This window comes from Pseudorca crassidens, chromosome 2 (assembly GCF_039906515.1).
Source record: "Pseudorca crassidens isolate mPseCra1 chromosome 2, mPseCra1.hap1, whole genome shotgun sequence".
NCBI classification, from domain to species: Eukaryota; Metazoa; Chordata; class Mammalia; order Artiodactyla; family Delphinidae; genus Pseudorca; species Pseudorca crassidens.
In genome coordinates this window covers 16,622,848-16,867,751 of record NC_090297.1, presented here as the reverse complement: position 1 = coordinate 16,867,751, position 244,904 = coordinate 16,622,848, and the positions used below count along the sequence as shown (strand labels likewise).

The 244,904-nt window shown below is 49.7% G+C and overlaps 3 protein-coding genes, 1 long non-coding RNA gene, 1 other non-coding gene and 1 pseudogene across 21 annotated transcripts; 5 read left to right on the top strand and 1 right to left on the bottom strand.

Annotated features, from left to right (window-relative positions):
* The first annotated feature begins 1,330 nt into the window (after positions 1–1,330).
* LOC137210084 (uncharacterized) lies at positions 1,331–2,696 on the top strand. Its single transcript, XR_010936260.1, has 2 exons — positions 1,331–1,584; positions 2,379–2,696. It is a non-coding gene; the product is annotated as an uncharacterized lncRNA (long non-coding RNA).
* A 15,923-nt stretch (positions 2,697–18,619) lies between these two features.
* On the top strand, positions 18,620–19,470 carry LOC137220242 (uncharacterized; annotated as a pseudogene).
* Positions 19,471–30,703: 11,233 nt separating this feature from the next.
* Positions 30,704–132,566, top strand: HSPG2 (heparan sulfate proteoglycan 2). 11 transcript variants are annotated; one of them, XM_067723160.1, is made up of 98 exons: positions 30,705–30,861; positions 65,909–66,044; positions 67,267–67,311; positions 73,107–73,216; positions 73,318–73,376; positions 73,681–73,841; positions 74,997–75,047; positions 75,476–75,604; positions 75,801–76,055; positions 76,133–76,252; positions 78,253–78,384; positions 78,536–78,680; positions 78,775–78,926; positions 79,022–79,168; positions 80,659–80,822; positions 81,342–81,521; positions 81,617–81,813; positions 81,922–82,069; positions 82,789–82,916; positions 83,263–83,349; positions 83,437–83,495; positions 83,663–83,730; positions 84,640–84,780; positions 84,899–85,075; positions 85,214–85,393; positions 85,510–85,628; positions 86,283–86,394; positions 86,565–86,678; positions 86,775–86,902; positions 87,286–87,372; positions 87,861–87,910; positions 88,227–88,321; positions 88,636–88,776; positions 89,146–89,337; positions 94,956–95,048; positions 95,374–95,454; positions 95,679–95,909; positions 97,586–97,699; positions 99,120–99,247; positions 99,386–99,472; positions 100,489–100,547; positions 100,738–100,905; positions 101,059–101,169; positions 103,145–103,245; positions 103,344–103,524; positions 104,413–104,538; positions 104,684–104,836; positions 104,917–105,059; positions 105,394–105,529; positions 105,610–105,764; positions 105,983–106,133; positions 106,869–107,056; positions 107,141–107,282; positions 107,711–107,862; positions 108,043–108,178; positions 108,276–108,427; positions 109,573–109,708; positions 109,845–109,996; positions 110,368–110,506; positions 110,598–110,749; positions 111,341–111,476; positions 111,594–111,745; positions 111,946–112,084; positions 112,699–112,850; positions 113,065–113,212; positions 114,248–114,399; positions 114,821–114,962; positions 115,292–115,443; positions 115,830–115,971; positions 116,098–116,238; positions 116,568–116,702; positions 116,955–117,136; positions 117,645–117,840; positions 118,091–118,270; positions 118,580–118,840; positions 120,233–120,437; positions 120,979–121,076; positions 121,494–121,760; positions 122,501–122,610; positions 122,813–122,960; positions 123,043–123,159; positions 123,816–123,927; positions 124,700–124,844; positions 124,928–125,027; positions 125,171–125,280; positions 125,405–125,513; positions 126,080–126,178; positions 126,567–126,788; positions 127,079–127,323; positions 127,669–127,840; positions 127,935–128,057; positions 128,144–128,200; positions 129,961–130,036; positions 130,119–130,197; positions 130,323–130,393; positions 130,593–130,676; positions 131,090–131,193; positions 131,349–132,566. In XM_067723160.1, the coding sequence occupies exons 1-98, from the start codon at positions 30,799–30,801 to the stop codon at positions 131,519–131,521; spliced, it is 13,275 nt and encodes a 4,424-aa protein (XP_067579261.1). In that variant the 5' UTR covers positions 30,705–30,798; the 3' UTR covers positions 131,522–132,566. The 11 variants fall into 11 exon arrangements, with proteins under 11 accessions (XP_067579306.1, XP_067579261.1, XP_067579246.1 ...); XM_067723145.1 differs by having other exon boundaries at positions 84,619–84,780; positions 100,741–100,905; XM_067723152.1 differs by having other exon boundaries at positions 84,619–84,780; positions 106,887–107,056.
* Positions 132,567–132,832: 266 nt separating this feature from the next.
* On the bottom strand, positions 132,833–143,026 carry LDLRAD2 (low density lipoprotein receptor class A domain containing 2). The gene is given in 7 exon segments (XM_067729998.1): positions 132,833–132,861; positions 132,945–133,034; positions 133,222–133,404; positions 136,590–136,652; positions 136,655–136,720; positions 139,875–140,300; positions 142,738–143,026. Coding segments are annotated over 7 exon segments (939 nt in total). The 5' UTR covers positions 142,820–143,026.
* A 32,373-nt stretch (positions 143,027–175,399) lies between these two features.
* Positions 175,400–242,819, top strand: USP48 (ubiquitin specific peptidase 48). 7 transcript variants are annotated; one of them, XM_067723134.1, is made up of 28 exons: positions 175,400–175,691; positions 188,237–188,357; positions 189,532–189,688; positions 192,321–192,448; positions 192,788–192,912; positions 193,399–193,507; positions 197,306–197,439; positions 198,048–198,130; positions 200,354–200,473; positions 206,006–206,185; positions 209,104–209,232; positions 209,922–210,071; positions 213,548–213,745; positions 214,669–214,783; positions 215,704–215,834; positions 218,532–218,603; positions 224,980–225,104; positions 225,267–225,389; positions 225,686–225,747; positions 226,013–226,123; positions 226,688–226,818; positions 227,155–227,261; positions 229,498–229,602; positions 233,206–233,361; positions 236,992–237,117; positions 238,712–238,760; positions 241,188–241,214; positions 242,277–242,819. In XM_067723134.1, the coding sequence occupies exons 3-28, from the start codon at positions 189,658–189,660 to the stop codon at positions 242,297–242,299; spliced, it is 2,850 nt and encodes a 949-aa protein (XP_067579235.1). In that variant the 5' UTR covers positions 175,400–175,691; positions 188,237–188,357; positions 189,532–189,657; the 3' UTR covers positions 242,300–242,819. The 7 variants fall into 7 exon arrangements, with proteins under 7 accessions (XP_067579235.1, XP_067579193.1, XP_067579200.1 ...); XM_067723092.1 differs by lacking the exon at positions 175,400–175,691 and adding an exon at positions 175,802–176,187; XM_067723099.1 differs by lacking the exons at positions 175,400–175,691; positions 200,354–200,473 and adding exons at positions 175,802–176,187; positions 183,825–183,932.
* Positions 195,587–195,721, top strand: LOC137220355 (small nucleolar RNA SNORA18). The gene has a single exon (XR_010941656.1). It is a non-coding gene; the product is annotated as a small nucleolar RNA SNORA18 (small nucleolar RNA).
* Positions 242,820–244,904: the final 2,085 nt, after the last annotated feature.

Here is a 244,904-nt window from a genome sequence, read left to right as displayed (position 1 = left end):
GTGGTCCATGAGCAGACTCATGATATTTGATTAATCCAATTCTGTTACCTGAAATCCAGATTTAGAGAGAGAGAGAGAGAATAAGAAAGAGAGAGAAAGAGGTGGGTGAAGGCCAGACTCTATAGGGTCTCTTTGCAGGTCAGGCTGAGAAGGAGTTTGGTCTTTATTCTAAGCATAAGGAGAAAGCTATGGTGGGTGGGGGTGGTGATTAAGTAAGGGAAGGACCTGGGATCTCGCTTTTGCTTTCAAAAAATCTCTTTCCTGGGTACTGTGGGAAGGATTGTGGGATGAGAGTGAGGGGGACCGGCTGGAACTACTTCAGGCGCTTGGGCAAAGCAGGGCTATGAGGGGTGGGCATGGGGCTTGGCCTGGGATGGCGGAGATGGAAATGGAGAGATGTGGGTGTGGTCAGGGTATATTTTAGAGGTAGAGCGATACCTGAGATCACCTCAGTGAAGTGTGAAGCACAGAGCCTGGCTCTAAATCAGTGAACTCAACTCACATGAATTTGTAGAAAAGACTTAGCACACCTTCGCTAGCTGTTGGGAAACAACCTCCCAGCCCCGGGACTGACATTTTGTAGGGGCTCAATGAATGTTTGCTGAATAAGGCAAACGGGCTCTGCAGACTCTCCTGAGCAACGCTTGTCTCTCCTCAACACCCAGCGCTCTAAGGATCACCAGACTCCTTCCTGCTGGCGTCACTGATTGTATAGAGCCATCCTTTGGGGGCTCCTACGTTGCAGAAGCATGGGAGGAAGGCAATGCTTAGTTGCTTTAAACGGATCCCTCGTGATGGCTGTCAGGCATCAGCTGGGCAGGGTTTCTTTTAGGGGTGCAGCCCCTCCGAGAACTCCCACAGTGATGTCTGTGACTCTGATAGCCTGAGCCTGTGATGAGTGTGTCGACACGACAGAAGCAGCTGTGAAGTCCTTCAAAGCGTGATAAAAATAGCTGTGCCCTCCCTTACACCCTGTTCCCTATGGGCCTGGACATGTTTGTTTGTTCAGCTTTGAAGCTCGGAGCCATTTCCCAGACCCTGAGCAGAGGAGGAAAGGGGGAGAGGCCGAGGACATGGCTGGGGAGCCGGAGGGGCGGGTCAGACCCTCCTGGATCCCACTGTAGAATGTCTGAAACAGACAGAGCCTGAAAGATGATCTAATCCATCTCTTCTGACAGACAGGAAATTAAGGACCAGAGAACGGTGAGGACTGGCCCAGGGCCCCCCCGATTTGTCACTGCCTGCCCCCCGCTCCAACGTCACACAATAAGACTCTCCAGCCTTTAACCAGGTGGCCTTGAGCAGGTCCCAGCCTCTCTGCAGACAGGCACGCAGCCACCCTGGCCCTCTGCTCTGTCCCAAGGGAGATGAACCCTCCAGGATTCTCTCTTACCACAACGCCTGTCAGGTCATCTTATCCTCAAGGCCTGGTGGACACACTGTCACGTGTGCTGCTGATTAAGCCTCTGGGGTTTTCTGGCCTAGGAGCAGCTGGAGCTTTCCCCTGGGAAGAGGGAGCTGGCAGGGAAGCTGACGGATCCACAGTAGGCCTCAGCCTAACGCAGGCCACATCCTGAACTGGAGGTAGAGGTCCGGGGGTGCGGGAGAGTATGGGCAGTTGGGAGGTTGGTCTGGAGGGTAAGGGGGCTGAGGCAGCTGAGGAGCCCTTTCTTAGGGAGGAGCGTTTTCATTGTTTCTAGTTCCCACCTGGTGGGAAACTTCATGAGGGCCAAACTTTCCTATCTATCTTTGAATTCCCAGTGCCAGAAGAGGCCTGGCACATGGTGTGCACTCAGCCATATACACATTACATTAAAAGAGGCTGTTTACAGTAGCCAGGACACGGAAGCAGCCTAAGTGTCCATCAACAGATGAATGGATGAAGAAGATGTGGCACATATATACAATGGAATACTACTCAGCCATAAAAAGGAATGAAATTGAGCTATTTGTAGTGAGGTGGATGGACCTAGAGACTGTCATACAGAGTGAAGTAAGTCAGAAAGAGAAAAACAAATACCGTATGCTAACACATATATATGGAATCTAGAAAAATGGTACCGATGAACCTAGTGGTAGGGAAGGAATAAAGATGCAGACGTTGAGAACGGACTTGAGGACACGGAGGGGAAGGGGAGCCTGGGATGAAGTGAGAGAGTGGCATGGACATATATACACTACCAAATGTAAAATTGATGGCTAGTGGGAAGCAGCCGCATAGCACAGGGAGATCAGCTATGTGCTTTGTGACCGCCTAGTGGGGTGGGGTAGGGAGGGTGGGAGGGAGACACAAGAGGGAGGAGATGTGGGGGTATATGTATACATGTGACTGATTCACTTTGTTGTACGGCAGAAACTAACACAATATTGTAAAACAGTTATACTCCAGTAAAGATGTGAAAAAAACAAAGAGGCAACGAATGAATGAATGAAGCTAAAGATGCTTCAATGCCCGACTCTTCCTCCCCTGACTCTCATAAAGGGCACATCTGGAAGCCCACCCCTCTGCGCGTCCCGGAGAAGCCAGCCAAGCGGCAGCGTTTGGATGGTGGTTCTGAAGAGCAGCGTTCGGAGGATGTTAATCCGTGTTCTGTGACAAATAAGCCACGAAAATGGAGCCCCTGCTGTGTTCCCTGCTGGGGGCTCAGCTCCCACCCAGAACCCAGTGGGCACTCAATAAAGAATCAAAGATCCAATGGGCTTGGGAAATACGAGATTAAAGAAAGTTCAAATGGATCTTTCCTGTAGGACTTCTCAGAGTCTGCAAGGTGCCAATGTTCACCTTGAGTCACCTACAGTGATCTTAAGTCCCAGATTCTCTGGTGCCTCACTGCCCTGTAGCACCCCAGCTACCAGCCCCATCCCTCTCAGACGGGACAGCTCAGCCGCAGAGATCAGGCAGGTGCCCCCCTGGCCCTGCAATGGCACCAAGAAGCCACTGAGGGGACCCAGGGCTGGGACGACATGCAGGTGGCTCCTGCCCCGAGGAAGACACTGCCTCCGCTGGGACCCGAGGTGATGCTGGACAGTGGCATTGGGGAGGGATACGGGCCAGTGTCCTGTCTTCCTGGGGCTGAGCAGGTGGGTGGGAGAAGCACCCCCCCCCCCGCACCTCCACTGCTCTGGGAGATGGTGGTGACAAAGGGGCTGGAGGTGTGAAGCCCCCTCCTTCCCCTGCTCTCATTCCACAGCCCTCGTGGCACGTACACATTCAACAAATGTTTGTCGAACACCTACTAGATTCCAGGCACTGACTTGTCACCAGGGATCCTCTTGCGAAAAAGACAAAGCTTCCTGAGCCCACAGCCAGCAGGGGGCGTGTGGCAGCAGGAACCGGGCTGGACGCTCTCCATCCGCCCCTCGCCGGGCTCCACCCACCCTGCGCCGCGGACTGACCTGATGGAAGCATCCATGGGCTCCATGGTCCTCTGGGTTTTGTTCAGTCAGTGGAAGGTGCCAGCAGGAGACTGGAGGACAGGAAGATGGGGCATCTATCCCAACGCCTGCATCCCTCCATCAAAGGCCCTGGCTCCTATCAGGGGACCTTCACCTTTCCCCACAGCTCCTACCTCAGGGCTCCATTCACTGCTTCCTCCCTCTGCCCTTTCAGGCCCTGGGGTGATATCGGCTCCCCGCTGTTGCTAGCCTTGAGATGCCTCACCATTCCTTGTTAGTTTCTCCAACCCCATCCGCACTTTTATTTATTTATTTATTTTTTAAAGATTTATTATTTATTTATTTTGTTTATTTGTGGCTGTGTCGTGTCTTAGTTGGCATGTGGGATCTTCGTTGTGGTGCACGGGCTTCTCTCTACTTGTGGCGTGAGGGTTTTTCTCTTCTCTCGTTGTGACGAGCAGGCTCCAGGGCGCCTGGGCTCTGTAGTTTGCGGCACACAGTCTCTCTAGTTGAGGCACACAGGCTCTCTAGTTGAGGCTCGCGGGCTCACTAGTTGTGGCACGCAGGCTTAGCTGCCCCGAGACATGTGGGATCTTAGTTCCCTGAGCAGGGATCAAACCCGCATCCCCTGCATTGAAAGGCGGATTCTTTACCACTGGACAACCAGGGAAGTCCCCGCACGTTTATTAAATATTCCTCAGTTACCCCTTGGGCTTGGCATCCGTTCCCTTCCCAGACCCTGACCTATGACACACGTTTGTTTGAATGTAACTGAGACCCTAAATAATGGTGCATGAATAAGAGAGAAATTTATTCTCCTCTAACCTCAAAGTCCCGGCTGGCATGGCAGCTTTTCTCTGTGAAGTCATCTGCTCATTCTATTTCTCAGTTCCTCCGACTCTAGGGTGTGCCCTCACCCGCAAGGCATGGGTTCAATTGTGTTCCCCTCTCCAAATTCCCCCGTACCTCCGAATGTAACCTTATTTGGACATAGGGTCATTGCAGATGTAATTAGTTAAGATGAGGTCATTAGGGTGGGCCCTAATCCAGTATGACTTGTATCTTTATAAAAAGCTGAAATTTCAACACAGAGAAACATGCATAGAAGGAAGGCAGCCACCTACTAGCTAAGGAGAAGGGCCTGGAACAGATCCTCCCCTCACAGCCCTCAGAAGGAACCAACGCTGCTGACCCCTAGATTTCAGACTTCTAGCCTCTAGACCTGGGAGAGAATACATTTCTGTTGTTTAAGTGACTCAGCTCGTGGCCCCAGGAAACTAATACAGCCTGCAATGGCTCCTACACCACACCCACATTCCAGACGGAGAAAGGAAAGGGGCAAGCTTGCCTTTATCTTTAAGCACCCAACCTGGAATTTGCATACATCTCTTCTGACCATGCTCAGAAATCAACTTGTGGTTTCCCCACCACCACCCCCGACCCCGGCTGCCTGGGAGACCAGGAAATGTCCTGAGCACAAGGAAAATGCCTCTTATCGTGGAAGAAAGGGAGAATAGATATTGGGGGCATTTGCAGATTCCTGGCACCGAATAGTACAAATATTTTCAGATGCCAGTAGCAGGAAACCCTGCCTAAGGTAAACAGTTAGGAAATTCACCATCTCACAGGACTTGACTTCAAGTCCAGAGGCAGGGGGAGCGCAGGGGAGGTGCCCCAAGATTCGGTTCCGTCCTCTGCTGTTTCCGTGGCTCTGCCCTATGTAGGCTGCTGGCTTCCTCCTCAGGCTGGAAAGTCAGATGGCTGGTGGTATCAGTCAGGGTCAAACCAGAAAACAGGAATCTCAAGTATTTGACATGGAGGGAATTGGTTACCCAGGTGAGGGAAGTGCTAAGAAGATAACAGGGCTTAGAGCTTAGCCATGGTTCCTCCCAGGATTGGGGACGGAGGGATGAGATGAGCTGGGGTCGCTCAGCAGAAGCTGGGCCCTATCCAGGCCAGTTCCGTGGGAGCCATGGAGGAGGTGCAGGGGAGAGATACCCTGGTTTCTCTCTTCCTCCTGCACTCCCATCTCCACCAGTGCCTCCCATTGGCTGAACCCAGCTGGAAACCAGCTGTAATGGGTGCCTGGGAAACCCAGCCTGCAGGAGTCAGTCCCCCCATTCCTGGGCCCAACGGGGATGCAGTGAGGAATTATCCTAAGGCTGGAGCTTCCCTGGGAGGGGAAGAGAGGGCAGAGATGAGACCCGTGACCTCTGCGGAGCAGGTGCCCCAGAGTGACAGGGGCCTTTGAAGGGTTTGTAACAAGAGAACAACACGGGAATTCCCTGGCATCCAGTGGTTAGGACTTGGCACTTTCACTGTCAGGGTCCGGGTTTGATCCCTGGTCGGGGATCAAAGTCTGCGAGCCAGGGCAGCCTCGCCCTGCGTCACATTGGAACCCTCCAGCCCAGGAGGTAATCTCTCAAGTTACCAGCAGGGGGTGCCAGAGAGCCATGACGGTCTCTTCAGGTTTTTTCCTAGTAGGTTGCCTGGTTTGTGTAAGGGTGTGTTTGTCTCTGGCTGTGTTTGAGGGAGAGGACAGGTCTCAGAGTTTCCTCAGGGAAGTTTAGCTGAGTGTGATGAATGCAGTCACCACCAATTCTAGGCACAGCCTCACTCAGGCTCCAATGTCCAGACACAGCATCGGTGCTCAGTTCACGTCAGATGAATGGATAAGTAAACGGATGCGTGCACGCACGGATGCATGGATGGATGTGTGCATGGATGGATTATTGGGGGAATGAAGAGAGATAAGATGACCCAAGAGAAAAATGGTAAAAAGAGAAGAATTGGAAAGAAGGGTGGACAGCAGACAGACCAGTGTAGAATCGGGGGCGGGGGGGGGGGGGGGAGAGAAATGCAAGGAAGGTGTGTGGCAGGGAGGGGCCAACGGGAGGTGAGTGAAGGGGGCAGTGCTAAATCTACCAGCCTCGAGGCCTGGGCCTGATGTGTCTCTTTTTCCAGATGCTGCCCATTGCTGCCACTGCAATGCTCCGCATCTTTCTAGGCCAGTTGGGACTGGCGCCTTCCTAAGGAAGGCCTCCCTGAGCCCACGGTTGGCAAGTCCCTCTTGCCTCTACGCTGCCGCGTCTGGGGGCTTCTGCTGGGACCCCTCCGGTCTGTCTGGCTAACATATGTGTAGCAGAGTCGGATGGACCCAGGTTTGGTTTGAATTCAAGCTCAACCACTGTTGTGTGACCTTGACCAAGATATCTGACCCCTCTGCACCTGGGTTTCCTCAGCTGGGGTAATACCAGTAGCTCCCTCACAGGGATTTTTTTTGATAATTTGAGCAGGTAGGACACTTAGCATGGGGCTTGGCCCTTAGGGAGCACTGAAGAGAAGGTGACAATTATTGCCTTTGCATTCCAGAGAGTCCCAACCTCAAATGGTCTGTTCTGTCATCAAGTTGTTGACCTTGATTTGGGGTTCAGGAGACGGTGTCATCAAAATGAATAGCGAACACCACTGGCCAATGTGCGTAAGCTCCCTGAAAACACTTATCTCTACGTAAATCATTTTTTGACACGTAAAAGAATATTTATTTCAGTGTTGCTTGAAATAACCAAACATAATTGGAAACAAGCTAAATGTATATCGAGAGGAGAGCAGATGAATCGTGGCGTATTTGTAGAAAGCAGCACTAAAGATTGAAAATTATGGAACTCGAGTTCCATGTATCCATATGGCTAGATCTCAGAAGCATTTCATTGAGTAAAAAGGCAAATTACAGGCTTCCCTGGTGGTGCAGTGGTTGAGAGTCCGCCTGCTGATGCAGGGGACACGGGTTCGTGCCCCGGTCCTGGAAGATCCCACATGCCGCAGAGCGGCTGGGCCTGTGAGCCATGGCCGCTGAGCCTGCGCGTCCGCAGCCTGTGCTCCGCAACGGGAGAGGCCACAACAGTGAGAGGCCCGTGTACTGGAAAAAAAAAAAGGCAAATTACAGAATAATGTATTCAGTATAATACCATAATATACATAGCATTTGAAAACAGGCAAATCAGTAATATTCGGGATAGCAACGTGTGGGAACGGGATAAACATGATAGCAAAGATCATCAGGGATCTGGACAGTGACACCCTCCAAGCAGGGAGGGAGTAGGGTTGGCCAGGGCTTCAGGTGACTTCGACTGTATCTGTAAGCTAGACTTAACTTTTAGTTCCTTGAATATGGTTTGAGACCAAGACCATCTATCTCTGCTTTGATCTCCACAACAAATACATTGAAGAAACTGAGCTCATGGAGGTGGGTAAAGTGCCCCCCACTTACCCAGCCTCTGAGAGGCAGAGCTGGGGACTGAACCCAGGTCTCCTGACCCCAGCTGTCCTCCCTGCACATGCAGGCTGCTCCATGTTTACTGAACAGCTGGCAGTGGTCTCAGGGACAAAGGAGGTGCTGAGGAGCTGGGGCAGAGCCGCTGAGCTCTGCAGGCTGGGCAAGCAAAGTGGGCTCTGGCCCACTGGACTCAGGACTCAGCCTAGGCCTGGTAGTGGCCTGGGCCCAGGCCAAGCCTAGGGGAGGTTTCCTGCCTTCCGGCCTGTTTCCTGGTGCTCTCCCAGTGGGTCAGAGGTTAGGGCTGGAGACAGTCTTGGGCAGGGTCTGTAGCAGGGAGTGGAGGCCTATAAGCCTCCAAGCTGGCTCTTCTCCTGTTCCCACAGCCGTGCTCACCTCCCACCCCAGTGCAGGCACCCCAGGGGTACAGGCAAGAGGATGGACACCCAGTGAGCTCCAGTACTGAGGAGACCCCAGGCTTCCCCACAGTGGACCCCAACCACAGACTCCAAATCCTTCAGGGGCCTGGTGGTCATTCATTCTGTCCTTCCTTCCTTCATTCAGACAACTCACTAAATACAGGGGCCTGTGCTGGGCGCCGGGGAGACAGGGGTGAGGAGACAGCTCCTACCCTCCAGGGGTTCAGTGTCCGCTCGGAAGGTCAGACATGTAAATAGATAAGCACCTAACAGACATTCAATACGTATTTGGACTGAAGTAAATGAAAACCGTCTAAGAAAATATCAGCACGGGAAGGGCTGCTAGAGTCTGGCCCCTGTGGCCTGGAGGAAGGCTGTAACTTGCTCAAGTCACAGGGTGGTCCAATGGCGTAACTGAAGCCAAAACCTAGGACTCCAGTTTCCATCCAGGGCCCTTTCTGCGACATCCCATCCCTGCTTTTTTTTTTTTTAAGTTGATAATTGCGAAATATTTCAAGCATACAGAAAAGTTTAAAGAATAGTACTATGCCCCTTGGGAACCCACCACCAAGCTTTGCCGCATCTTCCCAGTGGTCCCTGGCAACTCCCATCCCAGCCTGAACCAGATCCTCTCCTTGACTCCTGGGACATGTTTCTTTTGTGGGCTCCATGTAAGAGCTTTTTTCAAAAAGGGGCTGTGAGTTGTTTTCTGATACCAACCAATGGTCCAATTCTCTGACACCCACTGGTTACTCAATAATTCAATTCGTTTCTAGCACTATCTGCCCGGTATGAGCACCAGATCCCACAAGTAACAGGGCTCAGTTCCACTTCAGACACCAGTGGCTGGTGGCCAGGGGCTACCCCTGTACTTTTTTTTTTTTTTGGCCACACCGTGCTGCTTGCAGGATCTTAGTCCCCTGACCAGGGATCCAACCCGGGCCCCTGGCAGTGAAAGCGCTGAGTCCTAACCACTGGACCGCCAGGGAATTCCCTACCCTTATACTTCTGAGCTAACCATCCATAAGTTGGGGGTTCCCCCCACCCCCTCCTCAGGTGTAATTTGCTAGAATGGCCTGCGGAACTCAAGACCTTACTCATGTGTACCAGTTTATTAGAAAGGAGTCCAATGAACATGGAGATGAAGACATACATAAGGCAAGGTCTGGAAGGGTCCTGAGAACACGCGGTAAAGACTCATGGATGCCATTAATGAGAACGACAGGCCTGGAACGGGCTTCAGAGACCATTCAGTCCCACTGTCTCCTTTCCATTTGGGCAAACTGAGGCCCAGGTCATTCGGCACATTAAGAACACAGCTGAGGGACTTCCCTGGTGGCACAGTGGTTAAGAATCCGCCTGCCAATGCAGGGGACACGAGTTCGAGCCCTGGTCCGGGAAGATCCCACATGCCGCGGAGCAACTAAGCCCGTGTGCCACAACTACTGAGCCTGCACTCTAGAGCCCGTGCGCCGCAACTACTGAGCCTATGTGCCGCGACTCCTGAAGCCCACGGGCCTACAGCCCGTGCTCCACAACAAGAGAAGCCACCGCAATGAGAAACCCGCGCACTGCAACGAAGAGTAACCCCCGCTCTCCACAACTAGAGAAAGCCTGCACGCAGCAACGAAGACCCAATGCAGCCCAAAATAAATATATTTATTAAAAAAAAGAACACAGCTGGGCCTAGAACCCAATTTCCTCATCTGTCAAATATCGAACAGCCACGATTTATTGAGAGTTTACAACACACCGAGGGATCAACCCTGTGGGGCAGGTATTCTCACTATCCCAGCTTGCAGATGAGGCAGTTGAGGCTCAGACAAGGGAGGCAACTTCCCCAAAGGTCCTATGTCTGGTAGAACGTGCGCAAAGCAGAGTCTCAGTGCTGAGTTCCTCTCTGGGAAGACAAAGGCTCTACCTCACAATGTTATTGAAAGGATCTAGTCACCCAAAGCATATTTACAGGAAGGGAAACATTGTCATCCGCTGCTCCACGCTTAGTGGGGGTGGCAGGAGGAAAGCACCCTCACGTGGCCTCCCCCACCCCACGCCAGGTGAGATTCAAAGGAGCAACTTTGTACGGTCAACCAAGAACCGGAAATGTCGGTTTTGACGTCAGCAGTCCGAGGAGGGGGAGCCCTGCGGGGGCGAGTGCCTCAGAAGAGGACGGCGGGGAGAGGAGCTGAGATGGAGAAGGGCTTCCCGAGAGCTCCATGGTGGGCGGCCCGGGCCCGAGGACAAAGGAGGAGAGGAGACATGAAGAGCTGAGCGGTGGCCGTTTATTCTATGTCGGGCTGTTTTCTGTCCTATGCTGAGTGTTGTCAACCTCTGGCAGCCTGCGCCTCTGTCAAGTCTGTCATAGGTGGTTTGGGGCGCAGGTGAGGAGGGAGTCGTGATCACTGTGGCGGAGGAGGGGTGCAGCTTTGCTGAGAGATGATGGCAGTCACAGAAGAGGGGGCTGAGAATTGGTCCAGAAGCAGAGATTCAGAGTGAAGGGTGACAAGAGACCATAACAGCCCCCTGGGGGCCTCAGAAAGAGTGAGGAAGGCTCTGAACTTCCCATGGTACATGGAATGGACCTTTGAGCTATTTTATGTGATTATTAAAGGAAAAGGTAACCCCAGAAACCTGGAGGGCTGTGGGGTCCACCTGTTATATGCGGAAAACCCTTAGCGCAGTGTCTCCACTCAGGAATTGCTTAATAAATGGCAACCGCAGTGATGGCCCTGGAGGCAGCAGGTGCAATGTTTAGTGGGCAGACCTGAGCCAGATTGCTTGGGTTCACGTCTTGACCATGTCCTTTTAGGTGAGTTAGTTCACCTCTGCCCTTCAGTTTCTTATCTAAAAAATGGAGATGCTATTAACATCTACCTTGTAAGGTTGTAATGGGAAGTAAATGAGCGAATACATATAAAGCACTCAGCACAGTGTAGTAGTCAGGGTTCTCCAGAGAAACAGAATCAATAGGAAATATACGGAGATATATATATATATATACATGTATTTCTTATGTGTGTGTGTGTGTGTGTCTTTGTATTTGGGCTGCTATTACAAAAATACCATAGACTGGGTGGCTTAAATAACATTTATTTTTCACCGTTATAGAGGCTGGGAAGTCCAAGATCAAGGCACCAGCAGACTCAGTGTCTAGTGAGAGCTCACTTCATGGGTCAGAGATGGCTGTCTTTTCACTGCATTCCCAAATGGCACAGGGGCAAGGATGCTCTCTGGGGTCTCTTTTATAAGGGCACTAATCCCATGTATGAAGGCTTTCCCCTCAGTGGCCTAATCACCTCCCAAAGGCCCCCACCTCTAAATCCCATCACGTTGGGGATTAGGTTTCAACATACGAATTTGAGGGGGGGACACAAACTTTTATATATACACATACACACACATACGTATAGCAACATATATAGTACAATGTTATGTAATACTATATACTATAGTATATGTTGTATATATATGTACATACGCTATATTTTTTTGTATTTATATATACATACATATATTTATTTATTATTAGGTATTGGCTCACGCAGTTATGCAAGGCTGGGAAGTCACATGATCCCCTGTCTGCAAGCTGGAAACCCAGAAATCTGGTGGTATAGTTCAAAGGCCTAAGAACTAGATAGCTAATGGTGTAGATTCCAGCCTAAGTCTGACGGTCTGAGGACCAGGAGGACTGAGGCCAGAAGATGGATGTCCCAGTTCAACTAGTCAGTCAGAGAATGAATTCAACCTTCCTCTGCCTTTTTGTTCTATTCAGGCCCTCAACAGATTAGATGGTGCCCATCCACAAGCAGAGGCCGGTCTGCTTTACTCAGTCCACCAACCCACATGCTAATATCGTCCAGAAACACCCTCACAGACACACCCAAGAGGTAATGTTTAACCAGGTATCTGGGCATCCCATGGCCCAGTCTAGTCAATGCATAAAATTACACACAGCAGCTGGGACCCAGGAAGCATTCGTTACATGTGGATCATTATTATTGTGGTTTTATGGGTAAGGAAACAGAGGTTCAAAAAGTTAAATCTGGATAAACAACAAGGTCCTACTGTATAGCACAGGGAACTATATTCAGTACCCTGTAATAAACCATAATGGAAAAGAATATAGAAGAAAGATAATGTATATATGTATAACTAAATCACTTTGCTGTACAGCAGAAATTAACACAACATTGTAAATCACCTATACTTCAATTTCTTAAAAAAAGATTAAGTCATTTGGCCGTAGTGACATGGCTTCAGCGGTGTGCTGGTGACCTAGGGGCTCAAAAAAGAAAGAACCCAACCCAAAAAACCCCTGATTTGTTGCATTTGCCAATTCCTGTGGTATAAATGTTCCTGCCATGGTTGATTTCAAGCTACCGATGGTTTAACAAGGAGTTCACCAGATTCTAGAATATTTCAGAATTGGCTTTTGTGAGCCAGTATGAGCTGAATCCCATGTACCACTATAGCACACTGTGCCTGCAACATGGGGGCATTTAGCTATTATTAGCTAATAACATTAGCTATTTTTTTTCATGTATTTTATTATTTATTTATTGGCTGTGTTGGGTCTTTGTTGCTATGCGCGGGCTTTCTCTAGTTGCAGCGAGCAGGGGCTACTCTTTGTTGCGGTGCGCGGGCTTCTCATTGCACTGGCTTCTCTTGTTGCAGAGCATGGGCTCTAGGCACGCGGGCTTCAGTAGTTGTGGCTCATGGGCTCTAGAGCACAGGCTCAGTAGTTGTGGCGCACGGGCCTAGCTGCTCCATGGCATATGGGATTTTCCCAGACCAGAGCTCGAACCCGTGTGCCCTGCACTGGCAGGCGGATTCTCAACCACTGAGCCACCAGGGAAGCCCCAACATTAGCTATTATTGTAAGTCTGTTGAGCCAGCAATGTTCGCTGGGCACCTTCCTTACCCCCATCTTACAGAAAGGGAGATTGAGGTTCGGACAAGTTCAATACTTACCCGAGGTCACAGCACAGACCAGGTACTTGCTGTCCTGCTTCCCAAGTCCTCTCTCAGCAAGGGTGCGTATAAGGCTGTATATAAGTCTACACATGACCTTCATCCCCAGCCCCCTTAGAGGGAATTTCCCAGGCCGCATAACGATGAGAGTCCTGTCCCCTCCCAGGTTGGCTGCTCTACCTCAAAAGCGCCGAGGCGCCTTGGCGAGAGGGCAGTTCTTGCTGGCTGGGGCTCCTGCCAAGCCACACCTGCCCCAGCGCTCCTGAACTCAGACGTGTCCTGGCTTGCTCCTGCCATACAGGGGTTTAGGGAAGTGCTGCTTTGGCAGCTGGCGAGCAGAGAGCCCATATCCTTGAGGGCGTTAGGGGATGAGTGTGTGTGACTCACCGTGCTTGGGTGGATGGAAGGCTGTAGCCGGGGGAGGGCCAGAACCCAGCCCAGGAGAGACTTTCAGCCCTGCAGGCAGGCTGGACCCAAGCCAGATAAGGGCTCCGGTGAGTCACATTGCCAAGAGGCTGGGACAGATGTCCTCCAGGCGGGGTGGGACAATGACAATAGAGTCCCGGCTCTTGGCTCTAGCTGTCTCCCCAGACTGCGATGGACTCACAAGTATGGCTGCTGAGTTGCTGGGTTTGCTCCTGGTCTGTGATGCTTCCAAGTGCCACGTGGCTGAAAGAATAGGGGAACACTCCTCCCGCCATCTCAAGGCCAGAGGCAAGGGGTGGGGGGCAATTGCTGTGCGGCAGGAGAGGATTTAATGAGCAGCCTATGCACTAATGGGGCAGGTCCTATGGTCTCTGGAGAAGGGGGCTGTTCCCTCCATTCTTGGGGAGCCCAGGGGAATGAGATGCCCTTGAACTCTTTAAACCTGGGGTGGGGAAAGGACCCCTGTTGGTCTTGGTGGGGCACAGGAGGAGAGAGGGTTGTGGGTAGGACTGCAGGGAGGGGCAGTCAGGTGAGGGGGGACAGAGCGGGAGGGGCGAGGGCTGATGGAAAGCCCATGATTTGCAATTGGTTTGTCAGTGCAGCTAAGGAACCGAGATTGGAGGCGGCCCAGATGGGGCAAGTGTGGGGGCCGCTGTGCTGGAGACGGTGTGGAGAGGGGCACCCCACCGACAAGGACATCCGTCCTGCAGTGCTAGGGAGGGAGAGGCAGCTGGCCTTGGCTGGGGGATGGAGGAAGGGGGATGGAGGAAGGGGGCTGGACCCCTCCCCAAACCTCTCAGTTCATAGGGTCACTTACTGAGTCCTCACTGAGTGAGTGGGTGACCCACCCTCTTCCTCGCTTAGTGCTTAAGCCCGTAGGCTCTGGGGCCAAAACATCGGGTTTTAATTCTGGCTGCTGGATGAGCTTGGGTAAGTCTCTTGCTCTCTGAGAGCCTCAGTGACTTCATCTTGAAAGCAAAATACCTACCTCCTAGGGGTGCTGCGAGGATTAAATGAGAGGGTGAATGTGGGGCCCTGGCACTGGCAATGTCAGGGGCTTTGGCACATAATAGGTGCTCTACCAGGTCAGTCTCTCAGGGGTGGTTCTGGGCAGGAGGTGGGGTAGGCAGCTCCCCATCACCCTCCCTCCTGTGTCCCTGGGCTTGGAGTCAGCTGGACCCCTGCCGGCAGGCCTGACTCCAGGCTGGGCCCTGAGAGCCCAGGACCTAAGGCCAGAACCACACCTCCCCTCACGGGAGAAGGGGGCTTTTAGTCTCCTTGACCCCATTCTGGCCTCCCAGACTCTCCTGGCTCGGAAGGCCTCTGTGGCCCCCAGAGGACCTCAGGATCCCCTGGAGTTGGGGAGGCCGGAGAGAGACATTCCTGATCTTATGGGACACAGCCTGGCTTTCTGGGAAGATGGAGGAATAGCACATTCCTCCTGAAATAATTGTCCTGGAGCTATTTCCAGAGGCTCTTAATGCCCAGGCCAGAAATGGCCAGTGATCTCGGCCCCTGGGTACCTTCAGGACAAACGGCGTAGAGGTCCAGCCCTCTTGCTGGCCGCCTGCCTGCCTGCCCGGCCCCCGGCCCAGAACAGAAGCAGGCCTGGCTGAGGCCCCACAAGGGAACGGTTGCCACTGCTTCCCTGGCCCACTGAGTTTCCCTACACCCCTCTTCCTCCTTCTCCGGAGTCCCTCTGAGCCCTCCTCTTGGCTCCCTGTTTCAGTGGCTGTAACCACCCCACCCCAGGGCAAAAGGCCCTTTGCGGCTGGGGAATGTCCAGTGGAGGCTTCTGTGTATATGTGCTTTGTGATCTTGTATCTGATCATTAGGAAACATCAGATAAACCCAAATTGGAGAACATTCTCCAAAACAATTTGCCTGTGCTCTTCAAAGCTATCGATGTCATAAGAGACAAAGACTGAGGAACTTCCAGGTTGAAGGAGACCAAAGAGACCTGAAAACTAAAGGCAAGCCTGATTGTGAATTGGCTCCTGGATTGGAGATACAACTGCCATGGAGAACGTCGGAGGGAATAATCATCGGTAAATTGTGGACAGTGTATTAGCTAACAGTGCTGTATCACTGTTAACTATCCTGTATTTGATAACTGGATATGTAAGAAAATGTCCTTGTTCTCCCAGCTTGTAGGAGATACATGCTGAAGTAAAGGTGTATTCAAGAGTAAAGGCTGCAGTTCTTCTGGGAACATGGCGGAAGAGTAAGACTCGGAGATCACCTTCCTCCCCACAGATACACCAGAAATACATCTACGCGTGGAACAACTCCTACGGAGCACCTACTGAACGCTGGCAGAAGACCTCAGACCTCCCAAAAGGTGTCAAGCACACTTTCAGAAGCATCCCACACACTGCTCTCTCTGTTCAAGTTTGCTACCCAGGGGACCCAGCCTGTGTCACTCACGTCTTCATTGATTTGAACCTCTGGGCCTTATTGGGGTACAAACATTTCTTCTTCAGAGGTGCTCTAATTGTAATAGCTTGATCTAAGTAACAAGAAATCTCCTTTGTTAAAAAAAAAAAAAAGAGTAAAGGCTGCCATTATCTGCAACTTACTCTCAAAATAATAATAATGTGTGTGTGTGTGGTGATAAATGTGGCAAAATATTAATAATTAGTAGATTCGAATGAAGAGTGTTTGGGAGTTCATTATCTTGTAAGTTTTCAGTAAGTTTGAAAATTTTTGAAAAAGTTTGAAATTTTCAAAGTGTATTTTCAATACTTGCGGGAAGGAAATGATGGAGGGCAAATACCATGAAATCTCAAAGGGGGATCTTGTTCATTCATTCAACGGATATGTCCAAGATGCTCCTTATGGACCAGGACCCAGTGGGGTGGGGGGCACAGGAGCTCTGAAAGGAATCCTCAGGCTCTAGCCCACCACCCAGTAGGGACCCAACACGGGGTTGCTGACTGCGTGAGGACCAGGCAAGAAGGGAGGAAAGACAGTGCTGTTACGTTATGGGTCACTCAAAGGGACAGCACTTTAGGGAGACTTGATAAATGACCCAACGAGAAAAGAAAATTGATGCTGACCACAGCCAACGAGAGTTATATCAGGCCCGGCTCGGAACTTCCTGACTCTCAGCATAATTAAACACTAGAAAAACAACAGGGAACACTGGAAAAAGTCCACCCTAGCCTCACTTTAAAAATAGGGCCCATCTGTCACGGAGAGCTTAACGTGGTACTTGCCCTGAGGCAGGGGCCTGACCAGGATGACCCCTGGAGGCCTCTCCCAGCTCCAGGATTCCATGATTGTATGACATGGCCAGCAGTCTGGAGTAGCGGCCTGAGGGTGTTCCCCAGCAGAGGGCTAAGTCGGGCTAAGTCGTCTACCCCCTGAAGGTAGAGTGAGAGTGGGAGAGGGCGCTTAGGGCAGGTGGGACCAGGCAGCCAGGAACGGAAGGGAAGGGGGGCCTTGGAGACCAGCCCTCAGCCACCTCCCATATTTCTGGAGGAGGAGATGGGGCGGGGGGGACCGGGGATGGAAGAGGCGAGAGTCTGGACATTCCACGCGATTCAGACCCAATGGACAAGGGCAGCTGAAGGGCCCTGGGCTGGGAGAGGGGCAGGCAGCTGTTTTCCGGGTGGGACAGGCTCAAATACTGCTCCGTTCTCACTAGGCAGAAGTGGAAAATTAGCATCAAGCCGGCGGTAGTGGGGGAGAGAATTCAGAACCTTCCTTCTGGTAAGGGGGACTACTGGGGACCTGAAGGACAATGGGAATGGGGGTGGGGCTCCACTGCCCAGGCAGGCCCAGGGACAGGAGGCGGGGTTAAATGGACTGGAGCCTGGGCAGGCCCTAGTCCTTGTGAGGTGCCCACTTTTAGACCAGGAGGAGTAGGAATCCCAAAGCCCACTTCTCTTGTGGGTGGATGAGGAGCTCCCTACTGTCAGAGAGGATGAAGACCAAATATCCTGGAAGGTTCTGTCTCACAAGCCCAGCCCCATTAGTAGACTTACAGCACCACCTTGCCCCCGCTCCCTCAACTTGGGGTTCATAGAGTCAAGATGATCTCAGGTACAGGGTTAACAAGCATTCCTCTCCATCTGGTTCTCCCCATCAGTGCCCCCATCCAGGCAGACAGGACAACAGGTATGGTGAGAATTCTTCCTCAGTAGACTGAGATGTGGGAGGGGCAAAGTCACCCCGACAATGTGGCATTGTCTCTCAAGGGTCATCAGACACGCTCAAGATAGTATCTTGGCCCCCACCACTTACAAGCTGTGTTATCTGAGGCAAGTCACGTCATCTCTCTGAGCCTCAGTTTCCCCACCTGTCAAATAGGAATAGAATAGTAACTACCTCCTAGATTTGTAGTGAGACTTACAATGTAAGGCACAAGCAAAGGGCTGGGCAAAGAGAGAGGGCATGTATCATATCACTTCCAAGATATATTTTTTAGTATGAGGGTGCATTGAGTAGTGGATGGTTAGCTATTTGATATTACCTCCAAAGAATGTGTGTCTCAGTACCTGGAATTTCACCATTAGAGATTCAGTCCTTTGCTTTTGTGGTCTCCTAGTGTCCCTGCTTAAAAGGTAAATGGGGGCTTCCTGGGTGGCGCAGTGGTTGAGAGTCCCTCTGCTGATGCAGGGGACACGGGTTCGTGCCCCAGTCCGGGAAGATTCCACATGCTGCGGAGCGGCTGGGCCCATGAGCCATGGCTGCTGAGCCTGCGCGTCCGGAGTCTGTGCTCCGCAACGGGAGAGGCCACAGCAGTGAGAGGCCCACGTATCGCAAAAAAAAAAAAAAAAAAAAAAAAAAAAAAGGTAAATGGGAGTTTCAGAATATGGGCTAGAGTTAAAGGAAAACAGAGACTGCCCCACTTTTCCTAGGGGTCCTCTGGCCTCAGTTGTTCTCAGGGTCTTGCCTTCTTCCCCATCTCTTGTCCTCTGTGCTTTCTGAAGAATAGGGTGGCCGTTTTCCAGCTTGAAAATCCCTGGGCCGGGGAGGAGGATGGGAAGAGGAACACCCGGCAAGAAAGCCCAGGGGAGGTGGCAAGGAGAGGTGACCCAGCTCTCTCCTCGCCAGGCCCGGGGGACCAGCTTCCAGGTGAATTCTCAGCAGTTCCGCACCACGAAGCCTTGTCTGCCCGACTGGGATGATGCCTGGACGCCAAGCGAGCCGTTCTAACACCTGCAGCCGCTTGAACCATCCCACCAATGTGTCCTTTCTGGCCCGGGCTGGGACTCCAGGCTGGTTCCACAGCCCCAGCGTGACCTGGGCTAACAACCTCAAGTGCTCTCGTACCTGAGTGGCTCAGAGGCAAGCAGCAGCCCTTCAGAGCAGTCTGACAACCCCGGCTCCCCCAGACTTCCAGTGAGGAGAATTTGCATGGGCCGGCCCTACAACTCCAGGTGTGTGGAGACAAGCCACTTGCTGAAGTGCCCCAAGGTGGCCAGAAAGCCTGCTTGTCGTGGCAGTCCCCACTGCCTGCTCTGTACAGATCGTCCCTCGGGTCCCTCCGGCCCCACCTCCCTGGACCAACTCATCAGAGGCATCAACTACCTTGACAGATCCACCAATGCCTTCTACACCAACCGCCCTAAGTCATCCCTGAGCCTGCCGAGGCTTGCAGCCAGCTACCGGGCATGCGCCGCCAACTCCATCCACCTGGACCACCTGGACCACTCCTTCCCCCGCAGGTACTCCAACCCCAGCACCAGACTGGCCGCCTCTGACAACTCCTGCGCCAGCACCTGCATGGTGCCGTCTTCCAGGGCTGTCCATGCTTTGCAGTACGTGGATGACTCCACCAACCCGAGCTGCCCTCATGGGCCTCCTAGCCGGAACCTCACTCCCATGCTGCCGCAGAAGCCGGGGATAAAGTTGCCTGAGCTCCCTCTCTTCGGCAACGGGATCTTTTCCTTAGGTCATCTGCCCAAGTTCTGGGAAGCAATCCTCTTGGGTTGGAGAGCCCCCGAGCCCATCTCTAAGCCCTGTAGCTGGTGGTGACATCAACACCAGCCGTGAAGTGGGCACACATCCATCAGGCTGCAGTTGTGGAAAGTAAATTGTCTGTGGCAAAATGTACCTTCCAAGCCTCCATTGGGAGTGGTGGTAGGGACAGCCATTTAGATGGGGGGTTAGACACTTGAGGACCTACAGGGCCGGGCGGGTAAAAGTGAATGGGTGAAGGGGGCTGGATGGTAGTAGGGAGTGGTGGAGACTGTGACTGAGTGGAGAGGGGATACCTCGTCTAAACCCAGCTCTCAAATGGGCGGTTGCCTTTTCAAGAGAAGCCAGGAATCTGATTTTCTATGTGTTAGCAACAAATTTAAAAATATCATGGTGTTTGAGGGCTGAACAAAAGTACTTGCAAGCTGAATGTGAGGCCCACAGATCTGAGTTTGGAATCTCTGATTTACACCTTGAATGAATCACTGGGGAGCTTCTCAGCCTCCCTTAGCCTCTGCTGAGGCTGTTCATTCTCAATCCCTATTCATATTCTTCTTCTTCTTTTTTTTTTTTTTTTAAGAATTGTTATTGGGCTTCCCTGGTGGCGCAGTGGTTGAGAGTCCGCCTGCCGATGCCGGGGACACGGGTTCGTGCCCCGGTCCAGGAGGATCCCACATGCCACAGAGCGGCTGGGCCCGTGAGCCATGACCGCTTAGCCTGCGCGTCCGGAGCCTGTGCTCCACAACAACGGGAGAGGCCACAACAGTGAGAGGCCCGCGTACAGCAAAAAAAAAAAAAAAAAAAAAAAAGAATTGTTATTGATTTTAGCACAGTCCCATGTAAGAAGAAAGGTAGAAGTAATAATGATGAGGATGACAGTGATGATAGGAAAGCCTCACAGAACACTTAATATGTGGCAAGTACTGTGCTAAGTACTTTATGTATATCTGTTCTTTTGAAGATGTGGTTTTAATGACCAGGGCCCAGGGTAGATGCAGAGCAAACCTTGATGGCTAGTGTGACACGCGTTGGAACAGGCAACCAGGGATGGGTAGAGGTTGGGGGACAGCCTTTCCTGGGAAATCTCTGAGGAGAGTGGTCTGTCCAGGCCAGGTGAGAGCTGGAAGGGTCAGAATGAGGTGGGAATATCTGGGAAAATGTTCCCTGGGCCACCGAGGGCTCCAAACCTTCAGAGACTCAACTGATTTGGGTGCTGAGGAATCAGGCCCCACAAGGCACCCAGTTATTCACCATCCTTCTGCCTAAGGGACTCTGGAGACCAGATTCCAGATGAGTTTTGCCACCAGCCTGCCCTGAGACCTTGGGGACATCACTTCCCCTCTCCAGGCCTCTGTTTCCCTTTCTGTAACATGAGTGGGGTCCTTTTGATGGTCTCTAAAGGCCCTCGGACTAGAATATTTCTGAGTCTCTCCTCCAAGTCCAAAGCCAGGCCTGGAGATTCCTGAGCTGAGAACTGAGAGTGCCTCCACCCAAGAATTCAGGCTTCCAGAGTCCTGAGCCATCTTTCCAGGCTGCCCAGGGGCCATTTCAGGCCTCAGGGCCCATTTCTCTGTGGTTCTGAATTTCGGGCCCAGTCCCTTCTTGCTGGAGTTTTCCTTTCTCCTTGGAAATATGAGGGCCAATAGCAACTCAGAATGTGGAATGGGGCTGACCTTGAAATAACACAGAACCTGGAGGTCTACAAATTTCCATGGCTTTTGGAGGTCGCCTGCCATGGCCTAGCCCTGTGACCAGGCAGAGAAGGCAGCAAGCCTGCAATATCCATGCGATTGACACGGTGGCCCCAAGGCAGGAGGAAGGAAGGAAGCACTGAACCCCTGGCCCATTGAATTCACCTCCACTTTTTTTTTTTTTTTTTTGGCGGTACGCGGGCCTCTCACTGTCGCGGCCTCTCCCATTGCGGAGCACAGGCTCCGGACGCGCAGGCTCAGCGGCCATGGCTCACGGGCCCAGCCGCTCCGTGGCATGTGGGATCTCCCCGGACAGGGCCACGAACCCGTGTCCCCTGCATCGGCAGGCGGACTCTCAACCACTGCGCCACCAGGGAAGCCCTCACCTCCACTTTTATTCCATCTCTGAGGACTGGGGAGATCCTCCCTGGGTCCAAAGCTCAGCAGTGCAGCACACTCTTTATTCTGTCTCTTGCACCCCTTCCCTCCCCAGGGAGAAGACTTTGGCCTTTGTCTGGTGGGTGCTCAGGCCCCTAGTGACCCATTGCCCAGGCGAACATTCACAGGAACACAGCTTGTTGGCGTCCATTTTGGCCCAGCTCAAGAGATAGTTCAAGAGTGTCCTGTTTCCTAAACACTCTCTCTGGCCACTCAAGCCATCCCCTTCTTGCTCTAGGCACATACTTGCATTCGAGTCCACCTTGACTCTGCTGGAGAGGCCTACTTTCAAAACAGTCCAATTTCCCCTAATCAGAGAATCAGACCCTTGACCAGGACACTGCTCTCGGGGTCTCCAGTATCTAGCCCAGTTCTGGCTCACGAGAGGAGCTCAGTTATTACACTGATGTTGATTACAAGCTCTCGTGCCCAATAGGTGCTCAGTAACCTTAACTATTATTACCTTAAGAATAATCACAGGGTTTCCCTGGTGGTGCAGTGGTTAGGAATCCGCCTGCCAATTCAGGGGACACAGGTTCGAGCCCTGGCCCAGGAAGATCCCACATGCCGCGGAGCAACTAAGCCCGTGCACCACAACTACTGAGCCTGCGCTATAGAGCCCGCGAGCCATAACTACTGAGCCCACGTGCTACAATTACTGAAGCCCACGCGCCTAGAGTCCGTGCTCTGAAATAAGAGAAGCCACCTCAATGAGAAGCCCGCGCACTGCAACTAAAAGTAGCCTCCACTCGCCGCAACTAAAGAAAGCCCACGCACAGCAACAAAGACCCAACGCAGCCAAAAATAAATACATAAATAAATTTATTTAAAAAAAAAGAAGAATCACAGTGTCTCACACACAATGAATATTCAATAACTAATAATATTAATCATGACAGCCAACATTTATTAAGCTCTTAAATATACTCCAGGCATTGTTTTAAGTGCTTTGTGTGTATTAACTCAATCATCTCATCAATCCTTTAAGAAAGGATTGTCCCTATTGTATAGATGAGGAAACTGAGGCACAGAGTGGTCAGGAACAAATGATTATGAAGAAGATGGTTACAGTTATAGAACACAGTGGCTCTCCAGAAAAACGGTTTGAGGGAATTCCCTGGTGGTCCAGTGGTTAGGACTCGGCACTCTTACAGCCGGGGCCCGAGTTCAATCCCTGGTCAGGGAACTAAGATCCCTCAACCCCCTCGCAGCATAGCCAAAAAAAAGAGGTTGACATTTTCATTATAGAGTACTATGTGCAGAGCAGGCACTCAGTGATAATAATTATCTTCATGATTACAACATCTTGCACGTAGTAGGTGCTCAGTGAATGATAGATGTCAGTGCAGAGCTCTGTACATAGCGAGTGCTCAAGTTTGAAGACTGAGGATTAGATTGTACCCAAAAGGGACAGGATCCCTGCGCTGCCCTAACTCTTACTCAGGGTAGAAACTCACTACTCATGATTCTCTCCCACCAGTCACTCAGCCCAAGTCCAGAGAAGGTTCTTAGTTAGAGAAGGCCCTCTGCTCTGTGTGGCCATGCAGAGGTCACAGGAAGTCCCCCATGTCCACTGTTCAAGCCATGCATCTGCAGGGTCCATGTAAACAGGAAGCAGCACACCGGCTGCAAAACAATGCCAGAGGCTTCTGTGATGTCCATCTTGTGTTACAGAAGCAGCTTACGTGTCCCTGCAGCTGAGGGTGGCCGGGGAAAGTCCTTCACGCCTGCAGACGTATGTCACTGTTATTGAGCACCCACACTGTGTGTCAGGCATGCTGCCAAGGCCTGAAACATAGGCTCACAGCCCTCTTCTCCCTGCGAGGCTAGGTTTTAGTACCCATTTTACAGAGGGGTAAACTGAGGCAGCTGGTAAATAGCAGAGCTGGGATTCTACCCCAGGGCTCTGCCCCTCAACCAGTGCCCTTTCTATCCAAAGTGCAGTTTCTTTCTCAGTATTTATTGAACAGATTCCAAGAGAAAGAGGGGTAAACCTTGGCCTCAAAATATGCAGAAATTTAGACAAAGCAAGGATGGTATTTAAACCTGGAGGTTTGGGCTGCCCCCAACACCAGTGTTCTGATCAGGGCAGCATTAACCTCAAATACATTCTTCCCAGGAAATAATAAACAAAAGGAGAAATTCCCTCAAAGCCCACCTGTGGTCTCAATTACCCAATCCACTGGTCCCTGTGGCCTTTGGTAACACTGAGTATAGGTGCATGACATTAGAATTCCTTTTGTGTATTTAAAACAATCTAGGGGACTTCCCTGGTGGCTCAGTGGTTAAGAATCTGTCTGCCAATGCAGGGGACATGGGTTTGAGCCCTGGTCCGGGAAGATCCCACATGCCACGGAGCAACTAAGCCCGTGCGCCACAACTACTGAGCCTGCGCTCTAGAGCCCAAGAGCCACAACTACTGAAGCCGCATGCCTAGAGTCCGTGCTCTGCAACAAGAGAAGCCACCACAATGAGAAGTCCATGCACTGCAACAAATAGTAGCCCCTGCTTGCAGCAACTAGAGAAAGCCCGCGCACAGCAACAAAGACCCAACGCGGCCAAAAATAAATAAATAAATTTATAAAAAAAACCAGTCTAATATGGCCCTTTTCAAACAGTTAATCTGATATCATGATTCTAGGATTCTAGGAAATATACACAGCTTTTTGTGTTACCCACGTGTGTGTTGCCGAGACACACTCATCCTGTTCCTGACCTTCACCATACCCTAAACTTTCCTCATCTCTGGACCTAACCCCCTCAGCCTTCGCCCACCTCACCCCCCTTCCTGAGACCCACTTTATCTCTTCTGCCAGCACGCGACTGGTACTGTTTGCTCTACAGAGGAAACAGAAAACTGGGGGTGTGTGACACCCTCCCCACTAGTTGCATCCACACGGCCCCCTTTTAAGCAGAAATCTCAAGAGAGGCAGAGCCTCAGACGCGTGCTCTGCCCGAGTGGGTACCACCATTTTTGGCAAACTCTTTTCACAGCCTCCTGAGCCCCTCCCAACAGGGCAGGAATTTCTCATGAACAATTGAACAAAGCCGGGAACTCGAGGGAGAAGGCACAGGACATTCCAGAAGGATTTCTCTCGAGCTCCAAAAGACAACATGTGGGAACACTGCAGAAGGCTCATAGCCTAGCAAAGAAAAGCATGAAAGGGACGGAAAGTCTGCCCAGTAGGAAGGGCAGTGCAGGCTGGAGGAAGGAACAAGGGGCTGGGGGTCAGGAGGTCTGAGTGGGAGGCCTACCTCTGTCACTCGTGACCCTGCGGAAGCCACTCCACCTCTCTGGCCTCAGGTTTGTGGTCCTGAAAAACTGAGGGAACTATAAAAATAAACCCACGGATGCATACATATCAGCTCAGAGCAATGCTTTATGAATCACAGAGACCTGGAGGCAGCCCAAATACCCAAAGACAGGATAGGGCTAATGAATAACGGTGTGGTGATGAGACCTGACACCAAATAATTATTAGAAATATTGGGACTTCCCTGGTGACGCAGTGGATAAGACTCCATGCTCCCAATGCAGGGGGCCCAGGTTCGATCCTTGGTCAGGGAACTAGATCCCACATGCATGCCGCAACTAAGAGTTCTCACGCCATAACTGAGGAACCCGCCTGCTGCAACTACAACCAAATAAATAAATAAATTTTTTTTAAAGAAATATTACGTGCAAAGTCAACACGACTGCTATTCAGAGTCGCTGGCCCACAAACTGTTAACGATTACCAAGTGCAATGAAGAGCTCGTACCAGAATGTAAATCCATGAGCTTCTTCCAAAACGGACCAAGTATTCCAAGAAAAAAATAGTGTCAGCTGAGCTAAACAGAGTGCTTACTGACACAGTTGATTTACGCTCTGAGCAAACTTCTTATCTCATCTCGGACTGGTACTACACAGTTTGGGCACTGGTCCACAGAGCCATTTTTAAGTAGCCCTGGTCTTGACTGACACATAGAACTGTGTTTATGAAAATGTTAAGTGAGAAAAACAAGACAGGAAATTGTCAGCATGTGCTGATCACAGGAGGTAAAATGCCCATGTGTGCAGTGACAAAGGAAGGAAACTGAGTATTTATGGAGCTCCAACTACGGCCCCCACGCAGACGTCTTCTAGAGCTGAAGCAGGGGTGTGTGGGCCGGAATGTGAGGGGCTGTATGGAGGCCATGAGTACTCCAGCCTGGATGGAGGGGAGTGGTGGCGGTGTGAGGGGCTCGAGTGACAAATTCCAATTACAGAGACCATTTATGGTCAGCTCCAGGAGTCAGGGGCAGTATTTGCCAAGTGTGTTATGAGAAACACCAGTCTTGTGAGATGTTAAAAGGTTTTTCCAAAAAACAACTGGGTTCCATTCTTGAATATGTTGAGGAATGCTGGGTTAAGCAGAGTTGGACAGGCGACTTTACTGGAGGCCTGCTCAGAAACTTTCCTGTGCTGGTGTCCCTCGAGATGGCCAAAGTGTGGGAAAGAGTACAGAGTTCCCAAACTTCTTGACCAGGGAACCCCCTTTCCAAGGAGCATCTCAGAGGGCAGGTGATCTGTGAGGCCCCAAGGTGGAAGCTCAGCAAGAAAGCACTTGATAATGACGAGGGGTGTTGGAGAAATACTAGGAGGGGTTGAGAATGTGGGTTCTAGAGTCAGACAGACATGGACATGAATCCTGGCTCCATCACGGCTCCTGGCACTGACTGTGTGATGTAGGCAAGCCACTTCATCCCCTGGGCCTCAGTTTCCTTGTCTGAAAAGGGTGGTAATAAAATACACTCACTTGCCTTCTGCCTAGGACTGTGATCGAGTGAGATTCAATGTTGATCAGACTGTGAGGGGAGTTTATCTTTGCCCCAAGTACAAACCAGAAAGGGGGTATTTATGCCTTATGCTTTGCTTGAACCAACTTGTTCTTTCATTCAGGTAAAATAATTCAAATGCCAACTTTGCCGGGCACTGTGCCCTTCACAGGGGATACAGTTGGGAACAAGTCAGAAAGCAGGTAGTCACGCTCTCTGCCTTCATTATGCCTCTTCATATTAAATGGTCTTCCAAATTATTGCAATTGTCAAAAATGTTAAGAGGGAGAAGCATGGGGGAGGGAGGTTGTGGGAAAGCATAGTGAGGGACATGATCTAACCTGGGAGGTTGGGGAGGCTTCTATGGTGACATGAGGTTTGAGCTGAATCCTAAAAGAGAGCAGTAGGGTGAAGTGGGGTGGGTGTTGGGTGAGAATAGCCCTTAAGGAGAAGGAACCGCATGTGCAAAGACCAGGGTGGGGGAGGCGTGTGGCTGGAGAGTTGGCCAGGATTGCATCTCCCTGCCTTGCATGCTTCCCTCCCTGTCCATGAATTTTCACTGCCTGCTTAGAACTGTGTCCTCCCTCCTCTTCTTCCTCTTCTCCACATCATCTCCTTGTTCCCTCTCCTCCAACCCACTCCCTTTCACACCAATTTCCTGTTCCATTTTCTTACCCAAGTACATATCCTTGCCCTGCCGGCATCTGTTTTCCCACACAGGCATTGCATCCCTTGTGCATAATAGATGTTTACCTTCATTGTTGAATGAATGCAGGGCCACAGCTAACCTTTGCTCATATTACAAAAGGTACCCCCTCTGGGCAGATGTAACACCACAACAGGATCCCCTTGGCTGCATACCCTTGTTCAGTGAACAACCTGCCCAACCGTCCACTGCAGCCCTGAATGAATAAAGGAATGTGAGATGAGTGAGAAGCTCCAAGGCAAAGAAAAGGTTTGGAGTAGGAGTGGAAGCCAGTAGAAGTTGAGTCTTGTCAATTTTGTAGTGGCAGACAGGTGACCCACAAACTCTGGCAGACAGGTGACTCAAAAGTCTGTACTCCCCCATCAGACTAGATCAGACTCCTGTTTCTCAGAAGCCAAATTGTTTGGCCGCTCTTGCCTATCCAAACTCTCGTAGTTTCCCCTTATCTAAGGAACCTTGTGTGAGGCTTGAGTTGTTTCTCTCCCAAAGAGTGTGACCAGCACCCAGAGTTATGAGTACATACGCTGCAATTATAGATGCCTCCTGGGTTCAGCAAGCGCCTGGAAGGCCTTGCCTCTGCTCCCCTTCTAAGCCATATGAGGAGATAGCCAGGCCCTGGACAAAGCAACTTGAGAACATTTACTAAAGATATCAAGGACAGCAAAATAAAACAGAGCCAGCCAAATCCCTTAGTGGGAAGGAGAGGATGCAGAATAAACAAGGGGATGACCAATCCTCAGGGTAGGTGGAGTTACTCTGGAACTTTCTCGACAGGCCATATATCCTGCCCTCCACGTCAGCCCAGTTCCTTCCAGTCCAGTAAGCTTTACCATGTCTTTCCTCAACCTCTTTTAGGAAGCAAGACTTATAGCTCAGACTTAGTCTTGACCAAACATCTACAAAGAGTTGCTTGTTCTCCTTTTCCTTTGCTTATGAACAAATCATCCAAGAAGCCAAGGCTCTGGGACTTAAAGGGCCCGAGGTAGGGAACATTGAGGCAGCTCACAAAATGCGATTTGTCAAGGATGCTGACCCTCCACAGACAGGCAAGGCCTTGGAAAAATCCTACCACCAAGGCTGGCCACCTGTCAACTCTGAAGTCAGTGGAGTTTTGTAGTTTTCCTCATCAGGGAAGTTTGATGAATGCAAGGCTGTACTCCCCCATCAGACTAGAGGTCATTGGGGTTGGGGGCTGCATCTGGCCTTCAGACTGAGAGTGACACTGGGTGCAGGGACTGCTCCTCCATCAGACTGGAGTCCCCTGAGGGAAGAGTTGTGTCTCCCTCTCTAGATTGGGAGCTCACCCAGAAACAGTAATAAGAGAAATGGCTGGAACTTCCGTGGCGGTCCAGTGGTTAAGACTCTGCACTCCCAATGCAGGGGCATGGGTTCCATCCCTGGGCGGGGAACTAAGATCTCGAATGCCGCAGCGCGCACCACCCCTGCCCTGCCACAAAAAAAGAGAGAAAGAAATGGCTATCGCTTACTTAGGGCTTACCATGTGCCCAAAACTGTTCTTTTTAAAAAATAAATATATTAATTCATTTAAATCCTCATAACAACACTGTGATGGAGGTCTTAACATTATTCTCCTTGTCTAAATGATGAAATGGAGTCATGGAAAGATTGAAAAATCTGTTCAAGATTGCACAGCAAGATGATGGAGGCAGGATCCTCCAGCAGACTGAGAACAACATGAGGACAGGGATTATAGCCTCCCTTTTCCCTCCACCATATTAGGGGTTCACCAAGGGCCAAGATCAGGCATCCCTCCTCTGTCCACCCTACCTCCCTGTCTGGAGCAGAAACAGATCTTATTCAGTGCTGTGTCTGGCATCTGGGCTGGGGCCGGGGAGTTGGCCAAACCACTGTGAATGTAGTTTCTGCCCCTTACAGCTCTGAGCTGGTCCCCTAGATACACCCCACAGGGTGGAGAAGACCCCAGCTTTTGGAGATGGGGCATTTATCTGGGAAGGGAGTCAGGATGCCAGTATTTTCTTAATCCCCCAGGTGCCAGTCAGGATGCCAGTGGTTTCCCATCTCCCAGATGGGAGGCTTCAGAGTGCTTGGGAGACTGCAGGCTGGCCCTTATCACAGGGAACATGCCTTCCGGAGCCAGGCCTGGTGCCGCCCAGTGAGCTGGGCATTTCCTTCTGTCCACAGCTCACCTCACTCCTGGCTGCAAACCCTGGTTGTGAGTCTCTGGAACCTAGCAAATCTCACAGGAAACAATGGAAACTTCAGTTTTTATTCTCCTCCATCGTTACTCAGAAAAGGTTTTCCTCTAAGTGACACACACACACCTACACACCCCAGTTTTCTCTCCACCCATCAGCCTGGGCTGCCCTAGAAATTTTCAGGCAGCAAGGAGACCATGGCCTGGGGAGGCCTGGTGGCATGGCTGTGTGTGTTGTCTGTGGGTCTGTGTCATCAGGGACTGGGATTTACCTCCCAAGCATCTGTGATTGGGCTTTGGCAGTGTCTGTGTCTGGGCCTGGGTGTGTGAGATGGTGCATCTCTGGCAGTGGGGCTGTGATTTATGTGAATCAAAGTTGGTCTGTGAGTGATTTATGTGGAGAATGGTGTGTATCAGGGGTAATTCAGGTTCGTATTGAGTGCCCACTGTGAGGTACTGAGAAAATGTAAAAAAATGCAGGTGCTGTGCGTGTAAGAAATTATGTTCGGGGCTTCCCTGGTGGCGCAGTGGTTGAGAGTCCGCCTGCCGATGCAGGGGACACGGGTTCATGCCCCAGTCCGGGAAGATCCCACATGCCACGGAGCAGCTAGGCCCGTGAGCCATGGCCGCTGAGCCTGCGCGTCCGGAGCCTGTGCTCCGCAACGGGAGAGGCCACAACAGTGAGAGGCCCGCGTACCGCAAGAAAAAAAATAAGAAATAAAAAAGAAATTATATTGGCCTGTGTGTGAACTGTGGGGAATCTGAGTATGAAAACGTCCTTCCGCTTCCTGTCCTGGGATTCATATATGTGTGTGAAAATGTGACTATGAACGTGGGCAGCTGAGTGTGTGTGTGTATAAGCTGTGTCCACTGTGTCACCTGTAGAGGTGAAGGTTTTCAAGGGATAGAGTGATCTTTTGAGTCGGGGAGGACTGTTACTATATGAAAGTTGGGTGAAGGGAGTGAGCGTGTGCAAGCGTTCACGGGCAGTGGACAAGCACGTTAGCGTGTGAACAGTGTGCAGGTAATCTCGTGAGCCCAAGTTGTAGTGAGCGCGTGTACCAAACGCGCCCGTGTGAGCGCGTGCTATTCTGGAGGGTCCTGGAGAGCGGCCCGCGTGGAGTCACGTCTGCGGAGTATGAAAGGGTGTGAGAGCAGATGGATTTAGGGGTCCGGGGGTCGGTGGGGAGGTGCGGGAGAGGCGTGCACGTGGAGGGAGGGTGGTCCAGCGCTCAGGGCCCCGGCCCCAGTCCCATCCCAGACTCCAGGCCGGGTTTGGCGGGAGCCGGGTTGGGCCGCGGCCCGCCCGGAGGGGGCTGGGGGCCCAGACAAAGGCTCAGTTGGCTGCGCAGCGGGCCGGGGAGAGCGCAGCCCTCAGCCCCGGGGCGGTCCAGGGGGCGGGGCCTGGTGCCCGGGGCGGGGAGACCCGGGGGCGGGGCCTCGCCCGGGGGCGGGGCGGCCGCGGGAAGGGTGGGGGTGGCTGGAGCGGGCCGCCCTGTCCCGAGGACTCGGCAGCCAGGCGAGCGGGCGGCTGCGGGCGGGCGCCGAGCGAGCGAGTGAGCGGAGCGGGCCGGGCCATGGGGCGGCAGGCGGCGGGCGCGCTGCTGCTGGCGCTGGTGCTGCACGGGCGGCTGCTCGGGGTGAGTGTGCGGGGCGGAGAGGTGGGAGGCGCCCCGGGCCCCGCTCGCCGCCCCCGCCAACTTGGCTGGGGCGCGGAGGCTGCGCGGCTGGGACTCTGGCCCGGGACGGCGGCGCCCGCCAGGGACCCCGGGCCGGTACAGGCCGGCGCCACCCTCCTCCGTGGGGCTGTGCCGAAGGGCACCCAGGGGACCCCGCGATGGGCCGGGGGCGGGGCCGGCCCTCGTGGGAGCCCTTGGGTCGCCAGGCCACGTTGCTGAGTCTCAGACTCGCGCTAGGCATGGTCCGGCCTGCCATTCCTGGGGGCCAGGCTGAGAAACTTCGAGCAGGGTGGGAACTCGGCAGGGCGAGGACACGCCTTTCTTTGCCAGCTTGAAACAGGGGCACTCAGTGGTGATGGGGACCATATCCATCCTCACTGGAACTTTACCACGACGTCTCTCCCCTTGGGGAGCTGGTCACCAGGCAGGCACAAGTAAAGAACCGCTCTGGACACAACTGATTCTTGCGTGGAACACCCACGGGCCCTGGAGTCCCACAGCCCAGGAATTGAATCAATCTCTGCTCTTCACTGAGCAACTGTGTGACCTCCAGCACGTTGTTAACCTCTCTGAGACCAGCCCACATGCCCAGGGGGAACTCAGAATACACGGCCTTAAAGTGCCTGTTGCTGAGCCGGTTTGCGGTGGACAGTGAGTGGATCTGTTTCCCCAGCTCTCTCCTCCCCAGGTCTTCAAGGTGCAGGCGGAGGCCTGCCCTTGCAGTCCAGCCCCCTACTCTGAGCTTGGATGGGTCCATGCTGAGAGAAAGAGGGCACTTGGCCCGGAGAGGCTCTGAGGACCCAGTGAACCTGAGAAGGGCAGGGTGGGGTCAGTGGGCAGGGAGCTGGTGGCAGATGTGGATGGGGCACATCTGGGGATCTGGGCCTGCGTGGCGAACCACAGAGCCAACCCACCCTCTTTCAGGTGGTGCTGGGCCATCCCTGTCCCCTGTTCTCAGAGCCAAGAGAGGGACTCATCTAAGCTGGCCAGTGTTTACCAGTGACTGACTCCCTTTCCCCTTGCCGGCACCCTCTCACCTCTGCCCTCCTGAGTCACTCGTTAACCCCCACCCCAGACCTGACCCCTCACCTCTCCTGCCCCACCCACCCAGCACCTCTCCTCCCCCATCCGCATCAGGGCAGCTTCCTTAATCCTCTGTCAGCCTCTCACTTCAACACATCCAGCAGGGCCCATCCATCCAGTTGCTCCCCAGTCTTGACCTGAACTTGCACCTCCCAACACTGATCTTTACTTTTCCAAAAAGTAGACACCAACCTAGCACATGAAATGTTCCTTTTCTGACCCTACCCCAGCTCTGCCCCCTGATCAGGGGTTCTGCCGTGGCAGGAGGGAAGGAGATGTTTGCTGTGTGGGGGAGGAATTCCCAGATTGCAGCTAATCCTCATTCACTTGTTCGTTCACCACATCTTTGGGCAGCATTCCATGACAGTGAGTAGGAGTTCAGGGTTCATTCATTCAGTAGATACTTGCTAAGCACCTACTGTGCACCAGTGCATCCAGCAATGGGGGCTTATGGGTGAACAGCAACAGGCCCTGGCTGCACTCTCCCAGAACTGAGATGGGTGAACAGGCAGCTCTGATCCTGTGGGATTACAGTCTCCTCAGCAACCACACTGAGGTCTTCATGGTCCCAGCCTAGGCTGAGGGTAGAAGGGTTGGAAAGAGCTTGGCCTCTGGAGTCTTACAGACCCATGTTCGAATCCCAGCTCTTGCCACTTCCTAGCTGTGTGATCTGGGACAAGTTCCTCTCTCTGAGCCTCAGTTTCCACATCTGTGAAATGGGGATGAGAAGTTTGTTGTAAGTTTTAAACGCCAGCAGGCTTCTAGCCCTGTGCCCTAGCCAGCCTTGGGCTCCTCCTCGTCTGCTGCCCTTTAGCTCCCGTGCCTTTCCGTTCATGTCTGCAAGCCCACAGTGAGTGTGTGAGGGTAGGACACAAGGGGAGGGTAAGGTGGTCCTTAGGGAGCTCAAGACCTCACTGGGGGCAGGAGACAGAGGCAGTAGTGGTCTGTGATTAAGTGTGGGAGTAATTTCAGTTCAGAGGAGGTGGGGAGGCTTGCTGGGGGAGGGGGCCAGGCCTGAGTGACTCAGGTCCTGCCTTGGCCTGCTGGGGCCTTAGCCCTTCCTTTCTTGGGGCCGGCGCCGCCAAGAGACAGGGTTCTTGAGGGTGATAGTGGTGTTTTCCAGCGCTGAGAGGGGAAGTCACTGAGATACCTGTTTCCTGCCCCCCCTGGGTTTTCTTGCTGGGGAGGCTGTGGGCAGGCGGGAAATGGAGGAGCCTCCCCTTCCCTCAGGGGCAGTGTTACCTCAGCCCTCCCCTTGACATAACTGGCCGGGCTGTCTTTCCCCCTTGCTCCAGATCTGCCGCCCGGAGGGGGTTGTGAGTGTGCGCTGGAGATTTCCAGAGGGAGGGTGCAGGTCTGTCCACAGAGGGAGGCAGAGGCTGGCGGGGGGTAGAGATGGACGCCCCACCCCCACCCCGCCACGCCCCAGCCGAGCTCCTTGTGTCCGGGGAGTCCTGGACCCCGACCGGCTCGGCCGGGGCCTGTTCTCAGGCTGAGTGCAGGCAAGTTGGGATCTGCGGGCCTGAGGCCCAGCCCGGGAGATGGGTGGAAGGAAGGCGGCAGAAGGTGACTGGGTTTAGGGCTTGCAGTAGTGGGGAGGGCAGTCTTGGGGTACCAGGCCAGATGCTGACAAAATAATATGGATAGTTCACCTTTATCCAGTGCCCACTCTCTGCCACGCGTGAAGTTTCTCAGCAGATCCTCACACGTTGTTGCCTCGCTCACAGCCTCCCTGCCCTCCCCGTGTTGCTTACGTCAGACCCCAGCCCTTGACTTAATTTAGCCCCCAAGGCCCTACAGATCTGGCCTCCCCCCTCCCTCTCAACTCTCTCCTCCTGCCCACTTGCCCCTTGCTTGCGCACTCCAGACATGCCGGTCTTTGTTTCTGGACCGTGCCAGACACGCTCCCGCCTTAGGGCCTTGCATCTGCTGTTCCTTTTGCCTAGAATGCTTGTCCGCCAGATATCTGCGTGACCCTCTGCCTCACTTCCCTCGTGTCCCCTACTACTCTGCGACGTTCGCTGTCCCCTTACACGGCTTTGTTTTCTTCTTGTCACTATTTGATGCGTATTTCTTTACTTGTTTATCACCACCCCACCCCCAATTTAAGCTTCATGCGAGCAGGACCTTACGTGCTTTCGTTCACTGCTGCTGTCTCCTTAACACCTGGCAGGTAGTAAGCGCTCAGTAAATATGTCTGTTGACTGAATTAAGCTATAGCTACTAGTGCAGTCCCCATTTTCTAAGCAGAGGAGACTGAGGCACAGAGGGATCGTGTAACTTGCCCAACAACTCAACTCTAACTTGCCCAGTACACTGTGCTTGGAGGCCCCACGAGCCAGGCTTTGAAGCCACACGAGGCTCCTCACCACCCTACCGGCATCCCGCTCACTCGTAGCCAGCAGGCGGTGGGTGTTGATAAAACTGTCCCACTGATGTTGATAAAAGGACTCAGGTCCTAGGTGGTGCAAGGGCTTCCTCGGGCGAGGAAGATTGGGGTCTGGCTTTGGGGACAGAGGCACTCAGGATGGGTGTGCCCGAGTGTCCACGGGGCCTCCTGGGGATACCTGCCCTGACGGGAGCCTAGAAAAACTTAACTCTAGGGCAGTCATTTCTGGGATTGCCTGTTCGTTTGTAGGTTTGTTAATTAATTTCCTCACCAATATTCCCCGAGACCCTTGAGACAGTTGAATTAATCCAGGGGCCTTAAGGCCTAAGTGCGCCAGGCCAGGCCCTACCCTGTGTGGGAAGTGAAGGGGAGAATGGCTAGCCGCCTGGCCCTAGTCCTCACTGGATTCCCCTGGCTGTTCCCTGGGGGCTGAAGGTTTAGGATGAATCTGCAGAGGCTTCAGGGCTGCCTGGCCTTGGGGCATGTCTCAGGAGGGAGGGTGAGGTGGCCGCCCAGGATGTGGAAAGATCTGGAACGATGATTCAGAAGCCACTTGGAGGCCAGACGTGTGGGTTCTGGACCCTCAGACCACTCGGGACATGCGGGAAGGACTCCCAGCCCTGGCCTGTTGCCCCCTGCCCCAGTCCACTCCCAGCTGTGAGGACTCAGGCTGGAGGAGGAGGGGCAGAACGTGGCCGCGTTCCCCCCCCCCCCCGCAGCTTCCCAAGGATCTGCGGAGCCCCCTGCCCTTCCTCCCAGGGCCCACGCCGGCCTTCCCTTCATCTCTCTCCCGCCAGGAAGCAGGAGGGTAGGCTGAGGGTCCTGGCCCTGCTGGAATGTTGCCCCAGCTCCGGCCTTGGCCTCTTTGGCCCTGCTGCCCCCTCCTGCTTCCAGGGCCTGGCCGGGGCCTGCTGGCCGCCCCAGCGCCCAGAGCTGGCTGACTGAAACCCAGAAGAATGTGTGGAACTCGCTTCGCGGGGCGCCGCCAGCTTCACTGCCCAGCCTGGTGGCGTCGGGTGCATGTCAATAGTGGCCGTGAGAAGGGAGTGGCTCATGGCTGCTGGGATGGCTGGGCCAGGGGCACCGTCATGAAGGTCCTGGGAACAAGGCGGCTCTTTGAGGCCTGGGAATGCGGGGCCTTCAAGTGTCAGCCGCCCCCAGAACCCACCCTCCCCTCCTTTCCTTGATGCCCATGTGTGCCAGGGCTGCAGGGACCTCAGAGCATCCCAGGGTAGGGGGTACTCGTGACATCTGTGAGATGTCCTGAGGACCAGCTCCCGGCTGCCTACCAGAGGCCTGTCCCTGAGCCACAGAGGAGGGCGCCCTGTTTCTCTGTTGCTCTGGATTTCAGGGTGGTGTCTGGCACACAGAGGCTTGCGGTCTGTGTTGAATGAATGAGTGGACAATGATGTATGCAATTAAATATTCTGTAAAGTAAAGTCCCTGAAGTGTTAGACTCAAAATTCATTTCACAGATATTTATTGAGCATCTTCTAAGTACCCGACCCTGTTCTAGGTGCCGAGGTTGCGGCAGAGAACATAAAAGTCCAATTCCCTTCCCTCAGGTAACTTGCATTATAGCGTGTGCAGGGAGACACACAATAAATATAATATGGCAGGTGGCGATAAGTGTTTGGAAGAGAAAATAAAGCAGGGAAGAGGATAGAGAGTGATCTGAAGGGGGTGAGGGTGTGAGCCCTACAGGTATCTAGGGAAAGGGCTCTCCAGGCAGGGGTAACAGCTGACACAAAGGCCCAGAGGTGTGCTTGGTGTGTCTGCGCAAAGCAGGGGGGCCCACGTGGCTGCAGCAGCACGGGTGAGGGTTGGTGGATGCGGCCAGGGGCTTGGCAAGGGAAGGTGGGGCAGAGCCTCAGCCACAGGAAAGAGTTTGGATTTGCTTCTGAGTGAGATGAGAGATCACTCTAGTTATTGTGTGGAGAAGACAACGTGGGACATCAAGGTCAAAAGCAAGGAGGCCGTGACCCAGCCCCAAGACTATGGGAGCTCGTACCAGGGCAGTGGAGGCACGAAGAAAGGGTTGAATCCTGAGTATATTTTGAAAGTAGGACCAACAGGATTTGCTGATGGACTGGTTATGGGGGTGAGGGGACAGAAAGGGAGGCGTCAGGGACGTCTCCATATGCTTTGGCTTGGGCATTGGAAAGGTGGGGCTGCCACTAACTGAGGTAGGAGAGCTCCAGAGGAGCAGAGTTGGGAGGAGGGTGGAGAACGGCAGGTGATGGAGGGGATGGCATGGGGGAGGGGACAGTGTTGGACTGACTCTCAGCTAGGGCAGCCCCACTCCCCGACCCCAAGTTGGAGCCTCTGCATTGGCCTGGAGGGGGTTCTTGCTGAGAATACATTTGTGCAGCTGCAGACACCGATCCCTTGGAACCCCCCAGCCTAAGCTCACAGCTTGTATGTTTATGTGTTTTATTGAAATTCACTGCCTTCCCCGCCTAGAGGGCGGGCATTCAGTTTTGTTTGTTACAGTTTGCCCGGTGCTGGGCTGCCGGGCAATAGTAGGTGAACACTTATTGAGTGAATAAATTAATGGCCTTGAAGGACTTCCCTGGTGGCTCAGTGTTTACGAGTCTGCCTGCCAATTCAGGGGACACGGGTTCGATCCCTGGTCCGGGAAGATCCCACATGCCGTGGAGCAGCTAAGCCCCTGCGCCACAACTACTGAGCCCTCACGCCACAACTACTGAAGGCCGCGCGCCTAGAGCCCGTGCTCCGCAACAAAGAGAAGCCACTGCAATGAGAAGCATGCCCACCGCAACAAAGAGTAGCCCCTGCTCGCCGCAACTAGAGAAAGCCCGTGCACAGCAACAAAGACCCAATGCAGCCAAAAATAAATTAATTAATAAAAAAAAAAACTAATGGCCTTGAAGAAGCCAGCTGGCCAAGAAGGCCCAGGCTCCTTGCTGAGGCTGGACGCAGGGGAGCTCTTCTTCCCAGCCACTGTTCTCTGCTGGGATCTGGAGCATGTGAGACAAGCCAGGGTGCCCACCGTGCCGTGTTCCACTTTTCTGTGCCCCGACTGGACTTGGAGCCCTTTTTTCTGGGCGCTGAGGACAAGGGAAAGGTGTGGGCTCAGAGGGTCATGCCTTGGCTCAGCCCCAACTGGCTGTGTGACCTTGGGGAAGTTGCTTCATTTCTCTGAGCCTCAGGACAGAAATGGGGATCATGATGCCTGTTTCCCAGGTGAATATGAGACCAGGTGGATGCACCTCACGCAGTACCTGGGATGTGAGAGTGTTTGACAGTCAGTGGCTGCTCTATTAGGCTGGTTCCTGCTGAGGGCACAGCCAGAGTGGTATTTGACTCGGGGTTCCCAGTGCCCAGCATGACACGCCTTCTCCTGATCGCAATTGCTGCCACCTACTGACCCAGGCCCTGCTCTGGGCTTGTTTTTTTTTTTGGTTGTTTTTTGTTTGCTTGTTTGTTTTTTGCGGTACGCGGGCCTCTCACTGTTGTGGCCTCTCCCGTTGCGGAGCACAGGCTCCGGACACGAAGGCTCAGTGGCCATGGCTCACGGGCCCAGCCGCTCTGCGGCATGTGGGATCTTCCCAGACTGGGGCACGAACCCGCGTCCCCTGCGTCGGCAGGCGGACTCTCAACCACTGTGCCACCAGGGAAGCCCTGGGCTTGTTGAATGAATGACCGAGTTAAGGGATCCTCCCTGCTCCCTCTGCCTCTCTTTCTCAGTCTGTGAGCCCCGGATGTAACTGTATCTGATCTGTCACTGGCTCCCCTTCCCCCACTGAGGCTGCAGCTGCAAGAAAAAGTCCACCCTTCCACCCTGATTGCTCCTTCCTGTAGGGGGAGAAGGAGTGGGGGCACACCGCAGGGTGTGGCCTGGGAAAGGCTGGAGCCTGTGGACGCATTGTCCCCTTCCCAGATGTGTGCAGTTGGTGGGCTCTGAGCAACAGAGGGTGTGGCCAAGTGGCTCCCATGGGTACAGAAAGGATGTTCATGCATCTTAAGGGGAATGGTGGAGGGGGGCTTCCTGGGACTCCATCCCAGCCCCACCCTCCCTCAGGCCCACTGCAGGAGACAGGACCTTGCCCGGGGAGCCCTGGGCAAACCTGTAGCAGGTCCATTGCCAGGGAAGCTGGAGTTGCACAGCTTTAAATCTGACTCCCATGGGCTCTTAGAGAAATAGCAGGGCTAAAAGGAAAGAGACGCACTTGTGCTTGGTAACCGCTCCCTGTACCCTGGGACTTGGCCTTGGCCTTGGGCTGCTGGGTAGAGACATGCCCCTTCCCCAGTAGGATGGGTCACGTCCAGGTGTTTCATTTTTTAACATTTGGCATCTTTTCCCCAATCCCGGGCTGTGGGGATGGGGAGGCAGCCCGGGGCTGGCAGGGGGAGGACTTTAGAGGTGGCCTGAGGTGACCCCACAGATGCTTCTCCTGGTGTGGGGCTGGGAATTCCCAGCTGCCTCTGGCCCCTTCCCAGCCCACCTCCAGGTGCCTGCCTCCACCTCTGTCTCCCCCGCCTCCCCAAACTCACCCCCAAAGAGCCAGTTCTGCCCCCCTCCTTCTGGTCCTGGCCTCCCCTCACCCCAGCTGACTCATCCCTCTCCTTGTTTGGCGTTCCCAGTTTTCAAATACTTGGGAACTGGGATCATGCCTCTTCTTGCATCTCTCGCTGGACTGGATGCTCTGAAATTCTGGCCTCAGAAATCTTAGCCCCGGTGGCCTCTATCACTTAACAGCTCTTCTCCCCCTCCTGCCACTTGCCTTCCTGTGACCCTTTGGCCAGAGGAACAGAGACCTAGGAGTTTCCTGAGGACAGACCAGTCTCTGTGCCCTGGGACTTCCAGGGTCTCCTCCCCAGTGACCTCAGTCACCCAGGTTGCCACCCTTTCTTAGCCAAGCCCCACGCAGAGCTCTCTCCAGGCATTATCACATATAATCCTCACAGCGGTCTTTGGCTGTTGGCATTATCTCCATTGTGCATCTGGGGAAAATGAGGCACCGGGGGGGGCGGGGGCATGGCTGGCCCAAGTCATCCGTTCAGTACCTGGCACAGCTGGGAATAGAGCCCAGGTTGTCTGACTCCAGACTTGCCATCCCTTCCTGAGTGGGTCTGGCCTGTTGCAGGGAGAGAGAGGACGATCTGGGAGGACTGGCATAGTCACGACAGGCTGCCTGGAGGAGGTGGACTGGGCCAGCCTTGGCGGAGGGTACAGCAAGCTGTGTATCTGCCATGTGGGCTTATCCGGCTCCTGCTTCTCAGACTTGGGTGCCTTTTGCCTCTTGGCATCCAGCTCAGTTTAGTGATAACATTCCCCAGGGAGGTGGATTTGGCTTTCCCTGAGATCGAGACCCTTGGAAACCTGGATCCTTCTCAGTCAGGTCCCAAGCTCCCTTTGGGGCCTGTAGGTTTTGCCTTGTTTGGAGTTCAATGGATTTTTGCTGAGTGGGGCCTGCTCTGAGGCAGCCCTGTGCTCACCTCAATAGTGGCACAGCTGGGAGCAGAATCTATATACAAGTCCCAAACTGTGTAATTTGTTTTTTGTTTCTTTGTTTTGGCTGCGTTGGGTCTTTGTTGCTGCACGGGGGGGGGGGGGGGGGGGGGGGGTTCTAGTTGCGGTGAGCGGGCCTACTCTTCGTTGTGGTGCGCGGGCTTCTTATGGCAGTGTCTTCTTGTTGCAGAGCATGGGCTCTAGGCACGTGGGCTTCAGTAGTTGCAGCATGCGGGCTCAGTAGTTGCAGCACGCGGGCCCTAGAGTGCAGGCTCAGTAGTTGTGGCTCACTCACAGGCTTAGTTGCTCTGCGGCATGTGGGATCTTCTCAGACCAGGGCTCGAAGCCATGTCCCCTACATTGGCAGGCAGATTCTTAACCACCGCACCACCAGGGAAGTCCCCGAAACTGTCATTTGAACATCTTTGTGCAGCAGAGGAGTCAAGTCTTCATCCATCCATTTATTTATTCACTCATTCATTGCCTGAGGACCTGCTGTGTGCCAGACATTGTGCCAGTGTTTTGTCTGCATTTTCAACTTTCCTACATAATTGGGATTATGCCTCCATTTCCCAGATGAGAGAAAGCTCAGAGGAGAGAGGTGACTTGCCCAAGATCACACAGCCAGGTGCAGAGGAAGGTGGGAGCTGAATCCAGCTCTGTCAGTCCTCCTGTAAGAAATGAGAATGGTGGTCCCTACTCTCCAGAAGCTCTGGGTCTTGTTGGAGAGGTAGGGCTCATGGACCATGGTTACCCAGCACAACTCCAGTCTAGACAATAGCAGATTGTCAGGGAAGGAAAAGGTCAGTTGGGCATGAATTCTCTGGAAAGACTTTCTGGAGGAAGTGGGGCTTCAAGAGCAAGGAGGATTTGGCTGGTGGAGGAGGAAGGCATCCAGGGCAGGGTTCCAGAAGTTGTCCCTGTCTTCCCTGGATTCGATTCGCATTGTTGTCAAGCGTGTGAGCAGGAGGGCTGTAGCCTGCAGCTGGAGTCATTAACACTGGAAAAGAATGAGAGGAAGTCACCAAGATAGCTGAGGTGACAAGCATTCCAGTCCCCTGCGCTGTAACTGCTCAGACCAGGAGGCAAGAAGTCAAGGCCTGGGCCTCCACTGGTTGCCAGCCAACTACTGACCGTCTTCCCCGGACCTCGCTTTTCCTACCCACAAAATGGGCTCCTTGTTTTTTGGCCACTTGCCAGTTCAGAGGAAGGGGACGTTGAATTCTTGGAGAAAACTGTTAGCTTGTCCTCAAGACTTGGTGGTAGCTACCAGGTGAAGCCCACCATCTTACCAATCTCATGTCGTCCTTCACTGACTACCTGCCGACGAGTGCCAGACCCTGGGCCAGGGAAACAGATGAAGGAGAAGACCCCCTGCTCCTTTAGACCTTCCTGAAGCCTCGCCTGTCCTCCCGTGTGGACCTGGAGTCACTCCTGCAGTGGTCCGCCCACATCAGATCACCTGCTGCTGAGCTAAGATCCAGAGGCCTTGTAAATGTCTTTTGAGCAAGTGAGCACTAGACTAGGAGTCACAGGATTCCTGTACTCCTTGCCCTGTCAGTGGGATCCAGGGCAAGTCATTTAACTTCTCTGAGCATAATTTTCCCCAGATGCAAAATGGGACCGTTCATTCATTCATACAGCAAACACTTATGGAGTGCCAGCTCTATGCCCAGCCTTGTGCTAGGTTTAAACACCTAGCATGGATTGAAGGAGCTTCTAGTCTGACAGGGGAGACTAGTCAATAAAAGGGGGAGGGTGATTCAATAAAAGGAGGCTGCATTCACGCAAGAGTCTTCGAAGAGCTTGGGAGCAGCTTTTCAGGGCCACACGACCTCTGGGAGATAGCTGGGGTCTTGTGACGTTGTCTCAGCCCCTGTTTGTTATTCTAGTTACTATCTGTTTCCCTCCAGTTAGCTTGTGGGAAGAGGGGTCTTGGGGAGAAGACCCACAGGGCAGAGAGGAGAGCAGTCTGGTTTTGCCATGAGTCTCAGGTGAGCTCGTGGATGTGGAAAACAGCGAGGCTTATTTATACTGAGTCTGGTTATTTTAATTTAAGAGAAATGGAAGCTGCCCATGGAGCTCGGGTTTGGGGCTCTGTGATGTTGAGTGAGTTAAACAAGGAGAGTAGGGCTGAAACTCCTGCTTTCCACTTTACTTCCTCTCGTCTCTCTCCCCACTCTTCTGGGGGATCTGGAGGGAGGCAGAGGTCAGCTCAAGCCTGGATTTGATTTGAAGAAATGGGAGGAAAGGGTTAAGTCTGCCTGGTTTCCCACCTCCTGGATGGGAGGAGGTGGGGAGGGGACAAGGACTGGGATGGCTGGGGCAGGAATGTGCGATAAGATCAAAGCTTCCAGCCTGCCTGGGCCTCACCTAGGTTTCACCTGAGCAGTTGAAGGGAATTCTCTAAGTGACCTCCTGGGGGAGGGGGTGCAGGTCCCACCCGCCACCCTTCAACACTCCAGGAGGCCCCACCCACCTCACGCAGGCCTCAGGTGCTGGAAGCCCTAGGGGCCACCTTTACTTGACACATCCAGTTATGGGGGACACCCTGCATACCACCCCCACCCCTACCCGCTCTTTCACCTGGGGTTTCTGGCCGGGACTCAGAGGCTCCTTTATGTGGCCTGTTAGCCCCCCATCTGTTAATTCTGCAGGTTATACTTTGGGACAGTGTCATGGGCAGGAGGCACAGCCCTGAGTCCTGTCCTAGCTCCATTACTTATTGCTGTGTGACCCTGAGCCGGTGACTTAACCTCTCTAAGCTTTAGCTATCAGCTGGGAATGGTAATACCGTCTTTGCAGGGTTTTAGTGAAGATTAGACATCATTTAAATCACCGCCAGCCAGAACGGGCAGTTGATGTATGACAGGAACTATTATTTTGTGATTTTCCTTTTTCCCCTTCAAGACTGCCCTTGGTACTTCGTCCTGGGTAAACCTTGGGGCTTGGTTTCGTTCTGCCTCCACCTGACCCTTGAGGAGGCTGCAAACCCCAGGGTCCATCCTCTTGTCCAACCCTCTTCACTTATGGATCTTCATAATTTTGAGAGGAGAGCAGGGCAGGAAGGGTTGTGAGTGAAGAGGGCCCAGATGCTCCTAAGTGCCTTCCAGGCACCTTCTGGGCCACCTGCATAGTGATATCAGATTAGGCCTTCCTGGTCCAGTCACCCCTCCCTTGTACCAGGGACCTCAGTATCCCAGTGGTGTGGCTGGGAAAGTGGCCCCAGAATTCCTCAGGTGGGAAGGGTCTGGAGCGTCTGGCCTTGGCCCTGGGGGTGCGATGCTCTGCCCTGGTTAATGATTACTCTGTATGTTAAGAGAGCAGGGCAGGGGGAGGCCCCGCCCTCCCAGCTCCTTAACCACTGGTTGCGCCTGAGGTATGTCAGCACTTGGGTGCTCCCTGCTTTTTTTTTTTTTTTTTTGTTCCCTGCTTTAATGTGGCAGCCTTGCTCTGGGGCACATGGGATGGGGGGAGCAGGGAGTAGGGGCTTGGAGTCACAGATTGACAGGCAGCCTGTGCCCTTGGAGTCCTAGGGACAGACTTAGGACTCACAAAACCTGGGTGAAATGTAAGCTAGGGTATAACAGGCCCCTGTGGTTTGGCACCGGCCATGTGAGCAGACCCTACAGTGATACATCAGGTGAGCAGGCCCTTTCTAGCCCCCCAAACCCCCTTCGCTCCTCCTCTCCTGGGCTCAGACCCTGCAGAGGCGTCCCAGCTAGAAGGTAGTACATGGTTAGGGCTTTGGGGCAGCTGGGCTCGGGTTCCAATCCCACCTCTGCCACCTCCAGGCTACGTGACCCTGGGCAAGTCACTGCACCTTTCTGAGCACCCATTTCCTCATCTGAAACGAGAGAATACTAAATCTCTACCTTGCAGGTGTCAGTGAGCCAAGGTGTGGGAAGTATTTAGCTCATAATGAATACCTGGGGGATGGTAGCAATTATCACTACTGTAGTTTTTGTTATTAGGAGAAAGTGAAAGTTGAATCTTGGTTTTGGGCAACATTGGCTCACGGGATGAACTGGAGGATTTGGGCCTGGGGAAGGCCTGGGGAGATCCCAGGAACACGTACGAGCGAGTGTCCCAGGAACATATACGAGAGAGTGTCCCAGGAACATGTATGAGAGGGCTGGAAGGATGGTGAGAACAGGGCTTTGGCGGGATCTCTTTCTACCCCAGGCCCACCTTGGTCCTCCCAGCTTTCACTCCTCCCTGGGCTGGGTCTTGAGGCTGGTGCTGGCCAAGAATGGAGGAGGAGGGAGAATTGTTTATTTTGATAACATTAGGGCATTTTCCCCCACCAGCAGCTGCTATTTTGAGAGCCCTGGAGAGCAGGGGCTATGGTTAAATTAGGTAATGTTGCTCCAGAAGGAATGTGTGAAGCAGGGCGAGGCTGCAGGGAAAGGACAGTTGGCTCACTCCATGTAAAATTAAACTGCAGCTTGGAAAAGAGCAGATCGGGGCTGCTTTATAAGGCGATGGAGGGGGAGACTGCTGGAAGCTGCCGCTGGGGGAGTGGAAGTGATGGTGCAAGGCCTTTCTTGGGGGAGCTTGGGCTTTTGCCTGGAGGCCTGTCTGGCCCAGCAGGGGCCTGCGATGGGGCTGAGGGGCAGGGCTGGTGTATCCTCAGCTCCAGGCCCCTGGCTGCCACTGAGGCTGGTGGGGCTTGGGATGGTGTGATGCATGGGAAGGATGGATCTGCAGACATGGCCTCGAATCCTGCTTTTGCCTTGATTTTTTTTTTTTTTTTTAAAGTTTTGGCCACACCTCATAGCACGCGGGATCTTAGTTCCCCGGCAGGGATCAAATCCGTGTCCCCTGCAGTGGAAGCGCAGAGTCTTAACCACTGGACCGCCAGGGAAGTCCCCTGCTTCTGCCTTGAGTCCTAGCCTTCTGTGCTTGGGCAACCCACTCAGCCTCGCAGGACCTCAGTATTATTGGGGTGATATAACGGTTCTGTTCCCCTAGGGATGATTCTTAGTGATTAAATCTCTAGCAGAAGAAGTATAGCTAACTTTTACTGAGGGCTGCTGTGTGCAAGGTGCTGTTCTAGTCCCTTTTTGTTCTCATAACCTAAAGGGTGGTCCACGCACCAGCAGCTGGGGCCTCACCTGGGAGCTTGTTAGAAATGCAGTCTCAGGCCCCACCCAAACCTATGGAATCCGAATCTGTACACTAACAAGATCCCAAGATCCCATGCTGATTCCTGTGCATGTTAAAGATGGAGAAGCTCTGGTTTACATACATTGTCATTTTATCTTTTTTTTTGGTTTTGTTGGGTCTTCGTTGCTGCGCGCGGGCTTTCTGTAGTTGTGGTGAGAGGGGGCTACTCTTCATTGCGGTGCACGGACTTCTCATTGCGGTGGCTTCTCTTTGCTGCGGAGCAGGGGCTCTAGGCACGGGCTTCAGTAGTTGTGGCACGTGGGCTCAGTAGCTGTGGCACGTGGGCTCAGTAGTTGTGGCTCACGGGCTCTGGAGAGCAGGCTCAGTAGTTGCAGCACACGGGCTTAGTTGCCCCGCGGCATGTGGGATATTCCTGGACCAGAGCTCGAGCCCGCGTCGCCTGCAATGGCAGGCGGATTCTTAACCACTGCGCCACCAGGGAAGTCCTGTCTCATTTTATCTTGAAAACCACCCCCATGATGTAGGAATTATCATTTGACAGTTGTGAAAACTGGGGCCTGGAGAGATGGCCAACATAGAAACGCCATCAGTGTTGATTTTCTTCACTCTTCTCCTCCTCCTTCCCCTCTTTTGGTCTGAGCTGGGGTTGAGGAGAAGAGTGGGGTGTCCAAGCTCCTAGCAGGACTGGAGAAGGACAAGAATATCCCTTGTCTCTGAGACTTAATCAGACTCTCTTTTCTCCATTTGCCCATGGGATCAGCACAGCTGGACCTGAGTCATCTCCCCAAAGGCATTCCACACTTCCTGTCCTTGGAGAAAGGTGGGGCAAGAAAAGGGTTCTCTACTGTGCTTGTGGCCACTGCTTGGCAGATTGGGGAGTGGGGCGGCGGGGAGTCAGAGCAGGAGCTTCCCGGGGCTCAGTGAGGGTCACCCCTTCTATCACTGGTACTCTTGGGACTGAGTCAATCTAGCAGCAAATATTTTAAGGAACATCTACTATATACCCAGCCCTGGGAAAGTATCCTAAATTTCTCCCAATTCTGTAGACTCTTCATTATACAGAAAAGAGAAAAAGAAAAGAAAAAAGTGTTGCTATAGTTTCTTTAGCACTTACCATGTGCCACATGCTGTGCTAAGCCCCTGACTTGCATTATCTCTGTTATCTGTTTAATTTCACTGTCAGTTTCCTCTATAAAATGGGGTTGTTAAGAAGATAATATTTGTCGAGTGCCTGGCGCATAGTGTTTGTCAAATAAATGTAAGAAGTATAAATAATCTCCCAACAAGGTGGGCACTATCATTGCCCCCATTTTACAGATGTACAAGTTGAGGTCCAGGGCAGGGAAGGGACTGGCCTGTCAGGATCACAGGAGATTAGGGCAGAATCGTAAGACACTGAGTCCCCAAACTTCTAAGCCACTATTAAAATTCAGTTCAATTTAGTAAATATTGTTTATTATCCACTAGCTGTTGCTTGGCATCGGGCAGTGTCTAAAGGTTAAAAAATAAATATATATATAGTATATCATATATAAATATGATGAAAAGAACTCAAGCTGATGTTTGTTCCCAAGGAGCTTTGGTTCCAGCAAGAGAGTAGAGACATTTACTCAAGTGTCTGTATTTAAGACCAAATCTCTAGCCCTCTAAGAGGTAGAAATTAAGTCCTACGGATGTATGGGGGAGAAAGATGTCTTTGTGGGGGGTCCAGGAAGACTTCAGAGTGGAGGTGGTAATTAAGCCAGGCCTTGAAGGGTGGATGAGTAGATTAGATTGGGAGGCAGAGCAATAGCATTCTGGGAGGAGGGAACAGCATACATAAAGGCTCAGAGGCAGGAAAATGTGCCATGTGAGAGTGTCGTGCAGATCTCAGGAGCCTTGGGGGGCTGCGTGTGGTCTGGGGTGATGAGGTGGGGAAGGCCAAGCCCAGCTGTCTCGTCCCTGAAGATTCCCAGCATTCTCAAAGACTTGGTTCCTCAACCAGCTGCGATTAGTACGTCATCATTCTGCCTTTTCTTCATGTCAAGAAATCAAAGACTTTTATAAATGGCCCGTCTGGTCAGCGTGTGATAAACACCGACAGAATTCGCGCCAAATGCAAGAGACTTGATGCCTTGATCAACCGGGCAGCCTTATCGCCCACTCATGTACAAGTTCCGTTAGTCTCTGCCAGGGTTGATATTGACCCTGGGTCGGGGCACAGCAGAGGGGCCAGGCCTGGGTTCTGATTTCTTCTGTGTGGCTTGCCTGCTGTGTGGCTTTGGGCAAGCCTCAATTTCCTCCTTTGTCAAATGGAGATAGCACTCCCTCCAGGATTGGTGTAAGGACTGGTGATGGTGTAAATCTGCACTGTCCAGTATGGTGACTGCCAGCCCACACGTGGCTGTTTAAGATTTAATGAAAGGAAGTTCAAGTTTCTCAGTTGTACCAGCCGCATTTCAAGTGCTCGAGAACCTTATTGGACAATGTAGATAGAGAACATTTCCGTCACTGCAGCAAGTTCTGGTGGATGGCACCAGTGCATATGAAGTGCTACGTGCACTCAATAAGGAATCACTGTTGGCATTTTTACTAGATCCCTGTCCCGCTCTGGATCCCCGGTCTGTGGAGGCCTGCGAGACCCCTGGGCCCTGATGGAGGCAGACAGGATGGCCCCCCTTGCCACACTGTGTCAGACCCACTTCCTCCTTGGCGCTGGGGAGGTCTCACTCTCCCCTTGCCTAACTCCATACGTAATGTTGGAAAGTCCGTGACTCGGCTCCATCCAGCCCACCCTTCCCCCCTGAATTTACCACCCACTCCCCTCAGCCTGTCTCTGCTTAGTTCCCCGTTCAGCTGCTGGCATCTGGACTCTCCACGTCCAGCCTCGGAGATTCCCACTGCCCATTCTCGGGGTGGGGGTGGGGCCTCCCGTGGCAGTCCCCAGCTCCCAGCAGAGGTGCTGGCTGCCTGGGCTGCCTGGGCCCCTTTCGGCAGGGCAGAGATGATAGTTTGTTGTGATGGGGGCAGTGGGCAGCCTGCCTGCTCTAACGCGCCTGTATCTGGGAGCCAAGCATGCTGTTTGCACTTGGCTGGGCCTCGGGGTCTGGCCTGGTGCCCATGAGGGCTGGCCTGCTTTGGCACCCCTGGTTACAAAGGCCGGTCATGGGCCGCCAGGAGCTGTTCACGGGCTGAGTCCTGGGTGCTGGGGGGAGAGGCATGGCTGGCACCTGGAGCTGGAGTGCAGGACAGATTCCTGGCTGTGGCTGGGCCCTGGGTGCTGAGCGGGGACAAGGCCCAGGCAGGCGTAGGCAGGGTGCAAACTCTTTGCGGGGGGAGGGGCAGGCAAGAAGTCGTGCTGGGTGGTTCAGGTTGGTCTGGCCTGTATGTGGTGGCATTCACACCTGTGGGGAGGAGCTCTGGGTCTGAGGTGCCAGAAAAGCTCCAGGTCACCTCCCGGCATCATACTCTCCCCTCCCCCTTCTTTTGACCCCTCCCTCATCAGCTGGGAGGTGGAGGAACAGGCATGGCTGGTCCATGAGGCTGAAGCCATGGAGGCCCAGCAGGAGATGTAACCTGTCTGAGATCACGCAGCCAGTCTGGAGGAATCAGGTCCTTGACTGAACACCTTGCATACTTTTCTCCCGCCCGCTCCCTCCCCATGGGAGTTCTGATGGACTCAGTAGCCCCTGGACTCTGCTGAGAAGGAGGGTTGGAATTCTAGCTCTGCCACTTACTCCTTCTGTGATCTTGGCCAGCCTCTCTGAGCCTCATGTTCCTCATGTGGGGAATGGGGATAATTATAACTCACTCCCAGGGCAATTATGGGTATTAGATAACTGGCCTCCTGGATGTTTCCAGAACATTCAAAGGATGCTCCTGCCTTGGGGCCTTTACCGCTGCTGTTCCCTGTGCTCAGACAGCTCTTTGTGCACAGATGGCCTGCGTAGTAGCCGCCCCCACCCAGCCGCTCCGTGGCCCCCTCACCTGCCGTATTTTCCCTCTCAGCACTTTCAGCATTTAACAGGTACTGGTTTATGATCCAGCTGCTCCATGATGGCAGAGAACATGCATGGCTCACATACCTACTCACGCGACAATTCTTGGTTATCTTCCCTTCTCCTTCCCGACACTTCCCAATACCTAATGGCCACTGTGTATTGGGCCCTTGCTGTGTGCCAGACCCTCCCTGTGCTAAGCGACTCACAGCTGAGCTCTGTGAATGTCACAGGGTGCCCCTCACGGCCGTGTCGCTTCCATATCAGAGATGAGGGGTGGGAGGTGCTGAAGTGACTTGCCAAAAGCCTCCGACTGGCAAGTTGCAGAGCTGGGCCTCCAACCGGGTTAATCCTAGCCCAGAGCTTACCCTGTGCCACCTCCTACCTTGGGTTAACAAGGTCGGAGCCTTCATCCAAACCTGGGGCTCAGAATGCATGTTTGACAGGGTTGAATGAATCGGGTTTAGGGGTGGCTTTCAATATTTTGGGGGTCCCCCTTCCAGCCCTCTCTTCTCCTCCTGTGATTGGTTATTGACAACCGTTCCAACCTTCCCAGAATGACAGGTGCCCTTTGGCTGCGGAGCCCCAGAGACCAAGCCAAGGCCCCAGGGGCAGGGCAGGGAGCAGGGGGTGGGCGAGGTCCTGGCTGTCCCTGGGCTGTCCTGGGGCAGGTGGACAGGATGTTCCCCCAGGCAGCCGACATTCCAAGCAGCCGACATTCCTGGTCGAAGGTGGCAGGCAGTGGGAGATTTATCGTTTCCGGTAACCCAAGTCCCTGGGAGGTGAATTCTCCCTGCCAAGGACATGCACCCCTTGCTTGCCAACCCTTCCTGCCATTTCCTCTGCTGGGCCTGTCTGACTGGGTCCTGGGGCGGGCCAGAGGAACCAGTTCTCAATCCCAGAGGTTGAGACTGGGGTCTCAGGCCTCGATCAGCCCACCGCAAAGACCCAGCCTAATGCCACCTTCCCAGAGTCCTCATTGGTGTGGCCTGGACCCCAGCCTTGGGGAAGGATGGGAAGAAGGGGGCATCGTGGAAAGTGAAGGGCCCTGTGTTAAGAGCCAGGACACCTGGGCCCTGAGTCTACCTCTGCCATCAACTTGCAGGGAGACTTCTTCCTCTCTTCCTTGAGCTGCTACGTCCTCTCCGAGTACCCAGCACTGCTGTAAGAACTCTGCGTACATAATCCAACTTCTCCTTGTGACAATACTCCAGTGGGGAGGGACACTAAAAGGAAGCTCCAAGAGGTCACGCACGTCACCCAGAGGCAGTTAGGCAGAGATGGGTGTGAATTCAGCCCCTTCAACACTTGCTGGGCCTCCTTAATGTCCTTACTTGCCCTCTCTGGGCCTCGGTTTCCCTTTCTGATAAGTGAGGGTGTTGGGCTAGGTGATCCCTTCCTGCCCTGACAGTCCAGGACCCAGGAATCCATCGGAGCCTTTTGTAGGTAGGTTCCTCTTGAGGCCTGTCTAGCCTGTAAGGGGGCAGAACAGGGACTGTTCTCCCCAGGGGTTTCTGAGGAGCTCACTCTCTTGGCGTGTAAGGTCTTGGTGGGGTAGGAGTGGGAGGAGAGGAAAGGCAAGAAGTGACACTTGAACCTAGTAAGCGTCAGACACTGGGTTAAGCTCTTGGGTTGTCCTGCTGACTCTTCACAACAGCCTTGTGAGGGGGCAGTTTTATTTTATTTTTTTTGTACTCTCTTGTTTTCCTTTTTATTCTCTTGATAATTTTTTTTAACATCTTTATTGGGGTATAATTGCTTTACAGTGGTGTGTTAGTTTCTGCTTTATAACAAAGTGAATCAGTTGTACATATACATATGTTCCCATATCTCTTCCCTCTTGCGTCTCCCTCCCTCCCCCCCTCCCTGAGGTGGCTATTTTGATTCCTGCTTTACAGATGAGGCATCAGAGGCTCAGAGAGGTCAAGTGATTTGCTCAGGGCTGCACAGCTAGGAAGTTGCCAGGCTGGGGTGTCCAGTCAGCTCTAACTGGTGTGAGGTGGCATGTGGCCAACACACGTTTCCTAGGATGGCTTTGATTTATGAATAAAATAATATAAAAATAGTCTTTCCAGGCACTTCCCTGGTAGTCCAGTGGTTAAGACTCTGCGCTTCCACCTCACGGGGCGTGGGTTGGATCGCTGGTCGAGGAACTAAGATCCCACGTGCCACGCGGTGTGGCCAAAAAAAAAAAAAGTCCTTCCAAAACACTGTGAACATGTCCTAGAGTTTGAAATCCAGATTACGTCTCCCAGGCTGCCTCTGACACCCGGAAGTGGCCCAAGAATCCTTTGTTAAACTGTTCTTCATGTTCGCTTTGGAAAATATGGTCAGTGGTAATTATGGGTAGGCAGGAGTTCAGAGGAGCAAGAGGCGCGTGGGCTGCAGCAGACTGGAAAGGCTCGGCAGTGAGCTGGGAGTGGAGCTATGGGGGCTGAGAGGGGTCTGGGGTGGGGCCAGGCCAGGCTGAGTTCACAGGCTCCAAGAAGGGTCCCTGCAGGGCTTGCAACCCCGGCCATTTGCCAGGAAAACCACAAGGCCCCTCCTAGAACCCCGTTCCTACCCAGACCTGCCCAGCCACCTCCCCTCAGGGGGTCTGGGGCAGCCCAGTCTCCAAGCAAGGCATGTTCAACCTGCAGACCTTTGCTCCAGCCCCTCCACCCTCACCCCAGACTTCCCAGGGAACTGGGGAAAGGGCTACGGGGTGGGGCAGTGAGGCCTGCGTCCTGGCCAGTGAGCCCGGCAGGGCCAGGCACCCTGGGATTTGAGCAGTTGGCAGCATGAGGACTGAGATGACGCCAGCCAGCCGGCTCCCACCCCCTCCTGCTGCGGGGCCCTTGGCCCTGAGGCCCCAGCAGCTGTCAGCAAGGAAGGGTGACAGAGGAGGACCAGAGGTGACCTCTCAGCCCACCCCTCTCCCCCTACTTGGGCCCAGAACTCATACCAGCTGTTGTCAGCCACTGCCAAGCCTTGTTCCAGAGCCAGCAGTGGGCACCCCCATCCTCTCCAGGGCATCTTCCCACCGTCCTTCATAGCTGCTGACCCTGGGGAGGGGTTGGGGCTAACATGGGGGACATGGTCACATCCCTAAATCCCTCTGATTTTACTAATGACACAAAGGAACAAGAATAAATGCTCCTGTTTTTATGGAAGAGAAAACAGTTCCAGAGAGGCCAAGTGACTTGCTTGAAGTCACACAGCTACTGAATGGCTGAATTCAGGCTCTTGGCTCCCAGCTCAGTGCTCACCCCACTGCCTTTCTTGGGGGTGTTTTTGTGTAGGATTATAGAGACTTCAGCGTTCCTGGGTTTGATTCCCGCTTGTAGTTTTAGGCCGCTTTGTAGCTTTAGGACCCCAGGCAAGCTCCTTAACCACTTGGAGTGGAACTCGCATTTTCTTGCTTATAAAATAATAATAGTACCGACCTCTTGGGATTGCTGAGCAAATTAAATGAGATAATCAATGTATAGTACTTAGCATAAGGCCTGGCATGGTCCAAGTGCCCAAAATGAGATCTGGCAATATTATCACCAAAGAGTATTAACCACCTGTGTACTCAGCACTGTGGGTGGTTCTGTGGGGATTACAGACACATTCCACAAATATTTATATCAGTCAATAGATATTTATTTGGCACCTACTGTGTGCCAGGTGCTAGAAAAAGAGCAGTGACAAAACAGACAAGATTTCCACCCTGCTTACCTTCTCCCCCACATGGTAGCTGGGGAGACACAGCTTCATTTTAACCACAGAAGCCTCCAAGTACTTTTACACATACTGGTGGTATTATCCAGATTTTGCAGATGAGAAAACTGCAAATGCAGAAAGTGTGGGCTGAGAAGATCAGTGGCTGAGCAGGGGCCAGGACCCAGCTCCTCCAAGGGTCTTAGGTAGCGGCCCTGAGGGCTTCCTGGAGGAGGAGGCGCTTGTGCGGCATCCCTCGGGGTCTTAAGGCCTGGCAGGAGAGGTTGGGACACGTCCACCACAATATGAGCAGCAACAATTTCAGGAAGGCCTTGCAGAGGTCAGGGCCTCTTGTTCCCCAGGAATGAGGCCCAGCCAGAGCTTTAAATACCCCATGCAGCCCAAAATAGCCCCCATTGTCTTGGCCTACAGCTGGGGAGATCCAGGAGAATCCTGAGGGAGGCAGACCTTGGAGGTGGGGAGCAGGAGGAGGTCTCCAAGCACTTCCCTCTAGGATGCGGGTGGTGTTTTTGTGAAGACTCTTCCATTTGGCTCCTGCAGGAAGGCCCGCCTTGTGGAAAGGGTGGAGCAGCTGCCTAGACTCTGCGTGAGCAACGTGCAGCCACGGGGGGAGCCTGGTGGGTGGGGGACTCCCAGAGAGGGCCGTGTGCCCAAGTGAAGGTGCTGCTTTGTACCGCAGGGATGTGTGTGCTTTGGCCCACTGGGCCCTCCTCTGTGGGCAGGCCTAGCCGGGTCCCCTGCCCCGGGCCTCCTGGCACCCTCTCCTGCTCTGGCTATTTTGGGCACTGGCTGTGTTCAGGCATGGGGAGGGATGGGTAATCCTGCCCAGACCGAGGATGCTGGGGGCGCTCCCTGGACCACCATTCCAGCCTCTTGGATCTTTGAACACTGTGGCCTCTGCCCCTGACCTCATTGTCAAAGGGTCATGGTCAGTGGACTCCAGTGGGATGCCGCCGCCCCCCCCCCCCCCCCCCCCCCCGGCAAGGGTAAAGAAGGGTGCCAGATAAATCTTTACCCTCAGGGCATTCATGCTGTCAGTATCAGGAATAGTTGTGCTGCTGCTTCTTTTTTTTTTTTTAATTAATTTACTGTATTTTTGGCTGTGTTGGGTCTTTGTTGCTGCGCGCGGGCTCTCTCCAGCTGCGGCGAACGGGGCCCACTCTTCGTTGCGGTGCGCGGGCTTCTCATTGTGGTGGCTTCTTTTGCTGCAGAGGATGGGCTGTAGGTGCACGGGCCTCAATAGTTGTGGCACGTAGGCTCAGCAGCTGTGGCGCACAGGCCTAGCTGCTCCGCGGCATGTGGCATCCTCCTGGACCAGGGCTCGAACCCGTGTCCCCTGCATTGACAGGTGGATTCCTAACCATTGCGCCACCAGGGAAGCCCAGTTGTGCTTCTTCTAAGCAACGGGTTTGTTTTTACCTACTGGGACACAGAATCCAGGGACCGGTCAGGTTTCCTTCTTCCCACTGGCCACTGGAAAACTTAGAACCTAATGCATTGTCACTTTCCCAGACCCCCAGAATTGAGCACATGCTTCCCGCCTACTCGTCTCACTCCAGTCCAGGCCTGTCTGCTGTAATACAGTTTTGCTTATGCATCTTTAGTTGGTTTTCTCTTGCTGTTACGTGTATATCTTTGTTAGCTGCTTTGAGTCTTTCTGGAACAGGGTAGTGGGGGAGGTGTAAACAGGTAAATGACAATGATGAAGATGGTAACCCTTCGCTGGTCAGTTTCCTGAAGTCTGTTCCGTATGGCTTGGTCCTCACTTTGTAATTCCCTCCCCGAGCCCCGCTCTCTCTGCTGGTGGGAGTCACAGCCTAGGATTTGAGAATTCTAACATTTCAGGGTTTCAGAGTCATAAAATGGCAAAGCCAGAAGAAACCTTTGGGGTCGTCTAAGCTGAAAACTTTTAAACTTCTTATTAAGCAGTGCAACCCTTGTTTACATCAAAGTAATGGCATTTTGGTTAAATACTATTATATTTTGATGAGTAGCAGCAAACACCTATAGAGCCTCCGCCGCGTGGTAGCGTTTTACAACAACCCTACGAGGCAGACACTGTTACTATAAATTATCACGCCCATTTTACAGCTGAGGAGCCGGAGGCCCAGAGAGGGGAAGGGACTTGCCCAAGACATTGGGGTGAGCTGGAAGCCCATTCTCCATCCCTCATGGCCCGCCTGCTGCCTGGAGGACCACCAACCCCTCCCACCTCCCCTCGCCCCCAGCAATCCCCGTCCCCATCTCTGCACTCAGCAGCTGAGCCATCACTCCGCTCCCTTTGTCTTTGGGCGTGGATACCCTGGGACCTTCTCCTTGATCCTAGGGCACTGGGAGTGACCAGGTGCTGGGCTACCCTCCTTGTCCTCTCTGAGGGACTCATCTTCTGAGAGGGCAGCTGATGGCCAGGGAGGGAAGGAGCAGCTCCTGTCTGGGTTTTCTCACCCCAGGAGAGAGCATATCCTCCTGCCACCAGCTAGCTGTCACCTGGCCCACTTTTCCTTTGTCAGCACTTCTCATGTGGCCTTGGGGCTTTTCTGTCTTCAAAACCTCTGTGGTGGTGGCTCATAGCTTACGTCTAAAGCCTTCCTTTGGGAGAGCCAGTGGGCATCTAGCTGAGGGAAAGGTGAATGTTTGGGTAGGTGTTCCCAAAGTATGTTCTGTGGAACCCTAGTCCCATGAGGTCTGCATGAAGAAAGGGTTCCAAATCAAGCACATTTGGGAAACACTAAATAGTTGTCCCCATTCCCTCATCATGGTATTTGGGACATTTAGGACTTAGGGAACCAGCTCAGCTTTGTGCAGCCAGCCTTCCCCAGAAGTGTTTGTCTGCATGACCTTCCCTCATACCTATTCCTGTCCAGAGTTACTGTGCCCTGGAATGGACATTAGTCATGAGGAAAGGGGACGGGGGGGGGGGTGCTTCAAAAGGAAGGGGCCCTTCCTCTTATTTCCAGCTCTGTTGCCCACAGGCCTATCTTCAACCATGGGCTCGGCCCTGCCTGCCCCTCCTCCCCCTCCAGGAAGCAGATGAGGAAAGCCCCGGGGGCAGGGGGAGCTGGCCCTTCAGGCTGCAGCTGTTGGGCTGCCATTCCAGCCTGTTTTTTCCTGTTGCCGATGCCCACGGGAGCAAGCAGGAATGGAGTCACCGAGGCCTGGCTGTCTGGCTGCCTTGCGCAAGGCCCTGGAGCCAGAGCTGTGGGCCTGCTTGCCTCTGAGATCCCCGCCCGTTCCCTGGGATGCTGGTCTGGGCAGCGGGCAGGTCTCTCCTCAGTGACCGTGGACAGCTTCTTGTGCCCCCAGAGATGGGCCTCCTGGCTGCAAAGCTCCAGGTGTCAGAGATGGCAGGAGGAGGGCTCAGGTAGAACAGAGTTCCCTGTTTGGAACCAGGGGTCTGGCTTCAGCGTCTCTGTGGCCATGGGCAAGTCACCTTTCTAAGACTGTCTCTTGATTTGTAAACCCCATTCATTCATTAATTTAACAAATATTATTGAGCATCTCCTGTGTGCCAGACACTTGTAGGGGCTGGGGATTCAGCAGTGAACAAAATGGACAAAGTCCCTGGCTTCACGGAGCTGATGATAAACATGTAAAATGCAGGGTGGAATTTAAGTGGTGAGGTCGTCTGAGGCAAAGTAAGGGAAGCGACAGAGAGCCAACTCTAATGGATTCTGGACCTGGGATATAGTCGGGGTGGGTCTCGCTAAAGGTGACATTTGAGCAAAAACCAGAGGAAGAGGAATGTGTACACCTGGGGGCGGTGTCCCAGGCAGGGGACACAGCAAGTGCAAAGGCCCTGAGGTGGGCGGGGGCTTGGTGTGTTTGAGAACTGTTGAGACAAATGTGGCAGGGAGTAGGGAGGGCACAGTAGGAGAGGAAGTGCAGAGGTCTGTATAAGTATATACACGTGTGTGTAGGTAGATCACACGGGACCTGGTTGGCCATAATAAGGGCTTTTTTCCTAATTCTCTGGTGAGTCGAGAGCAGTTGGAAAGGCCTAACCTAGTCTGTTCAGGCTCGTTGTTAGTGGTGTCTCGTTTCATTGAAAATGTGTGGAACACTCCCCGCATCCTCCCGTAGGACTGGCACTGTGCTAGGGACTTCATTCATGAAATCTGTGGGTCGTGACCCCAGAAGGCATGGGCACACCCGACCAGGTTGCTGTGGCCTCGAAGGCCCACAGGCACACCAGTGTTCCATGGCCAGAGAATCTGAGGACCGAACCGGGCTGTGGGCAGGAGGCAGGCACGTGAACACCACAGGCGCCGTTGGCACCAACAGTACTTGGTGGATAACGTTCAACCCCTGGGGACCTTCTTGCTGGGCGGCCCAGCCCGGAAGCTGCCACTCGGCCACTCCCACCACAGTGGCCCCACCTGGCACATGGGTGGGGCAGAGACATTTCCCAGTAGCTTCCTGCTTCCTCCCTGTAAGCGGCAGGCAGCGCACTCAGCACCAGGGGAGACCCATACTTGGGGTGTAAGAGCAGGAAGAGAGTGTGGGGACTCCGGGGACACTGGGAGAATTGAGCTCTGTGACCAGCACCATGACAACAGCACAAAAAGGGGCACTGCTCTTTAGTGGAAAAGCCCATTCAGGGCTGGTTTCCTTTGATCCTCTGCCACCTGGCACACCATGTCCCACTACACCAAACTTCCTCCCGTCCCTCAGCCCACCTTCCTTCTGCCTGGTGCATACTCTGTCTCCCTTCTCCATCCTGCTTAGGCAAAATCATCTTCAAACCCAGCTGAATTGTCATTTCCTCTGGGAAACCCTCCCCAACCTCCGCCCAGCCTCGCTAAGTGGGGCGGACCCTCCTCTGGGCTCTCCCAGCCTCTGTCCTTCCTCTGCAGAGTTCTCTGCACACTGTGTTGTCATCACTCGGTTTCGTGGTCTGTCTCCACTAGGCACACGGAGCTCCGTGACCATCTACTTCCTCATTTTATCCTCAGGGCCAACACCTATTAGATGCCCAAAAAGTAGAGGTCAGAGTGACTGGAATTGAACCTTATGGGGTAGGTCTGATTGATAACCCTTTTTTAACAGATGAGGAAGCTGAGCCCACCCAGCTAGAAAGAGGCCGAGGTGGCCTAGGTTCGGGGCTGTGCACCCTCTCTGCCCCACCGGTCGCATCTCTCTGAGACGCAGGGATAAATTGCTCTTGCTTGGCCATGGCTGTAGCAGACCCATTCGGGCGCCCGCCCCAGCTACATTAGAGCGGCCTTCAAGGCAGAGCCCGGGTCAGGTCTACTTGCGAAAGAGCCAGACAAATTCAGGGTCTTTGGCCGCACTTCCCAAAGCAGCTCACCCCTCATTCTGCTTGTCTCTCTCAGCAGCCCCAGGAAGGAAGCAAACAAAGCAGGGTTCTTTGCTTTGGGAAATGTGGCCAAGACCATCTTTATCACCAAGAGAACTGAGACCTGGCAGGATTGTAATGCAAGGGCAAGGTGTCCAGGATGGATTTCAGGGAGTGTGTGACTCAGTCCCCTGCTTCTCTTGGGATGAGGTGTTATGGCCTCGATTTTACCAATGGGGAAATGAAGCCCGGAGATAATTCTGGTATATGCTAGCTGTGTGATCTTGGGCAAGTCCTTACTTTCTGTTTCTGAACTTTGCTTTCTTTTGTCAAATGGGCTCATTCCTACCTCAGGGTTGTTGGGCAAGTTCATTTGTTCATTCATTCATTCTTTCACCATGCCACCTAATCAACAGATTTTTAAAAAATATTTGTTTATTTATTTATTTACTTTGGTCGCTCCGGGTTTTAGTGGCCGCACGCGGGATGCTTTAGTTGCAGCATGCGGACTTCTTAGTTGCAGCATGCATGCGGGATCTAGTTCTCCAACCAGGGATCGAACCTGGGCCCCCTGCATTGGGAGCATGGAGTCTTACCCACTGGACCACTAGGGAAGTCCCTCAATCGGCAGATATTAATTGAGCACCTACTATGTGTTGTCTGTTCTGAAGATGCAGCAGTGATCAAAACATAAAAATCACTGTCCTGTCCTCCTGGTGCTCTGGCTCACATTGACTGAGATGGCTGCAGTTTGCTAAAAGGGAAGGGTGTCGAGGAGCTTGTCCAGGGTCACATGGTGAGTTTGGGGCAGAGCTGGGATGAGAAGCCCCAGGCCCCAGCTTCCCACTCCCTTGGGCAGGGTTGAAGACCCTGACTGGGCCTCAGCGCTCCCTCGGGATGCTGGCTGGAATGCTGCCTTTCCAAGTTCCAGGCCATGGTACAGAGGGCAGGGGTCAGAAGGAGGGGCCTGCTGGCAGCTGTGCCTCTGAGCTAGCACAGGGGCCCCACTTTCAAACTGGATTTCTGTTGCCTTAGCTGTGTGTACTTGGGCAGGTGACTTGCCTTCTCTGAGCCTCTTTCCTTATCTGAAAAGTGGGGGAGCCGCCAGTGTCTGCCTTGTGAGGTTGCGGGTTTGCGTGAGATAAGCCTCGTATAGACCTTATCTCAGCGTCTGCACGTGGTGAGCACTTGGTGAGCCTCGGCCGTTCTCCTTATTCGGGGGATCTGTGTCCTTCCCGGCCACCTGGCTGGCGAAGATCCTGCCGCCTTGGGAGCCCAAGTGTGGGAAGCTGGCAGGGCTCCCGAGTGGCACGGGCAGTGCAGGCATCCAGAGGAGGCTGCGGCCGCCTCCTTTCCGGCCCGGCGCCCCTCTCAGCCTGCCAGGGGATTAAAGGCCTTTTGGCCTTTGTGTTGGGCCCTCCCGCCCCTGGCAGTTTGCACAACAAAGTGCTGCTCCGACAGATTCCTTCCCCTTTGCCGTCTGCTGCCCGTGGACAAGGTACCCAGCAGCCTGGGGGTGGGGCATGGCACCTTGACCCCGTATCTGGGGCCTGGGTTGTAGCAGAGTGTGGGGAGCACTTGTGGAGTTATCTGGGAGCCTGCGTCACAGCAGAGTGGGAGGAGGAACTTGTCTGAGTTTGGGTCCCTCCCTGGAGATTCGGGGGCCTCAGGTCACGCTTTTGCTGGTCCCTCCGCCTTGGGTGGGGGAGGGGGCAGAGTCTGTGCTGGCAGAAGGCAGGTGGGCAGGCAGCGGCTCGTTTGTCCCCCACGCGCACGCTGTCTCTGGATTTTGATGGAGTGAGCTCACTCCAGGCAGCTGCAGCCACCCTGGGGACTGCGGTACTCAGGCCTTCCTGCCCAGCTGCGGGGTGGTGGAGGGCTCAGCCCCAGGCCTGGACCATGGGGAGGTGGGGGGAGGGCATGGGCTGGCTGCCCAAGACATGGGAAGAATGTCTCTGGAGAAGCCCGAAGTCCTCCAGTCCTCCCAGAATCAACCTCAGAGCAGGCAGACAATTTGAGCCTTGAAACCACGCTTCACCCCCAGCCAGGGCCCCACCCAGCCAGCCCGCCCAGGGCCTGGGCAGCAGAGCCAGACCCCTCCCTTCATCCCAGACCGGAAGGTGACCCTAGGCCCGAGCCCAAATCCCAAGGCTCCGTGCATCACTTCATCACCTCTCAGCCCTTCACCCCTACCCTGTACCCCTGCCCGGTACTAACTCTAATGCTTATGGAGCACTAACTGTATACAAGGTACCAGGCTGATGACTTACGTGCTTACTCCCATTTACACAGATGACCCTCTCCGAGCCTGCAACATGGAAATAACAGTTATAAGTTCACAATCCCTTAATTGAGACCCTTGGAGTCAGCCGTGTTTTGGAATTCAGAAGTTTCCAAACTTGAGAAAGGTGACATAGAGCATATGCCAGCTGTGATGTGACATCCTCGGTAGAGTCTGGGGCAACACCCCATAATCAAACTCATTAATATTGCTGCAGCAAAATGTATGACTGTTGACCCTAAGTGGAGTGGGTAAGCTATTAATAGCTTCATGTCAGTTTAGGTCAGGACTTGACACCAAATGAGCTTGCTATAAACTTACTAAAAACAAAGCAAAAAAACCCCTCTTGGTTTTCGGAGCTCCTTGGATTTCCCTTATTGCAGATGAGGGATAGTGGCCCTGTAGTGCCAGCCCTCCCGGGTTGCTGTGAGGATTAGTTGAGTATGTTGAGGACAGGGCCTGGCACGGGGAAAGCCCTCCGCGGACAGTGACCATTTTTATGGTCGTCTCTTCACTTGCCGCTGTGTCTCTTCCTACAGCTTTGATTTTAGCAGCGCCGGAAACTCTTGTCTATACACGTAACCTCCACAAGACTCACAATCCTCACTTAAAAACTCCTTTTTACCTTTTTTTTTTTTTTCTGTTTTTGCGGTACGCGGGCCTCTCACTGTTGTGGCCTCTCCCGTTGCGGAGCACAGGCTCCGGACGCTCAGGCTCAGCGGCCATGGCTCACGGACCCAGCCGCTCCGCGGCATCTGGGATCTTCCCGGACCGGAGCATGAACCCATGTCCCCTGCATCGGCAGACGGGCTCTCAACCACTGCGCCACCAGGGAAGCCCCTAAAAACTCCTTTTGAAAACCCCACACCCCATATCCACTATCTGTATCTGTACCTACCCCTGTACCCCAAAACCTCTGCCTTCTATACCCCTCGCTCATGGCTTGACCTTTCACCCCCACACTCTTCCCAGACATCCTTGGCTCCTTCTGCATCCTCACCCAGGCCAGGAGAGGAAGGCGTGGCCGATGTCCCCGGTCCCCAAGGAGCCTTTGCAGGACTTGGACCTGGAGCTCCATGTGCGACCTCATCCTCACTGGAGGGCCTGGATCCAACCCAACCTCTGAGAATGGGTGCCTCCCAGAAGTCCCCCGTCTGTTTGATATCCTGCCTGTCTGGTCCCCCCACTGCCTCACCCTGCCTGTGTTCAGGGAGCGCCTGGCCATTGTGTGTATGGGGGCACTCTGCCCACACCTCCACCGCACGCAATTGTTCCTAGCAGTCTAGAACAGTCCTTGGCCTGTGTGAGTCAGCTGCCCCCTCCTTTCCTTCACCAGGAACCTGCAGGGTCTGGAAAATCCCCTTCTCTGTTTGACTCCTTCCTCTCTGACCCAGGCCTGCCCTCTGGACCCTTCCTGTCTGGCCCCGCCATCCGGCTCCAACGCCTGCCTGAAGCACTGGGTTCCTCTGGAAGGAAGCAGGGCTCCCTCACAGCCGGAGACAGGCTGCAGCGCAGGAAACCTGGGTTCTATTTGTGCCTTTGACCTTGGAGCTACTGACGGCCCTCCTTGGGACCTTAAACACCCACTGTATGGGTCCAGGACGTTGCCAGCTCAGGCATCCTATGAGCCATCCTGGGAGCTGGTCCGGTTGGGGATGGAGACTGGTCAGCCCTGGGCCTCCTGGCCCTGCCCACTGCTTGGGCCTTATGGCCAGCCCAGAGGCCCAGCTCCAGCCCCATGTCCTTTCCTGGGGAGCAGGGGCTTGGGGTAGGGAGCTCAGAGGTCCTGGGACAGTCCTGACTCTGCCAGCCAGTGGGGGCCATCCGCACCAGCTCATCCATCTCAGGGGGTCATTGTCAGGGTCAGATGACACTGAGGCTGCGGAAATGCCCGCTAAACTGGGAATTGCAGTTGAGAGGCTACGTGGGGGCGACTCTCAGTGCCCTCAGTTGGTTCGTCTCTTCCACAGCCTTCGTTACAGAGGTGGTGTGGCACAGTGGTAAGGACTTAGCTGTTGGGGCCAGACCACCAGGGTTCAAATCCCAGCTCTACCCTGTGCTAGCTCTTCAAGCAGGTTCCTGACTCTGCTCCATTTCCCCGTCTTTACAGTGGGGTTACCTAACACCTGACCTGGGTTAACACCTACAAAATCCTTAAAGGAGTGCCTGCTGCATAGTAAGTGCTCAATAAATGTTAGTCCAAGTAGACCCTGGACTTTCCAGCTCTGAATCCAAATTCCCTTCTATGGTCAAGTCCTAAGACGTTTTTGTGCTAAGCAAAAGTCCTAAGCTCTTCTGTGCTCTTTCTGGAAGCTTCTTTCCAGCCTGGCTTCATCTCCCTTCCTAGATGTAAAATACAGCTGTTAAAACCTTTTGATCTTCAGTTTTCCACAAGTGAAGTCTCTGCTCTTGCTGGCTTGTGCCTTGCTGCAGGCCCTTATCTGACCCCAAAGCCTCAGGTCCTGGGGTGGGGACTGCGAGCAAGGGCAGGCTGGCATGCACAGAGACCATTTCCTGGGGTCCCTGGGGTGGAGGGGCTTCGGTCCAGGACCCGCCATGCTCTGGATTCTCTCCTCTCACTGCAGATGTGTGTTCCTAGCATTTTTTCCAAGTTGAATCTTTGCTATTTCCTGTCCATTCCCAAGCCCCGGTGGCCTCTCCCTCCCTGGGAGAAGCTCTAGACCTTGCTTACCACCAGGATTTTCCTTTCCAGACAGCAGTCTGGTGTCTAGGGGGTGCCAGGAATCTCTGTGCACCATGCATGCCCTCCACAGCCTTGCTTCCATGGGGAGGGAGAGGGGGTGGCAATGACACAAAGAGAGCCCTCCCCAAGTGGGGAGGGTCCTGCCCCTCTAACCTCCTCTGCCCAGTGTCAGTGCCCCTGCACCAGCCCTAGCCTCACTCCCCTTAGGTCAATCAGGGCCTTCTCAGGACCACCCCCGCCCCCAACCCAGTGGGAACATTGCCCTCTACCCCTACCCAGGGGAGGAAGGAGAAACCCTGGTAGGGGGCTAGTCTTGTGGTTCGTAACCCGTGAGTGTCAGAATCCCCTGAGCATGCACGACTTTAACCCTCCCAGCTGGGGTGGGGAGAGTCTGACTCAGCGGCTCTGAGAAGGAGCCCAGGAATCTACTTCGCACCAGCTCCTTGAGGTTCTAAGGCTTATTCCTGGATGCAGACCTCATGGGCATGGCCCAGAGGTCTACTGGCCGCCCAGGGCTGGAATGGGCACTTGTCCAGAGGGAGAGGGAGGGGAGAGAAGGAACAGGAGGGACTTCCCTGGTGGTCCAGTAGTTGAGACTCTGCGATTCCAATGCAGGGGACGCGGGTTCAATTCCTGGTCGAGGAACTAAGATTCCACATGCCGCGCGGTGTGGCCAAAAAATAATGAAATAAAATACATGCGAATTCAAAAATATATATATTAAAAAAAAAAAAGGAACAGGAGGAGGGATATGCCCGTGGATTGTGCGGGGAAGGGCTTTAGGGGATAAGACATGGGCAGTGCAGACATTACGCAAGGCTTGGTCGCACTGCAAACACAAAGATGACCAATTGGCACCCAGCCCCTCCCCCCAGGGAGCTCCCAGCCTGGGAGGGAGATGCATATAGACTGCTTGAGGGTGGGTGGTACCTTCAGAACAAGTCATGTTCAGGAAGCAGCTAGAATTAATAGGTGATGACACTTTTGTCCATTCGTTTATTCAAGCATTTATTGAACATGGAGTGCTGAGAAGGTAGAGATGAGCTCATCACAGGCCATGCCTTCAAGGTGCTGTCATTCCAGTGGAGGTACAGGTCATTACAGTGTGAGCCCTGGAGGGCCCAGAACCCAGCCTAGGGGCAGAGGTGGCTGGAAAGGCCAAGGAGTCATGACAAAGCCTCCCAGAGGAGATTTTCTTTTGAGTCATATTTATTGAGGTGTAAATTACATACAATAAAACATACCCACTTTAAGTGTACAATTCAATAATGAGAATGAGTTGTATATAACCAGGGGACCGTTACTCCAAAAGGTTTCCTGTGACCCTTCCCGGACAGCCGCACCCGACCCCTGGTCCCAGGCAACTACAGATCTTTCTGTCATTATAGATTAGACTTTTCCCCCGTGGGTTTCATATAAGTGAAATCATATGCTATGGAGTCTTCTGTGTCTGGCTTCTTTCACTCAGCATAATGTGTTTGAGATTCCTCCATGTTTCCAGGCCTATATGGAATTTGTTCCATTTTGTTACTGAGTAGTTAGAGGAGGTGATGTTTAGGTGAGTTTCGGAGGATGAACTGGAGTTAGCCCGGTAAACAAAAGGAGGAAGGGCATTCCAAAAGAGGCACCAGCTGAGAAAAGGCCAGAGGCTCCAAGACATGCGCTGTGTGAAGTTGGGGAAGCAGGGAGGGAGAAGGATTGGCTGTTTCTCTGTTTTTCTTGTTCTCTTTGGCCCTCTCTGCTGCTGCCACCACCTTGTCTAGCCAGTGAGGGCCGGGTTTGGTTTTCACAAGTGAGACTATTTCCTTCTGGTCAGGCTGGGCTCCCCAGATAGGGCTGAGGCCAGGGCAGGCCTGAGACACTCGCGCCAGGCCATCTGGGGCTGGGTGTGTGAATCCATGCACTCTTGTGCTTGGGGGCTCTGGGGTTCCCCTGGGGGCTCTGCTGGGTTTGTTTTCCTCTAAGTTATTTTGTAAAACTCCTTTGGAAACACCTCAATCTTGTCTAAGTGGAAAGAGGCCTTCGTTGTCCGCACCCATCCCCAAGAAAGGCAGGGGTCATGGCTGCGGGGGCCCTTCTGCGCCGGCCTGCAAGGTGCGGGGTCCGAGCCGCCCCTCTGTGGAACGGGAGCCCGAGGTGGAGCTTGTGCTGGGCTCAGCTGCAGCCCGAGGTCGCATGAGTTGACACCACGCCTGACCTGCCCCGTTCAGCCCAGCAGCTGGGCTCCACCCCCGCTTCTGGGTGTGCAGATGATCCTGTCAGTGTGCCCACAAGTGCCAGAGCTGATCTCCAGCGTGGCTGGAATGTGTTCCCTGTGGCCTGGAGGTTTGGAGGCCACACCAAGGCAGAAAGAGGTGGCCAAGACGGCTGGGGCGGGGGCGCAGGGGGCTGCTGTCGGCGGCAGCAGCTTCAGTTGACCTCCCCTCCATTTCTGCTTCTGTCCCCCATCCATGCTGCCCCTGGCCACCCTGTCACCTGCCCACATCCCCCCTCTTTGCTGGCCCCGGTCACGCTTTACCTGCCTGTGTGTCCCTGTCCACTAACTCATGTCCTGGATATCACTTGCCTTCTCCAAAGGAAGAAGAGTCGTCACTTACCAAAGGGATTTTAAGTTTGTTGTCGGGACTTCCCTGGCGGTCCAGTGGTTAGGACTCCGCGCTTCCACTGCAGGGGGCACGGGTTCAATCCCTGGTCGGAGAACTAAGATCCCACAAGACGTGCAGTGTGGCCCAAAACAAACTTATAAGTTTATCTGAGGATTCATGCAGGGGCTAATGAGATTTGGGGAAACTGAGTCAAAAACAATGGTACAGCCCCAGCCTCACTGTCTTCGCCAAACCGTGTCTGATTTAACTGCCGGAGGGCCTTGGGGTGGGACTCTGACCCCCCCCTTGAAGTGAGAAGAGGGGTCCTGGGCTTGGCAGGAGTTGGAGAGTTTGACACAATTGCTCGTGTGGTGTCCCACAGGTAACCTGCGGGCTGAGGGCATATGATGGCTTGTCCCTGCCCGAGGATGCAGAGACAGTCACAGTGGGCCGTGCTGGCTGGAGCTATTCAGACCTTTCTGATGATGAGGACTTCCTGGCTGATGAGGCCTCCGGAGGTGAGCAGAGGGTTCTGGTGGCTGGGAGTGGAAGGGGTAAGGACGGAATTGGGGTTCTTCCCACCGGTCCTTAAAGAGGCTCCAGGATGCTTGCCCAAGGTGGCACCTCAGGAGATGGACTAAGAAAGATATGGAAGCAACCTAAGTGTCCATCAGCAGATGACTGGATAAAGATGTGGTATATACATATACAATGAGGTACTACTCAGCCCTAAAAAAGAATGAAATGTTGCCATTTGCAGCAACATGGATGGACTTGGAGGGCATTATGCTAAGTGAAATAAGTCAGACAGAGAAAGACAAAATACCGTATGATATCACTTATATGTGGAATCGAAAAAATACAACAAACTAATGAATATAACAGAAAAGAAGCAGATTCACAGATGTAGAGAACAAACTAGTGGGTTACCAGTGGGTACAGGGGAGGGGAGAAGGGCAATATAGCGGTAGAGGAGTAAAAGGTACAAACTATTAGGTGTAAAATAAGCTACAAGGATATGTTGTACATCATGAGGAACATAGCCAGTATTTTATAATAACTATAAGTGGAGTATAACCTTCAAAAATCGTGAATCACGGGAATTCCCTGGCAGTCCAGTGATTAGGACTTGGTGCTTTCACTGCCGGGGGCCTGGGTTCGATCCCTGGTCAGGGAACTAAGATCCCACAAGCCACGTGGCACAGCCAAAAACAAAAAAAAATTGAGAATCGCTATATTGTATGCCTGTAACCTGTATAATGTTGTACAGCAACTATACTTCAATTTTTTTTTAGTTCAGAAAAAAAAGAGGTGGGTTAAAAGCTGCGTGCATCCTGAGCCCTGGTCCCAGTGACCGCAGGATCCTCCACTTAAAACTGTGTGACCCGGGACTGGTGGCTGCTTCTCCTTACAGCCCAGATTGAGCAGGACCTAAGGGGAGGGTGGTGGGCAGTGCACAGTGGAGGATGATTACGGCCCCCTACTCCACTTCCTCCCATTCTCACCTAGAGGCCAGTCTGACCTGGCGCCACCCACCCCATCCCTCCTGGTCCACACCCTCTCTGATGGAGGCTTCCAAGCTGGTTACAGGCCGGCCCTCCCTAAGTGTGGAGAGGAGGCAACAGCTGTGTTTTCAAGACCTTCCCCACCGTGTGCCAGGTGCCCAGAACAGTGCCTGACACCCAGTAGGTGCTCAACAAAGATTAATTGTTGCTGAATAAGTCTCTCTTTTACTTGTAGATGGTGTGGGCAGCGGGGACCTGGGCAGCGGGGACTTCCAGATGGGTAAGTATCTGGGGGCATCGCACAGGCCCCCATCCTGCCCCCGGGGAAGCCCCAGAGTAGGTCTTTCCAGCCACAGAGGCGGCATCTCCTGGACTGAGGGCCTTGAGGGCTCCTTGTGCCTGCCATGGGGATGGTCTCATCCCCGCTGAGTGACAGTTGTGTGCCTTGGTTGGCCAGTCCCTGCAAGGTTGGGTATGGACAGGTTCTGTGCCTGCCTGTGCTGGGAAATGCCCAGTTCTGATAGGGACTGAAAGTCAGCCACTCAGCATTCAAAGCCAGATTCTCACCTCCCTGGGCGGCTCAGCTTGGAGTCCTTCCCCAGAGCCCTCCTTGGGGGTGAATGCTGCAGAGTGGGGGACCCCAGGCAGGGGTGGGCAGAGAGAGGGGACTCTGTGGCACAGGCATTCGGGTAAGCCAAGAGCTGGACCTGGGAGGGAACCTGCCTTAGGTCGGGTCACCTGCTGGGAAGCCGAAGTTCCTGGGTTGGGGAAAGAGGGTTGGGCTTCCTGGAGGGAAAGGAATCAGGCCTCCGTCAGCTGCCCACTCTGCCAGCACTCCAAGTGCACAGCCAGAGCAGGAGCTGGCCCAGCGCTGGGACCGGGGCTTCACAGTCTCTGTTTCCTCCCACCCTGGGATTCTGGCGAGAGAAGGAACTACTCGGGACAAAGCCATGCGGTTCCTGCTGCCTTCTCTGGGAGCCAGTGCCTGGGCACAACGTGATCAGGGCCAAGGATGGAGCTCAGCTCAGAGTCACCACTGGGCGGCCCCGCTGCATCCCTGTGCTGCCCACCCCAGCAGGCCTGGGGCGAGTCTGGCCTGGGTCCCTCCAGGGACGGGGTTGCCTCCCTACGGCTGGAGTATCAGAAGCATCCCAATGCCAGAGGGTGGCATCCTAACCGGGCCAGTATGGATAGGAGGGTTGACCCCTGGGTGGCACAGTCCTGACTGTGACCTCCCAGCACCTGGGACGCAGACAGTGCCTGAAGCTTTTCCATGTGTAGGTCTCTGCAGGGCTGCAGATGCCTGGGAGCTGGGTGGGGCCTGTGTGCCGGTGTCAGGTGGGCCCCATGCACACAATGCTCACCCCAGAGTGGCCTCTGCTGATGCGTCTCTGGGAGCTGCCTCTTGCCAAGCCAAGTCTGCCTGCTGCGGCCCTGGGCCAGTCCACCCTGTCCCTTCAGAAATATCTAGAGCCCCTCCCAGGGGGCTGCTCACAGCAGCTCCACCTGCTTTGAGTGGTCCTTGCTAGCCCACCTCGTCCCATGAGAAGCAGCTATGAGGGCGAGAGAAGCCAGAGGTGGGGGAAGGATGGGGATGGGGGGCAGCAGCTGGGGAGGGCCCAAGGGCAGGGCAGGAGCCTTTCCTTGTAGGTGGGGCTGATCTGTGGGAAGATGTGGGGCCTTAGGCCCTCCAGACCCAAACGCTGGCACCAGCCCCGCTGCCCCTGGGGCAGGTCCAGGCAGCTGGGTTGCATCTCAGCCCAGGGGGCATCAGATAAGTCTCCCTGATTCCCAGGGTCAGGGTGCCTGCTTCAGCCTTGCCCAAGGGCAGGTCCCTCCTAACTCTGGTGAGCAAGGGCCGTCCTGACCATGATGGGGCCGTGCCTGGCCACCCCTTGACTGACCCAACCCCCGACCCTGGAATGTCTGAGACGGCTCCTCCCTCACCCCTTCCCTCGGGCAGGGTTGCGGCTCCCCTTGGCTCTGTCCCAGCCCTGACTGCCACCCCCAGGCCAGGACCCCTCCTGGACAGCTCCTGGCTCTGCCTCCCCACCTTGGGAACCCTGCCCACCTCCCCTCACCCAATCTTTCCACCTTCTGACTGTCTCTTTGTCTGTCCTGCTGACAAACTGTCTACATGTCTCCCCTGTTCCCTCCCTCCCCTGCCTTGGGCCATCTCTTTCCTACTCTGTGTGTCTCTGTCTCACGCTGCCTCTCTCCCTCCACCTCTTGGACTTGCATGTCTGCTTCCATGTCCCTCTGTCTTTCCCTCTTTTCAATCTGCCTTTGTCTCGTCTTTTCTCTCTCTCATTCTCCCCACCACTTTCTCTCTGTGTCTCTGCCTGTATCTATCTCTCTGTGTCTCTGTCTCCTTCTCTCTGTGTGCTTCATCTCTTTCTGTTTTCTGTCTCCATCAGTCTCTGTGTCTCTCTGTCATTTCCCCCCTCTGTCTCTCCCTTTGGTCTCGCCACCTCCCTGCTGTCTCTGCCCCTCCTCACCTCCCTCTCTGCAGGCCCTGGGCCCCACCCCGGGCCACCCTCCCGTGGCTGGTGTGATGGTCTTGGAGCCCTAGGAGGAGTCGCCTTTCCCTCTCTCCCTCCCCCTCCTCTCTCCCAGCTCTTCCTCTCACTCCTTTGTCTTCTTTTCCTCCCCAGCCTGCACTTGGTCACACTTGAAGGTCAGAGGCACCTCTCTGCAGGGTCTGGGGCCAGGCCTGCCTCTGTCCCCACCCAGCTGGCCTCACCTTCTCCCCTGCCCCTGCCCAGGAGGCAGCCAGGCCCCAGCCGGGCACACAATCTAAGCACAGTGGGCCGGACCCCTGGTGTAGGCAGGATGGGTGCGGCAACCCCTCGGGGAAAAGGCTAGGGCCTCGGGCCTCGCTGATCCTGGGGACCCAGAGGGACTGGGCTGGGGTTCGGGGGCCCAGGTGTGTGGGGGACGAGTTCTGTTGAGCAGGGACTGGGTATCGAGCGCAGGTGGGGTAGTTGGCTCCGGGGCTGGGGGTGGTCAGGTGTGCGTCCCCCACCCCACTCAGGGTGCCGGGCAGCTCTGGGCCTCCCGTCCCTCCAGCCATTGGCTCCAACTGAGCTGTCCAGATGGGGTCAGATGAGGGCCAACGTGGAGCTGGTCAGCCAGGCAGGCGCCCAGAGAGCACTCCCACCCCAGTCTGCATCATTCCCACCAGCACCCTCAGCTCTGGGGGCTGGTTCCTGAAACTCACCTTCTGCCCCAGCCCTCGGATACCTGCCACAGGGAGGCCGCTCAGGGTGGAAAAGGGGGTGTGCTCATCCTGACCTGCCCCTGATCTGGGAGAAGGCAGGGGGTGGGGTCAGGTTGGAGGGTCCGTGCCCTTCCCAGGCCCTAGTAGAAAGGGGCTTTGTGGAGCCTCAGCCCCTTCCCCCAGCAGCGGGCACATTCCTGGGCAGAGGCCTGGCCTCCTCGCCCGCGTTGGGCCGCAGGGCTGAGGCCAGGGGCCAGGGTGGGGGACTTTCAATGGGCCTCTGTGCCAGCTCACAAGAGGCCTCTGTGGCCAAGCTCGCGGCCCTCACGCTCCAGCCCACGGGGCCCCGCCCGCCCGGCACCCAGGAGCCCAGCCCAGCATGGTCCCCGTGATTCAGCGCAGGCAGCGCTGCCCTCACAAGCACCTTCTCTTGGTGCCGGAGTTCCCTCCGGCTGCTTGCTAGGCTGCCGTCCTGATGTGCCCAGGACTTGCTCCGTGAGCCGCAGAGGGGGAGGGTCCAGGCGCAGAGGGCGTGTGCACCTGTGGACCTGCCGGACAGAGTAAAGGGGAAAGAGGACAGGCCCAGCCAGTGCCACTCCCTGCTCTGCTGCCCACACGCTGATTGTCACTTCTCAGAGCCCACTTCTGCCTCAGGCACAGCTGCTGTCCCCTCTGCCTGGAGTGCGCTTCTCTCAGGGGCCTCCCAGTACCTTACTCTCTGCCTTCAAGCATCCCCTTTGCGGAGAGGCCTTCCTGGCTGCCCTGGGGAAGTAGCGAGCTACCCCCACGCCAGCACGCCCGCTCCCCCAGCCCTTGTTTTTTTCTCCCTCATAGTCCATATATTTCTTGCCCATTTGTTCTATTTCCTTTCTCCTCCCCCTAGAAAGTGATCTTTATGAAGTTCGCTGCTATATCCCTTGCCCCTAGAACACTGCCAAGCATATGAAAGACCTTCAGTATAGATTCAATAAAGCAATGAATGAATGCCTCTCTCAGATGGGAAGAAATAAAACCAAATCCATTCCTTCAGTTTGTCTTAAAGACCAGAGATAGGGGCTTCCCAGGTGGTGCAGTGGTTGAGAGTCCGCCTGCCGATGCAGGGGATACCGGTTCGTGCCCCGGTCCGGGAGGATCCCACATGCCGCGGAGCGGCTGGGCCCGTGAGCCATGGCCGCTGAGCCTGCGCGTCCAGAGCCTGTGCTCCGCAACGGGAGAGGGCACAACAGTGAGAGGCCCGCGTACCAAAAAAAAAAAAAAAGAAAAGACCAGAGATAATACAGCTAATGCATGCAGCCCCTAGTGTGAGCCAGGTACTGCCATAAGCATTTTACATTCATTATCTTATTTCATCCTCCCAACAGCCCTCTGGGGTGGGCACTACTATCGGCCCTGTTTTATAGATGAGGAAACTGAGGCACAGGGAGATTAAGTAACTTGCTTAAGGTCACAGGGCAATTTTAAGTTATTTTAATTGTAAGTGGAAATTTTGCTCCAGAGGCTGAGCTTTTAACCACTAAGCTATACTGCCTCTCATATAGTAATAGCTCATATTATATTGCCCCTACTATGTGCCAGGCTCTGATCTAAGCACTGTGTGTGCGTGTGTGTGTGTGTGTATGTGTACATATATATGATTCATTTGCAACTCATATTTATAACTTCTATTATGAACTCTTCTATTATGAACATTATGAGATTTAATGTGCGTAAAGTGTTTATAGTAGGTGCTTAATAAACAATAGTTGTAAGTGTATGCTCACCCCAGTCTGCTATGAATTTATTCAGCAATCACTTATTAGGCATCTCCTCTGTGCCAGGCTCTATGCAAGCACTGGGGTACAGGGTGAATGAGATCCGAGGTTTCCCCCCCATCAAGTTTATAGTCTAGCAGTAGAGAGAAAGATGACAGCAGCTCCTGATTCCCTAGCACTTGCTCTATGCCAGGCGCTGCATCTTCGTGCACAGGGAGATGGCCTTGTAAGCATGATATCGTTTATTCCCCACAGCAACCAGTGTGGTAAATGTAATTAATATGCACATTTGACCAAAAGGGAAACAAGTTCAGAGAGGTAAGGTCCATGCCTGATGTGTGGCTGACCTCAGAACCCACGATCTTTATGACGATGCTCTGGCAGGATCTGTGCCACGTGGGGTAGCAGGTGCTCTGATGGGAGAAGACAAGGGGCTGGGGGACCCCCAGAGGAGAGGCCTCTACCCAGCCAGGGTTGGGAAAGGAGGGCAGCTCAGGCAGTATTCTTGGAGGAGGTGATGACTGAGCTGAGAGCCCTGAGGGCGATGACTGGCATGAATGGGGGGGGGTGGGGAAGCATGTCATGGTCACTCTCGAGTAATTTCTGTGCCAAAAAAAAAGGGGGACTTCCCTGGCGATACAGTGGTTAGGACTCAGTGCTTTCACCGCGGGGGGCCCGAGTTTGATCCCTGGTCGGGGAACTAAGATCCCACAAGCGGTGCGGCGTGGCCAAAAAAAAAATTCTGTGCCAGGTCCTCCTCCTCTGGAAGCCACCCCTTCTTACCCAGCCTTCCTCTGAGCCAGTGGAGGTCTTCTCTTCTGCACTATCACTTGGTATCTGGATCGGGCCATTTTCCCTGTTAGTTGAAGCCATTCACTCAAGGGTGAGGCCTCGGCTTTGATCCCTGGGCGGCCTGCCAGGGTCACTGCAGCACGTGCTCCTACAGGTAGTGCTGGGCACAGCTGTGGGCACACAGGTGTCAGCCTCAGCGAGAGGCCTCTGGGGACCATCCCCCCGGTTCCACCCACTGGCGCAGCTGCCTGAGGCCACTACCTGCCGGGCTGGGCCCCTCATAGTGACCCCCGCCCCCACTCCTTCCTGCAGTTTATTTCCGAGCCCTGGTAAATTTCACTCGCTCCATCGACTACAGCCCTCAGCTGGAGGATGCAGGCTCCGAGGAGTTCCGAGAGGTGTCCGAGGCTGTGGTAGACACGGTGAGGTGAAGGGGCTTTGGGGAGCTCCCCGAGTAGGGCAGGGCGGGACTGAAGGTGGGGTGAAGGGATCTGGAGGCTGATGGTGCTGTGTCCCTCTCCAGCTGGAGTCAGAGTACTTGAAGATTCCCGGAGACCAGGTTGTCAGTGTGGTGTTCATCAAGTGAGAAGGGTCCCCTGGGGTGGGGGGTGGGGGCTGGTGAGGGACTGACAAAGATGGGGAGGGGCCGGGCGCCAGGAGGGGAGGCAAGAGAGGCCTAATGGGCTGAACCTCTATTGGTAGAAATTCGGGAATCGGTAGGGGTACAATTTGGACTTTAAGTTGCCTTGCATGGGGTACAGGCTATCCAGAAGCAGGGGGAGAGTCAAGAGATCAGGTCTGAGCGTCAGGCAGGGGGCCAAGGGAGGAGCTGAGACCCCAGGCGTCTTCCTCACCCTGCTGCCCTGCCCCCCACACCCGTCCCTAGGGAGCTGGACGGCTGGGTCTTTGTGGAGCTGGATGTGGGCTCCGAAGGGAATGCAGACGGGGCTCAGATTCAGGAGGTGCTCCACACTGTCATCTCCAGTGGCTCCATCGCCTCCTACATCACCTCTCCCCAGGGATTCCAGTTCCGACGCCTGGGCACAGGTGAGCCCGCCCTGGAACTGAGGGTCACCTCCTCCAGTTTCTCAGACTCATGTGGGCCCCCTTTCAGTGTCACTACCGTGGGCTCTCCTAGCTTGGCCTTGCACACCACTAGGGACAGGGAGCTCACTACCTTATGAGTCTGCCCCATCCATCTTTATGCAGTCTTGGCTTGGGTTGAGCAACCTGTGTTTCCTCTAACATGTACTCAGTAGACCCAACTTCCACTCTCTATTAACCTCTCTATGTCGACAATAGGTAATAATAATTCCTTTCTTCATACAGTGCTTTCAGGTCCAAAAACACTTTTGTGTTTAATAATAACCAACAATTCTTCACTGACCGTTCAGTCTTCATAAGAACTCCTATGAAGCAGATATTATTTCTCCTGTTTTAGAGATGAGGGCACTGAGGCCCAGCGAGGAAAAATGATTTATCCAAATCCACATACACAGATAGTGCAAAAGCCAGAATGTAAACCAAACCCTGTGTCTCTGCTGGTCTTGCCAGAACCTGTGATAAGACGAGCTGAGAAACGCAGCTCAGAAAGAACAGGAAACTGGCCCCAGGCCACACAGCTGTTAGATGCGCAGGCCCGGCCTTCGTACCCTCAGTCAGCCCAGCTTTCTCTTTTTCTTTTCTTTTTTCTTTTATTTCTTTTATACAGCAGGTTCTTATTAGTTATTCATTTTATACAGGCCCAGCTTTCTTTCCACTGCACCCTCTGTCTCCTGTTTCAACTCCCTGAGTGTTTTCTTCTCCAGGCCAAGCAGTCCCAGTTCATTCCTCACAAGCTACAGTTCCCATCCCATCCCAGTCTCCATCTCAGTCCTCCCTCTGGGAAATGTCACCATCCCGGACTAAGCGGAACCCAGAACTGAACAAACTTCATCCCTACCATAGTGTCGCCCAATGAGAAAAAAAGGGTGAAATCATTTGTTCTGCACGTAAAACCTCAGTCAATGTGCCCGAAGATCAAGCTTGTTCTTGGGCATCCCCAGGCCCAGGTCTGAAGATTGCCGAGGCTCCAGTCCTCTTATCCCCACTTTCCAATGAGTCCTCCTGGCTAGGGATGCTAGGATGGGCTTGGTTCAGCCCTGCAGCCCATAGCCCCCAGGTCCCAGGTGGGCCGGCTGCTGATCACACCTTCCTTTCCAGCACAGACACCCCCGCCCCCCCTGGCCGCTGTGGTGGCCGCAGTGACACCAGGTGAGAGTGTAAGCCAGACCCAGGCTGAGCCGGGTAACTAGACAAGCTAATGGATGGAGGGGAAGGAAGGATGAGGGCAAGATGGCTGGGCGCAGCCCACAGGCCGCCCCTCCTCCCCTTCCTCTGCATCCTCTCTAGGCCTGGTTGTGCCCCGCACGTGTGTGCTGTGGTCATTGCATGGTGTGGTGTGTTAACTGTGTGTGGGGTTTGTGTAAGGGATGGGTGAGGCCACTGCCACATAGCCCACATCCCACATGTGCTGTGGATGTGTTCACCACGTGCTCTGTGCCCTCGCTGAGTCTGCCAGAAACCACGTGGCCTGACACGGAGCCCCAAAGCCCCCTCCCAGCTCTGCAGCGCCTGTGTCACCCGTGACATTTTCTGCCAACCTCCTGCCTGCCTCTCTGACTGTCCCACACCCCCCGCAGTGCCCCAGTTCCCAAGGGTCTGCACCGAGGCGGAGTTTGCCTGCCACCGCTACAATGAGTGTGTGGCCCTGGAGTATCGCTGTGACCGGAGGCCTGACTGCAGGGACATGTCTGATGAACTCGATTGTGGTGAGGGGCGGTCTGGGGACACGGTGGCCTCCAAGTCAGTCCGGGGCTGCGAGGGTTTGCTGCAGGCAAAGGGGTCTGTGGGAGGTGGGCAGGGACACAGGAGGGGTGATAACAGGGTCAGGGCCTGGGGAGTGGCAGGGGGCGAGGAGTGAGGAGCCACCCCTTCATGCCAACGCTAAGCGGGCTCTGTCCACAGAGGAGCCGGTCCCCAAGCTCAGCTCGCAGCCACCACCTCTGGCGGAGGCACCACCTGTACCGTCCCAGCCGGAGGCAACCATCCCATGGCAGCTCCCAGCCACCCCTGCTCCCCAGGTTGTGTTCCCCAGTCCAGGCAGGCCCGTGCCTTGTGGGCCCCACGAGGCCACATGCCGCAGTGGGCACTGCATCCCCAAAGACTACGTGTGTGATGGGCAGGAGGACTGCAGGGACGGCAGTGACGAGCTGGACTGCGGTGAGGGCCGGGCAGGGGCGTGGGTGGGGATGCAGGGGGTGGGGAAATGGCCACTGAACCTTGCCTGGTCCCCCCAGGCCCCACCCCACCCTGTGAACCCAACGAGTTCCCCTGTGGAAACGGGCACTGTGCCCTCAAGCTGTGGCGCTGTGATGGCGACTTTGACTGTGAGGACCGCACCGATGAAGCCGACTGCCGTGAGTGTCCCGGTGTCCTTCCGGCGTCTCCGGCCCATTGGCGTAGCTCCCTGAGCCCCAACCCTTCGAGGGCAGGTCTGTGTGCTGTCCCTGGCTGAGTGGTAGAGGCCCTGGGGACAAACTTTAAGGTTTATCTCTCTTTGACTCTGAGCTGGCCTTTGTAGCAAGCGGTAGACTACCCGTGGTTAACGTCTCTTTATTTATTTTGTTACCATTCATCTTCTCTTTGTCATATATGCTTGTGTGGGGGTCAGACGAGTAGGCTTGATACACGAGCGTCCCTTGATGAAGGGGTGGGGTCCTTGATGTATGTGTGAGTCAAAGCCTTCCTCTTACGGGTCTAGAGTTTTTTCATCTAGAGCTGGTTCTGAGTTATTTGTTCCTCCATCTGCCCAGCTTTTTATCCATGTGACCATTCAACTGTCCACTATCTGTCCGTCTGTCTGTCCAGCATCTTTCCTCTCTTGCATCCATTTATCCACCCACCCACTCATCCAACTATCCATCCATCCATTATTTATCTGCAAAGTTCTTCATCAGTCTGTCTACCTATCTACGTATCCAGCATCCTTCCTTCTGTCCATTTCATCATCCGTTCTATCATCCATCAATCTGTTGTCTATCCATCCGTCCATTTGTCCAACATCCTTCCTGCCACCCATGTGTTCATCCGTCCATCTATCATCCATCCATGCATTATCCGTCTTGCCAGCTCTCCAGGCAGCCAGCCATTCATATAGCCAACATCTTTCCTTCCTCCTCTTCATCTGTTCAGCCATCTATCCATTGCTCGTCCATCCATCTAGTCAATGTTATAAACATTATGACAGTCAAATGGGTGAGACTGGAGACTCAGAGACCATATCAGGTAGCATCTTGTGATTTCTGTCCTATAGGTGAACCCTGGGGCTTATTAGTCCAAGATTGAGGATAATCTTCTAACCATTGCTCTGTGATCCTGGGTCACGTGTTTGAGTGCGTGTTGACATTCCTAGTGTCTGCTGGTCCGGCTTCTCCTCCTTGCCTCCCTTCACCTTCCCTGCTTTGCAGCAAACCCTGGAAAGAAGCAGCATCGTGCTGCAGACTGGCAGAGTTTTATGATGCCCTTCTGTGGCTCTGAGCTTGCCTGACAACATGGCCCTTTGGGACAGAGAAGTAATTGAGGGTTTTAGTTGAAAAGCCCTTCTCAGAGGCCTCTGCGGGGGAACAGTCTAAGGAAGACCAAGTCCTTGTTGACAGAGCGCAGAACAGAGAGCATGAAAGCCAGATGACTTCGGGGGCTCGTGGGGTGTTGGGACAGAAGCCCCCGAGGGAGTGGGAGTAGGTGGCTGCCTCCCGGTCTCCTCTCTGTGCCTTCTCTGTGGACGGGTGACCTCTGCTCCTGCACCACTCTGCCCTTTCTGTCCCTGCCTGTGTGTCTGTATCACGCTCAATCTTCCAGAAATAGAATGTCAGTTACCATCTACTAGAGATGTCTAGCTGGGGCCCAGCCCTGGGGCCAGGCCAGCTCCAGGCCTCTGGCCAGTCCCTAGATGGCCTCAGGTCAGGCTACTTAGAGGGGTACAGAGCAGCGAGGTCCAGGCTGCGGCAGGCCCTCACAAAACCCTTCCAGTAGCCAGAACTGCCCAGGTGTTCCCGGCGTCCAGACATCCTGGCCACTGGGGCTGTGCCTTTGACCAGCGGTCTTGTGCTTCTCTGGTGGCTGGCTGTGGGAGGAGCTGAGTGACTGTGGCGTGCCAGGTAGAACTGCCTTGGGGAACGCAGTTAGAGTGTGCTTCATTGCTGACCGGTGACCATGACGTTGCGGACGGCGTCGTGGCAGCAGAGTCTGGGTCTGGGCCTGGTCAGGGCAGCTGTGTTGTCATGTGGGCGAGATGAGACCGTGATCCTGGGGACACCTGGGGAAGGTGGGCAGGGTGGGCTGTTGGGCATGGGTAGGTAATGGGGGGTCCTCCCTGAGGGCAGTGCCCACTGCCCACACCACCTGGCTCTGTCCCCAGCCGCCAAGCACCCCGAGGACGTATGCGGGCCCACGCAGTTCCGCTGTGTCTCCACAAGCACGTGCATCCCGGCCAGCTTCCACTGTGACGACGAGAGTGACTGTCCCGACCGCAGCGACGAGTTTGGCTGCAGTGAGCAGGGAGCTGGGCGGCGAGCTCTGGGCCCTGGGCCCCTCCCCACCGTCTCTTCTCCGGCCTGGCTCCTCTGAGCCATTGCCCCACCCCCACCCCGCTCCCCCTCCCTTTGCCCCTCCCACCCCTCACTTCTGCTCCCATCTCCCAGTGCCTCCCCAGGTGGTGACCCCTCCCCAAGAGTCGGTCCAGGCTTCCCGGGGCCAGACAGTGACCCTCACCTGTGTGGCCATCGGCGTCCCCACCCCCATCATCAACTGGAGACTCAACTGGGGCCACATCCCCTCTCATCCCAGGTACAGCTCTGGGCCCCGGCAGGAGCTGGGGACGTGGCGGAGGTGCGGCCAGTGGTCCAGGCCTGACCCCCACCTCTGTCTCGGGGCCCATCAGGGTGACAATGACGAGTGAGGGAGGCCGTGGCACGCTGACCATTCGTGATGTGAAGGAGGGAGACCAGGGCGCCTACACCTGTGAGGCCATGAACACCCGAGGCATGGTGTTCGGCATCCCTGACGGTGTCCTGGAGCTTATCCCACAGCGAGGTACGGCCCATGGGCAGGTGGGCACCGGGCGTGGGGCTGGAGCCGGGGCTGCCTGCCTGGGACCGGCCGTAGCCTGCTCCCTTGCCACCCCACAGGACCCTGCCCCGACGGGCACTTCTACCTGGAGCACAGCGCCTCCTGCCTGCCCTGCTTCTGCTTTGGCATCACCACCGTGTGCCAGAGCAGCAGCCGCTTCCGAGACCAGATCCGGCTGCGCTTTGACCGGCCCAGTGACTTCAAGGGTGCGTTGGTGGATGGGAGGCAAGCGGCAGGCTCCAGCGGGCTCAGAGTGCAGACGTGGGAGAGCAGCATGCCCTGGACACGTGGGGCCAGTTCAGGGAGGGACACGGCATTGCTGAAGAAATGCTGAGCCCTGTAAGAAGAGCATTTCAGGGGAAAACAAACATTTTTAGGAAAAGCCAAACCCACAGTTGATATTCGCCTGCGTTAGGTGACGATGAGGATGGGCTCTGGAGCCGGAGTCCGTGTTCAAATCCTGACCCTGACCCTTACTGCCTGTGTGCCCTTAGCCAAGTTACTATCTTGTGTCTCAGTTTTCTCATCTACAAAATGGGGATAAAATATTAACTACCCAGGTTGTTACAAGGACTTAATGGATTAATATGCATAAGCCACTGAGAACAGTGCTTGGTCCCTGGTAGGTGCCCAGTAAGTATTCCTGCTGTCATCCTCACTGTCCTCATCATCCTCACCCTGCAGAATGCGGAGGCACCAGTGACCCCACAGCATTAAGAGCCAAGGCTTTGGCATCTTCCTAGCCCGGGGCTGACCTCCAGATGCACTAGTTACTGCCTGTGTGACTTTGAGACTCTTGGCTTCTTTGGGCCTGTTTTCCCAAACGTAAAGGCAGGGAGTTGGACTCAGTTCTCTCTGGCTCTGAGAGACAGAATGGCGTGGGCCCAGGCGTCAAACGGACCTGGGTTCAGGAACGTTGCCATTATCACAGAAGTGCCATCTCTTGGATGGTTGGTGCTTCCCTCGAGATCTGGGAGGCGCTGTAGAGAGAATCCCCGTGTGTGTGTGTGTGTGTGTGTGTGTGTCTGTGTGTGTGTGTGTGTGTGTGTGTGTGTGTGTGTGTGTGTGTGTGTAGGAGAGGGCTGGACTAGATGACCCGTCATAATAACAGCAACAGTAACAGCTAACCGGTTTTTGAGCACCTCCTTTGTGCCGCATTCTGTTTTAAGCATTTTATATCAGTTTGTTCATTTTAGCTTCCTAATAACCCTGTGAAGCAAGCCACTCTTACCCCCATTTTACAGACAGAGAAACTGAGGCCTTTGCTCAGATCACACATCTGGAGGGTGGTGGAACCAGGACTTGGGTGCCCATTCTTCAGCCCTGTGTAGCTCTGTACTGCCTCCTGAGGGCTGTTCCAACCCTGACAGTCCATGGATCTGTTGGCAAGCAAAGGCTCTGAAAAGTCCTGCTGCAAAAAATCCCCTTGATCTTTCCTTGACCCTGGGGTTCCCAGATGGTTCCCAGCCATCATTCTGAAGCATTGGCTTTGCCCAGAGCATGCTTTGGGAGACGCTTCAGAACTTCAGGAGGAAAAAAAAAACTTTGCTTTTATTTGACTTTGGGAGAGAGACTAACGTTCTCTCTAAATCACACTTCTCCCAAAACTTTCCCATCTCTCTGGGTTACAGCCCCTCAAGGGGGCTATCTCAGGCCAGAACATGCATGGCCCTCACCCCTCCCCTTTGCCACCCAGGCGTGAATGTGACGACGCCCACGCAGCCTGGCATGCCGCCCCTCTCCTCCACCCAGCTGCAGATCGACACCGCTCTGCAGGAGTTCCAGCTGGTCGACTTGTCCCGACGCTTCCTGGTCCATGACTCTTTCTGGGCTCTGCCTGAGCAGTTCCTGGGCAACAAGGTGACAGGCTGGGCTGCTGCCCTGGATGGGGAGGTGGCCGAGCCCTGCTGCACATGCCCAGAACCTGCCTGGGCTCCGCTCCCTCTGAAGCTGGGGGGCAGCAGGGCAGTCTTTGCTCTGGGAGACATGTTGTCTTGCCCCAGCGCAGCCCCCCGTGGGCAGCGGCTCATTCATTCAGGGCAGGGTCAGGCCTGCCGTTGTCAGGTTGGAAGGAATGCTGACTCAGCTGTTGGAAAGCCCTCTCGGATCACTCGCCACGTCTGAGCTGGGCCCAGTGCCCTCCTCCGGCCTCCCTGGGCACCTTTTACACAGTATTATCAGACTCCTCCCCCAAATTGGACTGAGCATCCCCAAGGCAGAACCCAAGTCGCACCCATCTCTGCTTCCCTGTGCCCAGCTCCATGCTGGACACGCAGTACCGGCTATGCAGAGTGAGGGAGGAGGGGAACGAGTGGACACACAGTGGGAATCAAGCGTGCCCATGACTGGCCCAGCCCTGATCTGCCCTATCTCGGCCAGGTGGACTCCTACGGTGGCTCCCTGCGCTACAAGGTGCGCTATGAGCTGGCACGTGGCATGCTGGAGCCAGTGCAGCGGCCAGACGTGGTCCTGGTGGGCGCCGGACATCGCCTGCTGTCCCGAGGCCACACACCCACCCAGCCCGGTTCTGTGAACCTGCGCCAAGTCCACTTCTCTGAGGTGTGTGGGGCCTGATCCCTCAGGGCTGGCGGTGAAGGAGGTACAGGCTGGGCAGGTGCTGATGCATGACCCCTCCCACCTTTGTCCACACCCAGGAGCACTGGGTCCATGAGTCTGGCCGGCCAGTGCAGCGAGCGGAGATGTTGCAGGTGCTGCAGAGCCTGGAAGCTGTGCTCATCCAGACAGTGTACAACGCCAAGATGGCCAGCGTGGGGCTGAGTGACATCTCCATGGATACAACTGTCACCCACGCTACCAGCCATGGCCGCGCCCACAGCGTAGAGGAGTGCAGGTGCCTGACCCGGCAGGGCCGGGGACCACAGGGACCCTGGCAAAGATAGGGGAGAAACAGCAAGGCCTCATGGTTCTTGCAGCCACTGTCTTGGTCCTGTCCCCACAGATGCCCCATTGGCTATTCCGGCTTGTCCTGTGAGAGCTGTGATGCCCACTTCACCCGGGTGCCTGGTGGGCCCTACCTGGGCACCTGCTCTGGCTGCAACTGCAATGGCCATGCCAGCTCCTGTGACCCTGTGTATGGCCACTGCCTGGTGAGTCATGCCAGCTGGCACTTGGATCCTGGCTAGGGGCAAGGGTTCAGTGGGAGGTTCAGGCTGAGGCTTCCTTGTACCCAGAGCTTAGCACAAGCCTCCAGAGTGACTGCCATGGCTGCCACCCAAGCCATCATGACCTGTGGATACGTTAACAGAGATATTGTGTCCAGATAGGAGAGGTGAAAGAGCTACTCTCTTCCACCTTGGTCAGACCGATCCTGGAGAGTACTGTGTAAAGCATGGCCCTCAGCAGGGCATTCCTAAGAGGAAGGAGCCTATAAATCATACATTATGTCTTAGGAATGGTGGAGGGAGCTGGGATTGTAGAGCTGACAGAAAGAAGCCTCAAGCAGGGAAAAACTGTTCTCTCCAAATCCCTGAAGAGCTGTCAGGGGTAGAAGGAACGGCCTACAGAAGGCAAAACTAGCCAGTGGGTGCAGACTGGAAGAAGAATGTGGGTTTAGGTCAGTACAAAGCAGGCGTTTGGAACCTTCTGTGGGACAGGCTGCCACGTGAGGTGGTGAGCTCCCCGTCAGGATGGAGCCGGGTGCTCCCCTGTCTGCAAAGCTGTGGGGTAGTTCCAGCATGATGGGAGGGGCTGATCCAGCTAGCCTCAAAGGCCCCCCTCAAGGAGCCCATCTGTTCCAACGTGGCCTCACGCTGGGGTCAGAGGGCTGCTCTGTAGAACCTGAACCACCGCCTCCCCTTCCTCCCAGAACTGCCAGCACAGCACAGAGGGGCCACAGTGCGACAAATGCAAGGCCGGCTTCTTTGGTGACGCCACCAAGGCCACAGCCACTGCCTGCCGGCCCTGCCCTTGCCCATACATCGACGCCTCCCGCAGGTCAGACCCAGCTCGAGAGGGGGCACATAGGGCTGAGGGAGTGGGGAGTGCTGCAGGCTAGGGGCATCCTCTGGGCAGGGAGATGGGAGACCTGCCTGGGTGCAAATCTTCACCTGGTCGCTAAATTATACTAGGTCCCTTGACCTCTCCAGGCCTGCTTCCTTTTCCATACAATGGGCCCATCTGTCTTCCTAGTGTTGCTATGAGGCTGCAGACCAAGAGCAGGTGGGCTTCATAGCCTGCTGTGTCCCTGTGGACAGCAGTCATTCCCAGAGTGGGACTGTAAGCCCTCGCCTGGCCCATCATCGCAGCCCTGCCCCATGTCCTGTCTGCTTGGTACCCACAGGTTCTCAGATACCTGCTTCCTGGACACGGATGGCCAAGCCACGTGTGATGCGTGTGCCCCAGGCTACACGGGCCGCCGCTGTGAGAGGTGAGGGAGAGCCGGTGGGGGCGGGAGAAACAGGCCATCGTGGGTGGGGGCATGGGAGTGCCGTTGACAACCCTCTCTCTCCCCCAGCTGTGCCCCCGGATATGAGGGCAACCCCATCCAGCCCGGCGGGAAGTGCAGGCCCACCAGTGAGTACCGCAGCCACCATCCCCTGGCACCTCCCCGGGCTGCCCACCAGGCCCCAGTCCCCGAGTCCAGCACGAACCCCATGATCCTTGGAGAGCCGCCCCACTCTGTCCAGATTATGTCCATCCCACTCCCATCTTGCCCGCCCATACCTACTTTGTGTCTCCAGACCAGCAGATCGTGCGCTGTGATGAGCGAGGCAGCACGGGGACCTCTGGGGAGGCCTGCCTCTGTAAGGTACGCGTGCCCTGCCCTCCCCCACCCCAGGGGCCTTGGGTCCCAGCACACAGCTGGGCGAGGGAGGAAGGAGGCTCCATGCTCTCCGTCGCTCCTTGGCCAGTGGGTGGTCACCTAGCTGCAGGCGGATGGGCCTGGTGGGCTCGTCTTCCCCTTCACGAGAGGTGACCCGGCATCAGGAAGGAGCACTGGTTTGGGGTGGCAGGTGACCTGGGTTCAAGTCTCAGGTCCTTTGCTAGTCATTCTTTGTGTGACCGTTACAGCTGTACTGTACCTTTGCTTTAACCGTGCTTTCATTCCACATTGACACAATGGTGTAGCTAGTAGCATCACCCATTCACAGATGAGGAGATGGGGGCTCAGAGGAGGGAAATGGTTTGCATTGAGGGTGGGAGCATCAAGTGTCTGCAGAAAAAAGAACTGGGCAGATTTTGGAATCAGGCATTCCTGATGTTACATCCCAGAGTGGATTAGCAAGCTGAGGAACCCTGTGTAAATCATTTCCCATTCCTGAGCCTCAGTTTCCTCGTGTGAAGCATGGAGATGTCACATCCCTCTCAAGGGACTTAGAGGAGTTAAATGAGGTGCTGGTTGAATAGAAACTAGCACAGTTCATGAAACACTCCATTCATAGTAGCAGTAATTATTCTGACCACGTTGCTATATTTCAAGTCGAAAATTTATTCGTGAGCCCCCTAGCAACCAAAGAGAAAAGAGAAAAACGATTGGTTGTATAAGCTCCCGTTAATGAGGAATTATTGTTCACATGGTGGCCACCCTCATACGTGTGCTCTTTTCACGGCTCCCTCTGGCCTTGGGTTCCCATCTAGAATATGGGTGGATTGGACCGGAAGCTCCAGGCAGCCCCTCCTGTGGGCCACCCTGCAGCTCCCAGCTCTGTGCCTGCAGAGCAACGTGGTGGGGCGCCTGTGCAACGAGTGTGTCGCTGGCTCTTTCCACCTGAGCACCCGCAACCCTGACGGCTGCCTCAAGTGCTTCTGCATGGGCGTCAGTCGCCAGTGCACCAGCTCCTCCTGGAGCCGCGCACAGGTACCTACACGAGGCGGGTGGTTTGGCAGACTGGCGGGACCGCCAAGCCCAGGGCTGGGTGGACCAAGGGCCAGTCACAGGCCACGGCCCCATCCCGGCCTCTTCTCCCCCCCCCCAGGTGCTGGGGGCCTCTGAGGAGCCCACTCCGTTCAGCCTGACCAACGCCGCGGGCACCCACAACACCAGCGAGGGCATCTCATCACCCATGCCCGGGGAACTGGTCTTCTCCTCCTTCCACAGCCTCCCGTCTGGGCCCTACTTCTGGAGCCTCCCTTCACGCTTCCTGGGGGACAAGGTGGGTGGGGGGTGGGAAGAGAAAGGGAATTCCAGGCAGCATGGTACCTTTGGAGAAGAGGCGGAGGAGGTGGCCGGAGCAGTGGCAGGGCCCGACGGTGGGGGCCCCAGCTGAGCACCTGTCTGCCTTGTGTCCCAGGTGACCTCCTATGGCGGAGAGCTGCGCTTTACAGTGACCCAGCGGCCCCAGCCTGGCTCCGCGGCGCTGCACAGGCAGCCGCTGGTGGTCCTGCAGGGCAATAACATTATCTTGGAGCACCACACTTCCCAGGAGCCTAGCCCCGGCCAGCCCAGCACCTTCACCGTGCCCTTCCGAGAAGTGAGCAACGCCATCCCAGGAGACCCCCGGGGGGGGGGGGCGGGCAGGCCCCCTGCCCCTCTCACTCAGGTGTCAGGCTGTCAGGGGTTGCAGCCCATAAGCTCTTTCCTCGGCAGCAAGCATGGCAGCGGCCTGACGGGCAGCCGGCCACGCGGGAGCACCTGCTGATGGCACTGGCGGGCATCGACACCCTCCTGATCCAGGCATCCTACACCCAGCGGCCAGCGGAGAGCAGGTGTCTGGGGCCCGGGGCGGGAGGACCGGAGGGGACTTGGGGGTGGCGCCAGGCTAAGCGGTGCGACGTGGTGCACCCAGACTGCCAGCTCTGCTGCTTTCTGGCTCTGTGGGCTTCTTGTGCCTCATCTTCCCCATCTGTAAAATGGAGATGATAACAGTACCTCCCTCAGAAGGCTTGTCTTAGATCGGGTCCCCAAGAAGCAAAGGCTGAGATGGGGATTTGGGTGCCCGTGATTGACAAGGAGAACCTGGGAGGGAGGGACACAGGAGGGAGAAGTGGCCAGGCAAGGAAGCGGTGTCAGGTGAAGACCAGCCTCGGTCTCATCCCCATGGAGCCCTGCAGAGTCATCCTGCCTTGAGGCAGAGGGACTTTGGACCCTGGGTCAGTCTGTCATTGGTCACCCCAAGGGAGTGGGACAGTGTGACCTCTCCTGGCAAGGAATGCTCATTCCCTGGAGGAAGTTACAGGTATAAGCCTTTCACCACAGCCCTTGCAGCTGCTGGGGCATGGACGCCCAGTCAGGGAGCTGGACGGGGCCCCAGGAGCATCACAGCAGGGCTGCTGGGAGGATTAACGAGGTGATGGTGTGTAGGGCTCCAGGGGTGCCAGGCCCAGCGTGCGCTCATTCACAGTGGGTCTTGCCACACCCAGGGTCTCTGGCATCAGCATGGATGTGGCTGTGCCTGAGGACACCGGCCAGGACCCTGCACTGGAAGTGGAGCAGTGTACCTGCCCACCTGGGTACCGTGGCCCATCCTGCCAGGTGAGCCCTGGGCCCCACCCACCTGTCCAGCCAGCTCCCTCCACGGTGCTTGCTGGCTCCTCCTCCTTTAGCTCTCCCACCTCCCCAAGCCCACCCCAGCCATCCAGTGGTCCCTTCCCAGAATGGCCCCTGCTGAGGAAGTCCCTCCACCATCATCTTCCTGCCCCCAGGACTGTGACACAGGCTATACACGCATGCCCAGCGGCCTCTACCTGGGCACCTGTGAACGTTGCAGCTGCCATGGCCACACAGAGGTCTGTGAGCCCGAAACAGGTTCCTGCCAGGTGAGTCCCACCCTCCTTCTTTCCTACCCCAGGGATCTGTGGCCTCCAGGGGCTCAGCCTCAACCCACGTTCTACCCCCCCCCCCCCCCACCGCAGGGCTGCCAGCACCACACAGAAGGCCCCCGGTGTGAGCAGTGCCAGCCCGGATATTATGGGGATGCCCAGCATGGGACACCACAAGACTGCCAGCCATGCCCCTGTCATGGAGCCCCCGCTGCTGGCCAGTGCGTCCAGTCCCTGCCTGTACCTGCCCTTTCCTGAAACGTCCATTGCCCTGTCCCAGATTCCCTTCTTCCCAGACCCTTCTGAGAGGCAGTGGTTAAATCGTGGCCTCACCACTTCCTCAAGGTGTCACTTTGTATAAGATACACTTCTCTCTCTGGGCCTCAATTTCTTCATCTGTGAAATGGCGATAATGACGTACCTCCACCTTGGCCCCTGGTGTGAGCATGAGATGATGCCATGGAACTCTTAGCACGGAGCCTGGCATGTAGCTGGCACTCAGGACACGTTAACTCACATGCCCGCTCCTCCTCTCCCTCCTGCCCTGGTCCTAAAAGAAGAGCTGCTGACCTTCTAACTGGAAATTTGCCCCCCACACCCACAGAGCCACCCACACTTGCTTTCTGGACACAGATGGCCACCCCACCTGTGATGCGTGTTCCCCAGGCCACAGCGGGCGTCATTGTGAGAGGTGAGGCAGGTGCGGGCAGGGTGGGGAGCATGCAGGAGGGCCTGCCCCTGGAGTCAGGTTAGGCCCAGCCCTCCTGACCAGAAGGAACCAGAATCCGCCCACTCTGCCTCACAAAGGCCCCCAGAAGACAATCACCTCCTTTACCCAAAAGCCTAAACCTTTAGCCTGGCATTCGAGGCCCTCAGAGATCTGGGCCTGCAGTTTACCCCCAACTCCCAACACCCCCTGCTCCCCTGCCCCAACCAGGCCAGAATCTTCCCAGAAAACCCCTCAATCTTGCTGAAAGTCCTGGGTTTGAGGACTGACCATGCTGGGCATGTCCCTGCCCTTCTTCTCCCACCTATTTCCCCATCTGTGAAATGGGTGAGTTAGGCTAACAGTTTCCTTCCAGCACTCTGAGGTCATTGAGTCCAATACGGGGGCCCCCAGCACAGTCCCGGATTCTCTGGTTCTTCCCTCCATTCACCCAGTGCTTTCTCTCACCACAGGTGTGCCCCAGGTTACTATGGCAACCCCAGCCAGGGCCAGCCTTGTCGAAGTGAGTCCGGTTGGGGAGGCTTTTGGGATCGGGCTACCCTAGGGGTGGAGCTAGGACAGAGCCTTTGTTCTCCTTCAACCTGTGGCAAGTGACTTACCTTTCTGAGCCTCTGCTTCTTTATCTGTAAAGCGGGGGCAGTAAAAGGCCCACGTACCCCAGAGAGCTGCTGTGAATGTGTATGATGCCTGGGCGTGGTAGGTGTTCAGAAGCAAACACTTCCTCTCTCAGGTGGCGAGTTAGATGCCCAGAGGGTGGTGAAAATGGGGATGCTCGGTGGCAGGTTTGGGGTTCCAGCTGTGCCTTCCCTCTACCTCAGGAGATGGCCAGTTGCCAGAGCCGACCGGCTGTGGCTGTGACCCCCAGGGCAGCGTCAGCGACCAGTGTGACTCTGCTGGACAATGCCAGTGCAAGGTTAGTACAAACCCCTGCCCTCCACGAGGCCCTGAACCGCAGCCACAGCGGTTGCCAGGCCTTCCCTGTCACCATACCCTCAGGGCTGTCCCTACGCCCCCGCCACCCTTCCTCGCAGGACGCATCTCTGCCCTACTGCTCGGGGCCTCGTGGGAAGTCAGGCAGCATCTGATGGGAGCTGGGGCCTAGGCATGGGGGCAGCAGGGGCTCCCCAGAACTGCTGGAAGTGGCTGGGAAGCCTGGCCTCAAAGGCTGCTGAAGGTGCAAGAGAGCCATCCAAGCTCCCCGCTCCCACCTTTCTACCCATCCTCCAGGCCCAGGTGGAAGGCCTCACCTGCAGCTATTGCCGGCCCCACCACTTTCACCTGAGCGCCAGCAACCCTGTTGGCTGCCTGCCCTGCTTCTGCATGGGCGTCACCCAGCAGTGCACCAGCTCTTCCTACACACGCCACCTGGTAAGAGCCCCTACACTGCCCCGGCACCGGGGCCTGCTGCCGGCCTCTCCTGGCTCATCACTAGGGCAGGGCAGGTGAGAAGCCTAGCCCAGTGACATCCCCATGCCTCCGTCACTGCCCGTGTAAGCACAGATCCCAGCAACCCTCGCCCCCGCCCCTAATGCCCTCCCCATGACCCCATTATTGCTTATGTCATCACTGACCCCAACCCCCTCCTTCCCCCAAATGTCCTCTCCATTTCCCCATTATTTCTGTCCTAGCCCTGGTCTCACCATCCCCCCGTTCCCCACTCTAATGCCCATCCCCGCCCCTCCCTGACCAAGGTGCCTGCCCCAGTGCCCAGGCTGACCCTTGTCCTTCTGCTGCTAGATCTCCACCCACTTTGCCCCTGGGGACTTCCAAGGCTTCACCCTGGTGAACCCACAGCGGAACAGCCACCTGACAGGAGGCTTCACCGTGGAACCGGTGCCCGAGGGTGCCCAGCTTACTTTTGGCAACTTCGCTAACCTTGGCCACGAGTCCTTCTACTGGCAGCTGCCGGAGACATACCAGGGAGACAAGGTGTGACATGCAGCAGGGCCTGGCAGACCCTGCCTGATCGCCAGCTCTGAGCCAGGCCCCTGCCAAGCCCTGGGGCCAGCAGGGACTCAGACACGAGTTGACCTCAGAGCAGTTTGGGCTGGCAGGGAGGCATCAGCCATGTCATGGTTAAGCGTGCAGCCTTTGGGGTCATATAGGCCTCGGTCTAAACCCAGCCCTGCCGCTTCCCAGCTGGCTGCCTTTTGATAAACCTCAGCTCCGAAGCAGTTCGGAGGATTAGAGCTCATGCCTGGCGCATAATAAGTGCTCGCCTGTTAATGATTATTAGCTTTCGCGCAGTTAGTCAACAAACAGGTCCTGAGCGAGGCCCTGGAAACACAAGGACAAGTGAGACACAGTTTCAGTTTCATTCATTTGCTCACACATGGAATTCCCTCTGTGCTGTCAACCCTGTGCTTGGTGTTGGGTAATTCTTATTAGAGGTCATATTTACTGATCTCTTACTCTGTGCTGGGCACTGTTGCAAGCACTTTTACATGTCATAAATCACAACTGTATGAGCTAAGTACAACTACTGCCTTGTTGCGTAAGTGAGAAGACTGAGGTGAGAGAGGTTAGGTGACTTGCCTGGGCTCCCACAGCCTGAAGGTGGCAATGCTGGGATTCCAGCCAGGTCAGAGGCCACCCTTAAATACTACACTAGTCAGAGTCTTTGCTCCTCCAGTGTCATGGTCTAGCGCGGAGGTGATGGGGCGATGGTGTTAGTGGCACGGTGGGACGCAGGGTCTTGGGCTGGACTCCAGGACGGCCGCCCAAATGGGTTCTGTGAGTGGTCAGAGCCACCTGGGGGCACCCAGCGAAAGTGGGTCTTGGTACAGGCATCGCCTGCTGGCTGAGGCCGGCGTTCAAGCAGATGTGTCCCCACGCCCAGGGCCCCAGGAGGGTCAGGGACACTTAGGAGGGGGTGTTCAAGGCTGCCCTGTCCCTGTTCCTTGGACAGACCCACGTATCCCAGCCTCCTCCCAGGGCTGGCTGCCTTTTCTCCTCCTCTCCTGGCCTCCGTGTCTTCCTCCCTACTGCCCTGCAGCTCCAGACCTTTCTCTCTGTCTCTCTGACTCCCTCTCCTGGCATTTCCCTGTGCCCCACAGAGGGAGGCATATTTTGCGCGGACGCGACAGGCTCACCAGGTAGGCCCGCAATCTGAGTGGTGTGAAACTGATGTGACGTGGGCATGGTGTGTTCTTGGATGCCCACAGCCCTGCGTGGGGAGATGCCCAGCGCCCCGGGCAATATGGGTCCACGTGGACCCAGGTCGTGACCGATGGCGCACGGTCAGGGCACTGCTGTGCCCAAGCCCTGTGATAGCAGGACTTAGAACCAGGAGGGGTGTGTGCCTCATCTGCTGTGTGGTCTGGTCCTGGTGCCAACTGTCTGTGGCCAGAGTGGTGGCTGAGTTAGCCAGGAAGCTAACTTGATGCTAAACCACATGACTATACCTGGCCCACCAGGTTACCCCTGCGCTGTCTCCCAAGCAGCCTCCATTAACCATCTGTGTGTGTATGGCCCTCCACGGCCTGGAGTTAACCCTGTGTGCCAGCCTGGAGAGGGGAGCATGCGTCTTTCTCCCCAGTCCGCGTGGGCCTTTCTGGCCACCATATCCACGGGGAGAGGACACCCAGGGCTCCAGCTCTGGGGCTCTGGGAGGGTCTGAGCTGGCCTGTGCCCTCTACCTATCAGAACTGCACGTCCCTCTCAGAGGAGCAGGTGCAGGCAGCTGTGGCTGCTGGGAGGATCATGGGGCCCCCACAGGGCAAGGGCCGGACACAGTGGCTGTCACAGGGGACAGCCAAGGCCTGGCTGGGGACAGCCTGTGTCTAAGGGCCCCAGGGAAGCAACCAGAGAGCACAGTCCAAGTAGGAGCTTGGGGCTGAGGCCCTGGCCTTCCTGGGTTATTTTCCCCCAGGCCAGGCCAGGCCCCAACCTGATGCCCGGACCACTCCAGTGTTGCCCTTGGGAAGCATTACAGAGCTGTGAGTGGCTTGGGCTGGTACCATGGGCATGCACGGAATGTGAGGCCCAAGGAGCCGTCTCAGCACCATATATGCCCCTGGGGCTGCCTCCAGCCCCTCTAGCCTGAGCTTGGGCGGAACTGTCTGCCCCTCTCTTACCAGGGGCACCCACTCTATGAGCTTCTCCCCGTAGTCCGGGCCCATTCCAGGGAGCTCCACCAGTCTCACGGGGAGCAAAAGGGCAGCAGGTGCAAAGGCCAGAGCGTCAGGCATCGGCACTTGTGAACAGATAGCACAGGCGTGGGCGGCTGGTTGGGCCTGGCACGACCTGGGGGCAGGCAGAGCCTCATGGTGTCCTTTCTGTCCTTCTGCTCCTTTCCTCTGTCCTCCCTCTCTCGGTCCCCCAGGTGGATGAGGCCCAGAGGCGGATGGATGCTGAGATCTGGCAGCTCCTTTCCAGCTTTGCTGCCCACCCCCAGGCCCCTCCCCAGGGGCTCTCGCCCCATCCCCAGCCGGCAGCTGCTCTGCAAGCAGCTCTGCTCTCCCCCTCCCCCTCCCCCTCCTCCTCTGCTTCTCTGTCTTCCTCAGCAGGCTCTCAGGTATGTGCCAAAGCACCCACCAAGGGACACCCCCCCACACCCATCGTGTTTTCTAGACTTCAGTTTTTTCTGAACCAATTTCACAAATTCTGCCATTTCTGCACACCACTTGGACAGTTATTTACTCCAGTTTTTTCTTTCAGCCAATCATATACCAACTCAATTATGCTGGTTTTACATTTTTAAATACACATTAAAATAGCCACTAAATTTCATTTATTTATTTGTTAATTTATTTATGGCTGCGTTGGGTCTTTGTTGCTGCACGCGGGCTTTCTCTAGTTGCGATGAGCGGGGGGGGACTCTTCATTGCCGTGCGCAGGCTTCTCATGACAGTGGCTTCTCTTGCAGAGCACGGGCTCTAGGCGCGTGGGCTTCAGTAGTTGTGGCACACGGGCTCAGGAGTTGTGGCTCTTGGACCCTAGAGCACGGGCTCAGTAGTTGTGGCGCACAGCCTTAGTTGCTCCGCGGCATGTGGGATCTTCCCCGACCAGGGACTGAACCCGTGTCCCCTGCATTGACAGGTGGATTCTTAACCACTGTGCCACCAGGGTAGTCCCAAAATAGCCACTAAATTTTAAAATGTTCTCTGGTGTGCCCCGTAAATCATCGTGGGATCCACAAGGGGCATAGCACCAGATGTGAGGAGACACCGACCCAAACCACGGCCAGCGAGAGCAGTTGGGGTGTCTGGGTCTAGACAGGGGAGCAAGTTGTCCAAAGAGCTGGGCCAGGACCTGAGCTGTGGGGCTGGGGGTGGGGTTTCTATCCCTCTGCCCTCCTGGGTCTCCCTCTGGGGTCTGTTCTCACCCGCGTCGGGACCATCTCTGACCTTTTGGCCCCTGACCTGTTCGATCCACTCTCACCACCTGTCCTTCTGTCCTAGTTCTCTCTCTCCTACAAAGGCTTCTCTCTGCTTCCTGAAAGCCTCTATTATTGGCAGCTGCCCAAAGCCTTCCTGGGGAACAAGGTAACAAGGATTTGGGGGGGGTGGGGGAATAGGGGTGTCATCAAATCCTAAAATATCAGAGGGCCCTTTGTCAAAACCTTTTATGACACAAATGGGTAGACCAAGGCCCAGAGAGCGGTCCCACGTTCAGGTCAAAGTAGGGCTGAGATCAAACCCAGCTCAGCCCTTACCCTTCAGCGAGCCACAGTCCCCTGGCAGAAAGACTGTCTTAACTGGGAGGTAAGGCACCTCTTCTTTGGTTTCCCTTTACCCTGTATCCAGATCACTGACCTAGCTCTTGGGACTGCATTCATTCATTCAAGAAGCATTAAGTACTTACTGTTTGCTGTACTGTATATGGGCAGAATAAGACCCTGGCCTCCCAGAGTTCAATGTTACTCTGATTATCATTCCTGTCATGTCAGAATCACCATCATCATCATTGTCATTATTAGTATTAGTATTGCATTTGTACTAGTATTGTTCCAGAAATGATGTAGAGTGCCTCTTAAGAATACACACAATATGCAATAAAATAACATTCAGAGAAGCAGACAAGACAGTCTTGTTCAGGGGGAAATGAAGGTAGGAAGCTTGCTGGAGCCAACGTGGAGCTGGGCGCATTGAGGGGAGTTAGCAAGCATTGAGGCTGTGTGCTCAGCAGGCCCTGTGCTGAGTGCAGGGTTTTACGTGGCCTGCATTACTTAATCCTCATACTACCTTTCAAGGTAGGTATTATTTTTATTCCCATTTCCATAGGAGGAAAGTTGGGCTCAGAGAAGTTAAGTGACTTGCTCAAGGCTGTCCAGCCAATAGAGCTGGACTTGAACCCCAGTCTTAGACTGCAGGGTCTGCTCCCGTAGCCACCCTGCTGTACACACCTGCAGCTTGGTCCTAGACATGGCGATGAACTTGCTGGCATCCAAAGAAAACGGGAAACCAGCTGTTTCTTGGTTATCTGGTTATGCCCCTAAATTCCTTACCTCGCCCTGAGCTTGTGGAGAACATCCTCAGGGCCTGTGTAGCCCAGAGCCTGGCATGTCATCAGTAGGTGTTTAATAAATGCTCACCAACTGAATGATCACAAATGAGCAAATGGGCTAGGCCTGACGCAGTGTGGTATTGACCTGAACAACTGCCCTAGCGGCAGAGAGAAAGGAGAGTCCTGTGGGGCAGAGCTGGGGCCTTGGCTGCCCAGGTGGAAGCCCCCAGCAGCAAACATAAGGCTCTTCCAGTTGTGAGCAATAGGAAACCCGAGTCCAGCTGGCTTGCCCGCAACGAAGAATCTATTGGCTCATGAAAGTACAAAGCCCAAAGATAGCTGGTATCAGGCATGGCTCGATCCAGGAGCTCATTAGGACTTTATCTCAGCTGGCATCATTCTCCAGCTTCCAATCTGACTAGTAAAGGGGGTTTTTCTGTTGCGGTAGAAAGGGCAGAAGTACCAGGTTCACATGTTCATCCCTGCTGGAGCAGAGACGGGGAGTGGTGGAATGTGCAGACTGGCCAGACCTGGCTCACGTCTCCACTTTAGAGGAGGAGGGGCCGGGCCCCTCAAACCACACAGGCTGCCTGTAGAACATAGTTTCCTTTAAAGGAAACCAGGACTACAGTTTTCAAAACAACGGGGAAAATGGACTCTGAGCAAACAAACAAAAACCCCCTCCCCAGGAGGCAAGAGTTCTGAGGGGCAACTTGCAGCATCCCCTTGCCCCCGCCGTGGCTGAGAACTTTTGAACCTTCTGCAACCTCCCTGTGGTGGTCACGGTCATTACCCCTGTCTGCTTTATGGGAAATTCCTTTAACGGAAGGGACTTGGAGCTTGTTTGCTGGGATCGTGAGACAATGGGGAACCCCATAAAGCAGAATAGAGGCTTCTCAGGGTCACTGCCACCAGGTCTGAGACTGTGAAGGAACTGATAGATGTCCTGTCACTTAGGCAACCACCGGCCTCCGGTTGGGTGGGGAGGACAGCACGGGTGCAGAAAGGCCTCCAGAGACTCCGCCCCCTCACCTCTCTGGTCGCACACACCCCAGAGGAGGGCAGAGTCAGGTTGTGACTGCAGGGCTTGCCTCTTGCAGGTGGCAGCCTATGGCGGAAAGCTGCGGTACACCCTCTCCTACACAGCGGGGGCCCAGGGCAGCCCGCTGTCTGACCCTGATGTCCAGGTCACGGTGAGCACGTGGATTCCACACCGAGTGGGCAAAAGGGGAAGGTGGAGGCTGGGGGTACCCTCAGTGTTTCTTTCCTTTCCGTCCAGCACTCAGCTGGCCTGGCACCCACCCACTAGTTAGGCCCATGCCCCCGCCCCACCATCTGTTTGGACACTATGTAGGCAGAGGCCCAGCTGCTGGAAGATGGGGTAGTGGGCATGTACCTGACTCCTTTGGGTACGTGAGCTTGGGAGATTGGAGAGGTAGGAGACTGGGATTGGGAGAGGAGCCCACTATCCCCGAGAGCCCCTCAGTTCCCCTCCCAAGCCCACTCGTGTCTCCCCAGGGCAACAACATCATGCTGGTGGCCTCCCAGCCGGCACTGCAGGGCCCGGAGAGGAAGAGCTACGAGATCATTTTCCGAGAGGTGAGAGGCACTCGGCCACACCATGTCTGACCCTCTGCACCCTCCACCCTGCTTTGGAGCCTGGCTTTGACGCCAGCTACACTGCCTCTCACTCCCCCCATCCTCAGCTAACAGTCCTTGGCCAGTGCCTGGAAGGCAGGTGTTGGGGCTGGGGGCACTGCAGAAACAGCACACAAAGCCCAACGCCCCTCACCCTCATCTGCTGTCTTCCCCCACCAACCCAGGAATTCTGGCGCCGGCCTGATGGGCAGCCAGCCACCCGGGAGCACCTCCTGATGGCACTGGCTGACCTGGACGAGCTCCTGGTCCGGGCCACGTTCTCCTCGATGCCGCTAGCAGCCAGCATCAGCGCGGTCAGCCTGGAGGTCGCCCAGCCTGGGCCCTCGGAGGGACCCCGGGCCCTTGAGGTGGAGGAATGCCGCTGCCCCCCGGGCTATGTCGGCTCATCCTGCCAGGTGAGTGTGACCGGCCCAGATGCCTCTGCGCTAACACAGCTGGATCAGCAGGCGGTCAGCTGGGATTTCCATGGCCACCTGGGATTACTGTCATAACTTTAGTATACTCAGCAACATCTCATTTATTCTCCCCAACAGCACTGAGGGATGTGTAATTGTCCCCTTTTAACAGATTTTTTTTTAAAACGAGGCGCCGAAGGGTGCACAACTTACCCAAGGGCACATAGCTACACTCTGCAGAGGTTAAGATCCAGCTCATGTTCCTAGGATGCCCGCCGGAGACAGAGACACAGTTAGCCCAACGCAGAGCATGGAAATGCCTCAGCGTGGTGAACGGCGTGGACTGGAGTAGCGTTCTAGGCAGGGAGGGCGGAAGAAGCAGAAGCCCAGAAGGAGGAATGTGTGGGGACGTAGCCTGCGATGCCGAAGGGTCACCCCTGGAAAGCTGAGTGGGGGGTGCTTCCTCAGGCCTGGAGCAAGGCTCCCTCCAGCAGGGACTGCCAAGCTGCTGAGGGAGTGCTGGGGTCGGAACTGAACCCCAGGAAAATTCCTCTGCCCCCAGTGAATGAGATGGATGGGGCGGGGGAGAGACAGTGAGTCCTGTCGGGAGGGAAGGGCGGTAGGGGGTGGAAGAGAGGGCAGGCAGATGGAGGGACTCCAAGAACATTTGCAGTGTTCAGCTGGAGACTGAACACGAGGGCAGGGCCGGAGCTGACTGTTCACCGCTGAATCCCTAGGCACGGAGCAGGCAACCAGTGAACATTGGATGAATGAATGTGGAACTGGGGAAGGGGGATCGCACGAGGGAAGGGGGCAGGGCTGCAGTGCCAAGTGGGTGGCAGGGAGGTCAAGTGTGGAAACAGCTAGCCCCCCACCCAACCGAGGAAGTCCCAGTGGGAAGTCCACATCTCTGCCGCTTTACATCTGCGCCCCTTTGCTGTGTCCACAAGAACTTTCAAATCCAAATAGATGAACTTCACGTTCCTTGAGGTTATAAAATTTAACACGTTTTGAAGGAGAACCCCTGGGGAGAGCAGAATCCTTGGTGCACGTTTTCCACAGTGAAGCAAAACAGCTTTATAAACATCCCTTTGAAATGGTTGGGGAGCGAGGGCCTGGAGAGATTTCAAAGAAGGGGCAACAAATAGAAATTCATTATTGTCAGAACCCATGATTACTCACTTAGGATGTGTAAAAACGTCCTCGGTTATATGGGTGCCGCCTCTTTCACTTTACTGAGCAAATGTAAACATAGTCATAAAGGTCTTCGAGGACTCATTCCAAATCCAGGTCTCCTGAACTCCCTTTTTCCATCTCAGGGTTACGTTTTTCAATAAAGACCCTGCCAGAAGAATTTTCAGGGCTGAAGTCCTGGGGCTGGAGAAGGGTTCTCCATTAAGAATGAACTGTTATTTCAGTATATCCAGAGCGACTGGAGATGCCAGGCAGGATGGGGGCGACACTGTCCCAGCTCTGGAGTGTTGGAAAAGTGACGATGGGGGAGGAGAGCTACCAAGAGGGAATGCTGGGGTGGAGAGCTGGGCCTGGAATTTCCCTGCCAAGAGCCAATGGGAGTCTAGATGGTGGAGGGGGGATGGAGGAGACGGGTTCTAGGTCTGCTGTCTCTGGGTGGGACCACAATGGAGACGGAGACCAACTCTCCCCTCTACCCCCAGGACTGTGCCCCGGGCTACACGCGCACTGGGAGTGGACTCTACCTTGGCCACTGTGAGCTCTGCGAATGCAATGGCCACTCAGACCTGTGCCACCCAGAGACCGGGGCCTGCTCGGTAAGATGCAAGCGGGGCCAGGGCAGGGGTCAGCTTGGCTGGGCCTGGGTGGGGTGTCAGGGCTGGCTGTGGGATAGGGAGGGGTTTGGTTTGGATAGACCCAGATCCAGGGCAAGGTCGTGGGGCACATCCTATGGGGAAAAGCGCCTGGCCCAGCAGGTCTGGGCATCGAGGGGTTGCAGGCATGGTGGGGTGGCCAGAACTACGGAGTAACATCCTTCCTTATAAAGACAACTTTGGGGGAATTCCCTGGCGGTCCAGTGGTTAGGACTCCACGCTTCCACTGCAGCGGGCATGGGTTCAGTCCCCGGTCGGGGAACTAAGATCCCTCAAGCCGCATGACATGGCCTAAAAGAAAAGAAACGAAAACTTTGGTTCCTGCTATTTCTTATCACCAAAGTGACACATGTTTTCTGTAGAAGAATCAGACTGTAGAGATAACTTAAAAAGAAAGTAAAAATTCCCTGAAATCCTACCATCTGGAGGTAATTACTGTCGATGTTAGGCTGTGGAGCTCTTTTGCTCTTTTTCTAGGCAAATATTTATGCAGATTAGTATATCTTTTGTTTTACAAATAACCATAGGATCACTGTGTTTTATGATCAACTTTTTTCACTTACAAGTTCATGACGTCTTTGAATATTTCAGTAGTATTTTTTTTTGTTTTTTGTTTTGTTTTTTTGCCGTACGCGGGCCTCTCACTGTTGTGGCCTCTCCCGTTGCGGAGCACAGGCTCCGGACACGCAGCCTCAGTGGCCATGGCTCACGGGCCCAGCCGCTCCGCGGCATGTGGGATCCTCCCGGACCGGGGCACGAACCCGTGTCCCCTGCATCGGCAGGCGGACTCTCAACCACTGCGCCACCAGGGAAGCCCTTTCAGTAGTTTTTTATACCTGAACTTTTCGGAGTGGTGTATGTATAGCTGTCCAGGGTATGTGGTCAAGGACCAGGGGTTGACAGAGCCACAAGCTGAATATGGAATGAGGAATATGCTACGTTAATAAAAGAAACATGGATCTCTTTGGAGGAAAACATAAAACCCACACACGTTTTTACGATGAAGCACTTATTCCCAAAACCCTGCCCCCACATACTCACGTGGGGACTTTCCTCTGATATTACAGGTATTTAGGTAGAAAAATGTGAGAAATGGAATCAGTGTCATCCTTTTTGATAGCTATTTGGATGCGTGCTCTTTTTAATTTTCTCAGTTCTTTTTTCATGGTTTGTTTCCAGCATTTTGCTTTTATAAACACCACTGAGATGAACATCCTGTAGTGAAATCATTGTGCCCCTCTATGACTATCTCTTTAAGATAAGCTCACAAACATGGAATTTCGAGGTCAAGAGATTCCAAAACTGTACAGTTTTTGGTAAATTTTGCCAAATAGCAAGTAGCTGACATCCTTGTGCCTCGCAGCAATGCCAGCACAACGCCGCCGGGGAGTTCTGCGAGCTGTGTGCACCTGGCTACTATGGGGACCCCACGGCTGGAACACCTGAGGACTGCCAGCCCTGTGCCTGCCCACTGACCAACCCAGAGAACATGTGGGTGCCCTTGCTCAAGGCTCAAGGAAGAACTCCCACTGGGGAGTGGAGGGCATTGAACTGACTTTTGGGGGAGAAGTGGAGGGAACAGGGTGGGGAGTGAGCGTCCCATGGCCTGACCTTTGCCTCTTATCCCAGGTTCTCCCGCACCTGTGAAAGCCTGGGAGCTGGCGGATACCGCTGCACAGCCTGTGAACCTGGCTACACTGGCCAGTACTGTGAGCAGTAAGTTTGCAAATAGGAGGGATGAAGGGAAGGGGCATATGGTAGACTCCTAGGTGAGAGTCCTGGATGATGTTGCTCAGAAAGGTCCCTACCAGGATCATGTGCCTCCCCTGCTCAAAACCCTTCCAAGATTCCCCATTGCCCTTGGGACCAGCCCAAGCTCCTTAGGTAGCTTTATCACTCTTCAGTCTCATCCCACTTCTGACACCCAACTCTATACTCTAGCTGGGCTTCATTTCTTGACTTCTTCATGTTCATTTCTTTGCATGTGCTATTTCCTCTTCATGGAACATTCTTCATCCTCAAACCGCCTGTTCCTGGCTAACTCCTGTTTAGCCTTCAAGGCTCAGCTTTATTCCCTCATTCAGCACATTTTTATTGAGCATCTACTGTGTGCCATGCAGTGTGCCAAGGTGTTGGAAATAAAGTAATGAGCAAAACAGATTCAGTCCCAGCCCTTATAGAGTTTCCCAACTATAATGGGAGACAAGATGGTAAGTAATCATACAAATACATAGTTAAAACAGTGATAAGTTCGCTGCAGAGTAGTCTGCTCCAAGGGAATGTAGCAGCTCAGCAGTCCCATCCTCTGGGAAGCCTCCTGATTTTCAGGGCTAGATTAGTGCCTCCCTACCATGCCCTCTCAACCCCCATAGATGTCCATCACTCTCATTTACTTAGTTTCCATGTTAGTTTCCCAACAAGTCAGTTCCATAAGAGCAAGGACTTTATCATGTTTACTGTTATGTTTCAATAACCTTGCATCGTAGTCGCTTAATAAACATTTGTTGAATGAATGTTTCCCTGAATCCAGCCTACTGACATTTCCACACACTCCCCTTTCTCAGCTCCCAGAGGCCCTGTGGTGGGGCTTTTTTGGTCTCTGAAGTCCTTCCAGAGCTCAGAGCTTCTTCACCCCATATGGGCAGAGAGCTGAGCTTCTGGCTCCCCAAGTCCACTGTGAGGCACTGGGTCCCCTGGGGTCTGACACAGCTGGTCCTTGTTCCACCTTACAGGTGTGCCACAGGATACGTGGGTAACCCCAATGTGCGAGGGGGTCAGTGCCTGCCACAGGGTAAGTGGGACCATGGTCTTGGGTCGAGGTGATGGGCAAGGCAGGGGACCCAGGGAATTTTAGAGATACTAGGTCTGGGGAACAGGGTGAAGGGTTGGGCACGCGAGTCTTTGGGAGGGCAGAGATATCTGAGACAATGGTACATGCTGGGGGCCTCCTGCCTGAATGGCCTCTCCTTTCCCTCCCCCAGCAGACCAAGCCCCGCTGGTGGTCCAGGTCCAGCCAACTCGGAGCATAGTACCCCAAGGTGGTCCCCACTCCCTGCGGTGCCAGGTCAGTGGGAGCCCACCCCACTACTTTTACTGGTCTCGTGAAGATGGGCGGCCCTTGCCCAGCAGCACCCAGCAGCGACATCAAGGTACACATGGCCCCAGGCCCTTCGGCCATTCCAATGGAAAGGGAGGCACAGGTCTGTCCCTGCCCTGCTGAGATCCTGTAGGGACCCACACGCAGGACTAGGTGGGAAAAGGGGTGCATCTGTACTGATGAGCTCCCATCTCCTTGCCACCAGGCTCCGAGCTCCACTTCCCCAGCGTCCAGCCTTCAGATGCTGGAGTCTACATTTGTACCTGTCGTAATCTCCATCATGCCAACACCAGCCGGGCAGAGCTGCTGGTCACTGGTGAGTTTCCAGTCCTCTGTCCACCAGACTGCCTGTCTTGGGATGGGCTGCAAACTGCAGACCATCTACCAGAGGGGATGGTGGACGAGGACGCTGGCCAGGAAGATGGAAAGAGGTGATGGGTCAAGGCTGATGTTAGAGGCAGAACTGGCAGGACTTGAGTCTGGTCGTTGAGGGAGAGAGAAAAGCCTAGGGGTCTGGATTCCAGCAGCTGGGCAGAGTGCCATTTACTGAGATGAGAGAGGATCCCACAGGAGGGCACCTTCATTTGGGCTCCGCCAAAAGTAGAGGCTGAGGCAAGGGTTTGTGTGTACATAGTTTATTTGGAAAATGAAATGAAACAGGGAAGAGAAGGCATCCAATTAACGGTGTGTCATTGAGCACATTACCACCTAGAGCAGTTGTTACTGAACGCAGCCGAGGCAGCCCCGGGAAACTCCAGAGTAAAACATGCTCCTTGGAGTCCCCCTGCCCTCCACCCTGGGGTCCAGGGAGCTGGGGTATGTGCACACCAGCTCGTATCAGTCACTGACTGGGGCCTGTTCCAGTAGCATCGATTCCCCTGCATACTGTCCCACCCCATGGGCACACACAATGGTCACCAGTGGCCTGAGAAAACCCTCATGCAAAGAAATGCAGCGGCTGCAGAAGCCAGGCAGGTTGGTTCTGAAGTGACGAGGGGACATGGGTGGGGCCCCAGCAACACCTGCCACCAACAGGTCCGAGGGAACCACAAGTTTGGTTTTGGACTTGTTAACGTTTGAGAAGCTTGGGGAAACATTGAAGTAGGTACATCAGGTGGGCATTTGCATATGTGAATCTGGAACTCAGGAAAGAGGCCCTGGCCAGAGAAGTGAATTTGGGAGCTGTTGGCATAAGGATGGGGCAGGATGAAATTACCCAGGAGAGTGTAGCTCGAGGACAGGGCCCAGAGCAGAGCCCCAAGGAGCTCCAACTGGAACAAATGGAGGAGGGAGGACAGCAAGAGAGTGAGCAGGGGCAGCCAGTAGACAGGAGGAGGCCGGGGGACGTGGTGAGTTGGAAGTCAAGAGGGGAAACGACTTCCCGGAGAGAGTGGCCGGCCTCACCGGATGCCCCGGGAAGGTCAGCTACAGACAGAGAAATAACCCTTGGAGGTCATGCCTTGACAAGAGCGGTTTGCAGTGGAGAGATGGGGTAGAGACCGGATGGGAGTGAGGCAAAGAAGGGATGGGAAGGCAGCCAGTGTAGACAACTCTTTCAAGACTCCTGGCTCTGAAGGGAGGCCAAGAAATGGGGCAGTAACTGAGGGGTGTATAGGGTCAGGGGGGCATTTTCAGAGATGGGAAACTCTAGAACACATTTGTCTGTGGAGCAGAATGATCCCATGGGGAAGGAAAGGAGGGGGCACAGCAGGGAGAGGGGGTCCTTGGGAGGGGCTCCAGCACTCAGGAAGGGGAGTTGAGGTGGGGTGGGAGGTGGGGAGAGGTCTCATCCTTCAGGGACCAGGAAGGAGGGAGGTGGGTAGATTTGGGAACGTGGAAAATTCCTGACTAATTGTTTCAATTCTCTCAAGAAGCGTGAGTTGAAGCCATGGAAGTGGAAGGGGGTTTCAGGAGGGTGGAAAAGTTGGGAGCAGGTGTGAAATGGTTGTTTGGGAGGATAGAAACTCAAACCAGACAGAGAAGCCCAGTTGGAGTGAAGTGCGAAGTGTTAAGAGCTCATTTGTGGTCTGTGATCCTGAATTGGAGCCAAGGGGATCATGGTGTGATGTTCTCTGGTCACAGCCTGCTGGGTGCTCAGTGCCAGCAGGAGGAAAGTAGATGATGGGTTTCGGCCAGGATGAGGGAGGGCGGTGCCAGGGAGTGGAATGGAATCTAAGCCAGACTGGGAAGGAAGTGACCTCCGGATGGGGTGATGAAGAGGGAGAGAAAGTGGCCACAGGACAGCGGCCTAGCCAGCACCCAGCTCACTGGGCGACCTCCTGTCCCGGCAGAGGCTCCCAGCAAGCCCATCACAGTGACAGTGGAAGAGCAGCGGAGCCAGAGCGTGCGTCCCGGAACCGACGTCACCTTCATCTGCACAGCCAAGAGCAAGGTGGGCGGGGCAGGGAGTGGGCATCAGTGAGGATCTGTCTTCTGGGGTCCCCAAGCCCCACCCGGACCCCCACCCCATCTCCCTTGTCCTGCCTGCAGTCTCCGGCTTACACCCTGGTGTGGACTCGCCTGCATAATGGGAAACTGCCAGCCCGAGCCATGGATTTCAACGGTATCCTGACCATTCGCAGCGTACAGCCGAGTGACGCGGGCACCTACGTGTGCACCGGCTCCAACATGTTCGCCATGGACCAGGGCACAGCCACGCTGCACGTGCAAGGTACACTGTTCATGTCCATGCCTGACCCACCCAGTCCTGACCTTCCTTCACACCCACCAAGACCAGTGACCATTTCTTCCTTCAGCTGACAGTTTCTGAACTACAGTATGGCAGGTCCTGGCCTAGACTCTGAAGAAACAGGGGTGGGAGGGGACAAACAGGGGCTCTGCCCTCCTGCCCTCCATGTTCCGTAGGGAACAAGTGGACAAACAACATAATTACACGGGTGACCAGTGCTGGGACAGGAGTAAACAGAGTGATTGGAAAGTGAGAAATGAGGTGGGAGAAGGGTGAGCTATTCTCCGTGGGGTGGTTGGGGAGGGCCTCTCTGAGGAGGTGACATCTCAGCTGAGACCTGAAGGGAAGAGAAGGTGTTCAGCCACATGAGAGCTGGCGGACGAAGCAGCGTGTGCAAAGGCCCTGAAGCACGAGCATGTTGATGTGTTTGAGGGACGCAAGGCCAGCGTGGCTGGAGCCATGGAGGGGAGGTGGGGTGAGGGACTTGAAGATGTGGGCAGAGGTGAGTACACGCAGTGGGTCACAGCAGGGAATTCAGATTTTGTTCTAAGAGCCACGGACAGGTCTTAAGTGGAGAAGTAAGAAGACCCCATTGACTTTTTTTTTTTTTTTTTTGGCCACGCCATGTGGCATGCGGGATCTTAGTTCCCCGACCAGGGATCGAACCCACGCCCTCAGCAGTGAAAGAGCAGAGTCTTAACCCCTGGACCACCGGGGGATTCCCCCATTGACATTTTAAAGGCTCCCTCTGGCTGTTCTATGGACACATGGCCACGAGGGGCTAGAGTGGAAGCAAAGAGAGCGGCAAGGAGGCTGTTGCCACAGGTCCCTCCCCACCGTGACCACATATGCTTTCTCCTCCCTCGTCAGCCTCGGCCACCCCGTCCTCCCCCGTGGTCTCCATCCACCCACCACAGCTCACAGTGCAGCCTGGGCAGCTGGCTGAGTTCCGCTGCAGTGCCACAGGGAACCCCACGCCCACCCTCGAGTGGACAGGTGAGGCCGTGGCGGGTATGACAGTCAGGGCCTGGCTCTCCTGCACATGGGGGCCAGCGGCAGGACTCTAGGCTGTGGACTTCAACCCCTGGGGGGCCTGGCAATGCCAATCCTAGTGGGTGCTGACCCCACCTCTCCACGTCAGGGGGCCCTGGTGGCCAGCTCCCTCAGAAGGCCCAAATCCATGGCGGTATCCTGCGCCTGCCAGCCGTCGAGCCCTCGGATCAAGCCCAGTACCTGTGTCGCGCCCACAGCAGCGCTGGGCAGCACGTGGCCAGGGCCGTGCTCCACGTGCACGGTGAGAGGACGGGGCTGAGGGTGGGCAGTTGGGAGCTCATGGCGGCCCAGAGAGGTGTTCTCACAGAGCTCTGTCTGCAGGGGGCAGCGGGCCTAGGGTCCAGGTGAGTCCAGAGAGGACCCAGGTACATGAAGGCCGCAGCATCAGGCTGTACTGCAGGGCTGCGGGTGTGCCCAGCGCCACCATCACCTGGAGGAAGGAGGGGGGCAGCCTCCCCCCACAGGTGAGGATATCCGTCCGGGCCAGGCCCACGGGCTCAGCAGAGTCCTAGCACTTGCCACCTGCCCCTCCCATCTCCTCTTCTGGTTCCCTTCACTTCCAAGATGGTGCCCTGCTCAGACCTCCCGCTCCGTGCGCTCCGTGCGTCCCGGCGGGTGGCAGCCGTCAGCCTCCTGCTCTGCTGCCTGGCTCCGCCCTCCTTGGTGCCCAACTGGGGCCCTCATATTGGCTCGGAGCTTGCCTCTACTCTTTATGCCCCCTCCTCCTGCCCTCCCTCACTAGCCCTTGCCAGGCTGCCTGGGCCCGTCGGGCGGCTGACCCTTCTCGCCGTGTGGCAGGCCCGGTCTGAGCGCACAGACATCGCCACGCTGCTCATCCCAGCCATCACTGCCGCCGACGCCGGCTTCTACCTCTGCGTGGCCACCAGCCCCGCGGGCACCGCACAGGCCCGGATCCAAGTGGTCGTCCTTCCAGGTGCGGGGCCTTGGGGCTGAAGGAGTGGGAAGGCAAGCCAGGGTCCCCCTGAGGCCTACTCACTCCCTCTCTGCTCCCAGCCTCAGGTGCCAGCATCCCGCCAGTGAGGATTGAGTCCTCATCACCTTCCGTGACTGAAGGGCAGACGCTGGACCTCAACTGCATGGTGACAGGGCTGGCCCACAGCCAGATCACGTGGTACAAGCGAGGGGGCAGCCTGCCTCCCCACGCCCAGGTACGAGGGTCCCTGAGCCCGTGGCAGGGGACCTGGGGGTGGTCCTTCACACAGCCTGGCACTCTGCACTCTGCACGAGCAGGGTCCGCCCTTATTTCCCTCCCTCTTCAGCTTCCCATGTGGGGTGGCTCCGAGCAGAGGCAGGCACTGAGGCACAGAGGGAGTGCTGACCGCGGCCTCTCCCCATCCTCACGTGCCTCTGTCCTTACCCGGCCCAGGTGCATGGCTCCCGGCTGCGGCTGCCCCACGTCTCACCAGCTGATTCTGGAGAATACGTGTGCCGAGTGGAGAATGAGTCAGGCCCCAAGGAGGCCTCCATCATCGTCTCTGTCCTCCACGGCAGCCATTCGGGCCCTAGCTACACCCCAGGTGAGGAGCCAGTGGGGCTGGGTGGGGGCCAAGCCCTCCGACCTCCCCTCTGTTCCCAAGGCTGGTGTCTGTGGTCTCTTCGATGCCATCAGGACAAGAAGAGGCGCTCCAGGCAGGCTGCAAGCCTCCACTCCCTGCAAGGAGAGATGAGGGGACTGAGGGTGGGGACAGGTTGACCTGACTTACCTGGGACCCCATGGGGAGAGTGCTGTTTTCAGAATTCATCAAAAAGCAGCAGAGTCAGGGTTGGGCACTGAGTTGGGAGTCAGGCTGACCTGGGTTCAAATGCTGGCTCTGCCCTTTATCAGCCTTGAACTGGTTACTTTACCTCTGGGGCCTCAGTTTCCTCACGTGTAAAATGGGGACAGCAGCACTACCATGTAGTGTGAGTACGCGGCGTGCGCTCTAAAGAAGGGAGCTGTGGCCTTATTGTCTGCATCCTTCGGCCCCGCCTGGGCGCTAAAAGACTCTGGTTCCCTGCAAGCCAGAGCAGCTCATCACAGGTCAAGGAGTCATGCATAGGCAAATGGGCCTTGAACTCCAAGTTGAAGGTCAGAGAGGGAAAGAGGGGTCTGGCTGGCCCTGCTGAGGCAGAAAAGCATGGTCCCAGCCCTAGAAGGCCTCCCATCTGCCCTCCCAAGCTAGGGCCTCGTCAAATCCCAGGGCCCTCTGCTTCAGGGCTGCAGGGCTGGGGCTCAGGAGCCCAGGCCTCTGACCAGCTCCTTTGCGCCCCAGCTCCTGGTGGCGCCCCAGCTCCTGGTGGAGCCCCAGCTCCAGGCAGTAGTCAGCCCATCCGCATCGAGTCGTCCTCCTCTCATGTGGCCGAAGGGCAGACGCTGGATCTGAACTGTGTGGTGCCGGGGCAGGCCCACGCCCAGGTCACATGGTACAAACGTGGAGGCAGCCTCCCCGCCCGGCACCAGGTACAGCAGCCCCCCAGGGCCAGCCCGCTGGAGGGGTTGGACGGAGCCGCTCAGGCCCTCCTGACCCTCCCTGTTTGCACTCAGACCCACGGCTCACTGCTGCGGCTGAACCAGGTGTCCCCAGCAGACTCAGGCGAGTACGTGTGCCGCGTAGTCCTCGGCTCTGGGCCCCTCGAGACCTCCGTCCTAGTCACCATCGAGGCCGCCGGCACTGGCTCCATCCCCGGTGAGTGACTGCCAGTGACAGGGCAAGCTGGGGTGCGGGGTGCTGAGAGCCTTCCCAGGTGCTGAGGCCCTAGTGACTCCCGTTGCTGACGCGGGGAAGGGGGTGGCAGGAAGCCACACTGCGGCAGGAAGCCCACCTTGGGGCTGGCCACAGGGCCGGCCCGGGAGGACTCCACTTCTCTGAGTAATCTGCTGTCTTCCCATCACTGTTCTCTCTGGCCACATCACTCATGTTTTTGCTCCTCCCTCAATCATCCTCATCTCTCCCACTTCCTCGCTCCCTCTGCAAGGCTTGGCTCCCCTCAGGGTTGCTGAGCCGAGGACCTCAAGCCCAGGCCACTGAACCCACAGGCTGAGCTGGCTCCGGGGTGAACAGTTCTTTCCTTCCCTTCTGGGGAGCGTCTGCTACCCTCGCCCCTTTCCCCACAGCCCCAGGATCCGTCCCGCCTGTCAGGATCGAATCCTCATCCCCCACGGTGGCCGAGGGGCAGACCCTGGATCTGAGCTGTGTGGTTCCCGGGCAGGCCCATGCCCCGGTCACGTGGTACAAACGTGGAGGCAGCCTCCCCGCCCGGCACCAGGTACACAGTGGCAGAAAGGCAGGAGGGGGCCAGCCAGGCCAAGCTGTGGACCGTGGGTCGGCGGGGGCAGCCTCTGAGCTGAGGGGCTGTCAGTTCCCAGCTCAGAGGAACAGGGTGGGGGTACCCACCTGCTGAGCTCTGAGAAGCCCCCCTCTCACACCCCTGCCCATGGCTGTCCAGGTCCGCGGCTCCCGCCTGTACATCTTCCAGGCCTCACCAGCTGACGCAGGCGAGTATGTTTGCCGGGCCAGCAGTGGTGTGGAGGCCTCCATCACAGTCACGGTAACCAGGACCCAGGGAGCCAACTTCGCCTACCGTGAGTGGGACTTGCAGGCTGCGCTTGGACAGAGAAAGGGGTAAGGCGGGGGAAGCTGCAGAGAACTGGACTGACCAGTGACCGTCTTCTCCCCCAGCTCCTGGTGGCACCCAGTCCATCCGCATTGAACCCTCCTCCTCTCATGTGGCCGAAGGGCAGACCCTGGATCTGAACTGCGTGGTGCCCAGGCAGGCCCACGCCCAGGTCACATGGCACAAGCGCGGGGGCAGCCTTCCCGCCCGGCACCAGGTACAGGACCGGAGGATGGACAGGCCAAGAAGGGAACAGGAGGGAGGCCACTGGGGAGTGGAGGTCAAGGGTAGGGTGGGTTGGAGGCTCCTCTGAGACGGGGAGGCCTAGGACCCCATTGCACAGGTGTGCGGGGCAATGGTCCCAGCCTCTAGGACCAGCCAGCCTAGGTGTGACTGCTGCTTCCACCACTTCCTCACTTGTGACCTTCAGCAAATTTCTTAATCTCCCTGTACCATACTTTCAGCATCTGTAAAATGGTAATAATAGTACCTCCCTTACAGAATTATCTTAAGGATGAAATGAATTAATTTATATGCAAAGTGCTCAGAGCTCTGGCTCATAGAAAGTGCTATGAGCCGTTACTACTGTCATATCATTAGCTATTTTTTAAAATATTTATTTATTTATTTATTCATTTGGCTGCGCTGGGTCTTAGTTGCGGTGTGCAGGATCTTTAGTTGCGGCATGCGGGATCTTAGTTGTGGCATGCAGGATCTAGTTCCCTGACCAGGGATCAAACCCGGGCTCCCTGCATTGGGAGCACAGAGTCTTAACCACTGGACCACCAGGGAAGTCCCATCGTTAGCTGTTATTATTGATATATTTTATAGAATTTAGGATGCCACTGATTGCAGGATGCACCATGATTTTATGTGCCTCTAAGGAGAAACAAAAAAACTGCCATTTGTAATTGTAATTCACTGCGAGATGCATCTTGATTTCAGAGACTTTAAAAAGTATGTCTAGGGAATTCCCTGGCAGTCCAGTGGTTAGGACTCCATGCTTTCACTGCCAAGGGCCCGGGTTCGGTCCCTGGCTGGGTAGCTGGGATCCCGCAGGCCACACAGTGTGGCCAAAATAATAATAATAAAAAATAAAATAAAAATAATATGCAGGTTATCTTCTCCATCCTTTTTTTTTTTTTAAGTGTGTAAGAATGGATGGAGTGTGGTATTAGTGTTTGCCCAGTTCCCCATGGCTCCTCTGGGCCACCCCTCACTCCTGGGACAAGACACCCGCTTCACCCCTGAGCAAGACAGAACTAAGAGCCAGTTCTCAGGCTCAGAGTGAGGCAGGGCTGCAGGTTATAGGTGCAGGGGTCCTAAGAGGGCCCCTTCTGACCTCACCTTCATTCTGGCCAGACCCATGGCTCACTGCTGAGACTCCACCAGGTGTCCCCAGCCGACTCAGGCGAGTATGTGTGCCGCGTGGTAGGTGGCTCAGTGCCCCTGGAAGCCTCCGTCCTGGTCACCATTGAGTCTGCAGACTCTGTGCCTGGTGAGTGGTGCTGGGGGGAGGCTTCCCACTCCAGCAGTGGCAGGACCCCAGAGACCAGCAGTCCCTACCTTCACTCACACCCTCCCCTCCCCCTCTCCTCCCAGCTGGGGATTGACCCTCTGCCCTCTGTCCCCAGCGCTGGGGGTCACCCCTCCAGTCCGGATCGAGTCATCCTCCTCACACGTGGCTGAAGGGCAGACCTTGGATCTGAACTGCCTGGTTTCTGGGCAGGCCCACGCCCAGGTCACATGGCACAAGCGCGGGAGCAGCCTCCCTGCCCGGCACCAGGTAGGAGGTGGGGTGCTAAGGGGGGCCTGAAGGACCCTCGAGACTGCGGAGTAAGGAGCTTTGAGTTTGGACACTGCTTTGCCCCTTGCCTGGCCAGTCCTTTGACTTCCCTGATCCTCAGTGTCCTCATCTGCCAGATGGGCTCACACTGTCCACCTCACCTGCCCCATAGGTGGCAAGTGCCGGTCCCCCACTTCTTCCCACTGGACCCAATCCCAACCCTCGGGCAAGGGAATTGAAGGGTCGTGAATGGTGGTTCTCCCTGGAAGAGCTTCTGCCCCAGCCCTAAAGCTCCATCTGGCCGGGTCTAGCTGGGATGGGTACCAGGGAAGGGGGTGGGAGCCTGGCTGTGAACCTGCCTACCCTCCCAGGTACATGGCTCGAGGCTGCGGCTGCCCCAGGTGACTCCAGCTGACTCCGGGGAGTACGTGTGCCGCGTGGTCAGCAGCTCGGGCACCCAGGAAGCCTCCGTCCTCGTCACCATCCAGCAGCGCCTCGGCCCCTCCCGCTGTGAGTGTCTCAGGGGTCATAACAAATGGGCTGGGAGGGCCCCTCCACCGTCAGTGGCTCCCACACCCTGCCTTCCATCTCACCCTCCCAGCCCAGAGTGTGGTGTACCCCGTCCGCATTGAGTCATCCTCAGCCTCCCTGGCCAACGGACATACGCTGGACCTCAACTGCCTGGTGGCCAGTCAAGCCCCCCACACCATCACCTGGTATAAGCGTGGAGGCAGCCTACCCAGCCGGCACCAGGTATGGAACCAGCAGGCAGGGAGGGCAAAAACTGGGGTCACCGGCCCTGACGGGAATCAGGAAGAGCTGTCAACAGCCCGTCTGTGCTCATTCAGTCATTCAACAAACATTGAGTGTTCTTGCTGGACAGGCCCTGGACCAGTGCTGAGGATATGGAGATAAGTCCCACTGACCTCAGCTGGATCCTGTACTTCACTCACTCACTACATTTCCCTGAGAACCTGCTCCAGGCCAAGTCCTGGTCCTGGCACTAAGGATTCAAATGGAATGAGACCAGTGCCTGCCCTCAGGGAGCTCACAGGCTAAAGGGCTAGGCAGAGATGCCATGTGACAGCGCTGTAATAGGCGTCACCGGGGAGGGCCTCAATGGGCTTTCTGCAGGGATGACGGGTGAGAATAGTCCAAAGGCTGGAGACACTGTCCACCCAGCCCAGAGCCTCGGGAAGGCCACCAAGGGAGTTCTGAAGGAGGCCAGGGTGGAGGCTACCCCAGACAAGGCAGTGAGGCTCCCGGAGTCCGGAGGAAGCAACAGCGGCAGCACCTGAGACATGGAGGTGCTGCCCGCACCCCCTGACACCTGCTCCCCCTCAGATCGTGGGCTCCCGGCTGCGGATCCCCCAGGTGACGCCCGCGGACTCGGGCGAGTACGTGTGTCATGTCAGCAACGGTGCCGGCTCCCAGGAGACCTCGCTCATCGTCACCATCCAGGGCAGCGGCTCCTCCCACAGTGAGAACTCCTAGGGCAGGGGGTCTAGGCAAGCGGGTGCGGGGGAGGCAGCGAGGTGCCCGGCACCGTCACTCTCGTCTGACTCCGGCCATGTGGTGCATTCCTCTCTGTCCCCAGTGCCCAGTGTCTCCCCACCAATCAGGATCGAGTCCTCGTCCCCCACGGTGGTTGAAGGGCAGACCTTGGATCTGAACTGCGTGGTCACCGGGCAGCCCCAGGCCACCATCACGTGGTACAAGCGTGGGGGCAGCCTTCCCACTCGACACCAGGTACAGAGTAGAGCCTGGCAGTGGGGTGGGCAGTTCAGGGACAGCCCCCCATGGGCAAAGAACCTGAAGCATTAGCTGGCAGTCCTCCCTCCTGCCCTGGGTGGACAGAGGGTAGCCTCAGCCGGTCTGATGGAGGAGGCCTGAGCCAGCCGGTGACCCCTCAACCCCTTGACTCCCTTCTTCCTTATCCACACCCCTAGGCTCACGGCTCCCGTCTGCGGCTGCACCAGATGTCCGTGGCGGATTCAGGCGAGTATGTGTGCCGGGCTAACAACAACATCGACGCCCAGGAGGCCTCCATCGTGGTCTCAGTCTCCCCCAGCACCGGCAGCCCCTCTGGTGAGTCCGATGAAGACCCAGGAAGGGCCTGGGAGACGCAGGTACCAGTGTTTCCCAGGGAGCAAAGGCCCTGTAATCAGAGCCCCAGACGAGGGTGGTGGTGCAGGACGAGGGCTCAGCAGAAGGATGCCAGGGTTCACATCCTGCCTGCACCACTAGGGACCTTGAGGGGGTGACTCTCCCCTCTCAGCTTCCGTACCCTCATCAGTGAAGTGGGGATGTCGATCATTCCATCCTCAGAGAGCTGTCCGATACGGTGGCCACTAGCCATGCATGGTCATTAAAATTAGTTAAAATCCTAAATTCACATCCTCACACTTCAAAAACAAAGTGCTCAGTAACCGCACATGGCTGGTTGCCACTGCATTGAACAGTGCGGATGATAGAACATTTCCATCAAGGCAGAAAGTATGTGAATTTTGTGAGGACTAAGTGAGTTAACGCACGCAAAGTACTGAGAACAGTGCCTGGCATACTGTAAGTGCTTAATAAGTGTTAGCTATTCTTACTACCTTGGGAGGGTGGAGGCTTCTCCAGTTGAGGCTCCCACCAACCCAGGTGTTCCCAAATCTGACCATGACCAAAGCCCCGACTTGCTCTTTCTGTGCGCCCAGTCCCCGGCGGGGCCACGCCCATCAGAATCGAGTCGTCATCTTCACACGTGGCCGAAGGGCAGACCCTGGATCTGAACTGCGTGGTCCCTGGACAGGCGCATGCCCAGATCACGTGGTACAAGCGCGGGGGCAGCCTCCCCACTCACCACCAGGTATGGGAGTTGGGGGCAGGACATAGTGGGAGGGCTGCTGGATGTGCGGGCCCTGACTAGGGGCCTGTCCCCCAAGCTCTGCCCGGGAAGGAGGGCCTGGGATCCCCTGTGGGGTGCAGTGCCTGCCTGCGTCAGAGGTGGGACCCTGGCCCCAGCCTTCAAGGATTCCAAGTGCCATCTCCTTCTGCTCCTCTCCTGTCCTGTCCCTGCTCAGGCCCACGGCTCACGGCTGCGGCTGCACCAGGTATCCCCGGCTGACTCGGGTGAGTACGTGTGCCGCGTGGTGAGCAGCTCTGGCCCCCTGGAGACCTCAGTCCTGGTCACCATCGAGGCTTCTGGCTCTGGCGCTGTTCTCGTCCCTGGTGAGGATCCCTACAGTGGGGCTGGGAAGCAGGAGGAGGGAAGAAAGGAGGGCTCGAGAGCCAGGTCAAGTGGGCTTCATCCCTAGGGCCCGAGAGCACGGGCTGTGGAGTCCGGCTCGTGTGGGCGTGAGTCCCGGCTCCTCTGTCCACACTCTGAAATGTTACACGAGGGATTCCTCTCGGTGTGTCACTTTCCTCATCTGTAAAGTGGGGCTAGTAGAGCTCTTGCAGCAATTACACGAGTTCCTTAAAGGCTGGAATTGCACCTCTGGGATCTGAGAGGGTGATTTTAGGTGGTGCCCTGATTAAATATTTTTTTATATTAATAGTGATAATGTTAGGGAAAAAACATCAACACGTCAAACCTGTCATGATTGCATGGAAATCATTGCCTATGATGGGGCTGTGTGTTTAAGGGTTTTCTTAAGTGAATCAGTTGAAAGTGTAAAGGAATTAATAGCACAGGGAGCACGTGGCCGTAGCAGACGTCATGATAATAGTACCTGAATCGCTAAGTAATGAACGTGATGTGCACTTACCAGGTGCTGGGCCCTGGTAATTTTACACATATTAACTCATTTCACTGTCACAATAACCCTTTGAAGTAGGTATGATTGTTCTGTTTTACAGTTGGGGAAACTGAGGCATGGAGAGGTGAAGTAGCTTTCCCAGGGTCACACAACTAATAAATGGCAGGGTTGGGTTTTGAACCCAGGCAGTCTGGCCCCAGAGTCTGGGTTCTTAGCCCCGTACTACTCAAGTCTGGGAAACGTTAGTGATCTGTGTGGAGCTGCCTGGCCCTGAGCCCTGGCCGCCAGTGGTGCCGGGAGCACAGAGGATGGTGGGACCATTGTCTGGGGCTGGGCTGGGAGAATGAGGCGCCAGGCTAGCCCAGCTGCTCCAGGCTTCAGGGGAATGGGAAGGGGGGTATCAAGGCCGTCTGCCTGTGGCCTCTGGCCTGACCATCTGGGCACCCAGGGGCAGGGGCTGAGGACACAGGGAGTCCCAGCTCACTGACTTCTTCCTGTGCCCCAGCCCCGGGCGGAGCCCCACCCATCCTCATCGAGACGTCCTCCTCCCACGTGGCCGAAGGGCAGACCCTGGATCTGAAATGCGTGGTGCCTGGCCAGGCCCACGCCCAGGTCACATGGCACAGGCGCGGGGGCAGCCTTCCCGCCCGGCACCAGGTATGGAGGCTGGAGAAAGCAGGATGTGGGCATTCCCACCCCACCCCGTCCCCTGCCCCGGAGGGAAGGTGGCCCCAACGTCTGGGGCTTCAGGAAAGTGGCAACAGGAGATCACTGGGACTCAGGAGTTCAAGAACAGGCTGGGCATGGTAGGGCCGTCACTGGCTGCCCAGTACCTTGGTGCAAATTAGAAAAGGACACCTCTTACTCAAGACACTGGGCTTTCTCCTGCCAGGAAAAGCATAATAGTAAACATACCCCACAACGTCCAGTGTCAAAGGGGGTCACCTTTGGCAGGAGGCAGCGCCCACAATGGTGCATGACAGTCCTGGGGTACAGGTATGAGAGGGCTGGGGCATCTGACGGCCTTGGCCACCAGCCCCCTGGCTCACTCTCCCCACTCTCGCCCCACCCTGGCCAGGTCCACGGCCCCCTGCTGAGGCTGAACCAGGTGTCCCCTGCCGACTCTGGTGAATACTCCTGTCGAGTGGCCAGCAGCTCAGGCACTCTGGAGGCTTCTGTCCTGGTCACAATCGAGGCCTCCAGCCCAGGCCCCATTCCTGGTGAGTGACAGGAGCGGCGGGCGGTTCTGGGCACAGGCTTGGGGGCCCCTGCCTGGCCTTGCTCCCCCTGCTATCCAGCAGGGCTCTAGCCCTCGGCTCCAAGAAGGTCCTCCAGCCCCTCCCCCAACCACTGGGAACCAAGGTCTCACCAGGGCATCTCAGCCCCCAGGGGACAGAGACCCTTCTTAGGTCAATGGTGCTCAGCCAGCTCAGTCCCTCTCAAGCCACTGCACCTCCAGGAGGGCCAGCTGGCACTCGGTGCCACCGCCTCGGGTCTCTGCCTGCACCCCCGGGGCCGCCCCTTTCTCACCCACCCATTGTGCCCACAGCCCCAGGACTGGCCCAGCCCATCTACATCGAGGCCTCCTCCTCCCATGTGGCCGAAGGACAAACCCTGGACCTGAACTGCGTGGTACCCGGGCAGGCACATGCCCAGGTCACGTGGTATAAGCGTGGGGGCAGCCTCCCCGCCCGGCACCAGGTACAGGGGCCAGGGGTGGGGAGAATTCAGGGCAGGCAAGTTTTGACCTGCAGTTGCCGTCTGCATCCCAAACCTTCTTCACACAAACCCTGGCATGCTTGGGGACCCCAGGGGATAAAATACTTGGCGGGGAGGAGTTCAGCAGCCTGGGAATTGAGAGACCTGGGTCTTTCTCCTGGCTTTGCTGCTGAATCATTTCCTGCAGCAGTTACCTCTGAAAAGGGGATGGAGTGGACTTGTAGGATTCTGTGAATGAAGCTTCCTCATCTCCACCAGCTGGAGCCCTGAGCTCCTGAGAACTCTTGGGCACTGGCACAGCCGGGCTCGGGGACTTGCCCTGTCCCGAGTGCTCTGGCACGATGGCCACCCTCTCCTCACTCCGACAGACCCACGGCTCCCGGCTGCGGCTCCACCACGTCTCCCAGGCCGACTCCGGAGAATACGTGTGCCGTGTGGTTGGCAGCTCGGGCCCTGAGCACGAGGCCTCCTTCACGGTCACTGTCCCGCCCAGTGCAGGGTCCTCCTACCGTGAGTGAGGGAGACGCCACGGGCAGGGGGAGGCGGGGAGACACTGGGGCCGAGGAGTGGGGAGGGGAGGCGGGGGAGCCCACCCAGCCCTGCTGAGCGCAGCCCTCTGCCTCCGTCCTCCCCCAGGCCTTAGGAGCCCTGTCATCTCTATCGACCCGCCCAGCAGCACCGTGCGGCAGGGCCAAGACGCCAGCTTCAAGTGCCTCATCCATGATGGGGCAGCCCCCATCAGCCTTGAGTGGAAGACTCGGAACCAGGAGCTGGAGGGTGAGCCGGGGGGGTGGGGGGCTGGAGGCGGGTGTGAATGCGCGAGGCTCACCACTGGCGGCTGGGCGGAGCCGACCATGGCACCAAACTTTCTGTGTGACCCCGGGTAAAGCCCTTCCCCTCTGGGGACTTGGTGTCCCTGTCTGGATGGTGAGAGGGCTGGACACAGGAGTCTCCAAGGACTTGTTTATCAACCATCTGTGACCCTGTGAGCTGGATACACCCAGACTGGAGGGGTCGGGGCCATGGGGCACTGGTGTGCCTACTGGCAGCGCCAAGGCAGGAGGACACCCTCACTGACCACACCCTCCTTGATGCCAACCCCGCAGACAATGTCCACATCAGCCCCAACGGCTCCATCATCACCATCGTGGGCACCCGGCCCAGCAACCACGGTGCCTACCGCTGCGTGGCCTCCAATGCCTATGGTGTGGCCCAGAGTGTCGTGAACCTCAGCGTGCACGGTGAGGGCCTTCAACCCCGTGGGCTCTGACTTCGTGTTTCCAGCTCTGATTCCGAGCTCAGAACCTCCAGGCTTAAATCCATCCTCTGCCACTGCCTCCCTCTTGGGCATTCTCCCTCTCTGAGCCTCGGTCTCTACATAGGTGCAGTGGGGAGACTAGTGCCCACTGGCAGTTACTGGTAAGGGGGCTGTGACAGTGCACATGACCAGCAGAGCCCTGCATGTGTATCAGTGGTGTCATTCCTCTGCGCAGGGCCCCCTACAGTCTCTGTGCTCCCCGAGAGCCCCGTGCGGGTGAAAGCGGGAAAGGCCATCACCCTGGAGTGTGTCAGTGCTGGGGAGCCCCGCCCTTCTGCTCGCTGGACCCGGATCGGTGCCCCCACCAACTTGGAGCAGCGGGCACCTGGGCTCGTGGACAGCCACACCATGCTGCAGGTGATGTCAGGGGGGTCTCATCTCTGGATCTGAGGCCCAGTCACTGCCCGTTCTCGAGCAGTTACCTGGAGGAGAGAGTGGTGGATGGACAGATGGGTGATGAATTGGTGAAGAAAGGGAGGGATAGGATAGGTGGATGATGGCTAGATTGGAAGACGGTCAGGAAGAAAGAAGGAAGGTGGAAGGAGGAATGGGTAGAAGTATGGGTGGTTGGGTGGGTAGGTGGATGGATGGGTGGATGGGTGGGTAGATGGATGGATGGATGGATGGATGGGTGGATGGATGGGTGGATGGATGGATGATGGATGGATGGACGGGTAGATGGGGGGGTGGATGTGTGGATGGATAGACTAATGGGATATCTTGAGTGTGAGCCCTCAAGCAGCCAGTCAAATAGGAAAGCTAAAAACAAAGGGATGGGTAGAAGAAAGAGGTGAAACCAAGCCAGAGGGCTGATGCCAAGGTCCCCCCTCAGTGGCCTGATGACCAACTTCCTTGCTTCTTCCAGATTTCGTCAGCTAAACCATCAGATGCAGGCATCTACGTCTGCCTAGCTCAGAATGCACTGGGCACAGCGCAGAAGCGAGTGGAAGTAATTGTAGACACGGGCACTGTGGCCCCAGGGGCCCCCCAGGTCCAGGTAGAAGAAGCCGAGCTGACTGTGGAAGCTGGACACACGGCCACCCTGCACTGCTCAGCCACAGGTGTGGACGGGGGCTGGCACACAGGGCAGGCAGAGCAGCGGGCCCTGGGGCCTGAATTTAGACACAAGAGACCTGAAGAGGATGTCATGCTCAGGAAGGGGGCTTTGCTGCAGGCAATCTCCCAGTGATGGCTGAGGTGCCCACTTTGTGCCCCCCATGAAGGAGCAAGCTGACCCAGGTCCCTTCCTGGCCATCCCACCCCCAGCCAGTCCTGGGGCAGCCCACCAACCTCTGCTGCTCCACTCCACAGGCAGCCCCACGCCCACCATCCACTGGTCCAAACTGCGCTCCCCGCTGCCGTGGCAGCACCAGCTGGAAGGTGACACGCTAATCATCCCACGGGTAGCCCAGCAGGACTCGGGCCAGTACATCTGCAACGCCACTAGCCCTGCCGGGCATGCTGAGGCCACCATCGCCCTGCATGTAGAGAGTAAGGCCCTCGTCCACCCTCCTCGCGCTACCCTCTCCGCACTGCATGGAGGTCTGAGCCCCCCAACCAGGCCACACCCTGGACAGAACTCCAGGAAACCTACCTGGAGGGTCACATGCACCTCAGGCCCCGGAGCCTGCCCTAACCTAAAACCCACGTCCCCTCCTGGGACCTTGGCTTCCCTCATCCCCAGTCCTCTGGGCTCCCCGTTCAGCTCCCTAGTCCTTTGGCAAGTCGCCAGGGCCCAGCACCTGCTGCCATCCTGACCTCTGCTCTCCGCCGCCCTGACCTCTGTGTCTCCAACCCCAGGCCCGCCGTATGCCACCACAGTCCCGGAGCACGCGTCGGTGCAGGCAGGGGAGACGGTGCAGCTCCAGTGCCTGGCTCATGGGACGCCCCCACTCACCTTCCAGTGGAGCCGTGTGGGCGGCAGCCTCCCTGGGAGGGCGACCACCAGGAATGAGATGCTGCTCCTTGAGCCTGCGGCCCCCGCGGACTCAGGCCGCTACCGCTGCCGGGTCACCAACAAGGTGGGCTCAGCTGAGGCCTTCGCCCAGGTGCTGGTCCGAGGTGAGCAGCCCCAGCTCAGACTGGGTAGAATGGGGTCAGCTTTCCTCCAGGCGCTTGTCCGAGCCTTTCACTTACCCCTCAGCTGGTGCCGGGGGACCCCCACCTGGGGCATGAAGACCCCCCTCCACTACCCTAGCTGGAATGCCTTCTTTTCCCCCAGGAAGACCCCGGTCACTGTGTTCTCAGCAACTAGCTCTCACTGCTGCATCCCTCCCTTGGCATTGACCTCATACTGCCAGAGGCTATGTTTACATGAGTACCCCAGCCTGCCTCGCCTGCCAGACAGAGGATGAGGGCAGGGCCTGGACCCAGTCATCTCAGCAGCCCCGGGCTTGTCCACCACAGCACCCAGAATGGGCTGCATAAATGCTGGACGGTGACAACAATGAATGTGTGATAGGGCAGCACCCACCCCCGGATGCCCAGGGTTTCAGTGGATCTCCAGAGAATCCCACATCTCCGTGGTCTTCTCAAGAGCCTGGACTGAAGTGAGCCCAGGTCCTGGGTTCAGTGCACAGCCCGATCACTTGATACTTGTGTGAACCTGGCCAAGTCAGCGAACCTCAAGCCTCACTGTCTTCATCCTGCAAAGTAGAGAGGACAATGCCAGCACATAGGCTGACTTAGAAACGGACACATATGTAGAGCCCGTGGCACCTAGTAGGCACTTGGTAAATGGTGATAGTATGCATTTGACCCACCCTCCCATATGTCCCCTGCACCCGGACATTAGGTGCCTTCACCTGGGATCCTCCTATTTTAAATTTATTTATTTATTTATTTTGGCTGCGTTGGGTCTTCATTGCTGCACACAGGCTTTCTCTAGTTGCGGCGAGTCGGGGCTACTCTTCATTACGGTGCACGGACTTCTCTTTGCGGCGGCCTCTCTTGTTACAGAGCACGGGCTTCAGTAGTTGTGGCGCACGGGCTTAGTTGCTCCGCAGCATGTGCGATCTTCCAGGACCAGGGCCTGAACCCGTGTCCCCTGCTTTGGCAGGCGGATTCTTAACCACTGCACCACCAGGGAAGCCCCTCTCCTATTTTAGACTAGAGCCAGAATAGTCTTTGCTCTCCTTCCTTCAGGTGTCTGAATCTTTCCAAGGCCGACCCCTCCCGCTCTCGCCTTGGGCTGCCCTCCCCTCCCAAAGGCCAGGAGCTTCTGGAAGCACAGCCCAGCGCTCCACAGGCTCTTATTTGTGTTGATTGAATGACTGCACGAGTGAGCAGATGAATGAATCTGCCAATGAAAGGTCTTTTTTCCCTGGTCAGAGAGGCAAACAGGGGAACGTCCCCTGAATGTTAGGATGGGGGTCTCCTGGGTCCTGGAGGGGCATCGGGGATATCACACACATACACACACGCACACGCACAACCTCTTACCTGTCCCCGCAGGCCCCTCCGGCTCTCTCCCCGCCACCCCCATCCCAGCAGGATCCGCGCCCACCGTTCAGGTCACGCCTCAGCTGGAGACCAAGAGCATAGGGGCCAGCGTCGAGTTCCACTGTGTCGTGCCCAGCGACCTGGGCACTCAACTCCGCTGGATCAAAGAAGGGGGTCAGCTGCCTCCCGGCCACAGCATACATGATGGGGTGCTCCGGTGAGTGGGGGCAGGGGCAGGACTGAACTTGGGCATCCCAGCCCAAGGCACCCAGTGGGGCTGTTAGAATACCTATCCTACTGGGCTTAGCATAAAACAATGGCCTTGGGCAAGTCACTTCACCTCCCTGAGCCTCAGTGTTCTCAGCTGTACAGTGGGTTATATGAGACCAGAATGAGATAACCTAGAGCACTTAACACAGGGCTTAGCATGTGGAAGGCCTTCAGTAATCAGTGGCCCATGTTTGTATTATTGTTAAAGGGAAGAGAACAAGCTCTGAGGCCAGATATATACATGTGACCCAGATCTCAGCTCTGCTACTTGATAACCGTGTGATCTGGAACTCTAGACCACAAGGTCTTGGTCTAAAATGGGTGTGGTGATACTCACCCTGACTTCCTACCTACCTCCCATGGTTTTGGGGAGACTAGAAGTTTACATCGTGTGCTGATACTTGACGACTTTTAACTCCCACACAACTGCAAAGTATTCTCACCAATTGTTTTTATTCACTGATGTCTTATTATTTTTTTCTTTACAGAATCCAGAACTTGGACCAGAGCTGCCAAGGGACGTATGTTTGCCAGGCCCATGGACCATGGGGACAGGCCCAGGCCAGTGCCCAGCTTGTTGTCCAAGGTAGGACGGTGGCTTCAGGCTTCTGCTAAGAGCAGGGGACAGAGGTGAAGTGCACAGGGACCATATTCCCCAAGAAACCCCTTAAATGTGTACAAATAAAGAGAATTATTCGATTGTATCTTGCTTTCGTCTAGCACAGAGTGAGGGGGCTTGACAAATATTGCAAGGGGGGGGAAGAAGGGAGATGGGCGGAGCTCTCAGACAAACCAATGAAAATGACTGCGATGCACAAGTGAGTGAAACGAATGAACAAAGAGCAAACAAGTGAGCGTGCTAATGAGTGGACGCACGAAAAAGTGAATGAAATGCTGCGTGCCTTGGGCTCCAGTGCTCACCTTTTCTGGGGCAGCCTGCAGCCTCTCTGAGCCCAGGCCTGCAGCAGGCTGCCTCACTCTGTTCTGCCCCATCCTCCCGCAGCTCTGCCCTCTGTGCTCATCAACATCCGGACCTCCGTGCAGACCGTGGTGGTCGGCCATGCCGTGGAGTTCGAGTGCCTGGCCCTGGGTGACCCCAAGCCTCAGGTGACGTGGAGCAAAGTTGGAGGGCGCCTGCGGCCTGGCATCGTGCAGAGCGGAGGCATCGTCAGGATCGCCCACGTGGAGCTGGCTGACGCAGGACAGTACCGCTGCACCGCCACCAGCGCCGCAGGCACCGCCCAGTCCCACGTGCTGCTACTCGTGCAAGGTGAAGGCTGGCAGGGAGCTCTGCAGGGCCGGGGAGCGTGCAGGGGCTGCTCTCACGCCATCTCCTGCCTTACCTGCGCTACTCCTCCTTCCTGCTCTCTTGGGGATTTTCAATTTGGTGTATTTAGGGAGCAGGTTTCATAACAAGCAGGTGCAGCAGGGGATAGCAGTGAGTGTTCCTCTGGGGCAGCTGGAACTTGCAGGGAAAAGCTATGCCGTGGGGCATCAAGAGGAAATCAGATAAGTAGTCTTCACCTGCTGGAGCTCCCGCTCTGACGTGGAAGACCTACAGCTCAGTCTGCTGGCAGAGACAGCGCAAACACAAAACAGACGTGAAAGACAGTAAAACGTGGACAGTGGATGTTGCCAGGCAGACACAATCTGTGTGTTCTTCAGAGGCTATTCTTTTTCACCCCAAGCCCTATCACTTGCCCCAAACTTACCCACACTGCCCTAGTACCCCCTCTTCAGGTTCCCAGAGGGCGGCACAATTTTCCACCCAGGTGTGTTGAAGAGGCTCGGTCTGTGGAGTCAGTTGAACCTGTCCCTGAGCCCTGGCTCTGCCTGGTTCCACCTGTGCAACCAGGAGTGAACGGCCACAGTTTCCTCATCTGTGAAATGGGGACACAGTGCCTCCCTTCCAGGGATGGCATGAGGATTAAATGAGTCAGGACACAGGCTGGGCTCACAAACGGTTGGTGTCATCAGGTTGATGGCCTGTGTCTCCTCCTCCCCTCTCAGCCTTGCCGCAGATCTCAACGCCCCCAGAGGTCCGTGTGCCCACTGGTTCTTCAGCTGTCTTCCCCTGCATGGCCTCTGGCTACCCCACTCCTGACATCACCTGGAGCAAGGTAAATGCTAGGCAGGAAACCAGCGGGCGTGCCTGAGGGGCAGGGACCAGGTCTTCACCATCTCGGTGCCCCCAGGAGCTGGCCCAGGCTTGGCCCAGAGCATGCGCTCCATGTCTGAGGGTGGGCCCCAGGCAGGGATGGGAGACGGGCCCCGTGGAGGTGTGGGCCAAGGCCAGGGTTCAAAGTGCCAGTGTGTTTGCAGCTGGATGGGAACCTGCCGCCCGACAGCCGCCTGGAGAACAACATGCTGCTGCTGCCCTCGGTCCAGCCCCAGGACGCGGGCACCTATGTCTGCACCGCCACCAACCGCCAGGGCAAGGTCAAGGCCTTTGCCCATCTGCAGGTGCCAGGTGAGACCACACACCCCGGGATAGGCGGCACCCTGCCCGCCACCTTGTGGGTGGCGTCTTGAACTGTGCTTTCTGCCCTCAGAGCGGGTGGTGCCCTACTTCACGCAGACCCCTCACTCTTTCCTGCCGCTGCCCACCATCAAGGATGCCTACAGGAAGTTTGAGATCAAGATCACCTTCCGGCCCGACTCAGCCGATGGTGAGCAGGGGAGGAGCTGACTGGGGGGCCCGGGGCTGGGGATCTCCAAAGTCACTGCCATCAGGGTATGAGCCCTGGCAGCCCCCGGTCCTCAGCCTTCCCTGCCCCGGGGGCTCCAGGCCGGCCGGGCCTCCCCCTCTGGCTCATGCCTCCTCTTCTCCATTCCCTCCTGTGTGATACCTGCACCCAAGCCTCCCCCGGTCCCTCTGCCACTGGTGCAGCAACCCCCGGTCCTTCTGTCCCGTCTCCCTACTCCTGTCTCTGCTCCTTCCTCCTTTTCCCCATCTCTCACCCTTCCCTCCTCTCTCTCTCTCTCTTTCTCATCTGTCTCCTCCCACCTCTTACGGGTCTCTGACTTTTACTGTCCAGGCCTCCTCCTCTACTCGGGTGAGTCTCCGCCTCCCTCTCCTCCTTCAGGTAGACCCTACAGTGTAAGTGAAGCAAATTCAGCTCCTTTCTAGGAGCTCTCAGCAAGGCCCTTCTATTTAGGGCCCCATCCTGAGAGGGAGACGCCCTGGCTGTGTGGGGTGTGCTGGAGGGAGGGACAGCAGTTAGCGAGGGGAAAGGCTCACAAGCTTGGGCCATTCATTCCGGGGCTGGGCAGACAGGGAGCCCGTGGCTGGACGGGAGGCCCTAACACAGCTCTGCCCTCCCAGGGATGCTGCTGTACAACGGGCAGAAGCGGATCCCAGGGAGCCCCACCAACCTGGCCAACAGGCAGCCCGACTTCATCTCCTTCGGCCTTGTGGGCGGGAGGCCCGAGTTCCGGTGAGACCCTCACCCTCCCGGGTTACAGGGGAAGGGGGGCTGGGGGACTAGATTGCAGGACTTCCGTCAGGCACACACCACCCTGGGCTGAGTTGTACGACGGAGGTTCTGAAAGAAGGAGGAGATGTGACCGTTACCCTCGGTGACCCCCCGTGCTGCCGGGGTCAGCACAGTGCGCCAGCCGGGTGGCGGAGGAAGCAGCCTCAGACTTGCACACAGTTGCGGCAGAAATACTCAGCAATGCTAGAGTGTGTCCTTCCAGGGTGGGACCGCTGCAGGCCAGAATTCGTTCATTCATTTATTCATTCAACAGTTTTGTGCTGAATACCTACTATGTACCAGGCACGGATACAAACAAAACAAATCAAGTTCTGGCCCTTGTGGGAATGTATATCCTAGTTGGGGAAGACCAGCCACAAACAAAGAAGGAAAGAGACAAGGTCATCTCAGAGGGAGGAGTGTGCAGACGAACAGTGAGGCCAGGTGCCAGGCTGTAGGGCCTAGAGCCAGGGGCACTTGGAGCCCCGGGGGCTGCTCTGAATAAGCTCCCAGGGAGAGTGTAGGAGAAGAAGAACCCCTGGGGAGGGGCAGGGATAGGGTGAGCTGGGGGTGGGGGTGGGGCGAGAGCACAAGGCAGGGACAGGAACCGGAGCAGGATGACAGGGAATGGCGTCGACCCCTTTGCCCAGCCTCGGCCCCCTGCCCAGCCCTTCCTACAAACCCCATATCCGCTCTCTCCTGCCCCGGCCCTCCCTCCCACCCCATGGAGCAGGTTTGATGCAGGCTCGGGCATGGCCACCATCCGTCACCCCACACCGCTAGCACTGGGCCAGTTCCACACCGTGACCCTGCTGCGCAGCCTCACCCAGGGCTCCCTGATCGTGGGCAGCCTGGCCCCGGTCAACGGCACCTCCCAGGTGAGACCCAGCCCCGTTCCTCTATCCCTAGCCCCTCCCCACCTCCACTCAGCCTCTGCCATTCCTGACTTACCCCTGTCCAGGGCAAGTTCCAGGGTCTGGACCTGAATGAGGAGCTCTACCTGGGTGGCTACCCCGACTATGGCGCTATCCCCAAGGCAGGGCTGAGCAGCGGCTTCATAGGTGAACCCCCTCCCCACCTTCAGCCCTGGCCAGACCTCACCTGGCTGGCAGAGCACCTGGGAGGGCACTGCAGGGCGTGGGTCGGAGCTGGGCAGGCCTCCCAGCACCCCTGACTTGGCTCATCCTGCCTGCCCACCCCCCAGGCTGTGTCCGGGAGCTGCGCATCCAGGGTGAGGAGATCGTCTTCCATGACCTCAACCTTACAGCGCACGGCATCTCCCACTGCCCCACCTGTCGGGACCGGCCCTGCCAGGTAACCCCACACCGCACACTCCTCCCGGCCTCCCAGGCCGCTGTCCTCAGCCATGGCCGGCCCTGGTGGAGAGTGGGGAAGTGCCAGAGTGTTCTCGGTCTGACTTCCGGGGGCTGCTTTGCAGAACGGGGGCCAGTGCCAGGACTCGGAGAGCAGCAGCTATGTATGTGTGTGCCCGGCTGGCTTCACCGGGAGCCGCTGTGAGCACTCGCAGGCCCTGCACTGCCACCCAGGTGTGTAACCCACCCTCTCCATCACTGCCACTCTGGCCTCTTCCCTCTGCCCGTTGCTGCCCCGTCATATCCACCCCAACTGCTAACCGTACTCACCACACTCTCTCCATCTTTCCCGAGTACTTAACCACTCTTCCTGGATTCTGACTTCCATCACTGCCATCCTGATATCCACCATGCCTCCCGTCTCTGCCACCCAAGCACTCATCCCCCGTCACTGTACCCGGACACTCCCCCCAGCCCCAATCACTGCTTCCTGGTACCTACCACCTTCCCATCTGTTACCAAGGCACTCACCCCACTACCCACCACCCAGGTACAGTCTTTCAAGAACAAAAGAGTCACTCGTTCACTCCCCGCCTTGCTCTCTCCCTGCCCAGCCCCTTCTGGCCCCACCCTTGCCCGAATCCATTCCCCCTCCCCGGTCACCCGATGCAGCCCTCCCAGGGGTCCCGGCCCTAAGGAGCCAAGGCCCCCGGGGGGCCGTAGTTAGAGTTCTGGCATCAGGACCCCACCACCTCCCAGGCCACCTCAGTGCCCTCCTAATTGGCCTGTGTGTCCCCCAGAGGCCTGTGGGCCCGACGCCACCTGTGTGAACCGGCCCGACGGCCAAGGCTACACCTGCCGCTGCCACCTGGGCCGCTCGGGCGTGAGGTGTGAGGAAGGTAAGTGGAGCTGGGCCTGAGACCCCCAGGGGTCCCAGTAAGGACAGGAGAAGCCGGGCAGGGCATTCTGGGGCCATGACGGGCCCTATGGATGATAAAATTATTCCAGAGCCAGAGGGCCTCAAAGTCACCTGGCCAAGCTTCATGCCCAGCCTGAATCCCGTACACAAGGGCCCCAAAGGGGAAGCCCATCTAATTGGAGATCCAGCCTGGTCTGTAGTGCTGGGGGCAGGGTGCTTCTAGGCTGTTGCAGCCATTGCCCAGCTGATCCCGAGCCTCTAGGACTGGAGAGTGGGGTGGGCAGGGGTCCCAGAGGAAGGCTGCATAGTTGGAGCCCTCCCAGGACTCTGGCATCCCCACTGCCCTGGCTGAGCTGTGACTGCTGCAGGTGTGACTGTGACCACCCCTTCCCTGTCGGGCGCGGGCTCCTACCTGGCGCTGCCTGCTCTCACCAACACGCACCACGAGCTACGCCTGGATGTTGAGTTTAAGCCGCTGGCACCTGACGGGGTCCTGCTGTTCAGCGGGGGAAAGAGCGGGCCGGTGGAGGATTTCGTGTCCCTGGCGATGGTTGGCGGCCATCTGGAGTTCCGCTACGAGTTGGGGTCAGGTGAGCACTGACACCAAATGCAGTTGAGCCGTAGGCACCAAGCTCCATGCCCCCCTTGGCCCTCCACACCCCCAGGAGGCGGGAGGAATAAATTCTGAAGTCAGACCAACCGGAGTCCCCTGTTCTTCGCGTTCCTCTCTCCGTGTGACCTGAAGCAAGTCTCTAGACCTCTCGGGTTCCTCTGGGACACTGGGAGGCTGAAGGAGGTTCCCTGTCTGCTCAAGTTCCTGTAGGGGGTGGGACGGGGCAGAGGGCCATCCATGTGCCAACCCTGCCGGCATCCTCCCCAGGGCTGGCCGTTCTGCGGAGCTCTGAGCCCCTGGCCCTGGGCCGCTGGCATCGCATATCCGCAGAGCGTCTCAACAAGGACGGCAGCCTGCGGGTGAACGGCGGGCGCCCTGTGCTGCGCTCCTCACCCGGCAAGAGCCAGGGCCTCAACCTGCACACCCTGCTCTACCTGGGTGGTGTGGAGCCGTCCTTGCAGCTGCCCCTGGCCACCAACATGAGCGCTCACTTCCGCGGCTGCGTGGGCGAGGTGAGCGACTTCCAGACGGCAAGCGGGGAGGGCGGGGTGATTTCCCTCCGCCTGCAGCCAGCCCAAGGCGCTTGGGATCAGAGCCTCAGTTTCCTCCTCTGTAAAATGGGGATAATTACACCTGCTTTGAAGGTTGTAGTGAGGAGGGACTACACTCATGGATGCTCCTGGCACACAGTAGACCCTCGACTTTGGTCCTCCCCCCCCGACCCCAGAAGCCCACGTTACTGCTCAAGTTCCAGCCTGGGTTCCCAGCTCCCCTCTGCTGCAGTCTTCTCTCTGCTGGTACACCCATGCTTCAGCCTCCTGCCTTCTTCAAGTCCCTTGGTGTCCCTATGCCCACAGGTGTCAGTGAATGGAAAGCGTCTGGACCTCACCTACAGCTTCCTGGGCAGCCGGGGCGTTGGGCAGTGCTACGACAGCTCCCCGTGTGAGCGCCAGCCTTGCCGCAGTGGCGCCACGTGCATGCCCACCGGCGAATATGAGTTCCAGTGCCTGTGTCGAGACGGCTTCAAAGGCGAGGGAGCCCGGCCAGGCACTGGGAGGGAGGGGTGGGGGGTGGTCAGTGGCCGCTCCAGCCCATGCCCACTCGCCTCTTCCCTGGCCCACAGGAGACCTCTGTGAGCACGAGGAGAACCCCTGCCAGCTCCGTGAGCCCTGTCTGCATGGGGGTACCTGCCAGGGCACCCGCTGCCTCTGTCCCCCCGGCTTCTCTGGCCCTCGCTGCCAACAAGGTAACTGCCCCAGCTTCTCTCCAGCTCCCCCTTGGGGCACTGGGGCCTGACACAGCCCGCCGACTGGACCCTGCGTCTCCCCACAGGCTCTGCACATGGCATAGCGGAGTCCGACTGGCATCTTGAAGGCAGTGGGGGCAACGGTACGTACTTGCCGTGACCAGCCAGAGGAGCTGAGCAGGCTTGTCCCTCCCAGGCCTTGGGTCTCTCAGCCCCTCTTCCAATGACCCCACCCCTCCATCCTGGCCTCTGAACAAAACAAGCCCAGGTGAGAGGCTCCTTGGGCGCAGAGAGACAGAATAAGAAGAGCACAGCCGCACAGAGCTGGGTCCTGCCCTATGCTCACTGCCTAGTGGCTTTGGGCAGGCCTTTGAACCACTTGCACTTCTGTACCCTCCTCTGTATTCGTGCATTCCAGCAACAGACATGTATGTGTGCCCATCCTTGCCCTGGGAGCAGTAGATACAAGATGCGTAAGGCAGGACCCTCATTCTCAAGGATTCCACAATCTATTTAAAAGCAATGATAATGATTTGTAAAAATGAATACTTATTGAACATTTACAGGCCCTGTGCTAACTGCGTTATAGATACATACCTTATCTATCGCTAATATAACAGGAGAGGTAGTGGCATAGTGGATAAGAGCCTGGATTCAAATCCTAGCTCTACCACTTACTAGCTGTGTGACTTGGGTGACTCACTTAACCTCTCTGTGCCTCAGTTTCCTCACGTATAAAATAGAAAGAAGTAACATCCTTCCACAAGGCTTTGGATAAAATTTTGTGTGAGAGTAAAATTCTTTAATGTATTTTAAATGCTTAGAACAATGTCTGGTCCAGAGTGGGCACAGAATGTTAGCTTTTGTTAATATTATAGCAAAGACATAGGGTTGTCACAAGGATCCAGTTAAAAATTATGTTTGTAGCTGGATGTGAAACTTCCTGCATGGTGACCGGCAGATAGTAGGTGCTTGGTAACTGTTAGCTGCTAACTTCATCAGTTGGTGGAGGGTGGCGAAGTGTCGCCTACCCTGGTAGCTGCCAGGCCCCAGGGCCAGCACTGGTGTGGGATGTCTTTGAGCAGGTAGGGTTGGGGATGTTATAGCCACACACACAGTGTGGACGATGCAGCCGAAAGGTCTGGTTTGCCATCCAGGCTTCCCACTTCCTAGGCAAGTCACTCATCCCTGAACCTGTCTTCCCGTCTGTAAGATGGAGGGATTACAAAGGTTCAGAACCGTTTATGTGCCACTGACCTAGATGACCAGCTGCCCCAGTTTGCTCAGGACTGAGGAGCTTCTGGGGATGTGGGACTTTCAGAGCTAAAACCAGGACAGGACCCGGCAAATAGAGATGGTTGATCACCCGACCTGGACCCTACTGACTGCATAGAATGAAATACATAGGATTTCAAAGGGAATCAATTGTTCTGAAAGAAGGTTATCAAAATATTAGAAGTTGTTTGCATCTCTAGTAACGCATTAAATACAAGATCTAGCGTTGGTTAGGGTTAGGGTCGTTAGTCCCAACAGCTACCACAATTGCAATAAGCATAAGCAATGTTTTGAAATATTTGCAGCAACTGTAATGCAATAGGGAATCTTCCACTGGTGACTGAGTCACAGGCCCTGCTCCTCCTCAGTGTGTTGCCTACCTGCGTAACTAAAGGAACTGCTAACCTTCAGGGAGAGGAGAGCAAGGCTAGGACTGTAATGTTTTCCAAGCCAAGTTCACAGGCCTCTGAATTCTGCCCCCAGCCCCCTTGGGTCTCCAGGGACTGCAGGTTCAGAGCCCTGCAGTAGTACAGGTCGGGGTGGAGGTGGGGGTCAAGGGCACCGATGCGGGATCGATACTCTGTGTGGGTGAGCAGGTGTCCCAGCATCGCCCCCATTCCCCCGACAGATGCCCCCGGGCAGTACGGAGCCTACTTCTACGATGACGGCTTCCTCGCCCTCCCTGGCCGCATCTTCTCCAGGAGGTGAGAAGAGAGTCTGTGGGCCCAGGGTGGGGGACGGGAATCTGGGGCTTCTGCCCTCTCACCCACTTCCCCCGCACCGCAGTCACCCTGAGGTGCCCGAGACCATCGAGCTGGAGGTTCAGACCAGCACGGCCAGCGGCCTCCTGCTCTGGCAGGGCGTGGTAAGTGTGGACGTCCCGCCCAGGATCTCAGGGTTCCCAGCCCCCTGGTGGCCACAGGAGTGGGAGAGAGGAAGGAGGAGGCCACAGCTGTCGGTAGCCCCTGGAACCCTGTGCTTCTCTGGCAGGAGGTGGGAGAGTCCGGCCGAGGCAAGGACTTCATCAGTCTTGGGCTTCAGGATGGGCACCTTGTCTTCAGGTGGGTCCTGGCACCCGACCCTTCCTCTCCCTTCCCTCAGCCCCCTTACCCTTCAGTGGCTTCCCCTCCGGTCAGCCCCATGGCCCCCCCAGCAAGAAGCTGCAGCGCCCAGTGCCCCAGCTGCACACCACCACCACCGTCCCACATCCCCTCCAGTCCTGCCCCCTGCTCACACCCTCTTGGGCCTGTGTGACTGCAGCTACCAGCTGGGCAGTGGGGAGGCCCGCCTTGTCTCTGAGGACCCCATCAACGATGGCGAGTGGCATCGGGTGATGGCGCTGCGGTAAGGGAGCCCCCCGGGCACTAGGGCGAAGGGCCCGGAGTCCTGGACTGGGACAGGACGCCCCCCATCATGCGCAGGGAGGCAGGCATTGAGCTCTGGGGAGACAGAACGTGAAGCCAGGGTCAGGGGAGAGCCCGCCAGCCAGAGCGCAGACTTCCAGGGCAGGACAGAACTCCATGGGGTGGGCGCACAAGCACCCTAGGGGATGGATGAAGCCTGGGTGGGGTGCTAGGAAGTTGTGTTTGTGGGACCAGATCTCTCATCCAGTGGAGGGAGGGGGCAAGAAAGAACTCAGGGAGCGGGGTCACGCTGCTCTGACTGGATGGAGTCTCTGTAGCAAAGGGAGGGGGCTCTCACTGGGTTGCGAAGGACGGGGGATCGGTGGTGAGGGGCCTGACCCCGTTCCACTGCAGAGAGGGCCGGAGAGGCTCCATCCAGGTGGACGGAGAGGAGCTGGTCAGCGGCCAGTCCCCAGGCCCTAACGTGGCAGTCAACACCAAGGGCAGCATCTACGTCGGTAAGTCTTGAGCTCGGGGCCTCGTGCAGGCCTGGGGCCGCTCCTCCAGGTCGGGGAGGGCCAGCAGGGGAGGGGCTCCGGCAGAGGTAGAGCACGGGGCCTTCCTCCCCCCACCTCCTAGAGCTGACAGGCTCCGCCCTCTCCCTTCCCTGCAGGTGGAGCCCCCGACGTGGCGGTGCTGACCGGGGGCAGGTTCTCCTCGGGCATCACGGGCTGTATCAAGAACCTGGTGCTGCACTCTGCCCGGCCTGGCACCCCGCCTCCACAGCCACTGGACCTGCAGCACCGCGCCCAGGCGGGGGCCAACACGCGCCCCTGCCCCTCGTAGGCACTGCCTGCCCCACACGGACTCCCGGGCAGCGCCCCAGCCCCGCAGCGTCGACTATATTATTATTAATATTATTATTATGAATATTTTGTAAGAAACGGAGGCGATGCCACGCTTTGCTGCTACTGCCCTGGGCTGGACTGGAGGGTGGGCACGCCACCCCACACAGACACACCTGGGCAAAGCCACAGGCTGCTGGGCAGGGCGGGTTGCATGGGAGCAGGTGCCTCAAAGGGTCACCAGACTTGGAGTCAGGCACGGTGGCTGAGCAGGCTCAGAACTGCCCCCACCAACAGAGTCCCCCGAGGTAGCGCTGGGCTGCCCGTTTCTTCAGCCCTTGGGCAGCCCTCATTTCTACAGGAGCCAAACTCGGCTTCCAGCCTGGAGCCTCACCAGCTACCCGGAGCAGAGGGCATCGCAGTGGCCTTCGCCACCCTCCTCTGGGTTGGGAAAGCTCTTTAGTGCTAACTGTGGCACAAAAGGCAGCTCACCCCTGGGCAGGCAGCCCCCAGCCCTGCCAGCCCATGTCCCAGCGCCCCTCCACCTCCGCCTAGCCAGCCAGGCCACCGGCCCCTGGCAGCCTCCCCCTCCCACCAAGCCCTCCTGGCCTGCATCCCTCCCACCCCACACCTAGCCCAGGGCCCCTGCCCTGAGGGGCTGCAAGGGAAAGCCCACCTCAACTCTTACCAGGAGCTGCTACAGGCAGAGCCCAGCACTGAGAGTGTCTCCCTGCCTGCACCAGGCCACGTCCCCCCGCTGATCTGGAAGTGAAGGCCCCGGGCACATGGGGGGAGGAGAGCATTGGTGGTCAGAAAGAGTTAATGCCTTGGGTAGGGGAGCCGGGACTCATGACTGGGAGGGACAGGAAGGGGGCGTGACAGCCCTGCCCCCTCTGTGGGAGCCCCAGGGCCCAACTGGGGGCAAGCGCCCTCCCCACCAGCAACCCCCAGAGGTGGGTCCGGGACGCCTGGCCTCTGTGTCCTAGAAGGGACCCTCCTGTGGTCTTTATCCTGATCTTTCTTAATAAACGGTGCTATCCCCGCCAGGGCTGTCTCCTGTGTCTTTGGCTACGACTGGACTCGTGGTACCTGAGGGTGGGCCAGGATGGGGCAAAGCAGGGCAAGTGAGGTCTGGGCATGAAGCAAGGCAGCTTCAGGGGAGCGAGGCCCCTACTCCCTGCCCTTCACTGATCCAGCCGAGTGCCAGTCGCCATGCAAGTTGCAGGGTCAGCTGCCTCCTGTGGCCTTCACCATGACCCTGTGAGGCAGGAATCATCCCATTTTCCAGAGGGGCAGACTGAGTCTCGGAGGGTTATATGATCTGCCCAAGGTTAGACAGCCCTGTGGGGGGTGGGGGCAGAACCCGGGGACTGTCTGACCCCAGAGCCCACTCTCCTTCCTCTGATGCCCACAGCCCCCCTGACCTGGCTCACTCAGCCGCAGGCCCCCAGGGGCCACCTGGCCAGGACGTGTGTAACAGATGGTGCACACCACCAGCGCCCCAAGCCAGCCGGCTGGAGGAGCAGCAGCTCCAGAGGAGGCCCACGAGGAGGCCAGCGCCACCCCCGCGGCTGGAGGCCTGTAGAAAGAAAGAGCACTCAGGCCTCAGCCTGGGCCAGCTGCCCCCACCCATCACTGGAGAGGGACAAGTGTGATCTCGGCGGAAGGAGCGGCAGCAGGTGATAACCAAGAGCCATCTACCTTCCGGAGCGGCATCCTGTCGTGCAGGGTCACGGCGTGCTGGGGGGCTCCTCTCAGCTGCCATCCCCAGGGGGCCCGCAGACCCGAGAGCTGGGGGAAGAGTCAGGGGCCCGGAGGTACCATCATCCGTACTCCCTTCCTGGCTGGGCACTGGAGAGGGACCGGCAGTGGCAAATAACAGCTCTAACACACTGAGATCTGCCCCTTGCAGGGTATGATTATGTCTCGTTTAATCCTCCCCAAATCTCTTAGTGTTAGTATTTTTATTTCACAGATAAGAGAAGTGAGGCACAGAGAGGTTAAGTCACTTGCCCAGATCACACAGCTGGAAGTGACAGGGGTGGACTTGAACTCACAGTCTAGCTCCAGGGGCTGGGGTGGATGAACGGAGCTACTTCTCAAGGAGTAACGCTGCACTGAGCATTTTCTCTGCACCGAGAACCATGCTCTGCGCTGGGCCCTTCACCCACAGGCTTTCACTTAAAGTTCATGACAAATCTGAGAGGTTAGGTTTATCATCCCCAGTTTACAGATAAGGAAACAGAGACACAGAGAGGTTCATTCTTCCACTCAGCTGATGAGTATTTTTCAATCACCTGCTACTGTACCCCAGGCATTGCTCTAGGGACTGGGGGATATGACAGTGAGCAAAACAGACAAAAAGGCCCCCATGGAGCTGGCGTTTTAGTGCGAGGCAACACAAAACACAAATTCCACCACGTGTCAAATGGAGACAGGAGCTACGAGGGAAAGTCAAGCAGGGCAGGAGGGACAGGGCGCGCTGGCGAGGGGCAAGGTTGCTAGTTTTCTTTCAATTGTGGTAAACTCTACAAAACAAAATGTACCATTTTAACCGTTTTTAAGGACAGTTCCGTAGTATTAAGTCCATTCATATTGTTGAGCAGCCATCAACACCATCCGTTCTCAGGACTGTTTTCCTCTCATAAAACTGGAACTCTGTACCCATCGTGAATAACTCCCCATTTCCCCCACAGCCCCTGGCAACCATCATTCTGCTTTCCGTCTCTCTGAGTTCTCTGGGTGTCTCATATAGGTAGAATCACATAGTATTCGTCCTTCTGTGACTGGTTCATTGCAGTCAGCATAATGTCCTCAAGGTTCATCCATGTTGTAGCATGTGTCGGCAGTTCCTTCCTTTGTAGGGCTGAACGATATTCCATTGTGTGGACATACCACGTTTTGTTTACCTGTTTTGCTTTCAATGGACACAGGGCTGCTTTTCGTGTTTTTTTTTTTTTTTTTTTTTTTTGCCCGCACAGCTTGTGGGATCTTAGTTCCCCGACCAGGGAACCCGTGGCCCCTGCAGTGGAAGCGCAGAGTCCTAACCACTGGACTGCCCAGGGAAATCCCAGGGTTGCTATTTTTAAACAAAGGGGTAAGGAAAGAGCTCATGGAGAGGGTGAGGGTTAAGTCAAGACCTGCAGAAGGCAAAGGAATGAGCATGTGAACCTCTGGGCAAAGCCTTCCAGGTAGAGGAAAGAGCTAGTGAGAGACCAGAGGCGGGACAAGACTGGAGCGTGGAAGGAGCTGCCAGGGGCCAGAGTGGAGGAGCTGTTGGAGCAAGCGAGCAGGTGGGAGGTGACGGGCCAGGTCACTCAGGACCTGGGGGCCCCTGCGAGGCTTGTGTGGGCTGAGTGAGGAGTGAGGAGGGTCCTGCGCACGGGAGTGATGCGATCTGACTTAGTGTTTTAAAAGGCTCCTCTGGGGAATTCCCTGGTGGTCCAGCGGTTAAGACACCACACTTCCACTGCTGGGGGCCCAGGTTCAATCCCTGGTCCGGGAACTAAGATCCCGCAAGCCGAGGGGGTGTGGCCAATAAAAAAGAATAAGGGCTTTCCTGGTGGCGCAGTGGTTGAGAGTCTGCCTGCCAATGCAGGGGACATGGGTTTGTGCCCCGGTCCGGGAAGATCCCACATGCCGCGGAGCGGCTGGGCCCGTGAGCCATGGCCGCTGAGCCTGCGTGTCCGGAGCCTGTGCTCCGCAACGGGAGAGGCCACAACAGTGAGAGGCCAGCGTACCGCAAAAAAAAAAAAAAAAAAAAAAAAAAAAAGAATAAAATGCTCCCCTGGCAGGAGAGCTTAACTCCCTGCTAGTGTGTGGGCTGCGCGTGATGACTTCCTCCCAAAGAGGGCAGTGTGGAGAGAGGAGACAGAGTAACAGCGGAGAAGCGGACAAACACAGCCTCAACCTGGTGACCAAGGCCAACATCAACATCCGTGGACCGTGTTGGGCAGTGATCGCGTTGGTCTGGCCTGGTGTGCACTTGACCTCTGGGATCTTCCTCCTCATAACCCACGACTGCAGTCTTATCATGAGGAAAACATCAGATTAATTCCGACAACACTGATGGCTTGGTTATGGGCTGAGAGGGAAAAGGGAGTAAAGGACCACTCAACCATTTGGGCCTGAACAACTGGAATTCAAAGCGGCCACTGAGTGAGAAGGGGACACGGGTGAGAAGCAGGACGCAGGGCAGGCTGTGGATCATGAGTTCAGTTTGGGGCAAGTTAAGTGTGAGACCCGCCTGCACAGCCACGTGGAGATGTCAGGTGGGGAGGTGGTTATATAACTAGTGTTCAAAGACGAGTCCAGCTGGCGATACGGTATAAAGGAGAACGAGGGGGGAACGGGTGTGGCAGCTGGAGGAGAGGACATAGGGCCTGGGCCTCTGGGCACAGAGCATAGTGTCAGGGAGGACCCTGAGGAGTGCCTGGGGAGGGAAGTGTGTGGGCTCCCGGGAAGCTGGGTTTTACCCCTCAGCCAGGTGCATTTTTGCAACGAACAACCTGTTCAACAGGACATGGCAACCCTGACTGGGAGTGGGGCATGTCCAGATTCCTAAGAAGGATAATCAGGGGTGACCTAGTCTGGTCCCCTCTGTCCATCCACAGAGGTCATTCCTGGTTATGTCACTCAGTGACTCTATGACCTTGGGCAAGTCATTTCTCCTCCCTAGGCCTCAGTTTCCCCATCTATAAAATGTGGGAGTCAGGCTGGATCAATGGTTTTCAAAGTCTTGAAGGTCAAACTCAAGTCTCTCAGTGGGACATCAGTCAGCCGCGGCCCAGGCCTCCCACGTCCAGTTAAGTAGAGCATCTCTCCTTGTGATGTCTGGGGCCTCTGCAAGGCTCTGTGTAGGAAAAGCTTCCACCACTGAAACGACATTTGGAAGCAGCTGGATTCGATCACCATTTGAGCTCTAACATCCTCTGGTCCTCAGGCAGTCTGGTCTGATTGGATTCGCCACTACTGTGCTTCACCTCATCCTCTCCTGCCGCACCCGTGCCTCCGGCCTCCAGCTTCTAACCCAGCTGCTCAGCAGGACCCAAGCCACACCTGTCACTGACCTCTGCAGTTAGCTGCTGGCGAAGAAGCCTGGTCACTGCCATCGCCACAGTTGTCCGTGCCTGGGGATGGCACACCAGCCTCGGGGGGACGCACCGGCTGTTCTGACATCGGAAGTAGGCACAACAGCATCCTGGGGCTGAGAGGGGAGGAACAACGAGGACGCTGAGCACCGCAGAATGTTTGGCCCTATGGGGAGGGGATGCGGGAGGTGTGAGCAGGAGGGGCTGTCTCCATGTGCGTGCAGATGAGAGTACGGATGAGGCAGGTGTATGATCATAAAGATGATGGTGGGGACGGGGATGATGATGGCACCTAACGTTTATTGAGCTCCTATTCCAAGCCAGGCGTGGTTCACATCCCAGCTCATTAAGTTCTCACATTAACCCTGTAGGGTCAATACTATTATCAATCCCATTTTAGAGATGAGAAGACCGAGGCACAGGGAGGTTAGGTCACTAGACCAAGGCCACACAGCTTGTATCTAAGCAGCAGGATAGGAATTCAGCCCCATGCTCATGAGCACTGTGGCACCCATTGTGTGTGTGTGTGTGTGTGTGCACGTGTGCATGCACGCAGCCTATGGTAGCCCAGCAACCTGAACACGCCAAGCTCATCCCGGCTCGTGGCACTGCACCTGCCATCAGCCCTGCCCGTAACTGCATGGCTTGCTCCCCTCAGGTCTCCACTCAAATGTCATCGTGTTGGAAGGCCTGCCCTCACCTCCACGTGAGAACAGCACACCATCCCTCCCCCACCACCCCTTTATCCGGATTTGGGTTCCTTTGCAGCACTTACCACCTCTGCAGATTATGGATTTGATTGGTTCTTTGTTTATGGTCTGCCTCCCCCACTAGAATGTCAGCTCAAATGGGGCAGGGACTTCTCTTTCATTCACTGCTGCATGTATCCCTGGAGCCTAGAACAGCACCTGGCACAAGGGCAGGTACTCAATCTTTGTTAAATGAATGAATAGGCACACAGGTGAGAGAAGGGTATGACTTGGTGCACAGGGTGTGGCAGACAGGTTGGCTTACCCAGCACCCCATTCTGTGGAGAAAAGCTGGTTCAGGAGGGACTGACCAATACCATGGCTCAGAGGTGGACATGGGGATCAGAGCATTCCATTCCTGGCCCCGGGAACAGACACATGGCCCATGTGACTAACCAAATTTGGCCCCGAGGACTTTTGCTAGAACCATAAGAAAAGATCTTCGCGGTTCCCTGGCAGTCCAGTGGTTAGGACTCAGCTCTTTCACTGCTGGGGGCCCAGGTTCAATCCCTGCTCAGGACCTGAGATCCTTCAAGGCACTCGGCACAGCCAAAAAAAAAAAAAAAAAAAGTGAGAGAGAGAGAAAAGATCCTCGCTCTTTATTTCACTGAGATGAGAGTTATAAGGGGGACTGTGGGCTTGGAGCTGCAGGGTCACCTTGCTGCCAAGTAGAAAGAGGAACTGGAGCTGCCTGAGATGGAAGCCAAACAGACCCAGTGCAATGCAAAGGGAGAGAACAAAGAGATAGAGCCCAGGTGGCATTCCTTGATCTCCTGAATCCAGCTATACCTGAACGAACACCTTAATATCCCAGTTATAGGAGCCCCCCCAAATCCTCCTTTGGCTTAAGCCAACTTGACTTGGGGTTTTTTCATGTGCAACTGAGAGTGAATGCTCTGATTTATAAAAGATGTGCAGGGGTAAGAGTGAATATCTGTGAGAGAGAAAACACAAACAGTAATCCAAGTAAAAAGTGGTGAAAAGTGATCCAAGGAAGCCAGTTGTGACAGGGCTTCACCACTGCCGCCTGCTTTCGAGTCCAACCCTGCTGAACACACAGCAGCCGCAACATGCTTGGCTGGTACCTCATGGAAGGTGAGAAGGGGAGGGAGGGAGGAAAGGAGGGAGGGAGGGGTTGATTTCCAATTAGCCTGTGAGATCTGCTTGCAAAACAATATAATAGGACCCTTGGCACGCTACAGCCCACAGGAGCCAGAAAGGGGAACCCAGGCACCATCAGTCATGGGCCCAAAGACACACATGAGACAGCAGGGAGTGCTCTCTGACCAGCTCAGGTTGAAGGGCCGTCCGGGGCCTGGCATGTCGAGGTCCAGCTCCTGGTGAACTTGTGTTGGCTCTCAGAGGCCCCCCTGTTCTTGCCTTGAAGTGCTCACAACCCCAAGTTTGTTTTGTTTTGTTTTGTTTCTTTGCGGTACGCGGGCCTCTCACTGTTGTGGCCTCTCCCGTTGCGGAGCACAGGCTCTGGACGCACAGGCTCAGCGGCCATGGCTCAGGGGCCCAGCCACTCCGCGGCATGCGGGATCTTCCCGAACCGGGGCACAAACCTGCATCCCCTGCATCGGCAGGCGGACTCCCAACCGCTGCACCACCAGGGCAGCCCACAACCCCATGTTTAATTCTCCAGTCTGGACATTTTGCCAGCGAGGGCTATGATGCTTCTCCGAGGTTTTGGAAACTTCTGGGCTTTGGCAGCTCCTCTGCTGAAACATCAGTGAGTGTCTTCAGTCCTGGGGAAACCTGCTGGGACTAAAGCCTTGACTCAATTGGAGCAGAGGACAAACTCTAGCAGTTAAAGCCCAGCTCCTCCACCTCTGAGCTGGGAGTCCTGTGCTGCGTCATTCAACCTCTCCAAGCCTGCTTCCCATCAATAAATACGAGGGTATGAGCACTGGCCCAGCAGAGCTGCTGTGAGAACAGATGGGATCTGGCATGAGAAGGGCCACAGGCAGCGTTCAACGAGGGATTATTATTCTCAGTTCCCTTTCCTTGCCTAAGTGGGTTTCTGTCACTTACAGCCACCAGAGTCCCAACTCTCGGCCCCTCTGCCATCCGGTGGACCCAGGACAGAGAAGCCAGTGTGCGAACATGAGAGTGTGTGAGTTGCATGGCAGTGTGCAAAGTGGTATTGTGTACGATGAGGTGTGCATGATGTGAACCGTGTGTGGGAGAGAGTGTACAGTACGCCAGGCCTGTGGGTTGGGTGTTTCAGTGTGTGTGGTGCAGGCGGGTGTGCCAGGTGTGTGTACGAGGTGTGAGTTGTGCACAGGTACAATGTGTGTGAGTGGGGTGGGTGCTGGAGTGTGAGGTGTGTGAGCGTGTGGGAATCGTGTGGGAGTGGGAGCTGTGTGTGAACAGGCGAGGGGCTGGTCCGTGCATCCATGGAAGTCAGGTTTATGGGGTTGGCTCTTTGGGTCTGGACCACCCCTTCCTGAAGCCCCTGACACTGCCGCCAGGCCCCAGCCCCCGCCCTCTCTCAGGACCAGCCCGCACCCACCCAACCGGAAAGAAGAGACTTCGCCTACGAAGTCCACGCGGGGCTGGCGGCCTCTGGTGACCAGGCGCAGGCCCAGAAATTCCCCGGAGGACGCCACCGGCCCAGTGATGCTCAGGCCGCAGAACCGGGCCCCCAAGGGCCATGGCGCCCCCGGTGGGCCCTCGTAGAACTGCAGGTAGGACCCGGGTGCGCAGGGGTCCTCCGGCGCCGGCGCCGGGGAGGAGGTGTTGGGCGCCGCCGGGGTCAGGCTGTAGACCAGGAAGAAGCGGAACTGGAAGCGGATCCTGTCGCCGGGGATCGCCGCCCGCATCCAGAGCCTGCTGTCGGTGTCCGGGGCCACGAAGTAGAAGCGGCGCGACGCGGAGTGCGAGCGTAGCAGCAGCCCGTCCGCCTGCCACGTCCGGCCGCACAGGTCCACCAGGTAGGCTGCGGCGAAAAGCACCGACCCTGGAACCACGCGGTCCCCTTCCAAGCCTGGCCCTGCCTTCTGCCCGCTGTGTGACCCCCGAGTGAGTCACTCAGCCTCTCTGAGCCTCAGTCTTCTTGTCGGGAAAATGGGGATGATTGAGCAATGTCAGAATTTTTGTGAGGATTAAAAAATGTAATTCAAGTCCTCAATCTCGTATTCAAAAACCCTAGGATGTGTTTCAGAATTTTTCAGATTTTAGAAAGATATATAATATGTTGCAGCCCCAAATGGAGTCTGCCACAGCCCTCCACGATCAAACACATTTTCTAGAGCAATTGCACAGAACATTTACCCTAAGTAGGACAAATACAGACTGTAAACAGCCTCCTGTCAGTTCAGGTCAGGTGTTGCCAGTTAGTTAGCTAAGAACAAATTTTGGTTGTCAGAGCTTTTCATATTTTGTAGTGGAAACTAAAGGATTGTGGACGTGTATGAGTTCAGTGCTTAGGGTAGTGCCTGGCATTTAATGAGCATCACGGAAGTGTTATTCAAGGATGGGGGAGGGAATTTCCTGGCCTTCCCTCCAGTGGTTAGGACTCCGCACTCTCACTGTGGAGGGCCCAGGTTCAATTCCTGTTCGGGAAACTAAGATTCCACAACCCTCGCAGTGCAGCCAAAAAATAAAAGGATGGGGGAGACACGGTTGGGCACCTGCCCAGCCAACAGGCATTCCGTTTCTCCTTGCTAAGAGAAACTTAATTCCCCTCAATTATCAGAGAGCCCCCCTGGTCTTTGGCCTAAACCAAGCCTTGTAATCCTAATTGCATTTGCCAGGTTTAGGGATTGGCCTGTGAAGTGATTCCGGCCAATGAGATTTAAGGAGAGGTTTGCTGAGCGTTCCTGGGAAAGGTTTTCTTCCCTGATTTAAAAAAAAAAAAAAAAAAAAAAGGAGGGAGAGCTGTGCGATGAGGAGCCCCTTTTTCTTCCTGCTTTTGAAAGCTATTGACTGAGGATGCGACGCCCAGAGCTGCAGCAGATATCTTGCAAGGATGAGGTCATGAGAATTATGGAGGAGCCCTGACACGGTTGAGCTGCTGAATTAAGCATTTCTGGACTCATCTATGGCCTCTCTTCTTAAGTGGAATAATAAATGTCCTTATGGTTTGTTTGTTGGTTTTTTTTTAATTTTTTTTTTTTTGTTGCGGTACGCGGGCCTCTCACTGTTGTGGCCTCTCCCGTTGCGGAGCACAGGCTCCGGACGCGCAGGCTCAGCGGCCATGGCTCACGGGCCCAGCCGCTCCGCGGCATGTGGGATCTTCCCGGACCGGAGCACGAACCCGCGTCCCCTGCATCGGCAGGCGGACTCTCAACCACTGCACTACCAGGGAAGCCCTGTCCTATGGTTTAAGCTCTGTTTAGTCTGGTAACTGTTACTTACAACCCAAAACATCCTCACTGGTACAGGGTTGTTGTGAGGATTAATGAGATAACGTATAAGTACTCAAACCATCTGATTTTTGTAAGGATAGAAGGAGAACAAGACGTGGCTTTTCTGGTGCATGGTAGGGGCACCAGTGGTGCTTGAGGACAAGGCGGGATGTGGGTCTTGGGGGGAGAAATTCTCCGTTAGGGCTCAGGATGTGGGAGCATCTTCTCATATCTGTGCAGACCTACTAAAACCAGAACCTGCCCTGGAGGCACGCGGGACAGGTGGAGGTTCAGAGAGTGGATGAACGAGCACCTTCTCTGAGCTGGGCACTGTCTATGTGTCTTGCATGGTTTATCTCACCTTATATGCACAATAATAATAGTCCCTTAAGGCAGCGGTCCCCAACCTTTTTGGCACCAGGGACTGGTTTTGTGGAAAACAATTTTTCCACAGACGGGGGTCGGGGGGGGGGTGGGGATGGTTCAGGTGGTAATGCTAGCTACGGGGAGCGACGGGAACAACGGGGAGTGACAGGGAGCGACGGGGAGCAGCAGATGAAGCTTCGCTCTCTTGCCCACCACTCACCTCCTGCTTTGAGGCCCGGTTCCTAGCGGGCCGCGGACTGGCCCTGGGGGTTGGGGACCTCTGCCTTAAGGGGCAAGGGCCTATTATTCTTTCCATTTTACTGCTGAAGAAACCAAGTCTTAGACAGTGGAAACAGTAATGTCAAGGGTGTGTGTGTGAACGCAGGGCCGTCTGACTCCAAAGCCCACAGTGTTTCCCAGTGCCAGGCTGCCCCACCCGCCCCCAGACACCTGCTTCTGGGTGACTTGGAGCTCCAGCCACCCAGAGGGGTGGGGGTGGACTTGAGGGTGCCAGCCAAGACCAGGCACAGGGTTTCCCAGTGTCCCCCAACTCAAGGGATCCCAGCTCATCAGGGTGAGTGCTGATTGAGGAAACACAATCTCAAAGGGTGGTGGGACCTGAATCTCCTGCCTGCCCCAGCCAAGCTACCTTGTACTCACCTGTGTGCAGAGCAGACGCAGTCAGGGCAGTTGCCCCCAGCAGGAGCAGCCTTTGGGGCAGCTGCAGAGGACAGGCTTCCATCCAGGCCCTCCTGTGCCCAGCGATGGGGAAGACCTGCAGAATCTTCAGTTGAGGGTCTTTGGGGAGACTGGGGTATAGGGGCCTGGTTAGGCCAGTGGAGGGATTGGCAGGACACAGAGAGCAAGGGAGGCAAGTACGCCAGCTCCTCTGGTCTCGTCAGTGATGTTTGTGCTCCCTGTTCCAGATCCTTCTTCAGATCAGGATTGTGTCTAGGGTTGCCATGGAGATGTGGGACTGGGGCTGGAGCCTGGGGAGAGAAGGCGGGGAGGATGTCTGCTCATCCCCTGCCAGACAGGAACCAGGAAACTCAGATCCGGTTCAGCCACAGGGCTTCTGGGAGGGGGACCCACAGCCTCAGAGAGCTGCTGCCTTCCTGGAGAAGTTGGCATTTTAGGGCTGAGCTTAAGGGAGGCCCAGGACATCAAAGGGCCTCTCTGAGGGCCTAGAGAGACAGCAAATGGTGAATGAGCACTGGCCCAGGAGTCTGCTCTATTTTACAGACAAAGTATTCCTGCCTCAGGACCTTTGCCCTCACCGTTCCTCCACCTGGGGTGCTCCTCTCCCATGGAGGTCCATGGCTGGCTTCTCCGGCTCACTCAGATTTCGAGCTCACATGTCACCTGCTCAGACCACATTTCCCTGACCACTTCTCAGTCTGAATTAGTGTTCTGCCTCCCTGTCACTCAGTCCCATGTCCACGAATTTATCTCAGCACTCACTGGAATTACTTTGCTTATTTATATCTATCTTGTATGTACTGTCCTTTGACCGCCCCCTACCCACTAAAATTGTGTTCTGTGAGTGTCTTGTTGTTCTCTGAAGCCCTAGGTCATAGAACAGTGCCTGGCACAGAGCAGGCATCCAGGAAATAAGAACGAATGTGTGGGGACTTCCCTGGTGGCATAGTGGTTAAGAATCCACCTGCCAATGCAGGGGACACGGGTTCGAGCCCTGGTCTGGGAAGATCCCACATGCCGCCGAGCAACTAAGCCTGTGCGCCACAGCTACTGAGCCTGCGCTCTAGAGTCTGCAAGCCACAACTAGAGCTCACGTGCCACAACTACTGAAGCCCACGCACCTAGAGCCCGTGCTCCGCAGCAAGAGAAGTCACCGCAGTGAGGAGCATGCGCACCGCAACGAAGACCCAACACAGCCAAAAATAAATAAATAATTTTTTAAAAAAGAAAAGGGACGAATGTGTGACGTTGAGCAAATGACCTCCCTTTTTTCTGGGTTTTACTTCCCCATGTGTAAAAGGAAGGGCTTGGGCCATTTCAGCCTTTTTCAAAACCTGTAATTAGTAGAACCATTTTTTTACAAAGGCATTATACATGGAACCTTAATATATAAAGCTGAAACTTTTCAAGTCTCAGTTTCCTTATCTGTAAAATGGAAAAATGATATTTCCAACTGTGTAGGTATATTGTAAAGGGTAAGTAACTCGATACCAGTGGGGTATCAAGTGACTTACTTAGAACAGTGTCTGTCACATAGTAAAGTGCACAATGCACGTCAGGCTGATGATGACCCTTAATGTCACCATTATTACTTAAACAGAGGTCATGTATGTTTTAAGACATCCCCACCTCAGACTTTGAGACACCACCTCAGAGTCTGAAGACTGTATGAGATGGTTAAAACCACTGGCCCTGCTGCTCTCTAATGCTCTTCTTTCTAGACCTGACATTTGATGCAAACTTGATACCCCACTGTGTGTGATGTCCAAGGCTAGGCCTTGGGGGACTTCTTTGGCAGGAGTGGATTTATCATGAAACTCTTGAAGCTGGCCGCTCTCCCTTCTGAGACGGACAACATTCTGCCTATGGAATGTGTATCTCTCTAAATAAACTTGATTTCACTTTAAAAAAGAAAGAAACTCGTGAAGCTTACACATCAGGACATATTATTTGCATGAGATTATATATTTTTATAAAATTTACAAAATTAAGGTATTTCAACCACAGTCAATTCAGATCACTGTCTCTTTCCACCCCGATCTCCTCCATTGCACCTCTCTTCAGATGGTCACGGGCATTTTTGAAATCTGGCTAAGGGGAGGTGGCTTTGGGTTTGGGTTTGGGTTTGGGTTTGGGGGGGATATAATTATGGGGTCCTAGCTCCTTCCAGGTATAGGTTTATTATTTCTAATAAATGCCCCAGAATGCCTTCCAGTAGTCCTCCTCATGCCCTCTATGCTGTGATATGTTGTGATATGAAGGTGCAGAATCAGAGACCATTCATTATGACTGGCCTCCCTGGTGTGAGGGTATTGGAGGAGAAATAAGGTTGGAAACATATGAAGCCAGAAGCCAGTCTATGGAAAAGTCTTTCAAATCTTAAAGCTCACATATGTAAGAAATTTGATAGAGGTTATCCCAAGTTTAACAGTCCTTAAGAGAATAAATAATCTTACTAATAACGAATGGCAAAGCTCAAGAAAAAAAGTCTAAATGATCACTAATAAAAAACTAATTTTGGTCAATCATGCAAAAGGAAAGACTGACTTATCTTTCTAGTCCTGTTATAGAAAATATCATGTAGTGTTGTCTCAGAAATCATAAAAGGGTGTGCAGCCAAAAAAAGTAAGGAAAAAAGTATCATAGAAGAGGTTTAAGCAGTATTTTAATTAAAATGTGCTATTATTTTTAATTTATATTGTTCATAGTATTTGTCAGTTTTTTTGTTTTTCTTTTTTATTTATTTTTGGCTGTGTTGTTTCTTCGCTGCTGCACGCGGGCTTTCTCTAGTTGCAGGGGGGGCTACTCTTTGTTGCGGTGAGTGGACCTCTCATTGCAGTGGCTTCCCTTTGTTGTGGAGCACGGGCTCTAGACGCGCGGGCTTCAGTAGTTGCAGCACGTGGGCTCAGTAGTTGTGGCTCACGGGCTCTAGAGCGCAGACTCAGTAGGTGTGGCACACGGGCTTAGTTGCTCCACAACATGTGGGTTCTTCCAGGACCAGGGCTCAAAACTGTGTGCCCTGCATTGGCAGGCAGATTCTTAACCACTGCACCACCAGGGAAGTTCCTGTCTGTTTTTTAAACTTTAAAAGTTGTTGGACATGGAAGCAACTTAAGTGTCCATCAACAGATGAATGGATAAAGAAGATGTGGTGTATATACAAATGGAATACTACTCAGTCATAAAAAAGAATGAAATAATGCTATTTGCAGCAACATGCATGGACCTAGAGATCATCCTACTAAGTGAAGTATGTCGGAAGGAGAAAGACAAATATCATATGGTATCACTTATGTGTGAAATCCAGAATATGACACAAATGAACTTATCTCCAAAACAGAAGCAGACTCACAGACAGAGAACAGACTTGTGGTTGCCAAGGGGGAGGGAGGAAGGATGGAGTGGGACTTCGGGATTAGCAGATGCAAACTATTACATATAGAATCGCTAAACAACAAGATCCTACTGTATAACACAGAGAACTATATTCAATATCCTGTAATAAGTCATAATGGAAAAGAGTATGAAAAAGAATATATATATGTATGTATATACATATATATATATATATGTGAATCACTTTGCTGTACAACAGAAATTAACACAACATTGGAAATCAACTATACTTCAATAAAATACATTTTAGAAAAATAAAAATAAAAACTTTTGAATGTAAGAGTATTTGTGCTTCCTGACACTGGAAATGTCAGCATGAAGAACTTGCTTTGAGAGAAAAATAGTATTAATAAAAGTGCTGTTTGGTCTAAAGCTCTTCACCCTAGTTAGCAAAAGGTGTGAATGGAACAGAATGGAATGGAATAAGTCTTCTGAGAAAGCAGAGCTTTTCTCTGGAGCTGTTTTGAAGGAGTAGTTGGGCAATTAGTACTTTTCTCAAAGATGCTAATCCTACTAAAACGCTCTGGGATTTGGGTTTAGAACATCTTATTTTCAGGCTTTATAAGCAGTTCCTGTTTTCCACTGTAGCAGGTAGAAAGCTACACTGGCCTAATGGAAAGGCAGAGAGCATAATCGGAGCGTGAGATTACATTTCACTGCCTGTGAAGCTTTGCTATTTTGTTGCTCAAGTTCTTTACCTCAGCTTTAAAAAATGAAGCATTATTATACTTTGTAAAATAGTGTTTGCCCCATGGTAAGACCTATAAGAAAGTTTACCATCTGCCTCAAATATTGTAATATGCATCTGTTATTCAGATTAATACATAGAACTAAATAGACATTTCCATTTGTAAGTAGCAGCAAATACACTGGTAGATGAAGTATGGAACCAATGAGCCAAATGTAAATTTTATTTTTCTTTCAGTACACAAAAGTGGTGTTGCTTTTCACAGTCAAACTAAACCAGTCAAAGTACCTTTTGTTGGTTTCCTAAAAGGACTAGAGAACAAACTGATGTATCTCTTCTTTGTTTGTTTGTTTTGGCTGTGCCACCTGACATGTGGGATCTTAGTTCCCTGACCAGGGACCAAACCCATGCCTCCTGCAGTGGAAGTGTGGAGTCCTAACCACTGGACAGCCAGGGAATTCACGACTGATGTATCTTTGCATTAAAAACCTCATGTAGGTTTTAAAAATATATATTGCTGGGATTTTTTTCTCATCCTGAATAAATATTCACTTTCAAATTTTTTTGTGTTTATAATTTCATATTTTTAAAGGGGGCCGTCAAAGTGTCTATGCTTCAGGACCCAAATAACCTGGCCCTCAGGGAGGTCATAGCCTGGTAGCAGCTTCAGATTAAACAAATAAATAAACATAAAAACAACCATTAAATAAATCCCAATCTTAACAGGAACATGAGGTAGCCTGGGAAGTCAGGAAATGCTTCCCAGAGAAGAGCATTTCTTTTTTTTTTTTTTTTTTTAGAAGAGCATTTCTGACTTGGGCTCTGAAGGATGCATAGGAGTTTCCATGCAGAAACTGTGTTAAATGCAGTAATAGTAACTTCCTGGCCCCTTGACTGGGCTCTGTGCCTGAAACATCCCTACCTTTCTTGAACTCCATGTCAACTTTTTCATATTTCTAGCAACCACTTCTTTTTTTTTTTTTTTTCTTTTTTACTTTTGGCTGTGTTGGGTCTTTGCTGCACACAGGCTTTCTCTAGTTGCTGCAAGCAGGGGCTACTCTTCATTGCGGTGCACAGGCTCTAGGTGCATGGACTTCAGTAGTTATGGCATGTGGGCTCAGAAGTTGTGGCTCACAGGCTCTAGAGTGCAGGCTCAGTAGTTGTGGCGCGCGGGCTTAGTTGCTCCGCGGCACGTGGGATCTTCCCAGACCAGGGCTCAAACCCGTGTCCCCTGCATTGGCAGGCGGATTCTTAACGACTGCGCCACCAGCAAATCCCTAGCAACCATTTCTTAAGTGTTTGCAACACTCCAGTCACTGGCTGTAAGCTTGTCACATGCTTTATCACACATAATCGTCACAATGAACCTACAAAGAGCACACTCTTATGAGCCTCATTTAACTGGTGAGAAATCTGAGTGCAGATAATGATAATAAATAAGGTTGGTAGGTAAGGGGGGTACAGTATTCCCCCAGGTCCCATTTCCTAGCTGTGTAACCCTTAAGCAAGTGACTTAACCCCTCTGTGCCTCAGTTTTCTCATCTACAAATTGGAGACAATACTAAAGTATCCTACTGGATTGTTGGGAAGGTTAAATTAAAAGAAAGATGTAGGGCTTCCCTGGTGGCGCCGTGGTAGAGAGTCCGCCTGCCGATGCAGGGGACACGGGTTCGTGCCCCGGTCCGGGAAGATCCCATCCAGAGCCTGTGCTCCGCAACGGGAGAGGCCACAACAGTGAGAGGCCCGCATACCAAAAAAAAAAAAAGAAAGATGTAAATTCATTTTTCAAATACCACTGACCTCTGTGTGAGGCATTGGAGATACTTCAGGGAACAAAATAAACAAAAATTCTACCCTTGTGGAACTTACATTCCAGAGAAGGATAAATGGGTAAAATGTATGATGTATTGAATAGTGATAAATATTAAGAAGAAAAAACATAAAGCAAGGCCAGGAGATGTGAAATGTCAGAGAGATGTTGAAATTTTGATAGGATAGCTTGGGAAGGCCTCGCAGAGAAGGGTCTTTTAAGTAAAGATCTGAAGGTGTGAGAGAGCCAGCCATGCAGTTCTTTGAAGAGTATACTAGGCAGGGAGAATAGCAAGTGCAAAGGTCCTGAGGCAAGAGCATGCCTGGCACAAGCAATAACAGTGTGGAGTGAATGCAGCAAAGGGGAGAGTGATAGGAGCTAAGTCAGATCATGTAGGGCCCTAGAGGTCATTGTAAGAACTTTGGCTTTTTCTCTGAGATGAGAACCACTGGGTGGGGCCAGATGCTGCAGGACCAGATAGGAGGCCAATTTAATAATAAGTCTAGAAATGATGGTGGCCTGGGGACTTCCCTGGCGGTCCAGTGATTAAGAATCTGCGCTTCCACTGCAGAGGACATGGGTTCAATCCCTGGTTGGGGAACTAAGATCCCGCATGTCACGTGGTGCAGCGAAAGAAAGAAAGAAAGATAGAAAGAAAAAGAAAGAAATGGTGGTGGCCTGGACCAGGATTGCAATAGGAAGAAGTAGTCAGATTCTGAACGAACATACTTTGAAGGTACAGCCAATAGGATCTGTTGACAGATTGGACTTGGAGTGTGAAGAAAAGAGATGAGTCAAGGAGGGTACCCTGGGATTTAACCTGAGCATCTGGAAGGATGGAGTTGCCATAAGTGGGAGGGGAAGAACTGTGAGAGGAGCAGGGTTGGGGGAGGATGAGGAGTTCTGTTCTGGACACATTCAGACTGAGATGCCCATTTGACATTCCAGTGGAGAGGACAAGTGGAGGTTGGATCTCCAAGTCTGGAATTGAGGGGGGAAGTGCAGACCGGGCATACAATGTTGGGAGTAGTCAGCACATGGAAAATATGTAAAGCCACAAGATGGGGCAAGAGAGCCACAGGAGTGAGCATAGAGAGAGAAGAGGAGGACCAAATAGGTTGGACAGTGCCCAACCCTTCTGGGGTATTTAGCTGGTACGCATGGTTCTGGAGGAAATGTCCACTAGGGGGCAGTCAATACCAAGACGAGGATGAGGAAACTTGTGTACCCTAGAAACTGCCCCTGGGAGGTGGCAGTTCGCCATTCAGCTTAGGGGCTGGGGATGGTGGCAGCTCACCAAGAAACCAAGTACTCAGCATCTTGAGACTGAGGCTTTGGTCACTTCACTACATGTTCAGGTAACTCTAGAGAAGGACCATTGTCCCCACCAATCAATGCACTCTTATTGTGTACAATAGGTCAGCCAGACTGGATCATCTCCAAGGGCTCTCTCCCCTCAGACCTTCCTCGAGTCCTGGATATGGGCTGACATTCCTACATCAAGTCTGTCACATCTCATCTGCCACATTCTTTATGCAACTTACAGTTTGATAAGCTACTAGTAAATAACTATTCATTGTTGCCAGTTCCAAGTCTGGTGCTTTGAATACCTTCACTCTAGAAAAGCCCTGAGACAGGTATAATCATCTCCTTTTATAGACTAGGAAGCCAAATGCAGCGAGATTAGAGGCCTTGTTCAAAGTAGCCCCAGAAATGGCAGGCAAAGTTAGGTGCCCATTTTCAAGGGGCTCCAGACCCCATTCTCTTCCTAGTATATCATCCCACTTTGACCTTGAGTCCAAAAGTACCTGGTCCTATACTAGGAGCTGAGTTAAAGAGGTAAAGGACACACCTCTGCCCTTAAGCAGCTCAGAGCCTAGTAGACACAAAAAACAGAAGTACACTTCAGCATTATAAGAGACAGGGCCATGGAAACAGAGAGGAGGGAACACAGCCTGCTCTGGAGCAGAGAATACGGAGAATACTAAAACTAACGAGTTTTAATAAAGTGAATAAGTAATAATAATTAACATTATTATTAATGATAAGTTATTCATAATTTATTGAGTGCTCTCTATTTGCCAAGGACTTTTGTCATGTATTGGCCCATTTACTCTTCACAATAATGCCATGAAGAAGGTAGTATTATCATCCCCATTTTACAGATGAAGAAGGTGAGGCACAGGGGTGCTAAATATAACTAGGAAGTGGGGAAGCAGTCTGGCTTCCCAGAGGAGGAATTGTCTGAGCTGAAAGATGAAGTGTGGATAGACCTAGGTGGATGAGAAGAGGCTCAACAGTGTTCCAGGCAGAAGGAAAAGTGTGCATAAAGTTGAGAAGGCTTGGAAAAGCCCACCTTTGTAGTTTTGCCTGGCAACCTGAGACAGTGCCCACCTTTCTGGTCACAGTTGACCCAGTTTCCACACAGGCCAAGCATGGTGGAAAGATTCATTTCACAGCCAAAATGGGCAGAGCCAGAGTTTGGACTCTGTGTCTTTCTGCCTTTCAAATCCATGCTCTTTCCATGATAACATGCATGTGGAACTTCCCTGACCAGGGATCAAACTCGTGCCCCCTGCATTGGAAGCGGTGAGTCTTAACCACTAGACCACCAGGGAAGTGCTCCATGACGACAATCTTAAGCAAGGTTTGTCAACATTTAGTCATGTGGGGAGATAGTTGTTCCCTTTCCACTATCCAGATATTCACAAAGGTTGTTAATATCCTACAACACAAAGGTCGAGGACGAAATAATGAGATCACAGTCATTTTTACTGAGTTAGAGAAAGAAGGCATCATTAGGTGAACCTAAGCCCTTACAAGTCATTAGATTGGCTGGAAGAAAAATGAAGATTGACAATAGAAACAAAGATAAAAGTAAAATAAACGTGCAAAATAAAACAAGATGTACGAAAAGTATTGTGAGCTCTTATCTAATACATTAGAAATCCCAGGGACTTCCCTGGTGGTCCAGTGGTTAAGAATCCCCCTTCCAATGCATGGGACATGAGTTCGATCCCTTCTCAGGGAACAAAGATCCTACATGCTGCAGGGCAACTAAGCCCGCGTGCCACAACTACTGAGCCCTCACGCTCTGAGCTCATACTCTCTAGAGCCCATGTGCCACAACTAGAGAGAAGCCTGAGCATCACAATGAAAGATCCCTCATGCCTCAACTAAGACCTGACGCAGCCAAATAAATAAATACTTATTTAAAAAAAAGAAATCCCAGAAAATCTCTCTATATATCCAAGAAAATAACGTCTACCATAAATACTAGTAATATCTTTTTTTGTAATACTATTATCTCCAGATCCCAAGATCACTAAGCCCAATTTGCATTTACTTGGCAAAGAAAACAGTAGACATTTCAGAAACTATCCCAGGGATATACAAGTGGCCTAGTACTTGCAAGGGTTTGAGAATGTTAAATTCTCATACACATTATTATATACATATCATAGAGGGACAGACAGAAAACATAACTTGTTCATAATAACTTGAATAGATAAAATCAAAAAATGTTTAGAATTAAAAGAATGAACAGTTGCCCACCATAAAATTATAAAAGGGATTATCTTCATTAAAATTTTAGGTAAAATCTGGTCAGTAGGGACTTCCCTGGTGGCGCAATGGTTAAGAATCCACCTGCCAATGCAGGGGACACAGGTTTGATCCTTGGTCCAGGAAGATCCCACATGCTGCAGAGCAACTGAGCCCCTGCGCCACAACTTCTGAGCCTGCTCTCTGGAACCCGCAAGCCATAGCTACTGAGCCCATGCACAGCAACTACTGAGCCCGCATGCTGCAACTACTGAAGCCTGCAAGCCTAGAGCCAGTGCTCCGCAACAAGAGAAGCCACTGCAATGAGAAGCCCGCGCACCACAATGAAAAGTAGTCCCTGCTTGCCGCAACTAGAAAAAGCCCGCCGACAGTAACAAAGACCCAACACAGCCAAAAAGGTCTTCGTTGCTGCGTGCGGGCTTTCTCTAGTTGCCTGGTTGCTCCATGGCATGTGGGATCTCCCCTGCATTGGCAGGCGGATTCTTAACCACTGCACCACCAGGGAAGTCCCCATCTTAGATAGTCTTTTACAATATATCAGATCTCTAGGGGAAAAAAAGCCCAAGACTTTCCACAAGGATCACACCAACAGACATCCTTAGATGAACTAAAAAGGGCAGTATGACATCGATACTCCAAGCACCTATATTACTAGAGAAAACAGATTTCAGTGACTCATGGACATGCAGACTGGTCACTCTGAGTTAGACTTTGAGAATCAGGCATAGTACTATTTCAGCTTACTGGACAAAGATATTCTTTTTTTTTTCTCCCCCCCCCCACTTTTTATTGACTTATAATTGACTTACAATATTATGTTAGCTTTAGGTATAAAACATAGCGAGTCAATATTTTTTTACTTTAAGAAGTGATCACCACGACAAAGACATTTTCTGATACAGAAAACAAATCCAACAGAAAAAAAAAACACTGGATACATAGAACCAGGTTACTCATCTCTGCATGAGCAAGACTCAGTCCTGATCAAACAAGGCGGGTAGCACAAAGCCCTATGCACTTAAAATGGAAATGGTATATAAGGGAAAGGACAAAGCAGGTCCTCCATTGAGGAGGCAGTGTCTCAGCCTTTGTTAGACTTGCCCTTGAGCAGAGGGCAGGGAACATCTCAACCACAACCCCACCACCCTGGAGACAGCAGCTTCCTCCTGGTCTGAGCTGGTGCTGGGGCTGTGCCGGTGATGTGATGGTTCAAGGATGGCAGTGCTTCACTTAGACCAGAAGGGGTAAAATGGAAAGCAGCAGTCCCACATTCAACCACAGGGGTGTGGAATAAAATTCACATTTTATGGCAAGACAAGAAAAATTTAAACAAAAACTCTCCTCTGCCCTTTGGCATTCTCTCCCCCCTCACTGTGGATTGTGTATGTGCGTTATGCATCACCAAACCTCCCCCAATGGCAGGAATACCTGCTCAACCATAAACAGCAACATTCTCCCAGCATCAACAAGACAACTCCTTAAAAGATAACATTCCATGGCTTCCCTGGTGGCACAGTGGTTGAGAGTCCGCCTGCCGATACAGGGGACATGGGTTCGTGCCCCAGTCCGGGAAGATCCCACATGCCGCCGTGGAGCGGCTGGACCTGTGAGCCATGTCCGCTGAGCCTGCACGTCCAGAGGCTGTGCTCCACAACGGGAGAGGCCACAACAGTGAGAGGCCTGCGTACCGCAAAAAAAAAAAAAAAAAGATAACATTCCTCTTGATCTTATAAGGGGTCATATGACCCACCACAATGAAGGTCTAGATTATATAAACTGTCAATAGTAAGTCATTTGATGTACAGCCCTCTGCTCAAAAAACTTATATTAACTGTGTCTTGATTCCTAATGAGTAGAACAGTTCTCAGAACTTTCTGAGATACTGTTCTCTAGTTATAATCCTTAAATTGGCTCAAATAAAATTTTCCATTTCTTTCTTAGATAGACTGATTAATTTTTCATCAACAGGGGAAACTGCTAGGTGGAGGAACAAAGTCAGCCCTATACGATGAATTAAAATCAGTACAATTGCCAATAAGTTGGAGCTTACAGAAAGGACATCCTGAAGTTATCTTGAATTCTGATCCACAGGCAGTAGCCAATGGCCTAAAAATTTGGTACCCAAAGTGGAAAACAAATAATTGTCTAATAAACAGATAACCAGTATGGAGAACACCAATATCAGAGAATATACATCAGGTTTGACAGTCTTACATATTAGGAGACCATATCTCAGCACCCAGAAATATAAAACTCAAAAAGCAAGTTATAATCGGAAGTAGATAAATTAACTGGAACTCTAACATCAAAAATAATTAATTGAGGGCTTCCCTGGTGGCGCAGTGGTTGAGAATCTGCCTGCTAATGCAGGGGACACGGGTTCGAGCCCTGTTCTGGGAGGATCCCACATGCCACGGAGCAACTGGGCCCGTGAGCCACAACTACTGAGCCTGCACGTCTGGAGCCTGTGCTCTGGAACAAGAGAGGCCGCAACAGTGAGAGGCCCGCACACCGTGATGAAGAGTGGCCCCCGCTTGCCACAACTAGAGAAAGCCCTACGCACAGAAATGAAGATCCAACACAGCAAAAATAAATAAATAAATCAATCAAATAGAGCCCAGTAATTCCTGAAAAGTCTAGATAAACAACTTCAATAAACAGTCACAGGTTCTTAAAAAATAATAATAATAATAATAATTAATTGATAAAATATTAGCTAGATGTGTGTTCCCCAAACAAATATTTGGGCACAAACTCATCAATTAAATGTTCAAGGGAGAGAGGTATTCCTAAAACAGCACATGCTAAAACATTGTCAAATCTGCCAACATTTTCTATGTCACTTGACAACAGAAAACAATCTGGAAGAACTAACAAAGGCTAAATCTGGTAGATAGACTATGTCAAAGCCATGACTGAGCCACAAAGAAAAAAGAAATGTCTTTGGAGGACACTTTTTCAGGACTGGGATTTGCGGAGATGCTAAACCCACAATATCGGACATAGAGACACTTATTAGTGCCTATGGAACTCCCTAATCACAGAATCAAACCAGGGAACAAACTTTACAGTAAGGAAACAGGTCTAGGCCAATAAGAAGGAAATCAGCAGGAATGGTAAAAAGTTTAATGGACTACTAACGAAAACCTAAATCCAGACTAGGTGTGAAATAAATGGAAGATTGAACAGTGTTCTGATAGAATAAGTAGTCTAAATTACATAATAAACAACTATCCTGACACCCTAGAGCTACAAACAAAATAACCCTATTGAAACCCTGTGGGGCCTTCCCAGTTATAAAAGCTTTGTTTCTAGTTTGTAAGATTTCAAAGGGAAGGGAGGAAATGCAGAAACAAAGGAGGAGCAGTCAAGAAACATTAATGCAGTGATAAAGCAGGGGCCTGGTTCCTCCTCAAGGGATAGATAGACATCCCAATATATCTTTGAGTTCTTCTGTAGGAACTCAGGCTCCCACCCTGGTGGGGGATAGTAACTTCTGGCTGAGCACAAGTTCCCTGGAGTACCATCCTGTTACCTCACCACCAACCAATCAGAAGAAAGTCACACACTCCACAGCCCTCACCCTAAATTTTGCCTTTAAAAACTCTTCCCCAAAAACCATCAGGGAGTTTGGGGGTTTTGAGCACAAGCCACCCGTTTCCCTTGCTTGGTCTTTGCAATAAACCTTTCCCTGCTCCAATCCAGCGTTTCAGTTTGGCCTTACTGTGCTTGGGGAAAAGGAACTTGGGTTTGACAACACTGAAATCAAGTTTAAACACATTAAACTTAAAGATTTTGGGGGAATAAGAGTACAGATACAAGATTCTTCTGGTATCTCTTTCAGAATAGAAAAACATTTACATTGACAACTCTCAATAGCTTCACTATTAACCGTCCTAATTATCTGACATAATGTGCCCAGTTTTCCTGTAAATAGACTGACCATAACCTAATAGGTTGACTTCACTACCTGATTGCCAAGGTGATAAACACCCCATTTGGATCAAACCATGATTGGATACAGAGCATGGACATTTTACAATAACTAAAATACTCCTATTAGCCCAACTACAACTATCATGACACAAAACAGCTATGGTCCGGTTTCCCATGGAACGAAAGAAAGCCATGTGACCCCTCAGTTAGCCTGGGTGAGGTCAACATAATCTCAAGGGATCTTGAGTGGGGAAATTCACCCCATCAGAAAAATGCCAATAAGAACAGAGCACCAGACAGGGACCTTGTGGGCCTGAGACTTAGAGCCTCAGAGCCTCATCTCACAGGCATCTACTAAGAGTAGACCCAATTGGAATGATAATGCCTACCTCAAAGGAGACAAGTCAACTAAAACATGGGGAAGATTTATACCAACATCGTCAAGGGATTCATGGACCATTAGCAAGAGTGAAAAACAGAACAGACCTAAGAGTGGACATCACAAATGCTCATAGACCCTGGGCATGATATACTGAAGAGAAACATGGAACAATTACAACAAAGCTACAATGGATGGAGCTATGTCTCTTCCTGGACTGGCTACACTATGTGCCATGGGCATTTGTGGGACTCTTGATATAACTTCAGTAATTAGACACATTGCAATGTTACCAAATATTTAAAGAATATGCCTTGTTGAGATAGCCTCATCCACTAGAGGGTAGACAGCAGAAGCAGAAGAACTACAATCCTGCAGCCTGTGGGGAAAAAAAACTACATTCACAGAAAGATAGACAAGATGAAAAGGCAGAGGGCTATGTACCAGATGAAGGAACAAGATAAAACCCCAGAAAAACAACTCAATGAAGTGGAGATAGGCAACCTTCCAGAAAAAGAATTCAGAATAATGATAATGAAGATGATCCAGGACCTCGGGAAAAGAATGGAGACAAAGATCGAGAAGATGCAAGAAACGTTTAACAAACACCTAGAAGAATTAAAGAACAAACAAACAGAGATGAACAATACAATAACTGATATGAAAACCACACTAGAAGGAATCAATAGCAGAATAATTGAGGCAGAAGAACAGATAAGTGACCTGGAAGACAGAATGGTGGACTTCACTGCTGTGGAACAGAATAAAGAAAAAAGAATGAAAAAAAATGAAGACAGACTAAGAGACCTCTGGGACAACATTACACGCAACAACATTTGCATTATAGGGGTCCCAGAAGGAGAAGAGAGAGAGAAAAGACCTGAAAAAATATTTGAAGAGATTATAGACAAAAACTTCCCTAACATGGGAAAAGAAATAGCCACCCAAGTCCAGGAAGTGCAGCGAGTCTCATACAGGATAAACCCAAGGGGAAACACACCGAGACACATAGTAATCAAATTGGCAAAAATTAAAGACAAAGAAAAATTATTGAAAGCAGCAAGGGAAAAAAAGACAAATAACATACAAGGGAACTCCCATAAGGTTAACAGCTGATTTCTCAGCAGAAACGCTACAAGCCAGAAGGGAGTGGCATGATACACTTAAAGTGATGAAAGGGAAGAACCTACAACCAAGATTACTCTACCCGGCAAGGATCTCATTCAGATTCGCTGGAGAAATCAAAAGCTTTACAGACAAGTAAAAGCTGAGAGAATTCAGCACCACCAAACCAGCTCTACAACAAATGCTAAAGGAACTTCTCTAAGTGAGAAACACAAGAGAGGAAAAGGACCTACAAAAACAAACCCAAAACAATTCAGAAAATAGTCATAAGAACATACATATCGATAATTACCTTAAACGTGAATGGATTAAATACTCCAACCAAAAGACACAGGCTTGCTGAATGGATACAAAAACAAGACTCATATATATGCTGTCTACAAGAGACCCACTTCAGACCTAGGGACACATACAGACTGAAAATGAGGGGATGGAAAAAGATATTCCATGCAAATGGAAATCAAAAGAAAGCTGGAGTAGCAATACTCATATCAGATAAAATAGACTTAAAAATAAAGAATTTTACAAGAGACAAGGAAGGACATTACATAATGATCAAGGGATCAATCCAAGAAGAAGATATAACAATTATAAATATATATGCACCCAACAGAGTAGCACCTCAATACATAAGGCAACTGCTAACAGCTATAAAAGAGGAAATCGACAGTAACACTATAGTAGTGGGGGACTTAACACCTCACTTACACCAATGGACAGATCATCCAAAATGAAAATAAATAAGGAAACACAAGCTTTAAATGACACAATAGACCAGATAGATTTAATTGATATTTATAGGACATTCCATCCCAAAACAGCAAATTACAGTTTCTTCTCAAGTGCGCACGGAACATTCTCCAGGAAAGATCACATCCTGGGTCTCAAATCAAGCCTCAGTAAATTTAAGAAAATTGAAATCATAACAAGCATCTTTTCTGACCACAACGCTATGAGATTAGAAATGAATTACAGGGGGAAAAAACGTAAAAAACACAAACACATGGAGGCTAAACAATACGTTACTAAATAACCAAGAGATCACTGAAGAAATCAAAGAGGAAATCAAAAAATACCTAGAGACAAATGACAATGAAAACACGACGATCCAAAACCTATGGGATGCAGCAAAAGCAGTTCTAAGAGGGAAGTTTATAGCTATACATGCCTACCTCAAGAAACAAGGAAAATCTCAAATAAACAATCTAACCTTACACCTAAAGGAACTAGAGAAAGAAGAACAAACAAAACCCAAAGTTAGCAGAAGGAAAGAAATCATAAAGATCAGAGCAGAAATAAATGAAATAGAAACAAAGAAAACAAGAGCAAAGATCAATAAAACTAAAAGCTGGTTCTTTGAGAAGATACACAAAATTGATAAACCATTAGCCAGACTCATCAAGAAAAAGAGGGAGAGGACTCAAAGCAATAAAATTAGAAATGAAAAAGGAGAAGTTACAACAGACACCACAGAAATACAAAGCATCCTAAGAAACTACTACAAGCAACTCTACGCCCATAAGATGGACAACCTGGAAGAAATGGACAAATTCTTAGAAAGGTATAATCTTCTAAGACTGGACCTGGAAGAAATAGAAAATATGAACAGAACAATCACAAGTAATGAAATTGAAACTGTGATTTAAAATCTTCCAACAAACAAAAGTCCAGGACCAGATGGCTTCACAGGTGAATTCTATCAAACATTTAGAGACGAGCTAACACGTATCCTTCTCAAACTCTTCCAAAAAAATTGCAGAGGAAGGAACACTCCCAAACTCGTTCTACGAGGCCACCATCACCCTGATACCAAAACCAGACAAAGATACTACAAAAAAAGAAAATTACCAACCAATATCACTGATGAATATAGATGCAAAAATCATCAACAAAATACTAGCAAACAGAATCCAACAACACATTAAAAGTATCATACACAATGATCAAGTGGGATTTACCCCAGGGATGCAAGGATTCTTCAATATACACAAATCAATCAGTATGATACACCATCTTAACAAATTGAAGAATAAAAACCATATGATCATCTCAATAGACGCAGAAAAAGCTTTTGACAAAATTCAACACCAATTTATGTTAAAAACTCTCCAGAAAGTGGGCATAGATGGAACCTACCTCAACATAATAAAGGCCATATACGACAAACCCACAGCAAACATCATTCTCAATGGTGAAAAACTGAACACATTTCCTCTAAGATCAGGAACAAGACAAGGATGTCCACTCTCACCACTATTATTCAACATAGTTTTGGAAGTCCTAGCCATGACAATCAGAGAAGAAAAAGAAATAAAAGGAATACAAATTTGAAAAGAAGAAGTAAAACTGTCACTGTTTGCAGATGACATGATACTATACATAGAGAATCCTAAAAATGCCACCAGAAAATCACTAGAGCTAATCAATTAATTTGGTAAAGTTCCAGGATACAAAATTAATGCACAGAAATCTCTTGCTTTCCTATACACTAATGATGAAAAATCTGAAAGAGAAATTAAGGAAACACTCTCATTTACCATTGCAACAAAAAGAATAAAATACCTAGGAATAAACCTACCTAGGGAGAAAAAAGACCTGTATGCAGAAAACTATAAGACACTGATGAAAGAAATTAAAGATACCAACAGATGGAGAGATATACCATGTTCTTGGACTGGTAGAATCAATATTGTGAAAATGACTATACTACCCAAAGCAATCTATAGATTCAATGCAATCCCTATCAAATTACCAACGGCACTTTTTACAGAACTAGAACAAAAAATCTTAAAATTTGTATGGAGACAGAAAAGACCCCGAATAGCCAAAGCAGTCTTGAGGGAAAAAAATGGAGCTGGAGGAATCAGACTCCCTGACTTCAGACTATACTACAAAGCTACAGTAATGAAGACAATATGGTACTGGCACAAAAACAGAAATATAGATCAATGGAACAAGATAGAAAGCCCAGAGATAAACCCATGCACCTATGGTCAACTAATCTACAACAAAGGAGGCAAGGATATACAATGGAGAAAAGATAGTCTCTTCAATAAGTGGCGCTGGGAAAACTGGACAGCTACATGTAAAAGAATGAAATTAGAACGCTCCCTAACACCATACACAAAAATAAACTCAAAATGGATTCAAGACCTAAATGTAAGACCGGACACTATAAAACTGTTAGAGGAAAACATAGGAAGAACACTTTTTGACGTAAATCACAGCAAGATCTTTTTTGATCCACCTCCTAGAGTAATGGAAATAAAAACAAAAATAAACAAATGGGACCTAATGAAACTTAAAAGCTTTTGCACAGCAAAGGAAACCATAAACAAAATGAAAAGACAACCCTCAGAATGGGAGAAAATATTTGCAAATGAATCAATGGACAAAGGATTAATCTCCAAAATATATAAACAGCTCAATATTAAAGAAACAAACAACCCAATCCAAAAATGGGCCAAAGACCTAAGTAGACATTTCTCCAAAGAAGACATACAGGGCTTCCCTGGTGGCGCAGTGGTTGAGGGTCCGCCTGCCGATGCAGGGGACACGGGTTCGTGCCCCGGTCCGGGAAGATCCCACATGCCGTGGAGCGGCTGAGCCCGTGAGCCATGGCCGCTGAGCCTGCGCGTCCGGACGCTGTGCTCTGCAACGGGAGAGGCCACAAGAGTGAGAGGCCCGCGTACCGCAAAAAAAAAAAAAAAAAAGACTGGTACCCTCATAAGAAGAGGAGAGGACACACAGGGGCATACACAGGAAAGAAGACACTGTGAAGACAGAGGTAGAATATGGAGTTATGCTGTGATAAGCCGAGGAACACCAGGAGCCACCAGAAGCTGGAAAAGGCAAGGAAGGATCCTCCCTTAGAGCCTTCAGACAGAGTGTGGCCCTGCAGACAACTTGATTTTGGGCTTCTAGATTCCAGAACTGAAATCGTGCAACTCAGATTGGAACTTGAACCCATCGGCCTTTAATTGAGATCATACACCTGGTCTCAGGACTTAATGAAGCTCAAGTTCTTGATGTCTCTCTGCAGAAAGAATTCAGTGAGAGACTATTTACAATAGCCAGGACATGGAAGCAACCTAAATGTCCTTCAACAGAGGAATGGATAAAGAAGATGTGGCACATATATACAATGGAATATTACTCAGCCATAAAAAGGAACGAAATTGAGTTATTTGTAGTGAGGTGGATGGACCTGGAGACTGTCATACAGAGTGAAGTAAGTCAGAAAGAGAAAGACAAATACCGTATGCTAACACATATATATGGAATCTAAAAAAAAAGCAGTTTCTGAAAACCTAGGGACAGGACAGGAATAAAGTCTCAGACATAGGGAATGGACTTGAGGACACGGGGAGGGGGAGGGGTAAGCTGGGACAAAGTGAGAGAGTGGCATGGACATATATACACTACCAAATGTAAAATAGCTAGCTAGTGGGAAGCAGCCGCATAGAACAGGGAGATCAGCTCAGTGCTTTGTGACCACCTAGAGGACTGAGATAGGGAGGGTGGGAGGGAGATGCAAGAGGGAGGGGATATGGGGATATATGTATACGTATAGCTGATTCACTTTGTTATACAGCAGAAACTAACACAACAATGTAAAGCAATTACACTCCAATAAAGATGTTAACAAAAAAAAAGAAAAAAAATTCAGTGAGAGACAAAGTGATAGGTAAGAAGTGGATTTATTTAGAGAGAAACACATTTTACAGACAGAGTGTGGGCCATCTCAGAAGGCGAGAGGCCCCAAAATATGGCATGGTTAGTTTTTATGGGCTGGGTAATTTCATAGGCTAATGAGTGGGAGGATTATTCCAATTATTTCAGGGAAGGGGTGGGGATTTCCAGGAACTGGGCCACCGCCCACTCTTTAACCTTTTATGGTTGGCCTCAGAACTGTCATGGTTCTGGTGGGTATGTCATTTAGCTAGTGTATTACAATGAGTGTATAATGAGGCTCAAGGTCTACTGGAAGTAGAATCTTCCACCATCTTGGACCTAGTTGGTTCTAACCAGTTTTTGTCATGTCCTATGTCATTCTCTTAAAGTTTGCGTCTTGCCCCCTTCCCTCCTGTTTCATAACTATAAAAGAATAAATTTCTATTGTTTTTTAAAAAATTTTTTTAAATAAATTTATTTATTTATTTTTTGGCTGTGTTGGGTCTCCATTGCTGCACGCAGGCTTTCTCTAGTTGTGGAGAGTGGAGGCCACGTGGGCTTCCCATTGTGGTGGCTTCTCTTGTTGCGGAGCACAGGCTCTAGGCGCGCAGGCTTCAGTAGTTGTGGCCTGCGGGCTCAGTAGTTGTGGCGCTCAGGCTCAGTAGTTGTGGCGCACGGGCTTAGTTGCTGCGCGGCATGTGGGATCTTCCTGGACGAGGGCTCGAACACGCATCTCCTGCATTGGCAGGCGGATTCTTAACCACTGCACCATCAGGGAAGCCCTAAATTTCTATTGTTTTAAGCTACCCAGTTGGTAGTAATTTAACATGACATCCCTTGGAAACCAGTACAGACAGAAAGGGAAGTCTCCATGTAAGAATCTTGATCCTTATACCACTTGCTTCCACAGCAAGAATGCATACTGTCCTTCGCTCTCCTAATGCCTGAGGGTCAGAATCTAGCCAGAAGAGGATCCAATCCACAGTGATGCTCTAGGTAGTGGCTGAAGAGACAGAGGAGGAGACTAATGGACTCTCATAGTCACTACCCAGAAGTGAAGGCATCCTGGCCTTTTACCCCACCCAAAATGAATATGTGTGTGTGTGTGGCTGGTGTATTAATAGAAAGGTTTATTTTAAGTGGAAAAGATACTATTATATTGGGTAATCCTTTATTATATTGAATAATTCTATAATTAATATAAATAATTTCTGAAAGGTCAATTCCCACATTATTACACTAAAGCCAATGGAGTGAATATGACATGACTTATGTTATATTCATGGTATATATAACATGGGCTTGGCTCCTCCCCCCATTGAGCCATTGTCAGTGAATAACTCCCTGGTGTACCAATTCCCACTGTAGATGTTAAAGTGAGACTCAGCTCTAGAATATGATCATACACATGCTGATCCAGAGTGGTGGCAGGGCAAAGTGTCAATATAGTGTCCACAGTGTCCCCACGAATAGTACTTCATGGTTGAGGTACCCATCCTCCTCTTCTTCAGGTGGTGAGACACTCCAACACTCCAGTTCCATTTTTATTTATTTATTATTTATTTATGTGTTTGTTTGGTTTTGGCCACGCTGTGGCTTGCGGGATCTTACTTCCCCAGCCAGGGATTGAACCTGCCCCCCCCCCCACCACGCCCTGCAGCAGTGAAAGCGCCAAGTCCACTGGACCACCAGGGAATTCCCTTCACTTCTGTTTTTGGCTTGGGATTTTTGCCTTTCCTCCCCACTGGGCCTTTTTTTTGTGTGTGTGGTACACGGGCCTCTCACTCTTTTGGCCTCTCCCGCTGCGGAGCACAGGCTCCGGACGCGCAGGCACAGCAGCCATGGCTCACGGGCCCAGCCGCTCCATGCCATGCGGGATCTTCCCAGACCGGGGCATGAACCCGTGTCCCCTGAATCAGCAGGTGGACTCTCAACCACTGCGCCACCAGGGAAGCCCCCCACTGGGTCTTGGAAGAATGGCTGATGATGTCAAAAAACTGCTTGTGCTTTATACATAATTTGTGAGTCTGTATAGGTTTCAAGCCTCCCTCATGTAGGAGAAAGAAGCTACTGCTAACCACAACTCTGGGACATTAATCCTTAATCAGACAGATGCACATTCATTCATTTAGCAGGCACTTTTAAAATACCTACTATGTGCCAGGCACTCTTCTGTGTGCCAGGAACATAGCAATGAACAAGGCAGCAAGGTTCCTACTCTTGAGGAGCTGACAAATTAGAGAAAGAAGACATAATAAGCAAGTAAACAATTGTGAACGTGATCGCTTCAGATGTGATAAATGTTAGGAGAGAAACAGGGATGTGATAGTTGGGGGTGTGAGACTGTTACCGAGTTAGGTCACATGGACCACCCACTTGGGCCCTAGCCTGGCCGAGGCCCCTTGCCTTGGTAGGGAATATTCTTTTTCTGTTCGGTTCACACAGCCAAAAGTGAAACTGAAGCTGAGAGAGGAGCAGCACAAGCTTTATTCAATGGCCAGAGAATGGAGAACCAGGAACTTAGTTCACAAATCAACTTCTCGCGGGTGGGGTTCGGGGGTGCATCAAGGCAAGATTTAAGGGCAAGGTTAACGAGGGAGAAGCATTTGCATAGGTTTTCAGGGAATGGGCGGGGCTCTTTCTGGGTATGGGTACCACCTTTTTTCCTGCCCTTTAATGGTCCTTTGGCATCTGAGTGAGAAGCTGGTCAAACCATCATGGTGCAGACAGGTGGAGGTCTTATGCAACTTGGTTGGTTGGTGGTGATTTAATCAGGAGTCAACATCATCAGTCTTCTGGTTCCCAAGGGTCTGGGTCTATATGCTTGTGGGCGGCATACAGTTCACTTCTTCCACCTGGTGGGGGGTTTCAGTACCTGCAAAATAGCCCAAAGGACATGGCTCAGGATATTATCTATAGCCCGTGAGGAGGAACTACAGGTCCTGGACTTTGTTTAATGGCTAAACTATTATTATTTTGTCTTGCTTGACTGTTTTCCTTTCTACGTTTTCTCAGTTCTCTGATTAAATTCATTCTTTGTAACTCAGGGAAGGCTAAAGTTTTTCTACAAATAAGAGGCAGGTGGAGGACATGGCAGGGGCAGGGGGTGTGTGTGCCCCAGGAAGGCCCCTGCTTGGTTACAAGATGGCTCTGGGTCAGGAAAGTACTTGATTCTGTCCCTAAAGTACAGTCATTGAGGGATACAGGTTGGAGTTAGGAGTGGCCAGATCATTTACTTTTTTTTTTTTGGCCATGCCACGCCGCATGTGGAATCTTAGTTCCCCAGCCAGGGATCGAACCCATACCCCCTGTATTGGAAGCGCAGAGTCTTAACCACTGGACCACCAGGGAATTCCCAGGAATGGGCAGATTATGAAGTGCCCTTGTATTAGTTTCCTACTACTGCTGTAACAAATCACCACAAATTTAGTGGTTTAAAACAATTTATAATTCTGGAGGTCAGAAGTCTGAAATGGGTTCACTGAGCTAAAATCAAAGTGTTGGAAGGTCTTCCCTTTGGATGCTCTAGGGGAGAATCCATATCCTTGCCTTTTTTTTTTTTTTTTGCGGTACGCGGGCCTCTCACTGTTGTGGCCTCTCCCGTTGCGGAGCACGGGCTCCGGACGCACAGGCCCAGCGGCCATGGCTCATGGGCCCAGCCGCTCCGCGGCATGTGGGATCTTCCCGGACCGGGGCACGAACCCGTGTCCCCTGCATCGGCAGGTGGACTCTCAACCACTGCGCCACCAGGGAAGCCCCATATCCTTGCCTTATCCAAGAATCCATTCCTTAGCTTGTGGCTCCATCTTCTTCCTTCAAAGTCAGCAGTGTAGCATCTTGTCTGACCCTAACACTCCTGCCTCCCTCTTATAAAGATCCTTGTGATTACATTGGACCCATTCAGGTAATCCAGGATAATCTCCCCATCTTTAGATCTTTAGGGAGCTCCCTGATGGCCTATGGTTAGGATTCCAGGCTTTCATTGCCGTGGCCCAGGTTCAATTCCTGGTTAGGGAACTGAGATCCCACAAGCCATGCAGTGCAGCAAAAAAAAAAAAAAAAAAAAAGATCTTTAACCTAATTCCCTTTTGCCACATAAGGTAACATATTCACATGTTCAGAGGTTTTGGATATAAGGAAATGGACATCTGTCTTAAAACCTCTGGGCTCTATTAACAAAAATACCACAGCCTGCATGGCTTATAAACAACAGAAATTTCTCTCTCGGGTAGTTCAAAATGAAGGCACTGGCAGAGTGTCGTGGTGAGAGCTCACTTTGGGTACATAGAAGGCTGTCTTCTCACTGTGTCCTCACATGGTAGCAGGGGAAGGGACCCCTGTATCCTCTTTCATAAGGTTGCTAATCCCATTTATGAAGGCTCCACCCTCATGACCTAATCACCTGCCAAAGACACCACCTCCAAATACCATCGCATTGGGGGTTAGGTTTCAATATATGAATTTTAGGGGGACAAAAAAATTCAATCTATAGCAACACTTCGGAGGGGCATTATTCTGCCTACTACAGCCCTATAAATCATGAAAAGGAATTTATATTTTTATATTTGGCCATACCTTGCGGCATGTGGGATCTTAGTTCCCTGACCAGGGATCGAACAGTGCCCCCTGCAGTGGAAGCGTGGAGTCCTAACCACTGTCTGTGGAACCACTGTCATTTCTGGAATTTATTTTATTTATTTATTTTTGGCTGCATTGGGCCTTCCTTGCTCCACGCGGGCTTTCTCTAGTTGCGGCGAGCGGGGCCTACTCTTCATTGCGGTTCGCAGTCTTCTCATTGCAGTGGCTTCTCTTGTTGCAGAACACAGGCTCTAGGTGTGCGGGCTTCAATAGTTGTGGCGCATGGGCTCAGTTGCTCCACGGCATGTGAGATCTCCCCAGACCAGGGCTCAAACCCATGTTCCCTGCATTGGCAGGCGGAGTCTTAACCACTGCGCCACCAGGGAAGCCCCGGAATTTAGATTTTAGTTAAAGTGCAAAAGTATGCCAAAATGGAGTGACGTCTGATTTCTGGTTATACTTCTTTGTTTCTTTTTTATTGACTGATATAGAAGAGGGCCCAGGACAAACACGAGAACTCCAGCTGTGATACTGTGATTTATAAGAAATACATATTAGTCTTCCGCCATTCCTCACAGAGCTCCTAAGATCCTCGGAACTTCTGAAGTGATTAGAGTGATAAAGGTGTCTTTTGTTATTTGTAACAAGCTCTTTTCAACCACACCTGAGTTTATGTTAATGCAGTGAATTTTGGAAAGCCCCTAGGCGACCTAGGCAAGGGGGCTCATTGCCAGGGGAACCAACCACAATTAACTGGTGCTTTCATTTGTACTCCCACCCTCCATCCCTATCTTCCAGGAGATGACGTTGAGGGACTGGAGATTGAATTCCATCACCGATGGCCAATGGTTTAGTCAATCATGCCTGCTTGATTAAAGCCTCCATAAAAACCCAAAATGATGGGGTTTGGAGAGCCTCCTCTAAGGTGAACCGTGGAGGTGCTGGGAGGGTGGTGTGCAGAGGGCATGGAAGCTCTGTGCCCCTTCTCAGGAGCCTCGACCTATGCATCTCTTCCATCTGGCTGTTCCTGAGTTACATCCTTTTATAATAAACTGGTGATTAGAAGTCAAAATGTTTCCCTGAGTTCTGTGAGCCACTCTAGAAAATTAATCAAACCTGAGGAGGGGTCGGGGAATCTCAGATATACAGCTGGATGGTCAGAAGTATAGGTGAGAACCTGGACTTGCAATGGCATCGCAGAATCGCTTCCATGTGTGGAAAACCCACACATCCGGTGCCAGAAGTGAAGTAGCGTTGTAGTGGAGTACTGAGAGTAGAGAAGACACATAGGAGTTTTTTTTTTAAAAATAAATTTATTTATTTATCGCTGTGTTGGGTCCTCGTTGCTGCGTGCGGGCTTTCTCTAGTTGTGGCGAGTGGGGGCTACTCTTCGTTGCAGTGCGCGGGCTTCTCATTACGGTGGCTTCTCTTGTTGTGGAGCACAGACTCTAGGCACGCGGGCTTCAGTAGTTGTGGCTCACAGGATCTAGAGTGCAGGCTCAGTAGTTGTGGTGCATGGGCTTCTTTGCTCTGCGGCATGTGGGATCTTCCCCGACCAGGGATGAAACCCGTGTCCTTTGCATTGGCAGGCGGATTCTTAACCACTGCACCACCAGGGAAGTCCAGGAGTGAGTTTTTTTCTTTAGAAAGCCAATAGAGGAGGAGGAGGTGGCAAAGAAGACTGAGGAAGGAGCAGCCACTGAGGGAGGTTGAAAACCAGATGATTCTGAAGCCCTGCAACTCAGATTGGGACTTGAACTCGTGGGCTGGGACTCAAACCCAGCCAAAACCCACACTGGGACTTGAACCCTCGGTCTTCCAACTGAGATCACACACCTGGTCTCAGAACTTAATGAAGCTCAGGTTCTTGATGTCTCATCACAGAAAGAATTCAGTGAGAGACAAAGCCATAGGTAAGAAGTGGATTTGTTTAGAGAGAGACACACTCCACAGTGTGCGCCATCTTGGAAGGCAAGAGTGGCCCCAGTGTATGGGGTTGTCAGTTTTTATAGGGATGGGTAATGTCATAGGCTAATAAGTGGAAGGAGTATTCCAGCTATTTTGGGGAAGGGGTGGGAATTTTCAGGAATTGGGCCACCACCCACTTTTTGACCTCCTTGGAACAGTCATGGCACCTGTGGTTGTGTCATTTAGCTTGCTAATGTGTCACAATGAGCATACACTGAGGCTCAAGGTCTAGTGGAAGTCGATTCTTCCACCATCTTGGACCTATTTGGTTCTAATCAGTTTATGTCGAGTCCTCGGGCTATGTCATTCTTTTAACGGTTGTGCCCTGCCCCCTTCCCTCCTGCTTCAATACTGCCCAGAAACCATTTCTAGATGGTGAGAGTGGTCATCTGTGTAGGTGATTGCAGGGAGCTGAGGATGAGAGAGCACTGGATTTGGTAATATGGAAGTTATGGTAACCTTGATAAAAGCAGCTGTAGAGGAGTGATCAGGTCATGGGCCAGATTGGAATTGGTTGAAGAGTGAATGGTGTTACTAGAAAACTGGGTTCGCCTCTTGTTGGGTGTTGAGCCAAAAGCCACAACCAAGGCAAACAGCAGGAGAAGGAAGGATTTATTACTTGCAGCAAGTAAGGAGAACACTGGGGATCTTTCCCAAAGCAGTGTCTCCCTGAACAGCGAAACTGTGGAATTTTTAAGCTAAGTGTACACGTGTAAAAGGGAAGAACTAAATCGGAATCATCTGTTTGACTGTAACCTTTGCTTTTCGTTGCTTTTGTTATTATAATCAACATAATGGCCTGCCTCAGGGAACCCTGCCCCTTTGCCTCTGTGTTAAACCAAAGTGCCTTTGTACATCCTGACCCTGTCCACCTGTGGATGGCTGCAAGAAAGAAGAAATTAACACATCCCCTCCCTGAGGCTGGCCATTCCAGGGGACATTTGCAAATCTTATGGCCTTTTTACTTTACTTCCTCATCTCCTCCCCTCCTCTATTCTATGAAAGAAACTGGCATCCAAACCCCGATAAGATGGTTTATCAGAGACACTAGTCTGCCATCTTGTCTGCCGGCTTTCCGAATAAAGTCGTATTTCTTGCTTCAACACCTCGTCTCCGATTCGTTGGCCAGAGCGAGCTTGGACTCCGTAACTCATGCATATTCATGAAGGGGCTTGAGCAGAGGAGAATTCAGCATAGAATTAGGGCAAAGGTTGAGAGAGTCCAGCTTTAGTGGATTGAAGTCCTGAGGGTCAGCAGAGATCAGCATCATCATTCCTTAGGTTTTGGGATCTCAGCATGTAGTTACCATCCTCCACCTGGGTGGGGCATTTGTTCCGGCCGAACTCAGAGATTATGTATATCCCTTGAGGAAGAACTAGGACTCTGCTTTATTGATGAACTATTGTTTCTTGACTGCTTTTCCTGTGTTCCTGCCTTCCCTCACTTTCCTACAGATCTTTAATTGCTGAGACCGGTTCAAGGGCAAGCATTGTGGCCAGGCTTAGATCACAAAATGGCTTAGCCTAAAATGGCTTCTCTTTTGTCAAGGAAGCCATGCTGGTTCTCTTTCTCTGGGGACCTCCTACCCTTTCTGCTTACAATAGGAGATGAGGATGTCGAGAGAATATAAAACTGTGCCATCTATTATGTTTTTCTGTTTGTTTTTTTGCGGTACGCGGGCCTCTCACTGTTGTGGCCTCTCCCATTGCTGAGCACAGGCTCCGGACGCGCAGGCTCAGTGGCCATGGCTCACGGGCCCAGCCGCTCCGCGGCATGTGGGATCCTCCCGGACCGGGGCACGAACCCGCGTCCCTTGCATCGGCAGGCGGACTCTCAACCACTGCGCCACCAGGGAAGCCCTGTGCCATCTATTATGGTAGCCACTCACTACATGTGGCTATTGAGCACTTGAGTGTGGCAAGTTTCAAATGAGATGAGCTCTAAGTGTAAAATGCACACCAGATCTCCAAAACGTGGTGTGAAAAAAAAGAATGTCTCATTAATGTTTTAAAAATATTGATTTCACGTGGAAATGTAAACATTTTGGCTATAGTGGGTTAAATATATTATTAAAATTGATTTCACCTGTTCCTTTTTATTTTTTAGATGTGGCTACTAGAAAATTTAAAACTATCAATACATATGTGGCTCATATTATATTTATATTGGACAGTGTTGGGGTAGATAATTATTTCAATAATTTTACAGTGAAGGGAACCAAGAAATTAGAAGGAAAATAGAGAGGAATTTAACATTGCTGACCACTCCCATCTTCTTGAAACTATCCTCCCTAAGCTTCTGAGTTACTCAATTCTTCTGATTCTCCTTATATCTAACAATTGTTCTTCTGGACCTTCTTCCTAAGGTCCTCCCCCTGTTCCCAAAACATCAGGTGAAGAAGCTAGCCATGTGGCTGTGCAGGGGAAGAAAGTTCCAGGTAAAGGACACAGCAAATGTAAAGGTCCTGAGGCATGGGTCTGCTTAGGGTGGTTATGGAACTGGGAGGAAGACTGTCGTTGGAACACAGCTGGAGAGAGTGTGGTAGGAAATGAGCTCTGGCCAATAAGGTGTAGACGGGAGGGACTTGGTCATTTACTTTGAATGAGGTGCTAAGTTTTTGGAGGTTTTTGAGCAGAGGAATGTTCTTCTGGTTTACATGCCAAGAAGACTATAAAGAGGTGTTGGGGGAGGAGAAATTTTCCCCTCTACCCCTCTTGAGTTCTTGTGGCTGGACTAGTAATAAAATTGACACAAGACAGATTAAAAGGAGAAAAAGAAACAAATTTTAATTCATATGCATGGAGGCCCCATAGAAATGGGACCTAAGATGTGGCCAAAGCAGGCAGTTTTTATAGTTTTTAGACAAAGAAATAATAACTTTGTGAGAAACTGACAGGACAAAGAAACTAAGGTTTTGGGTACTCAATTAATGAAGAATCTAAACAGAGTTTGGTCTTGGGGCAGTAAATTAAAGAAGTGACAAGGCTTGTTTATCTAGGCTTCTCAGCCTGAATTCCCTACCTTTGGCGATTAAGCATGTCCTCTACCTCCAGATGCTGGGAGTGCACCTTTCACATGAAAGACTTATTTCCTGCTTTCAGGGAGACAGAAAGGAGGGTCAGAGTGTATCCCTCTTGCATTTCTCAAGTAACTGTAATTCAAAATAATCAATAGGCCATTGAGGCACATTTTGGGGCGGCCTACTCTGGGCCCCAAGAGGCAAGGGCGAAAACAGGGAGACCAGTTAGGAAGTTTTTGCAAAATCCAGGTGAGAGGCCAGGTGGTAACAGTCCCTGTACAGTAGTTGCATTCTGTATATACTTTGAAGGCACACACAGTTGACAGGATTTGGGGAAGTTCTGCTTGGCGATGTAAGAGAGAAAGAGGTTAAAGCTACAGCTAAGAGTTCAGGAAGGATGGAGCTGCCACCTGCCGAGATGGGGAAGATTACAGAAGGACATTTGGGATTGGCTGGAAGTAGAATATGTTTTGGATCTTGAAAGTGCAAAATACCTATCATACATTGGAGGTGCCAGGTATGCAGTAGGATATACAAGTCTGGCATTTTAGGAGCAAGGTCAGGCGATCATGGAATTTGCGAGTCATTAACACACAGCTGGTATTTAAAGCCACACGAGATGAGATCACCCAGGGAGTAAATGTAGTTAGAGAAGTCCAAGCACAACCCTAGGCCACTCAAGTTTACCGGTTAGAGAGATGAGAAAGAATCAGCAAAGGGCATTGAAAAAGAATGGCCAGTGGGTGATGGAAAAACCAGGAGAAGGTGGTGTCCTGCTGAAACTGAGGAGGACCCTATGGGGCTCTCTCGTACAAACGCCTTCTGTTTCTCCCATTTCTTGTTTGTAGAAAATAGGCTTCGGGCTTCCCTGGTGGCGCAGTGGTTGAGCGTCCACCTGACGATGCAGGGGACACAAGTTCGTGCCCCGCTCCTGGAAGATCCCACATGCCGCGGAGCGGCAGGGCCCGTGAGACATGGCCGCTGAGCCTGCGCGTCCAGAGCCTGTGCTCCGCAACGGGAGAGCCCGGCGTACCGCAAAAAAAAAAAAAAGAAAAGAAAAGAAAATAGGCTTCATTCAGCCTCCATGACGTTCCCTGAATTCCAAAGGGCAGGTTCAAACAGTTGCTAATCAGGGAAGGGAAAGAAGGCAGAAACAAGGGAGGAAGAGTCAAGAAACAATAGTGCAGCCTTGTGGAAGGGTCCTGGTTCCTCCTCAAGGTATACATAACAATATCTGAGTTTTTATGCAGGAACTAAGGCCCCCAGACAGGTGGAGGATGGTAACTTCAGGCTGAGCACAAGATTCCTGGAGTACCGCCATGTCATCTCACCACCAACCAATCAGAAGAAAGCCACATACCCTGCAGCCTTTACCCCAAATTTTGCTTATAAAACCTCTCCCCCCAAACCATCAGGGAGTTCAGGTCTTTTTGAGCACAAGCCAGCTGTTCTCCTTGCTTGGCCATGCAATAAACCTTTCTCTGCTCCAAACTCCAACATTTCAGTTTGTTTGGCTTCACTGTGCATTGGGCACATGAACTTGTGTTCAGTAACACTGCAAGTTAAGAGAAGAACGTGTTCCCAAGAGGAGAGAGTGAAGAACTAGGTCAAATGCTGCAGACAGGTCAAGTAAAACAGAGTGTGAACTCACCACTGAATTTAACAACGTGGAGGACTTTGGTGACCTTTATGTGGTTGGTTTTGGGGCAAGAGCCTGATTTAGAATGGGTTTAAGAGGGATAGGAAATTAGGGAACTGGAGAAGAGTCTAAATCACTCTTTCCAGGAGTTCTGCTATAAAGAAGAGCAGAGAAGTGGGATGGTAGTTGGCGGGGGATGTGGGAGTCAAGAGAGAGTTTGTTAAAACTGGGAGAAATTACTGCATGTATCTAATGCTGATGAGAATCACCCAGTAGAGACTGGAAAATCCATGATGCAGGAGCAATATATCCTTCAAGATTCAGACTCACGTCTCCTATCTCTACATGGATGTCCCTGATGCACTTAAAATGCAATTTATTAAAAACTGAAATCATCATCTCCCTTCTAAACCTTCTCCTTCTTCTCTACTTTTTATCTCATTTGGTAGAAACTCTATTCGCTTAATTACTCAAGTTAGAAAACTGGCATATAGCAGGGACAGCACAATGAATAATATTCATGATTTTATCACGTGCTAAGTGAGGTAATGACACAGGGAGCTGTAAGCACCTAGGAAAGGGCTATGACCTACACCTGAAGGTCAAATAACAGAAAGGTAAACAGACTTTGCTTAGACCAACTTATCAAGTTTAGCAATTCCATGTCCTAAATATCTTTCAAGTTTGCCTCCTCATTCCATACCTATTACACTGCCCCATTCTGGCCTTCATTATCTCTGGCTTGTATTACTTCTGTAGTCTTAAAAGGTTTCTCTGTCTCTGTCCTTGACCTAGACTGAGGAAGTTATACAAAATGAAAATCCCCCTTATATCACTCACCAGCTTTAAACATTTCAATGAGTCCCTCAGATAAAGCAAAGTCTTGGCCAGCCTCTCAAAGTCTCACCTCCCCTTCTCAGAGTTTGTGACCTCATACCAAGAAGTTTCTCTCTTCTGTGTTTTTGTTCCTTGTAGTTCCCTTTGTCTAGAATGGTACTTTTCTTCTAACCTGGCTAAGTTCTGCTCATCTATTAAGGGTGGATTTAGGAGTTATCCCTCCTGGGAAGACTTTCCCCAAGTACTCCAAACCTTCCAAGGAAGGGAAGGGGACCTTACTTTAAGTTTCTACTATTCTCCCCTCACCCCCTCTTGCATAAGTGCAAGGACCATGTCTTATTTTCATCGTTCCTTCAGTGAACGTTTGTCTAAACAATTGCACACATAAAGCATCCAGTCTGGGTAATTCCCTGGTGGTCCAGTGGTGAGGATTCCACGCTGTCACTACCGAGGGCTCAGGTTCTATCCCTGGTCGGGGGAAACTAAAATCCCACAAGCTGTGCAGTGCAGCAAAAAAAAAAAAAAAAAAAAAGCATCCAGTCCAAGGTTACCCAGCTGGCAAGCTATCGAGTATTGTGTCAGAAGTTAGTGCTTAGACCGCCATAGGGCTCTCATTAAAATGCAAAGTTTTCAAAATCCTCACTCAAGCAGTACCCTTTACAGTTCGCAAAACACTCTGATAAGGCTACTCTTTATATCCTGAAGCAGAGATTGAAAAAAGGAGATGTTTTCAAACCCTGGAGCTAAACAGGACCATCATTAAAGAAGAAATCAGCATATGGAGATAACAGCAGTGAGGAGGGTCCACCACCTGCAAGGATGACCTTCCAGGGCAGAGAAACCCCGCCCAGGGACCCGCTTGCACCCCAGCACAAGCCAAGGCACAGCAAACCCACTACTGCGAAGACTACAAATCCCAGCATGCCTGGCATCCAGTGAGTGACAGCACGCAACGCATGCCGGGACACGTAGTCCAGTTCTAGCTCAGGAAAAGGCCAGAACATCACGTGACGTCAGGAGTGCTCAGGAAAGGAGTCAGAACCGGTCCAGGCTCGAGTTAACCCTTCCAGAGAGCCGACCGTGGTTTCTTTGGTGACCCAGGTTTCAGGTCCCACCCCACAATCCAGCGGACCTATGGTGTGCGTTGAGTAGCCTCTCGCGTGATCCTTCACGGTTAAAGGGGAAGTACCAGAGGACAAGAACAGGCAGACTTTAGCTCTCCAGGTGCCCGCTTGGAAGATTAGTGGTGCGCAGAACGCTATCCTAGACAGGAGCTGAGACGTCGCTTCCCCTGCAGCGCCGGTGAGGACGTGGCAAGGGTCTCGACTAGCGGCTTCCCCTTCCTCCGCCCGTCGGGCAAGAGGCGCAAAGACTGCTGGGAACGCGCATGCGCCCACCGCGGCGGGGAGTACACCTACAACGTCTGCGGGTGCGGGGGGTGTCGGGTGTCCGCGGAGGCGCTTTGCGGCCGGTCGTGCGGGTCGGGTGCGGGCGCGCGGGCGGGCGCCCGGGCAGAGGCGCGCGCAGGTGATTGACTGGCCAGCTGGCTGAGGGAGCGCCTGGTCCTCATCGCTGGCAGGTGGCGGAGCCCATTTGGGCGGTGGTGGAGGCGGCTGCGGCAGCCTGGGCGGCCGGGCTCTGGAGGCACTCCTCGGGCCAAGGCCATGGCCCCGCGGCTGCAGCTGGAGAAGGCGGCCTGGCGCTGGGCGGAGACGGTGCGGCCCGAGGAGGTGTCGCAGGAGCACATCGAGACCGCCTACCGCATCTGGCTGGAGCCCTGCATCCGCGGCGTGTGCAGGTGAGGCCCGCACACCGGGCCTCGCGCCCCCCTCGCGTCGGACCTTGGAAAACCAGGCCCGGGGCTGGGGGAAGGAAGACGGCGGCCCTTTCCGTGCATCTAGCGGGCGCGGAGAGAACAAGGTGGAGGTTTCCTCCTTTCCGCCTTTTGGGCGACCTGGAAGAAAGGCAGCCTTTCCGGGCTCTGCACGGAGGTGATGCTGCTGAAAGCCCTTCAGAAAAGGTTTTGGGTTTTTATTAGAAGATGGCGGTGGAGATGGTTGAAGGCAGGAACTAAGACCTTAGCAAACGTTGGTGGTTGGTATATCCTGGCCACTGCTCGGTTTTTTGGTTTGTAAAATGGGAACTTCTGCGAAGTGAGCTTCATCACTGTATATCTCGTATTGGTGTTGACGCTGAAGGCGTGATCATATTTTTGGGTAGGGCGGCTTTAGGAAAACGTACGGTTAGTCTGCGTCATCGGTACCCTTCATCCCCAGTTGACCTTCCCCTCTCTCGGTAATCTAGTATTTTTTAGCCTTTTTGGGGGGGTGGGGGGTCGCTCTGGCTGAACACCACTCTACCGAGTACAAAGTTAGAGCTGTGTAAGTGCTGTCCTTCACTTCTACTTAGCCCGTGAACCTTGTCTTTCCTTTTAGATCGAATCCTTAGCTGTTTTTCCACCTTTTAACGCGGGAACTATAGTTTGTGTCCGGAATGTTGTTGAATTGACTTGGCCAAGCCGGGCATGCTCAGTAGCCTTTCATCAAGCATTTAGTAAAGACTTTCTGGAGTTTTTACATTCCACGGTGGGATCCGGAAGGAATGGAAGTCAAGGTCTCAGATTTGGAGCTTTAGGTCTAGTATGGGAAGTGAAACAAGTTAGAGAGCTTCCATAAAGCAGACGAATAATTCCAAGCTCTGAGAGTCTGGCTCATGAGGAAAGCAACAGTCAGTACTGGAATGACGTGGCCGTGTATAATAGATAAGCTTCAGTCAGTTTCTCCACATATTAGGTTCCAGAGCAACCAAAAAATGTAAACTCTTTCATTGTAATAGTTATGATTTTAATGGAAGTAAAGGAGTAGAAATTAGCTGAGATCACTATAAGGGGAATGTCACGGATGTGAGTTTTAAGCTGCAATTGCAAGGTTTATATCCAAGCAGTTTTTTTCATAAATAGCTTTGAGATATAATGCACACATCATATGATTCACCCATTTAAAATGTACAACCCAGTATTTTTTATTTGTATAGTCACAGGGTTGTTCAGCCCTCAGCACAATCCGACCCCCCTAAAAGAAGCTCTGTACCCGTTAGCTTGGCACTCAATCCTCCCTGTAAACCCCACTCCCCGCCCCCCCAGTTCGAAGTAACTACTGATATACTTTCTGCCTCTAAATTTGCCTATTCATATGGCCATTTCATGTAAATGGAATCATACAGTATGTGGACTTTTATGACTGGCTTCTTTGACACCATAATGTTTTCAAGGATCATCCATGTTGTAGTATTTGTCAGTATTTCATTTCATTAAAAATCGTTTTGTAAAAGTCATGTAAAACGCACAACGAAATTTACCATTTTTTAAAAAAAATATTTATTTTTGGCTGCGTTGGGTCTTCGTTGCTACTCACAGGCTTTCTCTAGTTGTGGCGAGCAGGGGCTGCACATTGCGGTGGCTTCTCGTTGCGGAGCACGGGCTCAAGGCACGCGGGCTTCAGTAGTGTGGTGTGTGGGCTCAGTAGTTGTGGCTCGTGGGCTCTAGAGCGCAGGCTCGGTAGTTGTGGCGCACGGGCTTAGTTGCTCTGTGGCATGTGGGATCTTCCCGGACCAGGGCTCGAACCCGTGTCCCCTGCATTGGCAGGAGGATTCTTAACCCCTGTGCCACCAGGGAAGTCCCACTGTTTTTAAAGTACACAATTACACGGCATTAAGTACCTTTACGATATTGTACAAACATCACCATTGTTTAGTTCTGGAACTTCTTCCATCATCCTAAAGGGAAACTCCATATCCATTAAACTCCAGTCATTTCCCATTTCCCCCTCCCCCACCCCGTGGCAACCACTAATCTTTTTGTCTGTAGATTTCTTTATTCTGGATATTTTATATACGTGGAATCATACAATACGTGGCCTTTTTTTGGTCTGGCGTTCACTTAGCATAATATTTTCAAGGGTCATACATGTTATAGTATGTATCAGTATTTTATTCCTTTTTATGGTTGAATAATATTCCATTGTTGGATATACCACATTTTATCTATTCATCAGTTGATGGATTTAAATTCCCCCCCCAACTTTATTGAGGAATAATTGACAAATATAACTATATATTTAAAGTGTACAGCATGGTAATTTGATGGACCTTGTGGAATGATTACCAAGATCAGGGCAATTAACACATCCATCATCTCACAGCATAGTTAAGTTGATGGATATTTTGGTTATTTCCGCTTTCTGGCTGTTGTGAATAGTGTTGCTGTGAACATTTGTGTACAAGTTTTTGTTTGAACACCTATTTTCAGTTCTTTGGGATATATACCTAGGAGTGGAATTGCTGGGTCATAGGATCACTATGTTTAACATTTTGAGGAACTGAAATTGTTTTCCAGAGTGGCTGCACTATTTTACATACTCACAGACAATATATGAAGATTCCATTTTCTTCTCATCCTTACACTGTTTTTGTCTTATAGCCATCCTAGTGGGTGTGAAGTGCTATCTCATTGTGGTTTTGCTTTGCATTTTCCTGATGACTAATAAGGTTGAGCATCTTTTCATGTGCTTATTGGCCATTTGTAGATCTTTGGAGAGAGGTCTTTTCACATTCTTTGCCCATTTTAAAATTGGATTGTCTTTATTACTGAGTTCTAAGAGTTCTTTATATATTCTGGATATAAGTCCCATGCATTTGCAAATATTTTCTCATTCTGTGGGTTCTCTTTTCCCTTTTTTTAAAAAATGCTTTTCTTATTTATTTTTTGACTGCGTTGGGTCTTCATTGCTGCAGGGGCTTTCTTTTTCTTTCTTTTTTTTTTTTTGCTTTACGAGGGCCTCTCACTGCTGTGGCCTCTCCCACCGGCTCCGGACGCGCAGGCTCAGCGGCCATGGCTCACGGGCCCAACAGCTCCGCGGCATGTGGGATCCTCCCGGACCGGGGCACGAACCCATGTCCCCTGCATTGGCAGGCGGACTCCCAACCACTGCGCCACCAGGGAAGCCTGAGGGGCTTTCTTTAGTTGCTGAGAGCAGGGGCTGCTCTTCGTTGCAGTGTTTCTCATTGTGGTGGTTTCTCGTTGCAGAGCACGGGCACTAGGCACGCGGGCTTCGGTAGTTGTGACACACAGACTCAGTAGTTGTGGCGCACAGGCATAGTTGCTCCGCGGCACGTGGAGTCTTCCTGCACCAGGGCTTGAACCTGTGTCCCCTGCATTGCCAGGCAGATTCTTAACCACTGCACCACCAGGCCGTGTCCCCTGCATTGGCGGGCAGATTCTTAACCACTACGCCACCAGGGAAGTCCGGTTTTGCCTTCTTTGAACCGGCACATAGCACAAAGAGCCTGGGAATGTTGAGTCAGTCACCAAAGTTTTGGAAAGGGGTTAAAGTTAGGCAGTGACCTGCTGTAGCGCCCCTCCCCCCTCCCCCGTCAAAGGATGGGGAGCCTTCTGAATTCCTTATTTGTTGACGTCTGGTTAGAGACCCGTTTGTGATTATGAAATAAAATGGTAGAGGGACAAGAATGTTCTTAATTCGAGGGGACTAGTTTGGAAGGGAGTTCCTGAACTCAGTTAATGGACCTAACCTAACCAACTGTCATTCTGATAGAGTGGTGACATTTGGAGTTACAGAAACAAGTTGAAGTTTTTGAGGAAAATTCAGACAGTAAATGGTTATTATTGGAAACATTTCAGTAATCATTGGTTAACCTATTCTCTCCCCCTCCCTCCCTCTCTTTCCTTCTCCCTTTCTCTCTCTCTCTGTGTGTGCACACACAAATCACTTTTTAGAAATCTGGTGCTGCATTAGGCAAAGCCTTAGTGGAGTCAGGGGTCTTCCCTGGAAGCAGGAGAGTTGGCTTACTATCCTTCATTGATTTCTACTTGGGCTGTGTGAAATGATGTCCTAAGAGCCAAGAAACTAAAAGGTGTTGAGGGAGAAAAACAAAGCAATAACTCTTTAAATGACCACGCAGAGGGAGTAATATCTCCACCCTCCTCTCCCATTCAAATAATAAAATTTCTTTGTACTGCATAGCATCTATGAAATCATTGACTAAATTTCTGTCCATTGTGCTGGAAAACATACTCCTAAATGACAGATCCTTGGAGATCTGTCAAAACAGAGCTAAAACTACCACTCTTACCTATGGTCAGTGTAGAAGGAACTTTGCACCCCTAGATACTTAGCCTACTGTTTTTTTTCCCCCCACTTTGCAGTTTTTGATTTGTGAAAAATTGTTTCCTTTCTGTACAGTTTTGGATATCATTGCAGATGTCTCCTTTTCCTTCTTGCCCACACCATCTCATCAGCTCCCAAGTCCTATTTCATTGCATTGATATGCTGGAATTCAGCTTTCTTCTATTGCTTGCATTGCCACTAAATTGGTTTAGACTAGGAAAATTGTTATGTCTCAGGCTTTGTTCAGCCTCGGTCCATCATTTACATTGCTGCGAAAGCGTTTGTTGGCCTAAAATCACAGCGAATAACGTCACAGCTGCTTAACATGTCATACCAAACATTTGGGGAACCTGCCCCCTGCCTACTGCTGTAGCCACTTGGTGTTCTTATATCCATGGCCCTAGAAAAAAAAAATGTACCTGTTAGAATTCTTCATTTTGTTTCATTGCCACAGTGTCAAACATATTCTGTGGACACGTGCCCAGAAGTATTGAAACAAAATATTGGTGCCATTTAACATTTTGAGACATTTTCTCAAGTTTTTCCCAAAGCGTTGTGTTTAACAATGAATGGACAGCGACTCTCACTTTACCGTGATTCATGATCAAAACTTTTTTCTTTTGGCCGCACTGCGCGGCCTGTGGAACTTCCCCGACCAGGGATCAAACCTGTGCCCACTACAGCAGAAGCACAGAGTCTTAACCACTGGACCACCACGGAAGTCCATCACCAAAATTTTTTTGCTGATTTCATAAGTGAAAACATCTTTCATGGCTGTTTTAAACTCACATTTCTCTGGAGCTGAATGTTTTCCCCTGTGTTTGTTAACTGGTCTTATAAGAAAGCTTAGAGGAAGAGGGGCAAAGCTGTTTTTAAGAATTCGGAGATCAGGGAGTTCCGTGGAAGTCTGATGGTTAGGACTTTTCACTGCCGTGGCCCTGGGTTCAGTCCCTGGTTGGGGAACTGAGATTCTGCAAACAGCGTGGCGCGGCCAAACAAAAAAAAAAAATTAGGAGATCTGTTAGAGCCTGAAATGGATTGTTGGCTCTTGGAGGTAAGTTAATAACAGAAAAAGCTTTATTTCGTTAGTCCATATTTGTTAGGGTTCCTAGATACAGGTGACAGAAACTTTAACATAGTGTAAGGGAAGTGCCTCAGTTAACAAATCTAGGGAGGTGTTTGTTTTAATTCAGGAAAGATGTGGACAAATAAATCATGGCTAGGGCAGGGAAACACTTGAGCCCAGGAGAGAGTCATGAACCTCTTACAGCTGTTTCTCATGCAAATCAGCATGTTTCCTTCTTAATGTTAGGACAGCTAAGCTGTCAGAAGGGTCTGCTACTGAAGAGGGATTGTTATTTTGGGGTTGTTTGTTTTGTCTTTCTCTCAGTTCCTATTTTAAATATCTTGTGAGGCTGGTTTTGGGTGCTAGATGGGAGCTGCATCTCAGCAGCCCTTGCTAGAACCACAAGAATGGAGGAACAGTTTGTTCTCAAAGAAAAATAAACAAGGCAGGGGGAGCTGAAGAAACTAGGCATGTACAGTAATAGTCAACTGCCACACAAAACAGAAACCTAGTCATAAGCCGACTGATGCATAAGTAAATGAGATACGAGTAGTGGGAGAGAGCCAGGGGAGAACCAGGATGGTGCTCTTCATGCTTTGTTTTTGTTTGTGATTCAGTTCTCCCTCTCTGATTCCCCTGTAGGCAGAAGGAAGGGTTTCTGGGAAGAAGACCAGTGGGGGGTGGGTAGAGGGTACCCACTAAGGTTGTAGGAACTTACTATTTCAGAGAAGGTGAATGGCATCACTCTACCTAGATTAAATCGGGGCTACTTGTGACCTTGAAAAAGTTACTTGCTTTTTAAGTCAGCATTAGCAAATTCAGATGCTTTCTAGGGCCAAGTAAGTTGTATAAATTTGAGTCAACAGGCTAGGGTATTTACACATCAAACATGTAAACATGTGTCCCTGTCTCACCTGTCTCAGCCTCCTTGATCTGTCTCTTACACTGATGGAAACAGGTATGCAGAAGTATTTTTCTACTATAAGAAAATTGGTACAAACAGGATGATAGCTGATACTTGACACCTGTAGCCTACTCCTAATGGGGATAAAAAGGAGCTTGGGGCTTTGGAGACTGGGAGAGGTTTTCTTCTACAGGGGGATTTCATCTAGCCTTCTGTACATGTCATTCTGCTGCACTGCTTAGGTTGGCTTGGAAGTAATGGCTTATAATATAAATTTTTATTTATTTACTTATTTATTTATCTTTGGGTCTTCGTTGCTGCACACGGGCTTCCTCTAGTTGCTGTGAGTGGGCGTTACGCTTCATTGCGGTGCGCAGGCTTCTCATTGCAGTGGCTTCTCGTTGCACAGCACAGGCTTTAGGCGCGCGAGCTTCAGTAGTTGTGGCTCGCGGGCTCTAGAGCACAGGCTCAGTAGCTACAGCGCACGGGCTTAGTTGCTCCGCAGCATGTGAGATTTTCCCGGACCAGGGCTCGAACCCGTGTCCCCTGCATTGGCAGGCAGATTGTTAACCACTGCGCCACTAGGGAGTCCCAATAGAAATGTTTTTATGATTTATGCTTCTTAAGTAGATTCTCCACTGCTCCAAACAAGAAAATAAATAAACAAACAAAAAAATCCTCCACAACATTGAGCCCATGTACCAAAAGAAGGCTTGGCCTCAATTTGGAAAGCTTTAGTTGGTTAGCCTAAGCTACTTTTAATGCAGTGGCTCACCACTGACTTTGGTTCTCACCTGGAGTGTGTCCTTAGGCACCCGGAAGCCATAGGTTCTCTGGGGAGGAGGGTGGCGGCTGGTGCTTTAACACAGGTTCATCTCATCTACACGGTGATGGCATTTTAGCTGATGGAACCTTATTCAGTAACACCTCACCATCAGTTAATTTAAGAAAAGCAAAAACAAAAAAACAATGCCAGCGTTCTAGGGCTAAATAATACAAGTCGCTCCCAGCTTCTCACATCTGTTTTTGGAAGTCTTTTTAAAGTTAAAGAAACCTATTGCGTGACATTTTTACTTCATAGCTGTGTATTTTATTTGCTCATTGAGGCCAACTTTGGACCAAGTGTACAAGATTTATTGTGTGTGTGGGAGGGGAGGAGCGTGGACAAGGAGAGCCTCCTTTTGTTCATTTTCTCTATTTTGCTGTTAGGAACAGGAGACTAAAATCAGAATGGTTCTAATGGAACCGTAGTTGAGAGAATGATCTGTGCTTTTGACCCACAGGAGAGTGCCTGTCTTCCCAGCCAAAACCTGTGAAGGACTTACCCCTCCCTTGTTTACGAGGAGAAAACAAACTTGGTATACCTTTGAAAAGCATATTGGAAAGAGCAAGTACATACTTACTTAGTTTTAGAGATAACATTTTCACTCTAGTTATTGATGCTAACTTTTCCTGTTCTAAAGACCTTGCAGGGCTTCCCTGGTGGCGCAGTGGTTGAGAGTCCGCCTGCCGATGCAGGGGACACGGGTTTGTGCCCCGGTCCGGGAGGATCCCACATGCTGTGGAGCGGCTGGGCCCGTGAGCCATGGCCGCTGAGCCTGCGCGTCGGAGCCTGTGCTCCACAACGGGAGAGGCCACAACAGTGAGAGGCCCGTGTACCGCAAAAATAATAATAATAATAATAATAAAAAATAATAATAAAAGAATCTTCCTTATTTATTTATTTTTTAAAAGAATCTGCCTGGTAAGTCCTTGCCCCTATTCCAAGGAAAGATTTTAGGTTGCTTTCCCCTGTCTCTGAATCAGGTTTTTTTGTTTGTTTCTTTATATCTTCTCTTGGTAGAAGAGAAAAATTACTTTTGTGTAAAAGGAGAGATTGCTTTTACTCATTGTAATTTCCTTGTAGTAGTCCTTTACCATTAGAGGTGAGTTATAGGCACAAAAAATAACTCCTATTAGATCCTCCCCCCTCCCCCCACAGTGGATCAGTTGTACTTTTATTTCCTTAGTAAGTTACTTTCCAACCTGGCTTTGACATAATCCTGAAAAAACTGCTCTTAAGTTGGCCAAACTTGTTTTCATTTTTATTTTTTAAAGCCAAGAAGACAGTGTGTTTAAGTGGAATATTAAGAACAATTATTTACTGATTTCCCGATTATGTAGTACTTTCCAGAGTTCTAAATCTGAAAGATACAAAATGTGATGGGGGAACATAGAAGCCCTTTATTCTTAGTTTTGCAGCCAGCAGGTAGAGGTAAACCTCCTCAAAGATGGTTGTTCCCAGGTTATAGTGCGTCTTGTTATCTAAACAAACAAACAAACAGGTCTGTCATACCCCAAACACACACACTTTTTTTTGGCCACACCACCTGGCATGTGGGATGGGATCTTAGTTCCCTGACCAGGGATCAAACCCGGGCCCCCTGCATTGGGAGCATGGGGTCTTAGCCACTGGACCACCAGGGAAGTCCTCTTCACACCCTTTTCTTTATTTTTAAATTTTTTTTTTTTTTTTTTTTTTTTTACGGTGTGCGGGCCTCTCACTGTTGTGGCCTATCCCGTTGCGGAGCACAGGCTCCGGACGCGCAGGCTCAGCGGCCATGGCTCACGGGCCCAGCCGCTCCGCGGCATGTGGGATCTTCCCAGACCGGGGCACGAACCGTGTTTCCTTGCATTGGCAGGTGGACTCTCAACCACTGTGCCACCAGGGAAGCCCTAAAGATTTAATTTTACTTATTTTTGGCTGCATTGGGTCTTCTTTGCCGTGCGCGGGATTTCTCTAGTTGCAGCGAGCAGGGGCTACTCTTCGTTGCGGTGCATGGGCTTCTCATCTTGGTGGCTTCTCTTGTTGCGGAGCACGGGCTCTAGGCACGTGGGCTTCAGTAGTTGTGGCTTGTGGGCTCAGTAGTTGTGGCTCGCGGGCTGTAGAGTGCAAGGCTTCGTTGCTCCGTGGCATGTGGGATCTTCCCTGACCAGGGCTCGAACCCGTGTCCGCTGCCTTGGCAGGTGGATTCTTAACCACTGCACCACCAGGGAAGTCCCCCCCACACCCATTTTTAAACACTGCTTTGTTCCTTGCTTTTTTCAACTAATGATATTGTTACATATCACAACATAATAAAGTTTCTCCTTATCTTTTTTTCCTAATTACAGTAATTTCCATTGCTTGGCTGTATTATTTAGCAGATTCCTATTGATGGGCATTTATAGTGTTTCCAATCTTTTACTGCTGTCAATAAAGCTTTAGTGGGTAACCTGAAATATTCAGAACATACTGACTTAATAAAGTCCTTCACAGCAAAAGAAAATCTAGGCTCGTATGTTACAGTCAGTTGTGTATCTTAAGTCTCCTTTAATCTGGATAATTACTCAGTCTTTCTTTGTATTTCATCATATGGAGGGTTTTTTTTTAACGTCTTTATTGGAGTATGATTGCTTTACAACGGTGTGTTAGTTTCTGCTTTATAACAAAGTGAATCAGTTATACATATACATATATCCCCATCTCTATATGGAGGTTTTTTAAAAGTATAGGACACTTACTTTGCAGAAAGCTTCTCAACTTGGATTTGTCTGGTGTTGGCTTATAATTGGGTTTAGGTTATTCACTTTGGTAGGAAAACCACAGAAGTGATGTTGTGCTCTTAGTGCACCACACCAGGAGGGGCATACAGTTAATTAGACCCATTACTGGCTACTTAAACTTTGATCCTTTGGTTAGGTGGTATCTGCCAGGTTTCTCCACTGAAAGCTATATTTCCTTTTGTAATTAATAAACAACTTGTGCTGAGATAACTTTGAGACTATGTAAATACTCCGTTACTCCTCAAACCTTCCTACACTGGCATCCATTGACAATCCTGCATGATTTCGTTATTAATCTGATGGATGCCAGCCAAACGGTGAATTTCTAATTCTGTCCTTTCTTCCACATTGATAGTTGGCTTTCTTCTTTAAGGAGGAGATTTCTCATCCATCCATCCATCCATCCACCCACCTTACTAATGGATTCCTACATTATTGAGCGGGTTGTAATCCAATCATTATTTTGTTGCTCCGATTGTTCCAATTTGGGTACAACCTCTTCCTTTTAACATGTCCCCCTCATTCTTTGAGTACATCCTTATTTTGGGGGCACAGCAGTATGTCCATGTTTATCTTGCCCAGGCTTCAAATTGGCCATCTCTCCCAGGAGCTCTGGGTTCTTCGCGTGGGGAATATTTAGAAATCAAGATCTGCTTGCTCGGTGTGTTCGTGTTACTGCTCTTAGGCCCTCGGCTGACAAAAAACTGTCTCGTTTAGGCTGCCCATTAAATCTAAATTTCAGATAGACAACAAATACTTTAAAAAATATAAATATGTCATTGATCTGAAATTCAAATAACTTCTGTCCTGTATTTTATCTGGCAACACTAATCTACCTGTCTGTATATATTAAGACCCTGTGGATTTTGACTTAACACCTGTTATTCCTAATCAATACTGCAGGGTTGGTTTTATTCTTCTTCCCTTATTTGTAACTTTCCTCTCCAAAACTTGATTCCCTTCATCCCCAGTATACATGTACTTATTTGTTAAATTGCAGAATGTACAGAAAGTTTCAGAATTGTTAACCCATGTATCTTTGAAAAGGAAGCTATTAAATCAGTTTGTTGTTTGTTCCTTATGTCTTTATCCTGACACTAATAAACTTGCTAATGACCAAGTTCAAGTTACTTGGGTCAGTGCCCCACCCTCTTCCTTTCAGTGTATGTAACTCAATTGAAATATGTTATTGTTTGTGTTGAATTTAGGGTTCCCTCCATCCTTACTGATTTGTGTGTAACATTCACATGGCCCCCAAATTCAACAGTGTATGGAACGGTATATTCAGGAAAATGTCCAACGCTTCTTTTTTTAAAAAAATCTTAATCCTACTCATGTTCTACAGGTAACCAGTTTCACTAGTCTCTGATTTATCCTTTTGGTGTTTTTCTTTTTTTTTATACTGTTATTTTTTCATTGAAGTATTGTTGATTTACAATGTTGTATTAATTACTGTACAGCAAAATGATTCAGTTATACACACGCATATATACATTTGTGTTTTCCTTTTTGCTCAAATGAGCAGATACATGTGTATTTTATTTCCCCATCTTTCTTAACATAAAAAATGCCATGCTATAGATAACTCTCTTGTACTTTGCTTTTTGCTCATTAATATATCTTAGAAATTACATCAGTTCACAGAGATCATCATGTGTTTTTCCTGTCACAGTTGTGTGGTTCTCCACTGTGTGGATGTACCATATTCCCTATGTTTGGTCATTTGGGTTGTTTCCAGTATTTTGCAGTCACAAACAATGCTGTAATGACTAACCTAGTGTATGTGTTTTTGCACTGTTGGAGGTCCATCTTCAGGATGAATTCTTAGAAGTGGAATGGATAGGTCAAAAGCAGGTGTGTATGTAGATTTGTTAGCAACTGGCAAAATTCCCTCCTGTAAGAGTCCTACCAGTTGGCATTCTCATCAGCAGTAGATGAGTTCTGTTTCCCCACAGCCTCACAAACTGGGTGTGATATTATGCTTTCTCAGTTTTGCTAATCTAATAGATGAGAAATAGAATTTTAAAAATGGTATCATTATAGTTTTAATTTGCATATTTCTTTACCATGGAACTATGGTATTTTTTAATCATACAATATTTTTTCATAGACGAAACTGCAAAGGAAATCCGAATTGCTTGGTTGGGATTGGTGAGCACATTTGGTTAGGAGAAATAGATGAAAATAGTTTTCATAACATTGATGACCCCAACTGTGAGAGGAGAAAAAAGGTAAGCCATCATTTTTTAAGCGATTTCTATATGGCATTCTTGTGTGTTTTATTTTGTGCCTATGATCAGAAACCATTACTGATTTCAGGTAACCTAAGCAGCTTTAAGATCAGTAGTGGAATTTAAGACTCTAAAGCACTTGAATTGGAACAGTTCTTGATGGTATGCTTTAAAACAGGTAGCTATGTAATCCAGTAAGCCTTTAAATAATAGTTTTAGTTCAGTGCTGATTCTGCGTTTGCTTTAATGTAGCATGTTTTATGTTGAGCTCTTTTTAAGTCTCTTTAAAGGAGGTGGTAAATCCAGGGCACAAGCTCTCAATGATATTACTTTGCTTTCTTGGGCTTGTATTTTTACATATTATACATACAACAGAAGTTTTACCTTTTTTTTTTTTTTTTAACGGTAATACACATTAATACTTTCTAACGATAAAGCCTGGCCTTTACAATATAGTCACCTGTATAGGTATTTTCTCTCTTAAAAAGAACGATTCTTTGTAAGTTCAGGAATTCTCAGCCTTATCTTTAGAAAAAATTGCAACTAACTCCCTCCATCCCCCCATCTCCCAGATCTATAGGATAAAAAGGAACTTTTCTGGAAGTTTCACTTTGTCATTCTGCTGAATGCTGGGCTCTTAGGAATATAGCAAACGAAAAACCTATGTACATATGTTTAAAATTGATGTTTCCTAGAGCCAACTGTTCTCTTAAGCTTAGATTTAAGTGGCTGGAGAAGGCTAGAGATGCTGTCCTAAGTCTTTCCCCACTCCCATAGTCAACCCAAATGGGGCTTTCATGATAATTATGCCCTAACCTTTCCTGAGAGAGGCTCACAGGGTTTAGTGGTTGAGGCAGTTTAACACATTTTTAATCAAATTAAAAAAAAATACTTCTCAGGCTTCCCTGGTGGCGCAGTGGTTGGGAGTCCGCCTGCCAATGCGGGGAACGCAGGTTCATGCCCCGGTCCGGGAGGATCCCGTGTGCCACGGAGCGGCTGGGCCCGTGGGCCATGGCCGCTGAGCCTGCGCGTCCAGAGCCTGTGCTCCGCGATGGGAGAGGCCACAGCAGTGAGAGGCCCGCGTAATGCAAAAAAAAATAATAATAATACTTCTCATAATTTTTTTATTTAAGGGGAAACTGGTTTTATAATTGTAAATTCTGTGTCTTTGTAGAACTCATTTGTGGGGCTCACTAACCTTGGAGCTACTTGTTATGTCAACACATTTCTTCAAGTGTGGTTTCTTAACCTGGAGCTTCGGCAGGCGCTCTACTTATGTCCAAGCACCTGTAGTGACTACATGATGGGAGATGGTATCCAAGAAGAGAAAGGTGAGTGGGGATGGGTATGGGGAGGGCTTACTGCTGAGCTTTTTGCTAGCTAGACCACTTTGAACCAACCATATAGAGGAAACTTCAACTACAGTTTCCCTCTGTAAGACACTGTGATTGCAGTCCATTAAATTCTAGTGATTGAGAGAAATTAGTAAAGCAGACAATGTTACTCTTTTGCCTAGTTTGAGAGACTTAATAAATACTTCAGTGTACGCACAGCCTTTTGTCTTGATTCCCAAATAGGCTGATTTACAAAATACCCTCTAAAATTAAGATTAAATTAACCAACCTTGGCAAAGCAAGCTACTAATATGCGACTACACTCATTGCAAATTTAGAAATCAGTTTCAAACTGTTCTAGTGGAATTATTTAGTTTTTTTATGCATAATATGTGGATTATTATTCCTAATTGATATTTCTATTTAGAGATTATTCTCTTTGAGATGGAACTTCCATGGAATGACCAGGTTTTTCTTCTCAAAGCTGGGGGATAGAGGGAAGTGAGTATAAGATTACACAGGTCTAGGAGCTCCAGGTTGGGAACCTTTGACTCTTGTTCTCATTTGTAAATCCTGTGCTGTCTTTTATGTGATCTGACTTGGGCACATAGCTCATCATGTCTTTGGCTCTGAGAGAGAAAAGATAGGGTTCCTAAGTCCCACGTCTTCCTTCTTGCTGCTCTTTAGACAATTGTAATACTTTTGGTCCTTGTTAACAGTTCAAAACAGTGCTTAAAAATTCTTACGTTTGTTTCCCCAAAGCTTTATTCCTATAGTTCTGAATATTTAAATCTAGATTAATAGTATAGAAGATATTGATATTTAAAGAATTAGTGTATGTAAAGGATGAGTAATGGAAAATGGATCATTTTCAGTTTTAGCATTGTTTTTGCTGAAGTATAAATTTACCAATGAGAAGATAGCTAAATAACAAGTGGAAACTAAATGTCTATTTTGTAAAATGATGTACCATGGCCACCTTTGGGTATTGTGGTTTTAATATGTATCTTCAAGAGATGTGGTTTTTTTTTGTTTTTTTAATTTCTAAACACTTAGATCTTACTATTTCACCAAAGCCCTTAACCTTGTTCTCGGATAAGAGTGTGCATTTCTGGTGCTATTAGCAGACACAGTGCAGTGTAGTGAGAAGGGTTTGTGTTGGAAATGATGGGACTTGAGTTCTAGTCCCAGCTCCACTACTCCTTTATTTTACAGGTAGGAAAACCAGCAGAGGATAAGTTATTTAAGATCTCATGTAGTATCTAATCTGTAAATAAGAAAGTTGGAGTAGCTACAAACTTACTTGAAGGGCTTTTAACATCCTGTAAAGCCCCTGCACCCCAGGAAGTAAGATTTTTATCTTTATTTTACAAAATGAACTATTGACTTCCTTTTCACAATTGGTGAGTCGCAATTGGTAGTTAAGAGGTAAACCATTCAGACCAGTCAGGAGACAAACTACACAGTGATTTGAACTGACAAAAAATTATTAATAGGAAATTAGAGTAATAGGGGAATTGGTTAGTAAGAATTGAAAAGGACTTGAAAAAACACAGATATAGCAGATAGGGGAGCAGCCACTACCCCAAGGGCTGAAAAAGAATACAAAAGGAGGAGTCCCACACCCCCACTGACCAGGCCTGAGATCCAGACCTCATTGGAGAAAGCACTGCCTTCCTGAGCTCACTGGATGGCCAAGAAGGTGCTGAGATGCCTCAGTGGGTTTCCTAGCTGGAAACTGTCCTCAGGGAGGTACTGGGCCTTGGAATCTCTTGCAGAGAGTGTCCAGGAGGTCATTCACAGGGTGGTCATTCAGGAGGAAATGCCTCACAAGAGGCATCCCACTGAAGCTACCAGAGGAGGTGCCGGGAGAAGCTGCTGGCCACTGCTGGCTGAGGGAGCCCACAGAGCCTGGTGAGACACGGAGTGGAACCCTGGAGCGCCCTCTACTGACAAGACTCAACGTTACACTAGCTGGCAAAGGAGGAATCTTTGCAGAGCTCATCTCTGTTAGCACAGAGCAAGCAAAGAAGGGTGGATTTGGAGCTGAGAGGCAGTTAGTTAATCGATAACTGGCACAGAAGAGAATACACAAATCTTTTAGGGCTCTTGAGATTCATGCTTCCTATTTTCATACCTTCTCCGAACTCACTAGAACTTGAAACTAAATTTTAAGATCTTTAACAGTAAGTTGTTATATTGTTCATTCAAGTTTGAATCAGTGTGCTTGAGATTGCTGTCATTTGCTCTGTTTGTGGCAAGTTCACGTTAATGAGATTATATTAAAGTATTTGGCCATTTAATGCAAATAGTAAATATAGTGTATGGTTTTTATTACTGGAATGGATGTTTCGGTGTGATTTGACACTCGAGAAGCCATAGTCATGATTGCTATTGTTGTAACATATGTATAGCCTCTTGCCTTTAGGGGATGCATATAGACAGTCATGGCTGCCTCATGACTTCCAAAAGATGTGATTACTGATTTCTTTTAAAGTTTTAAAACTATAATAAAACATTATTATAGTTTGGATATAAGGGTGTTTAATTATAATTATGTTCTCATGTGAAGAGGAGTACATTTTTTAAAAAGTAGCAGTTTTTAAAAGAACAAACATTTCTTTAATAGATTATGAGCCTCAAACAATTTGTGAGCATCTCCAGTACTTATTTGCCTTGTTGCAAAACAGTAATAGGCGATACATTGATCCATCGGGATTTGTTAAAGCTTTGGGCTTGGACACAGGGCAGCAGCAGGTAAGAACCTTTTATTTTTTTAAATATAGAAAGCATTCCTTACAATCTTTATAGAAAGAAATGAAGAAATTTTTAAAAATTAATTTTTTTCTATTTTATTTACTGTTCAGTATATTATACATTTTCCTTGATCTCATTTCTGAAAATCCATATGTGGGCACAAACTGATTCAGCATAGCTCTAGTCCTTGTTCCAAAATGCTAAGTTCAAAGTACAAAAGTACAAAATGCTAAGTTCAAAGTTTCTGGATTATTTTACTTATTACTATTTGTAACAGAAATTGAAAAGCAAGGTATGATTTTTTTTTTTTCTTTTTATTAACCCAAACCTGTATTGTAGGATGCCCAAGAATTTTCAAAGCTCTTTATGTCTCTTTTGGAAGATACTTTGTCTAAACAAAAGAATCCCGATGTGAGGAACATTGTGCAACAGCAGTTCTGTGGGGAATATGCTTATGTAACTGTGTAAGTGTGTTTCCACTTTTTCATCATGCATTTTATTCTAAGGCGGTTGCTTCTGTGTCTTCTAGTTCAGTTCCAGGTTATGGATTTAGTGGCCTATCATGGGACCTGAAGTATTTATAGTAATACGTTTCCATGGGAACATGTAAACAACTGACTAGATAATTGCAGTTGAACGCATCCAGGTGTTGGGAACTGTGGTTGAGCTCTTGCTGTTTACTTCATGGCTGTGGTCTGGGCTGAAAGCATGAGATTGGAGCCTGCTGGAGTACTAAAAGTAAAACAACTCTTAAACTTTTTCCTAAGCATAAAGTGCATGGCCTCATCAATCACTTTGTTTTCATTTTTTTGAATATACATAGTGTAGATAATTTCAATGACAGAATTAAGGTAATAAATGCTTCTTTGTGTATTTCCAGGATGTAGTACAGTAGAATGTTATTGCTTTTCCCACTCTGATCTTAATTTTATCACTCTGCTTTATTACAGGTGCAATCAGTGTGGCAGAGAATCTAAGCTTTTATCAAAGTTTTATGAACTGGAGTTAAATATCCAAGGCCACAAACAGTTAACAGATTGTATCTCAGAATTTTTGAAGGTATTCAGATTTTGGCGTATATGTTGTTTCTGTTCATTAACACTATTCTGAATGTCTTTGATTTTATGAATAAATTCATCATTTCAACTTTTTCTACATACGAGTGTCTCTGTTTATGTAATGATGTAGAAGAGACTTTGTAAATTATAAAATATTAAAGTAGGCTGCATTTAAAATAATTTTGGGGGCTTCCCTGGTGGTGCAGTGGTTGAGAGTCCGCCTGCCGATGCAGGGGACATGGGTTCATGCCCCAGTCCGGGAAGATCCCAAATGCCACGGAGCAGCTGGGCCCGTGAGCGATGGCCGCTGGGCCTGCGCGTCCGGAGCCTGTGGTCCGCAACGGGAGAGGCCACAGCAGTGAGAGGCCCGTGTACCGCAAAAAATAATAATAATAATAATAATTTTTGACTGTTTCAGTTTATTTTATATGTAGAGTTATGTATGTGCAAAAACTTGTGTGATTGGGGTGTAACAGAGTAAGAAAATGTAAGTGATGTTACCATAAGGTTAATTTACTTTTTCATTTAATGAGAACTAGACAGTGTTGAATGCAAATTTTTTTTACATCAAATACGGCCATTCTTCAGCCTCTCCACTCCATATCTCTGTGTGTGTGTGTGTGTGTGTGTGTGTGTGTTTATTTTGGCCACACCAGGCGGCATGCGGGATCTTAGTTCCCCAACCAGGGATTGAACCCGTGCACCATGCATTGGGAGCACGGATCCTTAACCACTGGACAGCCAGGGAAGTCCCTCTTTGTATATTTAGATTTACGCAGAGACAGGGAAATGGTTCCCCTTTGTTTGGAGTGGAAAAGTTGCTAAGAGGCAGCCTTTGTTATCATGTAGGAACAGACACATAGCATGGTATTGATAGGTGAGCTTATTATATAGCTTCCTTTCTTAAAATAATTTTGTACTTTTCCTCCTCCTTTAGCACAACCATTAGAATGCTTGAAGTTCTCATTTATTGGGTTCATTCAGCTAAATATTGAGTGCTTACATGTTCAGGCAGTGTTTCAGCTGTTGGGAATAACCATATGGAACAAAACAGACATTTTTGCCTTTAAGAAGCTTATAGTGATAATGGTATGGGGACCAGTGACGGACAATAAAATAAATGGAAGTAAAACATCTAGTGTGTCAACTGTAATAAGGGCTATGGAGAAAACTAAAGCAGGGAAGGGGCATGGAGAATGTGGAGTGTGATTGAAGGTGGAGAAGTGAGTCATCCAAGAATTGGGGAGAAGAGTGTCTGGGGCAGATGAAATAGCAAGTGTAGAGCATGAGACAAGAATGTGCCTGGGGTTTGAGGAATAGCAGGGAGGTCAGTGTGGTTGAAACATAGGGAGGATGATAGAAGATGACATTGTGGAGGTAACTAAGGACCATATCAGACAGGGCCTGGTAGACCTTTGTTGGAAATCTGACTCTGAGTGAGATGAGATACCATGTAGGGCTGTATGCATAGGAGTGATGTAATCTGTTTCAACAGGATAACTCTGGTTGCTGTCTTGAGAATAGGCTGATGGTGGGGCAAGGGGGCAGACAGAAGGAGTTGATGGTGGCTTGGACCAAGGGTTAGCTGGAGAGGTGATAAGCAGTGTTTGGGTTTTTTCAAAGTAGAGCTGATAAAATTGTAGATTGGATATGGGGAAAAAGAGAGGAGTCAGGGATTACTAAGGTTTTGCCCTGAGCAACTGGAAGAATAAAGTTGGCATAACTAAGATGTGAAGGAGTGTGGGAAGAGCAGGTTTGGCAGAGGAATTAGGAATTTGCGGTGGGGCATGTTAGATTTGATAGGTATAGTTCAGGGGAGAAGTCAGGGCTTGATCAAATCACCAAGGGCATGAGAGAGACGAAGACCAAGGACGGAACCCTGGGACATTCAAACATTAAGAGATCAGAGAGATAGGGGAGCAGCTAGTCAGAGATGCTGAGGGGGATGTGAGTTGAGTAAATAGGCGAGTGTGGCTTCCTGGATCAAATGAATAAAGTGGTGGTACTAGTATTGTATTACTGTATTTATTGTCTTGTAGCGTAATCTGTACCAAAAAGCTCTTATAGAAACATAAACGAGGTTGAGGTCTATCCCGATGGAGCTTTTTCTGTAAACCTACAGCATTGGAAATGCCTCATAGAGTAACTATGTGGTTTCCTTTACTCACAGAACTACCTGTTGTATCTGTGGGAAAGAACTAACTATAAGACAGAGCTGCCAGGGCTTCCCTGGTGGCGCAGTGGTTGAGAGTCTGCCTGCTGATACAGGGGATGCGGGTTCGTGCCCCGGTCTGGGAGGATCCCACGTGCTGCGGAGCGGCTGGGCCCGTGAACCATGACCGCCGAGCCTGTGCGTCTGGAGCCTGTGCTCCGCAACGGGAGAGGCCGCAACAGTGAGAGGCCCGCATACTGCAAAAAAAAAAAAAAAGGACAGAGCTGCCAAGTAAACTGTGAAAAACCTAACAGTCAAACTTTTTTTAATCTTAGATATTGGCATATCCCAACGATCTGTACTGTTGTAGGGTGTGATAGCTTAGGAATGAATATGATTTGAACTTAATACAATTTTAGAGGGTGTCAAATTCAGCACCAGACATATCCATCTCCTGACCCTAAACATGGTCCTACAGTAAATTGCTTGAGGAAACTGGATCCCAAAGGTTATAGGTGGGGAATTTTGAAGTTTGTCCGTATTCCATTGGAGATCAAAGAAGCCCAACTAAAAGAGTTGTGGACTGACTGACATGACAGCTGTGGATTGAGCAAAACTTCTTTTTGAAAGGGCTATCTTATCTTGAAGATTATGACTTTGGAGATTATCACTAAAATAATCACTAAGGTGATTGGCAGTGGAAAGAATCAGAACATGTGAAATTCCTTAAAAATTTATTGACTTAAATAATTTTGCCTATGTTACACATAATAAAAAAGCCCTTTACACTGTGCAGAAAGTCAGCATAAATAAAAAAAGGAAACATTTAAAAAGAAACCACCATTAGCTCTAACATTGCGTTTTTCTGCACTCTTAGTTTTGTGTCATGAATGTGGTTCAGTAACTTTAACTGTGTGTGTTTGAAATTTGTATATATAATTTCATATTCATTGCCCATATGTAGTTTCCGCCCATTTTCACTGTTTTAAAATTAATTTTGCTGCATCAAAGTACCTATGATTTCTTTTAATTAATTAATTTATTTATTTATTTTTGGCTGCGTTGGGTCTTCGTTGCTGCGCGTGGGTTTTCTCTAGTTGCGGTGAGCGGGGGCTACTCCTCGTTGCAGTGTGCGGGCATGGGCTTCTTATCACGGTGGCTTCTCTTGTTGCAGAGCATGGGCTCTAGGTGCACAGGCTTCAGTAGTTGTGGCTCACGGGCTTAGTTGCTCCACGGCATGTGAGATCTTCCCAGACCAGGGTTCGAACCCGAGTCCACTGCATTGGCAGGCAGATTCTTAACCACTGTGCCACCAGGGAAGCCCCTTATGATTTCTTTTCTAAACCTACTTCCTTACAATTCCCAGAATTGGGATTATCAGGAGAAAAGATCTAAAGCCAAGTATTTTTAAAATCATACGTTTTGGAAAGAGAAACATTAGTTTTAAATCATTGTATACAAATTAATAATGTCACTGCTAAGCTAATACAATCTTATGTGTCCTTCATTATTTATAATAACTTGATCTTAAAGAGCTTGAATAGAAATAGAAGCTATTAACTAAAATGAAATTATAATTTGCATCATAGGGTTGATCACTTAAAAAAATCTTTTCTTTTTTTTTTAATGTGTCTTATTCCTGATCAGGAAGAAAAATTAGAAGGAGACAATCGATACTTTTGTGAAAACTGTCAAAGCAAACAGAATGCAACAAGGAAGATCCGACTCCTTAGTCTTCCTTGTACTCTGAACTTACAGCTAATGCGTTTTGTCTTTGACAGGTAAATATGTGCATGTCGTAGTGTTTGTTGCTCACTGTGGACTAGTATGTACAGATTTTACCATAGATAAGATAGTAAAATGCTTATAATTTGAAAGTCAAGATTTGGGGATGAAAGTTACAGCCTGTCATAATTAAGAACTGGAAAAATAGAGAATCCTTATTTTTTATTCTGAAAAATTATTAAAAACTGCCAAGGAAAAGCAGACATTTAGGTAGGAACTGAATTTCCTTGACATTCTGTTTTACTGTATAAGGACTTGAGTAAATTTTCTACTCACTACAGTACGTCCGCCATTCCCATGGAGATAGATCAGGCAATTTTTTTTCACATGTGCATTTCTTCTGTAAAGCAGGAACATGTATGGTTTCCTTTGTAATAAAACTAAAACTTCTAGAAATGTACTGTTTGGAATTAGCACTTTAAATTCATACCTTTTAGGGTGTTGATTATTTATTGCCCAATTCTAAGACAGTATTATGTTTTGAGCAAGATTGCTAAATGAAATCTACCTAGCTGCTATCCAGTTTATTAAAATAACCAGTAGACCTTATACATTGTTTTATGGTTGTTTTAAATATAAATATAATTAGCTTTTTCTTGGTTAGGCAAACGGGACATAAGAAAAAGCTGAACACCTACATTGGCTTCTCAGAAATTTTGGATATGGAGCCGTATGTGGAACACAAAGGTAATATTTTTACCAAGCAGTGATAATTATAATGCTCAGAGACGAACCTGTGATCTATTTGTGTTCAGTACAGAGTAGCATTTTACTACTAAATTTTATTTGCTAATCTTTGAGAACAAAGGCATTTTAGGTGAGCCGATATGTTACTTTCATTTTCTATGAGTGAGTACATAACAAAGATTAGATGGTTCATGGACGTATATTGGGATTGACCAAAATGTTCGTTCACGGAAAAACCCGAACAAACTTTTTGGTCAACCCAGTATATAATTAATGGTATAAAAGAATAAAAAATGAAAAATACTTAGCTGTTCCTGTACTCAAGGCTTGTTACCTTAGCCTCAATACCATATCTGTAATTCCTCGTAAAATTAAGGGTCTCCAAGCTGCCTCCATTCACGTTTTTAAAAACCATTTTATCAAAAACATTAGATGGCCTAGTTCCAATATTTATGCTATAATTATATATATGACCACTGATAAGTTGTAGGATGTTACGACAGAGTCTCTAATAACTTACTCTTCTTTTTCTTTTGGTAGTCTTCATCCTACCAAACAGGATGATTCTTGTTAGAGAAAAGAAACATCTTGCCCTTTGTTTCTCCTGCCCGTACTGGACAGACCATTTTACTTCTCTTTTAAGATTGACCTTAATGTTTGTGAAATTTTTAATACAGAAATTATATCATAAACTCTGTCTCCGTAGAAAAGTTCTGGTGGCAGCTTATAAATAGGAGCAAGCCATAAAGTAAAACCTTCAACAGAAATGATTGGGGAGGTTGGGGGAGGTGATGTGGTAAATATTTAAGCCTTAAAATGTATGGTGCTCTCTAATCAGTACTGGAGTTTAAAATTTACACCTGTGGAAGAAGGAAACTACTGTAGAAGTTGCTGCTGGACTTCGTTACTATTATATTTGGCTGAATGAATAAACTTTAGCAGTAGTTCACTTTACGTAGTAGTTTGCTTCCTGCCTCCTTTGTTTAGGTAATTATTTGAAATTAGAGAAGCCTGATGGCTTAGTGATTTCTCAGGGTCAGAAACTTAGGAGATGTAAAAGTATTCCTTTCCTTTTTTTTTTTTTTTTTTTTTTTTTGGGTGCGCTGTGTGGCTTGCAGGATCTTAGTTCCCTGACCAGGCATTGAACCCGAGGCCACTGCAGTGAAAGCATCCAGTCCTAACCCTGGACAGCCAGGGAATTCCCAAATTATTCTTTTCCTTGACTCCAGTGTATGATTTTGAATAGTTCTTATTATTCAATTTATTATATATTTGTCCAATTTGTATTGTAAAGAAAACCTTTGACCATAATAAGTCAAAAAAGCTGTATATATAATTTTAGTATGTTGGATTACTAAGTAATTTTTTTTTTTTTTTTTTGTGGTACACGGGCCTCTCACTGTTGTGGCCTCTCCCGTTGTGGAGCGCAGGCTCGGCGGCCATGGCTCACAGGCCCAGCCGCTCCGCGGCATGTGGGATCTTCCCGGACCGGGACACGAACCCGTGTCCCCTGCATCGGCAGGCAGACTCTCAACCACTGCGCCACCAGGGAAGCCCTACTAAGTAATTTTTAATTAGAGAAATAAAAATTCTTATTTTAGAATTGTTAGCTATGACTGGTAAAATTAATCCAGTAGTTTGTAGTTATAGACCTGTTCACACTCTTTTGTAATGTTTGTTATACAAATGTATTACCTCATATAGGTAGAATACTAGAAACAAGTTAACTTGTTATAATTGCACAGGGTTCATTCTAGATAATTAGGAAAATTCAGAAAGCATAAAGAAGAGTTATAAATAAGAGCCACTTGTAATTCTATCACCCAGATAACCAGTATTTATATTTTACTAAATTCTTATTCATGTATGTCTACACATACATATCCACACAAAGTGGAAAAGATAGATCTAAAAGATGATCTATTTTTTAAAGAAGAATTCATTTGCTTCTTTAAATAGTGAACCTGCAGATATACGGAGATATGTAGACAGAGGGATTCTCATACCTTGAACATTTAGCAGCTTACCCTCTAACTCCTGCCATATTTCTTGGGGATTTTAATATCCCTGTAGACCATTTTAAGAGTCTGAATAAAATTCATAGACTTTTAGAAGAAACCAATTACATTTAAAGATTTTTGTTGATGTGGATCATTTTTGAAGTCTTTATTGAATTTGTTACAATATTGCTTCTGTTTTATGTTTTGGTTCCTTGGCCACGAGGCACGTGGGGTCTTAGCTCTCCACCAAGGATTGAACCCGCACCCGCACCCCCTGCATTGGAAGGCGAAGTCTTAACCACTGGACTGCCAGGGAAGTCCCAGAAACCAATTACATTTAAATGTAGTTATCAAAATACTGACACAAATTTGTAATACAGTAATATAAGTGCAAACCAAAGAACAGGTTCCAGTAGTCAAAACCACTGTAATTCTTAAGTTGATGAGTACAGTAAATTGATAAGTATAAAATCAGGTTATCTGCAACAATGATAATGTGATAATGAAAGCCGTGATGTCTATTGGTAGTAGAGTCACAGTTACTGCTAATCCGTCTGTGGTTTATTGTCGTCATTAATAATTTAGGGAATACTACTAAGTACCACTGTTGTAGACAGTCTTCAGCTGACCTCATTAACAACTACTCTCCTTCAGTGATTTTGTCTTTCACTCGGCCTCAGTCCTTCTGAGGGTCATAGCTACCTTTTTCTTCCATAGTTTAAATTTCATACATCTTATTCCATCCTATTTTTCCTCCTCTTCTTAAAATTATAAAATGTAACACATTCATCGAAGTTAAAATACAAAAATGTATGGCTCAGAGAATTATCACAAAGTGAATATCTTCACGAGTACCACCCAGGTCAAGAAAAAACATTCCCAATACTCCAAAGATTCCTGTGTGCCCCACCCAGTTGCAATCTCCTTCCTCCTGAAATATAGCCAGTAATCTGACTTATGTGGAAATCACTTTTTTGTCTTTTTGCTTTAGCATTTTACCGTGTAAGCTTGTGCCCCTAAACGTTATAGTTTAGTTTACCCTTTTGCCTCCTGGGACATAGCCAGGTGAAATCTGACCCATCATTAAATCTTAACCTGCCTCCTCTGCTCCTTCATCTGGGCCATTGATCCCTGGAGAAAAACACCACAGGTCTGTCTGTCTTCTTAACCTTTTTATTTTGGAGAATTTCAAATTTATATGGGAAAATCCAGTCTTGACAGTTTTGATCTTTTAACTGGATCAGTTCATCTATTTACACTCCTAATTCCTCTAATTCAAATTTACATCACTTTTTATAGTTCCCTGTCACTTGCATATATTATCAAGTTTCTCATTTCTCTAAACATAGAGAGCCCAGTTTTATAATCCATGACTGATATTGGTGGAATATTATTCAGGTTTATTTTTGCTGTCTGATTTGGTTATTTTAATGTTGCCATGTCTTCCGTACCTGGTTATCTCTGGAAAATTTTTATTTTATTTTTTATTTTTGCCGCACTGCATGGCATGTGGGATCTTGTTCCCTCACCAGGGATCGAACCTGCGCCCCCTGCAGTGGAAGTGCAGAGTCTTAACCACTGGACCACCAGGGAAGTCCCTGGAAAATTTTTTACGGGGATTCACTTAGGGCTGGGATGAAGCCACCTCCTTCAGAGAGACCTCAGGTTTCTTTCTGCCAGGCACCTGGGGTCCCTACTAGTTAGGTATCATCACAGATCAAGTTCGCTACTTGAGGTTCCCTTGCTCACTCACGCTATAAGAACCCGGCCAATTTAACCCCGTGACATTTCCCCCCATTCTCTTCCTGTTGTTCTGCTCAGGGTTAGGGAGTTTTCTTTAGGTTCCCTGAGGTTGGGGAGTGGAGAGGTGGTTTCTCGTTCACCTTTTCCATGAAGTGATTGGGAGAGTGCAGTGTAGTAGAAAGAAGAGTGGGTAGGTGAGTCTAGGTAAGCCCCGAAACGTGGAGTGTGGAAGTGCCCACCTGGTGGATACAACCTGGGCTGGGCTGTTCGCTATTACTGTTTTGTTCTTTCAGTGATTAACCTGGAAATTATAACATACCTAACTCTTAGAGTTAACAACTTTACCCTCTAAAAACAGTACCAGGACCTCAAACCACTAGGAAATCGATATTCTCCTAAGTTGTTTATTGTTTTCATATGTGTTTTAGTTCTACCTTAAAAAAAAAAACTGATAAGGGGAATCCTATGCCAGGGGCCTAGGTTCGATCCCTAGTTGGGGAAGGAAGCTCCTGCAAGCTGCTTGGTGTGGCCACAGCTGCCACACACACACACACACACACACACACGCACACACGCGCACACACACACACACGCGCACACACACACTAGCCCTCAGCTGCCAAACACACACACACACACACTAGCCCTCATAGGATGCCTTATTATCTGTAGAATTATTGGTGTTAGTTTACCTACCTCCTCTGTTTATCATTCCTTTTAATATTCTAGACCTTCCAACTGGAACACTTGAATTAAGTTTGTAAAAATGCCTTTAGTAAGGGTCTGTTGGTATCAAGTTATTTTCAGCATACTGTCTGGAAGTATATTTATTTCTTGTTGTGAAATTTACTCTAAGGATTAACAGTTATTTTCACTCAGTACAATTAGAGATTCTGTTGTCTTAGGGCTTCCTTTGTTGCTGTTGTAAAGTTGGTTGTGGTTTAATTCTTGTTTCTTTATAGGTGACCTGTTTTATTTTGTCTGATTTTGAAGATCTTTTTTTGTTTGTTTTTGTTTTGGTGTTTTGCAGTGCCACTGTGACCTGTTTGGGTCGAATTTTAGTGTATTTATCCTCCCTAAAGGATAAATTTCTCAACCATTATGTCTTAAATTTTTTTCTTTTCCATTCATTCATCTCTCCTTCTGGAATTACATTAGTCATGTATTAAGATTTTAACTTTGCCATCCATGTCTCCTAACTCTTGCTTTGTCCTGCATTCTACATAACTTTTTTCAGGCCTACCTTCCACTTTAATGATTCTCTATTTAGGCAAACCTAATTGCGCTGTTAAAACTTGTGTAGAGTTTTGACTTTCAGTTATTGTAATTTTCATTTCTAGAAGCTTGATTTGGTTCTGTATCACATCTTACTTTCATTTTTTTTTTTTTTTTTTTGCGGTACGCGGGCCTCTCACTGCCGTGGCCTCTTCCGTTGCGGAGCACAGGCTCCGGATGCGCAGGCTCAGCGGCCATGGCTCACGGGCCCAGCCGCTCCGCGGCATGTGGGATCTTCCCAGACCGGGGCACGAACCCGCGTCCCCTGCATCGGCAGGCGGACTCTCAACCACTGCGCCACCAGGGAAGCCCTGACTTTCATTTTTTATAATCTCATTCCTTACTTTTAGTTTTTATTCTATCATTTATTTCTTTAAACATAACGTTCTACTTATTTTTACTTTTTCCAGTAACTGAGATGAAAAACTTCATGGGTTATTTACCTGTTGTTTCCTGCCTCTCAGTTATAGTGACTTGTGTCCTTTGTGTTGTGTTTGTGTGTGTTTATGTGTATGTTGGACTGAATTCATATTCTTTAGAACTGTCACTCATTCTAGGACCACATCAAACTACACTCTTGGCTTGAGGTTTTTCTGTCTTCCTAGGTAGTATGAATTCTTGGTTGAAATATTCATGAGGGCTTGATTCTTAAAAACTTGCAACAGATATTTTTTTCCTCACCCCAAGAGTCAAAGTATAAGGCAGATAATTTTTTCCTACTATTTCCTCTGCAGGGTAGGTTCATTTCTCCTTATTTCTTAAACTGAAGAACCCTAGTTTCACAATGTGAGTCCTCTTCTAGACTCCTCACCTTTTAAGGATCTTAGCTTTGGTCCCACAAACCTCTTAATGTGAAAACAACAGTTGAAGTTGATAAAGTTTCACCTAATACTCTCAGGAGGAAATTGGTTTCATTTTCCTTAACCTCCCTAGCTTCCTGCCTTCACATAGTATTTGGCTTCTGAGAATTCTTCATTTGTTGCCAGATGATCATTGCATCTTAAAAGATTTTAAAGTATTTTTATCTTAGTATTTTAAATTTATTTTCAGCTGGGGGGGGTTAGATGAGCTTTGCTTCAGGTATTAATCTGCATTACCGTGTTCCCCCACTGAGCTAAAGGAATGCAGGACTTTGTCATTTCAGTCAACTGCTGTATTCTCCATGCCTAAAACAGTGTCTAGGATGTTTATTATTTGTTGAATGAGTGACTGGCTATACCTTTATGACTGACTTCTTGCAGTTTTAAGGAAATTACAGTGATGAAACAAAGATATGTGTGCAAAGATTTTTATGACAAAGGTAATTATTTAATGGCCATAAAATGCTACCAGTTTAAATGTCCAGCAGTGAGGGAGTGGTTCAATATAATGTGGTACTTGTATATAGTCACTATAAATAATTTTCAGAAGAATATTTAATGATGTGGAAAGATGTTAATGATATATTTGTTGGAAAAAAATCTATAAGTTTCAATATTAATAATGGTTATGTCTGTGTTGTAGGATTGCTGATGAATTTTTCTAATTTTTATTAATAAAATGTAGTAGCAGTGATTGCTTTAAGTACATTTTCCTCCCTATAATTTAAGTTTAGAATGTTTAAAAGATATTTTTCAAACTTAAAAATATTTTGTCTTAAAACGTAAATGTTCTTTCATTTGCTGATATTTTGATGTATGGATAAAGCCTTCTCTTCTTGCATAAACCATGTGCATAGTAGATAGGCTGTGATATGTAGGTTTTGTTTATTTATTTTAATTTATCTATTTTATTTATTATTTATTTTTGGCTGCATTGGGTCCCCGTTGCTGCGTGCGGGCTTTCTCTAGTTGCTGCAGGCAGGGGCTACTCCTCGCTGAGTTGCGCAGGCCTCTCATTGCGGTGGCTTCTCTTGTTGAGAAGCACAGGCTCTAGGCACGCGGGCTTCAGTAGTTGTGGCACGCAGGCTCAGTAGTTGTGGCTCGCGGGCTCTACAGCGCAGGCTCAGTAGTTGTGGCGCACAGGCTTCATTGCTCCGCAGGATGTGTGGTCTTCCCGCAGCAGGGATCGAACCTGTGTCCCCTTTATTGGCAGGCGGACTCCCAACCACTGCGCCACCAGGGAAGCCCCGGTTTTGTTTATTTAAAGTGGAATAGTTAATAAGTTAAAATACTCATGAAGAAATCTGAGTGCAGAACCCAGTCTAGATTTTTATTGTTTCTTTCTCTGTATTTTCTATTTGTCTCGTCTACACCGATTTTTTTTTTCCCCCTCTTTTGGCCGTGCCACGAGGCTTGTGGGATCTTAGTTCCCTGACGAGGGATCAAACCCACGTCATCAGCATTGAAAGCACCGAGTCCTAACCACTGGACCACCAGTGAATTCCCTTGTCTACACCTATTTTGAAAGCAATTTTCCTTAATGACTTATCTCCAATGTTTAAAAAACATTTTTCTTTTTTCTAGAAACAATAGCTTTTTAGTTTTGCACTCAAATCTTATTAGTTTGTGTGTAGTTAATTTTTGTAATAAGTTGGAAAATATGAACAACTGATTCTTGGTAAGCATATGGCTCAGCCTGTTAATGCAGAAGGGAAAGTATACTTCAGAATAGCTTCGTAATAACCCTGAGTGCCCAGAATGCCGTAGCTTTCCACCTGTATATTTTGCAGAGGGAATGGAGAGTTGATACAGTGAGCTGCTTAAAACAATGCCTGCTACTTTATTTTATGAGACTAAATTCTTTAAGTCTTAGGTGACATATTTTGAACTCTGTCAGATGCATAAAGAATTGTAATCATTACAATTCAGGCTCAGGATATAAGAAGAAATAATGTTATCCAAAATTTCTTTCATTTTTCCCCTTTCTCCTTCCCTAGGTGGGTCCTATGTGTATGAACTCAGTGCAGTCCTCATACACAGAGGAGTGAGTGCTTATTCCGGTCACTACATTGCCCATGTGAAAGATCCACAGTCTGGTGAATGGTATAAGTTTAATGACGAAGACATAGAAAAGATGGAGGGGAAGAAATTACAACTAGGGATTGAGGAAGATCTAGGTAAAACCTTTAAGTTGTGAGTGCCCTTTTAAAATATAATTTTTTTTTTTACCAGAAATGTTTGTGATAAATTATTATGGCCCAAGATTGTTATGGACTATCAAGTCTATTTGCATTTCTTAAACACATGAAATCTCTGAACATCTGTTATAGAAATGCTTGAATTTTTTTAAAAAATGATTTTGCTCCAGAGATGGTTTCCATAATGTCATGTTTTCAGTACAGTTTGAAGGCACAAATTTAATTTTCAATTAACAGGTTAATTGTGGGCAGCTAGGGAAGAGGATGGTGAGTATTAAGCTAAAAATTATGAGTAGTAGATGTAATATAGTAGGATTTGTAGTCCTTTTCTCTGGGTCAGGAAATTTATTTTGGGGAAATAAGTATAGCAGGGGAACTTTGTTCCCTGAGCAATGTCTACCCCTCTCTGTTAAGTATCTTACTCCATCCCTAGAGTGTGGAGCAGTGCCTCTGGGGAATAAGCTGCTTGCTGTTTTGTAGTGATGAGGTCTGCTGTAAACGATACCTCCTGAAATAGTATTATTCTAGTGTGTAGCTCTCATCACCTCGGTTTTCGTGGGCTCCGTACCCATTTGTTGTCGAATGGAGTGGGCTGTTCTTCCAATAGGAGCCATCTTGGCTGAGGTTCTCATCACTTTCTTACCGTATTTGTCATTTTGGGGTGAGGCTCGGACAATGGGGTGCGAAAAGAGAAAAGGATTGGGAGTAGGTGTGTGTCTCCTGCCACCCTTCTTTCTTAAAGGATCAGTACCTCTCTCCCAAGGTGGAGTAGCATGGCAGTTAAGGTTGGCTTTCAGGAAGGCCTGGGGAATCTTGCTGCAGATGTCCATGTGGTGGCTCTATTCTTGTAATTGGAAGAAGTATTTTCTATTTTTTTTATGTATACCATTTTTTTCTTTTTGCGGTACGCGGGCCTCTCACTGTTGTGGCCTCTCCCGTTGCGGAGCACAGGCTCCGGACGTGCAGGCTCAGCAGCCATGGCTCACTGGGCCCAGCTGCTCTGCGGCATGTGGGATCTTCCCAGACCGGGGCACGAACCCGTGTCCCCTGCATCGGCAGGCGGACTCTCAACCACTGCGCCACCAGGGAAGCCCCCGTTCCAATGTTTTAATACCTCTCATTATATGCAGCTTACATTGCTCCTTTTATCTATTTTATCAAAAATAGAAAATACTTATTCATTAAATTCCATTAGTCAGTCATTACTATATTCTCTTGTGAACTTCTATGAATCATTTTATATTCCGTCTTATACAAATTAATGAACATGTTTTTTTGAGTTTTCCCTTTTTAAAAAATTTTTTTAAAAAATTATTTATTTATTTATGCTGTGTTGGGTCTTCTTTTATGTGTGTGGGCTTTCTCTAATTGCGGCAAGTGGGGCCACTCCTCATCGCGGTGCGCGGGCCTCTCAACTATCACGGCCTCTCTTGTTGCGGAGCACAGGCTCCAGACGCGCAGGCTCAGTAATTGTGGCTCACGGGGCTAGTTGCTCCGCAGCATGTGGGATCTTCCCAGACCAGGGCTCGAACCCGTGTCCCCTGCATTGGCAGGCAGATTCTCAACCACTGCGCCACCAGGGAAGCCCAATGAACATCTTAAATCTTAACTTTTTAGTTAGGAATGACCAACGTCTTTTCTTTGTATACATGCTCCTGACAGTTTTAATTCCCTATGACTGTGGTCTTCAAACATACTTGCTCCTGTAGTCCCTATAAGAATATTGAACAACTTTTGTATTTCATTGCACATTTTAAAATCCAGCATTTTTCATTGTAAGTTTAAATAGCTTCAAATAATGTAACTTCTGACAAATTATAAATATTGAAACTTAAACTGCAGCATTACTGTTGTATCCAAATGAAATTACATAACATATAGATTCCATACATCCGTGTCGTCCTTTTCAGAGTTAAATGAACTGATCTTTTTTTATGACAGGATTTTTTTTTTATGTTTCCTTTTTCTCCTATACTAGTGTTTCCATTACACTGACCCTATAGAATTTCATTCTAATGGAATATACTAAGTTTTCTGTAGCTATAAAGCTCTAAATAGTTAGAAAGTACTTCTGGATTGAGTGTTCTTTTTCTTTTTTTTTAAATAAAACTATATAATTGATCAAACCAATGTAAGTGTGTTAGAAATTTTTAAAAATTGAACTGCAAAATTTTACTGTAAACATATCTTTTGGTGAGATAAGATTTTTTTTGTCACAGGTAAGAAGAGGTTATATCTTTCTTTTGTAAGGTGGGGAGGCAGATGACTGAAAGGAGAGGTGGAAACCATCAGTGAAACCTGAACAATTTTAGAAAAATACATTGTCAATTGAGGATCTGATAATTGATTTCCTCAGAGCTATGCATGACCTCCTACCCATTGGAAGGTTATCCTGGGGTAATCAGACTCAATTTGAAGATCCCCTTCACGTGATGTATGTGCCATGTAAAACACAAATGTTTTCCACTTGCTTCTGAATTTATAGAGATTAGTGGCTAATCTTAGCATTTTATTTCATTTTTTTTCAGGAACATTCCATTTTATTTTTTTGCACAGTTAAGTCTGGATTTATTTTTGTAATTTAAGATCAACAGTAAAATAAACTCATAATAGTTTGTGGTTTGTTTTTTTTTTCCTGGTTCAGGTTTGTCATTGTGAAAAAGAATACTTTCTTTTCAGCTTTTAAAAATGGAATATGGCAGGCAATGCGGGTTAGTAACTTGTTTAAACATTAAAATATTTGTCCAGCCTGCTAAATTTGTATTGCCTTTTAATGTATTTTGAGTTCGTATTTTAGGAATTGTTTTCTATGACCCTCCCCCTCCCCCTCCCCTGCAAAAGAATGAATAAACTCTAGGCATTCTAATTTAGTCATCTTTTGATTTCTCTTACCTCAGCAGAACCTTCTAAATCCCAGACACGTAAACCCAAGTGTGGCAAAGGAACTCACTGCTCTCGAAATGCGTACATGTTGGTTTATAGACTACAAGCTCAAGAAAAACCCAACACGACTATTCAGGTACCAGGTGAGCAATTTTCCAGGATTACATAAGGCAAGTATTTTAGAATACCATGCTCAAAGGTCAATCACGAGAACGGATTGCTTTTATCTATTATGGTAGGTTGGTTGCATATGGTAAATGGTGAAAGTGTATATAATCACAGATTTGCTTTAAAGTGGTGAGTTTTTATGATAAAGGAGGCTTTAACAGAACTGTTCCACTGACTGCCCCTAAAGAAAAGCAAAAGCAATTAAAAAAAATTCCTGTGGATTATAAAGATGAATTTAAAGAGCAATTTGGTTCTGTTTTGCTCAGTTTTGTAAAGCAGTTTTGGGTTTTAGCCAGTTATAAATTTTCTAGATTTAATATAAGAAAGGAAGAGCTGCTGCTTGGCTGAAGGCAGTCGTCAGTTGTCATTTTACCTAATACTGTGCTTTGCTCTGTCTGTGGCACCATGTGTTTTGAATGGTGTTTCTGACCCATTTGATGCTTCCAGTTGGCTGATGATGTCATGCAGAATCGGGTAGGGAAACCCCCTGGTATTATTCCAGGGTCTGTCTTCAGTTTTACTTCTGCCTGCAGGTTGTAGGGAGACCATAGTAGGATTTTGCCACCAAAATCTTAGCCAGTATTTGTTGTAATTTACAAATCAGCATGGTTCTTTGTCTTTGAAAAACAGGATAAAGGTTTTTGTGTCTTTCTATTCTGAATAGCCTTTCTTCAAGAGCTGGTAGATCGGGATAATTCCAAATTTGAGGAGTGGTGTATTGAAATGGCCGAGATGCGTAAGCAAAGTGTGGATAAAGGAAAAGCAAAGCATGAAGAAGTTAAGGAGCTGTACCAAAGGTTACCTGCTGGAGCTGGTCTGTAAGATATTCTGGGACAGCACTGTTGCCATTAAGTGCCTTGTTTCTTTTATGTTCACAAATGTGTATGAACAAACTTTCCCCTGCCCTTTCTTATTTATAACCCGTTAATGCCAGCTTGTGCACTATACAATTACTATGTAAACCAACAGTAACTTAATGTGTAGCATTCCGTATAGTTTTCATTATCGTGTACTTTTAAAAATGGGAAGCTCTTAATAAATTATGAGGTTTAGGTCAGCACTCTGCATATATAACTCTTGTAGATATTTCTGATTTCTGAGGCATTAACTTGTTTTGAAAGAAAAATCAGATTGGGCTACTATGAAAGCAACTTGCCTAGTCTATTTCCTTGTGTACTTTGTGCCCTAAGAGTATTAACAGGCATTCTTTTATATGAGTACTATTTTTATGATACTGTTAGATTATTTTGAAATTTAGTATCAAATATTCTAAGAATAGGAAAGCTTTCTGCTGACCCCTAATTTCTTAAGAATTATCCCACACAGTCCAGCTCATTCCTTTACTGTGTATGTTTATTCAAGTTTATCTAATGCCTCAAAAAGGAAACCTCAACTCCTTAAGGCTGGTATGCCATTTGTAATAAAGTTTTCGGTCATTTCATAGGCAATTCCCCATACCCAACTCCTACTTTAAAAAGAGGCAGTTTTACTAATTTTAGAAAATAAATACTCAAGCATAATTGTACTTGTGGTTTTGTCTTTTTGATATCTCAGTTTTCCATTACTGGTATTACTTTAAGCAAAAGATGAATATAAATTGCTACATCTGTAAGAATATCTCTCAAAAGTTCTGTCTAAACTATACCTTAATTTGATTCTGACCTTTCTTTGTAACCTGTTAACTCTGCTTCAAGGGTTGGGATTATCCTAAATAAGTAGACCGACCTCAGTTTTATTGGAAACAATTTGGAAATGAACATGTAATTCAGATCTCTAAATTTATTCAAAGGAGTTGGTACCTAGAAATTTGTTTTCTGAACCTTATTCATGGTTTCCTGTATTCACTGGACAAAAGAAAGCAACTTACTGGGTCTATAAACTAAAGAGAATCACTCTTTAAAATTGTATGGTCCAAAGATGTTATGTGTCAAATTTACACTGTGTGCCCTCTTGCCTGTTTTCATTCCGTCTATAAGAACCAGTGCTTGTGTTCTTTAAATATGTATATATGTTATCAATACTCTTACCAATTATGAGGTTTATAATTTTTTCCCGTTTATAGTAACCTTATATGATAGTAAGTCCATGTTTTCCTAAAATATTGTCAGATCTCAAAGCTACTGACCATGGTTTTGTGCTGCCAATCAAAGTCTTATGTTTTTTCTAAATCTTATCTTTGTGAACATACTAAAAGAAGGGTCATTTATCCTAAAATATAAACCTCACTGGGAACCTGAACCCTTTTGGCCCTTTTTATTTAAGTTGAAATAAATTATCTCTAAATAATCCTAAATTATCTTTAGGTAAGTTGTTTCAAATATTTTTGATGCCATGATCTTTCTAGACTTTATAACTTTCCAAAACAAATTCCTATTCAAAATCCAGGCATTTAAAACTATATATAAATAAGTTTGAACCATAGTATACGTTTCCCTTTGGTAAATATTTTAACACTTGCTTTCCCGCTTCGTCAGATGCTGAGATTTTTATACAGTTTGTTATCCCAACTTAATAGAGTTCTTACTCCTGTTAGTTGATTCTCCATGCCTTTGGCATCACAATAATGGAGAACATCTGTGAGAACCTGCCAGGCGTCTCTCTCTAGTGCAGAAACATCTGTAGTGTAAAAACCTTCCACAAGCAGAACCTACTTTAATTATTGAGACTTGTGCTAGACCCCGATTGTTAGGGAAGCCCTTGGTAGAAATTGCTACAGCTCTTTCAAGATTTTTCTGATCTTCATATCTTACATCAATAGCCTTGAGATTACTAAAAGTTTTAACCTATGGGACTCTTCCTTGGGAAAAGATTAGATATGCTAAGACTTGAATTTTGCTCTCTGGGATAGGGATCATTCCATACCATTATACACTGTAAAATGCCACAACCATGTTAACCTATGCTGAATCTTACTCCACATTTATATATTGTGTGAATATATGATTAACTTTTCTATATCTCTTTTCTTCCATAAAAGCTCAAAATGCTTCACATATCCTATCTTTTACATTCAACAGCATCCCTGTGAGGTAGGTAGAAGGCAGGTATTATTACCTTCATTTTACAAATAAAAGATCTGAAGCATAGAGAGTTCAAGTGACTTGCTCAAGTTCAGTTTCTTGGTGGCAGAACTTGGTCTCAACTTGTAGTCACGAGCTCTTCCTCTGCAGCTGCATCAGAGCTGACCAATCAGTTAGGAGTCTCTCAGTTTATGATGTACAGTTTTAGCACAAATAAGGGATCCAACAGTTCTGGATTTTGTTTTTGTAAAAATTGAAATGTTTTATGCTAAACTTAAAATGGAAGTTAGTTTTTAGACTTGTAAATCTCAGGGAAGTGTAAAATTGGTCAAAATGGGCTTTGAGTTGAATTGTCTATCCCTCAGATCTCATCAGAAGTAGTATCATAATACAAATATATAAATTCAACCTCTGTATGTTTTCTTCTATGTTTTATGCTGGGACTCACTGGAGATCTTTGTAAGTAATCAAAGCTGGCCCTTTATCTTTAATTTTGGCTTTTACTGAACTCTGGGGCTCTGTTTTCCCAAATTAAAACACATTCTGAGGTGTTTGGTTGTATCTTTTAATTTTTGCAACTTCAGAATTGATAATATTCGATTCCAGTGCACTTCATCCTAGAAGTTGCTTAAAATAGCTTAATTTCCTGAAATACATAATAATGTAATGAATTGATTGTGATATGGATTTGGATGGGGAAATCAACTACCTTTTAATCAACATCAGTATCATCTTGGGTGAAGAAAAATTCAGTGGTTTAAACGGCCTTGTGAAAGTGCGGTTATAGCTGATGAGGTTAATTTTTAACTTAGAACCTAGTCAGACTCCTCATTTTAACTTTCAGTTGTATTATCACACATCGATGACAAGTGTTTATGAAAATCGTTATGGGGGTGAGGTTATGTGATTTGCGAGCTGGCCTGGAGTGTGGCTTGTAGTCACCAAGTGTCCTGATCAGAGCTCTGCTGTGCTATCAAGCAAGACACTTCTCTCTGTGGAAACCTCTTTTGTAGAATGTGGTTAATAATACCAGCCGATCTTACAGGGCACCGTGCAGACTCGTCCCTCCCGTGCACAGCTCCTTGAATTCAGATGAGTGCTAGTTAAACGGAGCTTTGTGCTGTACTCATGAAACGTCTTCCCTGAACAATGATTCTTCTGATTCTGCTAACTTTGGAAAGAGTTTGCATTGTCTTGAGGAAAATGAATGTATCGCTTAGTCAAAAAGCTGTAAAAATACATAGGCTCTTTCCCTTGCTTTCTTCCTCAGAGCCCTATGAATTTGTCTCTCTTGAGTGGCTGCAGAAGTGGTTGGATGAATCGACACCCACCAAGCCTATTGATAATCACGCTTGCCTGTGTTCCCACGATAAGCTTCATCCTGATAAAATATCGATTATGAAGAGAATATCTGAATATGCGGCAGACATTTTCTATAGTAGATATGGAGGAGGACCAAGACTAACTGGTAATTCGAGATGTCTTATCTGCTTAAAAAAGAGTAATGCAATAAGTCTGCATTATATGATCTTTATGATCATTTGACCCAGACTGTGCTTAGACCTCATATTCCTTGCACTTTGCAAAAATGATTTGCTAGGGCTTCCCTGGTGGCACAGTGGTTGAGAGTCCGCCTGCCGATGTAGGGGACACGGGTTTGTGCCCTGGTCCTGGAGGATCCCACATGCCGCGGAGCGCCTGGACCCGTGAGCCATGGCCGCTGAGCCTGCGCGTCCGGAGCCTGTGCTCCGCAACAGGAAAGGCCACAGCAGTGAGAGGCCCGCGTACCGCCAAAAAAAAAAAAAAAAAAAAAAAGATTTGCTAAGTCAAGTATAAATTAAGCAGCGTCATACACAGTATATTTATAATGTTAGAAAAGAAACTGCTTATTCAGTTTTGTTGTGTGTTTTTTCTCACAAGACAGACAAAATAGGATACATTAGAGAAAGCCATCTAGTGTTTTGTTATTTTGTACAGTACTCTTCAGAGTATTGGTTTGGTTGATACCCACAGGAAGGTCTTAAACAATTAACATTACATTTATAGTTGTCAGATATATTGATTACCCTCCCCTCCTTTACACCCTCCATCATTTGATGGTGGTCTTGCAAAATTTGCATCTAAATCTTGTAAAATATACTTTCTGGCATAGATAGTTATAGCATATTATAACATTTTATGTCCTATAGTTCTTTCTTTATGCAGGATAACACTATTACTGTCTTGAGATTTATGTCACCAAAATAATTTAGGACATATGCCAATTTGCTATATTGTGAAAATTTGTGACTTTGGGTTAAAATTCTTCATTGTTTTATGAAGTGCTGAAAACATTTTCTTAACAGGAAATCTGTATGTGAATACACCCTTCCCTTTCGTTTTCTCTCTCAGTGAAAGCCCTGTGTAAGGAATGTGTAGTAGAACGTTGTCGTGTGTTGCGTCTGAAGAACCAACTAAATGAAGATTATAAAACTGTAAATAATCTGCTCAAAGCAACAGTAAAGGGGTATGTTCACAGTGTATATTGTTTGATAAGCTAAAAAACCAAGTAGCTTATTATTTGTGGATAATAGGGACTTGGGATCTTTGGAAGAAAGAAGGGTGATGAGTGGTTGGCCACAGCAGAGTAAATTTTGTGGTGACTGCTGCTGTGGCAGAGATAAAGAGGGCTGAGGCACAGCTCCTGTGGCTATATTCCATCCATTAGAAAGGTTGAAGCAGAGATGTGCATCTGAGGCCTAAACAAGCTAAGGCAAGGTGCTCGCCTGTGTTCTGACATGGAATTGTGGAATACTTATGTTGGAAAACCATTCTAGCAGGCCTGGGGTGTCCCCTTTAGAGAGGCTGAAGTAAGTGTGTTAACCAGGGGTACCCAGTGGTGCATCCTTGTCAGGAACATACAGGCTTCTTGGAGTTTGTTGAGCCGCACTCTGTAGAGCACCTCTGGACTCAGGTGGCATTTATGATGTTTGGGTTTAATTTAAGTTGTATATTTCCCAAAGAAATATCAATCTAGTTCACTGTTTTGGGTCATTCCATAAACAGCCTCCTGAGTGGCCTAAACGTGTTTGTGTATATATATGTGAGTGCCTATATGCATTTGAAGGGTCAGCTATATGCAGTTTTGAGTAGTAATCAAGTGAAGGAAAGTGGCCAGTTGTTTGGTGTGATTGGCATAAATTTAAATGAGGGTTAGGAGTAGCAGGGTAAGATTTAGGATGGAAGCAAAGTATTTTCTATACGTGCAATTTAATATGAGGAGTGAAAATGGCCAAAATGAGGAAATAGGTTAAAAAAAATTGTGTGCACAGCAGCAAATACTGAACATTTTAATTCAGTTTAGTTGTGGCCTTTACAAGGAAAGAAGGGAGAAGGACATTAGGAAATGTCACTTGCATGATTTTACATTCTCTCTCTCTTCCACAGCAATGATGGATTTTGGGTAGGGAAATCCTCCTTACGCAGTTGGCGTCAGCTAGCTCTTGAACAGTTGGATGAGCAAGATGGCGATGCAGACCAAAGCAGTGGGAAAATGAATGGCAACACCTTGAATAAAGGTAGTATTTAAAACCTGTATGTAGATGGTTGTGAATCATACCACAAAATTGTAAGCATTTGTTTGTAGTAAAATAGTTTTGATTCCCATCCACGTAATTTCTAAGACAATTTTTTGGAGTCTAAAGCTCTCAAAAATGTCTCAGAACACATAAAAAGACTTATAAGCTATTGAAAGTGAGCAAGGGCTCAACAGCTCAAGAGAGGCATTCCTTATGGCATAAGGCATTCCTTATGACCTGCTTTGGGCTTAGGGTCTCTCTAGTTAATCCCAAGCAAAATTACTTTTAATTTTGCTCCAGCTAAAATTTTTAAGAAAGGCAAGTCTGCTGCAAATTGCATAGTATGTTGTTAGCTCAGTACATTTTGGTTATAGATTATTAGCCACGCCAACAGGCTGACTTCGTCAAGTTAAATGTGCTTGAACTTGTGCATTTTTCATCCAGGAGAAGAAGCAGGTTTTGAATAGCTTTTTACTTATAAATTCTTCTGAGTTTTCTGAAGCAATGCTTTTAAATAGGAAATTATATTAATGTAAGTCAACCAGTCAATTCCAATTTTGTAATCAGTATTTTATAAGATTATGGGAAATTAAAACATTAAAACCTTTTAGATTTAAAATAGAAATCAGTAGTTTGATCAGTTTACTAATTCATATACAATTAATGATCCATAAGCAATTATTTCACTTAATATTATCTCCAAATATTAGTACTTATATACATATATTTTATTATTTTAATATTCTTAACCTTTTTACTGAAATATTCTGTATTTTCTGCATTTGAACATTTGTATCATTTTATTTGGTGTGGATCTTCCCATATCACTGCTTTATTTTTGAGAATGTAAAAACACTAGAGCCACTAATAATTTTAAACTGATTTTTTTTTAAACATTTTCAAATTTGATGAGTGATTTTTTTTCTTTTGGCTAAAGTATTTTGTTGTGCTGTGTACTTCATGAACTTAACATTTGTTTCAATTTTATTCTATCATTTAAAAAAGATATTTTAAATATAGCCAATATATTATAACAGCTATATATGGAATATAACCTTTACAAATTGTGAATCACTGTTGTGTACCTGAAACTTATTTAATATTGTACATCAACCACCTCACTAAAAAGAAAGATTAAAAACATACTTTTAGTGTGACGTGACCCAGTATGTTAAATGTTTTGTGCTCTTTTAAGCCTCTTTACATATCAGTGGCCCTTTTTTTTTAAAACTGAAGTATAGTTGACTTACAATTTTGTGTTAATTACAGCAAAGTGACTAAGTTATACATATATATATTCTCTTCCATTATGGTTTATCCCAGGATATTGACTATAGTTCCCTGTGCTCTGCAGCAGGACCTTGTTTATCCATTCTGTATATACCAGTTTGCATCTGCTCACCCCAAAGTCCCAGTGCATGCTGCCACCACCACCCCTACCACCAGTCTGTTCTCTATGTCACCGATTCTTTCTGTTTCAGATAGGTTGATTTGTGTCATGTTCTAGATTCCAGTGAATTCCTTCATTTTAAGGAAAGTTGGATGCCATAATAGAAAATGCCTTGATGTCCTAGGTTAAAAATATTTTTCATGTCGCTTTCAGAGTAAAATGCTCCTCTTCTCCCACTTCCTCCATTCAAAGATTTTAAAAGCTTGAAGCAGAGTAGAAGTAACAAAGTAAAAAAAGCCTTTCCACCAGGTATAATCCCTGTAAATAGTGGCTTTTTATAATGGTGCTTGTTACTGGCACAGTTGTGCATCATCCTTTACCAAAACAGTTTTTATAAATTCATACATTTCATTGTATGAATATATATTTATTTAACCTATTTCAGTTTTTTACAATTAGTATGTAAACACAGATGCAGGAAATGTGTCCTTGTACCTACTCCTTTGCCTAATTTTCACATTATGTGACAGAGAGAGAGAGACACAGACAAACAGGCAGGAGACAGAGTTATCTGGTCATGTCTTTCCTTTGCCCATTTCTCTGCTTAAGCTTTTTAATGATTAGTAAATATTCTTTATGTATATTAAGTGTATTAAAAGTCTGTTATGTGCTTAACCTGGAAAATCCATGAATAAGAATTCTAATATCCCGCTACTTAGGACTTCTTCTATTTGATCCTGTTCACTGGTATACACAAGTACAAACTGGCAAGTGTCACAGTGTAGACAAGTAGGAGAAGCAGATGTTGAAAGAGAACTGTTAATAGGAAAAGGAAAGTTTTAATTATATCTATATTTTAAAAATTTTTAAAAAATTATATATGTTTGACATGAAATGTTAAATCCTTATTTCATTAGCCTTCTAAAGTTTTCTGTTCTTCCCTAAAGAGTTGATGGATGAAAGTGACATGACATGTAGATGATTATCCTGGTTTATGACACAGTAATCTGAATACCTTGACTAGAATTGATGGAAGGATATGTAAACTGTTTTTCAGTTTGAAAAAATGCATATTTTCTTGCATAACCCCAATCTTTAAAAAGCAAAACTGCCGTTCAGAAATTTTTCTTTCCTTTAAGGGAAAGAAATGAAACACTTCTTAGCAGGACTGCGCCGAATCACTTGGGTCTAATTTTTAAAATGTTTTAAAGTTTTCTGTGTTTGAAATTGTGTAGAGTAGTATCTTTGCTACTTTGAAATTTAAATACAACAGTAGAAGAGTTATTATCTGTATTTCTTTTGATTAGATGAATCAAAGGAAGAAAGAAAAGAGGAGGAGGAAGAATTAAATTTTAATGAAGACATTCTGTGCCCACATGGTAAGCTAGATAATGTAAAACTTCTGTTGTTAGCCTTACTTTAGCATATCATGTATATTTTGTTAAATATTTTACACTCAAGAGCTCAGGCCCTAATACGGCAGCCATGGTAGAGCAACTGGTTTTCTAAACTGCTCATGATCCTAATGTTTCTATTCTCTTGCCCTGTTCAGCTGTTAGCTTCTACTGCCTACTTTCAAGCCAATGCCTCTCACACATTTCCCTCTCTCCTCGCAAAAAAAATTTAAAATAATAGAATTTCCCCATATTTTATTTTATTTTATTTTATTATTATTATTTTTTTTTGCGGTACGCGGGCCTCTCACTGTTGTGGCCTCTCCCGTTGCGGAGCACAGGCTCCAGACGCGCAGGCTCAGCGGCCATGGCTCACGGGCCCAGCCGCTCCGCTGCATGTGGGATATTCCCGGACCGGGGCACGAACCCGTGTCCCCTGCATCGGCAGGCGGACTCTCAACCACTGCGCCACCAGGGGAGCCCTCCCCATATTTTAGTGAAGAAACTTATTGTCACTTGTCACATTGAAGGGTTTTCTGAGCTTGAAGGAGAAGAATTTCAGTTATTTCCCATTTATGTGTCTGTGTCTTTGTCCAAATTTGAACACTTCGAAAACAGCATTTGTATATTCTTCTTAGGGCTATTTCTGGTTTAGTTTCTTAGCTACTGTGTACTATATATTCTTAATAATAATTTCCTAATCCTTATTAATCCTGAATATTTGTTTATGTGTTTATTTGGTTTTAGTGAGTGCTCATTTGAAATCACTTTTTTTTTTGAGAAGGACTCCTTATATATGACACATGGTTTGCCATTCTGTCAGCCCTCTGAAAGCCAAAATGGTGTCTACTTCTCAAAGTCTTCTACTGTATAAGTTCCCCACTCACACTTTTTTTTTTTTTCTAACTCCACCTTGAGAAAAATTGGACCCAGAGAAGCTGGGATGTCAGTGATGAATCTGTTAACACGTTTGCATTTCTTGTTGTGTGCTAATGTATTGCTAATACTCAGAATTCTTTTTTTTAATTGAAGTATAGTTAATTACTATGTTGTAGTAGTTTCATGTGTACAGCAAATTGATTCAGTTATACATATATGTATTCTTTTTCAGATTCTTTTCCGTTACAGGTTATTATAAGATACTGAGTGTAGTTCCCTGTGCTATACAGTAGGTCCTTGTTGTTCGTCTGTTTTATATATAGTAGTGTATATCTGCTAATCCCAAACTCCTAATTTATTCCCCCTCCACCATCCCCTTTGGTAACTATAAGTTTGTTTTCTGTTGGTGAGTCTGTTTTGTAAATAAGTTCATTTGTATAATTCTTTTTTAGATTCCATATATGAGTGATATCATGGTATTTGTCTCTCTGACTTCACTTAGTATGATAATCTCTAGGTCTATTCATGTTGATGCAAATGGCATTATTTCATTCAGTTTTATGCCTGAGCCTAATACTCAGACTTCTTGTTGGTCCCAATAAATTCCTTATTTTAGTTCTTACTTCATTGCCTCATTATGAACCCATACATGATGCCTCACCCTTTCCTTCATTCACACCGGTGCGGCGCGGCATGCGGAATCTTAGTTCCTCAACCAGGGATCAAACCTGCGCCCCTTGCAGTGGAAGTACAGACTCTTAACCACTGGACCGCCAAGGAAGTCCCCACACTAGTGGTTTTTTATGAAGAGTCCTGGTGGTGCTAGTGATAGTAGTTGTCACTTGAGTTGTATTTGTGTGCCTATCTTTCTGGACACAATCTCACTGCACTTCACTAGCTGAGTGGCATTCCCATTTACTGGCTACAGAACTAGGAAGTGGGGGTGAAGGGTCATCCTGGGATGTGGATTTTTTTTTTTTTAACATTTGTAGCATAGATGTGCACATAGCATAAGTGCCTCCATTTTGAGAGTTGAGGAATCTGTAGTAAAATACTAAGTTTTCATGCTTGGTGCTGCTTAGCAGAGTGAAACAATGCCAGAACTCAGACTGTCTTCCTCCTTCGTTCACTGACATTTGGTCTCAGCCCACCTCTCTCATCTTGTCATTTTAGTTTTACAGTTTTGACTAGAAAGCATGGCAGAGCTGAAAGTGATTTCAGGACTTATGCTGCTCCCCTCAGCTTGTCAGAAATTGTAGATGAGCTATTTTTTTTAGATCTTCTAGCTTGATCTGCAGCTCAGTGGAATTTTGTTGCTGTACCTTGTTATCTTGCATTTAAAAAGCATAGTTCTCAACTCTTGCTTTTGCGGACGTCACCTGTCAGTGTACCATGTCCACAGGGGCAGGATACGGGACTTCACTTAAAACCTACCCCACTCTTTAGGTTTATATTAAAACTTGTTCCTGAGATGTTGTGATGGTCGTCATAGCAAACAGATGATAGACATTTATCAAATGTTTACCTTGTGCCTAGTAGTTTTCTAAGTGTATAGATATTAACTCATTTAATCTACACAACAACGCTGAAAGGTCAGTATTACTAGTGTACCGATTGTACTGATGAGTAAGTAAACGGAGGCACAGAGAGGTGAGAGTCGTTTGCTAAAGGGTACCACACTTAATGCATAGGTTTCACCTAGTTATATAATTGTCTGAAATTCTTTTTCTTTGAAAATTTGAAGGACTTACTGTATCTTTCAATGTACCATTTGTCCAAAGCCCTTCTTAGGCAGTTTTTGTCCCTTCCACTTTTGGTAGCTTGTTAAGATCTCTGTCCACAGCATCGTGACACCTCACCCTGTGCAGGTCCTAATTCATTTATTGCTCGGGGGGTTCTGTGGAAGCCATGCACATGTGTGAGGGCAGGGGACTGCCAGCTTCCCTGTTTGGGTGTCCTGGCTGGGCCATTTCACTGGAGAATTCTCACTTTGATTATCCCTTCTTGGACTGCTCAGATTTCTCCATAAGGATCTTTCATTCTCCTGCCTGGAAAATGCAGAGCTGGCTGTCACTTCCAGGGCTGTAAAGAGGAGGGCTTGGGAGTCTCTGCATTCTGTGTGGAAACATTCACTTATCCGCATCTCAGCGCACTACCTCTTATCTCAGCTTTGTGTCCCCCAGTGCAGAGGCCTTAGGTTTTATATCATCAGAGAAGCTTGTGTTGTCTTTTGTGGATAGCGGGTGCAGGTATCTGTAGGGTGTATAGAAGGGCAACTCAGAATTTTAACTGCCTCTTAGATAGTCTTTTAGTCTGTTCTCTTCTGGGTACCCCTAATTCCTGGATTTGTGGGGCCAGTTCTGTGTAGTAAGTGGGTTAATGTGTAGTAAATTGGGTTACTTCTTTTGTCAGTTTAGAATTCATTTTTCTTGTCTTATCCATCCACCTTTAAGCTTCTAAAATATTTGTTCCTGTTGTCCCATCTGTTTTCTTTTATCCATCATTATGATTTTGTATCTTTAAAAAAGGTCCCCTTACTGTGGTTTAATGGTGTTTCAGGAGGAACTGGAAGTAAATGCAGTTTTAAAACATTTTTATCAGGCTTCCCTGGTGGCGCAGTGGGTGGGAGTCCGCCTGCCGATGCAGGGGACGCGGGTCTGTGCCCCAGTCCGGGAGGATCCCACGTGCCGCGGGGCGGCTGGGCCTGTGAGCCATGGCTGCTGGGCCTGCACGTCTGGAGCCTGTGCTCTGTGACGGTGAGAGGCCCGCGTACCGCAAAAAAAAAGAAAGAAAAAAACATTTTTATCTGGAAGTCCATGTTTGCATTTTTATATTTTAAAGCCTGGGTATATTTATGATGGATTTTGTGTGAATTAATAATGGATTATATATTCCATTATATGATTGGCTACTATCATAGAGTTTAGCATTTACTGCAGATATTCCTTATCCATCAGGCTTTCTTATCCATTTCATTTTATATTCATTTAATGGTTAACAACTTCCTTAACTACCTTGTTTATTATACCTGTTTACTAAGCAGCTGAGCAGTTAAAAAAGCAGTTTTTTAATTTATTTTTTTACAAGTTCTTTGGATATTGTGTGCCCCCAAAGTATTAGAGTTTGAACTAGATTTTGTCGGGGAGAGGATTTATCCAGAATCTAAACTCATTGTTAACTAGATTTCTATTTTTACCAGAAGAATCTTTGGGGATTAGGTTATCGAATTATGTTTGGTGAATTCAATCTCTCATGACTAGTTTGATCTTGTATTGGGAGATGTTGCTTACAAAATGATTTTAGTTTATTGGCTTTCTTTTAAGATTTAAGAAGCAATGTTATATATTGCAGGATACAAGTCTAATTTCTAAAAATTCATATGTCACAAGTAAAAGTTTATTGTGGTGAGGTCGAACTATTCAGATACATTAAATCATGGTAGTTATTAAAATGATGTGAAACTAAATTTAGAAACATGACTAGGGGTAGAGTAGAGGACTTTCTGATTAATACTGACTTGGAAGTATTTAATATTGACTGCAGTATTTAATTTCTGACTGCAGTGAAGTGACTTATTAAGATACATTGCTGATTTTAGAAATAAACTTGTGTTCTTCTCTAATTACCTGAGTAATGCACATCTTACAATACAGCCAGTCATAAAGTAAAAGCAACCTTACATCAAAACAAGAGGCAGTGTATCCAGAGAGTCTGTGGAATCCTGTTTAAAATATGTGTTTGTGTATTTGCATTATTGTTTCCTATATTCTCCCTTTATGAACCAGATTGGGTTATAACATATGTATACAGAGGAACGGTCCCTTTAAAAAAAAAAAGAAAAAAGGAAACCACTTAAAAAGTATAATTGCCCTGGAGTTCTTTCTTTCTTTTCTTTTTTTTAAATTAATTATTTATTTATTTTTGGCTGTATTGGGTCTTCGTTGCTGCGCGCAGGCTTTCTCTAGTTGCGGCGAGTGGGAGCCACTCTTCGATGAGGTGCACAGGCTTCTCATCGCGGTGGCTTCTCTTGTTGCGGAGCAAGGGCTTTTTTGGCACGCGGGCTCTAGAGCGCAGGCTCAGTAGTTGTGGTTCACGGGGTTAGTTGCTGCGCGGCATGTGGGATCTTCCCGGACCAGGGCTTGAACCCGTGTCCCCTGCATTGGCAAGCGGATTCTTAACCACTGCGCCACCAGGGAAGCCCCAGGATAGCATTTTAAAGTAAGTTTTCATAACCTCAGAGGAAATTTGTTAACAGCCTACTCAGAAATAAAGTTAATTTTTACATTGTGATCTATTTTCTCTGGTAATAAGTATATTAAAGCAAAGTAATCATTTCTTAGGATCTGTCAAAGCTCAATAAGAGGTGACGGATGGAAGTTAAGAAGATGCATTTTGAGGCATTAGAAATTATGGGGTTTAGATGAGAGAGGTCTGGTTTCATATCCTAGCTCCATTATCCACCAGTTGTGGTGACCCTGGGTGTATTAATTTCTCTGATTCTTGGTTTATTTATTGTTATAAAACACATAAAGCAAAGACTCAGGATACTGCATTTAGAAAGCCCCTGGCTTTTATACTCGTGTAAACATGCAAGTATCTTGCCAATGGGGGTAGAAACACATTTTCCTTTGGAAACTTAAAGATGGTTTTCTGGGTAAAGAACCATATAGGTACTATATGCAGTTCACTAATTATCTATTGGGAACAGCTGAAGCAATAAAAACTGGAACCACAAGCACAGTGAGGGGTTGAGGGAGGAGAAAGGGCCTGAAATGCCGGAAGTATCAGTCAGCCCGGGAGGGGCTGCTGAGACTGAGGGTCACTGCCATCTGGGCGTTCCTGTGACCTTCAGAGGAAATGAAGGGTAGTGGTGACTAGCACTCTGCTCATTCTCTTCTAGGAATTTTAAAGACCCACGGGGTTCAGGGTGTTTGCAGTAGTAATAGCAAACTAACTGGGTCAATCGACTGGATATGGTTTTACGATTGAACAGTAGATTGCTTTACTATTTAAGCGTGAGTGTCACACAACTTTGAAAATAGCATTTCAATTCGGGATGAATTTAGTAAAGTAATAAGGTAAAACGGAGAAAATACATCCTGCAGGAAATCGTGGCATTTGAATGCGGGTGGAGATGAAATACAGACGAAATACTGTTAAACAACCCCTGGGGTGGCACAGGGACACCAGGATCCCTGGAAGCCCTTTTAGTGCTTCCTTCACTGGTAGGAAGAAAGGCCTAGATTAAGGACAAAGGAATGGCTGGCTTGTTTAGAATTAGATGGAATTAAAAGTTTAGAGACTTTGAAACTAAGGAAAGAGAGAGAGAATTACAGTACTTTAGAACAGAAGGAAAAGAGGCCCTACAAATTTGTCTTAAGTTTAAGAAATATAAAATAGATTTTTGGAGGGTATATATTGATTTTTTTTTTTAACCTTTTCTCTCTACTCCGGCCCCCCCCCCCTGCCCTTTTTGACTTAGGGGAGTTATGCATATCTGAAAATGAAAGAAGGCTTGTTTCTAAAGAGGCTTGGAGCAAACTGCAGCAGTACTTCCCAAAGGCTCCCGAGTTTCCAAGTTACAAAGAATGCTGTTCACAGTGCAAGGTGCTGCACGCTGTCCTGACATCTGTGGAAATTAGAATGCCACCTCCCTGGATTGACTTCCCAGGAGAATTGACATGCACTCTTGGTAGGGGTTAGGGAGGAGGCAGGTCCTGTGCTGTCAGCAGGAGATGGTTGATTGCTTCCTGCTTCCTTCTCTTTCAGATTTTAGAAAGAGAAGGAGAAGAAAATGAAGCCTTGCATAAGATGATTGCAAATGAGCAAAAGACTTCTCTTCCAAATTTGTTCCAGGACAAAAACAGACCATGTCTCAGTAACTGGCCAGAGGTATAATGATTCCCACAAGGGATAGAATTCATCTCACCTTTGTAAGACCCTTGCCAAATTCCTGATGAACAGTGGTTTCAGAACAACTGAGAGCTTCTCTAATTCTCATTTGTATAGTTTTCTTATCCCGGGGATTTTACTCTTAGTTCTGGTTGCTTGGTAGAGGGCTGTATTTCCATTTTATTTATGAAGCTTGAAAGAGGAAAACCACAGTAGGTGGAGACATTTTCCCTATAGGATTTAGGTTAAGAATGCAGTGAATTAGTGGATACTTTCATCTGATTTTTCTATTCTAGGACACGGATGTCCTCTACATTGTGTCACAGTTCTTTGTAGAAGAATGGCGAAAATTTGTTAGGTATATACCAAAAATTTTCTATTTCCTTTTTTATTGTTGATTTTATTATTTTTAAGAATTCATGGATCCTGATCGTAGTACCTTACTTTTACTAGCATATACTGAAAGTTTTATTTTCTAATAATCTAAATGAATAATCCTGAGAAACACATTAATTACTATCATTAAAATATATCTCTAATTTAAAAATAATCATCGTAAAAAAATCTTCTCTTTAGTCATGCAATAGTGAAGTATATTGATCCTCCTTGTTTCATTTGAGTAGAAAACCTACAAGGTGTAGTCCTGTGTCATCAGTTGGAAACAGTGCTCTTCTGTGTCCTCACGGGGGACTCATGTTTACATTTGCTTCCATGACCAAAGAAGATTCTAAACTGTGAGTTTCTTCTCTTCATGTGATTTTTTTTTTTCTTCTAGCGATTAATAGAACGTGTTTAGGAAGTTTCTCGTCTGACATAAAGAGTCTGTTTTAAGAATCTGTTTGAATTGTGGCGTTATTTCCTCTGGTATTCTCTGCTAGGTGGAGCACTAGCCTTTAAAAAAAAAAAAAGACTGCTTCTCCATAAAAATCAAGAGGCTGCCTGAGGCTGCCTTGCTCTTGTTGCTCCCTTCTCCTTCCTGGAGCCCTGCTTTCTCCTTCCAAGCTGCTGGTACCCAGGACAGTGCCTCTAGGTTACATCATATAGAATTTATCCCTCTGTAGCTAAGTTCTTTACTCAACTTCAGTTTTCGAGGTTTAGCCATGTTGATCCATGTATTGATAACTTCAGTCCATTTTGTTTTACTGCTGTTGTAACATTTTTTTGTATGAAAAAACTACTGTTCCTTGTTGATGTATCTTTTCCTTCTTAATTTTGTATTAAATATTGGTTTTGATAATTCTGGTTTAGAGATGGAGTATGTCCTTGTGTCTTAAAGCATGTTGTGTTTTTTTGCACAGTATAGCTCTCATATGGCCCAGTGAGTGGCAAATGATACAAAAGCTCTTTGTCGTGGATCATGTAATTAAAATCATGAGAACTGAAGGAGGAGATGCAAACCTTTCAGAAACACAGTATATTTCTGAGCCTAGTAAGTTTTCATATCGCTCTTGGTTTATGTAGTTAAAAGTTGGCGTTTTAAGGGGGAAGGAAAGAGTATGTCAATATTGTATTTTCTACTTAAAGATCATGTGGTGTTCCAAAGTATATTCCGCAGATGGGAAGTATCATATAATTACCTCATTATTAGTATGTTTGTCGACAGTAAATGGATTTCCTTGTTTGCATACAATAGAATACAACGGTTAACAGAAAATATGAGTAATATTTTGATGAATACACTCTGGTAACTTTGATATGTTCTTTTAGATCTTTCATTCTTTGACAGTAATTCCTCAACCACTGCTATTTTTTTTTTTTTTTAAAGAACTCTGTCCAGAATGTAGAGAAGGGTTATTGTGTCAACAGCAGAGGGACCTGCGTGAATACACTCAAGCCACCATCTACGTCCATAAAGTCGTGGATAATAAGAAGGTACCAGTCCCTCTTGTGGTCGTGCCTAGTAATGGTCAAGCTTGCCTTTTGACTTGCTGTTGGATTTTCACTAGGGTTGCCTTATTTTTTTTTTGGTGGGAGGGCATTGTGCAGGCGGAGCCATTGGACTAGAACTGAAAAGGAATAGTTATGTGATTTATGTGGATCTAGTCAGTTATTAATCGAAACACGAATATTCGTTGAGTGTCAGCTGTGTGCTAGGAGTGGTCTTGGTGCTGGGGATACAGGTGGTGCAGAAGACAGAGAAGTTACCTACCGTCAAGAATATTTGTACCTAGTGAGGTAGATCAAGAATAAGCCCATAAATTCATAAGATAATTTCAGACAAGAACAAGTACTTTGAAGGAAATCTAGCAAAGTAAAGCGAGAGACAGATAGAGGCGGAGGTGCATTGTTAGATAGGGCATGGGTATGAAAGGTGCGTCAGAGGAGGAGTTGTTTTACCTAAGCATTAACTGTCAGAGAGTCAGCCTGTGACGTGTAGTGCAGGCAAAACCGTAAGCCTAATGTGCTCAAGCAACAGAATAAGTTGTATCTAGAGCAGCACTGCCCAGTGGAGCTTTCTGCAGTGATGGAGATGTTCTGTATCTGCACCGTAGCCATTAGCCGCATTTGACTGTGGAGCACTGAAATGTGTCTAGGGTGACTTGAGGAACTGAGTTTTTAATTCACTTTAATTTAAATAGCCATGTGTCACCTCTGGCTACCACAGTGGACAGCACTGGTCTAGAGAGAAGTTTCTTCCAAGGAGGGAAAGTGATAGGTGATGAGGGATCAAAATTTATCGGCCTTTATACATCACACCAAGGATTTGGGATCTTAGTCTAAGCGTAGATGTAAGCCACTGGAGTTTCAAGAGAGGTCATGGTGTGTTCTCATTTATGCTTTCAAAAAGTCACCCTGGCCATTGTGTTTGGAGTTGGTAAGGGCATAACGGAAAGAAGGACAGCCAGTTTAGAGCCTCTTGGATTTTTTTTATCTATTAAAGGGTAGGTGAAGTGGACAGATTTGGGTATAATTTGGGAGCAGGGGTGTTGCTGTGGATTGTTTTTGGAGCATTTTCACTATATTAGGAATGGCTCTTAGGTAGATCCTGACCTATATCTCTGGACATCTTGTTAATTTGATTCCAAGGTTTTGGGAATTAAAGACAAAATAGAATGTGTTTTATTTGATGATAGTTACCAAACACATTATTTTAGAAGGGTAACTTACAAATTATGCTCTAATGGTCTAGGGTTTTGCTTCACAAGTTGAATTAAGGCCTCATTTCCTAATTTGCTGAGAAAATGAAGTTGAGTAAAAATGTCTCAATTTTTCCCCTAGAATTTTCTTATATCTTTTGTACCTATTAGTGCATGTATATATTGGTATCTAGTACAAAATAGTATCCAATTTAGGTAAAGTTTTATTATTATTTTTTAGTTTGATAGCAGTATTTCATCCATCCTTCATTTTCTCAGTCTCAAGGAGCATTGGGACTCCTGTCTGAACTTGAAAAGGCTTGACGATCAGTGTACTAGGGAAAATGTAGAGCAATTTTGAACTTCTGCAAAATAACATCATTGTAAAATCTGATAACTGTTCTGCAGAGACCGCTTACAGTTATGGCAAACACATTAAATACGAGAATAAATCATAGGATAAGAACTAACATGTTAAAAGAGCACAGAAGAGAGAGAGAGCCCTTGAGTCTTGATCCTCTATCTGATCTATTACCCCACCATTGAAAAAGGTGTGCTTCCTCTTGATAAAGGTGGCCAGTCAAAGCCCCACAGCTGGGCTTCCCTGGTGGCACAGTGGTTGAGAATCTGCCTGCCAATGCAGGGGACACGGGTTGGAGCCCTAGTCTGGGAAGATCCCACATGCTACAGAGCAACTAAGCCCGTGTGCCACAACTACTGAGCCTGCGCTCCAGAGCACGCGAGCCACAACTCCAGAGCCCGCGTGCCACAACTACTGAAGCCCACGCGCCTAGAGCCTGTTCTCCACAACAAAGAGAAGCCACCACAATGAGAAGCCCACGCACTGCAACAAAGAGTAGCCCCCGTTCGCCACAACTAGAGAAAGCCCGCATGCAGCAACGAAGACCCAACGCAACCAAAGATAGATAAATAAATGTATTTTTAAAAAAAGATTTAAAAAGCCCCACAGCCTCCATAGCTCGCCTTCCTAGGGTCTGACCTACTTTTCTGTCTTTTCCTGACACATTCAGGTGATGAAGGATTCAGCTCCAGAGCTAAATGTGAGTAGTTCTGAAACAGAGGAGGATAAGGAAGAAGCTAAACCGGATGGAGAAAAAGATCCAGATTTTAATCAAGTATGTGTTGAAGCTGCTCTTCATTGTTACACCTTTTGCTGTTCTGAGAGCAGTCACTCTGAGCTCTTGGACATCTCTGCGTAGCCTATGCAGGATGTCGGTTCTCAGGACCCCTTTTTTTCCCGCTTTCCTGCATTGGGTAGCATGCTGTAGCTGCCCTGATTTCTCACGAAAAGCCATGGGCTACATTACTCTAGAGTTACTATGTGCTATTAAGCCAGAAAGGCTAAAATATACTGAAATGATTCACTTTTTACCTGGAAAGAAAACTTAAACTGACCCATATCTTGGCTTGTTGCTTAATCGTGGAATCTTTGTGTATGAAAAAATTATTAAACTCAGATTCCCTGACTACAAGGAAAACACACAGTAGCCTTTATAATATTGGAGTTTATAGAAGAGACTTTTGGGTCTCTTACATGTTAGGCAAATGACTAGAATCGGCATTAGTCTTTCATTTTTCTTCTATTAAAATTACCTATTTTCTGTGTATTTTGTTATGGTATTTCTACCCCCTTTTATTTGGTTGCTTGATTATATCCTGCATGTTCACAGTGATGTTGGAGAAAAATGTCAAGAACAGGAAATAATGTGGGCATATGTTTGGTTGATATATGATGTAGATAAGTTTAGCTTCTCAAAAAGTCAGACCATTATACACCAGAATATTCTAGATTTACCTTAAATTCATGGAATTTCTACTCTAATTAGAGTTTAGCTTTAATTAACTAGAGATATTTGTGTTCTTTCTTTACTGCTAAAAAACAGTGTAGTCAGATTATGGTTAGCATCCTCCCTGAAGGAATGAAAGCGATAAAATGGCCATCTGCTGTATCTGTTACAGAGCAGAGATTATCTGGGTTTCTTGGCCTCTCTGTGTATACATACTGATACTGTTACTTCATTTTCAACTGTGATTAAGAAAGTCTGAAAAGCACTCTTGACTTGAATCTTGGTCTCCCTGAGGAAAATGTTACTTGTAGCTTCCCAACTGGCATAAAGAGATATGTCAGCATCTGTTGATTTTAAAACACCTTTGGAAGAACAAAGTCAGGCGCTGCTGACCATGATCAGCCACTCCTCCCAAATTTGTGTTTCAGTCCCTCAGCATTGGAGGGCCCCCTTGTCCCAGTGCTAACCAAATCCATACATTTTATGGGGATGTAGGTTTTCAGTTTTGTGGGGATATTTTCCTATAATAAATAATGCCCTCGTTAAAATTTATGTACATGTATGCCTTCTGTTCCTCGGGATGGTTTTTGAGATTATTGAGTTAAGTAATATGTCTCTTGAATAGGAGTTTGCAAACATAACAAACCTTGTTTGTTGTCGACTTGTTTTATGTTCCCATCTCCTCTACAGTCCATTTTTCAAGTCAGATCTACAAGCTAGTGTATTTGCTTTTTCCATTGATATATTTTAAATAGAAGTGTTTGTGTCCATCCTGATTTAGGACTCCATTCTCTTTCATTTGCTTGGCCGGCAGTACCATGGTAGTTTATTGGTAGTTTGTTTATTAGTGGGAGTATGGTGTAATAATCAATTGGGAATCCCTATTCTTCTGGTAAACTTTGTAAATAAGTTTGTAAAGCTAGATATATATCTGTGTTCTTACTGTCCTTATTTCTGTCATTTCAAGCTTTACTTTTCAGCCTAAGAGTTATTTACAAAACTTTTAAAAACGTTTTCAAGTGATTTCGATTTTGGGGAACTTTAACTGTTTTAATGTCTGGTTTTACCTATTATTGTCATACCCACAGCAATTTTTAAATTGCTGTTCTGTTGCTCAGATACAGATGACAACAGATTTCACTTTTATAAATACGATAGAGAATATTTGTTGGGGAACACTGTTTTTTATGACATAATTATTTTTTGTGCTTTCTTTTGTCTTCTCATTGTTGTATACTCTAGAATGTTTTAAACATTTTTGTCTTGCAAAAAAGGTGTAACCTTCCGTTTTGAAAAGAGTAGTTGGTCCCAGAAGAATGTCAAGAGTTTTCAGAATGTCGGCCTCCTCAAATCTTTTCTTTGTAATACGTTGCACTATCTCAATACAAAGCTTCTGTAATTGCTGTTTTAAATCCCTGTAATATAAAATGATGCATTTCTATTTGTCCTTAATGGAAATGAACAAATCCCCTTTCCTCTTTTCTCTAAGCTAGATCAACCCAGTTCCTTTGACTTTGACCTTATCTACAATTTAGGTTAATAATGTACCCAGTATTGGATATTACTTAGGTAATTGAAAGCCTTCTAAAACCAGTGGATTGCTTTTCGTCAGATAAGTTCGATTTAAATTCTATGGATTTAAAAGAAATTCTGGGAAAGGCTTTTAGACCCATTAAAAAATATATCTTGCTTAATGTTCAGGGCTTTGTTATTTGGTTGTGTTTTATATTTCTAAAGTAAAATTTTAGGTTGTAGATATTTTCCCTTATATTCCTAATTGTGAAATTTAGGTCCAATTTCACCTTTTCTTGAATAATTGAGATTGAGAAAAATGTGTCATGAATTTTTTTTTTTTAACTCCCACCTTGTTTCTTATGTTAGAATCACCTGTGTGCCTCTTCAGATGCACAGCTAGAGCTGAATCTAGCATTGTGTGGCACCTAGCCAGTGGCCTATCACCCTGAGCAAATGCTCTTCTGTTTACCCCCTGATCCTCTCTGCTTTGTAAATCTCTGGAGCTCCATTGGTGATGCGTAGGTGGCATCTGTGTCCATAATGACCCCTGAACCGCTCTGATTATGCACACCTGACACTCAGTGACAGCCTCGGAAACCAGAGGCAGAGCCTGGGGGTTACCTCATCCAGATTTAATTAAACCAGGGGAAAAGATTATTTTAAAAATCTTGTTTCATTCATTCCCTGTCCTGGTTAGCAGAATAATCTTGACTGTTAACCTCTTGATGAGGCATTTATTGGAGTATTGTAGAAAGATACTTGGTTCTCATCTATAAAAGACTGGTACAATATATAGTATATACCCATATGTATGCCTGTACTTTTTGCTGAACCATCTTTAGGTCAATTGTGCACATCATGGCATTCCACCGCCAAGTTCTTAAACCAGCTTATCAGTAGAGACAGTGTCCTGTTTACCCAACCTCAGATTTCTTCACCTATCCCAAATGTGTCTGAAGCAATGTTCCCTCCTCAAACCAGCATACAATTAAGATATGCATTGTTTTGTATCAGTTTAGACTGTTATCCAGAACAGTTATCCTGCCTCCACACCCCTTTCTTTCCCTTTTGACACTGACTGGATTAAATTTAATAATCTTAAAAATTTTTCGGTTTATCATAATTGTGTCTTTCTAAGGTCAAAATTTTGCTTTTAAATCTCCTTTTTATAATACATACATTTTAAAATCCTGGAGCTTATATGCAGTTAGAAGTGTATTTTGTCGTTTAATTTTTTCAGTTTTGTCTGAGCCTACTAAGAACCTCCAGCGAGTTCCTATTCACTGTTGATACTGAATTTCAAATGGTTAACAGTTTGATAAATAAATTGCTTTTGCTTGCCTGATGAACTTTATGAGCACGGGTCACAGTGTGGGTAATTTCAGTGCTTTCTTTTTTTTCGGATCTTTATTATAGAGCAATGGAGGAACAAAGCGGCAAAAGATATCCCATCAAAATTATATAGCCTACCAAAAGCAAGTTATTCGGCGGAGTATGCGACATAGGAAAGTTCGTGGTGAAAAAGCTCTTCTTGTTTCTGCTAATCAAACATTAAAAGAATTGAAAATTCAGGTGAGGAGAATATAGCTTTTGTTTAATTATGCTCTGAACTTGGAGGACCTTCCCGAGTTTCTGCTTTGCACCTAAGTATTAGGCCATTGAGAGAGGGCTTTTTTGAGTTTAGAATAATGCTTGCAGGGTCACCAAATTAAAATAACTCTTTCTTTAGAAAGAGTTTCAAAGTTTTCAAAATTAGCCAAGAATCTTTCTGTGAAGATGAAAAGTATTTTGGGGATTCTGAAAACTTGAGCAGGTTCTGAGTAGCTTTCCAATAATAATGAGAAATGTTGAGAGCCATTTAACTTGTTACGTGTTGAGGTGGTTCTTTTTGGAGGTTCATTTTAGATCGTTCCCACTCTATCCCCCCCGCCCCCTCCATTGCTTTTGCACATCAACACAGTGGATGCATTATGAAAATGCCTCACGATACTGTTGTTTCCTGGTAGCAATACTAAAGTACTGTAAATGAGCATGCCAATGGGACATCTCAAAACCCAGGAAAAAGAGGCTGATAAATTCAAGATGTACATGAAAAAAAATCTGGCCTCTTATCTGTTTTAGTCACTGATACGGATCCCAGAAGTTGACCGAATTTCCCTCTCTGCTGCTTTCATGCGGCCTGGTTTACTGGTTCTGCATTTTCCCTCACTGCTGATACTTATCGTTGTAATTGAGGCAAAAGTATAGGCTTCCTTTGAGGGTGTGATGTGTTCCAGATTGTCCCGGGAACAGTATTTCCCTTGGTTGAACCCATGGCTCTGAAAATAAATGTGTTGGCCTGATAGCTTTACTCTGTTACTGTAGCTTTTACATCTGAGAAAGCTTGTTTCTATCACCGGCGTTCTGCCTGTCAGTGGTAAACCTCGAACATTCAAAACCTTTAAATTACAAAAAGAGCCCCTGTGGATAAAGACATTTTCAAAGCCTGTGCTGCTTTTTATTGTGGACTACCCTTTTTAAAGAATAAATCAAAAGTCAGCAGAAATAACCTCTGTCTGTGAGCATGTTACCTGCACAAATGAGTTGCTAGAAGGCAGCAGCTGTTCACAGGACAGCCCCCAAACGCGCTCTCCTTGGATGGCTCCTTTGCCGTGTCCCTCCTCTCATCTCCCGTCCTGGCTTCGAGGACCACTGTGATCTAAACAGTCCAAAGAAAGGGCAGTGAAGTGTAATTTCCCTTCAGTGATCCGTGGTGGTAGCTTCGAAAGCTCCCACTAGATGGGACCTTTTTGCCCAGCAGCCCGAGCACTGTTAGAGCTTGTGGTGGGCATGCATGTGAGCCTCAGCCAGTGGTGGGGGGTGACTTTTTAAGCATGTAGTGCATTTTTTTTATGTTTCATGGAGCCTGTCCTCTAGGGTATACTACATTTCCAAGTTAATAGGATGGCAACTACACCCATTTATAGTTGCTTAATTCATCCACCTATGAGGCCATAAAGTACAATTTATCCATCTCCTTTCTCGGAATATGCTTGGTGTTTAATTGTCTTATTCCATTTTCCCAAAGAGAGGTTTTGAGTGGGTAGTATTGCTTGCTTTAGAAAGGAGGGAATTTTCCTTATTTCACTTTCCTTATTGCATTTCCTTATTTCAGCCACACACTCACACCCCCATGGCAAGCAGCATGGAGCCGCTCACCTTGTAGGAACAGAGTTTTCATTGTTCCTTTTATGCCCCACAGATCCACAATGCTGCACCCGCTTGTTAAACAGACCTATAGAATGTTAATTCTTCTGAAGCATTCTCCTAGCACTTACGGTTTATGAATTATTATTATACAGGGCACAGGCCTCCATGCCTTTGGCCTGTTCCCTCATTCTGAAATACCGTTTTCTCCTCACTAGTAAGCACTGTTCATCTTTCACAACATCTTTTCTGCAAAACCTGTCTTGGCCTTCAGCCACACAGCTAACTGCTCCTTTCTGTGTGCTCCGCTAGGAGCAATGTGTACTTTCTGCCACCATCTTCACTGCTTGGTTTTGTCCTCTCGACCTCTCCGGGGTGGGATTATTCACTTTATATTTCCAGTACCTAGCACGGTAGTCAACACACGGTGTGATAAATCTTCATGAGTTGTTGAATGAATTGAAATGTCCTTGTCTGTGCACTCAAAATATAAAGTATGAGCCTCCACCCCTCAGAGATGGAACTCGTGTCTAGAGGTATTTGCGGTTGGTCCAATGTGTGGTGGTGCAAAGACCCTGTGCATCCCACTTAGGCGTGTGAACTAGCATTCCTACAGTCATGCAGCTGTGACATTGCCCACATTAAGTTGGTATCAGACACTTCCTCTGTAACTGTGCTTTCTTCTTCATGGGTCGTGTTTACTGACTGGGGCTGTTGCCTCTGCCTGATGCCCGTGTGCTGGGCTGCCTTCGGTAGAACTGTCCCGTCAGTACTTCTCATGTACCAGAAATAGGCTCATTGCTTCATACACAGATCATTGATGATGTCACTGCACTGTAGCCACAGATCCCTGTTGAATCAGTCTCTGCTTGCTTCTGAGAGCCTGATGTCCTTTTGAGAAGTCCAATTATGAACCTGGCCTAACAGTTAGGGAGGAGGCCAGTGTTGTTATCCCTGTTGTTATTTACCTGTGTACTATTATTAAAATCACTTTTCTGGTCACAGTCTTCCCAGCTGGAAAGCTCTTGGGCCCAATTATATACACAGTTGGTTCAGGGCTGCTTGTTTTGTCTTTCCAGATTTTTCAAAGAGTAGAGGAATAGAGTGCATAAAATGGTAGAATGGTTTCCCTGTAACATGGATATTGGTGTAGTGAGATACATGTAATGGAACATATTCAAGGAGTATGGCACTCAGTTATGCAGCATAATAAAATGAATACTCTAGAATACACCCAAGTGAAGAATTAGAGTGTATCATTGAAGGGTACCTATGTGTGCCTGTCTGAGCCCAACTCCTCCTTACTTCGCACTGGTATTTACTCCCTGGACGTGATAAAAATTTTTCTGAATTTGAAAACAATGTTTAAGTATTATGCACAACAGTCTTTCTGAATGTATTCAACTTTTAAGACTTGGTTAGAACTGGGCTGGTGTATATGGCCCCTACCCTTAAGAAATTCATATTCTGGTTCCTAGAGGCAAGACTCAGTCTAAGAATATGTGACAGGCGCAATGGCTGAATTTTGTAGTCCGGCTGCTCACTAAGGGGATCAAAACGAGAAGAGTCCAGATAGCCTTCTGGTTAATTTAGAGATGGTCTTATGAAAGAATTTGGAATTGACTTGGTTATTAAAGCGATGTGGAACCTGGGCATGATAGGAGTGACAGTGACGGCCTTGCTCAAGCCTTATTACCAGAGGAGCTGTCAGCCCAGCCCCACCTTCTGCTCCTTTGTTTTCTCCGCACCCCAGCCCGTGGAGAGGTGGTAAGATGCAGAAGACAAGGTCCTGTGGGTATAATTGTCTCCTGATTCTCTATCAGGCCTCCTACTCAGATGTATTGGGATTAGAGTCTCAGTAGGAATTTAGCAAGCGAGCTGACTGTAAACTGTTGTGTCTTTTGTATTCTGAAGTCTTTTATTTTGCCCTCAGAATCTATGCATTATTCCTTCAAATAGGGTATAAGTCTCAGTGTTTTGCTTTACACAAACTTTGTTTCCTTTATATTGGCACAGATCATGCATGCATTTTCAGTTGCTCCTTTTGACCAGAATCTGTCAATTGATGGAAAGATTTTAAGTGATGACTGTGCCACCCTCGGAACCCTTGGCGTCATTCCCGAATCTGTCATTTTGTTAAAGGTAGGTAACAGCTCTTTACCTGAGGGATTCTCATGTGTAAACTGCGTGCAGTGGTGGTTACAGTTACCTCAGGTTCTCGGCAGGGTGTGGTAAGAAGCTTCTGCTGTGAGAGTTTTGCTGGCCTCTACATTCTCCATCTCTGGATGAGCCATGAGAGACTTAGAGGAGGTCACAACATCATTGGGTCTTGTGGGGTTTTAATAATTCTTGTTTAAAATAATCTAGATTTAACCTCCTCCCTAACTTTTGGATCAGTGAATTACTTAACCATATTTCTACTATTAAAGCATCTCCACCTTTCCTCAGAAGTACAAGAAACGGACATAAGACACAAGTCTTGGCCACAATAGTCAAAATACTTTTGGTTGGCTTAATGGGATTCTTGTCCAGGGTATGGAAATTGGCTTTGGGGAGAATGGATTTAGGAGAGGTAGGTGTGTTTTAGAAAGTAGGGGCTTCTGAGACTTTGTCACAGAAGAAGAATCATTCAACCAGCCTCTTTAGACCAATCCTGCCTTCCCTCAGGGCCTGATTTTGTCACTTTCCTTTGCCTCTTTTGTTTCTTTATGGCTGGAAGCATGCCCCCTGCATGATGTGATGGAATATTTTTCAGGTTTTGAACTGTGAAATATGTTTTTCATACCGTAGAGCCTCAATTCTGGTCAGATAAAGTTAGGCCCTGGAAGTGGTCATGCAGACCCATATCTACCCCTACACACACACACACCCCTACACACACACACACACACACACACACACACACACACACACACACACACACACACACACACACACACACACACCCTCATCCTGCTACCTACCCCCTGGAAATGATGATGCAGGCCCATATCTACCCCTACACACACACACACACCCCTCATCCTGCTACCTACCCCCTTCCTGTTTGCTTTTCTTGGAACTGTAGGTTCTGTGGAATTATTTTGAAAGCCTCTTTGGTTTGCTGAATCCTAAGGACGCCGTGTAAAATCCTAGAAACAGCCTGTGTAATTAAAGCGTTTGTACTTAAGATGGGCAGCTAGAGTCCATATTGGACATTGTCCTCTTGGCCCTTGCAGCTAATCCCACCGCAAGCTCAGACTCAGTGCTGGCTTCTGCCTTAACAAGGACGTGGGCATTTTTTGCTTGATGTTGAGGCGGGATGAAAATGTATTTTTAACCTAATTGGCATTTTTAGAGGACCATTCGGACTTGATTTCTGCCAACTCATGCTGTCATCACTGGCACCTTAAGTCATATCAGTTAGATCAGTGTTTAGTAACTCAGGGTATCTGAACCTTTCTGCATCTAAAGGTATTTGAGGAGCAGGAAAACAGTGCCACATCCAATGTGCAGTCTGTGCGGTTATCAGGGTACTGAGTCTAGACCCGCCATTGAGAAGGCATCCTTTGTTAATCCTGGACATTGCCAGCTCTGGTTTGAACCCTGTTTTCCACTGGACAGTGTTTGTATTTGTGTCTTGGAGCAACACACTGGTGGGCTCGGGACCAGCCTTTCGTGTGAGGTGGATGGGACGTTATCCTCCTACTGGCTTCCACTCCCTTGTGGTTTTGAATTGTTTTCATTTGTTTTCTAGGCTGATGAACCAATTGCAGATTATGCTGCAATGGATGATGTGATGCAAGGTAAAGACCAACTTGTTTTGGGGGTTTGTTGAGGAACTTGTTAAAGGAAGGTGGGATTATAGTTACTGATGCTTCGGTCGACAGTGCTTTTACTTTTAAACTTGAACAGAGCTGCTACATGTTAAGGTAGAATCTTACATTACTGCTCTGAAAAGATCTTAGTAAGAATGATATCTATGAAAATTTAGAAAGTGGAGAAAAACAGTACTAATTTACCATAGGAAACGAATGTAAGCCTGCAGGTGAAAGAGGTCAACAAAAAGCAAAGCTAATTCAAACTGCAGAACCTCAGACAGGTACAGAGGAATTGGATGCCCTAGGTGCCTTTGAACGTAAGAGTGAGGTCTAAACCTAAAGGCCGGTTGGAAGCTGTATAAGAAGCAGTTAGCTCACTACCTTGCGGATCCTCACAGCCCTTCCCTCATGTCACTGCCTCTTCTCAACCTGTAGAGTTTGTGTTTCAGCTCTTTGAAGAAATTAACCTAGAAGGGTGATAATGAGGCCCATTACCTACCAAACAAGGAGATCACCCATCAGCTCTTTCTTCAAATACTGGCAGCCCATCCCTTACCTCCCATAGTCGAGGGAAGGGATGATCCTCTGGGGAAACGGGCAGTTCAAGGAAACAGCCTACATATATTTTTAAGAACTGTTTCATCTCCCAGGTACCCTTGGGTTAAGCCCTCCACTGCCCACCGAACAGTTTTTAGGCATCTATTTAGTACCTCACACTTAAATAGGTGGAAATGGACAGCTAGAGAGCACCAGACAGTTGAGCAAAGAGCATGAAACCAAAAGACGTCAGTCAACAGACAGAAAAAAAAGGAGCCCAGAGAAAATAGACAACACAGGAAGAATAAGAAAGCTTAACAATTAACTATAAACAATACGAGAGAAAGAGCAAAATAGTCTGTGTGTAAGGAACATTCAGAGAATAGAAAATAATTCATGAAAATAAAAAATGGGTGCACCAAGGGCCTGGTACAATAAAGTATAAATCTAGGGATAAGAAGACCCGAAAAGCATCTAGAGGTATGGAAGGAAAAACCACATTCACAGGATGAAGAGTCAGGAAGACAAACTAATGGACCAGTGCCCACAAGATTCTGAGGAAGAGTGAGTTTGAATCTAGAATTCTGTAACTAGACAGACTTTATTTTAACTTCACACTTGATGGCTCTTTGAATGTAAGACCTCAAATTTCTCTCACACACCGTTTGCCGAGATACTCTGGGAGGGTGTGCTCTGTTAAATGAGAGAGTAAATCAAGAAAGAAGTCAACAGGGCTTCCCTGGTGGCGCAGTGGTTGAGAGTCCGCCTGCCGATGCAGGGGACGCGGGTTCGTGCCCCGGTCCAGGAAGATCCCACGTGCCGCGGAGCGGCTGGGCGCGTGAGCCATGGCCGCTGAGCCTGCGCGTCCGGAGCCTGTGCTCTGCAACGGGAGAGGCCACAGCAGTGAAAGGCCCGCGTACCACAAAAAAAAAAAAGAAAGAAAGAAAGAAAGTCAACAGTGGAACCCAAAAACATGGATCCAGCATAGGAATAGATGCCCTAGAAGCTGGTGAGGGGGAAATTCCAGGACGGAAGCTCTGCAGCAGGTGCTGAGCACACCCGATCCAGATTGGAGCAGTGGGATGCAGGCTTTGGCAAAGGATGTCCCCTGGGAAGAGTGGAAGTGATAGATGGCTGTCTTGAGGTTTACAGCTCTTTCAGAGTTTACACTTGAATTGGAGATAGTACAGAGAAAATGAAACACATAAATAATGCAGCAGTTACCAACCCCAGAAAGACAAAGTCATACCAGACAGGAACTATAACCAAGGTACACCAGGGAGTTCAACTGTGAGCAGTATTATGGAATAAAAACTAATGTAAACATTGGAGATTAGCTTAGCAAAAAACGTCACTGTTTGAGGAGGATGGGTTCCAGGGGCACGTGGTATGTAAGAGGTGGGAGAAGAACTAAATTTTTCTTCCCGTGAAATTATTAGATAGTATCTAAAATTATGAATTAGCAATATAAGCATGTTATTTAGAAATACAGAGGTTAAATACCAGAAGTGGCTGCAAGGGCTGAAAGTGGTTCCTTCTAGAGTGTGGGAATGGGAGGCAGAGGGGGAGAGAGGGCGATGGCCACATGGTTTTCTCCAGCCCCTCCCCCCATCATGCAGAATGTTGGCTCCAGTTATAACCCTTGTTCTCCCAGTATTTGTCTTTTGAGTGATTCATATGTATTGCTTTGATAAAATAAAAACAAAGAGAAAGATTTTCATTTGATTATTATCTATAATTTCAAAGGTAATGTTTATTGGTGAATAAGGTAATTAAAAGTTATTTTAAACTTTTCGTCTTTAGGCATTGAAGTGAACTTATTACTGTCGGTAGTGACAATCTTTTCAATTTGGAATTCTGTTTTTTTCCTTCCAGTGTGTATGCCAGAAGAAGGGTTTAAAGGTAAGTTACATTTGTCACGTTTTGTTCATGAATGTCAGAGTCATACTCTAATTTTCTATTAAAGTGAAGCCTATGATTTGATTTTAAAATTTAATTCAATCTGAGTCTCATGACTGAAATTAATTTTAGTTAAATGCATTTTTTATTCAAGCTTCTTCATTATCTGTATCAGCACTCAGGCCTCAGGCCTCAAATAGGGCCTGTGCGATAGACGTATCTACTTCCAGATGTCCATTCTGCTTTTTCTTTCTCATTTCGGGGGGGGCAGTTGGGGAATTAGCTAGTGGCATTTTGATTTTTATACTTAACCTTTTCAAATTCCTCCTGTCAGTCCCATCTTAGAGCAAAACAGTTCGTATGTAACTGATAAGAATTAGAGGAGAAGAATCTGCTGAATTATATTAGGTTCAGTGAAAAGGTTTCATCCATCTATTTAGAATTAGGCATTTTTTGGATTATTACTTTAAATGGATAAACGGCAGTGCCTCCTACTACATCTTGGCCACTATAGTTGTGCACATAGTCGAATCCAGACCTTTGACATTTACAGATTTAACTGTTGCCAGTTTGATTCTATGTGTCCTAGTCCAGAGGTCCGTGACAGGTTGCAACTTTGCCCAAGAATGAGGTTGAATCGAATACCGGGGTTTCTTTGCTAAAGCGAACAAGTGAGCCACGCTACTGGCCTAAATAAAGCCTCCCTCTCAGTGCGGCTTTTTGTCTACACGTTCCCAGTACACAGAAACTCCTGATGTGGTTAAAACAAAACAAACAAAGCAAAAAATTTATTTATGCAAAATGGCCATCAAATGAAAGCATGAGTAAGATGTGATGAACTTGTGTGAAGACAACTAACAGCCGCACGGCTCTCAACAGGAAGGTGCTTTAGCGGAAAACCTGGAGTCTGCTGATACTTTTTCTTACCCTTCAACGTCAAAAGGCTTCTGTGCTCATTTATTAAGTTGGATATTTCCTGTTGGTGATGCGTTCTTGGCAAATGGAATATATGAACTCTTACCTTGCAGTTCACAACTGTACCTCCACATGTGTTTCTTTTCCCAGGTACTGGTCTTCTTGGACATTAATCTTTTTGAACATTTGCTGACTGCTAAGAAATGACCAGAAAGGAAGAGGAGTTTGACATGTTAGGGCATTACAGAAAAAGTGGATTTAAGAATTAAACCATTACATGACTCCTCCGCAAGGCAGAAAACCATTCAAAAGTGACTGTCCCCAAATGCCTTATGTCAGATAAAGCAGATTGCACTGAAGGCCATCAGACTTGAAGGAAATGTTTCAAATTTTATATTTAAGGGGGGTGGGGGGGGAATGGGCAAGTAAAGACTGAAAAAGTTTAGTAGCAGTATCAGTAAATCATGTTTACATATGAGATTTATAGGCACGGGAGGGAATAAAAGTTCTGTTATATTTCCTTGCTTGAGTTTCATACCAGATGCATTGGTCCATAAAGGATTTGTATCACAGTAGATGGGACAACATTCTGCTCTGAACTAAAAGTAATTCTTTAGAGACATAACCTGCTTACCAATACCTGTCTTTGATTCATATTTTACTTTCAATAAAGCATGAAAGTGAAGAACTTGCCGTAATTGTGGAAAAGTGTCTTCAGAGTAGATTCCTCTCCGTGTCGGCTCCAGTGCACCTGCCTCACATCCTGCCCGCTGGTCTCTGACTTGGTGCTGGGAAAGGAGGGTGCACCTGCGTGTCTCCTGCAATGAGCCAAGGGATTGTGTCTCACTGGTGTCTTCAAAGGCTTTTTATTTCCATGCATTTCAGAAAGGATGGCGAATGTATTACATGTCATAGCATCCTCCAGTTTTACTGTTATTAAAAAGTGGGAAATCAAATACACCTTGCACTTTTGAGAAGTCTGACCACCTTATCTGAAGAGTAAAATGGCCTGAAATACATTTGGAAACTAACACGGGTTCTTATATAAAGTTTCTTCTGCCCATCCTCCAAGCCCGCCATTTCTTGGATCTCACTTCTCTTGTTTTGAAAGCATTCTTCCGAAACACCCAGAAAGGATCTTTTAGATCACATTGTTCAAAAATGAAAAAAAAATGTGCACGTGGAGTGTGCCCTGTCATCAGCTCAGGATTGTTGGTTAGCAACACGTGACCAAAGCAGGATTCGATATCCTAACGATTTATAAATCCTAACGATTTATTATATTATTTATAAATCCTAACGATTTATTTATAACGATTTATTCGATATCCTAACGATATCCTAACGAGGATTTTCAAAGGAATTAAGACTGGAGTTTGTTTCACTGTTTCCTCTGAGTACGTATGTACAACTTTTTGGCCGAGATGCTGACTCAGGCGTCTCTCTTGCTAACACTTTATTTAGCCCTGGGTTTTGCTGGGCTTTTTTTTTTTTTTTTTAACCCCTCCCTTTTCTGAAAATTTAAACTGAAATACCGGATGGGGGTGTCAGGCTTCCATTTGAGGACCAGTAACCTTGGCAGCATCCCCTTTGAATAGATCTTTTTATCAGAATAATTATGGCTTTTTGGTAAGATTACAACTTCTTACCTGAGTTACCCCTCTGTGTTTGCAGTGTCTTCAGTCTGTACCCCCTGGGGAGGTAGGGGGTGTTTAATGAGTCTGTGTGGGAGAGTGCACTGCACACAGGACCCTCACAACCCATTCTAGGAACCTGTGGGCCCCACCCTCAGGTCGGCAAAGGGAAAGGAAGGACTTGAGGTCCAGGTCGTGAGCTAATCCTCATTTTTAGATCCCAACACCTGCAGTCCCCCGCCCCCCAATGGACCTGAACATAAAATAATAACATGCCAAGCAACTGCTACTTTCCAAGGGTAAAGACTTGTGTGCGAGTTCACTTAGTACGTGATGCAGCTGCTTCCTCCTCCCTGTAAAGAAGCTGTTTGTCCAGAGAAGTTTCTTTCTGGGGATTGACATAAGCATGTCAATAGTCACCCAGAAATCTGATGTATTTCCCCAGTTTGCTGTTAATAACAGTTTTAAAATGTGTTACTTGAGTCTTTTTTTTCCTCATGCAGTGATACAAAATAACAGCCTGTGGTAGGTCTTTCAGGCTGATGACCCAGTACTGGCTCCCTTATTGATCTGCACAGGTGGTGGGAGCGGGGTGGGCCCTGTGTGAGCAGGTGATGCTCGAGCAGTTCTGTCTCCTGCCCCCATGACTTAAACGTGTGCTACCAGCACTGCACTGCTCAGAGTGAGGTCTGTGGCCCCACAGTACCAGCAGCACTGCGAAGCTGTATTAGAAATGCACGTTTTTGGGCTTCCCTGGTGGCGCAGTGGTTGAGAGTCCGCCTGCCGATGCAGGGGACACGGGTTCATGCCCCGGTCCGGGAAGATCCCACATGCCGCGGAGCGGCTGGGCCCGTGAGCCATGGCCGCTGAGCCTGCGCGTCCAGAGCCTGTGTTCCGCAACGGGAGAGGCCACAACAGTGAGAGGCACCGTGTACTACAAAAAAAAAAAAAAAAAGAAATGCACGTTTTCAGGCCTGAGACCCACTAAATCTGTATGTGCAAGACGCCCCTGTTGGGAAGCCTTGGGCTGGGCCCTCTCCCGCCCACGGTCAGTCGGCAGAGTTACACAGTCATGTATACGTGTATTTAGTGGCCCTCACCACTTTGTACAGGGAAAACAGGTACAACATGTAACCTAAAATCA

Coding starts and splice junctions, on each gene's coding strand:
- HSPG2 (XM_067723136.1), top strand. CDS start 30,799: ATGGGGCGGCAGGCGGCGGGCGCGCTGCTGCTGGCGCTGGTGCTGCAC. Junction 84,781..84,898: donor CCTCCTGGAGCCGCGCACAG/GTACCTACACGA, acceptor CCCCCCCCCCAG/GTGCTGGGGGCCTCTGAGGA. Junction 108,179..108,275: donor GGGAGCCAACTTCGCCTACC/GTGAGTGGGACT, acceptor CTTCTCCCCCAG/CTCCTGGTGGCACCCAGTCC.
- USP48 (XM_067723092.1), top strand. CDS start 176,054: ATGGCCCCGCGGCTGCAGCTGGAGAAGGCGGCCTGGCGCTGGGCGGAG. Junction 192,449..192,787: donor TGGACACAGGGCAGCAGCAG/GTAAGAACCTTT, acceptor CCTGTATTGTAG/GATGCCCAAGAATTTTCAAA. Junction 238,761..241,187: donor AATGGATGATGTGATGCAAG/GTAAAGACCAAC, acceptor TTTTCCTTCCAG/TGTGTATGCCAGAAGAAGGG.